The following is a 288,358-nucleotide window of genomic DNA, read 5'->3' as shown; positions in this document are numbered from 1 at the left end:
CACACACACACACACACACACACACACACACACACACACACACACACACACATGTTTGTTTTTGTGAAATGTGAGGACATTCCATAGGCGTAATGGTTTTTATACCGTACAAACCGTATTTTCTATCCCCTTACACTGCCCCTAAACCTACCCATCACAGGAGACTGTGCAGTTCACTTTCTGTGAAAAAAACCTTGTTCTGTGTGATTTATAAGCATTTTGAAAAGTGAGGACATGGGGAACGTCCTCATATTTCACCCTCTTTTTGTAATACCTATGTCATACCCATGTCATTATACACATTTGTGTCCTGATATTTCACAAAAACATGCCCACACACACACACACACACACACACACACACACACACACACACACACACACACATACACACACACACACACGGAGAGAGAGAGTTTCAAAAATAACAACACTGCTACCTTTTAGTGAGGGGAGGGCAGACAGAGAATAAATATTCAGAAGAAATATATTAAATAAAATAAATATATTGATCTGAAAAATAGTATGATTATTTTAAAGCTATTTGGTTACATTTTAATAAAACATTGTTTTAGTATGTTTTTAAACACACACACATACACGTTGTAATACCAGTGTAATACCCATGTCATTATACAAATTTGTGTCCTCATAAATCACAAACAAGAGAGAGAGAGAGAGAGAGAGAGAAACAAGTTTTTTTTTATCCTGCTTCAAAACTAATACAATGCTGCCATCTTGTGTTCATTGAGGGGAGAGCAGCAGACACAGAGAATTTCTGTTCCCCTTTTTTGTCCTTATTTAATTCCTTGCCATGGAAACACCGTTTGAGATATCCAATATCCGTTCACATTTTAGCATCTTCAGTATCTTTGTTTCATGTTGACCGAGTTTGGTGGAGATTGAATAAATCGCCTACGAGGAGAACGTAAAAACTCAGACCCCGATTTAACCAAAAATTCACCTTCAAACCAAAATATCTGACTTCCTGTTGGTCGGAGCTAATGACTGTAAATTAGAAAGTTGTCCGGCTTGATGAGGTCAATATATATACTGAGTTTGGTGATTGTAGATGAAACGAAGCCCTTCACTTTTGTCAAAAGGTGGCGCTAGAGAGCCCCTCATCCCCGCCCGTTTCTGAGGCTTTGCCCATGTGTACTGACTAACATCTCTGATGTGTGTGTTGAGTTTCAAGCAATTTCAAGCATGCTAAGAGTCTCAAAAACAGCCAAAGACATTATTAAGCTTTGACACGTTGCCATGGCAACAGTATTGGAAATTTCAGAAATCCATTCATATGTCTATATCTGCCATGTTTTCACATTATACTGATGAAGTTTGAAGTCAATCGGGTCAAAATAAGACAGTGATTTAAAGCATTTTTAAAAAAAAGTGACACACTTCCTGCTGCCAGTTGGTGGCGCTATAACTTTGACTCACAAACGTCATATCCTTGCGATCGGCTTCCTACAACAAACACACAGCTGAAGTTTCATCCAAATCAGTCAATGTTTGCACAAGTTATAACACACTTCCTGTTTCCCTTTTCTCGCCATAAATTCGTTGCTTCGCCACGGCCAAACCGATTGAGATATCAAAAATCCGCTCGCAATTTAGCATCCTGAATATCTTGTCTTAATGCTGACCGAGTTTGGCAATGATCGAAACAATTGCCTCGGAGGAGTATATTAAATTCCAGAGCATGCGTTTTCCGAACAACCCAAAATAGCTCACTTCCTGTTGGGCGAAGTTTATGACTATGAGTGCGGAAGTTGTTTGCCCCGATGAGATCTATATGTGTACCGAGTTTCATACATATACGTGCAAGTGTGTTTGATATATAGACCAAATTTTAATAGGGGGCGCTGTCGAGCCCCCCTGCCACGCCCGGGTATCAGCTTCAGCCCGGCCCTGATGGCCGCAGATTCTGACGTATCTGCAAAGTTTCAAGAGTTTTTGAGCATGGTAAGGGCCCCAAAAGTGCCCGAGAAGTCGATAAAATAATAATAATAATAATTAAAGCTGCGAGCAGCGATGACGGGCTCAAGCCGGTGGCACCGCCACGCCGGTGGCATCAGCTTAACTGTGCATGGCAGGCAATATGCATTTAAACAAATATGCATTTACAAATAATGTCATATTTGCAAACTGTCACTACCGTATATATCCCGACACTAGCACACTAAGATAAGCTATGAAAAAAATAATGTTCCTCTGCCTCTTTCTGGTTAAATAATGTTTATAATAATTGTTAATATAGCATGCTATTTTAACTATTCCAGGTTATTTATGCATAGCATAAATAATAGTTAGTATAGCATGCTATGCCACTTTCATCAAAACATATTACAAAGCTATAGCAATCTCATGTAATTTCGTCTGTTCGAAAAAAAAAAGTTGCTCTAACTGTTCATTACAAGCAGCATTTGCCGTCAGGCAGGTAACGATAGCTAACATAAACATATTTTTGCTAGCCTACCTGCTGCAAACTTACACCATTTTTGTACAAGACAAGTAGAGCTATTTTATCCAGTGTAATTTATCACATACCACTATCTTGTTTTTTTTCTTATCCTCCTCTTCCTTTCTCTATTTTCTTTTCTGGCTTCCTGAAGCATAAAATTCCGCTTCAAATCCGAGGATGTTTTGTATTTTTCCGGCTGCAGAGATCGTGTGGTTGGCTGGCTGCTGTCAGCGACTACTGAGAGGGGCCTTTTAAGGGGGATCCCGATAACAGTGTCATTGCACTTTACTGCATTGACTATCAATGGGGCGCTCACACAGTTTGTCGTTTCATTTTATTCTTAACCTGTCGCTGTCTTGGGGCCCCAGGCCAGCTCGGGGCCCCAAGCAATTGCTTGGTTTGCCTGCCTTGTCGCGACGGGCCTGGTGTGTGTGTGTGTGTGTGTGTGTGTGTGTGTGTGTGTGTGTGTGTGTGTGTGTGTGTGTGTGTGTCAGTGTCCCTTGATTAGCTGACATGAGACGCATCCACACAGACAGGACACTGACACACACACACACACACACACACACACAGACAGGACACTGACACACACACACACACACACACACACACACACACAGGACACTGGCATACAGCGCGCTCTCTTATGTCTTGTCGCGCTTGGAAGCATTTACATGAATAGGAGCGATGGTGATCATGTAACGCTAAGCAAAAATGGATATAAAAACGGACGCTGCGTTATTGCGTTAAATATTTTTAATGCGTTAAGCTTCTGTTTCACGTTGACCGAGTTTGGTGGAGATTGAATAAATCGCCTACGAGGAGAACGTAAAAACTCAGACCCTGAATTATACAAATATTCACGTTCAAACAAACTAACTTTCTGTGAAAAAAGACACTTATAAACAGACACTTGTAGAAAATAATGTGAATTTTTTTTTTTTATAAATTTGAACTATGTCAGTAAATAATGAATTTAAAGACAAATGTGTCAAAAGTGATCTTTGCAAACACAGCACATGACCTTCTGTAAAGCACATGTATAGAAAACACACTCACACTCTGTTTTAAAAAAAGAGTTCTGTCTGAATGAGTACATGAAATCACGGCTGTCAGGTGAAAAGAATTGTAACTCAAATGTCATTTAGAAAATTAGTCCTGTATGAGTAGTGATATAGTGTCATAGTTCATGTCCACATTAACCACTACGTTGTAATACCAGTGTAATACCCATGTCATCATACACATTTGTGTCCTCATGAATCACATTAACAAGCACACATACAGAGAAAGGGAGTTTCAAAAATAATACAACACTGCCCCCTTTTGGTGATAGAGGGGAGGGCACACAAACAGCCAAAAACATTATTAAACTTTGACATGTTGCCATGGCAACATTTTTTGAAATATTAGGAATTCATTCATATGTCTCTATCTGTCATGTTTTCACATTATACTGATGAAGTTTGAAGTCAATCGGGTGCAAATAAGATGGGGATTCAAAGCATTTTTGAAAGTGACACACTTCCTGCTGCCAGTTGGTGGCGCTATAACTTTGACTCACAAAAGTCATATCCATGTGATCGGCCTCTTACAACGAACACACAGCTGAAGTTTCATCCAAATCATTCAATGTTTGCACAAGTTATTACACACTTCCTGTTTCCCTTTTCTCGCCATAAATTCGTTGCTTCGCCACGGCCAAACCGTTTGAGTTATCAAAAATCCGCTCGCAATTTAGCATCCTCTGTGTCTTGACTTTATGCTGACCGAGTTTGGCACTGATTGAAACAATGGCCTCGGAGGAGTATATTAAATTCCAGAGCATGTGTTTTCAGAACAACCCATATTAGCTCACTTCCTGTTGGGCTGACACGTAACTTAGAGCACGAAAGTTGTTTGGCCCAATGAGGTCTATATGTGTACCGAGTTTCATACATGTACGTGCAAGTGTGTTTGATATATAGACCAAGTTTTCAGACCCCACTTTAGGGGGCGCTGTCGAGTCCCCCTGCCACGCCCGGGTACCAGCTTCAGCCCGGTTCTGATGGCCGCGCATTCCGACGTGTGTGCAAAGTTTCAAGAGTTTTCGAGCATGTTAAGTGCCCCAAAAGTACCCGAGAAGTCGAAAAAAAAAATAAAAAGAAAAAGAATAATCCTTAGGGGAACAATAGGGCTCTGCGCCCTTTCAGGCTTGAGCCCTAATAATCCTAAGGAAAACAATAGGGCTCTGCGCCCTTTCAGGCTTGAGCCCTAATAATAATCCTAAGGAAAACAATAGGGCTCTGCGCCCTTTCAGGCTTGAGCCCTAATAATAAGAAACAGAGGAAGAACAATAGGGCTCTGCGCCCTTTCAGGGCTTGGGCCCTAATTAAAGCTGCGAGCAGCGATGACGGGCCCAAGCCGGTGGCACCGCCACCCCGGTGGCATCAGTTTAACTGTGCACGGCAGGCAATAGGCATTTAAAATGGGAAAACATAAAAGGACTATGTCAAAGTCATCTGAATTCACCACATTAACTGCAGCAGTTGGTGCTGCTATGACCACAAACCACAACAGCCACATCTATGAGATCAATTAAATTTATATGAATTTCATGTCAGATTATGTCAAAGGTCAAATTGGAATGAGTTCAGAATACCATTCGAATGCTGATGTTGTTTTATTCTAACACTTCTCTTCATGTGTTTTTGAGCTACCTTAGCTACCATTTGTGCACCAATCTTATGCACCATAAAACATGCTTTAATTTCAATATGGGTGGTCCAATAAAATTTTTTTAATAAAAAATGTATAAATGGAGCCAAATCACAGAAACTGCAAAGATGATTTTAATATCAGTGTCAGGTAAGAGTAAGATGCGTGTCTACATTTTATGGAAGTTTATTATAAATAGCCACTTTTATAAAATCATGTGAAATTTATGTTTTAATACATTTATATTATATCAGTAAATAATTAATTTAAAGACATGTGCATCATACATGATCTTAGCAAACACATCACATGACGTTTTTATTTCAAGTGATAGTTATTTGTGATAGCCTATATGAAAGGGTTAAATTATGATCAAGAGAGAAAGTCACACACACACACACACACACAATGATAGAGTGAGAGTGAGGGGGAGGGGAAGGACTGAGAGAAAGGCACACACACAAACTCACAGGGTGAGAGAGAGACCCCCCCCCCCCCTCCCCACACACACACACAGATAGAGAGGGGGAAGGGGAAAGACAGGCAGATGGCATTCCATAGACTTAATGGTTTGTATACTGTACAAACTGTACATTCTATCCCCCTACACTACCCCTAAGCCTACATATCGCACACACACACACACACACACACCATAGCTGTCAACCCTCCCGTTTTTTCCGGGTTTCTCACGTATTTTAGCTCTTTTCCCGCTGTCTTCCCGTTTTAGTATTTTCCCGTAAAATATCCCGTATTTTTACGTTCTGATTGTGTTAACTCAGAACACGCAACTATCTGGTTTAGTGCCAGAAGACGCGAATGAGAAGTCGCGCGCACTGTGAGAAAATTTTCCGTGCACTCATCCGAGAGCGCGCACACGTCTCTCAGCGCGCAAATATTGAGTTCTCTTTCAAGTCTTGCTCTTGAATGGACAAACTCACGCAAAAAGTATGTCAACATATTGATGAGTATTCTAGCAGACATAGTCTGTATATGGCTTAAGTAAGCTTTATACAGTCCAGAAAAGACGACGCATATCCGAGGTCTTAAAGGGGCAGTAGCCTTTACTGCTGTCTGTTTAACCCTTTGACTGTCACCCCCCTTTTTGAGAATACACATGAAAATGCACTATCCAAACTTAAAGGGCTGTAATTCAAGAATGCTTTGGAATATAGACCAAAGTTTGGTCTTGTTTTAAAGACGACATTCTGCAGATTATTGCTGAAGTGAAAGCAATTCAAAATATGAAAGTATGAAATAGTTATGGAAGTTTAAATTTACTGTAAATGAAAAATACTGTACTAAATATTTTTTATTTCATATAAAATATATATTTTACAAAAAATAATTTACTCTAAAATTACTATAAAATCAAAGCCATATGTCTAACCAATTGTTCCAAATTTGAAGTTGATATCACAAAAATTGAAGTCCCCATGAGATTTTGTTTAGGCGTTGTACCAAAAATAGCCACCGGGTGTCATTCAAATTCCATTTATTGTTGTTTTGATGCATTTTCCTGTAAATTTCTGTCCAAATATTACTTCCATCACAAAACAGTCACCAAATATGGACCCTTGAGACTCAGACCTTTCCGACAATATGCGTTTTGTCAAGATTGGAAAAGATTTTGAATATAAAGTAGTTAAAATAATTGTTGTAATATGAAACATGACAGCGCCCACTAGGGGAGGAGCCCACTAGAATAATTTAGAGTAACGTTTCCATGGCAACACAATGTCCGATTTCAAAACGGTTTTCACAGGATGAATTTTGAGTTTGTAAGCTTTCAAATGATACCTAATTTGTGATAATTACTTAAATATATGATATGAAAAAAGGCGATCAAAAAAAAGAGCACCAGGCGTCCCACCTGTGGGACGGTGACAGTTAAGAGGTTAATGTCAAACAAAAGACAAGGGCATCACTCACTGCTCTTGATTGAATAACTTTTGTAAGTTTAATAGGATTAATCTTTAATTTATACAGTCATATATGCAATGTTATTTTACATTTGATCAATTTCTGTACCTGAAAACTAATGTTAGACGTACCTGAAAAACCTGAAAAGCATAGTTTATTTTATTAGTATCTTTGCTCAATAGTATTTATTTGTGCTGCTGCTTGTATTTAAATGATTTGTTCTTATTATTTTCTTTTGTTTTATTTGACAGTAGTCCTTTTTTCCCTGAACATAGCAAATACTGAACCGTACCGAAACGGGGAACCTTAAACCGTGATACAAACCGAACCGTGAGCAATCTGTACCGTTACACCCCTAGCGTAACGTATGATAAAATGACTGAAAAAAGGTTGGGAAACACTGGCTTAGGCTACTATCGAAGAAGAAGAAGACAGTTGCAGCCGCGCGGTTGGGAGGAAGAGGGAAAAAGTAGCGGGAAGTAAACTTCAAGGAGAGTATAGTAATAATAAATGATAATAAATGGAATAAATAAATAATAAATGAAAATAATAAATGTTATATTTACCCATGGCCTTCCCTGTTATACAGAAATGTAATAGTTATCAAACCTTCCTTAACTGTATAAATAATAAATGAAATATAGATGAATCATCATTAAAGCTACAATTTTCTCTGTTCCCGTTGTTCTTTGATGAACATTAATGACAGGCTGACTCCACAAAATGACTCTAATTTGCCTCTTTGAAAAATAATTCTCTAATTTAACCTTATTACTATACTAATTGTAATATAAATAATACAAATATTAGAAGAAAAATATTTTAAGTGGTCATTATTGACAATAAATATTGCACAACTAGTATTTAGTACCAAAAGATCTCCTCAAAATATTCAATAAATATTATTGAACTAAAATATAGAACATTTATTTAATTGAAAAATAGTTAAGGTGTATGGTCACATTTGACCATCAATTAGTATGAGTATGACCAATTAGTATGGAATACCTGAAGGCTAAGTACAATAAAAAACATTAACATTAATGTTAACATTGTTGCATTACTCTCCATTATAAAACGATCCTGTATGGTTGATGTAATAATCAATGCACACTATGCTGTACTGTTTACCAAAACTTGCTGCAAACCCCTGTAAAGTGGAGCTGTTGTGTATCAAGCCATTCAAATGTATTGACACAGCGCTAGAAGTATTGAGATTTCTGTGAAGCACGACTGCGCGCGCCGCCGGGAGATGATAGAGCATGTCGCAACTCCGTATGGTTTTTCAACACTCTGGCTTTAACTGTTATGCCATATTAGCGCCAAAACGCTATTTATTGTTTGAATTTCGCATTAAAACTTTAAAAAATGTAAAAGCTTAGACATTGTTTAATATCAAAAGCAGGTTTGGCAATTTGGCGTGAGATTAAGTTGGGCAGCGTGAGAGCGTGAGACAGAGCCTGAAAGCGTGAGTGTCACGCCAAATGCGTGAGAGTTGGCAACCCTAGGCAAAAGAGAACTCGATGTGAGCAGGAAACTGACGCGAGTCTATCTATGCATCGAGTGTGTGTGTGTGTGTGTGTGTGTGTGTGTGTGTGTGTGTGTGTGTGTGTCAGTGTCCCTTGAATAGCTGACATGAGACGCATCCACACAGACAGGACACTGACACACACACATACACATACACACACACACAGACAGGACACACACACACACACACACACACACACAGACAGGACACTAACACACACACAGACAGGACACTGGCATACAGCGCGCTCTCTTGTGTCTTGTCGCGCTTGGAAGCATGTACATGAATAGGAGCGTGATCATGTAACGCTAAGCAAAAATGGATATAAAAACGGACGCTGTGTTATTTGCGTTAAATATTTTTAATGCGTTAAGCTTCCGTTTCACGTTGACCGAGTTTGGTGGAGATTGAATAAATCACCTACGAGGAGAACGTAAAAACTCAGACCCTGAATTATACAAATATTCACGTTCAAACAAAAACTTTCTGTGAAAAAAAGACACTTATAAACAGACACTTGTAGAAAATAATGTGAATTTTTTTTTTAAATAAATTTGAACTATGTCAGTAAATAATGAATTTAAAGACAAATGTGTCAAAAGTGATCTTTGCAAACACAGCACATGACCTTCTGTAAAGCACATGTATAGAAAACACACTCACACTCCTCTGTTTTAAAAAAAGAGTTCTGTCTGAATGAGTACATGAAATCACGGCTGTCAGGTGAAAAGAATTGTAACTCAAATGTCATTTAGAAAATTAGTCCTGTATGAGTAGTGATATAGTGTCATAGTTCATGTCCACATTAACCACTACGTTGTAATACCAGTGTAATATCCATGTCATCATACACATTTGTGTCCTCATGAATCACATTAACAAGCACACATACAGAGAAAGGGAGTTTCAAAAATAATACAACACTGCCCCCTTTTGGTGATAGAGGGGAGGGCACACAAACAGCCAAAAACATTATTAAACTTTGACATGTTGCCATGGCAACATTTTTTGAAATATTAGGAATCCATTCATATGTCTCTATCTGTCATGTTTTCTCATTATACTGATGAAGTTTGAAGTCAATCGGGTGAAAATAAGATGGGGATTCAAAGCATTTTTGAAAGTGACACACTTCCTGCTGCCAGTTGGTGGCGCTTTAACTTTGACTCACAAAAGTCATATCCATGTGATCGGCCTCTTACAACGAACACACAGCTGAAGTTTCATCCAAATCATTCAATGTTTGCACAAGTTATTACACACTTCCTGTTTCCCTTTTCTCGCCATAAATTCGTTGCTTCGCCACGGCCAAACCGTTTGAGTTATCAAAAATCCGCTCGCAATTTAGCATCCTCTGTGTCTTGACTTTATGCTGACCGAGTTTGGCACTGATTGAAACAATGGCCTCGGAGGAGTATATTAAATTCCAGAGCATGTGTTTTCAGAACAACCCATATTAGCTCACTTCCTGTTGGGCTGACACGTAACTTAGAGCACGAAAGTTGTTTGGCCCAATGAGGTCTATATGTGTACCGAGTTTCATACATGTACGTGCAAGTGTGTTTGATATATAGACCAAGTTTTCAGACCCCACTTTAGGTGGCGCTGTCGAGCCCCCCTGCCACGCCCGGGTACCAGCTTCAGCCCGGCTCTGATGGCCGCGCATTCCGACGTGTGTGCAAAGTTTCAAGAGTTTTCGAGCATGTTAAGTGCCCCAAAAGTACCCGAGAAGTCGAAAAAAAAAATAAAAAGAATTAAAGCTGCGAGCAGCGATGACGGGCCCAAGCCGGTGGCACCGCCACCCCGGTGGCATCAGTTTAACTGTGCACGGCAGGCAATATGCATTTAAAATGGGAAAACATAAAAGGACTATGTCAAAGTCATCTGAATTCACCACATTAACTGCAGCAGTTGGTGCTGCTATGACCACAAACCACAACAGCCACATCTATGAGATCAATTAAATTTATAAGAATTTCATGTCAGATTATGTCAAAGGTCAAATTGGAATGAGTTCAGAATACCATTCGAATGCTGATGTTGTTTTATTCTAACACTTCTCTTCATGTGTTTTTGAGCTACCTTAGCTACTGTTTGTGCACCAATCTTATGCACCATAAAACATGCTTTCATTTCAATATGGGTGGTCCAATAAATTTCTTTTAATAAAAAATGTATAAATGGAGCCAAATCACAGAAACTGCAAAGATGATTTTAATATCAGTGTCAGGTAAGAGTAAGATGCGTGTCTACATTTTATGGAAGTTTATTATAAATAGCCACTTTTATAAAATCATGTGAAATTTATGTTTTAATACATTTATATTATATCAGTAAATAATTAATTTAAAGACATGTGCATCATACGTGATCTTGGCAAACACATCACATGACGTTTTTATTTCAAGTGATAGTTATTTGTGATAGCCTATATGAAAGGGTTAAATTATGATCAAGAGAGAAAGTCACACACACACACACACACACACACACACACACACAAACACAATGATAGAGTGAGAGTGAGGGGGAGGGTAAGGACTGAGAGAAAGGCACACACACAAACTCACAGGGTGAGAGAGAGACCCCCCCCCCCCCACACACACACACACAGATAGAGAGGGGGAAGGGGAAAGACAGGCAGATGGCATTCCATAGACTTAATGGTTTGTATACTGTACAAACTGTACATTCTATCCCCCTACACTACCCCTAAGCCTACATATCGCACACACACACACACACACACACACACACACACACACACACACACACACACACACACACACACTACCCCTAAACCTACCATCACAAAAAACATTCTGCATTTTTACATTTTTATAAAAAAATTGTTTAATATGCTGTTAAAGCTATTTTGATTTACGGGGACACATGAAATGTCTTCATAAACCATGATTATGTTGTAATAAACACCCCTCCACCTATATATGTTATATATATATTATGTTATATATACCATGATTATATCCCAAAATAATAAATGTTATATTTACCCATGGCCTTCCCTGTTATACAGAAATGTAATAGTTATCAAACCTTCCTTAACTGCATAAATAATAAATGAAATATAGATGAATCATCATTAAAGCTACAATTTTCTCTGTTCCCGTTGTTCTTTGATGAACATTAATGACAGGCATCATCAGTGCTACTGTCACTTTAAGAACAGCCGCGCATCTCATTTCCTCACAACTCTTTAAGTTCATTTAAGACGTTATTTAACTAATTTAAGACTCGAATATGAGAATACTCACAATCCTCTGTGTTATTGTTTGTTCAAGAGCAAAAGAGAACTCGATGTGAGCAGGAAACTGACGCGAGTCTATCTATGCGTCGAGTGTGTGTGTGTGTGTGTGTGTGTGTGTGTGTGTGTGTGTGTGTCAGTGTCCCTTGATTAGCTGACATGAGACGCATCCACACAGATAGGACACTGACACACACACACACACACACACACACACACACACACACACACACACACACACACACACACACACACACACACACACACACACACACACACACACACACACAGCATACCAGCATAGCCATACAGTTTAAGTTCACCTACACTTTATATTAATAAAAAGGTTTACAGTGCAAATGTTGCATATACTGTGCATAAAATTTGAAAACATTTGCAAAAAACACCACTGTATCATTAAATTTTTTTTAAACCTTTAAGTAACCATTTTTTAAACATCTATAAACATTACTTTTACATAGATAGACGGACCAGATATTCCTAACACTTTGGGAATACTTAAGGGTTACTAGTTGTTTTGTAAACTGTCTATAAACATTATCTGGATGGTTATTATAAAGTTGCAACCGATGACTATAATCCCTTGTTAAATAGTTAATAAACAGTACCAGTAAAACGTGGGCAGTACCAGTAAAACATGTAAACAGTACCAGTCAAACATGTGGGTTGTCCTGATACTGTACTTCAAAATGTAACAGTGTAAAAATTGCCACAGAATAAAGTAATTGTTCAAGATCTATTGGTAACTCATAAAAATAATGTCATATTTGCATAAACTGTCACTACCGTATATATCCCGACACTAGCACATTAAGATAAGCTATGAAAAAAATCATGTTCCTCTGCCTCTTTCTGGTTAAATAATGTTTATAATAATTGTTAATATAGCATGCTATATTAACTATTCCAGGTTATTTATGCATAGCATAAATAATAGTTAGTAGAGCATGCTATGCCACTTTCATCAAAACCTATTACAAAGCTATAGCAATCTCATGTCATTCCGTCTTTTCGAAAAAAAAGTTGCACTAACTGTTCGTTACAAGCAGCATTTGCCGTCAGGCAGGTAACGATAGCTAACATAAACATATTTTTGCTAGCCTACCTGCTGCAAACTTACACTTTTTTTGTACAAGACAAGTAGAGCTATTTTATCCAGTGTAATTTATCACATACCACTATCTTGTTTTTTCTTATCCTCCTCTTCCTTTCTCTATTTTCTTTTCTGGCTTCCTGAAGCATAAAATTCCGCTTAAAATCCGAAGATTTTGTATTTTGCCGCAGCAGAGATCGCGTGGTTGGCTGGCTGCTGTCAGCGACTTCTGAGAGGGGCCCCTTAAGGGGGATCCCGATAACAGCGTCATTGCACTTTACTGCATTGACTATCAATGGGGCGCTCACACAGTTTGTCGTTTCATTTTATTCTTAACCTGTCGCTGTCTTGGGGCCCCAGGCCAGCTCGAGGCCCCAAGCAATTGCTTGGTTTGCCTGCCTTGTCGCGACGGGCCTGCACACACACACACACACACACACACACACACACACACACACACACACACACACACACACACACACACACACACACACAGAAAGAGAGTTTAAAAAATAACACAACACTGCCACCCTTTAGTGAGGGGAGGGCAGACAGAGAATAAATATTCAGAAGAAATATATTAAATAAAATAAATATATTGATCTGAAAAATAGTATGATTATTTTAAAGCTATTTGGTTACATTTTAATAAAACATTGTTTTAGTATGTTTTTAAACACACACACATACACGTTGTAATACCAGTGTAATACCCATGTCATTATACAAATTTGTGTCCTCATAAATCACAAACAAGAGAGAGAGAGAGAGAGAGAGAGAGAGAAACAAGTTTTTTTTTTATCCTGCTTCAAAACTAATACAATGCTGCCATCTTGTGTTCATTGAGGGGAGAGCAGCAGACAGAGAATTTCTGTTCCCCTTTTTTGTCCTTATTTAATCCCTCGCCATGGAAACACCGTTTGAGATATCCAATATCCGTTCACATTTTAGCATCTTCAGTATCTTTGTTTCATGTTGACCGAGTTTGGTGGAGATTGAATAAAACGCCTACGAGGAGAACGTAAAAACTCAGACCCCGATTTAACCAAAAATTTACCTTCAAACCAAAATATCTGACTTCCTGTTGGTCGGAGCTAATGACTGTAAATTAGAAAGTTGTCCGGCTCGATGAGGTCAATATATATACTGAGTTTGGTGATTGTAGATGAAACGAAGCCCTTCACTTTTGTCAAAAGGTGGCGCTAGAGAGCCCCTCATCCCCGCCCGTTTCTGAGGCTTTGTCCATGTGTACTGACTAACATCTCTGATGTGTGTGTTGAGTTTCAAGCAGTTTCAAGCAATTTCAAGCATGCTAAGAGCCTCAGAACAGCCAAAAGATTATTAAACTTTGACACGTTGCCATGGCAACAGTATTTGAAATTTCAGGAATCCATTTCATACGTCTCTATCTCTCATGTTTTCACATTATACTGATGAAGTTTGAAGTAAATGGGGTGAAAATAAGATGGTGATTCAAAGCATTTTTGAAAGTGACACACTTCCTGCTGCCAGTTGGTGGCGCTATAACTTTGACTCACAAAAGTCATATCCATGTGATCGGCCTCTTACAACAAACACACAGCTGAAGTTTCATCCAAATCAGTCAATGTTTGCACAAGTTATAACACACTTCCTGTTTCCCTTTTCTCGCCATAAATTCGTTGCTTCGCCACGGCCACACCATTTGAGATATCAAAAATCCGCTCGCAATTTAGCATCCTGGATATGTTCTCTTCATGCTGACCGAGTTTGGCGATGATCGAAACAATGGCCTCGGAGGAGTATATTAAATTCCAGAGCATGGGTTTTCCGAACAACCGATTATAGCTCACTTCCTGTTGGGCTGACGCATAACTATGAGCACGAAAGTTGTTTGGCCCGATGAGGTCTATATGTGTACCGAGTTTCATACATGTACGTGCAAGTGTGTTTGATATATGGACCAAGTTTTCAGACCCCACTTAAGGGGGCGCTGTCGAGCCCCCCTGCCACGCCCGGGTACCAGCTTCAGCCCGGCTCTGATGGCCGCGCATTCCGACGCCCGTGCGAAGTTTCAAGAGTTTTCGAGCATGTTAAGTGCCCCAAAAGTACCCGAGAAGTCGAAAAAAAAAATAAAAAAAAAAAAAATAAAAAAAACAAAGAATAATCTGAGGAAGAACAATAGGGCTCTGCGCCCTTTCAGGGCTTGGGCCCTAAAAAGAATAATCCTTAGGGGAACAATAGGGCTCTGCGCCCTTTCAGGCTTGAGCCCTAATTAAAGCTGCGAGCAGCGATGACGGGCCCAAGCCGGTGGCACCGCCACGCCGGTGGCATCAGCTTAACTGTGCACGGCAGGCAATATGCATTTAATAAACAGGAGAATATTTTAGAATCGCTCGAATATGCCACATTTACCGCAGCAACTGGTGCCACTATCACCACAAGCCACACCCATGATGTAATTTAAATCTAGATTCATTTTAATGTCATAGGATAAAATAAATAAAAGTTATATTTTCCTGCTCAAAATTTTGTAAGTCCAGAAGGCCAGTATTTAATTCAAGGTGTTTGTAGTTCTTTTTTACTTATTCACACTAAAGTGATAGTTTTTTGTAATAGTCTATGATACGAAAGGGGTAAATTATCATTCCGAGAGAGAAAGGCACACACACAAACTCACAGGGTGAGAGAGACACACCCCCCCCACACACACACACACACACACACACACCACACGTGCGCGCACACACTCAAACACACACACACACACACCCAGGGTGAGCCTGAGAGTGAGGGGGGAGGGGAAGGACTGAGAGAGATGCACTCTGCACATTGAACAAGGTTCACAAGATTTTAACAACAAAAAGAAATAAAATCTAAATGGTGGGAGAAAGTTTTTTTTATTTCACTCTCTGAAAAAAATATGTTGAATATATTTGAAATCAATATGTGTGGTCCAATATAAAAAATAAATAGAAAGTCACACACACACACACACACACACACACACACACACACACACACACACACACACACACACACACACACACACACACACACACACACACACACACACACACACACACACACACACACACACACAATGATAGAGGGAAAGTGAGGGGGGAGGGGAAGGACTGAGAGAAAGACACACACACATACTCACAGGGTGAGAGAGAGACCCCCCCCCCTCCACACACACACACACACACACACACACACACACACAATGATAGAGGGAAAGTGAGGGGGGAGGGGAAGGACTGAGAGAAAGACACACACACATACTCACAGGGTGAGAGAGAGACCCCCCCCCCTCCACACACACACACACACACACACACACACACACACACAGAGAGAGAGTGATAGAGAGGGGGAAGGGGAAAGACAGGCAGAGGGCATTCCATAGACTTAATGGTTTTTATACTGTACAAACTGTAAATTCTATCCCCCTACACTACCCCTAAGCCTACATATCGCACACACACACACACACACACACACACACACACACAACCCCTAAACCTACCATCACAGAAAATATTCTGCATTTTTACATTTTTATTAAAACATTGTTTAGTATGCTTTTAAAGCTATTTTGATTTACGGGGACACATGAAATGTCTTCATAAACCATGATTATGTTGTAATAAACACCCCTCCAACACACCCATTTCTGAGGCTTTGCCCATTTCCACTGACTGACATCTCTGATGTGTGTGTTGAGTTTCAAGCAATTTCAAGCATGCTAAGAGCCTCAAAAACAGCCAAAAGATGATTAAACTTTGACACACTGCCATGGCAACAGTATGTAAAATATCAGGAACCCTTTCGTATGTCTACATCTGCCATGTTTTGTCATTATACTGATGAAGTTTGAAGTAAATCGGGTGAAAACAAGACAGTGATTTAGCATTTTTGAAAGTGACACACTTCCTGCTGCCAGTTGGTGGACACACAAACACACACACACACACACACACACACACACACACACACACACACACACACACACACGTTTGTTTTTGTGAAATGTGAGGACATTCCATAGGCGTAATGGTTTTTATACCGTACAAACCGTATTTTCTATCCCCTTACACTGACCCTAAACCTACCCATCACACACACACACACACACACACACACACACACACACACACACACACACACACAGACACACACACACACACACACACACACACTGCCCCTGCCCCTAAACCTAGCCCTCACAGGAGACTGTGCAGTTCACTTTCAGTGAAAAAAAACCTTGTTCTGTGATTTATAAGCATTTTGAAAAGTGAGGACATGGGGAACGTCCTCATATTTCACCCTCTTTTTGTAATACCTATGTCATACCCATGTCATTATACACATTTGTGTCCTGATATTTAACAAAAACATGCCCACACACACACACACACACACACACACACACACACACACACACACACACACACACACACACACACACACACACACACACACACACACACACACACACACACGGAGAGAGAGAGTTTCAAAAATAACAACACTGCTACCTTTTAGTGAGGGGAGGGCAGACAGAGAATAAATATTCAGAAGAAATATATTAAATAAAATAAATATATTGATCTGAAAAATAGTATGATTATTTTAAAGCTATTTGATTACATTTGAATAAAACATTGTTTTAGTATGTTTTTAAACACACACACATACACGTTGTAATACCAGTTTAATACCCATGTCATTATACAAATTTGTGTCCTCATAAATCACAAACAAGAGAGAGAGAGAGAGAGAGAGAGAAACAAGTTTTTTTTTTATCCTGCTTCAAAACTAATACAATGCTGCCATCTTGTGTTCATTGAGGGGAGAGCAGCAGACACAGAGAATTTCTGTTCCCCTTTTTTGTCCTTATTTAATTCCTTGCCATGGAAACACCGTTTGAGATATCCAATATCCGTTCACATTTTAGCATCTTCAGTATCTTTGTTTCATGTTGACCGAGTTTGGTGGAGATTGAATAAATCGCCTACGAGGAGAACGTAAAAACTCAGACCCTGATTTAATCAAAAATTCCCCTTCAAACAAAAATATCTGACTTCCTGTTGGTCGGAGCTAATGACTGTAAATTAGAAAGTTGTCCGGCTCGATGAGGTCAATATATATACTGAGTTTGGTGATTGTAGATGAAACGAAGCCCTTCACTTTTGTCAAAAGGTGGCGCTAGAGAGCCCCTCATCCCCACCCGTTTCTGAGGCTTTGCCATTGTGTACTGACTGATATCTCTGATGTGTGTGTTGAGTTTCAAGCAGTTTCAAGCAATTTCAAGCATGCTAAGAGCCTCAGAACAGCCAAAAGATTATTAAACTTTGACACGTTGCCATGGCAACAGTATTTGAAATTTCAGGAATCCATTTCATAAGTCTCTATCTGTCATGTTTTCACATTATACTGATGAAGTTTGAAATAAATCGGGTCAAAATAAGATGGTGATTTAAAGCATTTTTGAAAGTGACACACTTCCTGCTGCCAGTTGGTGGCGCTATAACTTTGACTCACAAAAGTCATATCCATGTGATCGGCTTCTTACAACGAACACACAGCTGAAGTTTCATCCAAATCAGTCAATGTTTGCACAAGTTATAACACACTTCCTGTTTCCCTTTTCTCGCCATAAATTCGTTGCTTCGCCACGGCCAAACCATTTGAGATATCAAAAATCCGCTCGCAATTTAGCATCCTGAATATGTTCACTTGATGCTGACCGAGTTTGGCAATGATCGAAACAATGGCCTCGGAGGAGTATATTAAATTCCAGAGCATGCGTTTTCCGAACAACCGATTATAGCTCACTTCCTGTTGGGCTGACGCATAACTATGAGCACGAAAGTTGTTTGGCCCGATGAGGTCTATATGTGTACCGAGTTTCATACATGTACGTGCAAGTGTGTTTGATATATGGACCAAGTTTTCAGACCCCACTTTAGGGGGCGCTGTCGAGCCCCCCTGCCACGCCCGGGTACCAGCTTCAGCCCGGCTCTGATGGCCGCGCATTCCGACGCCCGTGCGAAGTTTCAAGAGTTTTCGAGCATGTTCAGTGCCCCAAAAGTACCCGAGAAGTCGAAAAAAAAAATAAAAAAAAAAACAAAGATTAAAGCTGCGAGCAGCGATGACGGGCTCAAGCCGGTGGCACCGCCACGCCGGTGGCATCAGCTTAACTGTGCATGGCAGGCAATATGCATTTAAACAGGAGAATATTTTAAAAATCACTCGAATATGCCACATTTACTGCAGCAGCTGGTGCAATTATGACCATAAGCCACACCCATGATGTAATTTAAATATAGATGAATTGTAATGTCATAGGATCACATATAGGACCACATCTATGAGATCAATTACATTTAAATTAATTTCATGTCAGATGATGTCAAAGGTCAAATCATAATGAGTTCAGAATACCATATATTACATGTAGTAATTTACATGATTTATACTTTATTTGTGGGAACACTTGTATATATAATGTGTAGTTAGTTTAAATGTAATTAAACTATTACATTCTATGTAGTTGGTACAAAATAACAAGGACACAGTAGGGAATTGAACCCCATTCCAGTAAACCAGGAGTACCATTACCAACGCCAGTGCTTGTAGTGGAAAAAATAAAGTGCCGGTACTCACCAGAGGGGGCGGGGCTTTGTTGGGGGCGTGGTTATGGGGGGATTGTTTATTCAATAATTCAAGAAGGTCCGTATTTTAAAGCTCTTTCTAACTTGTTCTCAGCCTTAGATCTAACATATAGTTCTTGTAATTGTTTAACTATATCATTTGTTACAATAAGGGTTTATTTACAAAGGAAGACCATTGACGGCACCTCATTAGGCTACCATGCAGGCCAATGTTCACTTTTGTCTTTCTTTTTTCTAATCAAATAGCAACACAGTTAGAAACTATAGCTGGGTCATTCCTGGTATGCGGTAACATTTTGGCTTCATAAATGTTTGAAAAAAAAGTACATGATTTTCATGTTTTTAGCATTCTACCAAAATGGTGACATGTTTAACTAGTCGGAATACATATTGGTCAAGCTCAGGGACTAAAAAAATAATAATTATGGGTAGATTCATTGTTCAGACACGGGCCGTGAAGGTGTTCCACCCTGTTAGGGACATATACATAGTTATCACAAAATGTTAATGTTAAACAATAACAAGTTTTTCTTGGATAGTATATGTCCCTTATGCCATCATGGTATTTTTTTAAATTCTTGAAACAATAACAAAACTATTATTGATTAATAGAATGTCTTGATTATTAAGAACAGGTACTTTTTGTACCCATTTTTGCCAACAGGATGGTAAATAATAAAAAAATGTGTTCAAAAACATATATTGTATATGCTGTTAATGATCCTCACCTCCCAAAATAAAACATAAGTATGCAAAACATTTAACGTTGCAGTCAAATTATTATTTAAAAATGACTCGCCTAACAGGGTGGAAGACCATAACAGTGGAGGAGTTTTCCCTCACTGTCCTGCATGATTTGCCATCAGTAATGTGTGGCACTGCACCTATAACACGGTTTTATAATATTTATATATGCATATATGTGTTTATAGAATTTGCAATATACACTAAATACGATTTATTCTATTAGAATGTCCACCCTGTTAGGTTTATAGAACACTAACAGGGCGGAATCAACAGGGTGGAAAATTTTAAGATAAGTTAGCCGTAGCTCTTTCACTTAAACTTAGCTCTATCAGACCATTCTTTCCTCTGAAGTGAAAACTTTACGGCCTCCTCCAGTGGCTTGAGCTTTCTCATTTCAGCCATTATCTGATGTGTCTGCTGAAATAGAGAAAAACACCAATAATTATGAGCATTGCATTTAATTTGACATTCTTCAGCAAGATTGTTTTCATAATAAAAATTAATACTTACAGTTCTATTGGTACAGAGTATATTTTATTACATTCAGGAGGAATAAAAGCATATCTTGATCGCTTTGTTTCTTAATAATAATATAATAATAATAATAACTTTAAACCAAGCTAACGTTAAACTGCAGTAATATTTAACAGTAGCATGTCAGGATACTGTATCCCCTTCACAGACTGTAGTCATGACAATGCATTGTTACGATGGCTAGACTGATTTATGTGCTCAAAATAAGTTATTTACAATTATATTGGAATCTAAAACAAATTAAATCTTACAAGCATCTCTGATTCTCTCCTGACAGTCTGGGATCAGAATGACTATGCTAGCGCCGTTAGCATCAGGCGCTAGCTGCTTTCTGACTGCAAAACGAGCAGAAAAGAGCTTATAAAACACGCACAAACAAGCCAAACTTAGCCACAAGCGATTAAACTGCAGATTAACTTACCTTTCTTTTAATAGTTGCTGCAAACAGGTCCAAATCACAGATGTTTTCTCAGGTGCTGTTTCTATCCTGAATAAACGCACTTGTACACAGTGGTTTGACAAAATCTGACATTACGATAAACGGGAGCGAATATTCATGAGGGGCGCAGTACCACACACACACACACACACACACACACACACACACACACACACACACACACACACACACACACACACATTTTAGCATCTTCCGTATCTTTGTTTCATGTTGACCGAGTTTGGTGGAGATTGAATAAATCGCCTACGAGGAGAACGTAAAAACTCAGACCCTGAATTACACAAAAATTCACCTTCGAACCAAAATATCTGACTTCCTGTTGGTCGGAGCTAATGACTGTAAATTAGAAAGTTGTCCGGCTCGAAGAGAACAATATATGTATGGGGACACATGAAATGTCTACAAATGTATGTCCTCAGAAACACACACACACACACACACACACACACACACACACACACACACACACACACACACACACACACACACACACACACACACACACACACACACACACACACACAGAGAGAGAGAGAGAGAGAGAGAGAGAGAGAGATAGACAGAGAGAGAGAGAGAGAGAGAGAGAGAGAGAGAGAGAGAGAGAGAGAGAGAGAGAGAGAGAAACAAGGTTTTTTTATCCTGCTTCAAAACTAACACAATGCTGCCATCTTGTGTTCATTGAGGGAAGGGCAGCACACACATGCAGGCACATTAGACTATTCAAATAAATATTTATAAAAAATATATATATTCTTCTGAAAAATATTATAGTAATTTTAAATTAATCTAAATTCAATTACCAAACATACAATCTTAATTTAATTGAAATCAAAATATGATTTTACAAGATATTAGACAATTTCTGTTCCCCTTTTTTGTCCTTATTTAATCCCTCGCCATGGCAACACCGTTTGAGGTATCCAATATTCGTTCGCATTTTAGCATCTTCCGTATCTTTGTTTCATGTTGACCGAGTTTGGTGGAGATTGAATAAATCGCCTACGAGGAGAACGTAAAAACTCAGACCCCGATTTAACCAAAAAGTCACCTTCAAACCAAAATATCTGACTTCCTGTTGGTCGGAGCTAATGACTGTAAATTAGAAAGTTGTCCGGCTCGATGAGGTCAATATATATACTGAGTTTGGTGATTGTAGATGAAACGAAGCCCTTCACTTTTGTCAAAAGGTGGCGCTAGAGAGCCCCTCATCCCCGCCCGTTTCTGAGGCTTTGCCCATGTGTACTGACTGACATCTCTGATGTGTGTGTTGAGTTTCAAGCAGTTTCAAGCAATTTCAAGCATGCTAAGAGCCTCAAAACAGCCAAAAGATTATTAAACTTTGACACGTTGCCATGGCAACAGTATTTGAAATTTTAGGAATCCATTTCATACGTCTCTATCTGTCATGTTTTCACATTATACTGATGAAGTTTGAAGTAAATCAGGTGAAAATAAGATGGTGATTCAAAGCATTTTTGAAAGTGACACACTTCCTGCTGCCAGTTGGTGGCGCTATAACTTTGACTCACAAAAGTCATATCCATGTGATCGGCCTCTTACAACGAACACACAGCTGAAGTTTCATCCAAATCAGTCAATATTTGCACAAGTTAAAACACACTTCCTGTTTCCCTTTTCTCGCCATAAATTTGTTGCTTCGCCACAACCAAACCGTTTGACATATAAAAAATCCGCTCGCAATTTAGCATCCTGGATATGTTCACTTCATGCTGACCGAGTTTGGCAATGATCGAAACAATGGCCTCGGAGGAGTATATTAAATTCCAGAGCATGGGTTTTCCGAACAACCCATAATAGCTCACTTCCTGTTGGGCTGACGCATAACTATGAGCACGAAAGTTGTTCGGCCCGATAAGGTCTATATGTGTACCGAGATTCATACATGTACGTGCAAGTGTGTTTGATACATGGACCAAGTTTCTAAACGCGTTCTAGGGGGCGCTGTCGAGTCCCCCTGCCACGCCCAGGTACCAGCTTCAGCCCGGCTCTGATGGCCGCGCATTCCGACGTGTGTGCAAAGTTTCAAGAGTTTTCGAGCATGTTAAGTGCCCCAAAAGTACCCGAGAAGTCGAAAAAAAAAATAAAAAAAAAAAAAATAAAAAGAAAAAGAATAATCTGAGGAAGAACAATAGGGCTCTGCGCCCTTTCAGGCTTGAGCCCTAAATAATCTGAGGAAGAACAATAGGGCTCTGCGCCCTTTGGGCTTGGGCCCTAATAATCCTAAGGAAAACAATAGGGCTCTGCGCCCTTTCAGGCTTGAGCCCTAATTAAAGCTGCGAGCAGCGATGACGGGCCCAAGCCGGTGGCACCGCCACGCCGGTGGCATCAGCTTAACTGTGCACGGCAGGCAATATGCATTTAAACAGGAGAATATTTTAGAATCGCTCGAATATGCCACATTTACCGCAGCAACTGGTGCCACTATCACCACAAGCCACACCCATGATGTAATTTAAATCTAGATTAATTTTAATATCATAGGATAAAATAAATAAAAGTTATATTTTCCTGCTCAAAATTTTGTAAGTCCAGAAGGCCAGTATTTAATTCAAGGTGTTTGTAGTTCTTTTTTACTTATTCACACTAAAGTAGGGATGAAACGGTATGGAAATTTAACATCACGATTATAGTGACCCAAATTATCACGGTTATCAATATTATCACGGTTTTGTTCAAACAAGATGAAAGTGTTCAAAAAGAACAGATGCACACACTTAAAACATTTCAACAAGTTTTATATTTGAAATTAAACAAACAACAAATAACTAAAGCAGCTCTAAGCACTTTTTTAAGCTAGATTCTGTGGGATTTCTTTACTTAATGGCCGTCGTCAATAGCAACGCATAACGCATAAATAATAATAATTTGTCGTAAATATAATCTCTAATATTATCTCTGTAAATATATTCTCAATAAATATTCTCATCAGTGTTCAGCTACGATGCATTTAAATCAAGCATATTTTGTGTTAGAGCCCAAACAGTATCCAAGTGAAATAATGCATATCCATATTTCCATATGATTTGACAGTTTATTTTATTAAATATCAAAATGTGTGCATCATACCTGACACCTAGATGAACACTTTACAGTCAGTTTTATGACTGTCATTCTCTTTAAATGCTAGTGAAGTTTGGTAACGTTATACACGTTTCAATGTTGTATGTAACTTTGCAGACGGTCCCTAACTTCGCCAGCGTTATGCCAGTCATATCAGATGCGCTGTGGTTCTGCTGTGTTTTTTTTAAACCATTTTACCTAAATCACCAAAATAATAAATGTTATATTTACCCATGGCCTTCCCTGTTATACAGAAATGTAATAGTTATCAAACCTTCCTTAACTGCATAAATAATAAATGAAATATAGATGAATCATCATTAAAGCTACAATTTTCTCTGTTCCCGTTGTTCTTTGATGAACATTAATGACAGGCATCATCAGTGCTCCTGTCACTTTAAGAACAGCCGTGGATCTCACGCGCTGTCCCGCGCATCTCATTTCCTCACAACTCTTTAAGTTCATTTAAGACGTTATTTAACTAATTTAAGACTCGAATATGAGAATACTCACAATCCTCTGTGTTATTGTTTGTTCAAGAGCAAAAGAGAACTCGATGTGAGCAGGAAACTGACGCGAGTCTATCTATGCGTCGAGTGTGTGTGTGTGTGTGTGTGTGTGTGTGTGTGTGTGTGTGTGTGTGTGTGTGTGTGTGTGTGTCAGTGTCCCTTGATTAGCTGACATGAGACGCATCCACACAGATAGGACACTGACACACACACACACACACACACACACACACACACACACACACACACACACACACACACACACACACACACACACACACAGCATACCAGCATAGCCATACAGTTTAAGTTCACCTACACTTTATATTAATAAAAAGGTTTACAGTGCAAATACTGTTGTTGCATATACTGTGCATAAAATTTGAAAACATTTGCAAAAAACACCACTGTATCATTAATTTTTTTTTAAACCTTTAAGTAACCATTTTTTAAACATCTATAAACATTACTTTTACATAGATAGACGGACCAGATATTCCTAACACTTTGGGAATACTTAAGGGTTACTAGTTGTTTTGTAAACTGTCTATAAACATTATCTGGATGGTTATTATAAAGTTGCAACCGATGACTATAATACCTTATTAAATAGTTAATAAACAGTACCAGTAAAACGTGGGCAGTACCAGTAAAACATGTAAACAGTACCAGTAAAACATGTGGGTTGTCCTGATACTGTACTTCAAAATGTAACAGTGTAAAAATTGCCACAGAATAAAGTAATTGTTCAAGATCTATTGGTAACTCATAAAAATAATGTCATATTTGCATAAACTGTCTACTACCGTATATATCCCGACACTAGCACATTAAGATAAGCTATGAAAAAAATCATGTTCCTCTGCCTCTTTCTGGTTAAATAATGTTTATAATAATTGTTAATATAGCATGCTATATTAACTATTCCAGGTTATTTATGCATAGCATAAATAATAGTTAGTAGAGCATGCTATGCCACTTTCATCAAAACCTATTACAAAGCTATAGCAATCTCATGTTATTCCGTCTTTTCGAAAAAAAAGTTGCACTAACTGTTCGTTACAAGCAGCATTTGCCGTCAGGCAGGTAACGATAGCTAACATAAACATATTTTTGCTAGCCTACCTGCTGCAAACTTACACTTTTTTTGTACAAGACAAGTAGAGCTATTTTATCCAGTGTAATTTATCACATACCACTATCTTGTTTTTTCTTATCCTCCTCTTCCTTTCTCTATTTTCTTTTCTGGCTTCCTGAAGCATAAAATTCCGCTTAAAATCCGAAGATTTTGTATTTTGCCGCAGCAGAGATCGCGTGGTTGGCTGGCTGCTGTCAGCGACTTCTGAGAGGGGCCCCTTAAGGGGGATCCCGATAGCAGTGTCATTGCACTTTACTGCATTGACTATCAATGGGGCGCTCACACAGTTTGTCGTTTCATTTTATTCTTAACCTGTCGCTGTCTTGGGGCCCCAGGCCAGCTCGAGGCCCCAAGCAATTGCTTGGTTTGCCTGCCTTGTCGCGACGGGCCTGCACACACACACACACACACACACACACACACACACACACACACACACACACACACACACACACACACACACACACACACACACACACACACACACACACACACACACACAGAAAGAGAGTTTAAAAAATAACACAACACTGCCACCCTTTAGTGAGGGGAGGGCAGACAGAGAATAAATATTCAGAAGAAATATATTAAATAAAATAAATATATTGATCTGAAAAATAGTATGATTATTTTAAAGCTATTTGGTTACATTTTAATAAAACATTGTTTTAGTATGTTTTTAAACACACACACATACACGTTGTAATACCAGTGTAATACCCATGTCATTATACAAATTTGTGTCCTCATAAATCACAAACAAGAGAGAGAGAGAGAGAGAGAGAAACACGTTTTTTTTTTATCCTGCTTCAAAACTAATACAATGCTGCCATCTTGTGTTCATTGAGGGGAGAGCAGCAGACAGAGAATTTCTGTTCCCCTTTTTTGTCCTTATTTAATCCCTCGCCATGGAAACACCGTTTGAGATATCCAATATCCGTTCACATTTTAGCATCTTCAGTATCTTTGTTTCATGTTGACCGAGTTTGGTGGAGATTGAATAAAACGCCTACGAGGAGAACGTAAAAACTCAGACCCCGATTTAACCAAAAATTTACATTCAAACCAAAATATCTGACTTCCTGTTGGTCGGAGCTAATGACTGTAAATTAGAAAGTTGTCCGGCTCGATGAGGTCAATATATATACTGAGTTTGGTGATTGTAGATGAAACGAAGCCCTTCACTTTTGTCAAAAGGTGGCGCTAGAGAGCCCCTCATCCCCGCCCGTTTCTGAGGCTTTGTCCATGTGTACTGACTGACATCTCTGATGTGTGTGTTGAGTTTCAAGCAGTTTCAAGCAATTTCAAGCATGCTAAGAGCCTCAGAACAGCCAAAAGATTATTAAACTTTGACACGTTGCCATGGCAACAGTATTTGAAATTTCAGGAATCCATTTCATACGTCTCTATCTCTCATGTTTTCACATTATACTGATGAAGTTTGAAATAAATGGGGTGAAAATAAGATGGTGATTCAAAGCATTTTTGAAAGTGACACACTTCCTGCTGCCAGTTGGTGGCGCTATAACTTTGACTCACAAAAGTCATATCCATGTGATCGGCCTCTTACAACAAACACACAGCTGAAGTTTCATCCAAATCAGTCAATGTTTGCACAAGTTATAACACACTTCCTGTTTCCCTTTTCTCGCCATAAATTCGTTGCTTTGCCACGGCCACACCATTTGAGATATCAAAAATCCGCTCGCAATTTAGCATCCTGGATATGTTCTCTTCATGCTGACCGAGTTTGGCGATGATCGAAACAATGGCCTCGGAGGAGTATATTAAATTCCAGAGCATGGGTTTTCCGAACAACCGATTATAGCTCACTTCCTGTTGGGCTGACGCATAACTATGAGCACGAAAGTTGTTTGGCCCGATGAGGTCTATATGTGTACCGAGTTTCATACATGTACGTGCAAGTGTGTTTGATATATGGACCAAGTTTTCAGACCCCACTTAAGGGGGCGCTGTCGAGCCCCCCTGCCACGCCCGGGTACCAGCTTCAGCCCGGCTCTGATGGCCGCGCATTCCGACGCCTGTGCGAAGTTTCAAGAGTTTTCGAGCATGTTAAGTGCCCCAAAAGTACCCGAGAAGTCGAAAAAAAAAAAAAAAAAAAAAAAAAAACAAAGAATAATCTGAGGAAGAACAATAGGGCTCTGCGCCCTTTCAGGGCTTGGGCCCTAATTAAAGCTGCGAGCAGCGATGACGGGCCCAAGCCGGTGGCACCGCCACGCCGGTGGCATCAGCTTAACTGTGCACGGCAGGCAATATGCATTTAAACAGGAGAATATTTTAGAATCGCTCGAATGTGCCACATTTACCGCAGCAACTGGTGCCACTATCACCACAAGCCACACCCATGATGTAATTTAAATTTAGATTAATTTTAATATCATAGGATAAAATAGATAAAAGTTATATTTTCCTGCTCAAAATTTTGTAAGTCCAGAAGGCCAGTATTTAATTCAAGGTGTTTGTAGTTCTTTTTTACTTATTCACACTAAAGTAGGGATGAAACGGTATGGAAATTTAACATCACGATTATAGTGACTCAAATTATCACGGTTATCAATATTATCACGGTTTTGTTCAAACAAGATGAAAGTGTTCAAAAAGAACAGATGCACACACTTAAAACATTTCAACAAGTTTTATATTTGAAATTAAACAAACAACAAATAACTAAAGCAGCTCTAAGCACTTTTTTAAGCTAGATTCTGTGGGATTTCTTTACTTAATGGCCGTCGTCAATAGCAACGCATAACCCATAAATAATAATAATTTGTCGTAAATATAATCTCTAATATTATCTCTGTAAATATATTCTCAAGAAATATTCTCATCAGTGTTCAGCTATGATGCATTTAAATCTAGCTTATTTTGTGTTAGAGCCCAAACAGTATCCAAGTGAAATAATGCATATCCATATTTCCATATGATTTGACAGTTTATTTTATTAAATATCAAAATGTGTGCATCATACCTGACACCTAGATGAACACTTTACAGTCAGTTTTATGACTGTCATTCTCTTTAAATGCTAGTGAAGTTTGGTAACGTTATACACGTTTCAATGTTGTATGTAACTTTGCAGACGGTCCCTAACTTCGCCAGCGTTATACCAGTCATATCAGATGCGCTGTGGTTCTGCTGTGTTTTTTTAAACCATTTTACCTAAATCACCAAAATAATAAATGTTATATTTACCCATGGCCTTCCCTGTTATACAGAAATGTAATAGTTATCAAACCTTCCTTAACTGCATAAATAATAAATGAAATATAGATGAATCATCATTAAAGCTACAATTTTCTCTGTTCCCGTTGTTCTTTGATGAACATTAATGACAGGCATCATCAGTGCTCCTGTCACTTTAAGAACAACCGCGGATCTCACGCGCGGTCCCGCGCATCTCATTTCCTCACAACTCTTTAAGTTCATTTAAGACGTTATTTAACTAATTTAAGACTCGAATATGAGAATACTCACAATCCTCTGTGTTATTGTTTGTTCAAGAGCAAAAGAGAACTCGATGTGAGCAGGAAACTGACGCGAGTCTATCTATGCGTCGAGTGTGTGTGTGTGTGTGTGTGTGTGTGTCAGTGTCCCTTGATTAGCTGACATGAGACGCATCCACACAGACAGGACACTGACACACAGGGGCGCCGCTAGCAATTTTGGGCCCTATGAAAGAATTTGATGTTGGGCCCTCTACCACACCAATCTAGCTATCCAAGATCATCTCAGGGGGCCCCAAAAGTGTGTGGGCCCTTAGAATCGTCCTAACTTCCCCCCCCCCTTAGCTGCGCCCCTGCTGACACACACACACACACACACACACACACACACAGCATACCGCAGCATAGCCATACAGTTTAAGTTCACCCACACTTTATATTAATAAAAAGGTTTACAGTGCAAATACTGTTGTTGCATATACTGTGCATAAAATTTGAAAACATTTGCAAAAAACACCACTGTATCATTAAAAAAATTTTTTTAAACCTTTAAGTAACCATTTTTTAAACATCTATAAACATTACTTTTACATAGATAGACGGACCAGATATTCCTAACACTTTGGGAATACTTAAGGGTTACTAGTTGTTTTGTAAACTGTCTATAAACATTATCTGGATGGTTATTATAAAGTTGCAACCGATGACTATAATCCCTTGTTAAATAGTTAATAAACAGTACCAGTAAAACGTGGGCAGTACCAGTAAAACATGTAAACAGTACCAGTCAAACATGTGGGTTGTCCTGATACTGTACTTCAAAATGTAATAGTGTAAAAATTGCCACAGAATAAAGTAATTGTTCAAGATCTATTGGTAACTCATAAAAATAATGTCATATTTGCATAAACTGTCACTACCGTATATATCCCGACACTAGCACGTTAAGATAAGCTATGAAAAAAATCATGTTCCTCTGCCTCTTTCTGGTTAAATAATGTTTATAATAATTGTTAATATAGCATGCTATATTAACTATTCCAGGTTATTTATACATAGCATAAATAATAGTTAGTAGAGCATGCTATGCCACTTTCATCAAAACCTATTACAAAGCTATAGCAATCTCATGTCATTCCGTCTGTTCGAAAAAAAAGTTGCACTAACTGTTCGTTACAAGCAGCATTTGCCGTCAGGCAGGTAACGATAGCTAACATAAACATATTTTTGCTAGCCTACCTGCTGCAAACTTACACTTTTTTTGTACAAGACAAGTAGAGCTATTTTATCCAGTGTAATTTATCACATACCACTATCTTGTTTTTTCTTATCCTCCTCTTCCTTTCTCTTTTTTCTTTTCTGGCTTCCTGAAGCATAAAATTCCGCTTAAAATCCGAAGATTTTGTATTTTGCCGCAGCAGAGATCGCGTGGTTGGCTGGCTGCTGTCAGCGACTTCTGAGAGGGGCCCCTTAAGGGGAATCCCGATAACAGTGTCATTGCACTTTACTGCATTGACTATCAATGGGGCGCTCACACAGTTTGTCGTTTCATTTTATTCTTAACCTGTCGCTGTCTTGGGGCCCCAGGCCAGCTCGGGGCCCCAAGCAATTGCTTGGTTTGCCTGCCTTGTCGCGACGGGCCTACACACACACACACACACACACACACACACACACACACACACACACACACACACACACACACACACACACACACACACACACACACACACACACACACACACACATGTTTGTTTTTGTGAAATGTGAGGACATTCCATAGGCGTAATGGTTTTTATACTGTACAAACCGTATTTTCTATCCCCTTACACTGACCCTAAACCTACCCATCACACACACACACACACACACACACACACACACACACACACACACACACACACACACACACACACACACACACACACACACACACACACACACACTGCCCCTGCCCCTAAACCTAACCCTCACAGGAGACTGTGCAGTTCACTTTCTGTGAAAAAAAACTTGTTCTGTGTGATTTATAAGCATTTTGAAAAGTGAGGACATGGGGAACGTCCTCATATTTCACCCTCTTTTTGTAATACCTATGTCATACCCATGTCATTATACACATTTGTGTCCTGATATTTCACGAAAACATGCCCACACACACACACACACACACACACACACACACACAGAGACAAACCCCTTAGAGAGAAAGAGAGATGGAATTTTTTTTTATCCTGCTTCAAAACTAATACAATGCTGCCATCTTGTGTTCATTGAGGGGAGAGCAGCACAGACTGACACAGAATTGATTATTTAAAAAAATATTTAAAATAAATAAATATATTGATCTGAAAAATAGTATAGTCCTTTTAAATTAATCCAAGTTCAATTACCAAACATACGATCTTAATTTAATTTAAATCAAAATATTATTTTACAAGATATGAGACAATTTCTGCTCCCCTTTTTTTGTCCTTATTTAATCCCTCGCCATGGCAACATTATTTGAAATATCCAATATTCGTTCGCATTTTAGCATCTTCTGTATCTTTGTTTCATGTTGACCGAGTTTGGTGGAGATTGAATAAATCGCCTACGAGGAGAACGTAAAAACTCAAGACCCTGAATTACATAAATATTCACCTTCAAACCAAAATATCTGACTTCCTGTTGGTCGGAGCTAATGACTGTAAATTAGAAAGTTGTCCGGCTCGAAGAGAACAATATATGTACCGAGTTTGGTGACTGAAGATAAAACTAACCCCCCCACTTTTGTCAAAAGGTGGCGCTAGAGAGGCCCTCATCCCCGCCCGTTTCTGAGGCTTTGTCCATGTGTACTGACTGACATCTCTGATGTGTGTGTTGAGTTTCAAGCAGTTTCAAGCAATTTCAAGCATGCTAAGAGCCTCAGAACAGCCAAAAGATTATCAAACTTTGACACGTTGCCATGGCAACAGTATTTGAAATTTCAGGAATCCATTTCATACGTCTCTATCTGTCATGTTTTCACATTATACTGATGAAGTTTGAAATAAATGGGGTGAAAATAAGATGGTGATTCAAAGCATTTTTGAAAGTGACACACTTCCTGCTGCCAGTTGGTGGCGCTATAACTTTGACTCACAAAAGTCATATCCATGTGATCGGCTTCTTACAACAAACACACAGCTGAAGTTTCATCCAAACCAGTCAATGTTTGCACAAGTTATAACACACTTCCTGTTTCCCTTTTCTCGCCATAAATTCGTTGCTTCGCCACGGCCAAACCATTTGAGATATCAAAAATCCGCTCGCAATTTAGCATCCTGGATATGTTCTCTTCATGCTGACCGAGTTTGGCAATGATCGAAACAATGGCCTCGGAGGAGTATATTAAATTCCAGAGCATGCGTTTTCCGAACAACCCATAATAGCTCACTTCCTGTAGGGCTGACGCATAACTTAGAGCACGAAAGTTGTTCGGCCCGATGAGGTCTATATGTGTACCGAGTTTCATACATGTACGTGCAAGTGTGTTTGATATATGGACCAAGTTTTCAGACCCCACTTTAGGGGGCGCTGTCGAGCCCCCCTGCCACGCCCGGGTACCAGCTTCAGCCCGGCTCTGATGGCCGCGCATTCCGACGCCCGTGCGAAGTTTCAAGAGTTTTCGAGCATGTTAAGTGCCCTAAAAGTACCCGAGAAGTCGAAAAAAAAAAAAAAAAAAAAAAAAAAAAAAACAAAGAATAATCTGAGGAAGAACAATAGGGCTCTGCGCCCTTTCAGGGCTTGGGCCCTAATAATAATAATTAAAGCTGCGAGCAGCGATGACGGGCCCAAGCCGGTGGCACCGCCACGCCGGTGGCATCAGCATAACTGTGCACGGCAGGCAATATGCATTTAAACAGGATAATTTTTTTAAATCGCTCGAATATGTCACATTTACTGCAGCAGCTGGTGGCACTATCACCACAAGCCACACCCATGATGTAATTTAAATGTAGATGATTTTTAATGTCATGGGATGAAATAGATCTCTTTCAAATATGTGAAAAGTTATCTTTTCCTGCTCAAAATGTTATAAGTCCAGAAGGCCAGTATTTAATTCAAGGTATTTGTATAGTTCTTTTTTTACTTATTCACAAGTGATAGTTATTTGTGATAGTCTATGATATGAAAGGGGTAAATTATCATCATCAAGAGAGAAAGGCACACACACAAACTCACAGGGTGAGAGAGAGACCCCACACACACACACACCCAGGGTGAGCCTGAGAGTGAGGGGGGAGGGGAAGGACTGAGAGAGAGGCAATCTGCACATTGAACAAGATTCACAAGATTTTAACAACAAAAAGAAATAAAATCTAAATGGTGGGAGAAAGTTTTTTTTTACTTCAATCTCTGAAAACATTATTTTGAATATATTTGAAATCACAGATGTTGGGTGATGAGAATTGTAACTGTAAATATAATTTACAAAAACTAGTCCTGTCTGAATAGTGATATGTCAGTGAGATCAGCTCGGGCGCGCACACCGTATATGGGTGATGTCACGTATTTTGCGAAATGCGCAGTTAGGTGATGTGTCGCCCTCCACACGTTGCGAAACAGACTCCGAAATGGGGAAATGTAAATTTGCGGACTCCTGGTTGGAGTAGGATGAGTTTAAACAATGACCGCAGGGTTTTTCTATGGTTTTTCCTGCATAGCGGCCGCCTCCGTCACATTTCGTGCCACCTCCGTCTGTCGACAAAACTCAAGACAGGCAGTCACTTGCTCAGATTAGGCATGTCGTGGTAATTAAATAATCATCAGAAATATATATTGTCACATGATCTTTCAGCAATCATTATTAGTATTTTATGATTTGCTAGTACAAAGTCATCTAAAGCCATTCCATAGCTGAATGTCTTTCCTCCGCTGTAGCTGTCCATCATTCTCCGTTCAGCATTCAAACTGCGCGTCATGTTTGGTTACAGTCAGTCAGCTGCTCGGTAAAGCTCACTCCAAGATGATATATTCCCGTTGTAATACTTGATATGCAGATAAAATAATTTATCTTCCTGGAGTTTATCTAGCGGTTTCTGAACGATGTTGTGCTCCCTACCCGGGTGACAACACAAGGCATCACACGCACAATAACCGGAATTTAAAACTGTGAAGAAACCGACCGATATACATAGTAGACTAGGATTTGTGCGCTCAACGCTCATCGTCTCTTTATGCCGTGAACTTTTTAATGTGCACTCGCGTTGCACTGCGCCCTCTGACTCCATGTTGCTTTAAGCGCATCATTCTGCACCCGGGATGCGCATAAGCGCATTGTGCCACGCCTTCATATATTTTCATAGTTTTGTGCACTTAAAGATGATTAAAAAAAATCTTGTTCTCACGTATCTATCATATATTTGTTGCCCCTTTACAGAGCTGCACATTACGTTTACAATAAACTATAAATCTTGAAATGTTATATTATTTGTGTAGGCCCATATAATTATTTACATTCATATATAAATTAAATATAAATTGTTTTTTTTATAAATGTATTTAATAAGAACACAAAGTAATTTGTACCTTTTCATTAACATTTTTAGATTTTATAAAATTAGTCCAGAGATGTTTTTTCAAGAATTACTTTTTGTAATTGCAAATTTTTTTAACTATCCACTCACCTAATTTAATATATATTTTTGTTATAGCTTATGATTATATATTTTTATTTTATTGCTCAACAGTAGTTCTCATCGCCGATGAGGTCTTTACATATTTTGAGAAGGTCTTAAAAAAGTATAGTATAGTCATTCCGTTTCATGTTGACCGAGTTTGGTGGTACTTTAGTTGAGTATTTGTGCACATTTATGTGTGTGCGTGTGTGGTCAAACTGCAAACACAAAACAATTCACAATTATTATCTAGTAATGTTCACATCACCAAATACGTTTCTAAAACATTGTAACATCAGCTTTGTGTACTAAGCATTAAACTTTGTTTAACTAAATGCAACATATTTTACAGGCAATACAAACTGTAAATGTCTAAAACAAAACAAATATATAACATTAGGCGTTTAGGCGCTAATCGCAAATAGCGATCTTCATAGTGATACACAAACCATCACAACACTTAAACAACATAACACTACTCACCACGCTGGGAATATAATGTAAGATAATAGTTTTAGCTGGAATTATTAAATGTTCAAATCTTCATTTGAGATCAACATGGCTTTCTCACTCAGTTCTCTAAGTTCAGTTTGTTTTTCCCTGCACTTCTTCCTGCACGATCACATCACTTGCGCTCACCGGAACAACGTCCTTAAAGGGGCAGCACCCAACATCAGGGATTACCAGTCCACACACACACACACACACACACACACACACACACACACACACACACACACACACACACACACACACACACACACACACACACACACACACACACACACACACACACACACACACACACACACACAGACAAATCCCTGAAGAGATGGAATGTTTTTTTTTTTATCCTGTTTCAAAACTAACACAATGCTGCCATCTTGTGTTCATTGAGGGGAGGGCACACACAGGTGCAATACATTATACAAATAAATATTTATAAAATATATATATATATTCATCTGAAAAATAGTATAGTCATTTAAAATTAATCTAAGTTCAATTGCCAAACATACAATCTTAATTTAATTGAAATCAAAATATGATTTTACAAGATATGAGACAATTTCTGTTCCCCTTTTTTGTCCTTATTTAATCCCTCGCCATGGCAACACCGTTTGAGATATCCAAAATCCGTTCACATTTTAGCATCTTCCGTATCTTTGTTTCATGTTGACCGAGTTTGGTGGAGATTGAATAAATCGCCTACGAGGAGAACGTAAAAACTCAGACCCCGATTTAACCAAAAATTCACCTTAAAACCAAAATATCTGACTTCCTGTTGGTCGGAGCTAATGACTGTAAATTAGAAAGTTGTCCGGCTCGAAGAGAACAATATATGTACCGAGTTTGGTGACTGAAGATAAAACTAACCCCCCCACTTTTGTCAAAAGGTGGCGCTAGAGAGCCCCTCATCCCCGCCCATTTCTGATGCTTTACCAATGTGTACTGACTGACATCTCTGATGTGTGTGTTGAGTTTCAAGCAGTTTCAAGCAATTTCAAGCATGCTAAGAGCCTCAAAACAGCCAAAAGATTATTAAACTTTGACACGTTGCCATGGCAACAGTATTTGAAATTTCAGGAATCCATTTCATACGTCTCTATCTGTCATGTTTTCACATTATACTGATGAAGTTTGAAGTAAATGGGGTGAAAATAAGATGGTGATTCAAAGCATTTTTGAAAGTGACACACTTCCTGCTGCCAGTTGGTGGCGCTATAACTTTGACTCACAAAAGTCATATCCATGCGATCGGCTTCTTACAACGAACACACAGCTGAAGTTTCATCCAAATCAGTCAATGTTTGCACAAGTTATTACACACTTCCTGTTTCCCTTTTCTCGCCATAAATTCGTTGCTTCGCCACGGCCAAACCATTTGAGATATCAAAAATCCGTTCGCAATTTAGCATCCTGGATATGTTCTCTTCATGCTGACAGAGTTTGGCAATGATCGAAACAATGGCCTCGGAGGAGTATATTAAATTCCAGAGCATGCGTTTTCCGAACAACCCATAATAGCTCACTTCCTGTTGGGCTGACGCATAACTATGAGCACGAAAGTTGTTTGGCCCGATGAGGTCTATATGTGTACCGAGTTTCATACATGTACGTGCAAGTGTGTTTGATATATAGACCAAGTTTTCAGACCCCACTTTAGGTGGCGCTGTCGAGCCCCCCTGCCACGCCCGGGTACCAGCTTCAGCCCGGCTCTGATGGCCGCGCATTCCGACGTGTGTGCAAAGTTTCAAGAGTTTTCGAGCATGTTAAGTGCCCCAAAAGTACCCGAGAAGTCGAAAAAAAAAATAAAAAAAAAAACAAAGAATAATCCTTAGGGGAACAATAGGGCTCTGCGCCCTTTGGGCTTGGGCCCTAATAAGAAACAGAGGAAGAACAATAGGGCTCTGCGCCCTTTCAGGGCTTGGGCCCTAATTAAACTAAATTATTAGAGGAAAAGGGAAAAAGGAAAAAAAACTCACTCAAAAACGCCGCCACACGCTCAAACACTCACGCGCTCCTCCCAGTCACTCCGCACTTGCGCTCACACACACAGAGAGAGAGAGAGAGAGAGAGAGAGAGAGAGAGAGAGAGAGAGAGAGACTTTAGAAAAGAGAAGAGAGAAAGAGCCAGAGAATAATAGACAGAGTCAAGAGAGGGGCCAAAGAGCAGCCCCCAAGAAAAGAGAGAGCCTGAGAATCAAGAGCAACCGTTGCAATATTCATTTATCCCTTCCTTGACCATGTGACTGAAACCCAAATGTGAGACATTCAAACTGACCAATCAGATAATTACATCTTACCCCACTTTAAAGGTGTGACACATTTTGGCCTACAGGCCAATCAACATCTCTTTGTCTTTAGGAATTCCAAATTGCCCTTGTGATAAGAAAGATTAGGGTTGACACAATAAAAAAAATGTCTTTGTTCAGTTTCAAATATCTTTGATTATTTTCAATCCCACAAATTCAAATATTGTGGGCTGTAATGATACAGATACACACATACATCTTTCTGAATGGTCAAAAGCGTCTCAGAATGATTAAATCTTGTGATAATGTTTTGAATGATCAGTGTGAATGTTCCGTCTCAACGAGTGTGTCCCAGTGTAATTATCTACTTGGATCAATAATCCTTTTAATCACAGTGTGTAATCAGGTTTTGCCTGTGAATAGAAAGTCTTAGCAAAACAATGATGAAATCCACTGCCAAAGACTTGAATCCGTTTGCTCTCAGCTGATGCTGTGAATAGGCGAGATTTCTGAACATCCTGTAGCATCTAATCACACTTTAAAGGAACAGCCTCACCTGTCAAAGAGCAGTGTGTGGGCGTGTGTAAGCTGCTCGCTTTACGCTCTCAAGGAAACGCCGCACCAACAGAATATCAAACAGATTAGACCCTCACTGAACTGTGTGGACTGGTAATCCCTACGTTATGGGGACAAAATGTCCCCACAAAGATGGCAATATCCGTGTGTGTGTGTGTGTGTGTGTGTGTGTGTGTGTGTGTGTGTGTGTGTGTGTGTGTGTGTGTGTGTGTGTGTGTGTGTGTGTGTGTGTGTGTGTGTGTGTGTGTGTGTGTGTGTGTGTGTGTGTGTGTGTGTGTGTGTGTGTGTGTGTGTGTGTGTGTGTGTGTGTGTGTGTGTGTGTGTGTGTGTGTGTGTGTGTGTGTGTGTGTGTGTGGGCATGTTTTTGTGAAATATCAGGACACAAATGTGTATAATGACATGGGTATGACAGGTATTACAAAAAGAGGGTGAAATATGAGGACGTTACCCATGTCCTCACTTTTCAAAATGCTCATAAATCATACAGAACAAGTTTTTTGCGTGCGGTGCGTGCGTGTGTGTGTGTGTGTGTGTGGCTTTATCTATACTGCCTTGATTGCCACATTTTGTTCCCTTAGATATGGCCCAGATTCCTCCTTCAATGTAAATCTATTATATTTCTTGCTTGTTTTAGCACAAATGGTACAGGATGAGTCATGTGGCAGACTTTCATATTTAGGGGTTTATTCACCGTGAAGTAGAAGGTCAAATTTAATTATTTTTTCTCTTTATTATCTTCCTGCAGGTGAGGATGATGATGATGAAGAATGCGGAGAGGAGAAGCTCCCCTCCTGCTTCGATTACGTCATGCATTTCCTCACTGTCTTTTGGAAAGTTCTCTTCGCCTTCGTCCCCCCCACCGACTACTGGAACGGGTGGGCATGTTTCATGGTGTCAATCGGCATGATTGGCCTCTTGACGGCTTTCATCGGAGACCTAGCATCCCACTTCGGCTGCACCATCGGACTCAAAGACTCCGTCACAGCCGTGGTGTTTGTGGCGCTGGGCACTTCAGTGCCAGGTGAGGGGGGGGACATGCGTACCTCTGATTTTTGTGTTTCAGCCACCCATGTTTATATTTACATACAGACATTTATCACAGAAAGAGGATGTCCAAACACTCGTGTCATGTGTGTGTGTGTGCGCAGGGCTATGATTATGATATATCATATAATTATGCAGAGTAAAGCTCCTTGCTACATTGCACCCCCATATATTACCTTCATCAGTCATGATAACTGTTATTTAAAACAGGAGAAACACACACACCACATGAACAGAAGAGACACACACACCACAATGTTCATGTACAGAAGAGAGAGAGACACACACACAGACGTTAAATAGATTGTGTCTGCTGGAAGTGCAGTACATGTTCACCATGTTTAGTATTCCAGACACACCGGACTACTCGTAGAGAAAACGCTGAGGGAGCAGAAAGCAAAGGCATTCCCATCTCTCTCTCTAATGCTGTTCTTCTCCCTCTTTACCTCACTCCATTTTTTTTTATTCTTTTCATCCTCCATTTCTTGCCCTTTTGGTGGTCTCATCTCACTGCAGAAAATCGTTTTCATCTGCATATTGCTTTCCAGTGAAAGTCATCATACATTGACAATGTCATGCACAAAAAAGGACATTTTCTTAATCAGTATTTTTTTCAAAACATCCTTAAAGGGACAATTCACCCAAAAATGATAGTTTTGTCATTATTTATTCACTATCATGTTTCAATCCTGCATGAATATCTTTCTAATTTGGAACGTAAAAGAAGATACTTTTTTTTTTTGGTCCATACAATGTAAGTAAATGGGGTCCAAAACTACACTGGACCCCTTTGACTTTCATTATATGGACAAAAAACAAACAAACCCACTGACATTTTCAAAATATCTTTGTTTCTGTTTCACAGAAGAAAGAAAGTCATCAACACGAGGATGCTTCAGCTCATGCAGTATTAACATGATATCAATAAGCCTATTTCACTTCTTCTTTTTGTTTTTAAATATCATGGTTATCGTCAATACACCTGGAACTTCCACAAATTGTTTTGCTTAAGTAAAGATTAATGGATTTGTTTCCAAATAAAAAATGTTTCCATTTTATTAATTAGATTGATGAAACGTTAAAAGCGATTGAAATAAAAATAAAAAATGGGACACTTCAATATTCCTTTTTACACAAACTGTGCTACTTCATGAATATTTAAGTAAGGCTTATTTTTCTATAGCAATGCTATTTGAGGGCAGAAATAAAAGACTGAATATAAAAAGATTAAACACAAAATATAAATATTATTATTCAAAATGTATATAGATATAGTGTTCATTTTCTTGGCCAGGGGGGTATTCCAGAAAGCAGGTTATGTGACATAACTGGGTATGTTTAAGCAGATAACCTCAACTTTTGTTTTTTAAAAACGGAGGTAAATTTCAGGGTATGTAAGTAGCCATAGCAACTCACTCTCTGAACATAACCTGCTCCAGAGCAGCTCATGATCCAGGGTTTCCTTAAGAGGTATTCAGATTTTTTAGATAATTAATATAGTTATTAATATAATCAAATTTGTTTCAGTTATATAATATACAATATTGTATATTAATTCTAAAGAATTTTAATAAAAATTATAACAAGATAATGTTTAAATGTTAATTAAATTCAAATATATTTATTATTTATTTACTCATTTTTTTATATCTCAAACATGGATCTGCATTCAATTAATTAGCATCAAATAAACAATATAATCCTTATTCTCAGTTAATAAAGATTACTTATTAAACAAAGACATTGAAAATGTGACTTTCTGGAATACCCCCCGGGATAATACCGTAAATCTGATATAGTGACAGTACTAGTGGACGTACTACAGATGTTTAGAGAAGTAGTGCTTTTTGTTTTAGGAGAAAATTACATTCAAGCAGCCTTTTGTCCCAGGGGGCCTTTAGACACATTGTACCCTGTCAGCTAAAATCACTTTCTAGCAAAAAAATCTCTTGCTAACAGTAAACTGTGGGAATATGTCTTTCCCTTCGGGTTAGAGAAAAGTTTGTTTGAAGGGCTAACACTTAGACAATGCAACATTTTTTGGTCAAGTTTGATCAATGGTCAAAAATAAATATGAATGGATGAATAGTTTTTATTGTGTTTGTTTAGATGATAAAATCACAAAGCCTGGTTCAGGTACCAAAAACTATTTACTAGTAACAGGTCAAAAATCAAATCAATAGTAAGGTAAATGAGGCAAATTTTAAAAACCGTTCTGCTGAAGAGTTTACAACCATATCCATTGATTGTTTTTCTGCTGTTTCTGCACAGATTGACAAAATGACAAATGTGTCGATCTGTAGTGAGAGATGAAAGCCAATAGTACTGAGAAAACAATTGAACTTCCAATTAACCAGGCGAGGGACATGTTATCAGTCAGCGTTCACCAGTGCTTTGGAACAGAAAGCAAAGCCTTTAGATTCAGCGTATAGTTAGAGTATCTTGAATTAATAATTTGCTCTATGCATTTAAAATGAAAATGGGTTTGATGTGTAACGTCCATCCTCTGAATGCAGTCTCGCTAATGTGTGGTGATATGAAAGGTTAATTATAGGGATTTTTCTCTCTCTTGATTTAAAAATTTTGTAGTCCACTTTGTATTTCCCAGCACAGCCATACACTATATTGCCAAAAGTTTTGGGGCGCCTGCCTTTACATTCACATGAACTTTAATGAAATTCCATTCTTAATCTGTAGGGTTTAATATGGAGTTAGCCCACCCTTTGCAGCTATAGCAGCTTCAACTCTTCTAGGAATGATTTCCACAAGGTTTAGGAGTGTGTTTGTGGGATTTTTTGACCATTCTTCTAGAGGCCAATTTGTGAGGTCAGGCACTGATGTTGGACGAGAAGGCCTGGCTCGCAGTCTCCGCTCTAATTCATCCCAAAGGTGTTCTATCGGGTTGAGGTCAGGACAGTCATGTTGGAACAGGAAGGGGCCATCCCCAAACTGTTCCCACAAAGTTGGGAGCATGAAATTGTCCAAATTGTCTTGGTATGCTGACGCATTAAGAATTCCTTTCACTGGAACTAAGGGGCCAAGCCCAACCCCTGAAAAACAACCTCACGCCATAATCCCTCCTCCACCAAACTTTACACTTGGCACAATGCAGTCAGGCAAGTACCGTTCTCCTGGCAACCAATTTTATACATATTTGGCCATGGAAGTGATTGGAACACCTGAATTCAATGATTTGGAGGGTGTCCCAATACTGTTTTGGCAATATAGTGTACATGAGCCACAGGGACTTTTATAGTCAATAAAGTACTATATGTGTGGTCGTCCTGTATGAGTTTGTGTCCATATGCAAACGCAAGCATATGAGGTTTCTAACAGTTTCAAAGTCTGTAACAGTCTGGATTGCTGATCCATTTAAGTCCGTAATGATTAACTGCTCCCAAGTGTCTTTCTAGGATGAAGCTATGCATTGCCATGACACCCACATTAGCGGCAGTTGTCGTCTGCACGCTGCCAGGCTCTTTGGCAGGACTTTACACCAGACTGGGTGTTAGCTGAGCCTTAACTGAGAATTTCCTTGGTAATGCCATGGAAACAGCTCCATCCATGCTGTTGTTTACAACAACATAACAGGACAGCGATGAATAACGAGAAGGAAAATGTTATTTCAGAGTAAAGTACTTTACAGTAAAACCCAGCTTTGACTTTATAATACTGTCTTGAGATGCCGTTGCGTCAATTTTAGTCTTTTAAGCCCTTAAATGACTACTGTTGTTCTCAGATACTTTTCCACAGAGAGTTTCTAACCTTCACTTTTAGACAGATGTTGATTGCTGCAGTTATGTCGCGCTGGAATTACCGTCATTTTGAGATGACAACTTTGAGCTGTTCGAAATGCTTCATCACGACAATTCTTTGGTGAATAGAAAGTTCAAAACAACAACATTTATTGGAAATAGACATCTTTTGTAACATTATAAATGTCTTGACTTGATCCTGTGAATATAATATTAGAATATTAGAGTTTGTATCCGCTGGGTAGCGAGACCTTTAAATGAGGAAAATGGCTCTTTGTGACCACAGGCAGCAAAGAGTAATATCAAACATATCCAGAGCAGTTCAGCGGGGTTATGTGTTATGGACTACATTAGCATAACGAAATCGAGAGATGGAAATTAAAAGAGACAGGGAAGAAGAAAGAGTTTGAAAGGAAGGGTATGTGCATCTAGGGTTATTTAGAGGCCTTCCCGGACAGAAAGCACAATCAGCACCCTCATGGCTTCTCAGCTGTCAGCAGTAGATCAACCTGTTAGCATGCAGCTGTCTCGGAGCGAGAGAGAAACCACACTGTTTAAATAGCAGACAGCCCACTGATTTCAACTCAAATCAGAGGTTAACCAGGCTGTTATTACAAAATTACATCCTCACCAAAAAAGGAGAGATGAGTGAGAGAGACTATGGGGTATTATGAGTGTATGCTTGTTTGTGCTCTTTTTTTTTCCCTAGAAAAAATATCGAAATGTATTTAGACAAACAGGATGTACAGTACTTGAAGTATTTGAATTAGTTATTTAAAGATTATTTCTTGTCTTGAATTTAGTTTGTTTATTGTTCTCGTTTTAAAGCATAAACCTCACTAAATTGTATTATTGTATAATTCTCGTTTATGGTTTATTTGGCTGTACTTTTGGTTCAAAATAAATTCACTAAATCTTTCAAAACCAAGTCAAGTAAATAAATACACAATACATTTGTATTATTATACACTACCGTTGAAAAGTTTTAGATCAGTAAGATTGTTTTATGTTTTAAAAAAAAGGAAGTCTCTTCTGCGCACCAAGGCTACATTTGTTTGATCCAAAATACAGCAAAAACAGTAATATTGTGAAATATTTTTTACAATTTAAAATAACTGTTTTCTATTTGAATATATATTTAAAATGTAATTTATTCCTGTGATTCAAAACTGAATATTCAGCATTATTACTCCAGTCTTCAGTGTCACTTGATCCTTCAGAAATCATACTGATATGATGTGGTGCTCAAGAAACATTTGTTATTATCAATGTTTTCAAAACGGTAAAAAAATTGTGATAAATAGAAAGTTTAAAATAACAGAATTTATCTGAAAAAAAAAATCCTAATTTTTCACTACCATTCAAATGTTTGGTGTCAGTAAAAAAAGATTTTTTGGGAGGCATATTAAAGAAATTAATACTTTTATTCCGTAAAGAGGCATTAAATTGATTAAAAGTGACATTAAGGACATTTATAATGTTAAAAAATACAATCTATTTCAGATAAATGCTGTTCTTTTGAACTTTCTATTCGTCAAATAATCCTTTACACAACTGTTTTCAACATTGATAACAATAAGAAATGTTTCTTGAGCACCACATCAGCATATTAGAATGATTTCTGAAGGATCATGTGACACTGCAGGCTGGGATAAAGATGCTGAAAATTCAGCTTTGCCATCACAGGAATAAATTACATTTTAAAATATATTCAAATAGAAAACAGTTATTTTAAATAGTAATTGATCTAAAACTTTTGAACGGTAATGTTTATTTATTTGAGTTGTTGTTATTATTATTATTATTATTATTATTATTAATCCCTCAGAATGTTTATGAAAAAGATGCATTTTACTGTATTAAAATCTTTCCCATTTATCTCCTTTCTTTTTTTTTTCTCCTCTCCTGCTTTCCTCATCTTCTTCCTCTCAGACACCTTTGCCAGTAAAGTGGCAGCGATACAGGATCAGTACGCCGACGCGTCCATCGGAAACGTGACTGGCAGCAATGCTGTGAATGTCTTCTTGGGCATCGGAGTTGCCTGGTCCATCGCCGCCATCTACCACAACTCAAAGGGCCGTGATTTCAGGGTGGAGCCGGGTAGCCTGGCCTTCTCTGTCACCCTCTTCACCATTTTCGCCTTCATCTGCGTGGCGGTGCTCATGTACCGCCGCCGGCCTGACATCGGCGGTGAGCTGGGGGGTCCGCGGACTGCTAAAGCGCTGACCACCATGCTTTTCGTCAGCCTCTGGCTCCTCTACATCCTGTTCTCCTCTCTGGAGGCTTACTGCCACATCAAGGGCTTCTAAACACACATACATACGCTCACACATGCACACACTCTCAGAACTACACACCTTCACACAGTGACACACACGTTCATGCATTCTGTGGAAAATACGCAAAGACTAAAGGTTAAAATAAAGGGAAAAAAACTAAAGACTGCAGAGGAAGGCAACAGCAGTGGACTCGGTTTCGGGTTCACGTGGATAATCGTTTTCCGCAGACCATCGGCCTGTTCTTCTGTTTTCTCCACACGCCACTCCTTCATCCTCATCGTCCTCTGTTTGTTGTGTGCGCTAAAAATGACCACAGTGTTCAAACATCTAGACTATGAAAAGCTACTATTGCTACCTTTAACTACTGTAGTTGTGCTTTTTTTTAACCTAAACCAGTATAAAAGTCACGTGGGACCGTGGAATCTGTAAGCTCCCTTCATAGTGCCATGGAACTCTGGGTAATGTGGCTGTGTGTTTTAGGTTTGTAATCTTAATGTGGACCGAGCGGTAATTTTGCTTGGGTGAATTTTCAGACCCACCACTTTATGTGTTTACAGATTATGTAATCGGAGCAGTCTTAAACGAAAGGAAACTTTTGCCGTTCGTTTACGGCTTTTGTCATATTCAAGAGCAGCTCTGTTTAACCAATTGCTGTGAAGGCCAAGTTTTTATCCATCTCTTGCACTGGTGCAGTTTTGAAAAGAGAATAACAATAAGGAGAGTCTCTCCTGGCTCTGAAGCTTCAGAGACCACTAGAGGTGCACTAGTGCAAGACTTTGATTTAAGAGCATTGAGTGAGCTCGGGTTAAGGAACATCCTGAATTTTCTAATATGAACACACCGCGGTTTGTGACGGATTAGATTTATGCAATCGATGCAACGTATGTGAGGTCAGTGTATTGAGATAATCCAGCATGTGACATGCTTTTGCCAACATCACATTGAGAGTTTACAATTATGACTGTTACTTTCCGTCCAAACACACACGCATACATTTACGGACACGCGCTACGAGAAATACGCAAAACCAGTGGCCATCCTTTCATTGATTTGTTCTCAGACACACAATTTACAGTCTTACACATGCAAGCATGTATAATTGGTAGACTTTTGCTTGATAAACTTGCTCAATATCCCATCCAGAGACAGTCAGTCACTCATCTATGTGGAGTTTACGAGGGCACGCTTTTCCCTCCAACCCTGCTGAGATTGCTTCTTTGTACTTTGTAGATTCTCTGCATACGGAGCTGTAAGGTAAATCTCGTAGAGTAGTCACGGTTTTAGACGTAGGTCGACTTTAAAAGCAGAAATTGTAGAACTAATCTGAATTTGACTCTAAACTTCTTTAGGATAGCATGGTTTAACAAACGAACTGAGAAAAAAAAAATTGCTTGTTTTAAATTTTGAGGATTTTTCACTGTCCTTTCCAAAGTTCGATTTCCAGTCGATTTAGTGGGTAATTGAAAATAAATTCACGCTTCTGGAATGAGCACAGTAGATCTGACGTAGATATGTTGGACTCCATCTATTGTGTATTTTGAGCCAAATTTGCCAAAGGGAAAATCTTTCTAATGGAGAACTGCAGTGTGTGCCACAGCCCCTGAAGTGGGTTTTCTATTTCGAATCATACGTTTTTTTACCCACACCAAAAAATGTCCTTGCAAGGATAAAGAGGCCTTGGTGACATTTCTTATAGGTGTTTGTACTGAAGGGATCCAGCCTACAGCTCTTTTACTGCATCTGAACACCTTTCCTTGTGACGAAAGAGTGTTTTTAAAGGAATTCTGGGATTCTGTGTTGGGGTTTGTAGTTTCAGTAGCTTGATTTTGAAAGAGAAGAAAAAAAAAATTGCTTGAATAGCTGTTTATTCGATCTTTTTGTTGTTTGATTTTGTTTTACGTTTTTAATGAAAGGATACAATATTGTACAGGCTTTAAGGGCATTTCTGCAGGAAACCTTCGATGATGACCTTCAGTCCCTGGTGAAGATGGTCCGCTGTTGCTTGCTAGTTTTAAGATCCACAAGAAAGACACTACAAAACAATGAAGGAAAAAACAACATTGATAAAAAAAAGAAGCCTAATATCTATTTAACCAATAAACAAACAGATGAAGTTGGAGTTGGTGGAACCATGTGAATTACAGCCATACCAAGTTCTGCCGTGAAGACCTTCACGGACTCTCGCCGTGCGTGCGGCTCGCTAGCCGTCACACCAACCGACCGTCGGCAGGTGCGTCTCTCCGTACGGGGCGTTCAAACTGTACATGGTCTCTCCGGTTTATACTGTATATGTGTTTGCTTTGGCAGAGCAGGGGTCAGCAATTGTACATCTGTGCTCTGCGGTCTGTAAATCAGGGCATGGCTGTATTGGAACCGCCCCCTGTGAAACCTAGCCCCTCCCTGTGCCCCGCCCCCTTGTTTGCCATGTCCATATTTGGAATGTTAATGTGCTTCGTGTTGACAGTGCATGGATGCTAACCTGTCTGTATATAGTACGCAGAATCCCCTTCATTAACGTAGTCGACAGAGGTTTGAAAGCTGTATAGATATTCAGACTTTTGTTTTGTTTGCTTGTTCGGTTGGTTTTCCTGTCCGTAAGTTTCATTTGAATGTGTTTGTTTGTTTTTTTGTTTATTTTTACTTGCACATGTATATTAAAAAGGCAGTATCTGTCGTTTGGTACAGGAGCACATGTACAAACAAAGGAAGCAATATGTCAAGGCCCTCTGCTTGGTTGTTGCAGTGGTTGTATTATTTAACAGTATGAAATATTTTTCCGCTAAAGCGTTAAGGTGTGTATGTATATACTGTACAGTAGAATGAAGGCAGAGTCTCCGCTCTGCCATTATCACAGAGAGAATACAACGTATTTATTTGAGAACTTCAGAATGACAAATATTGCCTTTTGGATTGATTGTTGCATAGAGTTTGTTTGGTTCTAGTTTCTTCGCTGAGCAGTGTGTGTGTGTGTGTGTGTGTGTGTGTGTGTGTGTGTGTGTGTGTGTGTGTGTGTGTGTGTGTGTGTGTGTGTGTGTGTGTGTGTGTGTGTGTGTGTTTGGTCAGTCTGGAGCAATCTGTGATATCTGTAAGAATTAAGGGAACATATAATCTGTTATTTATCTGCTCCAAGTCTGTAAACCGTCTTGCAAATATCAGTGAAGCATCTGGGAAATGTCTGTAAAACATCAGGAGAATATGTGTGAAGCGTCAGGTTTGCCTTGTGTGTATGTCTTACATTCCTAACCCCCCCCCTCTCTCTTCCTCACTGCTCAGATGGTCTCTAGTCTTTCAGGGGTTTAATACTAATCTTTGATAATATTATTTCCTCCCCCCTCCCATTTTCTCTCTTTCTCTCTCCTCTAACCCTCCAATCCAAGGCCTCACTAACATCTTGCATTAATGTGTCCAGTGAAATTCTATAGGCTGTATGTTGTAGTAAAGATCGCAGTGTTTATGTGTAAAGATGTTCCTGGTATTCCTGAACTGTGCGTAAATGTCTACATTTCACTTATTTATAATGTGTCAATTTATAGCATGTATAAAGGTTTGCAAAACCACTTATACTGCAAAGAATATTGTTCTCAACTAGTCGTTCTGTCTTGTTTTCTAGTTGAAATATCTCAAATCCATAAAACAAGATACATTTGCATGTGTAACATAAGGCTCTTGTTTTCAGAGAATATCTATCTCAAATTATTTGTTGTTGTTTTATGCATAAATCTAACCGTTTAAAGAGGTTTATGCTTAAGAATAAGAGAAAACAACAATTGAATATTTATTAAAAAAAACATATCAGATAGTGTTGAGAATATTTTTGACAGGAAAACAAGACAAAACAGATTTTTTGCAATATAAACATCATGGCAGAAAGCTTTCATGCCAAAGCAGGACTGAATGTATTGTAAGTAACGTAATCGCTGATCTAAATGAAGGCTGTGAGTTTAATTATCTTATCTGTCTTGTACAGATCGAGGGGCTCAAATCATTGTGTGTGTACGACCGCTGTAAGCAAATGCTGAGAGTCATGTTAATGCAAGTGTGTGTGGCCTTGTGCCCATAGTGTGTCTTACACAGTCCTCTTGTCATAAGCTTATTAAAGCTGATTCTATTTTCCTCCTCATGTTCTCTCTCTTCTCTCTCATCTCTTCTTTCTCAATTTTCGCTTTATTTCACGCTGGTTTGATCGTTAGGTTGGTTTAATTTCGATCTGATTAATTAAATATGAGAACATTTTTTGTTTGGATTTTTTTTTGTGTGTGTGTTGCACTCAATCTAATAAGATGGAAGTCCACTAACTGTGATTGCTCCCCTAGTACACCTCTACACAGGAAATAAAGTTTGGGATATCCTGTTTAGAGCCAAGTGACTGCAGTCTGTCTCTTTTTATGATTATGTTTCTCTATACACACATACATAAACAAGAGGTGTCATCATTAATGGTGTTGTGGAGACTAATTTGCTACTGTAGTTTGCCATGCTACGCATAATTTAAGTTAGTTCGGGTAGACTATCTAAAAAAGTAATTAGCAACATTACAAGCTTCCAACAAAAAATTAACTACAGTGATATTTAAAGGTAGGGTAGGCAACTTCGGAGAGGCTAGCAATAGCAAGTTAGTTTGAAAGCATGAGATCTCACCCTTCCTTCAGAGCATCTCCAAAGCCATACCTCCTTCAAAACACATGAACCCACACAGAGACGGCGTTAAAATATACCTCATATCTCAAAGTGCATAACATTACAATAATACTATACCTAAACAAATTTAAGTTCACTGACTGTGCCACATGATTGCAGCAGATTCATTTTGCCGTTGATATTGTTATAGAAACGCATAAATCCAAGTCTGAAGTCTGAACAGCTCCAGGTATGGGTTTCTATCTTGTAATTACGGCAATGACATAGTGTGAACGCGGCAAAAGTTTGTTGTTTTGGTTCAGGAGGAACTTTAAAATGTGGCTGCTGTTTGTTTGCGCCACTCAGTGACTGGCGTCCCGAAGAAGAAACAAAGCAAATGGAAAATAATTAGCATAGCTGCTGTTCATAGGGTTTCTGGCAATTTTTAATAATGCTTTTGATCTAATATATGTTAATCTAATATATGTTAATGCTCATGGCTAAGAGATGTATCTCTAAACTGGGAGAGTGTGTCTGAGTTAAGGAGCCAAATGTGAAAACGCTCTCCCTTTTTAGTGGACTTAGATATCCTATATACAGGTGCTGGTCATATAATTAGAATATCATCAAAAAGTTGATTTATTTCACTAATTCTATTCAAAAAGTGAAACTTGTATATTATTCATTCATTACACACAGACTGATATATTTCAAATGTTTATTTCTTTTAATTTTGATGATTATAACTGACAACTAAGGAAAATCCCAAATTCAGTATCTCAGAAAATTTTAATATTGTGAAAAAGTTCAATATTGAAGACACCTGGTGCCACACTCTAATCAGCAAATGAACTCAAAACGCCTGCAAAGGCCTTTAAATGGTCTCTCAGTCTAGTTCTGTAGGCTACACAATTATGGGAAAGACTGCTGACTTGACAGTTGTCCAAAAGACGACCATTGACACCGTGCACAAGGAGGGCAAGACACAAAAGGTCATTGCAAAAGAGGCTGGCTGTTCACAGAGCTCTGGGTCCAAGCACATTAATAGAGAGGTGTAAGACCCGCAAAAATTCGTTCCAATGGCGGTAACGATCTGCGGTTGAAGGTCGCTGCGTGTTCTGTGTTTTTCAGCTGGGCAAAATGGATTTAATTATAAGATTCTTTATCTGACTCCATTTTATCATAATCTCGAATTTAAGATAAAATGTCAATTGGTTGTTTGGTCGTTTATATTTAATAGTTAGTCACACATTTAATCATTCTGTTTAAATCTTTTGTTGCAATTATACCGTTCCGTACTAGAGATAATTAATTAATATTTACAGAGTCATTCAGATTTATTATCAGTCAGGTAAATGTATAATGTCAATTATATACACAATTCAAAGATAATTCATACACAACATCAAATACTCTGTAGCTAAGATATAAGAATAAGATGTACCTGACTTCTGAATATTATGTAACGCATTATGTACGGGCCAACCTCGTTACAGCATTGCGCCCCGAACTCACTGCTACATCGCTTTAAGTAACTCGGACCAGACCGAAACCTCTTTCAAATGGAAACATCTGATAACCAAGGGAATTTAAATTGAATTGTACTCCCATCTGTCTGTCTTGAAAAGAAACCAAATGGCTCCAACAGACACACCCACCATCATAAGTAAAATATCTCTAAGCTCTAAAAACTCTTATCTTTTTGTATACTTCTGTGGTTATAAGATTTGTGTACCAGTCGCACTGAGACATTTCTAACGATATCAAACACATACAATACTGTATAGTGAGAATTGACATTAAATTCATACAGATTTTGGGTGAATTCTAAGTGATCTCTCAGCATGAAGTGGAATAAGATTCACTCAGTGGGACGTCGTCTGCGAAATGTGTCCTCTCAGTGAGTGATTGTATTCCACCAGACAATCTGGCGTTATGCAAGTTTCCACAGTCTTTCAGAGGCGAAGGGAATGAAAAGATGTGGTTGAAAAAGTGTACAAGCAATAGGGATAACTGCACCCTGGAGAGGATTGTGAAACAAAACCCATTGAAAAATGTGAGGGAGATTCATAAAGAGTGGACTGCAGCTGGAGTCAGTGCTTCAAGAACCACTACGCACAGACGTATGCAAGACATGGGTTTCAGCTGTCGCATTCCGTGTCATGCCACTCTTGAACAACAGACAGCGTCAGAAGCGTCTCGCCTGGGCTAAAGACAAAAAGGACCGGACTGCTGCTGAGTTGTCAATTTTGCATTTCCTTTGGAAATCAGGGTCCCAGAGTCTGGAGGAAGAGAGGAGAGTAGGGCTGAACGATATGAGGAAAAGCTTTGATGTGCGATAACATTGTTTAATATATTGTGATGACGATATGACTTGCAATAAATATTCAAATGTGAATGTTAGCTATACTGTTCCCATGTCTTAGTGCTTTAATAGGTCGTGTTCAGTGTTGGGCAGTAACGGAATACATGTACCGGCATTACGTATTCAGAATACATATTATGAGTAACTGCATTCTGTTGCAGTTACAATTTAAATAGTTGATATTTAGAATAGGCTACAGTTAGATTGTTGAAATCAATGGATAAAATTAACGATACTTCTGTTTCATGAGTTTATTTACTCTCTAAATAAATTAAGGAAACTCAATGCATTTCTCAGAAGCCCCAATATGAAAACGAAAAAATGCACGGATCAGTCACAATGGATTCGGAAGAGGAGCAGCGGGAGCTAGAGGTAGAGATGGAGCCAGAACAACAGAGCCAGGGCAATAAAGCGTTTCTATCTTGGAAATTCAAACAGCATTTCTTATTAAAGAAAGAGAAGGGAGAACGAAATGTAACTGTGCGGTGGCGCGATGGTTGGGGGTGGCGGCTACACACGCATGCCTATATATATTTTTTATATAGCCTATATTATATATATAAATTCGTTATATATTCGTTAAATATATTATTTGTTTATATTTAATTTTTTTTTCAAAATGTAGGCTATTTAATTGAGATTAAGGTGTACATATATATATTTTGATATATATACAGGATTGGTAAATGGTATTTTAACATGAAATTTCATTGTGACAGCACCCTTACCATACAACTATAACTGTCACCACACTTGATATTGTCATTTTTACCTAGAGCGCAACAAATAAGACAAAAAAACATAAATATATAGTATTTATATTAGTTTCAACAAAAAAGGCAAGACACAAAGCATAAAATAAATCAGAGGATCATTTAATGAGTGACGTTTTATATAACAAAAACAAAAAAATCGAATGAACCGATTCGCTGAAATGAATCTTAATTCCCATTGCTACATGAGAGAGAGAGAACAGAGCTATTTTATGATGTTAATAAATGATTAGCTGTATGCTAATAATTATAGACATACAGTATATACCTTGAATGCACTGATGCTTTTTAGCATCTACAAAATTAATAAATGCCATTTATTGATCCTGGAGACTGCAATACATATGTTTCCATGAGCTTTATTTGCCTGTCTAATAAAATAACAAGAGATTTCATGATGCACATCCAGAACTGCAAAATCTTTTTTGTCTCCTATTATTCTCTCAGTTGTATATATATATATATACGTATAAGTAATTATTGGGTGACCATGGGCCAGTCCATGAATTTCATCTTGAAAGCTCCTTGTGCTCTTTGTGAACACAAATCACTCCATTACTGAGATTTCGTTTGTAGTTCTGGTGAGACTGAACTTGGACTCATGACATTCATGTTGAACACAGACTCCTTCGGTTCCACATGAACAATATGACAAAATATCAACCCATATTGTACACACACTGTATTGTATTGTAACCTTGTTTAGAACTAAGTTCATAGAAGGTGCTTTCTTTACCAAAGGAGGTGAAACAGGCATTCGACACCTCAGAGTGAGAACGGGTTGAATATTTACAATATATTTTTAAATATAACTTCTCTATTTCCGTGAATGTGAAACTATTTAAATGGACGAAAAGTGGAGGGTGGGCAGTGGGCCCTTGGAGATATCATTTCATATCCTTAATTTGCTGTGTTTTGAAGGATGCATCAAGTGTATTGTTTGTCCTCCAATCACCCACAACATATAAAAAAAAACTGCGCCAAATGAGTCTGCACTGAGCTCATGCAATTTCTTTTGTTTTCTTTTGTTGTAAATTAACCCTATAAAGCCTACTGTTTTATTTTACTACATGCCATCTATCTGGATGATAGTTTATACTTTTATAGCACATAAAAGGCTATAATTTTGGTATAATTCTAAAAACGTGGCACACGTCTTTTTGCTGTGAAATATACTGATTTTTATAAGCGTAAGAACAACTTTGATCAGATTTTATATTAGGTGTCCTTAAAGGGTTAGTTCACCCAAAAATGAAAAATCTATCATTAATTACTTACCCTCATGTCGTTGGACACTCGCTGATTCATAACGCTTCGAAGCTTCATGAAGCAATGTTTTGAAATCGGTCATCACTATATAAGTCGTTATTTAGTTTTTTTTGCGCACAAAAACTATTCTCGTCGCTTCATAAAGTTATTGTAGAACCACTGTAATGAGATGGACTTTGTAACAACGTCTTTAGTACCTTTTAAGGGTCTTGAGTGTACAGTGCATTGTGCCAATGGAGGCCTTTCTGAGCCATCGGATCTCAACTAAAATATAATTTGTGTAAACTAAAAAAGTAATTAATGACAGAATTTTAATTTTTGGGTGAACTAACCCTTTAACTACTATGTACTTACAAAATAATAAGTACTACTGTGTTCATATTGTATTGCAAAACACTTTTGCTGCTATTGAGGTGCGATACGGGTTTGGTGGTATGGGTAGATTAAGAGGTAAGGGAAGTATCATTATAGATGTAATTACATGGAGGTATTTAAACAAATATAAGTACAATGTCAGTGTATCTACACAATAAGTTCATCGTAATGATTCATTTTAAATGTTAGAACATAGTAGTTAAAGACACCTAATATAAAGTGGGACCATAACTTTAAAATTGTTAGTAATATTTCAAGATGAAGACTTTGATTATCCAGTTATAATTTTTAAGAAGTCATGTTAAAATGTGAGTATCAAATGTGATACATCAGGCTTTTGAGGAACGTTTTTCCTGAAAAGCCAAGTCAATGCTGATTCTCATTTTATTATGAACTCTGTTGCATTCTCTTTTTGCCAGCAGACTCTCCTCTGTTCAGCGTTTTTTAAAACGGGCGATTTCCCAGAGGTTCGAGATTTATCGTGCTCCATGTCAACCTTTCTCACTCGATGTGATAACTAACCTATGCCACTACCACACACATCAAAGTATAGCCAAAGCAACGTTTCCTGCAAAAAGCATCCTGACAGGTCCAAAATATAAACATTTATAATATCCTTACCATCTTCATTGGAAGAAGGACTTGGTTGACATGGTCCAAAAGGGTTTTTAGTCTCTTCGCTTCTCCAGAGAGGAATCCTTTTATTTTTAATATTTAAAAATCTTTGTGTGCTGCTGCGTGTCCCTGTGTGTGTGTAATAAGCAGAGTGTACGTGCATTATGCACCTGCCTATAAGCGCATATTACTAACGCGCCCTTTAAATAACACAAAAAATACTGCACTATTGACTTTAGACCAGGTTTTTGTTGGTCAATGGCCCAGTCGTTTTCAGTTGCCTCAAAATAGCAACGTGCCAACAATGCGCCTGAACATACCTCGTTTCAGACGAACAGATGGGTGTGAGTGCATTTGCTATTTAAACAACGTAGCGCTGGATGTGAAAATGATAACTGTTATGGGGCGAAACTAGCAAAAAACACTTGGCGTCTGGCGTCGCATTGAGCCGGGTGTGTGATATGGCCCATAGAGTGACAACTGATATTTATATGCATTTTATGCAAGTCGTCTGCTGTACTGTTATAAAGGCTCTTGATGATGTGGTAGCTGAGATTTGCAGCCTTACTAGAATGCACCCTTTTCGTTTGAGAAGAACCCCTAGTTGAAACCCACAGTGTGTCTGTCATCGTGTGAAAACCTGGGAAGCCCCTGAGGCTGTGCACTGGGTTTCCATCAGCTTTAGCTGGTGTGAAATGCACTGCAGTGTAATGTATTTGACAGGAGGACAGATTAAAGACTGCAGAACCTCATATGTTTCTCATAGATTCATCAATCATCCAACACACATGAGTGTCAGCTGTGTTTCTGCTCTCATGCGGTTCAAAAACCTACAGTCTTTTAGACGTTTAGGCCAGGCACTGTTGTATGAATGTCCCTGCTGTATGAGGCAGAATATTCAAAATATTCATAAACACACACTCATCCACAGTCTACCTAAAGGCTTTTCATTAAAGTTTAAAATGGTCTGATGGGAAGCATTCATGTCAGAATCAGACATGATCAGCTGTTTTCAGACCTAAATGCTCTTTATGAGAGCGAGCATCTGCTAGCGAGCAGACACGTTTTATTATAGTCATTCTCTTTTTCTCTGTCATTTGCTATTATCTTGTTGCTTTGAAGAGCTTTTCTACTATTGTTTGGTATTTGAATGAATCAGCAGAGATGTTCAATAATAATGCGCTCGAATGTGTGCATTTCTAAACAGATATCATTCTGACAGGACCGTCTTAGACCGCATAAATAGTTTTTAAATGTCACATAAATGGCAGGGCATTGGTCTCTGAGCCCTTTAGAGTGTGTTATGTTAGAGGGCCTACCACAGTGACTTGTGCTCAACCAAATCACATACAATCCTACAAAGCACCCTTTACTTGCCCTGGATATGGCTTAAAGTAATCTTTGAAGCAAAGCAGTAACGTTTCCATGTGTTATACTGTGTTGTTGTATTCTTAAACACTTGTAATTAGGAGAGAAGTGTTCATTGTGTTTTAAGAGGTATTAGACAAGGTTGTCCTTTTTCTAGGAAATTATTCAGCTTGTTACTGAGACACTTTTATGGAGGCTATGGAAGGACCTCAAGTGAATTTTAATTGCAAATGGAAGTAATAGAAACACAGTGTCCTTATCCACTTATGCTGTAATACAATAACAACAGTTTTTATTTCATTCCAGGGGATGTCTCAGCTCTGAGCGTGTCTTACACTGGTTGAAAATGCAGCAGCTTCTTATGACACTCTCAACAATACTATCTCTAAATATGATTATTTTGTAAATGTCTAATTGTCCAATAATATTGCAATCCTGGTTCAATTCTTTCTCTAGGTATAAGAAATAAGACATGATAGGGAAAACATTACTTTTTCAGAGCTGGTGAGAAACTTCAAGGGCCCTATCTTGCACCCAGCGCAATTGACTTTGTACACCGACGCATGTGTCATTCCTATTTTGCACCCGCGCAAAGCGCGCTTTTCCCTCCACAGAAGCACGTCGCTAAACTAGTGAATGAACTTGCGCTCCCTGGGCGGTTCAGCGCAAAAAAGGAGGCGTGTTCCGGCGCAAACAATCCCTGGTGCTATTTTGCTGTTCCATTAAACAATTGCGCCACTGACCAGAAAAAACCTAGTCTAAAGTCAGTGGCGCGTTGCGCGTTGTTCATTATGCTATTTTAAGGGCGCATGCTTGACCATAATGTATAGCGTGCACAACACGCATACACTTTGCTCATGTAATCTACACAGATGCAACAGTTATTTTTGCAAATCATAAATTGTTACACTAAAAAAATATTAACACATGAGATGACGGAAATCATTGTGGTGTGCCACGAAGATGTGAAAAAATAGGCATAAATCTAGCTTACAAATGATTCAGGCTAATTGTAATAATTAAGGATAAGACCTGTTTGCCCAATAGTGGCAAGACATCTATGTATATAAGGACATCTGACAAATTGGTTTGTCCGTCAAGAACCAGGAACAAAAATCGACTGAAAAACTGAAAAAACTGAAAGACTGAAAAAAAAAAGACTGTGAAATCACCTTTACCATAATGTACAACATTACAACTTCACTTCTCTGTCTTTCACTGCTCTTACAAGAACATCAGTCTCCTAGGCTGTGAACCGCTCCTGGTGTGCGCCTGGTAAATACGCCATAATAATAGCAATCCATAATGGAACTTGCGCACCTGCTTTTAAAGGGAATGTTGGATGACGCTCGGATTGGTTTATTCACGTTACGCCCAAACCACACCTATGAATAATGAAGCTACTTCAGACCAACCCATTTTAGATTTGCGCCGGGCGCAAGAGCCATTTATCCCGCCGGGAAAATAGCAACAGCGCCGAGACCCGCCCACAAAGTTACTTGCGCTTCGCGTTTTGACACTTGCGTTTCAGATCGTTAAAATAGGGCCCCAAGTGTTAGACAGCCAAAGGGGGTAAGTTACACGTGTCACAGGGTGTTTTGGTATTGGTTCATATTAGTGTTTCTGAGTGTCATGTTCACTGTTATGTTTCCTGGTCTTTTCATGTGACTCCCATGCCCTCATGTGATCTTGTGTCTTGTTCTGTCATCGGTTCATTGTTTGATCACTGTTCACAGGTGTCACTTGTCCAGTCATTAGTCTCTGTGTATTTAAGCCCTCATGTTTACCATGTGTCTTTGTCTGATATTGAACGTTGTAACCACTGTTGGTGAGTTTCAAGTCCAAGTCCAAGTCCAAGTCCAAGTCCAAGTCCAAGTCCAAAGTCATTGTTTTTGTTTTTCCAAGTCTTTGTTTTATGTTTAGATTTAAGTTGAATAAAGAACTGCACTTGGGTTCAGCAACTTACCTCTCCAGTGGAAATTGTTACAGAATATCAGACCACCAATATGGACCCAGCAGTTGCCCTCCTACGTCTTTGTCAAGGCCATCGCAACATTGAGGACAATGTGGAGGAGTTTTGTGTACTATGCTATGAGGTTAATTATATGAGGTTGCCCTCATGGGCATTTTCCTTAATGGACTGGATGACCTCTTGATGTACTTAATGCCTGAAAGCAACTCTCCAGGCTCCAGCCCACGTCCAGGCTCCAGTCCACGAGCCCCGCTCCAGCCCACGAGCCCATAGTCCTGCCCAAGAAATGTTTTTGGGGGGCAAGGGGTACATTGGGGCCATGAAGGCCCCGTCTCTGTGGCCCTCTGAACCGCCGTTACCTCCATGGCCCCTTGAACTACCTGATCCGCCATGGCCGCCCACGGCACCTGATCCGCCATGGCCGCCCACGGCTCCTGACCCGCCATGGCATCCCACGCCTCATGGTCTAGGTCATCCCGTGCCTCATGGTCCAGGTCATCCCGCGCCTCATGGTCCAGGTTATCATGCGCCTCAGGGTCCAGGTCATCCCGTGCCTCATGGTCCAGGTCATCCCGCGCCTCATGGTCCAGGTCATCATGCGCCTCAGGGTCCAGGTCTGCCCACGCCTCAGGGTCCAGGTACGCCCATGCCACAGGGTCCAGGTCCGGCCACGCCACAGGGTCCAGGTTTGCCCACGCTCCCACGCTCCCAGGTCTGCGTCCGGTGCCCCTGCACGGGCCTAGCGCACCATCCCTCCCCCAAGACCGCCCCCCAAGACTGTTGGTGTTTTGATTATGTTTGGGCGTCTGGGGCCACCCATAGAGGGGGGGATCTGTCACAGGGTGTTTTGGTGTTGGTTCATGTTCATGTTTCTGAGTGTCATGTTCACTGTTATGTTTCCTAGTCTTGTCATATGACTCCCATGCCCTCTTGTGATCTTGTGTCTTGTTCTATCATTGGTTCATTGTTTGATCACTGTTCACAGGTGTCACTTGTCCAGTCATTGGTGTGTATTTAAGCCCTCATGTTTACCATGTGTCTTTGTCTGATATTGAACGTTTTAACCACTGGTGGTGAGTTTCATGTTTTAGTCAAGTCTTTGTTTTTGTTTTGCCAAGTCTTTGTTTTATGTTTAGATTTATGAGTTATGTTAAGCTTTAAGTTGAATAAAGAACTGCACTTGGGTTCAGCAACTTACCTCTCCAGTGGAAATTGTTAAAACATGCTAACCTTGTTTTATTTCTTTTTTTACCTACAGCTTCATTATGATACATACTTTTTTATTTATTTATTTTGTTTTGTTTTGTTTTATTTTCAAAATTCACTTTGAAAACATGGATCAAAAATCATGACCGAAACTAATATTCTTACAATAGTACTGAGTTAAAAATAAATTTTTGTTATAGACACAAAAGTTAAATTAAATCTGATTAAGCAATTCTCTCCTAACTAACTCTTTCCCTGCCAGCGTTTGTCATTTTCACCAAATTTCAGCGGTTTGAATCGCCAAAGTCAACTGATTTCAGCAGTTTGGCGGTTTGACACGCGATCCGAATCATGAATCGACTCGCTGATTCATAACGCTTTGAAGCTTCATGATGCATTATTTTGAAATCGGTCATCACTATATAAGTCGTTATTTAGGTTTTTTTTTCGCACAAAAACTATTCTCGTCGCTTTATAAAGTTACTGTAGAACCACTGTAGTGAGATGGACTTTGTAACGACGTCTTTAGTACCTTTTATGGGTCTTGAGAGTGTACCGTGCATTGTGCCAATGGAGGCCTTTCTGAGCCATCGGATTTCAACTAAAATATCTTCATTTGTGTTCCGAAGATGAACAGAGGTCTTACGGGTGTCGAACGACATGAGGGTAAGAAGTGAGAAGTAATTAATGACAGAATTTTCATTTTTGGGTGAACTAACCCTTTAAGCCCATTTTATTCTTTAACACTTATTTATCAACACTTGAATGTGGGTAAGTTTCATTAAAAAGCAACATTTTAAGCAAAAAGTTAAAAAAAAATGTAATTAAAAAATTATTAAAAAGAGAAAAATTATTAAAATTAAAATTACAAAAAAAAGTAATTACAAAAAAAGTCTTTGTCAAACACTACATCCAGACCAGATGCAGAATAATGATCAAAACAATGATGGAGTAGCTAGATTGAGTCCATCAACACCGCCAAAGTTTCGGTCACAGTTTTGATTTATATGCTGTTTAATGTTGATGGATTTATATGTCGATCAAGTTATTTTACATATGCCTAATTAATGTTACATATGATATCACTTGTTTCTGCATCATCTTCGCACCACGTATTTTGATTCAGTACTCTTTCAGAAAATGTGTAATAGCACCTCCTACCGTGTAAACAGAGAAAGCATCACAAAAAATTTCCGTCAATGGCAGGGAAAGAGTTGAGAGAAAATTATCAACATCCAACCACATCATCTCCAAATCCATACCGAATGAAAAATAAAATAGGTAGGGCCTATTTGTGACTTTTTATCTCACATTTCTGACTTATTTTCTCAGAATAGGAGATGGAGGAGATGGTGGTCTAGTGGGTTAAACCACTGAACTGAAGGTTGCTGGTTCGATCCCAGCAGTCGCCACTCGCCACCACCAGTGTGTCCTTGAGCAAGGCTTTACTCCATGGGGATTCTCCCTGTAATAAGTGGCTTTGGATAAAAGTGTCTGCCAAATGCATAAATGTAGAATAAAGTCAGAATTGTGAGTTATAAAGTCAGAATTGTATGATAAAAAGTCGCAATTGCCAGTTATAAAGTCAGAATTGCATGATATAGCCTAAAGTCGCAATTGCGAGTTTTAACGTCAGAATTTTCTTTCTACTCAGAATTGGACTTTATAACTCGCAAATTCTGACTTCATATCTTGCGATTCTGAGAAAGGAAGAATTGCGAGTTATAAAGTCAGAATTGTGAGATATAAACTTGCAATTGTGAGAAAAAACGTCAGAATTGCAAGTTTATATCTAGATAAAAAGTCACAATTATCTTTTAAAATGTTTTATTTTGTGGCGGAAACAAGCTTCCATATCTCACTGGAGATGGTTGTAACACGGGTTAATTGAAACACACGATTTCTTCAATCAGGAAAAGTTACAAATCACCTGATTCACTTCACACATCATGCTCTGTTTAGTCCTTATTCTACATGTGAGAAACGTAGAGCCCTGTGGCAGACAGATCAAATCTTAGATCTTTTTTTTTTTTTACTTCCTTTTATTTTTGTTATGGTAATCCCTGCTTTGTAGTTAAACCCATCAAAGTTATTTTTATTGTGTGTCTGTGTAGATGTTTTTCATGCAAGTTGTTAGTGCTAATGTTTTGGCTGTTATAGCTGTTAGGTGAGCTAGTTCATTGCTACAAGACTCTGGGTTGTAAAATAAATAAAGCATGTTACAGCGTACCCCAAGTGAATTTTTTGTTGTATTTATACCTTTTTTGTTTTGTTTTGTTTTTCATTTCAGTATGCCTAGGTCAGGGATGTTTAAATTCGGTCCTGGGGGTCCTGCAGAGTTTAGCTCCAATTTGCCTCAACACACCTGCCTGGAAGTGTCCAGTATGCCTAGTAGACCTTGATTAGCTGGTTCAGGTGTGTAATTGGGATTGTAGCTGAACTCTGTAGGATTGTGGCCCTCCAGGAACAGGATTGGACACCCCTGGCCTAGGTCTTGGAAGAGAAAGACAAATTGAGGGAGCATTTGCTCATTTTATTCATTTTTGTTACACACATGCACACACATCAATTATGTTAAAAAGCCTGTGTTGATGTTTCATAATCCTTATTTCATAATGTTACATATCACCCCGGTGGATATAATAATGTTACATCTCACCCCAGGGTACTGTTACAACTAACCCAGACTATGGGTGAATAGTAACATTTCACTCCTTGTGTTTGAATCGAAACCACACATTTTATGTTTGTGCTGCAAAGAAAACAGCTATGTAATTAAATAGCTGACATTTGTAAAGAGTCAAAATTGTTACAACCATACCAGGTCTCCCCTACTAAAGATATAAATAAAAAACACTGGAAAAACAGGAAGGCCAGAAAAACGGGTATTTTTTTTTTTTACATTTATTCATCTATAACGATGTGTTTCACTAGTGTCACTGTAATAATAATGTGGGCGGTTGTGGCCTACTGGCTAGAGAGTCAGACTTTTAACACAAAGGTTGATTAAATGCAGAGGACAAATTCCATACTTGGCTATCACGTCTAATATAGATACTCTGCAGTAACTCTCCCTTTCTCTCTCATTATTCAATGAATGAAAAATTATTAAGAAAACACACATGAATAAGAAATGGTTGGAGATATGTTCATTTTTCAGTAATTAACCCTGCAGATGAAGTGCTACATTTGATTAGTACATGATTAACAGTAGCCACTTTCTTTTCATTTAGGTTGCCCCTCTTCTCAAACCCTCTGTTGTTTAACGGACCATATCAAGAATGAAAAGAGGCCATTGCGTAGCTGTATATCACACCATGGCCTGCCATTTTAAACAATGGAGCATTTAGTACATAGCGAGCTAATTATTCTGCTTGACGCTTTCCAAGAAGTGTATTAATGTCCTCTTTCTACATGGATACATCTAATACTTCACCTCAATGAAGTGAAGCCAACATTAACATTTATAGAGGACGACGGGAGGAAAGAGATGAAATAACCAAACTGCGTCGTAAAATGAGCTTTGAGAATCAGGGAAATATTGTTTACTCATTAATGCTGAGATGCTCTTTAAGCACAAAATATGATCTTGCTTTGTCACTAGTCTGTAGTGTGTTCTGTCACTATTCTACATATTTAACACTATTATCTGCCTCTCTGCCTTTAAATTCAAACCACTATTGTGCTCTATTATTCTATAAGTGGAATGCTATTCTTCTCTGTCACTGTTAATCTCCTTCCACACATTTTCGTTTGAATTAGCACCTAAAATAGGCAGAGCACCAGATGTGAATTTAGTGTAAATACAAATGGAAACATAACATGCAACATGGGGGACCTTATATGTGCCCTTTCTAAAAGAGTACTTTTCATAATAAGTTGAAATCAATCACACTGATTGATTTTGTCAAACCTAATCAAACCTTCTCTGTGTACTCTGTTAAAATGTTATCCTTGCAGATAATAACATAAAAAACACGGAGCTCAGCAAAACAATTCCTTCTGTCATTCTTAGCAGAATTTTTGTTTAGGCAAACAATAGTTGTTGTTTTTTTAGACCGTGGGCTTATAGCGACCCTCAGTGGTGACATTCTGCAATACACTCACACGCACACTCGTGTTGGGTTTTCCAAAAAATCTAATCAAAAAATTGTATCACTTTATTGTCACGCAACCATATACACACTTAGGTGTAGTTCCGAGCAACATAGCAGTCATAGCAGTCAATTACAGCAAACATCAGATTACACATCTAATGCACGCACAATTACTCACAGCACAGTATACAATAAATAATATACTCAATGTGAGCGCACAATTTCTCACAGCACAATATAATTTAAACAATATACACTAAACAATTTACACTCTAAAAAATGCTGGGTTAAAAATAACCCAAGTTGGGTTGAAAATGGACTAACCCAGCAATTGGGTTGTTTTAACCCAGCAAAACAACCCAATTGCTGGGTTAGTCCATTTTCAACCCAACTTGGGTTATTCTTAACCCAGCATTTTTTAGAGTGTACTCTAAAACAATATACACTAAACAATATACAATATATTTACAATATATGATATATATATATATAATATATCTACAGTAGGTTGTGCTGTGTTGACATTCAGTCCAGTTATGTGTTATAATCCTGATGGATCATGTTTGATTTACTGGGGTGGGACATTCCATAGACATGATTTTTATTCTGTGCAAACTGTATAGTCTATCCCTTTGCACCCTAATCCTACCCATCACGGAAAACGTTCTGCAGTTTTACATCTTCAAAAAACATCATTCTGTGTGATTTATAAGCTGTTTTCCTCGTTTCCCCACAAGGACAAGGACTTTGGATATTACCATCTTTGTAGGGACATTTTGTCCTCATAACATATGGTTTAGCTGAACCACACATGCAGATGTTTGTTTCACTATATTAGTGAGGACATTGCATAGACTTCCACAGATTTGATATCAGGGTAATGATATTTTATATGGCCTAACCCAATCACAGAAACGTGTTGTCATTTAGTAGTTCACTATATAAGTGAGAACATTTGCCCCTCACAAGTATAATTAAACAAGTACACACACTAAAACTCAAAGCCTATTTTTGAATGATGTTTTTCCAACCGCTGTATTACACATAATGGGTCAGGGGGTGTTTTTGGTAATACACCCAGCACATTGCCACATCAGCAATAGGTATATAGGCCACGCAACAAGTTTAAATGGACAAATAGACAAATGTAAGTAACTGTCATAACAAACAGAAGCTGCTTTTTGATTGCAACAGGTAAATTTGCTTTCTTTAAGATGTAGCCTCTTATAGCTTTTTTTTATTTTATTATTTCCTCCAAATCAAGTAAAAAATCAAGTTTGTTCACAAATTAGTCCAGGTAACTAAAATATTTTTGAAAGTTTATGTTTGAGAACTCACTTGTATTAAAGATGCAAAGAAATTTTTTTATTTTTACTAGATGGTGCATTGGTTCATTAGGGGCGAACGGGGCACAACCTAACGCGGGGTTAGTTGTAACACACATGGTTTAACAGTTTCCACACATGCCAGGATGACGAAACTTAGTTTATTTGCTAGTTGCCAAAGCAACACTATATAGAGGAAAAATTGCTTCAAAATTAAAGAAATCTTTGGAAGATAGGCTTTCACTGAACATTTATTTTACTATAGCAAAAGTAAATTTCTTACTTAAGTAACTTTTTTTTATGTTGATTAAAAATAAGACAAATCTGATTATATTTGAATCTGATATCTGTTATTTAACAGTTGAGATGGTTCTTTAATGCTGATCTAACCAGCAGAAGACACGAGCCGCGGTTTAAATCCTAGTTGCGCTGGCGGGGCATGTTGTCACACTGTGTTACATGGAGCCCCTTAGAACTACTTTTATGAATTCCATGAGAAAAAGGTGAATAAAGGTGAATAAAGACTCAGAGCCAATGTTCAGAAATGCTTCATTATTATTATTTATTAACTGTGCTGTATAGCTGTGTTTTGAGGTGTTTGTTGTCAAACTAAAAAATATATATTTTTAACGATTAAAAAATGCCATTCTTTTATTTGAAAAGGTTAATAATTGTATTTTATTGACAACATATTTTAGTTTATCTTAGTTTTTTTTTATTATTATATAAGATAACATTTTAAGTGTCATTTGGTCATGTTACAAATGTACCCCTCGCATGGTCATGTTGTCACATTTCACTTCCATTCTTTCAGGGTAAATCAAGAAAAAAAAAGTAGCCTATACACTGTATTAATGAAACAAAACCACATAATTGTACTAGACATACGTACAATTAATGTGGGAAAAAATAAATACTCTGAACCCCAAGTGGATTTACACAAACTGCACTCTTAAAACAAATGTGTTGAAAACAACACAACATGTGTCTTTAGTAACACAAAATGTGTTACGAATCCTTTTACACATATTTTGTGTTCATTTAACTCATAATTTTTAAGAGAGTGGAGAAAGTCAAAATGCGTTAGGCTGCAGTGCAGTTCCTATCCATTACATCGCTATTTGTGAGTGACCAAACTCCATGACCTTAGCTATGGGACATTTTCACGTTTGTGGTCGGAGGCAGAGGTGAGAAAATATGGCGTTATCTATGGCGTAAATGCTCGCGCGTTCTACGCAATTTCCTTGTGTGGGAGAGAGACTCTCGAGCGCTCTGCTCTCCCATAGCTCACGTCACTCAAGCAAGTGGATGTCTGTTATGCTGTGCAAGAAAAGTTGCTTCAGTTAGTTTGAAGGGTTTTGTGTAGATTCTATCTGCCAGGACAGCCCGCGCAGAAACGCGCTCAAGGTGAAGTAAACACCGGCGTCTTACAAATCCAGTATTCGTGTAAAGGTCATCAGCGATCTTCTCCTATGTTTGAGACAATCGTAGTGAACATGACGAGTTTGAAGGCGTTTACCGAGCCGTTTGGTAAGTAAATCTGCTGGGGTCTTTACTAAACTTTCTTTGTTAGCCTACTGGAGAAAACATTTGCTTTATACCGGTGAGGCAAAGTGATGGACACTTGTTTTTTGGTCACACTTTATATCAGGATCCAATTCTCACTATTAACGAACCATTAACTGCCAGTTTGCCTCAATAAACTCGTAATTACTGCTTATTAATAGTTAGTAAGGTATTGGGTAGGATTAATGGATGTAGAATATGGTCATGCAGAATAAGGCATTAACATGTGCTTTATAAGTACTAATAAACAGGTAACATCATAGTAATATGCATGCTAATAAGCAACTAGTTCATAGGGAGAATTGGACTCTAAATTAAAGTGTTGTTGTTTTTGTTTGTTTGTTTTGAGTTTGATAGGGTCTTTTTGTCGTTTACACAAGTAGACAAATGCATTTGCATTTAGGTCTATATATATTTGATTTGTTTGATGGGACGGATCAAGTGCAATGTACGGTGTGACTTCAGCTTTACGGATGCAGTGTTTCTTTCTTATTCTTTTTTATTTGTGTATTTGTTTGATTTATTAGTTTTGATTTAAAAAAGCCTTTATGATTTGCATGTAGAGGTGACAGGGTTTATACTGTCGTATTTATTTGTGTTGCTTCTGTTAGTGCATGGGTGGCCATGCAGAAGAAGATCTGTGCAGAGGGTTTTGCCCTGCAGGATTATATTATGATGTGGTTTACATTTTATCTGTTCAAGTGCATCCCGAGCAAGCAGCTACACGCTCTCTGCATTCCCTTGCTGAGCAGAAACACTCATGAATGGATGCAGGCTGCGCAGGTTTGGATTCGTCTGCAGTACTGACTGGGGCTAAATGTGGCACGTGTAGATGGATCTGTCCATGAGCTTTAGTTTATCTCTCTACTGCTGTAAAGAATGAAACACACTGGGTTGTGAATGAGTAAAACATTTGTAGCAGATTTTGATATAAAATGATTTAGCATAAGCTTTATTATTAGTATTGGGTATTTTTTTGTAGTGGGGCAGAAGAAAATATCTTTCCAGACAGAGATAACATCAGCTCAAGGTGCTAGGCACTCTTTCCGGTTTAATGCTTACATCAGAATTTGTTGCTTGTTTTTTTTTCCCTGCATGTACTTTCAGCAGTCACCATGATACATGGTGCTTCACTTCTGAAAGCCAACATCCTGTTTCAGCTGATGGGATTTCTTAGAAAATACCCTTTGTATTTCCTATTAATTCCTCTGAATTGTGTCTCTTTCGTGTGAAGCAGCAGGAATGGTCAACACACACACAACATTACGTGGGTACAACTAGAGGTTAGGTTGTCTAGTGTGGGTGAGACTGGGGTAATAACCAGTCTACATGATCAATCTTTTCCCTCACCAAACCTTAGGAAACAGACAGTCAGTGTTTTCTGACTGATATCTAAAATTGTCTCTAACCCTTTAGCATAACTCGTTATAATGGAAGTCACACTTTATTATGCTTTATCTCGAAAAAGAGACTGATGATTGAAGTTTAAAAAAGCTTTGGATACTTATTTAGCAGGAAATTGGACTATTCCAAGTGCTTATTATTCACCCAATGGTGTCATAATTTCAGGGCTAACATCATCCTGGGTCAGTGTTGAGGAAAGTTACTTTTAAAAGTAATGTATTGCAATATTGCGTTACTAGCTAATTGTGTTAGTTTCTTTTTATGAAAAGTAATATGTTATGTTACTTTTTCTTACCTGGCCTGGGCTTGCTTGATTTTGTTTGTTTTAATAAACAAACCCTTTCACACCAAAAGTGAAATTGGCCTCAGGCTGAAGGAAATACAATTCACGTTTTGTACAGTAGAGGGCACAGCTCACATTTTGGAGCGCAGAAGTATAGGACGCATGAGAAGAAAGTTCAAAACTTCTGCGATAAAAACAAAAAAATGAAACCCAAATTTGATGTTTATCTAATATATCAGTATAGAATTCTGAATCTGTTTTTGTGCAAGTGAGATGAGTAAATGCATGCTCACATTTAAGTGTATACAATAACCATCATGTTTACACGTTTTTGCCTTTGCACTTTACTCACGATTTCTCTTAAATGGGGATAAGAGAGCTGTCAGTCAATAATAGGGAAAACAAAGTTACTTATTTGAAAAAGTAACAGATATTTTGTTGTAAATTTAAAAGTAATGCGTTACTTTCTAGTTACTTGAAAAAAAGTAATCTGATTAAGTATCTCTCATTACTTGTTATGCGTTACCCCAACACTGTCCTGGGTTATCTTGTCCCATATTTCTCGCAATGTATTGTAGTTCCTTGCTGTTTTTATACTTTTCTTTAGGTTAGTAATGGTTAGGTTTTGATACTTTTCTAGGTACGTATCTGTCCCAAATGGCACCCTAAACACTCGTGGTCTTCTTACAAGTCCGCACTTTCCGCTTTGAATGTTGGGAAGAAGTCTGCTGCTCATCTAGGGTGCATAACAACCGAAAGGGGGTGCTTGTGAGCACCCTTCTGACACCCAAAATGAGAAATGCGAAACCAAACACGCACGCGGTGGCCATTGTCCACAAGACCTTAATTGCATATGAAATGTGCCTTTTGTGACGGGGCCTTTGGCTTAACATTCTTTTTCGCATTCGCATTATTTAACCTACATTATGCAACAAGCATGTAACCTGGTTTAATAACTACTTATCCATTTATGGAAATGTTGCCACTGAAACCCTTTTTGGTTGCATTAATGTTGTGTTGTATCCGAGTTAAACGGACTATCGAAAATAATGACATTTAGGCTTGGGTCTTTGTTGAGTCCACTGATTGTTGATTGGATGGAGGGAGATCTGAATGTGAGTTTTGCAGTCGACTGTTAGAAAAGCAGTCACAGCGGCAGGGCACGACTTTGCTTGTGAAATAGAGTGAAATCGGTGGGGAGGAGGTAATTTAGTTTACCTGTTTATTTACTCGTTTATTTAAAGCTGCAGTTAAAAAATTATCCTAAATACATTTTTGAGCAAGTACATAACCAGCCAGTGGTCAAAACTATCTCCTTACTTTAACCCGATTCACAACGGTAAACTTGTAATAATGTGTTATAAGTTGAGTGGTACTGGTAGCTTTCCGCTACCTTTTTGAAATTCAAGCATGTCGCCGTTCGTCACGTCTGTATACATAAAGGAGTCCCGGGTAGTAGGGCTGCCACTAATGATTATTTTTATATCGATTAATATTGACTAATTTATAGATTAATCAGTTAATCTATCGACTAATTTATCGCAATAATTTTCAACAGTTTTACTTAAAAACATTTCCTTTAACTTGCATCGTTGGCCTTCAGTAGTGTACTATTAAAAAAAAGTATAAATGTAAACAAGCCCTTGACAAAATGTAAAATTAAAAGAGTAAAAAGGTACAAATTTGTAAACCAACATAACAAAACAAAAAAGAGAATATCAGCAAATACTTTTTTAAATAAAATAGTGTTGTCACGATACCAAAATTATGACTTCGATATGATACCAGACTAAAATACCTCAATACCGATACTGAATCAATACCATGGCAAAAAAACGTAAAAGTAATTGAATAATATTACAGAACTTACTATTCATTGTTTTATCATTGTTTTTTAGGGTTAAAAAACCATGTTCCTGCCAGGTTCCTGCCCTGCCCTGCCCTGCCCTGCTTCACACAGAATATAAGGTCCGGCCCTTTAAGAGCTGCACAGACCAAATTCATTGTAGTTGCAATTCATTGTAACACCCGATTTCTCATTCAACTCTGTATACGTTCACTAAAGATTTATCCGACTGCGTTTACCCGAATACTCACCAGGACGTGCATTTTAAAATATTTTTTACCATTTAAACCCAATAATCCGCGAAACTGGCATCGCGATCTGTCTGAGTGAAAGGCATGTGCGCGGCTTCAGGTCAGAGTCCGGCAGCGAGCGCGACGACGTCCCGGCCGCGCCGCACTTTTCTGTTGCTTTCTTTTTCCTGAGCTGCACGTATATATTTGACGGTTCTGCTTCCATTGTTTGGTGAACGGTGGAATTAGAGCTCACACACACATCCTCACTCCTGCTGTCACACATCGATTATTAGAGTGCTGTCAAAGTACCGGTACTAATACAATTTCATATCATACCCAACTTACCCAGTCGACTAAAAATATTGACGTTGACTAATTAACAGCGTCGACGCAGTCGATTGTATCGACCAATCGCGACAGGCCTACCAGGTAGGCTATATCGCATGTGAGGATGCTGCAGGTGGCGGATCATTTATACCTTTATCTCACAGCAGCTGGAATAATTAAATTTATAATTTGATGACGGATTGTAATCCAGAAAGGTCCAAAAGACAATCATCAGTGACAACTGGAGATTAACCCGTAGTCATAAGCAAGATTAGACTGTACAGAAATTGAAATCTACAGGTAACGCTAATACACACTAAATACACGTAGTCATGCAATGCGGATGTTGTTAACATTAAACATTTGAGAACAAAGATGGCTTAAAATCACCCCTTCCCCTTGACACTTGGCCTGAAGAAAGGGGAGGGGCTTATTCAGACGAAATGATTAAAGAAGTCCTGCATGTCACTACGTGAAACTGAAAGCAAATAAAAAATAGAATGCATGCATGGCTGAATCGTTTACAATAAGATCAATAACATACATTTAGAAAATAGGATACATTTTTTTTAAGTCTTGAAATATAGTACAAACACAAATCGACATTCCGCCCAGACATTAAAATGAAACATTACAATTTTGTGACAGTTCAAAGCTAATCAATATCAATTGCATCATTGTCTCTGTGCCAGGAAAGCAGTGATCTGTGTTTGAATTTGCCATGGTGGTACTGAAATATGCACAGACGCTCTCACACACACAAACTCACACGCGTCTCGCACACTTCCTTCCTCTCGCAGTCAGTCATTTTTACTGGAAGTCCTCTTTCTTTATGTTTGTTGGTTCCGTAATTGTCATACAGCTTCCGAGGAGTGTTTGTGAACTGCCACTGCTCGACGTTTTGGAATCCGGCACACTTGTATAGTGGAGGAGCCTTTTTTTGCGACAAAACAATAACAGGTGCTTTTTGTCTTCGAAAAATTCGATATTTAACTGATGATTTTGGAACTCAATGTGTGCATTTTCTCTTTAAATAGAAAATAATCAAATGCTATCATACTTGTCACATTTTGTTCTTGCATATCATCACGGTTGTCTCAATCAGTACCTTTTCTTTTGTGCCAGATATATTAGCACAAATTCTGTATGTTTCTATTCACAAATGAAAAATAAGTCATTCAGTTTGTTGTAGTCTAACTGCCAATGTTGATGTGATGTTTCACCTTTGGGGGTTTTTGCAGGGAGAGTGGCTTCTGAACCGGTGGAGGACACTGACCCCAGCAGCTTCATTACAGATATGGTATGCTTTTTATTTTTTCCAAAACAAACAGTTGATTTATTTATAAGTAAAGGTCTTACTTTACTCACTCAGAAGAGTTGGGTGGGATGTTAGGGATTGTTGTAATACCCACTGCACTGCAACTGACACATCTGTTGGATCATATGTGATGTTTAGTTTTGGTTTGTTATGACAGACTACACGAGTTGTAAACATTGTCGTCTTTCATATTGTGATCACATGCCACTGATTATGTAGGTTAGACATGATTTTCATACATGATATCAAAGTAGCATTGGATGGGAGGAGCAGGTTTTGAAACCCACACTCTACCTTGTTGTGTGACGCCCTCAGAGGTTTGTTCTAGCATGCTCTCTGCTCATTTATCCACACATCTGAAAGTTTAATTCCTCCTTCCCCCCTTCACTGTACGCACCTCCTCTCTACAAATGTGTCCCAACACGTAGAAAGAGAAACAAAGGTGTATTGTTTTCCTTGATTCAGATGTGTGTGGTGTGAGTTTGACCTCTGGGGGTCTTTGCTGATGATTTTCTTTTCTCTGTGCTTCAGTCTTTAAGGTCAAATTACCCTGTTCAGGTCACTGATCCACAATGTATCAGAGGTATTTATTGTTTATTCACATTGTCATGCACTGAATGTTTAAGTCCTGTCTGCTTATTTAATACATTCTGCTGATCTCAGTTCAGGTATTGAGAATGGTGACCTTATGGTCAGCCTCCACATTTTCCATTTAATCATGTTCAGTAGGACCTGAAGACACTAATAGTGTTAATAAAAGATCATCAGATTTATTCATAGAAATCTGACCTTTGATTCTCTACAGATCCTGTAACCCTACAGATCAGCTCTGTGCCCCCTGGCTATCTGTCGTCAGCGGTGGACAGAATACGACAGGTGAGTCATGTGATCTTTCAGTTGCCTGAGATCATTTCTTTGCATCTAGTTGGCTCTGATCACATTCTATCATTATTTGCTGAAGTCACATACTCATTTCTGACAACATCCTTATTTATAGATGCAAACCACACACTTTGTGGTGTACTGATTCTTGAGCAGTTGTATGATGTGGGCTGTATAAGAAATATGTGGTTTATGTGTAAATGCCAAAGGCTGCTTTTTATTCCACTCCTCTGGACTGTGCGGTTATTCCCCCTTACGTCTTTAACATGTTCTCAGATGAGTATTCTTTAGGGGTGTGGAGTCACTTGTTCTGTACCACTTATTTTAATGTATTTTTGTTATAATAGAGCCTTCTTTTTATACACAAGCCTTAACATCTCTTCTCTATCACCCAGCCTGTCGAAGATGATGTTACTGAATTTATTCCATCGGCTTCTGTTTCATCAGGTATGTGTCGATGGTAGAATACTGGTTTTATATGCTACAAGTGATCACAACATATACAGTGCGAAAATGAATATTTATTTTAAAAAAGTATGTATGTACCTTTGTTGTTGTTGTTTATTTACACATTTACATAATGAGCAAGTACATCGCTATCTTCCAAACCGTGTTTTTGTCTTATCCTGAATCACTGTAACTGAAACACTATAATAAGTGTTTATATTTGGACTATTTTAGACCGGGGAGGACAATAACCGCTGCCGAGTAGCCCAGTACCTGTGTGACTCGTCATATACATAAACAGAAAGATAGCTCGGGCTACAATGTTCTTCCACATGACGCATGCAGTTTTGTTTGTGTCAAAAGTTACATAGTGTCTCTTTTAAAGATTAGCTTTAAGTTAGCATTAGATTCAAGCAAATGAGCACCAACAATTAGCCGATTCATTGAAAGTAAAATCTCTTGATAGGGTATTGATACAACCACTGATCTATATACATGACTGGATTGCTCATTGCATTCTAAACTGCCATCAGGCGGTGAAGCCACCGGAAGTTTTCGAGCGGCGATCTTACTATTCCCTACCGACAGAGGGCATCATTGACATACAACCAAAACATTGATCTAAAATCACCCGATTTGCAGCGTCTCAGTCTCACAGGATTAGTTTTACTATAGATGTATGTCAATTAATAGTTACTTCAGATGTTATCTGTAATGTTTATGGTCTTTTCGGAGAGGATAAGTCATGTGTTGAAATATTTGATGTGGGTGTGTTTACTGCACACATCCGAAACAAATATACACCAAAAATATATTGCTTTATGTATATAATTATGGAGGAAATATTAAACATTAACATATATCGGTGTTAAGCTGCAGAAATGTATTCAAATAGCCTAGACAATAAATATTAAAGGGTTAGTTCACCCAAAAATGAAAATTCTGTCATTAATTACTTTCCCTCATGTCGTTCGACACCCGTAAGACCTCCGTTCATCTTCGGAACACAAATGAAGATATTTTATTTGAAATCCGATGGCTCAGAAAGGCCTCCATTGGCACAATGCACTTTACACTCTCAAGACCCTTAAAAGGTACTAAAGACGTCGTTACAAAGTCCATCTCACTGCAGTGGTTCTACAATAACTTTATGAAGGGACGAGAATAGTTTTTGTGCACAAAAAAAACCTAAATAACGACTTATATAGTGATGACTGATTTCAAAACACAGCATCATGAAGCTTCGAAGCGTTATGAATCAGCGAGTCGAATCATGATACGGATTGCGTGTCAAACCAACAAACTGCTGAAATTACGTGACTTTGGCGATCCAAACCGCTGAATCGACTCACTGATTCATAATGCTTCGAAGCTTCATGATGCAGTGTTTTGAAATCGGTCATTATACATAATGCTGAGGATTTTCGTCCGTCAGCTAATCTGATGTTTACTACTGTAATGAATATGAACCTAACGTTTAAATGAGCAGGGAAAATTCCCGACTTTAAACAAATTACCATTTACATGCTTAGGACGTTTCTGTTGTAAGAATGTACAGGGAGACTTCAGATATAAAAACGGTGTTTCCTTGGGCAATCATATAACATCCTATTAATTTATTATAACGTGTGAGCTTACTAAGGAATACCAATATGGCGGTGCGGTGGCTTCACTTTTTATGATGCCATGAGCAATACGGTTCTCAATATAGATCAGTGGTTACAACGTACATTGCTTTCCTGTGTAGTACTGTACATTCACACTAAAGTTTCAATATAGAATTTAGAATTCTATAAAAATACTGGTAACACTTTCTATGAAGCACATGCTCACCAATAATGCATTATAAGAACAGTTATAGTTACATTGAAATTATTTTTATAATATGCATTTGCTTTTTCAATGTGCATGCTCATAATCCATTATACACTGATTTAAGTATTAATTAGTTAGTCGTATGGTTCCATAAATGGTCATTTTGATTTGTTAAAATCTATATCTCCTCAGCCTTATGCATGGTTTTGCCTTTAGCTGTTTGAAATGATGCTTTAAAAAATATAGTTTTGATAGTATGTAACTTTAAAAAAAAATGTGTTATGTTAAACTGTTTGTATTAATTATTTCTGTTTTGTTTTTTTCTCCGTTATTTTATTACAGGAATTATTGTTCATTAGTTACATTTACAAATAAACAACTTAAAATGTATAATGAGAACATCTTCATGATTTCTTAACATTCGCTTTTGGAAAATTATGAAAAACTATGTTTTCACTTTACTTAAAGCCATCAATGATACATTTATCGAGGTTAGTAACTGTTTTATTACTCACAATAAGTATTTATAAGAACACAACACTGCTATTAATAACAATATATTCACTTATTTGACAGAAATCTGAATTACTAAAAAGTCTTTAACTATAATATAATAACATTATAGCAAGGCAGGCTGCATATTTAAAAATACATTCGTGGAACCATAAGACTGACTAATTAATACTTATAAATCAGTGTAAAATGAGTTATGAGCATGCGCATTGAAAAAGCAAATGCATGACTTTTAAGTCATTATAAAAATAATATAAATGTAACTATAACTGTTCTTAAAATGCAGCATAAGTCTTGATGAGTCTAGTAATACTTACTTATAAATACGTATAAATTGGGCTATAATTCATTATAAGCATGAGCTTCATAGAAAGTGTTACCAAGATACTTTACTGAACTGAAATTGTCCATCAAAAATATTAATTTAGATATTATATATAATGGTAACACTTTTCTCATTTGTTAACATTAGTAAATGCATTGGTAACATGAACTAACAGTAAGCAATATATTTTTTAAAACAGTATTAATAAATGCTGTAGAAGTCTTGTTCGTTGTTAGTTCATGTTAACTAATGCAGGTATAAGTATTGTTACTGTTACTGTTGAATTGGAATTGTATGCACTTTCGTAATGTCTGCTTTTCTTTCCCTACTCTCCAGACTTTAGTAAAGAATATAAGTCCTGTAAGGAGTGTTTGTGTTCTGCCCCTCCACCCAAAATCAGTGACCTGATGAACGACGAAGACCTTCTGTACACCCTAAGGCTGAAGCTAGATCCAACTCACTGCACTGTCAAAAACTGGAAGAATTTTGCAAGCCGCTGGGGGATGAGCTACGACGAGCTCACACTTCTAGAGCAGCGCACACACGGTGCCACCTACCACAGTCCCACTCAAGAGTTCCTCCTGCGCTACAACCAGAAACCTGTCACGGAGCTCACCGAACTTTGCCAGCTTTACCAGCGAATCGATGTGCTACGATTGCTCCAGAGGTGGATGGAGAACGACTGGCCCTCGCGTTGGCAGAAGGCCCATTAGCTGGGACTTAACAATAACTTGACCTTAATGAATGAAACGTGTTCGTAGAATCTAAAATTCATGACTGCAGGGATGGACAGCAGGCCAGAACACACACTACTGAGCAGTGGTGGTACTAAGACAGTGGTTGTACACTGGACATTTTGGACTTTTGGCTGATTTCATCCAAGTGTCACAGATTGGTTCACATCTTTGAAATACATATATTTACTATGTGATTGAAGGGTGATCAACAAATGTAAGCAGTGGCGCCCCAGCACTTCAGGAGGAAATGGAAAGACCACTCAGGTGTGACTACACGTTTAGCTTCCGTCTGGAAACTCTCTGTCATTTCAGTCAAACGCTGTTTAATTTATTTTTAATGCAAACAGCCATCTGCTGGTGCTGCTGTGGCACTGTTGGTGGTTTTATGAAGTGTCCATAAATTAGTAACATTTATTATATGGTTTCTAAACCTTTAGTCTTTCATGCAATCTAGTAATGACCTACGCATTATTCACAATTGAGTGGCCGGTCAAGACACAAAAAACGGAATCTCCTTCATTTCAGCTGTAGTTCAGCTTCCTATAATTTCTCATTGCCAACAAATCCTGCAAAAAGGCAGATATATTCCAAGAAAATATGAGGTTAGAGGTAGCTCATAATGTTTTTGATTGATGCCAAATCACATATAGATTACAGCTATTTTGCAGTTGATTAAGCAACATAAAAAACAAGAGAATTGATGAGGTAAAGAAAAAGGTTTACCATTTAAACATAGTCCTAGCTACAGGGATATGGTACAGGATGCTTTGATTGTTGGCCTTTTTATGCAACAATGAATTTGTCTATACATTTTTGCTGAATTGAATGCAGGATGTAAGAATAGTTTGACTATTTACACTGAAATTCGTTCTGCTCGTGTTCTATGAATGAGACTCATTCTGTGGGGAGGGTTTGTGAAGTAGTCAGTTAAAGATTTAAAATGTACATTTGAGTATCATATAAAACATTGTGATATATATTCAAATTCCCATTGCACTGCTTACTGAGCACTTGAATTTAGTATCATGTTTGGTATGGATGGCACTTAAAAATAATATTCCCCCCTATTATTTGGAGTCTTTAAGAAAGATTTAGCATGTATCTAAGAAAGGAGGATTAAAATAGCAGTATAACTGCAGAGAACCATGGATTTGGAAGTTGATCGGACTTGCTTAAACAGTCTTAATTTGATTATCGAAAATATTTGATCGTTTCAAAAATGCAGGTGGTAGTGGTTTCAGAATTCATGGTCAAATGTCAATCACAATGCAGGTAGTATAGGGTATGTTTTGACAACATTACCTCTTCTAAACAAGTCTTCTTTAAAAAGTGTTTGGTTTTGTGCTCTGTACTCTACCTAGCTTTTAATGTCCTGTCTGAATGATAAAGCCACATCTGTTTGTGTGAATCAGAGGTTCTCTGTATAAAATAAAACTTTTATATGCACAGTATCTGAATATTTGTTATAATTATCTTTATAGTGTCAATAGGTACAAAATGATAGTGCTGTCAAATCGATTAATCGTGATTAATCGCATCTCAAATAAAAGTTTGTGTTTACATAATATATGTGTGCTGTGGATAATTATTATTATGTATGTATATATATATATATATATATATATATATATATATATATATATATATATATATATATATATATATATATATATATATATATATATAAATACACACACATGCATGTATATATATATGTAAGAATTTTTTTATATTTATATATAATATAAATGAAATAAATATATACATACAGTATATACATGCAAAAATGTCTTAATACATGTATGTGTGTGTATTCAAATATTCATAATTATACACAGTACACACACATATTATGTAAACACAAACTTTTATTTTGGATGCGATTAATCGATTTGACATCAACAATACATTATGAACTATTGGCATAGTTAATGTCAGAAGTGGTGAAAAACGAAACAAATCATTGTAGATGTTTTACTACTGTACTCAATCTGTTTTTCACATTGTTTGGGGATCTTTTAAAAAAGTTTCTATTTAAGGCATCCAGCATAACAGTGTGACATAATAATCAAATCTGAAGTGAGCATTAAAATAAATTAGCCAAGTGTTGTTCATTTGATAAACTTTATTAAAGTATTTTAAGAGAATTGTGCCTTTGCGAATATAGTAGGCACATGCTTCATTAAACAGACAGAAAGCCACACATATGTGGTTTTTAATAGGTGTAAGAAGTTTGTTTTTTTTTCAATTTGCAATACTGATGAATAAAAGTATAAAACTGTAATGGAAAGAAGTGTAAACAAAAGACAAATATATTAGATAACAATACACTATAAAACTGGCAAAATATACAGAATTATAGATTCAGTGGATTTTCTTTCATGTTCTTGTTATTATTTTGAGACGAGTCATTTAAAAACATTTAAAGAGATTATTATACAATTATGTATTTAACTGAATATAAAAATAATGACATCTCTGTCAAATACTATAATGCTTCTCCATAAATACTCTTCCCACTTTTAAAGTAAACAGTTGGTGTATTATTATTTTTTACATATTATTTTACATATCCATTAACTATATGGAGTGGATATGGAACCACACTATCAAGGTTTTACTTAAAGTTTAATCTGACGGCAAACCAAGCATGTTGTTCAAGCTGAGGGTCAACTTGTTATCATCTTCCTTGCTAGTAGTATCAACTACCGGATAGTCCTTATCAGCATTAGGCTTTGTGACTTTAAATGTTCCTCTATTCACTTTTGTAGGGCTGTCTGTTTCTGAAGATATGCTGAAATCTTGGCTTGAGGTACGTGCATTAGACAACCTCAGCCTTTCCTGGATGTCTACAGCGACTGTCTGCCCACTGACCCCAACAGATGGAGATGATGCTTTCCAATTTGTCTTGACTGACGAGCCAGAGACAACCGCGTCAGTAATTGTTTTCGTAGGGCCAGTTTTGTCGTCAACCACTCCAGTGAGTTCTTTCAAGATACTGTCAATGTTGCTGGCAGGCAATCTGTGAGTCTTGAAGACAGGTATATTTTTGGGGAGTTTTATTTCTGAAGTGGTACCATCTACTTCTGGTGCTTTAATGTTAATGTCCTCATCCTTTGATTCAACAGATCTGCGCCATTTGAAGGGCCATTTAAACCCACCCTTGGAGCCCTCAGCTTCAGCATTGATGCCTGGAACATCTACATCAACCCCAGCATTTGGTAGACTCAAGTCGACATCAGGACTACCAACCCCGGGTGCAGATAGGTTCAGATCTGGTCCACTTACATCAGCAGCAATGTCAACATCAGGAGATTTGACTTTTGGACCAGACAAGTTCAACTTTTTGAGTGTTGAGAATTTCAGCTTTCCTTTTGGAGCAGTGATGTCGACATCTGCTGTGGGAAGCTTTATATCAGCATCTGGCACTTTGACATCTGCATCAACTGCTGGAGCTGAGAGGCTGAGATCAGGAGCATCTGCATTTATGTCAATCCCAGGACTCTTCACTTTTGGACCAGAAAGGTCAACTTTTGGCTTCTTCATTGTAATCAGTTTCAGCTTTCCAGATGGAGCCTTTAAGTCTGGAGAATTGACATCTACACTGGGAACACTGACTTCAGCTTTTGGTAAAGTTGCATTTACATCAGGCACACTGATCCCAGCTTTGGGAAGATTTAGGTCACAACTACGTGCATTTAATTCTCCTTCGAGTTTGGGAACCGAGAGATCTAGATCTGCATTAGCATCCAGCTCAGGCCCTTTTACTTTTGGCTCAGACAGATTCAGATTTGGCAAATTGAAATGTGGCATCTTAAATTTTGTAGATGTGTTATTAATGCCAACATCTGGGACTTTTAGGTTTGCATCAGGTCCTTCAAGCTCTGCTTTTGGCAAGTTTATGTTTACATGTGGAGTGGTGAGATTTGGGGACTTAAGATTTCCCCCAATGTTCGCAGTTGGAGATTTTAAGTTGCCTTTTGGCAAACCAATGTCTAAAGAGGGAGTAGAAATGTCACCTTCAACTTTAGGTGTGGAAAGACTAAGATCAGGTGATTTAACATCTACATTAGGTCTTTTGAGTTCTGCTGTAGGGATATCCACATCTATATCAGGTGCATCTAATTTTGGTGTTTTAAGCCGAGGTCCAGAAAAACCAAACTTGGGAAACTTCAAGTGAGGTAGCTTGGCTTTGCCAGAGAGGGCATCAATGTCTATTTTAGGAGCATTTAAGTCATTGTCCGGGGCTTCGAGATCTACATTTGGACTTTTGATATTAGCATCTGGCAAGTTCAGATCCACACCTGGAGCCCGTAATTTGCCCTCCACTTTGGGTGCTGAAAGACTAAGATCTGGAGCTTCCAGGTCTAGGTCTGGTGCTTGGAGATCTGCCTGTCCATTGAGGTCTACATCTGGACCTTTCACTTTTGGCCCAAATAGATTTATTTTAGGCATTTTTACATGCGGCTTCTTTAATTTTCCAGATGGAGAGTCAATGTCAATATCTGGTGCCTGTACATCAACAGCTGGAGTTTTAATATCTAGATCCGGTGCAGAGAGGTTGAGGTTTGGTGCTTGGAGATCTGCCTGTGCATCGAGGTCTACATCTGGACCTTTCACTTTTGGCCCAAATAGATTTATTTTAGGCATTTTTACATGCGGCTTCTTTAGTTTTCCAGATGGAGAGTCAATGTCAATATCTGGAGCCTGTACATCAACAGCTGGAGTTTTAATATCTAGATCCGGTGCAGAGAGGTTGAGGTTTGGTGCTTGGAGATCTGCCTGTGCATCGAGGTCTACATCTGGACCTTTCACTTTTGGCCCAAATAGATTTATTTTAGGCATTTTTACATGCGGCTTCTTTAGTTTTCCAGATGGAGAGTCAATGTCAATATCTGGAGCCTGTACATCAACAGCTGGAGTTTTAATATCTAGATCCGGTGCAGAGAGGTTGAGGTTTGGTGCTTGGAGATCTGCCTGTGCATCGAGGTCTACATCTGGACCTTTCACTTTTGGCCCAAATAGATTTATTTTAGGCATTTTTACATGCGGCTTCTTTAGTTTTCCAGATGGAGAGTCAATGTCAATATCTGGTGCCTGTACATCAACAGCTGGAGTTTTAATATCTAGATCTGGTGCAGAGAGGTTGAGGTTTGGTGCTTGGAGATCTGCCTGTGCATCGAGGTCTACATCTGGACCTTTCACTTTTGGCCCAAATAGATTTATTTTAGGCATTTTTACATGCGGCTTCTTTAGTTTTCCAGATGGAGAGTCAATGTCAATATCTGGTGCCTGTACATCAACAGCTGGAGTTTTAATATCTAGATCTGGTGCAGAGAGGTTGAGGTTTGGTGCTTGGAGATCTGCCTGTGCATTGAGGTCTACATCTGGACCTTTCACTTTAGGCCCAGATAGATTTATTTTAGGTATTTTTACATGCGGCTTCTTCAGTTTTCCAGATGGAGCTTCTATGTCAATATCTGGAGTTTTAATATCTAGATCCGGTGCAGAGAGGTTGAGGTTTGGTGCCTTGACATCTAGATTCGGTCCTTCCAGTTCAGCTTTTGGCAGATTCATATCTACCTTAGGAGCCGACATGTTCAAGTCTGGTGCTCGTATGCCTGCATTTACATCTGGAGTTTTCAACTTTGATTTATGTAAGTGTAGCTTTGGCATTTTAAGAGTTGAGAACTTGTGCTTTGCAGATGGAGCATGAACATCTACATCAGGTGCTTTTACATTAACATCTGTGTTTGGGATGCTGATATCTCCATCTATCTTTGGTGCTGAGAGACTCAAATCCGGTGTTGAGACATTGGCATCCAAGCCAACACCTGGTGCTTTAACCTTTTTCCCAAATGTGGGTTTCTTGAATGTTGGAAACTTTATTTTGCCAGAGGGAGCACCTATATCAGGAGTTTGAATATCTAAGTCTGGAGCTTCAAGATTGGCTCTCGGCAGATTCATGTCAACATTTGGTGCATTGACATCTGCGTTTAATTTTGGGGCAGAAAGCGCAAGATTTGGTGTATTTAGATTTGCATCAACACTCGCCTCTGGTACTTTTACTTTTGTAGTTTTTGCTTTCTTTAATTTGGGAAATTTAAACTTGCCAGATGAAGGTTCAATATTCACTTTTGGTGTGTCGATGTCCAGGTTTGGAGCACTGAGCTCAGGGGTGTTAATTTCTCCATTAATCTTTGGGGCTGACAGACTTAGATCAGGGGTTTTTAGGCCAGCATTTATGTCTGGGGTTGTTAAATTCACATCACCATCAACCTTTGGTTTTTTAGCCTGTAGATTGAAGTCGGGCATTTTGAACTTGGGCGTTTTGGTCTTCAAATCAGGTTTATCCACATTAACAGAAACATCCGGAGTGTTTAGACTAGGGGTGGAGACACTGACATCAGGAGCTTCTAATTTGCCATCCAGACCTGCTCCATCAAGATTTGGTGCAGACATGCCAAAAGTTGGCCTTTTGAACACTGGGCGGCTAAAGTTTGGTGTGGCATCCTTTAGCTCAATCTCTGGCCTATCAGCATTTACTTTTGGGATTGAGATGCCACCCTTGAGACTTGGGGCATTTATCTGTCCATTTAGCCCATTAACCTGAACACCTGGTGCTTGAAGTCCTGCCTCAGTGTTCAATCCGAGATCACCAAGGGACTAAAGAGGAAGAAGAGATGAAGACATGATGAGACCTGTTTAGCATAATTTTTTCTTTTTTTCTTTCTTTAATTCACAAGATTGCTTACCACTCCTGCTTTTAGGTCTTTTGTCGTCTTAAGTTCAAGGTTATTGTCATAGGGCTCAATGATTCTGATCAGTTCTAGCACATCATCTTTACTGAGGTGGTCCAGATGAATTGTTGCAGAAACAAGCCCATGTCCTGATAGAAACAAAAAGAGAGGATGTTACAGAATCAATGAAGTTTGCTTGTATGATTGAGGCAACATAATATAAGATACATGCTCAGTTTATGTGAGTTCTTTACCTTCTTGCAGGTTAATTGCTGGATTTGTGATTCCTGTGACTACGGCCCCTCCTTTCCCTTTGCCCTCCAAAGTTACACTCTTTGTTTCTCCATTCTGCACATGAACAAGGTGACTTACTACCATACATTAAAGTGTTTTGTTCATAATATCATATGTACACATAATATTATATGCATCAGTAAAATATATTTTACTGTGCCGTGGCAAGGATGTAATCAGAGGTTAAAAAAAATGAATGTGTGAAATGTAATTAAAGCTGCTGTAAACGATTGTTAGCCATGCTGGAACTTCCATCAGCCTTAACCATTGAATCAGACACGCCCTGTCTTCTTAATGGCTAAACAAATCTGATTACATCTGTCAGGTTATAGGGATCATTTCTGTGTGCCATTGCACCTTTAAATTGCTATTTTGGAGACAGGGTACCAACCATCATGTCTTCACTCTTTAAATACAACTGGACATGTCATGAAAACCAGCTTTCAGAAGATCTGTCAAAACAAAAACAACAAGACATTTTATCATTAGCATTTGGGACTGTGCTATGTGAGCATTCACTTTTTAAATGATTTTTAAAAAATGTATAGCCTACATTTGAAATTTGCAAGTAAAATGACTGACAGGCCCACTGACCTAGTCATTCAACCAAGCATTTTATTTTAGTATTTTTAGGAGCATACAAAGGAAGCACAGTGACTAATCGGAATTTGAGGCTAGTTTCAGACCTAAGAACAGGAGAAACCCCTGCTGATTCAAAACAAAGCTGTTCAGCTCACAATCGGCATGACATTGTCACTCCATAAATGGGCATAAGTGTGCGATTACTTCCTTGCTTAACGCCTTCCCACACTCCCTTATACATTTGTTACATCAATATTGCATCATTTTCAGTAGCCTTGACTGTACATTGACTGGGAATAAAGATAATATGAAGCACCACTGTTACATGTTTTTAAAAGATGAATTGGTTGATAGTTGCACTTTTTTATCAATATAAATTATTAACTAAAAACAATAAACATTGTGTTTTGAAGAAGGGAAAAGTCAGGAACCACCTCCAGTTTTTCCAAGACAGAAATGTTATTATGTAGTTCAGATGTTAATCAGATGTTCAACAAGACTAGATCTCATAGTGAGAATGTGTTTGTCAAAAGATGAATAAGATAGGAAGATACTAGCCCACTATTCTTATATATATTATATATATATATATATATATATATATATATATATATATATATATATATATATATATATATATATATATATATATATATATATATATATATATATATATATATATATATATATATATATATATATGTATGTATGTATATAAATGTGTTCCCTTTGCCTTATAAAGTCAAAGGTCTGCAATCTTGCAGCAAATCACATGGGCTGTGGCTTTATGACATAATGACCTCTTCAATCTCACACAACCTTATATGTGCAAAATATAGCATCTACAGGCCCAACTTTTCAGATTTCAGAATGTAAAACACAGCAGGTCTAACCTCCTATAATTCAAAATAAATGCTTTTTAACCTGGCATTCTGTGTCTTTAACAGATTGTGTATGTGTTTGTGTGTGTAGCTTTTGTCAGGAATGCTTTAGGAATGGATGGACTGTGGAGTATGAGGAGAACCAGTTTGTTCAGATGAAAGAAAGATGTGGAGATAAATTCCAGAGGCCTGATGTATAAACGTTGAGTACACACAAAAAAGGCATTGAAATGTGCATATGCAATTTTCCATGCACATATCAGGACTTATACATATATTTTTTACTTTTTAGCAATGTAATTTGACTGAACAAATGGCATTTATAGTCCGTATCTCATATTTTCCTAATGTCTTATATACCAACATGGTATCACGAGGATTGGAATATACATATGGAAAGATGAGGATATGCGTAAAACTAGGCATTTTAAGCTCCCTATATGGTTAATTCGGGGAGGAGACAGGGTGAAGATGCAAGTACGCATTTTTTTACTGACTGGGTTTTATAAAGGGTCAGGTTTTTATAAATTGCGCCAGTTCTTTATGCACTTTTGTGTGTACGCAAAATCTAGCTTTTAGCATCCTAACTTTTAGGATAAAATCTACGTAAAGTTTTATACATGGGGCCCCAGGTACCTCTTCATCTCTCTTGCTTTTTTCGCCTAAATGTCTGTCTTCCAATTGAATCTGTTTTGTCTAAAGCACATTATTCAGACTGTGATTGGAAGGGCCAAATGACTTGACAATGTAGTGAAGATTTCAAGGTCAAAATCAGAACAATACAATTACACAATAAAGTTTAATCAGCAACACGAATCATCTAATATGTCACCTTGCTTCTAAAAAAAACTGATGCTAAAAAGCCATCTTTGTTATCATAATATTATAATTATAGCCTACACATGACGCATGATGAATCAGTTATAAACGTTTCGGCTTAGCAAAATACAACATTTCTTTTGTTCACAATTTTGTGAACGTTTTCAGTTTCTATTAATCACTAAAACCTTAACAAACTCACATTTATAACAACAACCTGAGCAAAGTCCACAGCACACACAAATATTTAAGCTTCAAAAACAGAACAATTTGAATATTTATTCCATATTTGTGTCTCTACATATTGCAAGTAAGTGAATCTATCCATTTCCATCAGAGGCAAAGATGCCTAAACATAAAATCATGATGCAGAATGATAAATTACACTCTGATGTTCTTTCTGATTCTGTATGTTTTATATTAGCAGCAAAGAACCAAACAGTGGAGAGTAAGCCACTTACCCAAAATCGTTCATGTGAGTGTTTCTGTAGCCGCTGGTGTTGACACCTCTAAACTCCAGGTGAATATGACTGTCATCCTCACTGTCGTGGGGTTTCTGTCAGATAAATGCATGTGGAGCCACCAAACAGGTTATACAACATCAGCATGACAACCACACACACACACACACACACACACACACACCGAAACTACAGATACAGAGAGTAAGTTTGGTGAAGATGACTGTTCCTGTTGTATGTTTTGAATCAATGTTTATTTTTTATATTTTTTTTTGGCCTTCTGCCTCATGGAGAACTTTAGTTCAGACAGACTTGCCAAAGCAACAGTGATTTGATCAGAAAGCCCAAAAAAATTATTTGGAAAAAACCTGCATTTGTTAATGTTATATATTAAAAATCCTCATACTTGAACTACGCTGAGCTAAACTATGTCTTAGTCAAGGATGCAATCAAATATTTAATATTTGTGGGGACCAAATGTCAAATTGTGGGAGCGAGTCTTAAGGTCTATAAAGCTATGGCCCTGGTTTCAGTCAGATTATTAGAAATATCACAGCAACATTCCCTGAGAAAAATATTTTGTGTTTTGTCAACAGTAAATTGTTGTGTTTGCAAGGGTTTGGCCTTACAGTCTTGTGCCACACACCCTTAAGTTTTTTCTAAAATGCATTTGAATGCAGGGCTACAGAAATGTTTCCGCTGGATGTTTTAAAAGTTTCAGTGAAGGGATTGCTCACCCAGAAATAAATGTTATTTTTTCCTGTGTAACATTAAAGAAGATATGTTTTTTTTAAACTTCAAGATTGGACCTGATTGACTTTCAACATATATGGACAAAAAAGTAGACACATTCTTCAAAATATCTTCTTTCTTGTTCCACAAAAAGGATACATGTTTTAGAACGACATGAGGGTGAATAAGTGATGAAAGGGGTGAACTATCCCTGACAGCCACAAACCCTGATTGAGAAGTATTTTAGTGATTTTCACATTTCTCAGCACTACTGAGGCATATTCAATTAAATTGTCTTTGTCTTGTTGAATAATACTGAGAGTTTGGGAAAGAAGTGTAATGAAACAAACCATGAAGTCATTAAGATATTAATGCAATGCATTTGTTGTTCTGAAATGATTTGTCGTTCTGGTATACGAACAAGGCTTTATTGTAAGAGTTCTTTTTTGTTTCATTTCATGAACTGTAGGACATCCACATTTCTTAGTATTAACTATATTTAGCATGCTTTGAAAACTATTAGTCACCCACCTTGCAACCATAAGCTCTTGGAGCTCTTCGTCTTAACCACTATTCGTGACAGAAAATAGCATAAGTCTTAAGTTTACAAGAAGAGACTTGCAGAAAATGGGATTTAACATGGACACTAAACTGCAGCAATTGTGAATGTTTACAGTTACAAATGTACAAATGTAAAAGTTTATGAATTGAATGAGATTTTATATCTTTGAACTAGAAAACAAGAGCAATAAAGTATGGACTTGACTTTATTTCTCTAAAAACAGTGAAGGCCTTCCATCTGCCTTTTATTTTTGCCTACTATGATACCTTTAAACATTATTTACTATTTTACATTTACATTTTTTAGACTTCTGGACTAATACATTTGGTCACTTTAGTTTAGGGTCCAATTTTCACTATTATTAACTAAATAACTATTAACTATGACTTTTGCCTCAATAAACTCTTACTCACTGCGTATTAATAGTTAGTAAGGTAGTTGTTAAGTTTGATTAAGGGATATAGAATATGGTCATGCAGAATATGTGCATTAATATGTGCTTTATAAGTACTAATAAACAGCCAATAGCCTAGTAATATGCAGGCTAATAAGCAACTAGTTCATACACCCTCAAAAATAAAGGTGCCAGGAAGAACCAAAAAGGGGTTTTCACAGTGATGCCATAGAAGAACCATTTTTGGTTCCCTGAAGAGCCGTTTTGTGAAAGGTTCTTAAAATAACCATTTTTTTCTAACTATTTTATAGTTTAAAGAACCTTTCTGCGCTACAAAGAACCTTTTGTGCAATGGCAAGGTTCTTTGGATATTGAAGATTCACCTATATATGACCTGTTTTCACTGTGTACTCAGCAAAGCTCTTATTGACTGCACTGCCATGAACAGCCAAAGATGCATTACCGAACCTCAAAAGAAACTGTTTGAGAGAGGAAAGCACCTTGTGTGCTTAGCGTAGGCTAATGGTTGACTGTGGCATTGAGCTTGTGCACATGTTGTGGCAAGAGCAATACTTTCGCCTTAAGGGAGGACTTTGGAGTTGAGTCTTTGACTTTTATTTATTCGAGTTACATCCAAGTCTTAGCGTCTGGGCATCAGGTATGAACTTGTCTCCTTTATTGTATCTCTGTAATGAAATACAGTCACCAGAAACCGAGAAACAAAAGCTCTCCTCGAGCTGTAAACGTGTTAAGGCCTCGCCATTAATTAAGGAAGAACCTCATAGTGATGGAAGCAAAAACACAGGAATGAAAGTTGCTTCATGCTTCAAACAGGTGTCTGATTCAGTGGAGCAAAGCCAGCCAATGGCAATCTAGAGGAGCACAAAAAGAGCATTTTACTCAGTTTGGCCCAAGTCGAGAGATTTTTAGGTCATTTGTTGGCTGCTTTCACTGTGGTACTATGAAATGCGGTTGGGCAACTGTTAGCTTGAATAGTGAAAAACAAATTTTTGTCATTGTACATACCACCATCAGCGCAGTACTGAATGTTTCAGATACCACTGAGCCGGTTGTGACATAGTCGCATTGTTTAAAGAAACACTAAAAAAAATGCAAATGAATAGTTCCTAATGGCACACAAGCTAATGTCCAAGTAACAAAAAAGACTGACCCTCAGACCATAATTTAATACATTATAGATAAAAAATATATATTAAATTTAAGAAAAACAAAAAATATAAACATATTTACATTACTATGTCTTGAAATATGGTTAATTTTACATCTTTTCATAAAGTTTCACAACTTTTTGTCAATGGCGTCAGATATTTATAGAAGCATCGGTAGCACTTTAGGTAACACTTTATTTTACAGTGTCAGAAAAACTAAATGGCTGCAGAATTTAATAGATGCATGATCTGCAGAATATGATTATTTTGTCAACAAATATAAAGAAAGCATGATAAAGGTAACACACATCCTTGAAATATCCTTCTGGGCTGCTTTTATTTACAGTTTTTCTCAATCACTTTGGCTCAGTTCTTAAATGAGACATTTTTCTCAAAACAATAAGTTTAGATCTCTGAATAATTTGTTTTTTTTTCACATCAGATTAGAATTTCTTATTGATTTAAGCAAATTGTATTTGTTTTTAGCACGTTTGCAAAAGAGTTCAATTGTCAACAATTTGCACAATGTTGATAAAAACTGATGAATTAATTCTCAGTGAAACTGTCAAACTCTTCACAAACATTCTTTCATTGTTTGAGTCATCACATACAGTACAAAATGATCCATTCAGTGATCAAAATCTGTCAGACGTTATATCCCATACATATTTATGACATGTAATGTTTGTTAAATTGCAACACACACACACACACACACACACACACACACACACACACACACACACACACACACACGCACACACGCACACACGCACACACGCACACACATCACAACCCTGAACAGCAGCATCTACATCAGTACTCACTTGTACATATTTGTACTCATTTGTATTTGTACAGTACATTTATTTTTGTAGAATTGTGTTGCATGTAAGCTGAAAATTCTTGTCATGAATGAGCAATAGGAACATGTGTAAGAAAGAAGAAAAATGTTAGAGAAAGACATAATAGATTGTGTAAAATGAACAAACAACTGTGAATTTTAAGCTTACATGTAACACGTTTCTTCAAAAAATATGTACTGTATAAATACAAATGTTCATTTTCTTTTTCGAGTAGGCCTACAACATTTTTGACTTTTCCCAATCAATTTTACCTATACTTTCTGAATCTGTATTTACAGTAAAAAGCTCAGTGTGATCCATAAGAGCATTCTGCTAGACAAAACTGACATTATTGTATAGAATAGAAAGCAGATTGTATACAACAAATATTTCAATGGTGAAAATACATCTGAACATTTTGACCAGTGTGGCTCACACAATGACAAAAACACTTTTTTATTTTGGTGGCATTAGCCAATTTACTGACACAATAACTAGGTTTTGAAGCATGAATGAAATGTTTTGGGTGAGTAACTACATTTTGCAGACATGCAGAGTTCTGATGTTGCAGCCAACAGTTGTGACAATTGAACTCGCAGTTTAGAGAAAGTTAAAAGAGAAAAACTGTAATATAAGAGTAGTGGCAGAAGTAAATAGAAATAGAGGTGGTATGGGGGAGGTGGAGGAAACCAGGAAGAATGGTCATGGAAGTGAGGTGAGTTACACAGTTTATTTTAAAGGCCCTAGTAATTATAGTTGTCCATAGTAGTCAGACTCGCACTGTCTAAACCAATTTATGACTCACTGTGATAATAATAAATAATAAGTCTGCATGTGGTGACAGCATAAATTATGCATTTGTATACGTACATCCATATACAAATTGAGGGTCTAATCAATTAATGTATATCCCAAACTACTTGGTTTCAAACATGTCTGACATTCCTGTTGGTTCCGTAACATGCATGGGCATTGAGTCAGTGTTGTTGGCACTGTATAAACGTCCTTGTAAACTAGGCGCGGTAGGGATTGAGCATTGTGAGCACATTTCAGCGGAATGCCACCACTCCACATTCTCATGCAGGTATTTGAAACCCAATGCAACTGCACAACCAAGGCCAAAGAACTGTGAAAAGATCATAGTTTTAACAAATATTCAGTGGACAGGATGTGCAAATGGTGGAGTGGTAGCAGTGTCTCTTGAGGGCATTTTCAAACCTTAAAGGCAAAGGCTCCAGGTGGACTATGAACTATAACTGTGTTTCTTCAACTAAGAGCTCAGTGGACTTTAAAAAGTTGAACTTAATTAAATTAATTAAATTCTCACAGGAGAATTCTGTTGAATTAGTATGTCACTACTGTCATTTCTACTACGTTTCAAAAGCAGACAATGATATCATATTTTCAATATTTTTGCACAACTGACACCACACCAACTGTTTGACTTTTTTAAATTGATATAAATCATTTCCTCACAAAATAAATAGTGCATTTTAGTTTATTTCAGTCTTGACCCAGTTCCCCAAACAGTTTTAATGTGACCATCATTTAACTAAAATAAAGGGTTAATTTAAAATAATTTCACTCCCAGAGTGAAAAAATAAATTTCTTGCTTGACAAATGACATTGAATATTTGTATGCATGTTTGCTATTGTCACGGTGTATTTTGGTTTTTTTTCATGTCTTTTATTTTGACAGTCATGGTTCCTGTTAGTCATGTGATTCCCTTGCCCTCATGTGATCTTGTCATGTGCTTCCCTAGTCTCTTGTGTCATTTTGGCTGCGTCCGAAAACCTAGGCAGCTGACTCGTTGCCTCGCTGCCTTATCAGACAACGGCTTGTAAGGCAGCGTTTGCATGAAGACACCTCACAAAACCGATTTCGGACAGACTTCTTAGGCAGTGTAACCGTTTAATGATCTACAGCAAAATAGAGAGAGCTTTGGTGAGAACTAAACAATTACTACATTAGTAATTTCTCGCTAGAAATGACATCAGAAGTAGAAAAAGTTTGTTAAAAAACGAACATTTACACACAAACTGACCAGCAAATGCAACTTTTTTTCAGCTCAACTGTCACAGAATGGAACGCACAGGATTGTGGGATATCAAAGGCAGTGAAGGATACAAATATGCTGCCTTCAAAAACTGATCAGACGAAGGGCTCTCAGGAGACAGGAAGTGAAGCTAACATTAGATTCGGACATGCCTTGGTGTCTTCCTGCCTTGAAATGTGTCCTCCGAAGGCAGCATTTTCCAGGTTTCGGATGCAGCCTGTCACGATTCACCAGTGAGAGTGCCCGTGATTACCACCAGAGGGCACTCCACCCCGGACTATTGCCATACCATCAAAGACTACATTACCCATAATCCTTTGCCCGGACTCATCATCATCACTCATTGTTTACACCTGTGTCTCATTACCCTGTTTACCTCACCCTATATAAGCCTGGTTATCTCAGTCATTCTTGGCGAAGTCTTGTTTAGTGTAACAACTGCAATTCTGAGCGTTCTCCCTGGTTTCGTGTCTGTCTTTTTCTGGATTACCTGCCTGTTCTTGGTTTACTCTTTTGCCCGTGTTCCCTGCCTTATTTTGTTTGTTTGGACTGCCTGCCTGTGTTGTGACCTTGCCTGAACTCTTGACTACGATTGTGGATCACCCTTTCAATAAAGCTGCGTTTGGATTCTCAATCTTCTGTCTCAGAGCAGTACGTTTTCTGCTTAGCTACTGTCCGGACGTTCCTGCTTACTGCTCCGCGTTTTTCTCTATCGCTTTTTATATTTTGTCTCCTAATTTTAACTACAGCAAATCAGCACAGTGTTCAAACGATAAAGCTTGACATCAACGCTAAAACTAGAAACTCTTGGTGGCTGGAAAAGGAATGGAGACATTAAGAGAGAGCAATCAGAACTTCTTAAGAGGGATTTCAATGAACTTTTTGAAAAACTTAAAAGACTGAAAGTTCAGTCATTCCTCAGTGGACCACTTCCAGCAAGAGGAACAAATAGGTTCTCACGGTTGCTTGGGGTTAATACATGGCTGCAAAAAAGCTGCAACATGAAGGGACTGAACTTCATCGACAACTTCAATCTTTTCTGGAGTCAGAGACAGATGTTTAAACAGGATGGCCTCCACCCAAACTTGGTGCAAGAGTGCTAAAGGACAATATCTACTTCTCCCTCCATCATCCTTCATCAGTGTGTGTCAATCCACTCAACCTGAATGGCGTGCACACACACCTGGACAGAGTATGAATGACCACAGGACTTAATTTCAGCATCTGAATGGACATGCAGCTGACACATCCCACAAGGGCAATGATAACACCACGCAGCCACAACAACCACTGCTAATGGACACACTCCCAGCTGAGCCCCGCCCTCAGAGCTCACCACAGACAGACTGTGACGGATTAGAACTGTTCCAAGATTCAACACCCAAGGATGACTTTATGGAAAACAGCCAGGAAAACATATTACTGCCTCCAGTAACACCAGAGCAACAGCCCCCTTCACCAGACATGCTATTCCTCTCTCCAGCTTCCCCGCTTCTGAACTTCTCAGAGAGAATGGAGGATCTCGTATATATATGAACCAGACTATCACACTCTATCGCTGCGAGTCCCCAGATATCAACCAAAAAGCAGCGAACACCAAAGCCTGTGGGCCCAACTCGCCCTCCCCCTCCTCCTGTGAGATTTCTTCAGTCACAACGCCAGGGCCCACACCATCCTCCATCTATAGGTGAACCAAAAACAACTGATACCAGCTCTCAGTGATGTGTGTCTGGTCCCCGCCATGATAACAGTAACTCTATCAAATGTTTACAGAACAAGCGGGAAGCCGGGTTGATGCCTGTTGCTTTCTCTATTTCTGTTCTATTACGTGATAGAAAATCTAAGGCCTTCTCAAGCCGTATAGCAAACCCATCTAATCTGCTGCCTATTACACACCAACCTAATATTACCATGGGGACAATAAGTAAGACTGTAAAGTTAGCACTTTTAAACATCCGCTCACTTAAAAATAAATCACTTCGAGTCAATGACTTAATAACTACAAACAACCTAGATTTTTTGCTTCTAAATGAAACGTGGCTAGAAGACAGCTGCAGTGCAACAGTCCTCAATGAAACAGCCCCTCCTAACTTTACTTTTATGAGTGTCTCAAGAGCGGTTAGGAGAGGTGGAGGTGTAGCTGCTCTTTTTAAAGATGTCTATCAGTGTAAGTAAGTGTCATTTGGTGATTACCCGTCTTTCGAATATCTGGGTATTGTGTTAAAAGGTGCTCCACGCATTCTACTTATCTTTTTTTACAGGCCTCCAAAATACTCTCCAGCCTTTGATGAGGACTTTAAAAGAGCTGTTATCCGCAATCTCCTCCGAGTTTGACTGTTTTGCTATTGCTGGGGATTTTAACATTCACATTGACAATGCTGAATCCAGTAAAACAAAAGATCTCATGACTGTTCTTAACACTTTTGATTCGACTCAGCATGTACACGGACCCACACATGATCGTGGACACACTCTAGATTTACTCATCAGTAAGGGTCTAAACATTTCATCGATAGTTATTAAGGATGTGGCACTGTTTGATCATTTCTGTATTTTCTTTGAGATATCAATCTCTCCTGCCATTGAAGCTAGATCTGTCTCTGTCAAAAAAAGATGCTTAAATGAGAACACTAGTGTACTACTTATGAAGGCCATATTTCTGACACCAAGCATTTCCGCAGACTGTTGATTTTCTCCTTGACTCCTTTAACTCAAAAGTAAAAAATGTATTGATGATATTCCTCCTGAGAAAGTCAGGAAAAAGAATGGTAGACCCAAAACACCTTGGAGAAACACAACAGCAGTCCAAAGTATGAAAAGAAAATGCAAGAAAGCTGCACGCATGTGGCAAATGGCATGAAGACAAAACTTATAGTACTTTATAACATTTATAATATTAATGTGGAGCAAGGCAAAGATAGACAGACCTTCTTCTCAAATATTATAAACAGAAATATAAATAACACCCGCACTCTTTTTGCTACTGTCGAGAGACTAACAAACCCTCCAAATCACATTCCCAGTGAATTGCTCTCTGAAAGCAAATGCAAATGAGTTTGCCTCCTTTTTTTCTGAGAAGATCAATAATATCAGAAGCAATAAAATTTGAAGCAATCGATGGTAAAATTTGAGAAGAAAGGGTACAGCACCTTAAAACATCAACCTGCGCCCTTGACTTTTCCAAAGAGACTTTTCCAAACTCCCTTTAAACCGCAGTAGTTAAGCCCCTCCTGAAAAAGAGCAATCTAGATAAGACCATATTGAGCAACTACAGAACAATCTCAAATCTCCCCTTCATAGGCAAGATCATTGAAAAAGTTGTTTTCAATCAGTTGAACAAATTCTTGAGCTCAAACGGATACTTTGACAATTTTCAATCTGGTTTCCGACCGCATCACAGCACAGAGACAGCGCTCATAAAGATAATAAATGATATTCGCTTAAATACTGATAAAGGTACATTATCAGTGCTGCATTTGACACTGTCGATCACAACATAATTCTTGACAGGCTGGAAAACTGGATCGGGCTTTCTGAAATGGTCGTAAAATGGTTCAGGTCATACTTAGAAGGGAGAGGTTATTATGTGAGTATAGGTGACCATAAGTCTGAGTGGACATCCATGACATGCGGAGTCCCACAAGGGTCAATTCTTGCACCACTCCTATTCAACCTGTACATGCTCCCACTGAGCCAAATAATGAAAAAGAACAAAATTGCTTACCACAGCTATGCTGACGACACCCAGGTCTGATGCTAGGGGTCAAACAACTAAAGATCAAGTCAGGAATCTGGGTGTGATTTTGGAGTCAGACCTGAGTTTCAGTAGTCATGTCAAAGCAATAACTAAATCAGCTTATCATCTCAAAAATATATCAAGAATTAGATGCTTTTTTCCGGACAAGACCTAGAGAAACTTGTTCATGCTTTTATCACCAGCAGGGTGGACTATTGTAATGCTCTTCTCACCGGCCTTCCCATAAAGACCATTAGACAGCTGCAGCTCATACAGAACGCTGCTGCCAGGATTCTGAGCAGAACCAGAAAATATGACCATATCACACCAATCCTCAGGTCTTTACACTGGCTTCCAGTTACATTTAGAACAGATTTTAAAGTATTATTATTGGTATATAAATCACTTAATGGCCTAGGACCTCAATACATTGCAGATATGCTGATAGAATACAAACCCAACAGATCACTCAGATCATCAAGTCAGTTAGAAATAGCAAGGGTTCACTCAAAGCAAGGAGAGTCTGCTTTTAGCTATTTTGCCAGCCGTAGCTGGAAGCAGCTTCCTGAACAGATCAGATGTGCTCCAACAGTAGCCACTTTCAAATCCAGACTCAAAACACATCTGTTTAGCAATGCATTTACTGAATGAGCACTGTGCTTTGTCCGAACTGCTTGCACTTTATTTTTATGTTTCAATGTAACCCTGTTTCATCTTTGCATCGTTTACTCTTTTCATTATTTTATACCTGTATCATTATTATATATTATAACTGTTTTAATTATAATTTTTTATTATTTTGTTAAGGCTGTCTGGGTGGAAGAGGTTGAGAGACGGGAGAGCGATAAATCGAAATCCCTCCAGTGCGAGGACGATCCGTTTAGATCTGCTCTGACGGATAGATCTGTATAGCCTTGGTGGTAAGAGGAAGGACCGTGTAGATCCACTCTGACGGTCAAACAAAGTAGAGATAGCCCTGGTGTTCCTGTCCAGGTAGATTTGTCTCTAAGGGTAATGTTTAAATGCACAGCTCTCTGACAAATACTTTTTGAGTACTCCCTCCGGTGCGAGGAAGACCCGTTTAGATCTGCTCTGATGGGTAAAACATTTTGAGATAGCCCTCCAGTTAGGCCAAGAAGATTTGTCTGCAAGGGTAACGTTTAAACGCACGGTTACCTGACAAATATTTTTAAAGCAAACCTGACTCTCCATTTTCTTCCACTCCAGATTATTCCAGGGGTTATACTATATATGTATATTTTTTATTTTATTCACTTACGAAAATTTTAATTCCATTTCTGTGTAAAGCACTTTGAATTGCCACTGTGTATGAAATGTGCTATACATATAAACTTGCCTTGCCTTGCCTACGTTACACAGCCGTTGTCATTGGTTGATTTAGTCATGAGGGTTCTCAGTTCAGTTCTGTCATTGGTTCATTGTCTTGACTGTTCTTAGGTGTGTCTTGTTCAGTCTTCAGTCCTTTGCTGCGTTCCAGTTCGTTTTTTATTATGCCCTTCACTCGCTAACTTCCCTCTCATTCACTTGGATGTGCGTCATTGTTTACGTTACATGAGTGCCCACTACTGGCGGAACCTTTGCAGTCCTAAGCCCTTGATCACTTGGAATACACTATGGTGGTGATTATAATTTTTTTCCCTTACGAAATTGTTTAATGCAGCATTCTATATGTATATAGGTGTGGTTGGGTTGTTTTAAAAAAAATATATCATGGAGCTGTTTGTGGTGGGGTAAATCAAATGCGATGTGCGGTGACGTCACAATCGTGTTGCATTGTGGTATATGAAGCTGCCTGAAGTGTACATATGAAGTAGACTCGCTCCCTCTGTCAAAATCGAGGGTCTGTCCATATAAACTTCCCTCGTCCACTTCATGAAGTGTAACGCACTTCAAAATGGTGGCGGGGATTCCCTTGAGGGGCAGTGCTTAGGGAAGTTCGCAAGTGCATGTCTAAAAGTGGAGCGGAACGCAGCCCTTGCGTATTTATGTTTGCCTTGTTCCTAGTCTACTATTGTGTTTGTTTCCTGTAAACCGCTGTTGGTGAGCTCAAGTCATGTAAAGTTCAAGTCAAGCCATTGTTTCCGTTCGCTCACTTTGGATTATTGGCAATAAAACTGCGCTTGGGTTCTTAAAGATTGCCTCCAGTGGATCCTTAACGTTACAGCTATCTGTACATTCCATTATAATGTTTTTCGTTTCCTGGCCAGTGCTTGTATGAGGCCAACAAGGACCCATTAGTATCACTATTGTGCCCTTACTTAAACTGGTTTGCTCTAAGAACATTCTAACAATTGCAAAGCCCTTTCGATATGTTGCGTTACACATGTCCCAACATTTCTTAAGGAGTTGATGTCATTTCTTATTTTTTAAGACAGTTGTGGGGAGGTACTTGGGGGAATGTTACATGTTCATAACCTGATGTGTGAGTCAATTAGTTGAATTAGAAACACTCGAAGAATGTGAGTGCCAGATAACTAGTTGCATTCAACAGCACCAAGATTCTGCTGATAAGAGTTTCTCAATGAGCATGCATTTTTTTGTGAAACTAACTTCATAACATGAAGTGTTTTTGTGATGCTTCCTCTGATGTCTTAGGAGGATTGAGGTGTAAGGTCTAGCATTGCACCCGAGGCATTCGTTCACTTCTGCACTACATTCCTGAACCTGCCTAATAATGTTCAACCCACGCGTAGTACAAAATACACCAAATTATTCATTTAGTTGGAATTCAGGTGAACTCTGATTCCAAAACAGTAACGCATGTCACAAATAAACATTTCTGCGTATTATTATATTATAAATATTTCCTTTAAATGAACAAGTTCACCCTTACATATAATCGGATATAGAAAAGGTATGCATATTTGGCGTGCTGTCTGAGGGGAGGGCTCCAAGCTCAGAATTTGGCCTGAACCCAGGGTACTCCACCACTCCTGGTTGGGATAGGAAATATTTAAGAGTGATGAGTTGAGGTGGTGGAGGAATGCTGGAAAACTGTCATGTGATAGAGGTAGGTCGGATATATATACTTCCTCTCGTGCTAATTTGATAGATTATCTGAATGTGCTCCTCCCGAACTTTGTTAATAAAACATCATTAAAAGGTAATAAATTATAACAAGATTATCCAGAGATATTCACTGGATAACCGTCACCTGGAAAAAAAACGTTCTGAAAGTGATTCCAACTATATAATTTCCCTGTGCCATCATCGTTATAGCTGTGGTGTGAACTCTGCTATTCATTCATATTGAGAACGGTTTTTAGAACTATATCTTTAGTTATCATACTTGGTGTGAATGGGCCTTTACTGTTGCCTTTCTATCAGCTCAAACTAGTCTGGCCATTTTCCTCTGACCTCTGGCATCAACCAGGCATTTTCGGCTACCTTGGATAAGTTCTCTTTTTTGGACCTTTCTCTGTAAACTCTAGAGATGGTTGTGCGTGAAAATCCTAGTAGATAAGCAGTTTCTGTGCCATGTTCGAAGTCACTTAAATCACCCTTTCCCCCATTCTGATCCTTTTGAACTCCAGCAGATTGTCTTAAACATGTCTACATGCACAGAGTTGGTGCCATTGAATTTAGCCATGTAGACATGCTGAAGTTGCTACTTCAGTCGTTTAAATATGATCCAGGTAAAGAATCACGTCTTTATTGAGTTGAAATAAAACAAAATTCATAATAATACTAAGATTTTTATTTTATTTATCATAAAAAAGCATTAACATACACAGTATGTTTGAAAGACTGGCTGTTACTCTTAAGAGAAACAGTGATTTGATTGAGAAGATGACATCACTCTGCAATGAGAATCGTTTTATCTGCTTCAGTCGTTTCTGTCATCACGTTCTCCCTGACTGGTGACATCGGCTCTCCTTTCTTGCATGTGCTTAACCTTGGATTATCCCTTAAATAAACATACACAGACATTTAATTTTCCACAAAGCATGCAGCCACAACAGTCAAGTTAATGTTATATTTCAGTCTGTTCCTATTCAAAGCTAAGTCTTAAAGGGATAGTTCACCCAAAAATAAAAATTAGCCGATGATTTACTCAGCCTCAAGTCGTCCTAGGTGTGTATGACATTCTTCTTTAAGACGAATAAAATCTGAGTTATATTACAAAAGTACAGGCTAATCCAAGCATTATATTGGCAGTAATAGTTGATCTGTTTTTGAAGTCCATAAAAAAAATGCACCCGTCCGTCGAATAACGTGCTCCACGCGGCTCCGGGGTGTTAATAAAGGCCTTCTGAAGTGAATCGATGCTTTCGTGTAAGAAAAATATCCATATTTAAAACTTTATCAAGTAAAGTTTCGGCCGAAAGAACAATGTCATATACACCTCGGATGACTTGAGGGTGAGTAAATCATGGGCTAATTTTCATTTTTGGGTGAACTATCCCTTTAACTACTTTTCAAATACCAAAAAGTAGGAGAGAGAAGCAGCAATGAGATATTTCTCTAGTTTCACTCCAGCCCTTAAATTGACTTCATATGTTGATTAGCCCCACCCCCTTCAAGCCTGACTCAGGCCTTTATTATTCATCTCAGGTCTCAGCATTGCATATGGGAATATATTTCCTTTCAGAGTGAAAAGACACCACCCTTCTCTAAACTACTACAATGACTCTCACTTTACCCAAGCAATCAGTTACACCTCTGTTGTTCAGATATCAACTAGGTAACCGCACCACTCAGTTCAGTCTCTTTGTGTTAACATGTTTATCCTGCTGCCACTGCTGGTCGCAGCTGGTACTGACAGCCATGAATAAAAAGTGTCATGGCTTGTCTTCAGCCATATTAAATCATTTAGTTACATAAACAAATACTTACACACAGGCCAACTTACTTCTTGAAGCTGAAGGCCCCCCAGAGGCTGCTGATGGTGGCCTGCAGGCCTGGACTGTTCTCATTGTTGACAGTAATTTTTTTCCCACTTGGTTTCTTCCTCAGACCGCTGGGTCTGGCGGGAACGGAGGTCTCAATTTTACCACTTTTACCTTGCCCACGAGGATGTTTCCGGGACAACCCTGAGACCTAGAATAAAGGTGTAGGAAGTCAGACTGAGGGTGGAGGTGGGGGAAAATTGTATCAATGTTTAATGTTTTTTTTCTCTCCCCTCTACTATATGTAAGGTGTCAGGAAATGGAAATTCAGACTGTGGTTTTGGGTCATGATTAGACGGACGTGCCTTTGTTCTGTTCAGAGCAGGCTTCAGCTTGTCTGTGGGAGAACTGCTAGGGCTGTTGTAGACATCTGAATCTCTCTCCTTTTCCTTCAAAGAGAAAACAGAAAAAGAAAAGAAACATAATCAGATTTTACATATAGGGAAAATATGAGTGGTGTTTGCCCATGCAAAACCTCTATGATGCTGGGGGTGTTGTGGGTGGTTGCAAGGGCGTTGCTTACTGGCCTAAGGCAGAAGAGCCCATGACAGCATTGATGTGCCTAGATATTAAGAAATTCTGATCAATACCGATAAACTAATTGTTTAGATGCTATGGATAATGAATAAATGGCAGACAATTAAATTCTCTACTATTATGTCAAAATAAATTACAAATAATACACAAACTAAAAATCCATAATTTTAATGCTATGTGAATGCTAAGTGGATTTAGATATCAAAACATTATAATGTACGAAATAAAAATGAAGATTCATTATGAGATGTGCTAAAGACAGAATTAACAATGTTATTAAAGTCCCAGTGAACCGGAAGTTGCAACTGATTTTATTTCAGTGCTGTGACGCATTTCCAAGTGAAACGGAATATTGAATAGAGGGCAGGGTTTCACTTCAGCACTCCTCCTCTCCATCCCTCGCTCATAGCAGACTAACCGTTGGAGGTGAGTGGTTAAGGATATTCAAACCCAAGCCGTCAAACTGCGGAAAGGGAACGCCATTCTAGACCAGAAGTTACTTTTCAGATTTTGATTAAAGATTACCACGGCAAACTTTTTTTTTCTGTGCAACTTGCACAGATTAATTGTTCACCCTAAGACCAGTAATATGTGCTAACAAAGTAAATAGGATTTTGATTTCATGAGGACTTTAAATTAGTGATTAAGATGAACTATAAGATCTGATGATAGCAAAGATCATCAAAAATGTAAACAAGCAAATGAGCATGCACAATAAAATATCCAATATCAACTTAAATAGATCAAATAAATGAATAATATATCCCTAATATTAAAGAAGAGCAAATGTAATATATTATTCACTTTAGTATTGTTATGACTTTTTATGATATGACTAATTTCTATGAAGTTTCCAGGCCTTTAAAACCACAAAACTAATTAATACACATTTTAGCAAGCACATTAAAGGGATAGTTCACCTAGAATGAAAAATCTGCAATAATTTACATTTACATTTACATTTTCTGTGGAATATAAGACATTTTGAAGAATGCTGTAGTCCAAACAGTTTTAGTTATCATTGTAGAGGCATTTCTTAAAAGTCATACAAGTTTGAAATGTAAAATATACCTTCAAAATATAAAATGATACCAAATATGAATGAAAAAAACTAAAGGACATGTTCTCACCTTATCAGAGTTGTCCTCTGTGACTATGGAGTCCTCCACACCAGCGGAAATGCTGCTGGACTGAGAGAAATATGCACTGTCTTGAGATGGAGGAGACCCAGGAGATTTCTCTGCATCCTCTGTGCCCTCTACAGGAGAGGACGAGAGAGAAAGCCCAGATCTTGCACAGGAGAAGCTGCCCTTCTTTCTGTGGAACTGTTGCAGGGTGGACAATCCTGACGGTGTGGAGGATGACCGGTGTCTGTCTGTGGTGACGGTGGGTCGATCTGAAGCAGGTTTACTGATATCTCTGGTGCTTCCAGACCAGCTAAAGACTCCGAGACCCAAACTAGCAGGCCTGGCAGAGCGAGACGGAGATGCAGGTGGGCTGGACAACTCATCTTTGGCCTGATCTCTCTCCGAGTCAGCGTCCTGACACAATGCTGGTGTCTCTTCTCCAGATTGTGAGGCACAAATCTCTAAAGACTCCACAGGCTGAGGGGAATCTTGTTTTGGCGGGTCTTCCTGTGTCTCTGTCATATTGGATTCACCATGACAGAAGAACCTGATGGAGATGTCACTCATATTATTATTGTCAAACTGGGATTTTGGAGGTGAAGGAACAACCACCAGGTCTCCCAATACATGTAGTACTACATATTTAATGCCATTGTGCCACGTGACAGCCAGGCCCAAATTAAACCTTGATTGCCTGAGTAATGAAAAAATTAAGGTCTAACAGTAGTTATTTGTGATGGCAACAGTATACATTCCTTTGGTAAGTTTCCCATCATGCTCTTGTACCTGCTGCGTGTGCCCTGCTCTCCAGTGACCTCTTCTGATCGGTTCCTCCACTGCAACAGTGTTGCAAAGCGATTTCGAGGGCGAGACTCTCCAGCTGAGCTGCCACACCCCTTCTCCTTAGAAATACTTGTGTGGGTGGACAGCGGCTCAGTGGTAGGTGGAATTTCAGGACAGCGTCTCTTTACACCTGCTGTGTACTGCCCCAACAGGTCGTCCACAGACATACCTGTGTCTTTCCAGAGGTAAAAAAGGACAAAATGTTACATATAAACATGCTCAGTCAGATGTCTTATTAAATTAATCAGTCTCATCCTTAAGATTCATTGTCATGGCACTAAGGTCTGCTTACCTTCATGGGGTCTTTTCACCTGTGATGCTCTCTGGGGCAATTTTAGACTCTGCACACTGACAATCCTCTCTTTGCCCTGGGTGGGAGGGGGCCTTTTGGGGGAGGTAGGACTCTGTGGCTGGGTGCCACCTGGTTCATAATTCTTGCTCCAAATACTCATCTGCAATGAGCCACTTTTGTCACATTTGTCATTCCAAGTACTACTGCGAGCAGCTTTAGAGGGCTGAAAGGGAGGAGAGGTAAACCTCAGGTATTGTGCCACAGTGTTGTCATTGTTAGCTAAAACTATTAAAAATTGTTTTCAACAATTGAATTCTTTTTTTTCTCTTTTGTCTTTGTTACTTAATGTTCTTACTGTAATAACAATAAAACTTGCATAATTACATCCAACTAAGCCTAATCCAAAACTTAATCCTAACCCTAATAGCATAGAAATTACTTGTTAAGTATTATTACTCTGTCCTTACATGTATAATTATACTGTAACAATGACACAAAATAAAGTGTAAACAAAGGCTAATTTAAAATATTAATAAGTATTATAATAATATAAATAAAGCTTGTTCTATGAAGTAAACAAAAAGTTCAAGCAAATATACTTTTAAGATGACCACGTTACCTTAGTGTGAGGTGCGTCAGGGTTGAAGTCATCTATCCTTTTCATTGTGTTAATGTCCAGATTCCCAAGAGCCATTTCCAGCCCGCTCTCATCTCCTACATTACTGTATTTAATTGGTTAAGTTACATTTGCAGTTAAACAGAGCTTTGTAACACAAAAATAAACATTTACAAAAGTTTAAGAACAGCTCCAGCATCTGAAATGCAAAATAAATGTATTGATTACTTTTACTTAAGTGAAAATGTAAGATGAGCAGTTTATGTTTATTCAGTATATGACAGCATAAAAGATACGTTCCAGCATAGCTGAGAGAAGCAGGGTCAATGTGATCCGGGTAAGGGTTCAACGGAGCCACCTTCCTCCTCAAGGGGTCAAAAACCAGTTGATACAGAAATGTGTTGTTGGCTTTTGTGAAACCCTCAATGTACTCATCTGGCACAGAGATGTCCATCTTCAGGTACTGACCCATCTTTTTTATCACCTGCATAACACAGATTTAGTTTGTTTAGTTATACTGAATCCCTCTCACATGTGTTTTTTTTTTGGGTTCTGCATTTGTTTCTATAATTTAAAGGATGTTCAGGTCCTCCACTAAGGTTTGTATTAAAATCACAGATAAATATTTAAGTGCATTTGTGTGTGATAGGGATGCACCAATCATGATTTTTCATAGCAGATTCAGATTCTTTTTACAAGTAAATTGGTGGATTCCAATGTCAGATGCCATTTTTTTTGTCTTAATTTATTTGTTGTTTAATTGCTTTATAACAGGCCAAATTGGCTTTAAACAAAAAAATATTGATTTTTGAATATTGAATACATCTGTAGCCATTTGAAATGAGGTGGAGAGGCAGCCACTGAATTTAATCATGATCCAAACAAATATGATGCATACATGTAGCACAAGCATTTGTTTTTGTATAATTTCAAAATTTAAAGCAAAAACAGAATGGTCTGACTTTAGATTTGTTAAATTATGCTGCATAAGAAGTGAAATTAAATGAAAATGCAAATTCACTCTCTAACAGTAAGTAGCGGTTTCTTTGGGTACCGCTCTACGCAAAGCAGCGCTGCGCTTATGAACAGGCATTATACGGAGGTAAGAGGAAAAAATAATCAAATGTTATCAAAACTTTTCTGAAGTCAGTTCCCTTATGATGTTCTCATTCAGTAAACATAAAGTAGCAAATATGACAACACACCAATCAGAATCTCAGGATAATATAATTAGGGCCATAGGTGATTTTGTGCTTTGGAAAATGAATCCTAGTTGTGGGAGAGAAAGAGGAAGAGGAGGGGAAAATAAATCAAGGGGACAGGGTCAAAGAACATTTGTTCCTGATGAAATACAAAGCACTATAGTTGACCAGGTTCTTGTGCATGGAATGACCATGATGGAAGTTGGCCTATAGGCTCATTTAAAGGGTTTTTAAACTTACACATACAGTGTAATTACAATACACAGTAGCAGTACTTTAGATGAGAACTTTCATTACTCTATGTACAGTAAATACTGTAGCACATGTTGTACACCCTCAAACTCATAAATATCCAATTGATTTGTAGCCAAGTACTTGCTACAAGTACTAGCCAAGATTTATGGGGGTGGCCGGTCATAGTCTGAATATGAAATAAGCTTTTAATTACAAGGTGGTAAAATAAGCATAAACTAAGGATCTCCCGAGTCGATCTCAAAGATCAGGATTAAGCATTTTTTTTAACTGATCGGTCTCAGTTATCCTAAGCTCAATCCTTTATTTTATATCAGCTGTCCTGCCGGTGTTGTGCAGTAGGTGGCGGTATGCACCTTCAAGTGGGTTTGCCAACCTGCGAGCACCATTAAAGGGGTGGTAAACCACGATTTCACTATTCTAACTTTAGCTAGCGTGTAATGTTGCTGCTTGAGCATAAACAACATCTGCAAAGTTACAACGTTCAAAGTTTAAAGCAAAGGGAGATATTTGCTTTTAAAGAAATCAGTTTCTAAGAACTACAGCAAACGGCCAGTAGGCGACTACAGACATTTCTCCAGGGTTGGTGACATCACCAGCCTCAATATTTACATAAACCCCTCCTCCGAGAATATTAAATAAGGGGGGGTGAGGCCATTTTGTATCGCGGCGCTGTTGTGGTATAGTTAGGCTGGAGTGTTGTTGCCGCGATGCCAAGGAAACGCTGTTATTTTCATCCGGATTGCAGGTCTGGGGTACTTGCTTTGTTCAGCCTTCCTTGTGGGACGGGGTGCATTGCAGAGCGTTTAACATACAGCATGTTATATGCATGTGTGTTTGAGACGGAGGGAAACAGGCGCGTGCGGGGCTCCCGCAGCTCATCTCACGGAGGAAAACTTGCACAAACTTTGCGAGTTCAATGCCGGATTTGAACAACGTCAGCTGCGTGAGACAAACACTGCCAGTGCGTGGATGCACCACGCACGCGCTGCACATTTCACGGAGGAAAACTTCCACCATTTTCGCGAGTTCAATTCAGGATATGCACAACGGCTTGTCCTTAAAGCTGGATTTACAAACAGAAGCTGTTTACGGGCCACAACCTGTAAGTCTGATTTATATTTCATCAATGTGTTTTCCTGTAATAGTTTGTAGCAAGGAAGTAAACAGATGACAATGCTGTTCTGCAAACCAGTCTGTTAAATGCTCATTCATACTTAAGGTTATCCGACGAACACCTAACGTTACAAACACTAACGTTAAAATCTCAACAGCGAACTTGGCATTAGTGTAAATGATTCTTTGATTAGAGCTTTTATGTACTGTTTATCTTCAGGCATGCTAAACATGGTTCTGTGTGTGATTTGGCTAACTTACTAGTAAAGCCAGTGCTTAGTGTTCGTTTTGGGTTAGTTCTTGCGACAGATATTTGGCTATAATCGTTCTAAAAATACAAAAGTAACAGTGCCATTCAGTAGCGATCACTATAGACCCGCAGTCTTTACTCTCGAGGAATGAACAGGTTCTGCTCGATCATCTTCACTAAAATGTTCTGGGTCTGATTCGGGCTCATATGGTTTTATTGACGCCATTGTTTCTAATACTGCCAAAGCACAGTCTACCGGTAAAGGTAAGGGGCGTGACGTTTCCGACAAACGTGCACTAGGCGGTTAGCGAATCAGAACACACTGGGCCAGCTAACCAATCTCAGCCTATCGCGTATTTTTGAGGGACTGGCTTCATACAACCCGGAAAGCATCAGATCGTTTTACAAGGAGGGACAGAGCAGTGTAGAATAAAGGTCAAATATATGAAAAATAATGATTTTCTTTTTTAAACGAAGCATAAACACATGTTACAGTGCACCCCACAAACACAATCAAGCCTTCAAAAGAATGTGTTTCACCACCCCTTTAAAGTCCCATGGCATGAAATTTTCATTTTATGAGGTATTTCAACATTAATATGAGTTCCCCTAGCCTGAATATTGTCCCCAAGTGGATAGAAATGTTGATCGGTGTAAAACCGAGTTCTGGCTGTCTTTCTCTGCCTTTGAGAAAATGACAGGCCAGACGAGCCAATCCTGAAGTCTCCTGGTTTGACATCCAAGCAGGAACGGTTACCTCCCTTTCCTCCGCCCAGAGAATCTGTCACGCCCATGCAAACGCTCGAGAGATCATGGGTTGTGAACGAGTGAATGCTAGCAGTTTCTCAGTGTTTGGATGTACAAATGAAAACAGAAGTCTTTTTTCAGTTCCTTCTGATCTGTGATCAGTGATTTCTTATGTGTAGCTAATTATTTATTATTCGTGCACACACTGCGGCTTCTCTCTCTCCAGACAGAACGGTGTTTTCGTGTTTTCTATCTTGTGAGTCAGTGTTTTTGTACGTCCTCGTCACGTCTATCTGTTCTTAAATGTGCATACAGTCGGGAGTTTCTGCTTAACATCGGCAGAGCCACATCTTTAGAGATAAACCTCACGCACGCCGAAGCTCGGCCTTCAACATCTCCGACCCCCAGTCATGCATCTGGCCCACAGCGGAGGCACCAAACGCGGCGTGAGATTAAGCAGAAGGGGGGTAAGCGTGAGGGTATCCGGCTAGGCTAGCCAGCTTCCATCCATCTTCTTCCGCTTTATCCAGGGCCGGGTCGCGGGGGCAGCAGTCTAAGCAGAGATGCCCAGACTTCCCTCAACAGATGCCCGAGCCACCTCAGCAGACCCCTCTCGATGTGGAGGAGCAGCGGCTCTACTCCGAGTTCCTCCCGAGTGACTGAGCTTCTCACCCTATCTCTAAGGGAGCGCCCAGCCACCCTGCGGAGAAAACTCATTTCGGCCGCCTGTATCCGGGATCTTGTCCTTTCGGTCATGACCCAAAGCTCATGACCATAGGTGAGAGTAGGGACGTAGATTGACCGGTAAATCGAGAGCTTCGCCTTACGGCTTAGCTCTTTCTTCACCACAACAGACCGGTACATCGACCGCATTACTGCAGAAGCTGCACCGATCCGTCTGTCAATCTCCCGTTCCATCCTCCCCTCACTCGTGAACAAGACCCCTAGATACTTGAACTCCTCCACTTCAGGCAGGAACTCTCCACCAACCTGAAGAGGGCAAACCACCCTTTTCCGACTGAGGACCATGGCCTCGGATTTGGAGGTGCTGATCCTCATCCCAGCCGCTTCACACTCGGCTGCAAACCGTCCCAGTTGGGATGGACCTTCGGCTAGCCAGCTTTCCCCACAATAAACTGGATTACATTCGATTACTGCTGTTGTGTCTTTGTTTGCGCTGTGTAAGTTACTCAATGCGCGTCACTGACGCTTTTCATATGATTGGAACATATCTAGAAATAATGCTTTAATCAAACTTACTAACTCGTTCATCTCGCTGTAATGGTACATTGCATGTGTTACAAAACTGGTAGAATAATGATGAAGATGGACTCGGCGTGACTGGGACTCGTGTTTATTCAGAACTCTCAGATACAAACACAATAAACTTGCGCTGATAGACAGCGCTCTCACAACTCAGTAGTTACTATAAATAACTTTGTTAGCAATCGCTCCGTCTCCGTGATGTCCGGTTCGCGAACGAATCATTCTTTTGAATCGGTTCTTTTTAGTGAACCGAACCAGTTCACCAAATCGGACTGAATCGTTCTAAACGGTTCGTGTCTCGAGTCAGCGCTGATCCATAATTTACTAAAGTTACTAACTTTCTGACATGAGTGACAGCCCCTCCGACTAGAAATAAACTAATAACCTGAAGTATATTCTAGTAACTACAACAGTTCACTGACTGAACTGAGACATGCTGAGAGAACTGATGAGAAGTGAACTCAGGTCCAACCGTCTCTCTGGCAGCAGCTCGTGCGTCGTAGACCTTGTTAAATCACGCCCCCTCCGCTCATTTCAAATGCAAAGATGTCAGCCAATCACAACAGTGGGCATTTTTACTGAAGTCTCACAGCAGACACGCCTCTTGAAACAGGGCAGTCAGCCACAGGGCAAACAGCAGTATAGACAAAATGCCTTTTATTTCTAAATTATGACATTTTATGATGTAAAAATCATACTAACAATATAAGTACACCTCAGGAAACACTATAAAATAATAGAAAAATGCCATGCCATGGGACCTTTAAAAGGAAAAGAAGCTTCTTTGCGATGCGCGAAAACCAATGAGATCTCGGTAATATGATCAGTAGATTTGTTGTGGCAGTTCATATACTAAATGTTTCTAACGTATTTTTGTTTCTCTCACCTTCAGAATATCTGGGTTATTTGCCATCCTGAGAAGCTTGCATGCCTTTCCCAGACCGATGCCATACAAAGACGGCAGGTAGTCGCAGCCAGAGAGGATGCACATGTAACGGAACTTCTCCTCTGTGAAGATGTTCCCAAGCGACTTGCAACGGCCCAGGTGACACTGTTCAATCTCCAATCCATTTCCCTGTTTATCCATCTTTAAAATCACCTGCAAACAATACATAAATGAAACTCTGAGAAACTAAAATAAGTCACTGTCCTCCAGCATGTCAGTCAGCATCCCCCAATGATTTAAGTTATTTATTTTAAACCATACTGACAAAGTTTTTTTGTTTTTGTTTTAAGCATCACTAAACAAGTCTCACTGTATATTTTTAGATGCTTAGAAAAGTATGGCAACCCTTTAAGATAAGATTTCACTTGTTAACATTCGTAAACTACATAAGTTCACATGAACTATGAAAAATTATTCTAAAGCATTTAATAATCTTAGCTCATGTTCATTTCATCATTTGCTACTACTGTACGTTATTAAAATCAAAAGCTGTATCTGTTTATATATTTTAATGGATCTGAGCTTACATGAACTAACAATAAACACTTTTTTTTTTATTAACTAATGCTAACAAAGATAAATACATTTTATTTAATGCACTAACCAAAATTAATGAATAGGACCTTATTGTAAAGTGTTACCAAAAGTATATATTTACATACACATATACACACACACTACCGTTCAAATGTTTGGCGGGTTGATAAAATTGTTTAGTTTTTGCAAGAAATCTCTTATGCTCACCCAGGAATTTATTTAATAAAAAAATTCATAAAAAATGTGAAAGCTGCATTTACAGCAGCCACTTCACCAGTCTTCAGTGTCACACTGAAGGGGTAAAAAAGGGGTAAAAAAGGTGAGAACATTGCGTGGATAGAGAAAATCTTCTCCGAGGTCAGGACACTTTTTATTTTTATTTATATTTATATATATATATATATATATATATATATATATATATATATATATATATATATATATATATATATATATATATATATATATATATATATATATATATATATATATATATATATATATATATATATATATATTTACTTTTCATGCTCATTTCTAGACACTATTAAGTATCTTTGCATCTACCAGAAAACTAATTCTAACAGGTCTCAGCCTTGCTCGTTTTTCTTTGACGCAGTTATTTTCATTTTCATTTGCATTTTTTTTTTTTTTTTTACCTTGTAATGTCACTTCACAAAACGAGAGAAAAAAAAAGAGATCCGCCTGAACGCCCCCCCCCCCCAACACTTTCTCATCGGATCTACGCAAATCTCGTAGGTGACCTATTTTGATCTCAAAAAGGTGAATTCTCACCTAAAGGTGAGGAGTTTGCATCTATGTTACAGAGAAAAAAATGGGCATCATACACTAAACGACTTTGAAATTGTTCCGAACACAACAAACGCACACAGAAACACTTGCCTTGTTGCTAGGAGATGCATGACAGATTCTCAGGAGATGACCGTATTAGTTTAAAAAACGAGCCAAGTGGATTCGGTCTTGGGTGGGTAGACACAGTTAGTATGGAGTCTACAGATTACAACAGGAGTTAGAGGAAAGTGACGCCGTCAGTTGTTTTATCTATGTTGTTATTGTCAATATATTAATCTATTATAAGTTGCCATTTACATTTAATGTAATCATTAATAATCAATCATTTGCAGCTATTGACGTTCAGGCTATTTATCCACTTATTTTGGACAACTGTTAAAGGGGTCATAAACTGGCTTTTTTAATTTTATACTGTTGTCTGAGGTCAACTTATGACGTTTTTAGTTTTTACATTAAAAAAAACATCATAATGAATAAGTCATAGGCTGTTTTCTGCCTTGGTTTTGAGCCTCTCTGAAAAATGATCGGTTTTGATGGGCGTGCCGCACTGAAGACTTGGAAGTAAAATGCCCACGGCTAGGATTGGATAAGATTTGCATATTTAATGAGCTTCATCTCCCTCAGTACATGTGGGGATTGCTTTGAAAGCGTCTGGGGAAACATTCACAGGGCTTGTGTTACAGCTGGCGTTACAAGTCCGAGTCTGATCACGAATGAACCAATAACAGCCTGTGACAGCGTGCTAAGGTATGTAATCAATAGATATCAAACGATCTGTAACAATGCAATACTAACACATATTAAAAAAAACATGTTTTAATTACTTAGAATACATTTTTTTATGGAGGCAGGTGTTTATGAAAACTACCTAATGTGCAAGTTATATAGACATTTCAGTTTTTACAATAGTCCAAATATCAAAGCTATCTTATCCTCTTAGCTCTGGTCTCTGTTTTGGTCTTTAGGCATCTTTACACAACAAACGCGGCACAGAAACCAAATCTGAAGCGGCATAAAATCACAAAAAGGAGTATTTACACAGACCGTTTAATGCTTCTCTGAAGCGGCACAAATGCATTTACACAGGAATTAAAATCGCGGGAAACAATGCTTTGAACATTACTATTTTAAAACTACAGTTTTAACCAAGTGTTATAAATCAATTAAAAAAATTATGAAATAATAAACAATTAAATAAAATAAAAATACAGAATTTTAAATTAATTTCCTCTGCGTGCTATATATAGGCACTTTGATCGTCATAATTCTGTTCTGATAGGCTATTGTAGGCGATGGTATAGCCTAGTTATTTTATATTGCTTAATAAAATTGGCCGATGGAACAAATGCTATAAAGAAATTATTCTGAATTAAAAGTGGTCGAAAGTTTTTTTAAAGAGCCAGAAAGTCACTTTGGAGCAGTCACAACAAATGAACAATGATAGATTATCAGCTTTTCAGATAGGACAGCAGATATCACCAAATATCGTTCTCAAAGAGATTATTTTTGGAACATAATATAACAATGCACAATCAATCACAGACATTTTTTTTATTTGCCTAAAACATATGGCGCTTTTCCTGTTTTGTCTCCCGCTTCTTGATTCTCGCGTAGCCTGAGCTAACACTGACAAGCGGTTGTCATGACAATGACGTAGTTTAAGGCGGCACAAGTTTGTGTTAATTTACACTGAATCAAAACCGTTTCAGTATCGCCTTTGATACTAGGGGCTGAGGTGGGTCAGACCCGGCATATTTTAAGTGCTTTTATGCGGCATTGGGTCTTTACACAGAATTATGAGCAGACACAGAGCCGCCTTAACTCAGCTGTGTAGATGCCTTTTGTTTGCACTTTGAATATTGAGAGTGTACTTTGATTATGGCTGCACTTATTGTTTGCACTTGATAAGAATAAGAAAAAAACTGTTATTTATTAGGGATGTAACGATTCACCTGGAGCCAGTTGAAAATCGATACAATTGTGTGACAATACAAGTCGGTTGTGATGTTAAATACACGTTTTAAACAGCAGGAACGCTGAAACCATATATTGTGACCTCGCTTTACAGGAACAATAGCAATGAGCAAGTTGTAGCTAGCGTTACAGACTGTGTGTGCACACTGGCGTGGCGAATAGTGAAATCAAAGAATTGTTTTCAGTTCATTCATTTGGAAGTTGAGTGTGAGCGCACCTGTGTGCACGCACCGTCAAACAGAAGCATGGCGACGCCAAGCACGTAGTTTACGTTGACTCATTCAAATCTGAGGTGTAGTGGCATTTTGACTTTCCGAAGACTAATAATGGCTCCAGTCACCTCCGTCTGCATGTAAAAAGATAACAGGCCAAACCACACTGAGAGGCGGATTTGCAGCCCCACTCACTGCGTCGAGGGCGATTGCCACAGAGATCACAAGGTGCATCAGTGTTTTCACAGCGAAAGATACAAGGCTGTTTTCTGTCATAGTAAATGGATCGTCAAGAAAAAGACCAGTGCAAGGATGTAAATCATGAGAAAATCGTATCGTGAATCGTATCGCATCGTGAGTTGAGTGAATCGTTACATCCCTATTATTTATTTTTGTTATTTGTACTGTTATTATTTCTATGTTCCATTTGTGGAAAGGAGTTGAATTAAGAGGCCACACAGCTTCAATCAGAAGTTCTGGAAGCTCATAATTCAAGTACAGTATGATCTGAAGAGACTAATGTGAAATCATACAGGAGGGAAGCCAGTCAGTTCAGTTTGTGGCTAAACGTTTTCCAGTGCATGAGTATTGTTGTCTTTCAATGCATATTTCATACTCAGAAAGTAGAACTGAAATTACATTCATTAAGAGTTAAAAAATATGGACGTAGTGTCCGTGACGTCACCCATAGGATTCTGATGAGCAGTTTTGAAGCGTAAAGTAGGGTCGAGCTGGCCGTTGCCATCTTGGCAGCGCATCATCACACGTCACTCCCGGATAATAGAAAATGGGCAAAAAGGCGGGACGTGGGCGGAGCTGAAGTGACACGATGACTTGAACAGACAGCAGATAAATAGCTATCCACCTGTCACTCGAAGTGGCCACGCCCTTAATTATGCAGAACTTTGAAGCTTTATATAATGTAAACGAATGAGTTATAAAAAAATTCACCCCCCTTACAGTTGACATGAAGGGCAAAATTAGCTGTATAGACCAAAACCACAATTTGTACCAGGTTGTAAAAAAAAAAAATCTGCTGTAAAGTTGGGCATTGTAACATAGGGCTCAATGAGATTCTGCTCCCTTCTGGAGCCTGAATTGCAGTTTATGTCACTTCCGTATTGGCTTCAAGAGAAACTGCGGGAGGTTGCCGCTTGGGTAAAACATTTCAAAATGCTATTTTTCCAGCCATGAATTTTGTCATTGAGGATTTCTTAAATTACTGTGTAAAATTCTTGTCTCGTCCTCGTGAACCTGATCTCGTGTCTCGTCCTGTGAGCTAAGTGTCTCGTCATACCCCTACTAATTAAGACAAATTACTTTTTGCTATACAGTAAAATTGCTAATTGCTATGTCGACACCATAGTTGTGGCAAACATATTCTTTATGCTCAATCAAGAGTCTCTGCACTGGTACCTTTTTGCAGCCAAAGGCCAGCAGATCTGAGTCCTCTGTGATCACTGCCTGAGCGATACCAGATTTGTTCAGGAAAGCTAACTGGGCGTCTGCTTCATATGGAGCCACAACACAGTCCACTCCACGCGTCCGGGCAGCCTGAAAAACAGCAAAAAGATGCAAATGAAAAGATGCCGACAAAACAGAACAAGAGAGGAAAATCTTCATTAATCAGTTTCTAATATTGTGTAATAATTAATTACAACATTGACTGTCTACTAAACGCATACTAGCAAAATGACCTCAATAAATATGTTATTTGACTGACTCAAAAACAAATACTGTTTAAAGATATCATGTGCAATGGTCTCACCTTAATGACATCATGTGCCATGGACGGGGTGATATTAACACTGCGGGTAAAACATTCTCTGGCTTCTGATATCTTACCCTCCCGCAGCAGCTGTTTGCCCTTCAGCAGATTTGCCTGTCGACGCCTATTAGTAAAATATATATGAAATAAATCTTAATCATCAACTAATTTAATGAACTTTTCCCCCTGTAACTATTTTGCTGAGTTCTTACTCGCGCCGGGACTTCTCCACATCCTGTTTGGAGGGCAAGTTGCGTCCATCAAACACCAAGATGGGCTTAACACCAAAAGAAAGCAGCATGTCCACAAACTTCATACAGTAGGATACATACCTGATGGACACAAAGCAAGTTAGAATGACAATTGCACATTTTTAACTTACAACTGAAATTCTTATATTGCATGCAAATAATTGAAACAACGCACTGATCTGTAGGTTCCCCTTTAGCAAGTTTCTCTGCACATGAAAAAGCTCCTTTATGCAGCCAGCAGTACGTGTCTACCGCCACTGTCTGTCCCCGATACTTCTTCACATGTATGGGCTCCGAAGCGTCTTTGATAAACTGCAACAGGCCTTGAATCCCCATGTTGTCTGTCTGATGTCTGAAGATGATGGTTTATCAGAGCCCAGTCTGTGCCACTCTAACAGACGAAAACAAAAGTCCCAGATCATCTCTCATAACTGCTGTAACGTTATACAGATATGGCCTGAATGCATTCCATACACGATTCACTGAAAACATGAACATTCTCAAAAGTCAACAGAAAACATTTCCTAACCGTCCAACAGCGACGACGACGACGACTGTAAAAAATAAATAAATACAATCACTTTTACTACATTTAATATAACGTTATTTAATGAATATGTCCGCAAGAGACTAACCGCCAAATCCCTCCAAAACAAAACACTAAAAATGATCGCTAAACTTAAACGATTAAACGCCACGAGGACTACTCAGACCGTTGTAACTAACACCGTAATAATATATTAACTAAACTACAGTATTTAAAATGTTAGTGTTTATAATAAACACTTACCGAGAGCTTTTCCTCGCGCTTGTAGACTGACGTTACAGGGGTTCGACTTTAGCGGCAAAAACGCGACATCACTGCACAGGAACCCTATTGGTCAGCCCAGCACAGACAGCCAATCACACACCAGAAATGTGGAAGAGGCGGGACAAAGACTTCCATAACATCGGAACTCTCTAAAATAGTCGATTTCGGCGTAAATTTGTTTAGGCTATTTATTTGGCAATAGTAGTAATAGTAGGTCATTACTACATTAAAATTATTGAGAAATAAGTCAGCTTTGAATTTGAAGGCAATTGTTTATTGTTTCCTTTATACTGTATTATATTGTACTATTATGTGTATGTATATTTGTTTTGTCGTCATATTCAAGTAACTGTTCCAGACGTGAGTTTGTAAACTGAAATTGATGGATATTAAAACAGGTAGACCGTTTTACAAAAAAAAATCTATTCACTGAATACTTTTAAAGGGATAGTTCACCCCAGTGGCTTCCATAGTATTTTTCCCCATACTGGAATGGGACCCATCAACTGTTTGGTTAACAATATTTTTCAAAATATCTTCTTTTCATACAGGTTTGTTACAACTTGAGGGTGAGTAAATGGTGACAGAATTTTAATTTTCGGTGAACTATCCCTTTAAACAATGAAAACAAAATGTAACATTCTGACAAAAAACAACTTACTGGCTTATATTTGTACACTGCCACTACAATCTCATATATGTCGTATATATATTACATTACACAAAACATTATAGTTAATACAACTATAACATACATTATAACGACAACGTTCCGTCAATTGAAATGATACAGAAATAACACGGTGAGGAATATGTCTCAAGGTGCACTGATATTTGTAATTTATGTAATTTTAATTTTGCAGAAGGCTCACGGGGTGGTGCTGTCTCTGTATTTGTGTGTTTGTTGTTGGTGTCGGTGCTCGTTTCTGGCGCTGGGTGGAGCGCGTGACTCCCCGTTCCTCTCCGCTCCAGGATTTGACGTGTCGCCTGTGTTTTTTCTGAACTTCCTGCTTCCTCCATGACTGTTTTGAGCCAGCAGTCTAGTCCGAAAGCTGGTCGGTAGGAATCCTTAAACGTGGCAATGGTGTGAAGGTGCGCGATCGGCGGCGGTGTGTGATTGTGAGTTAAAGCCCGAGCTGTTATCGCTGTCAGCCATGCAGTTCTCTCCCACCAACGGAGATTTTACCTTCGTCTCCTCGACGGACGCTGAAGGTACAGTAGTTAAAGGCCCCAACGCATCTGTACATCTCTGCTCTGATATGGGAATCGGATTTATGTTGGAAAGGTGTTGGTTGTAGTATTTGTGTGAATCGGATTTATGTAGAAAAGGTGTTGGTTGTATTCGTGTACACATACAATAATGTGTGTATGATCAAGTTTCTTAGTGCATCGTTACATTGTTGTTGTTGTTTTGTTGGCTCAATAGGGATGCAATAGTCAGCTGTATTAATCAAATCAACCTCTTATCCTCCAGAGCTCAGCGGCACCATCGATGCACCGGATATCACACTAAATATGGGCCCTGATACCACCAGGGACACCTACGCCACCACTTTCCTCAGGCAGAGGGGTTACGGATGGTTGCTGGAAGTGGAGGAAGAGGATTCAGAGGACACTAAACCGCTCCTGTGAGTTTTTTTTAGCAATTGCTTGATCTCAAGAGCTTTTAGAGTTGCTGGTTGTATCTGTTGGTTTTCTCTGTTTGTGCAGGGAGGAGTTGGACATTGACTTAAAGGACATCTACTATAAGATCAGGTGTGTGTTGATGCCCATGCCCTCGCTGGGTTTTAACAGACAGGTGGTGAGGGACAATCCTGATTTCTGGGGCCCGCTGGCCATCGTCCTGCTGTTCTCCATGATCTCCATCTATGGACAGTTTAGGGTGAGTCAAGGGTGTAGATTGAGTTTGAACATTTATTTTATTTTTTGCTAAATGTTTTTTTTGTGTGTGTTGCCTTATAACACATACATGCAAAGTTGATTACTGCAATTAATAATTAACAAAAAATTGTTTTGCATGGAATACACATATTTTCTATTAATTAAGCATCTGGAACCAGAATTTTCAGCCATGGGACACCTAACTTCCCTTGTGAAAATGCTTATTTCCTTATACTCATGACATTTATGTTTTTATGCAGTCTTTTTGGATGTCAGAGCCAGATGTTTCCAAATATTAATCATCACATAATTTTTACACGGAGTAAATTAGCTTGGCCTATTATTCATGAAGGTCTAGACTTTAAGCTCTACTTTGTGCCATTTTCCTTTTAAAAATGTACCCTAATTCTTCTTGTTGTGGCATTTGTTAAAGCTATAATTGCAGATAAGATCATTAAAAACAATCTATTGTACTTTCTATTAGTAGCCTAGAAAGTACAGTATAGTAATTTAATAACTTTTTCTAAGGGTGGTCATGAGTGAAATTCTAATTTATGAGAACTTTAAAGGGATGGTTCACCCAAAAAATACAATTCTGTCATCATTTACTCACCCTCAAGTTGTTCCAAACCTGTATGAGTTTCTTTGTTCTGCTGAACACAAAATAAGATATTTTGAAGAATGTGTGTAATAAAGCAGATAGAGCAACCATTGACTACCATAGTGTTTTTTTCCCTACTATGGTAGTCAATGGTTGCTCTATCTGCTTGGTTAGAAACATTCATCCAAATATATTCTTTTGTGTTCAGCAGAACAAAGAAACTCACACAGGTTTGGAAAAACTTGAGGGTGAGTAAATGATGACAGAATTTTCATTTTTGGATGAACTATCCCTTTAACACTTATCATTAAAGCTCCGAACATTATACATTATATATACATATTATATGGGCGTGATATGTATGTATATAGTCATGATGCTTGTGTACATAGACCTACAGCCAAATTGCAAATTGAGTTGCTGCATACCATAGGCTAATGACAAGATTATCTTCAGTAACATGGAAATAAAATGAACAGTATTTGGACTTTTAAAGGCACTTCTTAGAATGTCTTTTCATAAAATATTTGCCATCATAAAACAGTGTCTTTTAATTATTTTCATGTTACTCTTAAATTTGTGATTTAATTGATTTTAACGTGTTTATTGATTGACAGACTTGATAATTAGTAATTTAGTAATTATTAGAAAATAAATAGTTTATTATGCAAATAACTACATACTAAAGTAATTTTCAAGAAGGTATGAAGATAAATTTTTTTCATTTCAATATGACCTTGCATGATTTAATTAGTCAAAACAGAAGCAGAAATGCCCCAAATTTAGATTATTTTTTTAATATGTCATACATCCTGTTTTGACCAATCAGGTTGTTTCCTGGATTATTACGATCTGGATATTTGGATCACTGACCGTTTTCCTTCTAGCAAGAGTGCTGGGTGGAGAGGTATTTATAACTTGTAAAGCATTAGATGGCATATGATTTTTATAAATGGAAAGGGATGCCCACTCATGGTTTTGAAATGTTTTTAATAGGTGTCTTATGGGCAAGTTCTTGGAGTTATTGGCTATTCTTTGCTCCCACTCATTGTAATAGCTCCACTTCTTTTGGTCATTGGGGGCTTTGAAGTTGTATCTACACTCATAAAGGTGAGAATTAAACATGTATATAATAAATGTTTGATAGTATGAAAATTGTTTCTCTTAAATGCAAAAAAGTGAATGGTTGATTTTTTTCTCTCTAGCTTTTTGGAGTATTCTGGGCTGCATACAGTGCTGCCTCTTTACTCGTCGGCGATGAATTCAAAACGAAGAAACCCCTTCTCATATATCCCATCTTCCTTTTGTACATTTACTTCCTGTCTCTGTATACTGGAGTCTGAATTGACCACAGGATTTAATCGTTGCTTGGACATTTACAAAGAGCACTGTGGAGAGGTACACATCAGAGATATTCCATGAAGACCGAGAAGTTTGCATTTTCTTTCTTTTTTATTTTCTTTTACCCTGTTTATTATCCTATATGCTTTCTGGGATTGAGGTGTACAGACATTAGTGTATTTAACTGCTTCCGTTAATTTTGTACACAATAAAAAAATGCATCTTTTACTGTGGAAGCCCTGTTTGCCAAGATCCCTCTGTCACCGAAATCTGAAGCCCTGGTTTTACATATTTACAAACATCGAAAGAAATAAAACTTTATATTGCAAAAGACTATGGTAAGCATGATAGTCACGTAACAGAATTTATGTGTCACCACACGTAATGGTGAAAACTTTTTTGAGGTGAATTTTATTTTGTTGTATTGTCCTAAATACATTCACAGAATTCTTCATCTTATCAGTTTTCATTTTTAATTTATGAACTCCACATGGAAAAAGAGAGTATGCAGGCAATATAACTTGGATTAAATATGTCTGCTAAGTATGGGTGCCTTGAATTGGTCGTTTTATATGGCTGTGGTGTATTTTATTTATGTAAAATGTAGCCAAAACGGAAATACATTTTTATTTGTAGAACATGCGATTAAAAACAACTTTCTACCTGGTGATGTGTACATTGCAGGCATATGTTACCATATTAGTTTAGCTGAAACAAGTCTGGAAATTGTTATAATATTCATACACCATGAATCAAATTAAAATTGACACTGTAATTACACTTTTTGTCATGAATCTCCTTAATGTCTGGGAATAATATTACTTAATCGCATGATTTATTGGTTAATTTAATATTCATTAAAATGCTTGGTTATTGGTTGTAACAGTATGTGCTTTAACCAAAAGTGATTATGTACAATATCTCAAGGACACAATGGTGAGGAGGACACAAGAGTTTTGTCTTTATAATCTACTGTTAAAAACAGACACAAGTTGATATATATAAACATTGCAGCAGTTGGAGCTTTGCTGACCAGACTAAGCATTATGGTAAGTGTAGTTGCTAAAACATTTTATCAAATAGGTTTTATAGAAGATAAGTATTTATTAGTTTGACATAATATTGACCTTAAATAATTGTCCCTAGAACATCCATCCATCCATCCATCCATCCATCCATCCATCCATCCATCCATCCATCCATCCATCCATCCATCCATCCATCCATCCATCCATCCATCCATCCATCCATCCATCCATCCATCCATCCATCCATCCATCCATCCATCCATCCATCTATCTATCTATCTATCTATCTATCTATCTATCTATCTATCTATCTATCTATCTATCTATCTATCTATCTATCTATCTATAGCGCCCCTTCTGGATCGGCGGGCGATCACACCGTGACTACGCCAGTTCCGTTTCCCCGCTGAGTGTGTGAGCAGAAGGAGCCGCTGGTTTCCGCTCCGCTGATGGTGAATCGCTGCTCCTGCGGTATCGGGAGGAGGTTTAGAGCCCGCAGTGGAAGCGCAGCGGTACTTCGGGATTCAGCTTTAACGTTTTCTCGTCGAGTCGCGTCCACGGAGGAGCTACTGAAAGAGGAGGGAAGGCAGGAAGGGAAGATAGTAGGAAGATGGCGGCGGCGGCGGCGGCCTCGCCAGGCTCGCCGGACTGGGTCGTGCTGAGGGACGGTTGCCTGCGCTGCGATGAGGAGGGCCTGCGGAGTCTGTCCTATCACCCGGCCCTTAACGCAATTCTGGCCGTCACCAGCCGGGGCAGCATCAAAGTCATCGACGGCACCTCCGGGGCTATTTTACAGGCCTCTGCTCTGCACGGTGAGTTTCGGTTCGGACGGGTTCTGAGAGATTTATCCAGGCCGACCTGGATCTTATCACAACTGAATCCTGGGCTGGACCTCCTCATAGGGGAGGCGTATGGGAGATCCTTTCCTCTTGATTTGAAGTGGAAAGTGTCAAAATGACCCTCATAGAGAGTGTTTGATCTTCTGATGGTGCAGTGTTGTGGGAAGGACTCCTTTCGATTTAGATTCCCGATGGAGGACTGTGTCAAAATGTTCTGTCCCTTTTGGGTCTTGTTGTTGGAAAGGCTTGTGCGATGAAGAACTGTGTGATGGAAATGATCCTTCACACCAGGGCCTTCTGATGGAGCATTTTAAGATCAACTCCTTACTATTCAGGCCCCTAATGGATGATGGTCCCTCACTCCTGATAGGTCTATGTGATAATAAAGAGGCTTTTGTGAGAATATTCACTCGCTCTTAATACAGTTGTTGTGTAAGTGATCCCTCAGTCTTTGGGCCTCCTGGTGATCCTCACTGTTTAGGGCCTTCTGAATCAGTTGTGCTGCCGGATCACTGTAAACATTGCCACGTTATTCACGAACACACCGTTTATGTACACATCAGTGGTGCTTATTTACATTACGCATCATTTATTTGTATTTTAATTCTCCAATAAAACTAAATCAAGACACGATCTAAAAGCCGATGATCTTGGGGTAAAGCGGTACCAAAGCTATTCTAAACATTAGCAAATATATCAGCTCGAATAGGTGTGTGTCTTTGTCAAACTTGGTGTCATTGAAATCCAACACACGTTAATACATGGCAATGGTTTATTGTGCATATTATCATAGGTTTCGACAGTTAAAGAAAACAGTTTATTGATTTTGGCTCTAAATTAGCTGACAGAAATTGAGCTAATCATGCTAACGTTAGCCTAGCGATAGCCTAGCCTGCCTGCGACGGTTCAGTAACACTGCTCATGACAGGTGACAGCTGACTATAAAATTCCGTACAACATGATTATTTATATTTATTTAGGTTATTTTATGATCGTATGTGTGGTTTTGGAAGGTTCGAGTGGTTTCTGTGCCGGTTTGCTGTTAAACATGTCATTTTGAATGCGAGAATGAGTGCCTGTATAGTTGTTATTCCTGTTAAATGCACTTGTCAGTCTGTTTTTTTTATTTATATTTATATATAGTTTGTGTCAAATGTTAAAATTGCGTAATGATATTCATGCATAATTACACTGGTGCTATGTATTGTTGCCGTAATATTAAAAAAGAAAATGGGTTCATATTAATATTTAAAAAAACAAAAGCCACTCTTTCACAGACTCTCCCCATAAATAGAGATTTAATGTTTTTAATCTATATAATTTTGTTTATTCATACATTATTATATAATATCTGTTTAAGTTTTTATTATTCTTGCAAAATGTCTAGCTCATTAAGTGTAAGATTGCAAGCCTCAATAATTTAATGAAAGGACAGTCTTCTGTCAAATGTGTATTAATGAACATGTGTAAACATTTGTTAATGTTTACTTTCCAGATAAACTTTAAGGCCAGATTTGAAGTATGTTGAACTAGAGTTTATTAATGTGACATTTAGTGCAGGCCTAATTTGAAAAAGACATCTGACCATCAGAGTTTAATTGTTTTAAGTTCCCAGAAAGCGGTGATAGGAATTCAATAAGTGGAGATGTGCTGGTCTTTGACTTTCTTTCTTGAGCTGGAACACCTGTTTATTCATATGAAATGCAAGGAATGATCGATAACATTGTAGCACATTAATTCTTTGCTTAAAATTCCATGTGTGCAACAACAACAAGGCTGTATCTTTAGGCAGAGAGTTGGGTCTTACTCTAGTGATTTGACTACGTCAAATTTCGAGTCTTGTGATGTCATACTATACTAACATGTCTGTTTGTAATTGAAATTGAGTTATTTAGCAGGGAGTCTCGGCACAGAGAGTTGCTAGCACAGAACAGTTGACTCATGCTTGTATGGATAATATTGATTAGGGAGGTTTTCCCTTTTTTCTCACCTGAGTGTGTAACGGCCACTTGGGGAGAAGATTTGGGGGATGGCTGTTGCTCTTGTTTCCTCTTGCTTTGTGTTAAGAAGTGTGATTTAAAATGCATTAAAACAGACTAAATGTCGGTAGAAATTTCTTGTGAATACAGCATTTATATGATAACCCGTTGTTCTCAACTCTCTTTTAAAAAAACTGTTGTCAAAACGTTATCACCTTACTACTAATCAGATTTCAGTCATATTTGCATGCCTTGGCTTTTTTTTGAGGGTAAAATGGAACAGAGCATTTTGGAATGACATGCTGATTTGATGCCAGTGACATTTCTCACTTTTCCTCGTTTGGTGTTGGTGAATGTCCTGGATGTTTGTCTCAATTCTGATTTGTTAAAGCGAGGGCGTAACCCTAACCAGAACAAGTTTAGAATTTCTTTATTTGCATTCTGCATATTCTTGTATTCATCATCAATTCTTTCTAATAAACCAGTATTTCAAATTAAGTTTGAGCTCCAAATCAGGATATTAGAGTGATTTGTGATGTGACACTGAAGACTGAAGTAATGGCTTTTCTATCACAATTTCTATCAAAATTACATTTTAAAATATATTAAAATATATATATTTTTAATATTTCACAACATTTCTGTTTTTACTCCATTTTTGGTCAAATAAATGCAGCCTTGGTTACTACTTTCTAAAAAATTTATTAATGTTTCCGACCCCAAGCTTTTAAATGGTGTGCTGTACATTGTAAATCTGCCTTGGACATTGTGCTATATTGTGGATTTTATATTGTTTGTCATTGGCCCTGCAACTCCTTTAGTCGTTACTATATTACGAGTATATTGAGTGTCTCATTCCCTTTATACATTTTTTTTTGTATGTTAAATACTTTAAAAAAATGTTGGATGCATTTTTATTTTAAATGTGTAAATATACAGTATATCCCGCTGTTGGGGCATACTACTAACTAGGGCTGTGTATCACCAATAATCTGGCAATACTACTAGGCTATATGTATCACTTGGGAATTAACGAATATTTTTTCAATTGATTAATCTAAGAATTATTTTTTTCTGGTTAATCTATTGTTTATTAGGGCTGAACGATACATCGAATTTTCATCGTCATCGCGATATGAACTCGCGCGATGAACACATCGCAACCGACAGCCTGACACGATGAATAAGGGAAAACAGTTTATTACATGCGCCAATCTGAGTAACGTATTCTGAATACTTGGATTACTTCTACATTGAATTGCATTTTATAAATCTAAGAATGCGGCCATCAAATCCTGCTTACTAAACATATTATAAAATATTTAGCTGCCGTCAACGGGGCCAACGGCGCTTGGGCTGGTAAATCAGCACATAGGAGAATGTAAAGTTGCACGTCAACTAAGCAGGGCACCGGCGGTGGTCGGCCAAAACACCTTTTTCTGTTTGTGAATGCTGTTTTACGTGAATATTAATGACACGAGTGAAACACAAAGCTTCATTTACAAAATAAATAATAGGTTTGCAATTAAATGTTACATCGCAGCCATGGAAACATATGGATTCAGGCTGAACGAGAGAGGAAGCTTTGTGTGGTGAGACAAATTTAAGATTGCTTGCGTTTTGCTATCTGGTCACACGATTTTCCTCGAATTTAACAATAGGCTTAGGCTTACTCCATTTTATTCTACTGGACAAGGAATCTCTTATTTGTTTCCCCAAATCCTCATTTACGTCTCTCACAGGGGATTAAACGTGTCTTCCTTGCTTGATTAATTTAGGAGTAGCTAGCCTAGGCTATATTTGCATCATTTACTGTGGTAAAGTAGAAAACGGAGTAGGACAGATACATTTTACTTCAAACTTTACTTTATTTAACACAGTTTGTGCTTGCTATTAGACTTGGTCAAATGTATGTGCAGAGGCGAACCAACATTGAGTGGGGGCCCCAGGCAAAATTAATCAATGAGGCCCTATTAAATGTTTTTGTTTTATGTTAATATATCTTCGTTATCTAACTTTACAACATACAAAAAGTAGTCAAAATACATCTAACAATATATATATATATTTTTTAAGTGTTTTAATTTTTAAAACATTAAAGTGCTTTTTGTTTAATTAACAAAATGTCAATCTTTATCTTCGTAATGTAAGATACAATACAATATCTTCAAAATACAGTAAGCTTCATATTGATAACCAGTTGTCACCTTAAAAACGGTGCTTTGTGTGGTGGTGACAGGAAAATTCCACTCACCGCATATAGAAATATATGGTTATCATTATAATGTAATCATTATTTTATCAACTAGCCGATTACATAAGCAGAGAGTATTTGTTTTCGATTTGAATTTGTTTGTTTAAAAGTACACATTTCAAGCTTTCTATAGGCTAGATATGTTTCTCATATAGCCTATGTGAGGCAAGAAGCCTGTTACGTTTAGTTTCGGTCCATTTATGAGATGCGCTGCAGACTATAGAACGAAAGAAAGCGCGCGTCCTGTTTGTTCTGTATGACCATAAATTATGGAGTATTTTAAGTTGTTTTCTCTGTCAGGAATAAAAATGCCAGTGACCGCGCCGGCGCCTTCATGTCATGCAAGCGCGCTATACTTCAGCTTCCACACTCCACACAAACACTTGGATATGTGCCGAATAATAACGCATATTTATCTAGGTTAATATTAGAGCAAACGGCCAAACCAGACGGATAAGTTCTCTCCATGCTTATTTGTTAAGCATGAAGAGAACTTATCTATGAGGCGCCCGTATATGACAAAAGCGAAGCGAATGCCGCGAGAGAGGCCGACAGTCTGCGAGAGATGCCGAGCGTGCGCGAGAGAGACCGACAGTGCGCGAGAGATGCTGAACCAGACTGAAGCTCTGACCATGTAAACGGAAGTGTTGAGGTAAACTAGACTGTAATCATGATGTAGTCGGCTATGGAGTTGCCGTGGTCCAGACCTCAGTATTTTTCAGAGGTGCATATAATAAATGTTGTAAAATAATTTCCCCATATTAGGCATATGGTGTGTAGGCCTACTTGTGAATTAATTTATTAAATGTATTTAGCTAGCGTTTGTAACCTTCCCTAAATTAACTTGTCTAAGAAAATGCTTAATAAAACATAAGCTAAACATCAGTTGACCATATGTTTACTTTCTTCGCTGACCCAGACAAAAATGAAAAGACTATAAGTCAAAGCTCAGGTGTGGGGAAGAGCCAGGGCAAGAGACAGAGAAACAGAAAGAGTAATGGAAATGAGAGTGTGATGAAATGAGGAGAGAGCAGGTATGACAGATAATCTGCTTCATTATAAAAAAAATGTAGCATTCACCTGTCTTAAAATAAATAGTTCAAATTTGGGACCTTACTGGTTTTAAAACTCCTTAAGGCACTTGTATATGCTACAAGTTACAAAAAAAAAAGTTTACAAAAGTTCCCATTTTTATGTTTGAATTTACATTGTGAATATGTTCATATTGTGGTGCTTAGCAATTTTCATCATCATCATCATCATCATCATCATCATCATATCAGTGTAGATGATGGACCAAAATAAAACCATTAAAATAGGCTATCAAATAAATAAGTATTGTGATACTTGGTGGTGCCACAGTGACACTCTTATCCCCAAAAATATTGCTATATCACAATACTCAATATGTTGTCCCACGGTGAGTCGTTTTTCTCTGTTACACCTACACAAAATTTGAGAGTTCCCCCACCTGCCAAATCCCACTTTAACCACTGGTTAGTAGCCTAATGTATAGTATGTAGCCTACCCTAACTAAACCTGAAGGAAACTAGCAGTATAAGTTTTGTTACCCATATTTAAAATGTCTGTATCTACAACAAAGTTTGTGTGTGTGTGTTATTGTTTAAGCCTCTCTCGCAGCTATAGACGGGTAGAGACCTGCAAATAAACAAATGGATAAAATGTATTTATTTATTTGTTTATCTATCTAATGCTATGTCAATGTAACCATATCTCTAATAATAATTATAGGAATTTTAAATTCTGGCATCACCTCAATCAGTCTGATACTGAATCTATATATAATGGTTAACCCATTATATTTGTTTGCTGTAGGCCTACTTCACATATTATTGAATGTAGCCTATATAATTGCAATTATTATAATTATAGGACATTTATCTAAATAATTGCAATTATATAGGCTACATTCAATAATATGTGAAGTAGGCCTACAGCAAACGAATATAATGGGTTAACCATTATATAAAGATTCAGTATCAGACTGATTGAGGTGATGCCAGAATTTAACAGGACTCTCTCTCGCGGACACACTCGGTCTCTCTCGCGGACACGCCATATTAGAATTTTTTCTTTAACTAATATTTAACTTATACCATTTATATTTAGATTATTTACAGATATTTATTTAAATGTTCTACAGACTGTAGTTTGTTGTTTCACTGACGGAAGTAGGCCTACTAAAATAAACACGCATGTTTGAGCCTTCTTTTTTTTTCAAAATGTAGGCTATTTAATTGAGGTAGCCTATATAAATTATATATATATATATACGTCAATCTCAATTAAATAGCCTACATTTTGAAAATAAAATATATAAACGAATAATATATTTAACGAATATATAACGAATTTATAAATATAATATAGGCTATATAAAAAAAATATATAGGTGTGCGTGCGTGTAGCCTATAGCCACCACCGCGGCACTGCACAGTTGCACTGCCGTGTTCTATTTCGTTCTCCCTTCTCTTTCTTTAATATGAAATGCTGTTTGAATTTCTAAGATAGAAACGATTTCTTGCCCTGGCTCTGTTGTTCTGGCTCCATCTCTACCTCTAGCTCCCGCTGCTCCTCTTCCGACTGATCACGCAAACTGTGCATTTTTTCGTTTTCATATTGGGGCGTTCTGAGAAATGCATTGAGTTGCCTTCATTTATTTAGAGAGTAAATAAACTCATGAAACAGAAGTAGGCTATGGTTAATGTCATCCATTGATTTTAACAATGTAACTGTATTCTAAATATCAACTATTTAAATTGTAACTGTAACAGAATACAGTTAGGCATCATATGTATTCTCTGAATACGTAATGCCGGTACATGTATTCCGTTACTGCCCAACACTGAACACGACCTATTAAAGCACTAAGACATGGGAACAGTATAGCTAACATTCACATTTGAATATTTATCGTCATATCGTCATCGCAATATTAAACAATGTTATCGCACATCGCAGCTTTTCCTCATATCGTGCAGCCCTATTGTTTATTTTCGGAATAGTCAATTGATCCTTTGGTTAACTTACCAATAGATAATTTACCAGTAACCGTAACTAATCTATGTATGAACTTTTATCCAATGACAATCTTATTTATCAAAAAAAGTAAGGTTTATGCAGTGTTGGCCTAATTATGAATGGTGTTTACTATGGCTGCGTTCACACACTCACTTTTTGGGATTTACAGCAGCAATTGCTTAAAAGTGTGAATCCTGAAATTAAAGTAGCTCCTTGAATATTTTCATTCAGCTGTTTGATCAAACACCCCTAGCTGTCACTAACGATTATTTTGACGATTAATCGAGTAATCTGATTTAAAACATAAAAAAATAAAAATAAATCTAACATAAAAATAAATAGTTTTCTGTAATTAATCGCAAGTTTTTACTATTTTGATATTGTAATAATTTCAGTTACTCTCCAAATTAATGTAGAAACAATTTAAAGACAGCATATTTTAAATATGTGTTGTAATGGCATCTTTTTATGAATGAAGGCCAGTATCACTGATACTAATGTCTCTATGAAACATTAATGACGTTACATTACAGTATAAATGAAATCTACCAATTTCAACATTTATTAGGCTTTAAAAAAAACTACTTTTAAGTGAACTTAAAACAATCTTTAAATAAACCCATTATAATAAATGTTATATTTACATGTGGCCTTCCCTGTTAGACATGTACAGAAATGTAATAGTTATCAAACACCTTTCTTAACTGCATAAATAATAAATTAAATATAGATTAATCATCTTTTCTCTGTTACCTTTGTTCTTTGCTGAACATTAATGACAGACATCATCAGTGCTGCTGTCATTTTAAGATCGGATCTGACGCGCATCTCATTTTCTCACGTTCATTTAAGACGTTATTTAACTAATTTAAGACTCCTAATATGAGAATACTCGACAAAACTGCCATTTTGGCAACTCTCTCTGTGTTGTTATTGTTTGTCGAAGAGCGAAAGAGAACTCGATGTGTGCACGAGACTGGCGGGGATCTGATTGAGACGCACCCACACAGAAAGGACACTGCCATACAGCGCGTTCTCTTGTCACGCTTAGATGGTTTAAAAGCATTTTGAATAAGAGCGTGATCATATAATGTAATGCTAGGCAAAAATGGATATAAAAACGGACGCTGCATTATTTGCGTTAAATATTTTTAATGCGTTTAAATGAAAAAAAATATAAATAAATTATTTGCCCAGCACTACTTAAAATACATACCAATAAGGCAATAATAATTGGTTCAAATAAAGTATCAAAAGTAATCATATGGTTCTATGGAAGCATTGTTAAAATACCATATTTTTCCAAATATAAGATGACCCTATTTTTTCAGATGTATTTCCAAGAAGAAAAAAAAAACACTCTTCTATTCGAAACAATACAGTACATAATGTAATATACATAATATAAACATAATCGTCTTATGTACATTACATATTAACCCCAACGACCTGCTAATTGTTTGTATTCTCAACGTATTGATGTATTCTCATGTGTTGGCGCACGTTGCATTCCCAGATTATCGCTATAAGCAACCCCAGCTCACATGCATATACAGAGACTGAGTTTGTTAACCGAGCTGTTGAGATGTCCTCCATGCATTTAAATGATAACATTGCAACACTTATCATGAAACACAAAGTGCGTCAGACTTTATGCGTTCCCAAATGCACATTATTGGAAACCCAAACAAATGGCACACATGCAGAGACTGAGTTTGTGTGGAGCAGCATTTACTGTGAATGGAGCCGCTCTGAGACGAAGAAACTCGTAACCTGCACACATTGTAAATAAAGCATTGTGCTTCACCCTGAAAGCCGCAGCGGCAGCGCATATATCTAACTGAATCGCAGCCTTTGATTTCACAATAGCATTATGCTTTATTATGATAGATTGTCTGAAGCAAAGACTGCCCTGCACCACTTCAAAGGCGATGAGTGGAAGGAGAATTTTAGAATGACACGCCATTTATGACACTATATTCAACAACAACAACAGCTCCTTCTGTGCTTCCTTATAATTCATTACGTCATTTCTACATCATTGCACATAGACACAACTTTTCAGTTTCCTTTTTTTTAATCTGATCAAGCGTTTACATGTCCTATCAGGTTATTAGGGTCCATGTAAATGCAGCTACTGTGTATTACTTGTTTAATTTTTTGATATGTATGTTATAATAGGTATAATGTAGCAAAGCATCTAAAGATTGGCACTGAGCGCTAATTATTCTTCATCCTCTTTGGTTTGTTTTGTGACAGCGAAACCCGGGGGCCGAGTGAGGTGTCAGTACTTCCCAGCTGTGGATAAGGTGCTGTTTGTGGACGATTACGCTGTCGGCTGCAGGAAGGACTTGAATGGGATTCTTCTTTTGGACACGGCTCTCCAGGCTCCTGTGTCCAAGCCAGAAGATCTGGTGCAGCTGGAGCTGCCGGTTACTGAGGTAAGAAACCCAGCATATTGTGTATATTAATTGATTGTATATAACATAGGGGTAGGGCTGTAACGATTTGACCAAAAATAAAAACCTCGATTAATTGAACATTTGACCTCGATTACGATTAATGAACGATTATTTTGCTTTTCTTTTCTTTTTGCCCTCATAAGGTTTTTGAGTAAGTTCACTGATAAGGTTTGTACTGTAAATATTTTCTACTATTACAGGTGGAATTTTTTTTTCTAATGAAAAAGTGCATTGGGATTTTAAAATACTTGAAGGAAACGGTTCACTTTCAGCAGTTATTGTCTATGGAGCAGATTTCTGTTTGAACTCGCTTTAATGTTCAAACTGGCAGTGCTTAAACCACATACAAATGACAAAGATGTGTGAGGACGCAGGTGAGAGAGGTCTGCCTTCAGGGCGCGCGCGTTTTCAGAGACGCGACACGGCTCTGTGTCACAGAAAAAAGCTGAGCACTGAACGGAGAAGTTATCCGTATTGTTGTTGTTGAATAGTTCACATTCGCTTTAAATGTTGAAACTGGCAAGCCTTTAAAACGCATTTACTTGACAAACTTTATGAGCACGAAAGTGAAAGCGGCTTCGGGGGCTTGCGCGCGCCGTCTGTGTGTGTGTGTCAGCGCGTATAGGCTATAAGAACAGCAATTAACTGACCTGTATAAACTGTGTAAAACATGCAGTTACTATAGTGATTCTGGGCATCTATAAACACAGATAACTGCTCCTGCATCTCTGTGTGGCTTCAAACTGCACTTGACGTGACTGACGGGGCGGAGTCACGTGAAAGCCGAAATAACCGACATGGGAAAAATACGTCGGTTAGAGGCTCTGAATGTCGGTTTCGGTTATTTTTCGATTAATCGTACAGCCCTACATAGGGGTTTGACGAGACACTTATCTCACGAGAACGAGATGAGACGAGAGTTTTACATAGTATTCTTAAGAAATCCTCAATGATGAAATGCATGACTAAAAATTGTTTGCAGGTGCATTTGAAATGATCTAACTCATCATCTTGTAATGAATGTCATTTCAGTTCTACTTTCTGAGTATGAATTAACATATATGCAGTAAAAGACAACAACACTCAAGCGCTGTAAAGGTTTTGGCAAAAACTCACCTGACTGGCTTCTTTCCTGTATGATTGTCTCTTCAGATCTTAGAACTCCACATGAGCTTCTTTTGACCTCCTAACTGAACTCCTTCCCACAAATTGATCATAGATATTAAGTGCAAACAATAACCATAATACCATAATCAAAGTACTCAATATTCAAAGTGCAAAAAGAGACCAAATTTATCTTCAAGCATGATACAGAGCTGAGAGATGGTTACAACGGGATAGCGAGATATTTGTGTGCCTCAGGGAGCCGCTTTCAAACAGCGGTAACGTATTGAAATCGCGTTTGAATGCGCGCTCGGGTTTACTTTCACTTTGAATTTCGCCATCGTGCGTACTCTGGGAAAAGGGAGCGGTGGTGCTGAACGCGCATTTTAAAGGTCCCATGGCATGGCATTTTTCTATTATTTTATAATGTTTCCTGAGGTGTAATTATATTGTTAGTATGATTTTTACATCATAAAATGTCATAATTTAGAAATAAAAGGCATTTTTTCTATACTGATGTTTGCCCTCTGGCTGAATGCCCTGTTTCAAGGGGCGTGTCTGCTATGAGACTTCAGTAAAAACGCCCACTGTTGTGATTGGCTGACATCTTTGCATTTGAAATGAGTATCAGATCTTGTTGCGGAGGGGGGAGTGGTTTAACGAGGTCTACGAGGCACGAGCTGTTGCCAGAGAGACGGATGGACCTGAGTTCACTTCTCATCAGTTCTCAGCACGTCTCAGTTCAGTGAACTGTTGTAGTTACTAGCATATACTTCAGGTTATTCGTTTATTTCTGGTCAGAGGGGCTGTCACTCATGTCAGAAAGTTAGTAACTTTAGTAAATTATGGATCAGCGCTGACTCGAGACGCGAGCAGTTTAGAACGATTCAGTCCGATTTGGTGAACTGGTTCGAGCGGTTCACTAACAAGAACCGGTTCAAAAGAATGATTTGTTCGGGAACCGGACATCACGGACCAGAGACGGAGCGATTGCTAACAATCAAAGTTATATTGTACAGAGTTGTGAGCGCTGTCAGCGCGAGTTTATTGTGTTTGTATCTGAGAGTTCTGAATAAACACGAGTCCCAGTCACGCCGAGTCCGTCTTCATCCTTATTCTGCCACCTTTGTAACATGTAATGTACCATTACAGCTGTCAAGATGAACGAGTTACGAGTAAGTGTTGATTATAGAATTATTTTTAGATATTTTCCTATCATATGAGAAGCGTCAGTGACGCGCATTGAGTACACAGCGCAAACAAAGACACAACAGCAGTAATCGAATGTAATCCAGTTTATTGTGGTGATAGCTGGCTAGCCTAACCCTGAGACCCCCATGCTTACCCCCCTTCTGCTTAATCTCACGCCGCGTAAGGCGCCTCCGCTGTGGGCCAGATGCAGTACTGGGGGTCGGTGATGTTGAAGGCCGACCGGTCAGTGCAGCCCAAGCTTCGGCGTGTGTGAGGTTTATCTCTAAAGATGTTGCTCTGCCGATGTTGAGCAGAAACTCACGACTGTATGCACATTTTAGAACAGATAGACGCGACGAGGACGTACAAAAACGCTGACTCACAAGATATAAAACAGGAAAACACCGTTCTGTCGGGAGAGAGAGAAGCTGCAGCGTTTGCACAAAAAATAAAGTTCTGTGTGAACTTGAATAATTAGCTACACATCAGAAATCACTGATCACAGATCAGAAGGAACTGAAAAAAGACTTCTGTTTTCATTTGTACATCCAAACACTGAGAAACTGCCAGCATTCACTCGTTCACAAGCCATGATCTCTCGAGGACAAATATAGCGCTCGCATGGGCGTGCCAAATTGTCTGGGCGGAGGAAAGGGAGGTAACCGTTCCTGTTATGACGTCATAACAGGAAAATTCCAGATCAGCTCGTCTGAGCTGTCATTTTCTCAAAGGCAGAGAAAGACAGCCAGAACTCGGTTTACACCCATCAACATTTCTAGCCACTTGCGGACAATATTCAGGCTAGGGGAACTCATATTAATGTTAAAAAACCTCATATAATGAAAATGTCATGCCATGGGACCTTTAAAATATAACCTCGCCACGGTCGAGTCCACTAACATGTAACACGCTCAATGCGGACGCTTCACTAACACACGTAACGCACACTTATAACACGCTCAATGTCTTCTCGTCACGTGATCAGTGCTGCGCGCATGACTTGAACAGCTCGTGTTAGATGAGCTGATGGAATTGAAGCGACTGTTTTCCGCCTGAATTAAATTGTTTTTATTTCTATAAAAAGCAAATCTAGAGTGGAGGCGTAATGTAAACGTAGCGTTGGCATATTCTATCCTAACTTCACCCTCACACTCCGTCATGACATTATGAAACGAGACAGCTTTTCACCCTGACGAGAAATCTCTTCACAGTTTAGTCTCGTGAGATCTCGTGGCATGAGATCTCGTCACCCCCCTAATATAAAATAATAATAATATTATAATAAATATAATAATGGGCTTTGTCTGAAAAATAATTGAGTTGCTATTAGGGATGTTAATGATTAATCGATGATCGATTAATCATGGTCATGTGCGTGCTGCTCAACCGCGAAACATGTAAATCAGACACAAGGAATAATGATGCGAGCGCGCCGGAGCTCTGTTTTGGACCATTTTACAGCTAGTGACACCTTTTATTTACAAGTTTGCATGTGCATTCGCAGCCTTTTGCTTTGTGCACATGTAAGTTGTAATATTGTGTTTATTTTGTGTGGGCCTATCTCTAGCTGATTTTTTTAATCTCATGTAGGATGCATCTGGTTAAGAGTTAATGTAGTGAAGCGTGCCGGTGATCAGCGTCAGCGCATGCATCTCCAACAGCAATGCACAACTTATAATGACTATGATTGGGACTGTCATGTTACATATCATTATTAAGAGAACACTATTGTAATACATTGTTGTGAATTTACTGGGTCTAGTTGGCGTTTTCAGTGCGTTGTTTCAGGAAGAGCACGTCCACACATTCTGAATAGCACGTATCTGAGGTGGAGTTGGTGACCCGTTGTATTACTCATATTTGATTATTAAATAAGTAATTTAATTAAATTATCAATTGCATTGATTCATTTTACAATCCTATAGCCCTTTATTTAGACTAAAAACCCTTCCCATTTATTTGGTGAGGAACATGGCGTTTTGTCAGCGTTTGCACACCCTGTCATGCGGTCAGCTATAAGCCACTACTGTAGATGCATATGCAGTATTAAGGAATGAAACGATTAATTGATTGTTCATTCAAACGACGATAGATCATGGACATTTGTGTACATTGACATCCCTAGTTGCTATGCATTACCTGACCATTATCAGTAAATGGTCTCAATTTAAATCTTAATTCAAGCCTAAACAGTGATGCATCCTGCCTTTTAAACTGCATGGGATACATTTCTTCAAGTTCCAAATAGTGCTTGATAGGAAAAAAGATGGTAAAATCAGTAATCTTTTTCAAAGAAAACAAAGTATGCATATCTAAAATGTGAAATATTGTTGAAATATTGCAAAAATTGTAATTTGCAAGTTTGTTACCACCAATGGCAAAGTATTTGCCGGGGTGTTTATTTATTTTTATTTATTTATTTAATTTTTTTACAGCTAGGGCTGCACAGAATTGTAAAAAAACGGACATTGCGATTATCTAGTTTTTTAATCGTTAGCCTTAATACTGCAATGTGCATCTACAGCAGTGTCTAATAGCCAACAGCATGACAGGGTGTGCAAATGCTGCTCAAAACGCCTTGTTCCTCACCAAATGAATGAGAAGGGTTTTTAGTCTAAATAAAGGGCTAGTAGGATTGTAAAATGAGTCGGTGGTTGATCATTCAATTAAATAACTTATTTAATAATTAAATATAACGAGTAATACAATGCGTCACCAACGCCACCTCAGATCTGTTATTCAGAATGTGTGCACGTGCTCTTCCTGGAACAACGCGTTGAAAACGGCAACTAGACCCAATGAATTCACAACGATTGATTAAAATAGTGTTCTGATTAATGTTAATATGACAGTCCCAATCAAAGTTATTAGCCGTGCGTTGCTGTTTGAGCTGCACGCGCTGAAGAGCTGAATGAACACTGGCACACTAAGGGTGCTTTCACACTTGGTTCGATTGCCTGGACCGAACCAGAGTTCGATTGCTCCCCCCTCCCCCTGCCCTCGCTGCACTGTGTTCATATTATATAATTTAGGTCCGAACCGGGATGCGTTTGTGTCATCAAAGCATCAGCATGTTTACCCGGTTGCTTAGTAACGACAGCGAGCATGATGGCGGCAAAATGCATAGTGTTGCTCACCTCACTTTTATATTTTGAACCGTTGGTTTTGTTTCCAAAGCTTCAGTACGTAATGGCACTTGCTTCTATCTGCTGCGAATGTACTGCAAATGCTATGAAGAACGCTGAAGATGAGCAGAAATTAGATCTACAGCTCTCTGCTTGCAGTACTTAAGTCACGCTCGCCAGAAAATGAGTGAAACACACATTTTTATCAAATTATACATCATTAATAGCGGTTCACTTCCGCCATTTAGTACGATTGCATTCACATCGGCAGCGAACCGTACCCCAGACCACCCTTTTTAAGCGGACTCTTGCACGATTGGGGACCCGAGTTCGGAAGACAGCATTCACATCATCCAAACAAACCAAACTCTGACTTCAATCGAACCCGGGTGCGCACCAAAACTGCTAGTGTGAAAGCACCCAATAATTAATTAGAGAAAAACAGTCTTGAATAAATGTCTTCATCAACTTTTTAAAATGACCCAACGTTGGTGCATTTCTGATGGGCAGAGGAAGCACATTCCATAGCTTGGGGGCTTTGTATGAAAAGGCTCTTTCCCCCATGGTCTTTAGCTTACATGAAGGCTGGTGAAGTGAAAGAGTTAGCAGAGCGAAGAGAGCGTGATGGAGTATAAGGACTGATGAGATCACAAAGATACTCAGGTGCAGTCCCATGAAGTGCCTTGTATGTTAAAATAAGAATTTTAAAATCAATTCTCGCATTAATGGGAAGACAGTGCAATTGTGAAAGAACCGATGTAATGTGTTACGAGTGAACACACGAGTGGCAGAATTTTGTATATACTGAAGCTTGCTCAACGATTTAGCTGGAAGGCCAGAGAACAAGGCATTACAGTAATCTAACCTAGTTGTAATGAAGGCATGTATAAGCCTTTCTGTGTCTGCAAAAGAGAGAAAAGGTCTAAGTCGAGCTATGTTTCTCAGGTGGAAAAATGCAGTTTTAGAGATGTGTTTTATGTGTGCTTCAAATGTTAATTGTGAATCAAAAATGACACCAAGATTTCGCACCTGTGAAGTGGGGGTTACCGTGCTGGAATCAACAATCAAACTGATCTGCTCGGCCTTACGAGTAGCCGCTCACTGTACCAATCTGCATTAAGTTTTGGAGCCGTTCAGCTTCAGGAAGTTATTCTGCAGCCAGATACTGATGGTGATGTAAATCTGCGTATCATCCACATAGCAGTGATACCCAAGACCATATTTCCTGATGATCTGCCCAAGCGGAAGCATATAAATGTTAAATAAAATTGGACCCAATACTTAACCCTGAGAAACTCCCTGTCGAACAGGCACGGTATCAGATTTGTAGTTACCCAAGCCAACGAACTGGGCATGATTCGTTAAATAAGACCGAAACCAACTGAGTACAGCTCCAGAAAGACCCAACCAATTTTCCAGCCTGTCAAGCAGAAGAGTGACATAGTGTGTCTCTTTAAGTGAACTTAAAGGGTTAGTTCACCCAAAAATGAAAATTCTGTCATTAATGACTTACCCTCATGTCGTTCGACACCCGTAAGACCTCCGTTCATCTTCGGAACACAAATGAAGATATTTTAGTTGAAATCCGATGGCTCAGAAAGGCCTCCATTGGCACAATGCACTTTACACTTTTTCAAGACCCATAAAAGGTACTAAAGACGTCGTTACAAAGTCCATCTCACTACAGTGGTTCTACAATAACTTTATGAAGCGACGAGAATTTGTTTTTGTGTGCAAAAAAAACTAAATAACGACAACAGCATCATGAAGCTTCGAAGCGTTATGAATCAGCGAGTCTTGAGAGTGTAAAGTGTCTTGAGAGTGTAAAGTGTAAAGTGCATTGTGCCAATGGAGGCCTTTCTGAGCCATCGGATTTCAACTAAAATATCTTCACTTGTGTTCCGAAGATGAACGGAGGTCTTACGAGTGTCGAATGACATGAGGGTAAGTAATTAATGACATAATTTTTCATTTTTGGGTGAACGAACCCTTTAAAGAGTTGAGAATCGGATTGTGTATTGTTATATTGGATCCGTGCATTAGCTCTTAAAGGGACAGCAGCCTATGAATACCTGCTGTGGTTTATGTCATTAATGTTAATCAAACAACAAAAGACAGCTTTAACAAAGATTAATCTATATTTAATTTAACGTCGTGACGTAGGATGGTACCTCCAACGGCTCACTATCCGCGCCCCTAGCACGAGCTCACCACGCCCTCAGAAATGTTTCCCCCAATCACACGATGAGAACGGCTTCACTCCAGTATGAACTGTCATGTTACATGAAGTAGAAACATTATGAATGAAACTGACTTGACACTTGCTTTAACATTGAATTGAAGAAAATAAGGGTTAAATAATGCAGTTGTCAGTACACGTCAGGCTTTTCTTGCGATATTATTGCCGCCCGTCATGTGTACAGATAATTTTCATACATGAGACGCGCTTTCAAACCCTGACACGCAAGTGGTTGCCACGAACGCAGATAGATTAGGTCAGTTCTCTTGCGCGGCTGCTTCACTAGCATCGTAGGCATCGGGAGTTAACGCAGTTTGAGCTGCGGCTCGCATTGATAAGGCTCCGGGTTTGTGTCTGTTACAGACAATCCACCTTCCTCCACTTCAGGTGAAGGTAGGAGAAATGACCGCTCTGTTGCAAAGCTGGCGTCACTCCAGTCATTCTCCATCTTTGCGACTCGCGAGTCAGACAGCTGTCAATCAACCCGTCACTGCGGGTCTCAGGTGTACGCCCTCCGCTCAGCCCCGCCCTCGGTTCGTCCCCTCTGTGTCCGCTGGGCTCTGCCCACTTTTCCAGCATTTTTTGAAAATTGCCAGTGGGTGGAGTTAAGCTCTGAGCAGGGGTTTAGTTACCCTTTTATGACATAAACAGCAGCAGGTATTCATAGGCTGCTGTCCCTTTAAGAGCTAATGCACGGATCCAATATACTGATGCATCTGTTACAGTTGTTTAAGTCACTTAAAGGGATAGTTCACCCAAACATGAAAATTGTGTCATTTACTCACCCTCTGTTTAAATAGAAAGATAGACATGAACGAGAACGAGTTTGGTGTTTTGAGTGCTGTCTGCGTGGCTCTGTTTGTGCATGCGCGGGAATTCCGAATTCAGTTCGAATAAACTTTCACTATGATGATTCAACTTTGCAATTAATCTACAAATCACACATTTTTCGTGGGGCCTGGTCCGTTCAGATCACGGATCAACTACTTTCCCTATACTTGACATCACACATCCTGCGACGTGTGCATCCAAAATTGTCACATCACAATATCGATGCTAAAACAATATATTGCACAGCCCTACTTACAGCTGATAAACTCTTTCCACTGACACATCACTGCACACAATGTTTATCGTAACTAAGATCTTAATATTTGTCCTGGCTGTCTTTGAAGAACATATAAGCACAGGTCATCCGTCAGTCTTGTGCTGAGGTCAGTGTGATGTAGTAAAGAGTATAACACCGGTTTCTCTGTCTCATCCATCAGTGCACGACAGGAATTATCATGCACTTCCTTAGTATGCGGTGTACGTTACAACGCGGCAAAATTGTAGTTGTTTGAGTGCGCTTGTTGATATAGCGATCGCATAACCAGTCTGACAAAGAGTGCTATGCAGACAGACTGGTCTATTGTGTCCTAGGACACTCTGAAAACAAAACTCCCAGCTCTCACCACTCCCTGGCCACGTACGCTAATGTGTGAGAATCAATGGATCTTGTACACTAATAATGGGCACACTAAACTCGAGATGATCTGAAACTCAAATATCATGCTTACAAATTTCACTCAGGTTGATTTTTGAGTATGCACCATATGACATAGTAGAAACACGGGTCATGTCAGGCATGTTTGATTTGTTAAATTGGATGCAGTTGTGGATGTTAAGGCTTGGTCTCTGCTTTATGGGTGATTTGTCATGCGTTTTAAAATCTGGTTTGTGTTAGAAATATCATAAGGTACAGGGCTTGCTCATTAGTTCGTCTTTGACTGTTGATGATATGCTAAAGTATTCCCTTCAAATCGCATCATTAATTTGTTGGCTCAGGGGTGTGTACCAGTTCTCTGTCCAATATATTCGTCTAGCCTTATACTAGATAATATTGCATGTCCACACATAAGTTCTGTAGCAATTAATAAGTAATAGACCACACCAGGCTTGTCTATTTCCAGCCTGATAAATAGATAAGTATTTTATTGAATATTGTGTGAAATTAATAGATAAAACATTTTAATTAGATTTTTTTTTTTACATTTATGTTTTTTATTTACTAAGAATGCATTAAATTGTCAGTGCCACTTTGTGATCATTGACAGAAAAGACAGTTATAATATTTTTGTATTTCAAATCAAATGTATATTTTCTATTCATCCTGATTTTTTTTATCAAGGTACATAGGTAAATATTAAGCAGCACAACTGTTTTCAACATTGATAATAATAAAAAATGTTTCTTGAGCATCACATCATATTAGAAGGATTTCTGAAGGATCATGTGACGCTGAAGATAATGTCTGCTAAATATTTGCCATACCATTTCAAGAATAAATTCAATTTTATAAGATAGAAATAGTAAAAATATTTCACAATATCTCTGTTTTTACTAAATAAAACAATGTCACAATATTTTAAGCGCATGCCAAATCACCCATAAAGCAGAAATATTTCACAATATCTCTGTTTTTACTATATATTTTTATCAAATAAATGCAGCCTTGGTGAGCATTAGCATATTTCAAAATAGTAAAAAAAAACTACAAAAAAAAACACTTTAATCAGTAAAGTAGTTTTTTACATTGTAAGCAGCAGTGGAAAAACCTGCATAAGTCGACTATTAATTTTAATAAATCGATTGTCTCTTTTTCTTTGAGTGACTGCTTTTGAAAGAGACTAGAACTAAACATGTCATGTGGCAGTGACATAAGTATCATTCTTCTGATGCTTGAAATCCATCCAAATTTTGATCTGCGTGTGCGTTAGTCTGATTATATTTTTGCATACACAATAGAGGCTATTGATGTCAAAACAAACTTCTGCAGGCCGTGGGCTGTTCCTCAAGGGAGCCAAATCTGTTCTGCTAAGTCACATGAGTTAACTTAGGAGTTCCCTAGTCTCAGACTGAAGTTCCTGAGTCATGTGACTCAACTTTTTGCTGTTCAGAAAGGCCATTCATAAACGTGTACAGTGAAATGTGAGAACTGGAGTGTAAATGTGAGTCATCATCACCGAAGTGCTGAAAGCAAATGACAATGTTGATCATGATTAGCTTATTGTCTTTTATGGTATTGATTTTGATATTGACATGGTAAAATTTATAAGAAGGAACATCTTATTATATGAGACTGATAAATGAGGCCTGCCTTTGTTCAGTCTCTCTAAGCTCTGGGGCGGTGTTTTACTTCTGCAGTTGTCTAAAATTACATTGCCGTCATGCCATTTTTATGAGTTGTTACAACTTGAGTGTTTTCGCCGCACACACACAACATGAATAGTTTGAAATCTCTAGGTGGAACCAACAGATACAGTATTGTTTGAAATGATAGCTGTACATCCTGTGATGTGTTTTATTGTTATTCAGAGGTTGTGAGTAAAGCTCTAGGAAGAGCTACAGGGATATAACTCACCACAGAAGGCCACTTATGTTTGGTTTTTCTCGTGCACTGGTTCGCTAGCAGAACAGCCAATCAGAACAATCAGATGGCCCGACTGGCCGACGCCGTTTCAACATGTCGAATCGGCTGAAAAATAGCAGACGATGACCAACGTCAGATGACGGTGCGGAACACACAGAGAGAACTTAGTTGGCCGATGCACGAAAACTGCCCGACGGCCGACCGTTGGCTTGGTGTGTTCCGGGCTTAAAGCGTGATCTTCCATCTGAGCTCTCAGTAAAAGATGCACAGGCAATTCGTGACAACGTTCCTCAGTGAACTCTATAGTGAAGCATGAAGCTACAGCAATACCCATGGTGTCATGATGTGCTCGGGTTCACAATTATCAATGTTGAACGTATGGAGATTAATCAAGAGTAACCCATTAGCATGGAGTCTAAAAAGTACACTACTGTTCAAAGTCTGGGTCGGTAAGAATGTTTTTCTGTTTTTAAAAGAAGTCCTTTGTTCACCAAGGCTGCATTTATTTTATCAAAAATATCTCGGAGAGATCTCTACGCACATAGGCTATATAAAGCCACATCACAAACAGCTTGCGCACACGCAAAGTTCTTTTTTTTGCAAATTATAGTGCTTTAATGGTCAAAAATGCACAAAATGATGTCAAAATTACGGTCTTGGTGAGTATCCTCGTAAACGCAGTCGGTTATATCTTAAATCAACATAAACAGTTGAGAAAGGCATGTGACAGTATAATAAAAACAGTACAGTGGATCCGTGCACTAGCTTTTCAAGTGACAGCAGCCGAATATGTCTGTGATTAATGTCGACAAAACAACAAAGTATAGCTTTAAATTGTAATGAATAAGGATTAATAGCCTATGTGTCTAATTTATACAGGACTAAAAGACTATCCAGTGTTCTTTTACATTTGATTACCTTACTAGGTTATGTAGTATTACCGAAAACTAGTGTTAGACCTACCCAAAAATCCTAATTCTTTTTTCCTCTTTTGTATCTTTATTCTATTGTATTTATTTGTGCTACGTTTTCAATTTAATTCAAAGATTGACCTCTTGAGGAACAAATTACCCAATGTAAAAACACATACAATGATTGAGCAAACATTTAGGTGGGATAAATGTAATATAAAAATGTCTCCAAATGAATCACCTAAAGGGGGAATTCCCCCCATTTTCCAAAACGAAATTCAGGCCCTGCATGTGATGGCAAAGCTGAATTTTCAGCATCATTACTCCAAGTCTTCGGTGTCTCATGATCCTTCAGAAATCATTCTAATATGCTGATTTGATGCTTTACATTACTCGTGCTTTACATTAGTCACAACCTCAGAAAAAACGCATTTATTTGAAATGGACATTTTTATTTTGTAACATTGTATATGTCTTTACTGTCACTTTTGGTCAATTTAATGTATTCTTGCTAAATATAATTAATTTTAGGGCTGCAACGACGCGTCGACGTCGTCGATGACGTCGACTACGAAAATACGTCGACGTGCGTGAAATGCGTCGACGCGTCGGCGGCACATTATTTACGTTCTAGAATGGAACAGAAGATCTAGAATAATGGCAGCTTCTGCTCCCGGGCATAGTGAAAATTATCATTTATCATATAAAGCCAGACCGCGACATTCAAAAGTGTGGGAGTACTTTAAACAGAAGCCGAGTAAAACTGTGCTTTGTTACGCTCTGTAACGCCGGTTTCACACTGCGCGCGCAGGCAGAGCAGAAGCTGTGCGCGTGGAGAGCGGGAGCTTTCACACTGCCAATCAGTGTTGCCAAGTCCGCTTTTTTCCGCGGAATTGGGCTACTTCTACACTGTTGCCGCGGGCTGTGTCTCATGTCCGCGGGTTGAAGCAAAAAAACACACATATTTAACACCCCGAACGCGATGTTTACCAGAGAACCTCCCCGAAACGCGATTGGGCTTGTTTTGGGCTTGTTTTGAGTAACGAATGCGTGGGTTTTGTTGTGTAAACCTGGCAACCCTTCCAGTGTTCTCTCGCGCAGCTGAACCGTGGCGCGTGTATTGCAACAGACGGTCACATTTTCCGGGGTTCTTCTCCGACCCCAGTACGTCTCGTGCTTTTATTTATTATGGGCTGCATATATCTCCTGTTAATGCGACCTGGTTCCCCTCTGTCCCAAACACATATGCATAAAACATGCTGTATATAGGTAGTTTACATGATTAAAGAAACATTAAAGTTAAGATATGCCTCTAGCTTTAATCATTTAAATGTGTCTTTGAAGTTTGGGCAAAAACTTCTGGCAGCTTTAGTCGTTGTTTATGCACATGTATCTTCAAAATAGACGACTAGTTATACTATATTAAAACTATGCTGAAAGCTCCTGTATGTGAACCTTTTGCAGATAAATACAAGTGCATTTCCGTTTACTATTGACACAAATCAATAAGTAAATCATACTCAACTACTAGCCTATAGTAAACAACTTTTCCTAATTAGGCCTACTCTGTATACATTTTATGATGAATAGTATCATTATATATTATGTTTAAAAAGCTTCTTGTGTTCATATATTTCATTATAAAATGGCATACTATGTACACTACCTTTCCTGAAATACAATTAATATTGTCATCATTCATTGATTTCATGTTAAAATAATATACAAATTCACTACCCTCTTTGAAATACAATAATCAGTAAAAAAGAATCATAAGATTAATCTGGAAAAATAATCGTTAGATTAGTCGACTAATCGAAAAAATAATCGTTAGATTAGTCGACAGAAAAAATAATCGTTAGTTGCAGCTCTAATTAATTTCTCTCAAAAAAAAAAAAAAAAAAAATTCCTCTCAAAAAATTGGTTCTGCAATAACTAATGTCTTGCAGTAAAAAGCAGCATCATTCCTGTGCTAACGGTCCTTTGAGATCAATATCCTTTAATAATCTGAAGGAGTCTAATGGCAAAACACCGTCCTCAACCATGTCATTTGATATCAACATGAGGAAATACATACACAATGAGTCTATCACAGTGCAGTTGTTTTGGGTGTGACGGATTGACATGTTCAAATCCTTTTCTACAAGGTCTCTGCTCTGTATTTCGATAAATGAATCAATGCATATATTTTGAGCCTCTGAGGTTTGAATAGGTGGTAGGCGTGAAATTAAATTTCTCATGTTCCCCTGCAGGCCCAGCAGATGTTGTACGCGTGTATGGAGAAGGTGGATGTTTCCAACACAGAGGGCTACGATCTCTTTCTCACCCAGCTTAAAGAAGGCCTGGAGAATACCTCACATGAGACGGCGGCCAATCACAAAGTGGCAAAGGTGAGTCCAACAGGAAGGAGGATGCATCATTCATAAGTCATCTAAGTGTTCTAATCATTATAATGGATTTTGTTACCACGTAGAAATATAAATAGCCTAATGAATTATCATCCTAGTCTACTGTAGATTGAACAGTCACTATTTTGATCTTTCTGTAAGAATCAGAGTCAAGCCCATTTCTGCCTTTTTTAATTGTGAAGTAATTTATATATCGTAATTGCCTCTATTTCTTTTCATTTGCATATCAGAATTATGACTGGCTAGCAATTACGACAATAAAAATATAGCAACTATTTCTCAATTTACTTTATATAATCTTACAATTGTCTTTGTCTCCTATATATGACTTCAGTTGCAAATTTATATCTCCGAATTGACTTACATCATATTTCATAATATCCCCCTCATTGATTCTCACAATACAAATTTCTGTTTTACAATTTTGCTTAATTTTTCACAATTGTGACTTTAATCCCTATTTAAAACTGTACTGCACAATTATTTTTTTAAAAGCAGAAAAACAGGCTCTCATATATTTAATTCATAGCCAGATCTGATTTGTCAGCGATTGTGATTTGTGGGATACATTCTTAAAGTGTTCTAGAATCACAGTGCTAGTTCTCCCTCTCTCTCTCTCTTTCTCTCCCTAACACACGTTGTGGTATTGCCCATCTATTCATTAATGTGCAGTGCTGGGATTTGGCTTCATGTTTCAGAGGTGCAGAGTTTCTTGCTAGCTACTTTTTCTTGAATTGATGTACCCCATAAAGTCGAATTAAAATCTCCCAGCACAATCAGTATGTTTTGTGATCAGTCACAATCTGACTGTGTGTGTGTTACTTAGCAAGAATAGTCGAGTCATGTAGCATTACGGTGTATGGATTATTTATGAGACACATCCTCACAGTGGCTGATCTGTGCAGACACACACAGACTGTATTGAACAGCGGTGCTGCAGAGCTTGGTGGTGTATCAGTAGCCCTGCAGTAACAGGAGGATGATCAAAGACTCACACTTGTACACCTGTGCCACTGAAGTCTGTCAGAGCTGAGGTCCATCACAGTACCAATAAAAGATATAGCCTACAACAAATTGAAAAAGGATGACAAAATTACAAATAAACAACAAAATAAAGGATAACAAGTAAACTAGAATACAATTAATCAAAAATCAATTCAATAAAAATAGTTGAATTAAATTGTTTATAAAATAAAATAATTACAAATAAAAATGTGCCAGTAATAATAAAATACAAATAAACAATGTACAACAAATAAAAACAATTACAAATGAATGAGTAACATCAGAATAAATTACTAAAATACTGTTAAATAACAAACTTAAATAAAAATTGTAATACTGAAAAATAACTTGCCAGTGATAATAAAATAACAGTACCAATAAAGAATAATAATAAAAATATACATCAAAATAAAGGTAGCTAAAATGCAATAAATTTAAAATAAAAATCTTTATAAAACAATCTGATTAAATAAAGACAGCTAAAAAATGCAATCCATCTTTTTTTATTTTTCTCCTTTCTGTTCTTTGTGTCTTTCTTTCTTTCTTGCCTTATTTTTCCTCTCTTCTTTATCTCCCCTTTCTCTTTATCTCTCTCTTTGACTCTGGCGCTGATCTTGAGCTCTCATTACTGCAGTCTCGATCCGATGCAAAACATGTACAGAGAGCAGCGATTTCTTTAATCTTTTGTGGGTAGTATGTACAGATGGTACGTACAGATCTGTGTAATGAGAAAACAAAGGAATCGGTTATCGTGCTAGGCGTCTGCGGCTCCTTTATTTACATTGTGTTTATAAGTACCCATCATAAATGCTGATCTGTGCATCTGCGCATGAGTCATTTTCATCTAGATAAAGAGGGATGAAACTGATCCTTGATCAGCACTCTTTAAATAAATGGACCTCTGAAGTTAATAATGGCGGCATGTTTCTCCTCCAAACCATCAGCATATTACTGCAGTCCTGCTCATTTTGTCGGTGGACCATGGCATCAGCCTCATGTGGTAAAGTGCAACATTCCCTCGTGTAGTCATCCAAGCACCCTTTTTTTCCACGTAATTTGGCCGACATCCAGATCGCACTGCTGTAACAATGAGCATCAGCTCCGGTGATGGATTTCTCACTCAGCTCTCCATTGACCCCTGTCAGACCGCTACACTGGGTTCTGGAACTTTCCTGGCTCTTGGAAAGTTATTTCACATTTAGTTTGAACATTGGAGGTTTTTGAGGTTTAAATGAGAGGGAAAGATCAAATAAGCCAGAATGTTTGTGAACACGCTTGTTTAGACTTGTTCTGACATTTCAGTTTAGAAATATTTAGATGCTTTGGCCTGAAATTAGGCAGCCGAGCTAGGAAAATCTTTGCAGGTGTTGGAGACGTACACCTAGTATTTCCATTTTCCATCTTGCATGCCTGTTTGCCGTGAATGCTGTTGAAACTGAATGTCTCTCCTCTGTCTTTCTCTCTCTCTCTCTCCAGTGGGCGACCGTGACCTTCCATCTCCCTCACCATGTGCTGAAAGTGGTAACAAGTGCCATCGTGAACGAGCTGAAAAAGCTGAATCAGAATGTGGCAGCCCTATCGGTCGCCTCTTCGGTCATGGACAGACTCTCCTACCTCTTACCAAGCGGAAGGCCAGAGCTAGGTGTTGGTCCCGGACGCTCTGTAGACAGGTAACTGTGTGTTTGTGATAGCATAACAGCATTCTGAATTGTAAATGTTACCTTGCAGCTTGAATTGTGTGCTATTACGTTTCTAAACAATCAGACTTTGCGTTTTCCCTTGACGGATGATGGGACTCGTGTTGATGAATGGACCAAAGCCACATCTATAAAACTGTACATCATTAAGCTTTGGTGTCTTCCAAATCAACCTCTAAAAAACACACAGAACACCTTAAGGAACACACATTGGAAACTAGGGCTGTCAATCTTCCTCCATTATCCCATTGGAATTTCATTCATTCGTTTTTTTAATATTCTAATTATATTTGAATATTAAATGCTCAAATTTGACAATACAATTTTCAATTCGAAATTTGCTCAATATCGAAAATACAAACTTATCCAAACAAATTAGCATTAAAGAAATGTGGAACAAAAGTAAACCAAAGTGCTCTGCTTAAGTGCGTAACAGTGACACTAACATTAGGCTATAGGCCAGGCTATAATAATCAACATGTGCAAGATTTGGTCCTAAAGGTTGTTGGCCAAAGACACAAGGCGATCTACGTTTTCTGGATCTAGTGCAGAGCGTTTTTTATTTACTATAATCCCCGCTGTGGAGAAAACCATTTCTGCTCTAACCAAGGTACCTGGGATGCTCAAGTAGCGTCGTGCCAGTTGGGCAATGTGAGAGTACTTATGGGGCGTTCACACCGGAGAAATGCCTATTCGCGTCTCTGCATTGACTTAAACATGTAAATCACTGCAAATCGCGTCATTCGCGTCCGGTGTGAACGCACCATTAGACCCTGATGTCTTCCACCACGACAGTAGATCGCCGTCGGTGGGTAGCGGGGTCTCACTCTCGTAGATCAGCATTTCTTGTTGCAACATATTGCCAATGTCCAAGGTAGGCTTACCACCCCATGCGTCTGCGCCTCGGAGATGAACATTCCCAAAAAGATCGCCCAACACTGAGTGCGGTTTTCTCCTGGCACTGTGTCCCCTTCGCCATGGCTGTTCCCTCCTCATCTTCCTCATAGCTTTCCTCCGCAATCGCTATCAGCTCCGCTTTTACTTTCTCACATACCTCCTGCTGCTGGTTTCGTTCCAAACGAATTAGCCGATGGAAACGCGGGTCGAGGTAGCTAGCGGTATTAAGCAGCATGAATGCGTCTTTGTTGTGACTGTATCACTTCTTGAGATCCGTTGAGATCTTTGCTAAAGAAAGTCAACAAATGTAATTTTTTATTGTTTTTTAAACCTATTCGAATAGTAGTTTTAACATTCGATTAGTATTAATTTTTTTTATATTCGAATTGTATTCGACTACCGAAATTCGTTCCAACAGCCCTATTGGAAACCACCCAGAACACCACATAATCATGGTTGCAGGTTTAGCCTGAGCAGGCACCGTCATGTTATCTACATAAAGACTTATTTGAGTTCTCTGTGCTCTTCACCAAAGACTCTTGTTTCACTTAAAAGTGTGTGTGTTTGTGTGAAATGTACAGGTCTCTGATGTACAGTGAAGCAAACAGGAGAGAGACGTTCACATCCTGGCCTCACACTGGCTATAGGTGGGCTCAGCCTGATCCCATGGCCCAGGCGGGCTTTTATCACCAGGTTTGTGTCATGGCAATTATTCTTTTCAAACTGTCTGTCACCTTTAAATTTTGCCCTAACTTTGTCTCCTCAGGTCCTCTTTACTTTGCATTTTGTGTGGTATGTTTTATTTTTGGTTTCTTTTTTCGCTGTTTGAATGATTTCTCTTAATGGCCACTGACTGATTGTGAAAGCCCGATTGCATCACTATTTGGAAGTGAAATCATTTTGAGCCCAGACTAGGTCAAAAAGAATGAAAGGAAAAAAATTCTAATTGCTCAGACCATAAAAAAAAAATTCAGGACACCACTGTCGATTGATGTTTGAAATGGCAATTATGAGATCAAAGATCATTTCATGAATGTTTCGCTTTAAGTTTTATTTTGATATCTGGGAATTCCCGATGATGCTATGGTACCTGATGTATTGTCTCTACTCGAGTCACCATGCATGCCAAGAAGGGTTGAGCTGCACTGGTAACCAAGGAGACCTCACTACTCCTCTCACCCATGTTCCCTGTTGTCATGCCAACCGAACAGAGCGAGGAGAGAACAGTGGCTCTGTGTTGTGGATGAAAGGGTGATGCCACAGCAAAGGGACATTCTTTGAGTTTAAGAAATAAAGAACGAAACGGAAAAACGTGATGAAATATGAACTGAAGTTACCTTTTAAGTATTGTCCTGAAAAGAAAGAAGTTGGACAGGAAAAGTGGAAGTAAAAAAAAAATTGAAGCACTCATTTGGGTCATGTGACATTCTTTGACTATAGATTCCTAGTATTGCATTTATAGTGTGCTATAATGTATCGTCTATTCACTGCACAAAATCGGTTTATTTACCTGTTGTCTATAAATTAACTTTTGACTAATCTATTTTTAGATGTTTAGTGAGGTCTCTGAATTTCTCTTTGCACTGTATATGCCGCTAACAGCTGTTTTTTCCTTCTAGCCTGCATCTACAGGTGATGACCGCGCCATGTGCTTCACCTGCAGCGTGTGTTTGGTGTGCTGGGAACCTACAGATGAGCCCTGGTGAGAAGCATCCCACTAAAAAACAGGCCGAAATGTCACACTCACTCAGCAGAAGTTGCACTGCAATAAAAAGCTTTAGATAAATGTACTATAATGAAGGCCAAGAGCTGCAATCCCTCCAATTGCTATTAACCATCCCATAACTACATTTAATGCCTCTTTAGGTCCGAGCATGAGCGCCATTCTCCGAACTGTCCGTTTGTAAAAGGAGAACACACCCAAAACGTTCCACTATCCGTCACCTTGGCGACCAGCCCTGCCCAATGTCCCAGTGCAGATGGTTCAGATAAAATCGTGTGTTATGGATTTGGTAGCTGCCCTTATTTCCTTGCTACAGCAACCAAAAGGGGGAAAATTTGCATCTGGGATGTTTCAAAGCTTATGAAGGTATGTTCACCATCTCTAAACTGTGTGAAAGATGCAGGACGTCTATATCTAAGTGCAATACAATGTTTTTCCTCACCTGTGCAGGTGCATTTAAAGTTCGAGGTGAACCCATATGACCCAGCCATCCTGAGGCAACTGATCCTGTCTGGGAGCGAGCAGCAGAGTCTCACGGGCACAGAATCACGCAGACCCACACTCTCCTGGCTAGAGGAGGCCACTTGCTGCTCTGACTTACCCAAACTAGAGGGGGACAGGTTCAAAACCCACAATTACACACTTTTTGCTAATTATTTTCACATCATTCCCTATTATTGTGTTTATTGAACATTTCCTGTGTTTTTGTATCTAGCGATGACCAGATAGAGGACTCGGACAGTGAAGAGCATTCCAGATCAGAGTCAGTCACAGGTATAAACATCAATTTTCATGTATAAACAACTTGGTTTTTATATCTGCGCCCAGTTTTGTCAATAAACACCCCACTTATTGTTCTTTCTTCTCATGTTTGTGTAGGCCCACTGGGTCAAAAGGAGACGATGGAGGTGAGTTTGGGAGTCACAGCTCTCAGTGTCCTACAGCAGCCTGAGAAGTTGCAGTGGGAGGTGGTGGCCAGTGTGCTGGAGGACACCGTTAAAGACCTGGAGGAGCTGGGGGCCAACCCACAGCACTCACTGGGCCCCCCTAAACCTGACAAGGCTAAGGATAGGCCGACTGAGCACCACAACATTCCCTTCCCCTGCCTACTGGCCGGCGGACTGCTAAGCTACCGGTCAGCGGCTAGTTCTCCATTAGGTCCCCCTCCGTCTCGCCGCTCCATGGATAGCCCAGTAAGGACTGCTGCCCCTGAGGTGCTTGCACCAGACCAGGGTCACATGGAAATCGAGTCCTGTAATACCCCCACAGACCTGGGCTCCCCGAAGCTTCCACCAGCCGCCCCTGTACATAGGACTATGCCTGTGCTACTCCTGTACAGCATCAAGGAAGCAGACGAGAAGTCTTCAGGGAAGGTGTTCACCCAAATGAACAACTTGATGAGCAAAGGGCTTCACGAGGAGGGCTTCACCGTTCCGCAGATTATCGAGATGGAGTTTGACTCACATGAGCAGCTGCTGCTGCAGGACCCTCCCATCACATACATCCAGCAGTTTGCAGATGCGGCGGCTGGGCTTGGACCTCTGGATGGGGAAAAGTGGAGCTCATTGGCTCCACGGCCGGGCTCTCTGGTGCAGTGCTTGCGGTTACCGAAAGCATTAGAGGAAGAGAACCTGTATGTGGACTCCATCGCGCCCTGCAGCGATGGCTTACACTTGTTAGTCGGTCTTCAACCATGCTCTGTAGAGTCCCTTAGCGCTATCAATCAGGTGGAGGTGTTAAACACCCTCAACCGTCTGCACTCGGCCCTGTGTGGCCATCGCAAAGGACAGACACTGGCCAATGGCCATGACGCCCACTCGGGTATCTCTCCTCCACAGACCCCTCTCATCCTGCCCCCTCACGACCAGCAGCAGCCCCATACTTCCAGGCCTCTGGGGGGCAGTGGTGGGGGTGGATACCTAGCGCTCTACAAGTTAAATTACTCCACCCGCATTGTGACCCTGGAGGAGGAGCCTGTGAAGGTGCAGCAGATTCGTGACCCACGGGATGCTGTCACGTCTCTCCTCCTCTTGCCACCAGATGTACTAGATGGCAGAGAGGATGACGGAGAGGAAACATCCGAGGAGTCGACACCCTCTGGACTCAAAAATGGCATGGGGACAGTGGTTTCTGCAGTGACAGCTGGCCCAAGTGTGGGATCAGCTGGGAAGGAGAAGAGAGGAGAGGTGGCCGGACTCGGACACCTGGTGGTGACTACACAGGCAGGTTACATCATGATTCTGGACTTGTCCACCCTAGAGGTGCTGGCAAAAGTGGAGCCACCCAAGAAAGAGGGGACAGAGGAGGTGGACCCCTTCGTCTCTGTTACCTACTGCTCAGGCACCGACCGGCTGTGTGCCTGCACAAAAGGTGAGCAAGTGCACAGTTATTGACCTATTCATTTGTGATTCAACCCAGACGGTTTTGTTTACCACCGTTACAACAGGGTTCTTAATGTGTTGTTCACTAAAAGGGAACATGAGGTGTGGAGGTTCACTGTTTCTTTAATTTTAGCTCTCTGTCCAAACATGCCTCATTGTCATGGTAACCAATAAGGTTCTCAATAACCATAGTGGTCACACCGACTCACTCTCAAACATGGCCACTGTTTCGCTGGCATCCCTGAGATATGACCTTGGGGAGTCAAGGATTGAGTGCAGTGTGTTTTTTCAGTGTGGTGAAAATCAAGTTTTTAATGTTGTTTATATGTCTATGTGGTGTTTTTAATATGCTTTAAGACAAACCATGTGCAAATTCATCTGTCAAAACCCTTGCTGAGTATTTTCTCCTTAAAATTGCAGTTACGGACGTATCGCCTGCGATAATTAATGCGATATGGCTCAGCTTGTCAGTGAACTACGGCTCTGTGTAGTAAATGCCGCTCTATCTGAAAGCAGGTGATGGCGATTTACTACTAATCAAGGAACCGGCTTTACTGACGAGATGCGCCTAACAATGTCATGCGATATATCGCCCAGCCCTAGTGTTAACATAACCTATATGGTTTATAGGTTAACAAGGAACTTTTGGTGTTAACAAAAAACAAAACAAAAAAATAACCATCTGAATAAATCAAATTTGGCTAAAAACAACCTGAGACATGAAAATGGGCCTGAGCTTTTTTTTTTTTTTTAAGATTAGGATGTCAACATTCTCAGGGAGAGAGTAGACCTCTCACACTTGTCAGCATTGCGATTCTCTTTGTAGGCCTATACACTATTTTATAGATATCATGTTTAAACGCACTATACTTAAACAACGTTTTATTGAATTCATTACTTTATATTTATATGGCCTAGTACCTACTTTAGATTTATATATTACGTTGCTCATGCAAATTGCAAAACAGAAAAATAGACTATGTTAAAATAACAAACATTTTTAATTAAAACTTACGCTTTTCTTTCGTTTTTAAATCTTTTTACAAGAAATCCTGCAGGTCATAAAGAACTTTGTTTTTCCACCTCCAAGAAAGGACAGGTGCTCTATTATTTCTCCTTGTTTACTTAAAGGCCGTTTTCCTTGCTTTACTCAAGGCAAAAAGCCATGTGTTGACTTTGAAATGATATGCATCTGTGGTGGAATTACTAGATTTTCGCATCGATACACGTTTGTTTTAATGCTGATGCGCTGTCACTTTAATTCAGGGCGCCGCCAGCACATCAAACAATAGAGTCTGTGCGGAAACGATCGCAGCACAGCTGTATGGCCACGCGCTCCTGGAACACACTGACGAACCGAAGCCGCGTGCAGTGAAAGCTGTATCCGTTAACATGGGTACGGAAAAAATACGCACCGCATACGCACTGCAAACGGAGTATGTGTGAAACGGACGTCAGCAGGTGCCATGCTCGATGTATGCACCACTTACATACGGCTTTCTCATGCCACAGTGCCTATACTGTTAGAGTTTTGTCCACCACCCTTCTTCCGTCATCATTATATTTTACGGGATAGCCAAAATGCTCCCATACACGCGATTTGAATGATGCGGGAGGCTTTTCAAATTCTTCTACTTCTCCGCTAGCCACTGATTAATGCCCTGTTCACGTGAACACGTGTTTCTCTGAAACTCAGCATCAAGTTTAAAGGAACGAGATAACTTAAAAAGCAATATCGGCAGAAAAAAAGTATTTTAGTCTACGATCGCTAAACAATTCAGATTAATACATAAGTTTAAAAAAAATGCGCAATAAATCCGCGGGTCACGTGCGTGCCGAACCGTGGGTCGTGATCCGTACGGATCACGGATCAAATGCGATCCGTTACACCCCTAGTCTCATTGATAAGATTCAAACTTTTTTTTCCTTAGTCAAACTGATCAAATTATAGCCTGTAATGCTACTGTCATGATTGTCACTAGAACATGCCTCACTCATACTGCTATCACCGCTTGCCAGAGGCTGAGAATGTGCAGCACGTATTCCTCTGTCAATATGAAACGCGACTTGGCCATTCTAATTAATGATCGGAAGAACGCGTATCGACCACCGTTACTGTAAAATATGCACGTATGTCCATTTAAACTCAATTTTGGTCAAATGTGGATTATATCATTACACTGGCAAGAATATGGTTACATGTAAAGATGCCGTACCAAGTATGACAACGCTGTTTTTTTCACTTCCTGAAAAGTAACCGTTTTGGACATACGTGAGTTTCATCGGGCAGCGACGATATAGAAGTCAGAATTATTGTGCTCATATTGCGCATGTGCACAGCGTATGAAGAGGGACAATCTGATTTTCTTCTCTGAAGAAGATGAAGATTTCGAGGACTTCCTCCTCACACCCGGCACAATTCCTCGCTGCTGCAGGATCCATGGAAGAGGCGGGTGGGGCACCATCCTCTCCGCTTCTCAGTGTTGATCTGCAAGATGTGTGCAAACACATTGCAGAGAAACTAAATATTCCGTGGCAGTCTGTGGTAGCAGAGACTGCAAAGTCTCGCTATGAAGGTAAGAGGCTGCCGAGAGCAAAACGGGCAGCACGACAGCTCTTTTCCTGTATTTCCAGAGCTCCTGGAGGTTGCGGTGACCTGGAAGGACAAACCGTTTACCAGCAAGATGCCCATGCAGGGAGGATCTGCTCTTGATGTGGAGGGGATGGAGAAGGAAGGCCTTCTCCGAATGCCCCACATGGAGCCATTAGTTGCCACTCAAAGCAAGTGCAAAAGCGGACGATTCCAGTCGAGCATGCTGTAAAGCAGTCGCTCTCTCTGTCAGGGCTCTGAGCACGATCTCTATGCTGACCGCATACCAAGTGGAGCTACAGGACGAAGCATCGACCATGGCAGGTCAGACACAGTGGGAAGAGATCTGTGTCATTACGGATCTCTCTCTCCATCTTCAGAGATTCGCGGTTCAAGCCGTGGGCAAGGCCATGGCCACAACGGTCATTCAAGAGAGAGGACGTTGGCTTAACTTGCTAATCTCTCTGATATGGAAAAAGCCATCCTGGACGCACCGGTGGTCGCAGAGGGCATTTTTGGCTCTGTCCTGACACCGATACATAAGAGATGCGAGGAAAAAAAAGAAAGAGGGATAATGAGGCTTTGCAACTCTGTGCCTAGAAAGACGCAGACTGCACCCTAAGCAAACCTTTGCACAAGTTACAGCCCGCCCATCCCCCAGCTTTCGCTTTCCTAGACGGCAGAGACCGAATGTGAATGCAGTCTGAGCAGAGTGCCGGAACAGAGAACTGCCTGGTCGAGAAAGAACTGTCCGCCTGCAGCAGCTCAGACTGTCCAGCTCCTCATCCTCAGGGAGCAAGGAGGAAGAAGGCCGTTTGATGGGGTCTTCCCCTGGCAAGGGAGCTCACGGCCCCCCTGTTCGCTAGCTCCCGACCCTCAGATGTTCAGCATTCAAGGGACGAGTTTCGAATTTCCCAGATGTTCTGTGTGGAAAACAGAGCCTGGTTGGGCCAGGGGAATCAGAGCAGTGAAAAGGACAAGAGGGAGTGCAGTGGTGCACACCCACCCACTAGTCACAAGTAGGGCTGGGCAATAAAACGATAACGATATGTATCGCGATAGACCAAATCAATATCAATAAAAAATGCGTTCGATAAAACGTTCAATAATTTTTTTTCTTCGTCGGAAGAAACCAGAGGTTGCGAAGCAAGTTTGGTTGCATGAACAAAGGCACTCACTCTGGGGTAACCAAGCAACGTAGGGAGTGACAGGCTAACAGCCAATCAGGTAACTCTATCTGGTTTGGTTGCGCCATATCGTTGTCTCGTGTTGGATTCATTCTTCAGTAAACAGAACCGGCGTGGAGTGATAAGTGGAAAATGAGTGCCGCAGCGAGCGAGGAAATTGTTGATAAAACAGGAAAACAAGTCAACTCGCCAGTATGGCAGTTTTTTGGATTTTATAAGTCTGACTAGGGCTGTACGATTAATCGAAAAATAACCGAAACCGACATTCAGAACCTCTAACCGACGTATTTTTCCCATGTCGGTTATTTCGGTTTTCACGTGACTCCGCCCCGTCAGTCACATCAAGTGCAGTTTGAAGGCACACAGAGAGATGCAGGAGCAGTTATCTGGGTTTATAGATGCCCAGAATCACTATAGTAACTGCATGTATTACACAGTTTATACAGGTCAGTTAATTGCTGTTCTTATAGCCTACGCGCTGACACACACGCGCGCGCGCCCTGAAGGCAGACCTCTTTCACCTGCGTTCTCGCCAAGCTTTGTCATTTGTATGTGGTTTAAGCCCTGTCAGTTTGAACATTAAAGCGAGTTTCGACCATCAGATGTGTATTATGTTGAGCTAATGCCTGATTTATTGTGACAAACGAACACTCAGACAGAAGCTCGCACATCACGGGAAGATCGCGCGCAGAGGAGCACAGAAACGCAGGATCAAAGCTGTCCTGTGACTAAAGTAAAATCACTAAAGTAGCTTAGAAACTCAAACGTTATTTTAATACCTTTGAAGTAAGTATAAACCACAGCTTCATAATGAATAGAGACAGTAAGAGTAATTCACATACACAATCACTCTCTCATTAATGCATTCAAATAAATGTAATGTAGGCCTACAGTGTTAATTTATCTGTATCTGATGTACAGCAAACAGAAATCTGCTCCATAGACAATAACTGCTGAAAGTGAACCGTTTCCTTCAAGTATTTTAAAATCACAAAGAAATGCACTTTTTCATTAGAAAAAAAAAAATCCACCTTTTAATAGTAGAAAATATTTACAGTACAAACCTTATCAGGAACTTACTCAAAAAACTTGTGAGGGCAAAAAAAAAGAGCAAAATAATCGTTCATTAATCGTAATCGAGGCCAAATGTTCAATTAATCGAGGTTTTTATTTTTGGTCAAATCGTTACAGCCCTAAGTCTGACCGTCGTCCTCATCCAGACTGGTCAGCGCGAGCCTCCACTGACAGCGCGCCTTGTTCGTTTGTGCTATTCTTGCTAATATTGACTTCGGCTAAATCCGAAATCGCCCCTGAACCCTCAATCACTATTCCCTACTTTAGTCCACTGATACAGTTCACTAATACAAGGAGTGAATGAAAACGAGTGAGCGAATTCGGACAGGCGCTGTGTGTACATCGGCTTCACACTCGTTATTGCGGTGCAAAGTGGGATAGAATGAGTGCACTCAATAACGTCCACTATGGTTTCGGACACCACTACAAATGGCTGTCCCCTCAAATAGTGCCCTATTTAAGGGTATAGGGGGCGATTTCAGCTTCAGCCTTTGAAACTACATGGAGAGGTAATGTTACTCTGCATCAGTGCCTTATGACAAAGCATCTAAACGGTAACAGTTACAAAGAAATAACGGAGCCACTGCACCTTAATGTTAAGAGATGATTTAAGTGTTCATTGTGATTTTAGACTTATGTTTATATTTTAACAATTTGAGTGTTTTCCATGGTTGTGTTGACATTCCTGCCTTTATAACTGAGGGGATTATAATCAGAGGAAGGTTAAGTTTAAAATAAAAATGATTAAATGTAAAATATTTTTCTCCTTGTCCTTATTTTAAATGGGTCATAAAACATATAAATAATTATCGATATCGACCGATATGAAACGCTTATATCGTGATACAGTTTTCAGCATATCGCCCAGCCCTAGTCACAAGCACTTTCCATGTACTGTACTCCCAAAACATGTTGCAAAACATAATGTAACAGTTATCGCTCCCTTAGAGGTGATGAGCCACTTAAACTCTGTCCAAGTGCTAAGTGCCCATGCATGCGCAGTATAGACCTCAAACTCATTCACGTTGGTTTACGTCGATCGTCCTGAAAATTCCTGAGGTTTGCCTTCCTTGGCATGGCATACGAATATCTGGTTCGGCTTGTCTCGCAACCCAAGAGTATTTGTAAAATGTATAGAAGCGGCCCTGACTCCGCTCAGGGAAAAAGGAAATGGATGATTGGCTGGTGACAGCTCAGTCAGAGCAAGAAGCGAGAGAACGAACAGTTATGCTTCTGGAACATACAGAAACTGGGCTTAAAATTAAACCCCCAAAAGAATGTTTTAATTCTCACACAGTCTATAACATATCTGGGGCTGTCGCTGGACTCTGTGACATTCAGAGCACAACTGTCAAAAGACAGGGTGGGAAAATTCACTCAATGCCTGGCCGAATTGTGGAAAGGAAAAAGTCTCTCTTTCCGCACATGGCTCAGGCTGTTGGGATTGATGGCCTCAGCCCTGATAGTTATTCCCTTAGGCGGACTGTTCATGAGAGGGTTTCAATGCTAGGTAGCTTCTCAGAGGCTGGACCCATTACGGTACTCCTGAAGGAGAGCGAGAGTGACAACAGAGGTAGTCTTAGCACTGCGCCAGTGGAGACTCTCGACCTTTCTCACTTAAGGGGTGCCCATGGGCGTGGTTCGAGGCAGAAAAGTCATAACAATGGACGCGCCATCACGAGGGCAGGATAGTGAATGCAAGATGGGGTCATCACCTGACTAATCTTTACATAAACTATCTGGAAATGCTAGCCGTGTTTCTGACGTTAAAGCATTTTCTCCCTTTTCTTAAGGGGCATCATGCCCTCGTGAGAACCGACAACACTACAGTTGTGGCCTTACATAAACAGACAGGGAGGTCTCAGATCACTTCTTTTGCACCATATTAGCATGCAAACTGATTTTATGGAGTAATGCCAATCTTTTATCCCTGAGAGCGACACACATACAGGGTGTTCTAAATCTGCTGTCCCGGGCCAATCCTTAAATTAAACGGAAGTGGTTGAACAGATTTGAAGCATATATGGCAGAGCGACAGTGGATCTGTTCGAGTCTCACGACAATGCTCTGTGTTCTTTGTTTTTCTCCCTGAAAGACCAGAGCCCGCCCCTGGGGATAGATGCGTTGGCGTACGAATGGCCTCGCACTCTCCTTTACACGTTCCCACCGATAGCGTTAATATACCCAACACTCTACAGAGTGAGGGAGAAGGGACTGAAACTGATAGTAATAGCTCCGAAGTGGCCAGGGAAATATTGGCTGGCGGAGATCATGCATATGCTATACCGAGATCTACTGTCACAAGGGGAGACCTTTCACCCTCATCTAGAACGCCAGTGTGTGGTTCAATTTGAACACAACCAGTCTTTCAGTGTTATCAGGACCATACAAAATGCTAGAGCTTCATCAACCAGGCCACTTTATGAGTGCAAATGGGGCGTGTTTGTTCGCTGATGTGTGGATAAACACGAAATTCCCTTACAACGTTGAGTGGCAGTATTTTTGCAGGATTTGATAGACCAAGGAAAAGCATTTTCAACCATAAAAGTGTTTCTGGCTGCTATATCTGCTTGTCACATAGGTTTTGATAACAAAACTGTTGGGAAGCATCTTTATTATGCAGGTTCATGAAGGGTACACGCCGTTCTTTGCCGGTTTCAAAACCGCTTTCTCCTTCATGGGATTTGGGATTGGTACTTCATGCTCTTTCAATGTCCCCATTTGAGCCTCTGGACAAGATTCATTTCAAAATGTTGTTTAAGACAGCACTGCTGTTAACTTTGGCTTCAGCAAAGTGTGTAAGCAAGATCCAAGCACTTTCGGTGCATTCAGCGTGTATGCAGTTCATGCCTGGGGATGCAGGGGTAGTTCTGAAACCTAACCCTGCATTCATCCCCAAAATAATTAATTCTATAATCATCCCTCTTGAGTTGAGAGCTTTCTATCCACCACCCTTTGCTTCATTAGAACAGCAAAAAAGAAGTTTAATGCGCTGTGCCCGCAAGTTTTACGCATTTCCACAGAAAGAACCAGAGGGTTCAGGGAGAGTGATCAGCTGTTTGTGTCTTGGGCATAACCACGTATGGTGAAGCCAATTACTTAGTGGAGGTGGTTTTGTTGGCATATTCCAGTATGGGCCTTGTGCCCCCCATCTGGTTTACGTGCACACTCAACAAGGGGAATGTCAACTTTATGGGCTCTCTTTGAAGGAGTCACATTACAGAATATTTGGGCCTCGCCGCATACATTTGCAAGGTTTTATAAACTGGATGTTACAACTCAAACTTTAGCACATGCAGTATTGAGCATAGGAATGTGAGTCATGACTCAGGACTTGTTCAGTCCCTGGATGCAGTAATTGTGGTTGGCTGGAGATTTCGAGGCAGGCTATCTGGCAATACGGGAGTTACGTTATCCCATAGTGAGACACAGAAATGTATGCTTAAAAGAGAACAATAGGTTACTTTCGTAAAACACCTGTTCTCGGATAGCATTAGTTGAGTTCTCTCACCAGATCACCCTCCTTGCTGTGCGAAGCGAGGAAGAGGTGTGCTTTTTGAATGTCGTAGTGATGTTGAGTCGCTCCTTTTATACTGAGGGGTGTGGCAGCCACTCCCAGACACATCGCGTCTGCCAGCCAATTAGGGCTGGTGTAATGTAATAGGGCTTCTGAGGAATACGAGGAAGGTAGTGAGACACTTCACTCAACTCTATCACATCTCAAATGCATTAAACAGCGCAAGTATCTGTCAAAGCATCTGATGGGGCAATTCATTATATTAATTGGGGTTAATGTGGTTATGGGGTTAATTATATCTTACCAGTTATTTTGACACCCTTGATATAAAGCATGGCTCATGTTTAGGACAAAGTAGATTATGCACTTTCCCTGAAGCAGCTCACTCTGCATCCTATTTTTCAGATGCGCTCGTATCAAAATACTGTATATCTGGTAACACTTTAGTATGGAGAACACATATTCACTATTAACTACGACTTTTGCCGCAATAAACTCCTGATTGCTGCCTATTAATAGTTGGTAGGGTAGTTGTTAGGTTTAGGTATTGGGGGGGGATGTAGAATAAGGTCATGCAGAATAAGGCATTAATATGTGCTTTATAAGTACTAATAAACAACCAATATCCTAGTAATATGCATGCTAATAAGCAACTAGTTAATAGTGAGAATTGGATATCAATATAAAGGGTATTGCCTCATTCCATATTGTTTCTAAAAACCATATTGTAGAAACTTGATACATCACCCTACTTTTTCTACTGTCTGCCACTGTATTTATTAATCAGTAGTTCTTATTAAGAAAAGCATTGCTATTCAACATACTTACAGTTAGCAATTTGTACAAGTCCCTAACACTAAGTAAGAACTGCATACAATTTGTGCTCTGCATATGAATGATCAAATTGTGTGGTTTGTTGAAGAGGTGTGGCTGCACTTTTTGAAGGTATCTGACTTTTCAGTGTTCACCTAATGGGCGATAAAACATGACAAGAAATCTCAAACTCACATTGTTAGGATGGAACAAAGTCATATCCAGAATATCATATAAACTCTTCTAAGTGACCAGAACATCCTCGCATTGTCATGGAAACCACCACTTGCTCCAGAAAACATACAAATCTTGTTTTTCTAGTTCAGAGGGATATTTTCCCTTGCAGTATACATGCTACATGTTTAGTAAATGTAAAATCTAAACTTGTTCGCACAATTCGTTTTTATTTTCCTTTCTGAAGGTGGAGAGCTTCATTTCCTTCAAATTGGAGGTGTGTGTGATGATATCGATGATGCCGACATTTTTGTCGACGGCCCCCTGTCTAATAGGGCGGAGCAACTACTGGACGGAGCAAAACCTACATCGAATCCTTCAAGCCCAGGTATCACAGGTGAGCGACACTAAGGGCATTGAACTTAAGAGTGTTTTTGTGGGGATCAAACCAATGGTCCACTTAATTTAGCTTCCTCACATCAAAGCCTTGAAAAATCAATTGGTCCTGCTTAATTAAATGTTGTCTATTTAAAGCAGATGATAAAGTGTGCTTTCTGGGAATTTTTTTCACAGTTTTTTGTTCATTTTGTCATCTGATGTAGTTTCTCTTTTTGTGTAAATCATACAAGCAGTAAAATGTTGGTTTGCCTTATACCCATGTAAATGTACAGTACAGTAATCCATGTGTCTGTTGGCAGGAGTTGATCTCTTGGTGGACCAGCCATTGACTGCAGAGACACTTTCTTCTCTGGTGGAACTAACACGTTTTGAAACGCTGACGCCACGCTTCTCAGCAACAGTGCCCCCTTGCTGGGTGGAGGTGCAGCAGGAACAGCAGCAAAGGCGGCATCCGCAACACCTTCACCAGCAGCACCACGGCGACGCAGCGCAACACACACGCACCTGGAAACTACAGAGCGACAGGTATACTTTCACATACAACACTCACACCTCTCCCCAACAAAAGAACTTTAACACACATTATCATGTATGTATGAAAACATTTGTAATTAAAATAACGCTATATATTTTAAAATGTATTTAGGAACCATAATATCAGATTGATAAATATTTGATGTAAAAATAGCTTAATATTTTCTCCACAGTAATGCTTCCATAGTCTTTTCCCCCTTTTGTGGGGGATGTGTAATATCTCTCACTCTCTCTCTCTCTCTCAGCTCCAGCTGGGATGAGCATGTGTTTGAGCTAGTCCTGCCCAAAGCCTGCATGGTGGGACATGTGGACTTCAAGTTTGTGCTAAACAGCAGTATTACTAACATCCCACAAATCCAGGTCACACTGCTGAAGAACAAAGCACCAGGCCTCTGCAAAGTTAACGGTGAGTCCCGGAACACAAACTCACTCTGAAAATGAAAGTGAGAATGTTTACCGTAGACTAGTTTGATTTGATTTTATTCCCCAAGTGAATCTTTTGTTATGTAAAACTTTGTACTGCAGAGACAGCAGTGGACAGGCAGATTGTTTTCCCCTTGTCTCATGTCCTGCATTCAAATGGAGAGAAGAATGGACAGCCACACCTGCACGACTTCTCAGATGACATCCAGTTCATGGACATCGAGGAGTCACCAGGTAAGAGTGCTGAGGAAAAAGCCATCTTGACCACCTGAAAGTGTTGTGTTAATGTATGTCAGCGTTCCTTAAGAAATACATCTCTGTCTCAGGCTCCAGGCTGTGTCCGTTCCTGCAGGAACACAAAGATGATATCTTGTGTGGGCCGGTCTGGCTGTCCAGCGGACTGGATCTGTCTGGACACGCAGGGATGCTAAGCCTTACAAGTCCCAAACTCCTCAAAGGTTTGCCTGAGCATCACAAGCCATTTATAGCAACCACTCCCACCCATCCAGCTGTGTGCCAGTAGACTTACAGTAAAACAACACCGCTATGAACCATACCGCATGCAGTATGTAGTGTGAATATGCAACATTAAACACTGAGTGTACCTTTTAACCTTTTAAGCCCTGAAGGCATTTTTAGAGTTGTTTTGTCTGAGTGACATACCAGGGTTTTTCCTGGGTCAAAAATGGTCTTTGGTGGTGGTTGACACACACACACACACACACACACACACACACACCCTACCCACGTGATCTGCGAGCGCAATACTGACAATACATTTAAAAAATGCTAGTAATTTTGATCAACTTATTTTGATATCTCATATTATGTATGATCTCTTACATCGATGTTTGTTTGTTTCTTTTGTTTCTCATTTTTTACACTATTTGCAGATAATTATTTGGGTATATAATCATATCAATATTAAAAAGTAGCATTACAAATGTTCTGCCATATGCAATTTAATAAAAATGATCAGCTAGCTAATAAGAACTTTGTTCTGGTTTCACCTCACTCCAGTCTAAATGATTGTAGGCTATTTATTTTACTACACATTGTCAACAGAAATAAGCTGAAATACTGTTGATAATTAAAAATAATTCTTACTAATCCACTCTTGCTAAATTGGGTAAGCATACTTGTGTTCTCATTTCAGATGCGTTCTGAGTATTAACAAATTGATTTGTTAGTTCAATGTTGGACAGTTCAGTTGTTCTAACCAGTCGTTAAAATGATTTGGTTCAAATGAGTCATTAGGTCACGAATCGGACATTAGCAGACGCGTTGTGTGCGAATCCCGTCTGTTAGAACATTGTGAAAGATCTCAACACACAGAAAACACTTCATAACTGAATATAATTTGCAGAGGTGGGTAGTAACGAATTACATTTACTTCGTTACATTTACTTGATTCATTTTTGGGGGTAACTTGTACTTTTAGAGTATATTTAATGATGGGTACTTTTACTCTTACTCAAGTACATTTCTTGTACTTTTTACTTTTACTTCGTTACATTTGCTGGCGTTCCTCCGCTACAGTCAAATGATACTAATTATTAAAAAAAAAACGTAATAAGTTAATGTGACTTGTTCACAAGTCTCGTGAAACGTTGGATAGGCTGCTTCGCGAGAGGTGGCTACGCATCACCCGCTTATAAATAGCGCGCGTTTAGTCGGATGATGATGATGGCCGAGGGATAGGAAGATGTATGTGAGCTATGGGAGGCAGATCACCCGTGGCCTCAAATTCAGTCTATATTTTAACTCCAAGATGTCAAAAAGGATAGTTTCATAATGCGATGCATGCTGTGTGCACCAAAACGAACTGACATCTCAGCATACAAGAATTCCAGCTCCAACCTGAAAAAAACATGTAGCGGTAAGTGTCACAATGATGCCTATATATTTGAACACTATTAATGGTAATTTGGTAACTATGGGCACTTTTCCCTTATTGTTATACTATTTCACACACTGTCCGAGTGTTTTCCTCATATGCGCTCTTGTGCAAGCAATGACAAATCGTTTGAATCCTCCAAACAACAACCGTCCACGAACAAATGTTCACATCGGCACATTTACATAACCTTTTTTTCACAAAACAAAACAAATTGAATAGCCTAATGTGACGTCTTGCATTTGTACACAAATCCAGACAGACACCTGTCTGAAGTGTAGAAAATACATACAAATAAAAACGGGATTGTATTTTATTCCTACCTAAATAATCCATATAGGCTACTTATAAAATATAAGAACAAAGTATGTTTTAAAAAGAGCTCTGGTTAGACAGCACTAATTTACACTGTTTAACCATTAAACACACGCACACACAAACACATATATATTTGGAGAGGTCAACCTTTCAAGGAGAGGTGTGTGAAAGCTCTCCAAGTAGTCTGAAATTCAGGGTTTTCGCTTCTTATCAATCAGATCGAAAGTAACTAGTAACTAACTACTTGAGTAGTTTTTTCATCAAATACTTTTTTACTCTTACTAAAGTAACTATTACGATTGTTACTTTTACTTGAGTAAATATTTCCGTAAGTACTTGGACTTTTACTTGAGTACAGATTTTGGTTACTCTACCCACCTCTGATAATTTGTTTCCCGTTTATTGAAAGTATGCTTTATGTCAGCTGGTCAGAGAAGAGTCAACGTTTTTTGAGCGCAATTCACACCCAGCGGTTATTCTAGGAAAAAATTGTCCGAATGTGCCACGTGGCGTGGTTTCGGTCTTCCGACCTGTTGATTTAGATTATGTGAAATATGAGAAAGAGCTAACACAGTGATTATTTTGAAGACCCAGAGGGTGTGCGCGGGGGAGGACCTCTCTGATCGTTCTCTCTGTCACTCAGTCTCAAGCGCAGCATGTATTCTACATCATTCATAAATCACAATAACTCATCAACTTAGGCTTTGGCCTGACAAAAAATGTTTTGGGCGGCCGACAAAAAATTTTCAATGCAGGAAAAACCCTGCGTACACAAACTTCAATTCTATGGCCTGCAATGTATCAAAAACATCATGCAGCTCAGATAGTCATGTGTCATACGTCATTTGAAAGGTCTCACAGAGTAGAACACAGAGTTTTGGGCTTCGACTAAACTTGAGCGAGTTTTTGTAAGTCAAGTCCTGCAAGACCCATATGTAAATAATTGTGTTGGTGTTGGTCGCCATTGTAAATATCTCTTGTTGTACTTCAAACAAATAAAATCTTCCTTTTTCATTCCACTTTCTAGGCATGGCAGGGGGAAAATATCGTTCATTCCTGGTGCACATTAAGGCAGTGAGTGATAAGGGTCTGGATGAGAGTTTGCGGCCTGTGGTGCGGATGCCCTCAGCCAAACCTCAAAGTAGTAAAGCTCACTCACTTTCGTCCCTGCTGCAGAGGGCTCAGGCCACCAAGGTACAGCAGAAATACACTTGAACTGTAATTGACTTTTGCGACAATTGACCATCTTAAGCTGAAGGGTGTAAGCCTTTGTTCATTCTGTTTCAAAACACTATTTCCTGCAAACACTGACGTCATTGATTTCTGTGCTGTCTAACTGCTATATAGACCTCTAGTGGCTGTGTACCTACATTACTTCATAAAAAAAAGGCAATTCACTTGATCTGTTTTTTTGCACTAGAATAAGAGTTAAAAGCCATATGATGACCACCATTACAGTTCTAATTTTCATAAAATCTCTCTCCTTTTCAGGAAAAGGCCTCCACGTCCAAAGCAGATCCTCAGTCTGCCCCTAAAAAGCCTGATAACTTGCGTGGCTGTGACTTACTCCAGGAAGTGTCTGTCACAATCAGGAGATTTAAGAAAACGTCTGTACCCAAAGAACGGTAAGTGATACTGTACAAGTGCAAAAGTTTGGTACATTTTTTCATGCTTTTTGGAAAGAAACCTTTTATGCTGCATTTATTTGATCAAACTTCAGTAAAAACAGTCATGTTGTGAAATATGATTACAATTTAAAATAAAACGATTGTTTTTTTATTTGAATATATTATAAAATGTAGTTTATTCCTGTGTTGCAAAGCTGATTTTTCAGAAGCAATTAATAAAGTCTTCAGTGTCACATGATCCTAATATGCTGATTTGGAGCTTAAGAAACATTTCTTCTTATCAATGTTGAAAACAGCTGTTCTGCTTAATATCTCATATAGATATTTTTTTCAGGATTCTTTGATGAATAGAAAGTTCAAAAGAACAGCATTTATCTTTATAAATGTAAAATACAGCAGCAGTCTAACTGTGCTATCTGTGTCTGCTTATATTTCCTAGAGTGCAACGCTGTGCAATGCTTCAGTTTCCCGAGCTCCATGAAAAGCTGCTAAGAGGTTTGTGTAAGCATGGAGAAGACGGTCAGAACTCAGAACACTGTCAGAGTCTCATCTTGGACATCCTCTGCTGGCTGGCTGGGGTCTACTCCAACGGACCCTGCAGGTGAGACATCACCGTGAGCCTGTGTATTTTAGTATTTCTGTTTCATCTTGTGTTTTCAATGAGTTGTATTATTGTCCTTTAGTTTGAGAGAGGGAAAAGAGGGACTTCTGACCAAAACCAGGAGACGGCTGACAGACATCATCAGGACGTGCTTCTTTGAGGCTGGCCGCAGTATAGCTCATAAATGCTCTCGCTTTCTTGCACTTTGTATTAGGTAAATTTGCTCTCTATATTTTTCTGATCTTCAGTCTATATAGTCTTGTTGCAGAACTAATGATCTAGACTCTCCAATATACGTTTGCAGATACAATGATCTGATTTTCATTGATTGACAATGATTATGTTCATTTAAACTTAATGGATGAGTATCTGTGATGTTTCAGTACTGGTAAAGGAGACCCTGGTCAGCAGAGTTTTGGCCAGGCTCTGTTTAAAGCTCTTCTGGATAATATGCCTTATCTGCCTGCTGCTGCCACAGGAGGTAATATTTTAAAAGTAGTACCTTATAATATCTGTGTAGTGATAAGATCTTTTTGTTCTAGAAAATTGAAACGTTAATTTATTTGTCTGGACTACTGTTAAAAAAATTTGGGGTCAGTTACATTTCCTATGCTTATCATTTTTGAAAAAAAAACTATATATATATATATATACACCTACCCTGCCTTTAATATTTTTGTGGAAACCTGGACACCTTTTTTTTTTTTTTTCAGTACTGTTTGATGAATGGAAAGTTATATTATAAGGACGCTTATATTCCTGTCTGCCTTTGTCTCTTAGGATCTGTCTTCTGGTACTTTGTCCTGTTAAATTATGTCAAAGATGAGGACCTGGCCGGCTGCAGTACTGCTTGCGCCTCTCTGCTCACTGCTGTCTCTCGGCAGCTGCAGGACCGCTTGACTCCACTTGAGGCGTTGTTGCAGACCAGGTCAGCTGATCTGCTGCATTCTGAACCATTCACAAACTGACTTTTGTTTCATGGACTTGAACAAAAAAGCTTTTTTATGAGCATGTAGAATTGATCGTTTTAAGGAAATATATATATATATATATATATCTCTTTTTTCAGATATGGTCTATACGGCTCTCCATTTGACCCAGTACTGTTTGACCTGGAGGTGAGCGGGTCTTCTTGTAAGAATGCCTTCAGCAGCAGCATCGGGGTCCAGTCGGACGAGATCGATCTATCCGATATTCTCTCAGGTGTGGCAATGCATTCTTCCCCTTGACACACTTGCATTCATCAATGAATATCAAAACAGAAAAGACAAACATTTCACTTTTTTGTTTTCTTCTATAATGTCAGGTAATGGGAAGGTAAACAGCAGTGGGGTGGCAGAGGGCAGTTTCACTGCTCTGACCGGCCTGCTGGAGGTCGAACCCCTGCACTTTACTTGCGTCTCCACCAGTGATGGCACCAGGGTGGAGAGGGATGATGCAAGTATGTTCACCGGTACATATCCCACTTTCCTCTTCCTTTCTATCACATCTTGTTTCTTTTGCAACCAACCGTGTCATCGTGGACCTCATCTTTAAGGTGCGGTCACAGCTGAAATTTTGCTGGCAAAAAAGGTCCGTTTTCAATAGTTTAGCATGAAGCACAGCTCACGCAGTTGTCACTTTTAGGCCTAGCAAGAAACTCAGTGAATTTGCATAACCAACTTGAACCCGTTGCGAAATCTGTTTCCCTATACATTCTTTTATAGTGAGCACCTTTGGTGTGACACCCACTGTGACAGGGCTGTCTTCTGGGAGTGTTGGCGAGGCGTCCACGGCCCTGAGCTCAGCTGCACAGGTGGCCCTGCAGTCACTGTCTCATGCCATGGTGTCTGCCGAACAGCAGCTTCAGGTTCTTCAGGAGAAGCAGCAACAGCTTCTAAAACTCCAGCAGCAGGTCATATATACGGAGACTCTATTCATTCATTTCAATCTTGATGTATTGATTGATTCAGTTCTTTATGACTTTATGTAATTGGTTATGTTATGGAACAGAAGGCCAAGCTGGAGGCCAAACTTCACCAGACCACCTCAGCAGCAGCCACTGCAGCATCAGGCGTTGTCAACTCAGTGCCATCCAACCCGTCCTCCGCCCCAGGCTTCTTCATCCACCCTTCTGACGTCATCCCACCCACCCCTAAAACCACCCCACTATTCATGACACCACCTCTCACCCCACCGAATGAGGCAGTGTCTGCGGCCATTAGCGTGGAACTGGCTCAACTCTTCCCAGGATCCGTCATTGATCCTCCACCTGTTAACCTTTCAGCACAGAATAAAAACGCACAGAAAGCCAAACCAGTGAGTCCTGAAAAACCCCTCCTCATACTGTTTAAATGTTATTATTAGGGATGCACCGAATCCACTGGTTAAGATTCAGCCGAATCCAAAACCGAATACCGAATCCTACTCCCATCCTCAGTCCATTATCACAGTAAACACATTAATGAAGTAAACAACGTCCACAGCAGTGTAGGGATGCTATTGACCGTTTAACCGTTTACTGAAAGTAAGAACTTTGACCGATTAATATCAGTTAAACGGTTTAAATGTTTTTAACGCTTTGTTTTTTGATGCATGGTTAAAAAAAATATGTTGTAGCGTTATTTGTTCACTCACGGAGCGCGTCGACATGTGCAACCACAAACCAGATATATCTCACAAAATGAAGCAATGGAAAAGCTTACTGTGTGGGACCATTTCGACAGAAAAATACAGCGGTAGTACAAGCTCCTGACTGGTGGAAAGCAAATGAACGGCGCGCCGCTCTAGCGAGGCGTTATCTCTGTATTCCCGGGGCATCAGTGCCATCTGAAGCCTTAGTTAAGGCTTTTCGTAGTGTGGTTTTGGTCAAGTTTACTAAAGTAAACATTGTCGTGTATGTTCTTCTCGCCGCTGTTTCCTGATGGTTTATAGAAAAATTACCCCGAGTCGTCCTCTGTCGTTTCAAAGAACAGCACAACAGAGAGCGCAGGGGGCGCGCTGTCATTGGAGGCTCACACTGCGGAGACAGAAGAATTGAGAGGTTGTTTTCTGCCGCGGGTTTAACTGTCAACAGGCTGCGCTCCAGACTAACCCACATCACTTATACATGTTACTTAAAAAACAAACGAACAAAAAAAAAAACATACAAGGTGTGGATTGAGGTAGGCTAGGCCTTCTATTTTTATTTGACCAAAAAAAAAAGATTCCGGTTCTTCAAAGCTTAAAACGGATTCAGTGTAGTTTCGTTTTGTCATCTTAATTTGGTAATTATTTAAGTGAAAAATATTTAGTGTAGGCCTATTTATTTGATTCGTTTTATTCATATTTTATCTGATCTATATGCGGCTGTTTGCACGGTAAAATAAAATACATTTTGGTTGCTGTCGGTAGATTCCTTCATGCACAACTCGTATTCTCCCGGATGTTTCATACGCAAATGTTTTAACAGCGGCTGTTGTTTAGGGTCCTTGTCATCACGAGACAAATCGGCATTGCAAATTGAACATGTAGCTCGACTTGAATCGCGTTCTTTTGACTTAAAGTAGCTACTGTCACGTTTTCTGTTCATGAGTTCCATTTACACTTTCAACGGCGGCGTCATTACGTCCGACCAGCATAGTGCAAACATAGGGTTCTGTTCGGTGGAAAAAAATTCTGAGGTTCGGCAGAAACCGAACCCCGTCAAAAAGCCCAATATTCGGCCGAACCCGAATCCTGGATTCGGTGCATCCCTAGTTATTATTCAGCAATGTCCGATTCTCCTTCATCAATAGAATTTACACCAAAAATTTATTTTGTGGCAAATTTGTACACAATAGCAGAGGCTAGTGGGTAATGTAATGTAAATTATCCATGTGCTTTTTTTCTTTTTCTTTTAGGGGCCATGTGTTTGTTAACTTTAATGTCTGTAGTTGAATATGTGGAATGTGTTCAGCTAATGTATATGTGTGTGTTCTCATTGCAGAACCCCATAGGAAGTGGCCTGGCATTGGCAATCTCACAGGCCTCTCACTTTCTACAGCCTCCACCACACCAGTCCATAATTATTGAGCGAATGCATTCAGGTACTTCGGATCAGTCTTAAAATTATTAAATTATATTTTAAAAAAGTAGCTTAATTAAAATGCTAAAAACACAACAACAACAAAAAATACACTGACATCATACCCCCCCCCCCACTAATATGTAATGTCATGTGGTCTTTTGATCTTTGAAGTAAAGAATGTCCCTTCTCTGTAGGTGCAAGGCGGTTTGTAACTCTAGATTTTGGCCGGCCAGTGTTGCTGACGGATGCGCTGATCCCCACATGCGCTGACTTGGCCTCTCTTTCCATCGATATTTGGACTCTTGGGGAGGAGGTGGATGGGAGGCGACTCGTGGTCGCCACAGATATCAGCACACACTCTCTGATTCTACATGACTTGTTGCCCCCTCCCGTCTGCAGATTCATGAAGGTTTGTACTTGTTTATCATAACCAAATGTGTACATGTCAAATAGCAGTTTGCTTTCTATAAGCTTTAGCACAGAGAAAAACATTTTTCATAGCTAAATCACTGATAGTCACTCTGTGCCCCTCCCCCAGATCACTGTGATTGGTCGATATGGCAGCACTAATGCCCGGGCTAAAATCCCATTGGGTTTCTATTATGGACACACCTACATCCTTCCATGGGAAAGTGAACTTAAGCTGATGCATGATCCTCTGAGGGGGGAGAGTGAAGCTGCCAGTCAGCCAGATCTGGATCAACATTTGTCAATGATGGTGGCCCTACAGGAAGACATTCAGTGCAGGTTGGTGAGGTTGGCATTGACTGAAGTACACTACCATTCAAAAGTTTGGGCTCAGTAAGAAGTTATGTGTGAAAGAAACAATACTTTTATTCAGCATGGAAGCATTAAATTGATCAAAAGATATTTGTAATGTTACAAAATATTTCTGTTTCAAATAAACAGTTTTCACAAAATACAGTTTTTAATATTGACAATATTTGGAAATGTTTCTGGAGCATGACATTAGCATATTAGAATGGTTTCTAAAGGATCTTGTGACATTGAAGACTAATGATGACGTAGAGTAATGATGCTGAAAATTCAGTTTCACCAACACAGGAATAAATTACTTTTTTATAAATATTTTAGTATCGAAAAAAGTTATTTTAAATTGGAATAATATTTCATAATATTACAATGTTTACTTAGCTTGACAAGCCAGACCCACATCAAGATGTTGGGTCTGGGAACTCACCATTAGCATTGCTCAATCCGAGGGGCGGGATAAGCGGTTGTCTTTCAAATTTAAACATTTTACCAACCCCAAACTTTTAAATGGTAGTGTATTTATAATTACACTTAAGTGCTAATAATTAAAATCTTTTGTCAAATAATTTTGAATGGTAATTTTCAGTTTTAAGGGCCTGGACTTTAGCACAAATGGTATAGGTATATGCTAATATGCTGAATATGCTAATCTATTATGTAGGTATAATCTGGCCTGTCATCGACTTGAGACGCTCCTTCAGAACATCGACCTGCCGCCTCTTAACAGTGCTAATAACGCACAGTACTTCCTGCGCAAGCCCGATAAAGCTGTTGAGGAGGATACCCGTGTTTTCTCCGCCTACCAAGACTGCATTCAGCTCCAGCTCCAGCTCAACCTTGCCCACCATGCTGTCCAGAGGTTGCGTGTGTCTCTGGGAGCCACCCGAAAACACCTACCCGAGAATTACGACCCCAGAGAGTTGGTCCAGAACTCTTCTACCGAGCAGCTCCGAACCATCATCAGATACCTACTGGACACACTGCTCAGCCTGCTGCACTGCTGTAATGGTGAGGGGAGCAGCCTGTTTCAATACCACCTCACGTTTTCAAAATGACATGAAATCTGAATTGACCTTAATTATTTTAGTTCTTCAAATTTAATGTCAAAATTAACATGTTTCCATCTGTCTTGCTCAGGTCACTCTGTGCCCACAGTGTTGCAGAACACATTTCATGCACAGGCATGTGAAGAGCTCTTTAAGCAGCTGTGTATCAGTGGGACTCCTAAGATCCGTCTGCATGCGGGTCTGCTGCTGGTGCAGCTGTGTGGAGGTGAAAGGTGGTGGGGCCAGTTCCTGTCCAATGTCCTGCAGGAGCTTTACAACTCTGAGCAGCTGCTCATCTTCCCTCAGGACAGGTAACACAAAAAACACTCTCTTACAGATGTGGTATAAAGGCCGGGATACACCAAGCCAACAGTTGGCAGTCAGGCAATGTTGTGCCGTTTTTTAAGCGTAGGTCAGCTTAAGGCCCTGATATACTATCGGCAAAGTTCTTTTTCGCTCTTTGTTTAGTTTGAAATACATGACCAGCGATATACTGTTATCGAACATCTGACGCCACCCACACTGCTGAAAGCAACTGTTAAATGAATATGTAAATATGTGCTGCGTGCTTTCCTCTCAATAACAAAATTACAAAAAAATTTTAGAAAATGGCAAGCATTTTCTTAAAGCATAAGAAAAGCATCTGATCATAGCAACGTGCAAATGTTTGTTTGCATGAGCTCTGCAATTCGACACTGTCATGTCACAATTATTTATATAGCACTTTATACAATAGATAGCTTAAAATCAAGCAGCTTTACCGTATTAAACATGAGAACAGTGTCAGTGCCTCTTAATTTTCTACTATAAAGCACTCACAGATGTCTGACCTCTATGGATTGAACAGGAGAAATGAACGGGAAGAGATTTCCTTGTGAAAGAAGGTGGAGTGTCCGCTCACACCTACCTATTACATAATCGCCACAGACCAATGGTAGTACAAAGGTGACCACTTTTAGTTTTCCGGAAAGTTTGTTTTGGCAAGCTGTTTTGAACTCCCAAAACGAACTTCGCTTCGGCCTGATTTTGTTCGAAATGACGTCACATCAGTTCTTTGATTATGCTTGAAGTATATCAGGGTCTTTAGTTTTTTCTGGTGTATTTCGCACCATTGGCTCTAGTTGGACACCGTCTGGGTTTTTTGTGCCGATTCAGCATGTTAAATCTGTGTCTGGCCGTCAGTAAGAGAGAGGACTGATTGGCTGTTCATCTTCGTGAATGGGTCAGTGCACGAGAATAAAATAGAAAGAGAGCAAAGAAGTCAAAACGGTTCCGACAGCATTAAAATGCACACATATTTTCATAATTACATGAGCCGACTGGAATGAAGAAAGCGATCGTCCAAAATGGTAAGCTAAGCAAGCGCTGCTTTGTTTAAGATTTTTATATATGCAGTCCTAGTTATGGTTTCCATTTTTGAATGAGACTATTGATACCTGCTGATATAGACAGATATTTACTTACACGCAGGCACAAAACGCACATGCTAGTTGACACTAGGGGTGGGCATTGGCACTGCCCTCACAATTCGATTCGATTACTATTCACCAGGTAACGATTCGATTCAATTAGATTCTACGATGCATTGCGATGCATTAAATTCTACTGCACACAACAAGGCACATTTTTAATCAGTCATGAGGCAATATAAGCAGTCAGATATTGAACAACAGAGTTTATTGGCTGCTATGTGTGTATTATCACTCTCCTGTATCTTTGACATAAATGTCATTAAATAAAATAAAATATAAGAAAACATAAATTACTGCTTTCAGTGCTTTGAATGAGAAATGTTTCTCTTCTCTCTACTTTAGAACGATCAACATGGTTCGTGAAGTTAGTTGTATTGCCAACGTGCTTGATTTTAGTGTGGCAGGTTTTACACACCGCGTAAGTCTTGTCTAGTTTCCCATCAACTTCGTAGAATCCGAAATGTGCCCAGATGTCCGTTTTCCAAGCTTTGGGTGCGTTTTTAATTACCCATCTATTGCGGTCATCTCCCTCCGCCTCAGCCATCTTGATTGTTGTTGTTATGACCCCGGAAGTAATTGAAACTTCACAACTTTATTGTCCAACTCAAGGCCAGAAAATAAATGGTGACATAATCGATTATGGCACTTTGCCGCATCAATGCTGAATCGTGCATGCCCCGCATTGCGATGCATCGCCGAATCGATTATTGTTGACACCACTTGTTGACACTAGCCTTTAATCCTTTTGGTTTGTTCAAGAGAAGCATTTTGGCTGAGACGCAGCTGACAAAAGGCGACAACACAGTCAGCTTTGATGTCGGCTTGGTGTGTCCCGGGCTTAACATTCTTGCTATCATCAGAACTTGGGCTGGGCGGTATGATCATAAATATAGTAACAACGCTATAAAGTGTTTTATTGTTAGAGATTTCATATATCGTGTATATTGTGATTATGTAAATGTATGCATGTAGCACAGTACTACTTAAAATTATTGACACTTTAGAGTGATAAAGAAACGTGCATGTTTGAGAAATTACAGAGCAGGATGTGCTTGCAGTAAGCCGTTAAAAAAGATAATTGTTCTATTGTTTTTGTTCTATTGTTTGCAGTTTGCTGCTTTGGTCTTTTTTTTAATAATATAACATAAAATATATATAACAATAAAAATAGCTATTTTGTGATATAATATAGTTCAATAAGAATTTGGTCATATCGGCCACCACTTATCCAAACTATTCCTAAAGATACTTGGGCGTCTTGGCCCATCTTTTCATTCCCTCAGGGTATTCATGCTGCTGTCCTGTATTGGCCAAAGATCTTTGAGTAACAGTGGGGTTTTGGAGGGTTTGTTGAACCTTCTGGACACACTGCTATCGCCTCTGCAGCAGACTACTGCAGCACAGCCCCGCAGGACAGAAGGTGCGTGTTTGAGAGTGAGATTTGTATGTAATACATGTCTGTGTGTTTATGGTAATGTTACAGTTTTGTGTGTGTTTGTAGGTGTGTTGGATATCCCAATGGTCAGCTGGGTGGTCATGCTGGTCTCTCGACTGCTCGACTATGTGGCCAGTGTGGAAGATGAAGCCACTGCAGCTAAGAAACCTCTCGGGGGAAAAGACAGGGAAAGATCCTTTACAGGTGAGACTCTTAGGCCTGGACAAGCATAAGAACTGGAAATCCAATGCGTTTTTTGTTAACACTACTGTTCACAAGTTTGGGGTCGGCAAGATGTTTTTGAAGGAAGTGTCAGAAATCAGAATATTTGCATTCAAAATGATTTGGCCAAAACTTAGCACTTAAGTGTAATTAATTGGGGTTGGAATTTTTAAATGTTTTTGAAAAGTCTTTTATGCTTACCAAGCTTCATTTATTACAGTTAAAACCGTAATATTGTGCAATATCATTACAATTTGAAAATTTTAAGGGTGAATTTTCAGCATCATTACTCTTCAGTTTTACATGATCCTTCAGAAATCATTCTAATATGCTGAATTGGTGCTCAAGAAATATTTCTTATTATCAATGTTGAAAACAGTGCTGTTGTTTTTGTTTAATAGAAAGCATTTGGCATGCTGTAGGAAATTATTACATTATAAATGTCTGGTTTCACTTTTGATCAAATCAAGATGTCCTTGCTGGAAGAAAAAAAAGTTAATTTCTTTACAATAAAATGAACGTCTTACTGATCCCAAGCTTTTGAAAAGGTACTGTACGTACTGCATAGAGATGTTTCTTCATTGGCAATGTGTCTTCCTCTTTTTAATATCACCAGGGAACCAGTGGAGTTTCATAAATAACAGTCTGCAGTCTCAGAACCCAAGCAGATCCGCCAAAGGCAGCAACAGCAGTTTAGATCGTCTATATTCACGCAAGATCCGCAAACAGCTAGTTCACCACAAACAGGTACATGTGTCTCGCACAAACTTCCTGTGCCATTATAGAGTACTTCTGTACCATGACATAGCAGATGAATATGAAATCTGCACGTGAAGTCTTTTCCTTTATAAGGTATAGTGAGGATGTTAATCAATTCTCCTTTCATTGCAGCAGTTGAATTTATTGAAAGCCAAACAGAAAGCTTTAGTGGAGCAAATCGAGAAAGAGAAAATTCAGAGCAACAAAGGCTCCTCCTACAAGCTGCTGGTGGAACAGGCCAAACTCAAACAAGCCACATCCAAGGTGAGAATCCAACTAATTTTGTCAAATGTCTCTTAGGGGTGGTCATTGGACAACATTAGGGGTAGCAGTGAAAATTGTAAAGTGAACTCTGTGGTTCTGTTTCTTTGGCAGCACTTTAAAGATCTGATCCGTTTGAGGCGGACAGCTGAATGGCCACGCTCTACCTTGGACTCAGAGGCGTCAGTGGCAAAAGAGACCCCTGAGGTGGAGCTCCTGCCCTTTACATTATCTCACGAGCGCTGCATCTGCGTCGTCCAGAAGCTCGCTCTTTTCCTCCTCTCCATGGACTTTACCTGTCACGCAGACCTGCTCCTGTTTGTCTGCAAGGTGCAACTTTTTTTAATCCTTCCTTTTCTTAATTACGTTCTCTATTGACTAATAGACCTGGGGTTAACTTGGACATGCACAAAATGTATGTTTTGTTTTGTTTGTGTTGTTAAATTTAGATACAGACCTTGAACTTTTCAGTGGTAGTGTTATTTTTTTAATTAAGTCTCTTATGCGTACCAATGCTGTATTTATTTGATGAAAAAAATACAGTAAAAACAGTAATATTGTGAAATATTAATACATTTTAAAATAACTGTTTTCTATTTTAATACATTTTAACATTTAATTTTATTCCTGTGTTGGCAAAGCTTAAAGGGTTAGTTCACCCAAAAATGAAAATTCTGTCATTAATGACTTTCCCTCATGTCGTTCGACACCCGTAAGACCTCCGTTCATCTTCGGAACACAAATGAAGATATTTTAGTTGAAATCCGATGGCTCAGAAAGGCCTCCATTGGCACAATGCACTTTACACTCTCAAGACCCATAAAAGGTACTAAAGACGTTGTTACAAAGTCCATCTCACTACAGTGGTTCTACAATAATGTTATGAAGCGACCAGAATCGTTTTTGTGCGCAAAAAAACCCTAAATGACGGCTTATATAGTGATGACCGATTTCACAAAACTGCATCATGAAGCTTCGAAGCGTTATGAATCAGTGTATTGATTCAGCGGTTTGGATCGCCAAAGTCACGTTATTTCAGCAGTTTGGCGGTTTGACACGCAATCCGAATAATGATTCGACTCGCTGATTCATAACGCTTCGAAGCTTCATGATGCAGTTTTTTGAAATCGGTCGGTCATCACTATATAAGTCGTTATTTAGGTTTTTTTTGCGCACAAAAACTATTCTCGTCGCTTCATAGTTATTCTAGAACCACTGTAGTGAGATGGACTTTGTAACGACTATTGGTTGAGAGTGTAAAGTGCATTGTGCCAGTGGAGGCCTTTCTGAACCATCGGATTTCAACTAAAATATCATCAGTTGTGTTCCGAAGATGAACGGAGGTCTTACGGGTGTCGAATGACATGAGGGTAAGTAAATAATGACAGAATTTACATTTTTGGGTGAACTAACCCTTTAATTTTTAGCTGCCATTACTTTAGTCTTCAGTGTCACATGGTCCTCCAGAAATCATTCTAATATGCTGATTTAGTTAATTATTTTTAGTGTTAAATCATTTGTGATGCTTAATATTTTTGTAGAGACCATGATTTTTTTTTCAGGGTTCTTTGATAAACAGAGTTAAAAAGAACAGCATTCATTTGAATTTGACATGTCCTTGTTGAATAAAATAATTTATTTATTTAAAAATGTATATATCTTCCTGACCCTAAACTTTTGAATGGTAGTGTACATGTTGTAGACCATGCCTATTTTCTAAATCTCATCCACTGCTTAGGTATTGGCCAGAATAGCAAATGCAACACGACCTACAATCCACCTGTGTGAGGTGGTTTCAGAGCATCAGCTGGAGAGGTTACTGTTGTTACTGGTTGGGACGGACTTCAACCGTGGGGACATCTCGTGGGGCGGAGCCTGGGCCCAATACTCCCTCACCTGCATGCTGCAGGACATCCTTGCAGGTTTGTGTTTTAGGCTTAAAGTGACGGTCTCAGTGGCAGAGTTCTAATTGGCCCACGGACATTTTTACATGTTTTATATGTCTCTGTTTTATATTTAGATGTTGTAATTCTTTTTTTTCAGGAGAGCTGTTGTCTCCGGGGTGTGTGGACGGGATGGAGGGGGCGGGGGCTGATGAGGCCGGGGCTGCCGCTTCCTCTGTGGTGGTGGATTCCGATGACTCGCTCCCCCAGCCGACCACCATCCCACTCGTGGAGACCATCGATGAGCCTCTGGGACCAGATATCATCGCAGGTACACCCGGGACATCCTCTGTGTTCCAAAGTGCGTTGGTAACCCCGCTCAAATAGCACGTCACCTCACACGGACCCTCTTTTATTTCTGATGTTTATTCGTTCTTTTTCTTCTCTTGAATGAGCTGCATGTGGTTTTTTGTGTTTGCTTTTGTATATAATATGTAATAGTGGTACAATGCAGTGGACAGGGGGTTGGAACAGTGCAGATGATTGTGACTCTGTCTATAGTCATTAAAATCTACAGTTGTCAGTCATTTTTATCATGTATTATGGGTTGTGTCAATGTCAACATTTATTTAAAATGGGTCATCGATCCACTGTTCGGATGCCCTGTCCGTCTAAGAGGAGTGTGACGGCCTGCCATCCTAAAGCAGGCTGTCTGTGTAGTTGCTTCTCTTGGTACGCTGCTCTTGCAATATTAAACGTCTTTTCGTTGCCCAAAGGTGCTCCTCCACTGTCATCTTTGGAAAAAGATAAAGACATTGACTTTGACTTGCTACAAGACTTGATGGATGTTGATATTGATCCTTTAGATATTGATTTGGAAAAAGATCCACTCGCCGCCAAGGTTTTTAAGGTATGGACCTCATTCTTTTCCTCTTTCTCTTTCTGTTCTTACAGCATTAGGGGTGTAATTTATAACATTTCTCACGGTTCTGTTCTCACCGTTTCAGTTTGGCTCTGCAATTGCTTTGTACATTGCTAGCCCAGTACTCATATTTGTCTGATACCCATTCGATTGCTGATATTTTCCTTTCAGAGTTGCCCTTAATACCAAAACTTCTGTGAAATACAGCACAATGAAAAATTACAGATGTTTACTTTGAATCGCTGTACTTTCAGACTTGGAAAATGACCATAATTCCCACATTTATTCTCATTGTTAGATGGTATAAATGTGCATACTGAACCGTGAGCAGTGAACTGTACGTTTCACCCCTATACTGCATGTATTATGTATTCAGAGATCAGTAGTTAAAGTTTGGTTGTAATATCTAGAGCTGATTTGCACACACTCAATGTATTAACCCCTTTTCCTGTGAAGTATCTTTAATTTTTTTCTCAGAGAAGAGTGTCTGAGATTTTTTGTTGTTGTTGTTTTCTTTTTTTCTTATGTTCTCTCCTGCAGCCGATCAGCAGTACCTGGTACGATTACTGGGGTGCTGACTACGGCTCGTACAGTTATAACCCGTACACGGGGGGTGTGGGCATTCCGGTGTCCAAACCTCCTGTGGCTGCCACGGCAGAGAAGCCTGGATCTCAGAACCTCTCAGTGTCTGTGTCTCAAGGTGAGAGGTGTCAGAAAATACATTAATGACATAAAACGTATAATAAATCTGAGTGCTAAAGTACCTTAATTTTTGTTCCAGCGCTGGATGCTCGACTGGAGGTGGGATTAGAACAGCAGGCAGAACTTATGCTGAAAATGATGGCAACATTGGAGGCAGACGCAATATTGCAGGCGCTAACGTCCACGTCTCCTTCTGGTACACACTGAAAAGCATATTTGTGTATTAAGTCTACAGGGTTCTTACAGTCATGGAAAATCTGTCGATATCATGGAATATTTTTGATTAATTATTTTTTTTAATTTATGTCCAGTACTACATATGTTGTCAATTTATTAAAGGGGTCATAGAATGGTACATGCACTTTTACAAGTTGATTATACGGAAATGTGTGTTGGCAGTGCCTGTACACAACCATCCTATAATGATAAAAATACATCCAGTGTTTTTTTTTAATCTCCTTATATATTTTCCCCTGTCTCAAATCGAGCCGTCTGATCGTGTGACGTTACACGGTGTACGCCCCTCCTAAGATTGATGATTGACAGCAGCGTTTCAACACAGACCCGCCCTGAGCGAGCTGTCATCATAGTCCGCCATTGTTGATACGCTGCAGCAGAATGGCGTCTAAGCGATTGTGGTGTTGTGTTGTTGGGTGTAATAACGAACACAGCAGTCATTTTGATGTTCCTAAATCCGAACCGCTGAAGACCCAGTTGCTGCTGAGTTTTGTTTTAGAAGGGAATATTCTCCCCGATCAACGTCAATGTTTGCGCGAATCATTTCTCAGCAGACTGCTTTATAAACGAGCGTCAGTATAAAGCAGGTTTTGCTAATAAGCTGCTCTTGAAAAAAGGATTGTGTTCCTGCTGCACCTTCAGAAGATGTGAGTGTAACGTTTTATTAACCTTTATATTAATCTTTGCAAATCGCTTGCACGCTTCACGATGAATGAGGCTAAAGTTTACAGGGTAAGTTACATTACGGCATGCTTTCTGTGTATGACGCTCTCAATATAATTCATAATCCCACGTTTATAATGAACAACGGGTTATGGTTGTTATTACAAACTGTGTACTCGGGTGATAAAGTTAACGTGGTAACACTACACTAAGCTTACTTTTGTACATGGTTTATAACGGTGTCTGTTACTGATTAAGAAGTAATGTAAAAAAAAAAATCTTATAACATAACATCAATCTGTCAATGAACTAACACATCAGTAAACACATAGCAACTACACTACTCTGCCAGTACAAAGATAGATCAAAGTGACATGACGTTAACCAACCATTCAGAAACGTCCTGTTCGAACTTCGATGGGTTCGTCATCTGTTCCTGGTCCGACTCCGGTTCAAAATGATAAGGTTGCTCAGATGTGTCCTCAGAGACTCCCGTTGCCATTATTTCTCGAAAATATACCCTCAAATGTTGTCAAGGCAACACTCCACGTGTGTTGTGTCGGGTCGAACCGAACGCCCCACAGAGCAGAGGGGCGGGGTGAGCAAAGCTCATTATCATTTAAAGTCACATACACTGAAATGACTTGCTGAAAACTGAGCTGGTTTTGACCAGGTAAAATTAGTGTTTTCTTACAATACTAATGAGAATTTTTAATTAAAGTATATTACAAACTTTTCATTTAGACACTAAAGAATCATAGTAACTTGTACAAAAATGTCATTCTATGACCCCTTTAAATTAATAAAATCTATAGTGAGTATAATTTTTGTACATTTTCAACTCGGTTCAAAAACATTTCTTCAGGCAGAAATGTATCATTGTAAGCTTTAAATAATGTTTTTCTGTCTTTTTTTCCTTTTTTTTTTTTTTTTTTACATTTTATCATTTTTTCTTTAAATTTTAAAGTACATTCCAAAGGTCCAAAAGTGTGGGACCCTTCTGTTTTTTTCTGATTTCGTCATTTAACTAGTATCGCCCTGTCTCGTCATGTTTTTTTCCCCCTTTTGTTTCAGTGTCCCAGTCTGCAAATGGGACAGATGACTCTCTTCTGCGTGGGGGGTTCCACAGTTCTCCTCCTGCCAGCACCCTGATGGCTCAACCTTCTTCCATCCCCATGTTGAGCACCTGCTTCAACAAACTCTTCTCTTTACTGCAAGTGCATCATGTTCAGGTATGGGCGCAGTCTGGTTTTGTCATTGCATTGACCACTTCTCTTTAAATAAAGTTTCCTTTTATTTATTATATATATATATATATATATATATATGCGGTGTGGCATGGATGCTATCAGCCTGTGGCACTGCAGAGGTGTTATGGAAGACCAGGATGCTTCAATAGCGGCCTTCAGCTCTTCTGCATTGTTCGGTCTCATGTCTCTCATCTTTCTCATGGCAATGCCCCATAGATTCTCTATGGGGTTCAGGTCAGGCGAGTTTGCTGGCCAATCAAGCACAGTAATCCCATGGTCATTGAACCAGGTTTTTGCATTTTTTTGGAAGTGTGGGCAGGTGCCAAGTCCTGCTGGAAAATGAAGTCAGCATCTCCATAAAGCTTGTCTGCTGAAGGAAGCATGAAGTGCTCTAAAATGTCATGGTAGACTGCTGCGTTGACTCTGGACTTAATAAAGCACAGTGGACCAACACCAGCCGGTGACATGGCTCCCCAAACCAACACAGACTGTTGATACTTCAAGCATCATGGACTGTGTGCCTCTCCATTCTTCCTCCAGACTCTGGGACATTGGTTTCCAAATGAGATGCAAAATTTGCTCTCATCAGAAGAGAGGACTGGACCACTGAGCAACAGACCAGTTCTTTATTTCTTTAGCCCAGGAAAGATGCTTCTGGCGACATTTGAAGCCCATGTCCAGGATCCGTCTCTGTGTGGTGGCTCCTTGTGAAGCTCCCCCACACATTTGAATGGCCTTTTCCTGACAATCTTCTCCAGGCTACGGTCATCCCTGCAGCTTGTGCACCTTTTTCCCTTCCACTTTCTATTAATGTGCTTTGATACAGCACTTTGAGAACATCCAACTTCTTTTGCAATTACCTTTTGAGGCTTTCCCTCCTTGTGGAAGGTGTCAATGATGGTTTTCTGCACAACTGTCAGGTCAGCAGTCTTCCCCATGATTGTGAATTCTACTGAACCAGACTGAGAGACCATTTCAGGAACCCTTTGCAGATGTTTTGGATTAATTAGCTGATTAGAGTGTGACACTTTGAGCCTACAATATTGAACCTTTTCACAATATTCACATTTTCTGAGATTTTGAATTTGGAGTTTTCATAAGCTCTGTGATCATAAGTTCATGTGAATTTAAAGTCAGGCATCCCAAAACTTTTGGCAATATAGTGTATATGTGACCCGTTACGGCAACCAGGGACACAAGTCGGCAGCACAAGTTTCGAGCAAAATGAGAATGAAGCGTTTTTTTTTTCAAAATTGGTGATTTTCGCTTTTTTGCCGAATCTGTTAGTTGAGATCATGAAGAAGCCTCTCCATGTTTGAGATAGCAGTATTGGTATATTTAAAAGCATACACTTTGAGGTTGAAATCGCCTTGTTTTTAGGAGATTCTAGCATGCAGCAGAGGCGTGTTTCTCTTTTGTTATTGTCCCGCCCTCTAAGGGAAGCGTGGCTCAGTGTTGCCAAGTCTGCTGTTTTTCATGTCCGCGGGTTGAAGCGACCCCAAATATGTGATATTTAGCCCCGGGAATGCAATTTTTACCGGAGAAGCCCCCCTGAAACGCGATTGGGCTTGTTTTGGGCTAGTTTTGAGTAGCAATTGTGCGGGTTTTGTTGTGAAAACCTGGCAACCCTGGTGGCTGATACACGAGCAGCGAGCAACGAGCAGCTGATACGAAGTGCAAACCTCCCAGATAACACAATGTCTGAAGCAGTAAAGAACCAACACGATCATCTTTCCCTTGTGCAGAAAGAGAGGGCTGAGTACAATGACATGACTGAAAATAAACATACATAGGTCCTTGAAAGTGCTTGAATTTATTTTGTGCAAGAAGTTTTCTGGAAGAAATTCCATATTATTCTCTCCGGTCCGATAATGTGTTATTTCGCCAACACTTCGTGGACTATGCTTGATTTATGTTTGTTACTTGCATTTACGTGTTACGTTAAGTGTTTCCGGTGTGAGGTACTTTGTGTTGTACGTTGCCATGATGTTCACGCGCGCACAAAACAATACGGTACCTCAGCGTTTCACAGACACACCGTGAAATATTGGTTACATGAGCCTAAGCTCTTTTCAATAAAATCCATGCAAAAGTTAATATCAGATCATTTTAGAATACAGTATAGGATGTACCGAATATTCTTCAGTTTTATGCAAAACAGAAATATGACAAATAGAATATCAGACCTCTGTCATATGGCCAAAAGTAAAGTCCTTGAAAAGTTCTTGAATTTGAAGTTAACCAAGCTGTGGGAACGCTGTATTAACAACTATCCAAACCGTTTTAGACCTAAAAGAGCCTTTGTAGACCTATGTTACCCTTAAATGTCAGAGAAAAGAACAGAATCAGAGATTTTTTTTTTCTTATAGAAAATTTTACTTTGCATATTATACTATAAAAACACATAATTATTGTTGATTTTAGTTTATCATAGTTGATCATGACGGTTATCACAGAATCCTGTTAAAAAGTCCCAATGCTACACAATGAAATCAATATATATATATAAATATATATATTTATATATAAATATATATAAATTTATATATTTATATATAAATTTATATATATTATATAAATATAAATTTATATATATAAATAAGTTTTACATATATATATATATATTACACATACATACATACATGCATGCAGACACACACTCGAATATTCCTGAATATATATTCCTGAAATATATTTTACTCTGAGAAGAAGTTACAGAATTGCTCCAGCTTACTCCAATACCACATTTATTTCTCTGTCTCTCTAGTTGGAGTCTTTGCTGCAGCTGTGGTTGACTCTGAGTTTGAGTTCCGGCTCCGGAGGGTCGGAGGAGAGCGGCTCAGACATCTTCCTCTTCAACGCCAGCAGAGTGCCCACAATCCCGCTTAATCAAGGTGTGAAATTCCTCGACTCGTAGAACACTTTGATCTAAAGATATTATCATATACTTTGAGCAGCTTGAATAACCGTTGATTGAAATAAACAGTTGACTGTGTGTTATTACTACTAAGGATACAACTAGTAACCATATCTCACTAGCTATGTTTTTATACCCCCAAATAATCAATTTTTAATCATGTAAACATCTCAATCGATCCGGTTGACCCCGATTGGAATGAAATTGATCGGATTGAATGTAAATGCTTGAACCTGACAGTTTTCTCAGTCGGGTTTAAAAATACCTTGCATAGAGAGGGTATGAACGTGAAGTCACCATCAGCCGGAGTGACTACGGTTATGCCCACTGAGTGGCCGCGTTGGTTTCCCACATGAATGCCGCGAAAAACACACAAAACACATCTAAAATGGGAAAGAGCTTTGCAATTGACTGCACAAATAGATTTGACAAGAAATCTGAGGTACATTTTTACAGACTGCCGAAAGCTAAGGCAAAGAGAAACAAATGGATCGCTGCAGTTCACAGAAACAACTGGAATCAAGGCAGCGAAACGTGGATTTTCAGTTATCATTTTATGTCAATGTGTTGAATTTTGAGGTAAAATCATACCCTATATATTGTATTATATTTTGTATTGACAACTCATCTTATATTCCGCATAATTACATATTTTTAAATAAACTGACACAAACGATACAAGTTATAGGACTTGACGATATAATGATACATATATAATTGATATAAGTTATCACCCGGATTTAGACCTACCTACATTGAATTTATATAAAGCGTTCCGTTCACTCACAGGCAAACTTGCTTTATGTATTTCCGAATACGAGGCTGTATATTTATTAAATATATTTGCTAAAATATCTCTAAAACATAAGCAAGTTTTTCTTTTATACATGTCATCAAGGAAAAAACGACAATTATGAATGATCAATGATTAAAAATGTTTAGAAATAAATGCTCAAGAAAGAGAAAGAACTCATACTGAACATAACCCATACTGTTTGCACTACATACTTTTAAAACTCATGTTTTGTGATGTTTTTAATATACATATTGTATCTATTTATTTTTAATACTTGTCTTTTGTTATGTTGGGAAACGGAATTTAAATCCTCTGTATATCCTGTACATAATGTAGAATCGACATTAAAGTTGAGTTGAAAATTATAAGGGAGAGCAATGCCAATGAGCTAAAGAAACACAGAAACGAGTTAGATCACTCACTGATCATTATTTAGTTCAATTTGCAGATTTTGTTATGACTATAATTGACTGTAGCCTTTGTCTCTATCAGCCTCCATCAGCAGTTTCCTGTCAGTGCTGGCCTGGTACCCCAATACTTCTCTGAGAACATGGTGTCTTGTCCTGCACAGTCTCACCCTCATGACCAATATGTCTGCTAGTGGTGAGTATCTGATTGGCTGTCTTTGTACCTCCTGGTGTGTTTCTGGACACACTCAAATGTGTGGGTGTTCCCAGGGGAGACATGCGTTTCTGTATGTAGGCTTTCTCTGGGGGAATCCAGCAAACTCTGAAGATCTGTGTTGTGTTGCCCCGCTACAGCCTGATTATAAAAGCAAACAGCCTGGTAACCCACTTTCATACGTTGATAACGTTTGTGTTACATCTTCAGCCTCCAGTAGTGGGATGGGTGTGCAGGAGAGCACAGCCCAGCAGATGGTGTCTGACCCCACACTTGTGCACGTGCTTGTGCGCTTCCTGTCTGGAGGAAACCCTCACGGCACTAGCCAGCACAGCTCACAGGTATTTAGTTTATTGAACATGCATGAATGACTGATTTCATAGTGATATATTTGGCAAATGCCTCTCAGACTCCTCTTCTTTTCCAGGTCGGCCCCACTGCAACACAAGCTTTGCAGGAGTTTTTAACCAGGTTGCAGGTGCATCTGTCCTCCACATGTCCACAGATGTTCAGTGAATTTCTGCTCAAATTGTTGCACATCCTGTCTACAGAGAGGTAGATGATCATTTCAACATTTATGTATTTGAATTTGTGCTTGTTAAAAATTTGTGAGTGTATTAAATGTTTATTTTTATAGGGGTCCATTCCAGTCTGGTCAAGGTCCATTAGATGCACAGGTGAAGCTTTTGGAGTTCACCCTGGAACAAAACTTTGAGGTCGTTTCTGTGACCACCATCTTGGCCGTCATCGAATCGGTCACCTTCCTGGTTCATCACTACATAACTTGTTCCGAAAAGGTGGTCTCACGCAGTGGTTCAGACAGTTCTGTGGGCGCCCGTGCCTGTTTCGGGGGTCTGTTCGCCAATATCATCCGCCCCGGAGATGCCAAGGCTGTGTGTGGCGAGACCACACGAGACCAGCTGATGTTTGACCTCCTGAAGCTGGTCAATGCTTTGGTGATGCTGCCGCTTTCGGGTGATCGGGAGTTCAGTGGTAGGCTGCCCCCAGCAGGGGGAGCCACTGACAGCGTATCAGATGAAGAAAAAGTGTGTGGGAGCAAAGAGTGTGGAGCGGCAGGCACAGCTCAGCACCAGGGACCAGCAGCGGGTGTGGCAGACCTGGTTTTGGCCAATCAGCAGATCATGAGTCAGATCTTGTCGGCTCTGGGACAGTGCAACAGCAGCGCCATGGCCATGATCATTGGTACAGAAGTTTATTTTAAATTAATACAATAAATGTTATTGTATTATTAGGTAACACTTTAGGGTCCAATTCTCACTATTAAGTAGTTGCTTATTAGCAGTTTATCAGTACTTATAAAGCACATATTAATGTTTATGTAATCAAACTTCCCTTAATCAAGCTTAACAGCTATCTTACTAACTATTAATAAACAGTAGTCAGGAATTTGAGGCCAAAATCGTATTTAATGGTGAGAATTTGACCTTAGACTAAATTGTAATTATTATATTCAATGCTTTCAACATTAATTAAGAAGAAATGTTTCTTAAGCACTAAATCAGCCTATTAGAATGATATTATAAATTATTTTCATATTGCATATCAGTGTATATATAAAATGATATGGATATTGCAAATATTTGTATGGTTGTTTATATTATATTCTATTATATACTGAATATAATCCATTCATTCTTTTGCTAATATTTTTTCTCTCTCTGTCTAGGTGCTAGTGGGCTTCACCTAACAAAACATGAGAACTTTCATGGTGGGTTGGATGCAATCTCGGTGGGCGATGGCCTCTTCACCATCCTGACTACTCTAAGTAAAAGAGCCACATCCGTCCAGGTCATGCTGCAGCCCATTCTCACCTACATGGCCTGTGGTTATATGGGCCGACAGGTAAGACTCATCACAGAGGAAGTGAAAAACCACAGAGTTTATTCTATGATGATCTGCTGACGATTTCAAGAGCCAGGACGTTTTATTTGATTACTTTTTCACACATTTTATATTTTTAACTAAATGCTACAAAACATGGTCTATGCTACTATGCTGTGGCCTACAAAAACATTAACACATTCAAGCAGCTTTTCAAATTTTGACATTCAGTATATAAAAAAGTAATACAAAAACAGTAAATAAGCCCTCAATATGCTGTCATTGCATTTTACTTGCACATTACTTGCACATTAGTATTAAAGGTTAACAACAGAGCCAAAACTATTAGCCTAAATTCAGTTGCTATTTATTTTTAGGTATAATAATCAACACTCATAAGCTTCACATAAGGGTGTTTTTGCATCAATTTCTAAATCTAATTTATAAAATTGTTTTTTCTCCAATTCGTTGAAATATAATCATTTATACACAGTGACAGTAATTTTCATGACAGGTTTATTTAAACATGCATGAAATAATCTAGACATCACTAACAGGTTAAGTAGAATATAATGAATATATAGGCTAATATAGTGCATATATTTAGCTAAATAGTTTATTTCTCCAGTGAGCTAACAGCTGTGGACACTGAATGACTGCCTGAGGTAAATGTGATGCTACATGACATTGTTTACAATCTGTTTTAATATTGACGTCTTTCCGCGGTTGAAACACTGATTGAGCGATTACACCACATATGATACGTTTCAGTGTTAATGTATCTTCAACATACCTTAAGATAATAAAACATGGTCTATGCTACTATGTTGTGGCCTACAAAAACATTAACACATTCAAACAGCTTTTCAAATTTTGACATTCAGTATATAAAAAAGTAATACAAAAACAGTAAATAAACCCTCAATATGCTGTCATTGCATTTTGTGAATGCTGAGTGCTTTTTTTTTTTTTTTTACAGGGATCTCTATCAACATGTCAGCTTTCTGAGCCTTTACTGTGGTTTATTTTGAGAGTGCTTGACACCAGCGAGGCTTTGAAAGCCTTCCATGACATGGGTACGCCAGCACTAACACTTTCGGAAGACATCATTTTTGAGCTGGTCTGTATGTTCTGACTCTGTGTGTGCACATTTAGGTGGTGTGCAGCTCATTTGTAACAACATGGTCACCAGCACACGAGCCATCGTGAACACTGCACGCAGTATGGTGTCCACTATCATGAAGTTCCTGGACTCCGGACCTGGAAAAGCAGCAGATGGCAGCCTGAAATCACGAGTGCTCACCTCAGAACCAGACAACGCAGAAGGACTGCACAACTTCGCCCCTCTTGGTACAGCAAGCACACTTTAAGCCATAAGCTCCACCTTTTCATATAAACGTCAGTTTCTTAAGCTTTACAAGTATTTATATTCATAGTTTATGCTGTTCCCTTGCAGGTACCATCACCTCCAGCAGTCCCACGGCACAGCCAGCGGAAGTGCTGCTGCAGGCCACGCCCCCACATCGACGAGCCCGCTCTGCAGCTTGGTCCTACATCTTCCTTCCTGAAGAGGCCTGGTGTGACCTCACCATCCACCTGCCCGCTGCCGTTCTGCTCAAGGAGATTCACATACAGCCACACCTGGCATCCCTCGCCAGTGAGTGCACACACCATGTAGCCCTCCCCAAATGCAATATTATTGGTCTAAAACCCCAATTGACACAGCTGTATATTATATTTGGCCCATATATGAAGCTTTTCATACTTGTGTCTAAAACTCTTTTAGGATACTAAATGCTTCTCTTTCTCTCGCTCTGTCCTTCCCAGCATGCCCATCCTCAGTGTCCGTGGAGATCAGCGCAGATGGTGTGAACATGCTTCCCCTGTCAACCCCAGTCATCACTAGCGGTCTCACCTACATTAAGTTCCAGTTGGTAAAGGCAGAGGTGGCATCTGCCGTGTGTCTGAGGTTGCACAGGCCACGGGACGCAAGCACTCTGGGCCTCTCGCAGATAAAGCTACTTGGCCTGACTGCTTTCGGAAACACTTCCTCTGCCACTGTAAACAATCCTTTCCTTCCCTCTGAGGACCAGGTCTCCAAAACCAGGTATTAGAAATAATGGGTTTAGTGAGAATTTGTTTGATTTCCTGTTTTTATTCTCTATTATAATAAACCATTTTCTCTCTCTTTCTCAGTATTGGCTGGTTACGGTTGCTGCATCATTGTTTGACTCACGTTTCTGATCTGGAGGCCATGATGGCCAGTGCTGCTGCTCCAACGGCAAACCTCCTGCAGACCTGCGCCGCCCTCCTCATGTCCCCGTACTGCGGCATGCACTCGCCCAACATCGAGGCGGTGCTGGTGAAGATCGGTCTCCAGTCCACACGCATAGGCCTCAAACTCATCGACATCTTGCTGCGTAACTGTGCTGCTTCTGGCACTGATTTGGCCAGTAAGACCTGCCCACTCATTTCCATAAAGATTGATTTTCCTCAATGCTTCACTGCTTTATACGAATGTTAAGCACTATCATGCTGATTATATTAAGGATGGTTTTGAGTAAAGAACAAAAATGATGTTTAGTTGTATTCTTCTGCATTGGTTGTCTTATTATATTGTTTTGTTCTCCCCTTTATGTGATTTGGTTGAGCTTTCCTTTTTATCTGATTGGTGGTTTTGTTTTGTGTTGTAGATTTGAACAGTCCGCTGCTCTTCGGGAGGTTAAATGGCCTGTCGTCAGATTCAACCATAGACATCCTCTACCAGCTTGGCACTACTCAGGACCCCGGTACCAAAGACAGGTTTGTAAAGAAGCTCCTCTTTCCAGAGTCATTTCTGCATGTTTATTCTCTATACCAGTGGGCCTGAAAAGCTGGGTATTTATTTATTTATTTATTTATTTATTTTATATTGTCTCAAATCAATCAGAATCAGAATGAGCTTTATTCTGTTTTAAGTATGGAATACCATTTAAGAAGTCATTATAAACTAAAATTATAAGATAAGTCCTAATTATAAGATGTAGTTGATGTTTTATGTCATAATTTAGTATAATAGAGTATTTTTTTGTTTGATTGCTAATTTGTTTTTGTTCTTTTTTAATTACTGAGTGTTTACTTGTCTTTAATAATGCTTATTAATATTAGTAAGGCTAAATGTTTTTGTTTTTTTACCTTATTGGAATCTAAAATAGGAATTTGATAAAAATCTGAATCAATAAGCGGAATCGTTCAAATTAAAATGATACCCAATCTTAGTCGTAGTTGGCTTTTTATCTCATGATTTCAACAGTAATTTTGCCTTTTATTTCATTTTGACATTTTGTCATCATGATTTAATTTTTTTAATTTTATGTGGTGGAAATGGGCATCCAAATACAGTATATTCCACATTTCTATAAATACTGAATAGTTGAATAACTGATTTTGTTCATTGCTCAAGAACCTTTATATTTATTATCCATAAACTTTAACTCAACTATCTCTATTAAAGGTACACTATGTAACTTTTGACCCTCTAGCAGTTAAACAGCTGTTAAAACTGCATGCATTTTGTGGAAGAACATTGTTTTGGTTGTGCTTCGGCTCTGCTTGACTGTGCAGCTGTATATGACCCTTCACAATAGATAATGCTTTACAATGTACTCTGTTAGAGAGCTACAAATGGCAGTTTATCTGTTCAAAAAGTACCTTACGTGTTGAGTAATAAAAATGGCATCTACGTGTTGCCTTTACAACATTTAAAATCCCTCAGTTCCTGCTCTCTTATTTTATTATCGACTCTGTTGCATTCTATTTTTGCCAGTAGACTCTCCTCGGTTCTGCTTTTTTCTCAAAAATTTTTTTTACGGGTGATTTCCTGGAGGTTCGAGATAAATCGTGCTCCATGTCACCCTTTTACACTTGTTGTGACAACTAACCTATGCCACTACCACACCATACAGAGCTGGAGCAACTTTTCTCTATTTAAGGATATGACAAGACACTCATGGGCAAGTGATGTATGTACGAAATTTCTCACTAAAACCATCCCGCCCGGTCTAAAATATACACCCTTATAATAGGCGTACCATAGTGAGTCAGGGTATGACAAAAACACGTTTTGGGAGAAGGATTTATGACGTATTGACTCGTTGCCTTAATTTAGTTAATTTTGAACAAAAAAGTTTGTTTACCTTTAACTTAATAACTAAATTAAAAACATTATTATACTAGATAATGCTTCATTAGAACCATAGTGGTGTTTAACATTTTTTAAATGTTTGGAATGAGTTCATACACACTTTTTTGTGGTTTCTGATGTCTTGGTTATGTTGTGAATGTGTTGTAGGATCCAGGCTCTGCTACAGTGGGTGTATGACTCCTCCCAGGTTGCTGCCCTGAAACAGAGTTCTTTGTCAGGCTACATGGGTCCAAACGCTCCGCCCTCACGGGAATACGGGTTGCTCATGCCGTCCCCATCACACCTGCACTGTGTGGCGTCCGTCTTATGGCACAGTTATGAGCTGCCAGTGGACTACGACTTGCCCGGACTGCTCAACAGAGAGCTTTTCGAGTGAGTCCACACAGATAAACACACTTTCTTTTTGCAGTTTTGCAGTACAACATTTTCAAATAAGAGTTGTGTATGAATACGTATTCATGCCTGAGGTGTGTTTTGGCTCTGCATTGGGAGAGGCTAAGAGTACATATTCTGCTCTTACTTTCCCGCACTTTTCTATATTTCATCCACACTTCAGGTATGAATACTTTATGCGTACCGAGTAGAACTAAGTGAGACAAACTTTGCTGTGGACGTGGAGCAAATAAGACTCTGATGGTCTTTAACACGAACAGTTCTGTGCATTAGTAAATCATGAGGTTGCTTTTTCTCCATCTCTCGCAGGTTGTTGTACAACTGGTCCATGTCTATGCCCTCTAACATGGTTTTGAAGAAGGCTGTGGACAGCTTGCTTTGTTCCATGTGCCACATCCACCCTAGTTACTTCTCTCTGCTTATGTCCTGGATGGGCATTGTTGCGCCCCCTGCTGCTCAGACAAATGCACAGCGCCGCATGGCCATGACAGATGATGGCAAGAAGCAACATGACTTAAACAGTGCCGCCTCCCTCACAGATGACTCCAAACATGCTCGTACACCTGTAATCGTGCCCATCTCTCTCTCAGAGTGCCAGCTTGTGACCCTGGCAGCTGCATCCCAGTCTCCTGGTGCCATCCAGCAGCTGTTGGACTCTGGTCTGCCTTCCTTGCTGGTTCGCAGCTTAGCCGATCTTTGCTGCAACCTGTTAGTCAGCGCGGACCTTCCCTTGCCTGCAGGATTCTCCACACAAGCAGAGAGACGCCCATATGTACACAACCAACCCTCTTCATCCTCAACAAACAGGCCGCCATTGTCTCCTGAGCTGGCAGCACCCGTATTGCGGTTTCTAACAGAAGTAGGAAACAGTCACACCATGAAAGACTGGCTGGGTGGGCCAGAAGTGAACCCACTCTGGACGGCACTGTTGTTTCTCCTCTGCCACTCTAGTGCCAGTGGGGCTGCCAATGCAAACACCAACAGCAGCAGCATTTCTGGGCACGGTGCATCAGCCAGCACCTCACATGCCAGTGCGACACCTCACATCTCAGGGGCGTCTTACTCACTGGCGTCAACAAGCCGCAGTAGTGGACTCACCACCCAGCAAAGGACAGCCATCGAGAACGCCACAGTGGCTTTCTTCCTGCAATGCATCTCCTGCCATCCCAACAACCAAAGGCTCATGGCACAGGTGTGTATAGGGTGCTTTTTCGTTTATAAACAATGAATAAAAAAAGCTTACTTTTTCACGCATTAAATAAAAATACAAGTAAACTATTAAGAAAAAAAAGATATCATTTTAAAATAAAAATATTATTTCTATACTATGAATTAGGGCTGTCACGATAATAAAATTTGGCTGACGATTAATTGTCTAAAAATAATGGCGGTTATGCCGATTAATTGCCAGTTTTAAGGGCTTTACAATTATGACAATTAATTGTCTGTTTTTGGTCTTTATCAAACATTTTTGGTGTGCTTCATCAATTGTGATGGATTTAATCCTTTGTAAATTATCGTTTTTTGGTGTAAGATTACAGTTAACACCTTTTAAATATTGAAGTAATTTATTCAACTCTGTAAATAACTGAAATAATCACAACAGACTGGCCAATCACAAAAAAGGCCTTAAAATGTACCATTTATATACATTATGAACTAATGGTCACTTTTTAATTTGTTAACTGAAATCCATTAGAATCCACTAAATAAATACAAACTACACACTGTAGAGAAAAACAAAAAAATGTATGAAACTATAGAATCATAGGCTATGACAAACAAATCTAATTCAGCAGCAAAAAGTAATAATTGTTGTGGAGTCATTTTTATCAAATCTAAACATGTTAATAAAAACAAATTATTAATTACTATTTGAATTATAAAATACACCCATGCATGATTCAACAATTTATTTATATTTATATATGAATGTAAAGAATTATATATATACACACAAACCATATACAATTAAAAGATGCTTATTTTAAATGTATTGTGCAACTTTATAATGGGGCAACAGGCTATGATGTATATGACAGAACAAGATAGGCTTTTAATAATCGTTCAGTGCGCAAAAGCATGACCATATGAAACGCTTCAAAACAGAGCTTGCACAAACCGCTTATGCACATCACAGGTGCAGAATGATGTGCATAAAGCAACATAGAGTCACAGTGCGCATTAAGTTCACGGCACAAAGAGAGGAAATGTCGAGCGCACAAATCCTAGTGTATATCTGTCCAACGGTTTATTGAAAATGTGTTTCTCCACAGTTTTAAATTCCAGTTATTGTGTGTTTGATGTCAATTCATAGTCCTGGTGTTGTGTTATCTTACAGACACCCGGTAGTACGACATAGCTTAGAAACAGCAACAAACTCCCAACAAGATAGTCATTTTAATCAAATCCACAACCCTTTATCTACATATCAAGTATTATAATGGGAATATATAATCTTGGCATGAGATTTACCGTGCTGCTGACGGTCGTAACAGAACGGGGTGCGTTGTTTTAATGCTGAACGGAGAATGATTGACAGCCGCAGTGGGTTTTCATGAGCTTTAATTAAACAATGTAAATATTCTCCTGTCACTCACATAAGCTGTGGAATGGCTTCATATGACTTTGAATATAGTGCACGAAAACTTAACTTAATTGACGCTTCTCTATTTCTTTTGGTCTATAACTCCCCCTTGTGCCATAGGCCAATAAAACAGCGTAATAATCTAATTTTAAATTATTCGATCAGATAACCGCAATCAGATGGTAATTGAATTATCGCGACAGGCCTACTATGAATTATATCTACTACTATAATTTTTATACATTATAAAAATGTGTTTTATCCCAAACATAGTTTGTTGTTAATTTAATTCATTTTCAACCCAGAACTAAAGCCTCCAAGATTAGCATTACAAATATATATTCATATAATATGTATTAAATAATAATATAAATCAAATGGTAATAAAATAAAATTACTAGGCCAATAAACAAGACTTAAGCCCCGTTTCCACCGAAATTACCCAGAACAATTTGTCCCAGGAACTTTTCTGGATTTCATCCTCCGCATATAAACTTAATAAAGCCTGTACCTCGTTGTCAGTCCATCAGTTGTATTTTTTAAACTAACTCCATTGTTGATTCAGATAGCAAAACAATTCTCACTGCATGCACCGCAACAGACATTTAGGTTGAAATAAAATGCTGTGTGAGCTCAACCAATCAGCATGTTCAGCGCCCGAGTCCCACTCCCAAAAGTTCCTGTACTTTGAAAAAGCAGGGACGTTTTGAGGGAGACATTTTTACCCGGAACTTAATTTAGACCCCCGGAACACACAGAGTATCCCCCCCGAGTCCCTAATTCCTGCGCCGGAAACGCGGCTTTTGTGTGACTATTCACTTTTTGGCTCAACTTTTTGACATCCTTATTGTTGTACCCTGTTTATACAAAAAATACCTTGGCTACTACATATTTCTTACTTCATACATTTCATACAATCAAATGAATGCTTTTAGAAAGAGTTTAGTGCACATCATATTGACCTGTATTTTTCTTTGTTTGTGAAGGTTCTGTGTGAGCTGTTCCAGTCAGCTCCTCAGCGAGGGAACGTTCCAGTCTCAGGGAACATCTCTGGATTCATACGTCGGCTCTTCCTGCAACTCATGCTCGAAGACGAGAAAGTTACAGTCTTCCTTCAGTCTCCCTGCCCGGTAGGTGTTGTCTCTCTCTCTCACACACACACAACCGCACACAAATACACACAATGTCATAACACATGCTTTAAAATCCATCTAAGCTCAAACTTTGCTCTTTTGAGCTGTTATTGTATTTTATAAAGAAAGTTGTTTTGCTTGGTTAGTCTGTTAAATTATTTATTACTGTTGCTGTAAAGCTCAGAAAAGCCTTTTCACTTACAAGGAAAATTACCCTGACCTTTACATCATCTTAGAGGGATTTAAACCTCCACTGCTTCTGAGCTGCTGTTCTTTTCAAGGCAAATTCTGCTGTTATTGTAGGTGACCACTAGAGGGCAGATTTATCCTCAAAACCTTGCCAATCATGCAGGAGTCCACAGACATTGCTATTCTGTTTGGTGCCGCCTGTGGCGAAGCAATTACACACTTCACCTTTAACATAATCTAAATGTTGGAGGACATAACCAGTTCACCCCTTAGATGACGTGGAGTTATGCCTCTCCTGCGGCTGCCAAACCGGAATGAAGCCAAATCGTAAAGACCCAAGACGTCTTTTTTTAGCTGCCGAGTCATTCACTCCGCTAAATTACAGCTGGATCATGTGCGTTTCATCTCAGATTAATCATCAGGCTTTCACAGAGAGTCCCGACAGAGGGGCTCTTAAAAGTTAATGTTTACACATTAGATCAAGCCAGAGTGCCGTATGATCTGAGGCGTCCTCTCAAAGGCAGGACGTCATTTTTCCTTTTCGGACGCACCTTCAACTCCTTCTTCAAGTGGTATAAAGACGTCTGGAGTCTGGATCGCCCTTGTGGAGAGTGGAAATCTTCAGAGATGCTTATTGTGGTTCTTTGTTTTTAATGTTTTGACATTGATTTGTTTTTATTTGACATCAGCAGGACTGTCATAGCTTTCAAATTCCTCAAGTTTCTTTTCCCCCATAGCTGTAGTGTTTTAAAAAAGACTTCCTAATCATATTTAAACACTCAAATTATATTTAAGGCCGTTTTAAATCTTTGAAAGATACAGAGTTATAAGACGGATGAATTCTTTGTTCACAAGGAAGAGAAGTAAAGATCACTCCCTTAGCGTGCAGATGTGACAAATCTTTTTTTTTTTTTTTTTGTGATAAGATGTCACCATGTCCCTTTAAGGGCACTGTACAAGCTTGAACCGAAGATGAAATGAACCATTCAAAATTATTCCAAATGTTCATTTTAATGAGAAATTGAAGATCTCACACCCCAAATATGCTTGTCCATGTGCTCGTATATGACTGAGCTATATGGTCACACACTATTAACTTGACCTGTTTCATTCTGTTTTTCTTTTTCTCCGCTTCAGCTGTATAAAGGACGCATTAATGCCACTAGTCATGTGATCCAGCACCCCATGTACGGAGCAGGCCACAAATTCCGCAAACTGCATCTGCCCATCTCAACCACACTGTCTGAAGTATTGGATCGTGTCTCAGGTATGAATACGTTGTAATATAATACAGTTAAAAAGTATGGTGTCTGTAAAAACATTTTTTTATATACTATATTTTATGTACTATTTATTATTAGCAAGGATGCATTAAAGGGATCGTTCACCCAAACAATTACCCCATGATTTACTCACCCTCAAGCCACCCTAGATGTATATGACATTCTTCTTTCAGACAAATACAATCTGAGTTATATTAAAAAATCTCCTGGCTAATCCAAGCATTATAATGGCAGTGACTGGCAACCCAAAATTTTAAGCCCAAAAAAGTGCATCCATCCATTATTAAAGCAATCTTTAATAAATGCCTTCTGCAGTGAATCGATGGGTTTGTAAAAAAAAAATATATACATATTTAACATGTTATAGAGTAAAATATCTAGCTTCTGGCGGACCGCCTTCCATATTCAACTTACGAAAAAAAAAACGTAATTTGCGTGACATCACACATCAGTAAGTGTTTTGAACTGCGAGAGGCGTTACACTTTCTTCGTAAGTTGAATCTTTGGGTGAACTATCCCTTTAAGTATCCCTTTAAAATTACAAAATAATAACTGATTTCACTGCAAAAAATGCTTTTCTTACTTAGTATTTTTGTCTTGTTTTCAGTCCAAATATCTAAAAAATCTTACATTTAAGAAGCATTTACTAGACAAGCAAAAGTTTTTTGTCTTGTTTTGGGGAAAAATAACTCAAAATTAAGGGAGTTTTTGCTTAAAATAAGCAAAATAATCTGCCAATGGGTTAAGCAAAATAATCTTGTTTTCTGTTTGAATTAAGATTATTTTGCTTACCCCATTATTTAGCAGACCTCAAACTGCGGTCTTAACTCCCGATGCCGACGATGCTAGCGAAGCAGCAGCACAAGAGAGAATGGGATTACTGACCGAATCTAACAGTCAAATTCTTACACTGAATACCACTAAAAATAGATCAGATACATGCTATGTATTTTCATTCAAACTAACTGAATCAATAGGCAGTGCAGGACCAATACGCTTATTATTAACAGATTTCCTCAAATAAAAGTGAGACTATATACTCCAGCACGTCATGGTATTGTAGTTCGTTACCATGGCAAACACTTGCGTGTGTCAGGGTTTGAAAGCGCGTCTCATGTATGAAAAGTATCTGTACACATATTGCACATAAGCCGTTCTCATCATGTGTTTGGGGAACACATTTCTTAGGGCGTGGTGAGCTCGTGCCAGGGGTGTGGGTAGTGAGCCATTGGAAGAGCCAACATGTGTCACGATGGCAAACAACGTCCAATAGGAAAATTCAACTGCAGTAGCCACCATTCACCCTTATTAGGGTAGCACTCAGACGTTTTTACACCATATATTGTAGAATTAAAACACTTTATTCCCAAATGTCAAAACATTTACTCAAATCAATGAACAGCACTAATAAAGCCTCAGTCTTGCAGATCATTAACTAAAAAAAAGTTGTTTTAGGGTTTAGTTACCCTTTAATGTGTTTCCCTAATCTTTATTACTGAATGTTTAAATACATTCAATAATAAAGATTATTTTAGTTTAATATGTAAAAAAATTCTTTAAGTGTGTTCAGTAGCATATTTGTTTTGCAAAAATTTTATCAATAATTGTACAATTTCACTGGTATCGGTTTCAAAATGTTGTATTTGTGCCATGCTACAAAGCGATCTACCAAGTCAGAGACACACTGTATAACTTTGATAAATCTTCACACACTATCCACAAATTAAGCCAAGATACTGGAAATAGCATTTCCAGTAGTCGTGTTTTATATGCACCCTGCACTAGTCTATCAGATCTGTTAGATCCAGCTTTTGCCACATCTCCAGACTTTCAAGGTCTGATGCACAAAGCATGTAGGGCTGGAACTGCCATGTGGCATGGTCATCAGCATGTGGGTGTGATGAATGGTTTGTCTCCTGAGACCTTGAGCGTGGCAGATATAGTCTTCGGTTCTTCAGAAGACTCTGAGACACACGGCATGTATGTAAGGTGTCCAGTCTCGGAGCCGTTCTCATGCTCACGTCACTTTCACTGATGGTAGACCCTCATAGGATGTACAGCGTGTTATATTTGTTATGGATTGGTGTATCTTCTCAGGCATATTACATCTTTACGTCAATAATTCATATTATCAGTTAAGCTGACATGTACATTGATGTAAGTGTCTCTAAAGGGAAATTTATTTTTAGAGCCTGCAGGCCAATTGAATGATACACACACATACACGGTGAAATAACATTTAAAGATCTTGCATTTTTTAACCCTTTAGACACGCCCAGCATCACAGCCAAACTGATCAATGAACAGAAGGAGGATAAAGAGAAGAAAAATCATGAGGAAAAAGAAAAGATGAAGGCTGATAATGGTTTCCAAGACAACTACAGTGTCGTTGTTGCCTCAGGTACTGTTTAACCCGGTCTTCTTACTGATATAGCCCATTTAACAACCACATGAAATACCCTAGTCCCTAGCAACCACCCAGAACACCCTATCCACACCCTAAAACGTCCTAGCAACCAGCTATCATCCAACTGGCGCAACCACTGGGAACTGGGAACTCCCTAGAAACTGCATAAGGATGTGCTAAAAAAAAGCACACATAACTCCTTAACTCACTGGCTTCAGCACCCACATTGTTGCAGGGATTTTTGTGTAGGCAGGCAGTCATATTTTTTTGAAATGTGAAAAAATTATAATTTTATATTATGGTTGTTCCCTAAAGGTTAACAATATACGCGGTTAAGTCAAGCTAGCATTGTAGTTACTGAGACTACAATGCTACAAGCTAGTATTATAGTTACAGAGATCTTTGATCTATAGTTTACCCATGTTGTTTCAGGTCTGAAGTCTCAGTCAAAGAGGGCCTTGTCCACTCCTCCTCGTCCCCCGTCTCGACGAGGGCGTGTCCTCAGTGACAAGCTGGCAGCTTCCTCAGGAGTCGATCCGTCTGCCAAAACCATCAGCGTGCCTGTCTTCCACCTCTGTCACAAACTACTGCCGGGTACAAACGCACAGTCTTGTTCTATCAAGCACTCACATTCTGTCCGGTCCTCTCGCCTACTCTGAACTCGTTCCTCCTCAACTCTTACCTTTCGCTCCTCCATAGCGATTAGAATGAGAGTAGAGGTCACCTCAGTGCCCGTCCCTGTATGCCTGCCACTTCACCTCACTTCATTTATTCAGAGATACAGAGAGCTTGATGAATGTCAATTTCAAAGTTTCATTCTCTCTCTCATCTCTCGCTGTCTCATCTTATCCCCTCTAAAGAGCCTTTCAGTGTTTCATTTCTGATCTAACGTTTTTGAACTCCACTCCCTCACTTGGTTGAAAAAAATGACACACCTGATTCAAGCAAGGGGTCTGAATTATCAATTGAGATGAAAACATTTGATTAAACTCTGGCTCAAACTTTTTTTCTCTCCAGGTCAACCATTGCCGCCGGAGATGACCTTGGCCCAACTGCTGACACTGCTGTATGAGCGTAAACTTCCTCAGGGATACCGCTCTATTGACCTAACGGTCAAACTGGGGTCAAAGGTCATCTCAGACCCTGGCCTCTCCAAGACAGATTCCTTCAAAAGGCTCCGTACCGAGAAAGGTATACAGAAATCTCACTTGCAAAGACACAAAAAAATCGTTAATTGAAATAAAGCTGATGAATTATAAATATTAAAACTTAAACAAAAAAGAGAAATGTTGCCTTGGCAAAATTCTGAAATAAGGTTATATTGAAGTAATATAATGACTAAAACATAACATTACTAAAATTAAATTACAATGAAAGCTGAAAATATGAAAAATTAGTAAAATAATACTAAACACTCATCATGAAATTAAAAACTAGTGTGGTATCAATACTCAATTGAATTAGATTCTGATTCACAAACTCAGTTTAATTTGATTCCGATCTATTTGGGTATGTTTCAGTTGCAATTTCCAGTTTTCTTACCCATGAAAGAAATTCACTCTCCACTAATGCTGTAAATTATACTGGGCAGGCTGATTCAAACCAGTAACAGATGAACCTGCTCACAGGAATCAGATATTTGGGAATCAGACTATACTGGCCGCACTGTGTTTTTAATTCACTAAAAATAACCCTCTCATAAAAATCATACTTTCAGGACTCAGACTGCACTGGCTGCCCTGGCTGAGGCACTAAAATGAACAGGCTCATATGAGTCATTCATTAGAAACTCCAAAAAGTTATTTCTTTTCGTAGTCTGTGTTCCTACCCAAAATTATTCTGCCGTTTTTCTCCCACATATCCTGTTTTCTGCCAGCCCAGGGTAAAATAGCCTGATTGACCACATGTGTTTGTGCTTGCTTACGTGCCCACACAATTTCACCCTTAGTGTCCTGCATCGTCAGATGTCAAATGATTTTCCTTTGCTCTGTCAATGTGTTCATGCTCTCTGAGGGATACAAAAAAAAAACCCTGTCCTGACAATGACAGCTGCCTCCCTACCGGATAGCCAATACTCTTGATTGATTCTGCTCTGTTGGCATGAGCAAATGTTCATACACACATATACAGAGTTCCTGCTAAAGCTGATGATGTCAGCTCAGGTGAATCTGCTAACACAGGCAGAGTGCTGGATGTCAGCTGTGACGGGAAAGTGTCCGTAGGTCAAGCATCCTAACCGAGCACGACAAAACGTCAAACGATGAATCCCTCTTCTTCTGTGTATTCTAAGGGTACGTTTGCACGACATAATGTACTAAAAACGGAAACGTTTTTCCTTTGTGTTTTTCGCGTACAGACGACGTTGTCCGAGAAAATGACTAAAAATGCTGTATTATGCATGCCAGGACAGTAATTGGTGAGGTCATTTTGTAAAGAAATACTACACATTTATAGACTGAACACATAATGCGCATGATGTCCCCATTTTCATAAATTCGCTTTTTTGTAGTTTACAGAGACGATAAAAAAAACCCCAAAAAAATTGGTAAAAAAAAGATTAAAAAAAACAGTTTTCAAAATGTTGCGTTTTCAGGCCCCCAAAATGTGATTTTGTGTAAAAGAGGGGACAGTTTTTAGTTGTAAACTGTGTTGTGACGGCCCCTTAAAGCTGCTGTCCGTAACTTTTTGTGTTCAAGATTTACAAAAATTATATAATGAGAAATGTACAACATGAATCCATTTCCCAAACCGTGTTTTTGTCTTACCCTGAATCATTATGTTTCACTTATAATAAGTGTTTATATTGGGACTATTTCACACCGGTCTGATAGGAACCGTTGCGGAGGAGCACAGTCCCTGCATGACTCACCATAGACAAACAGAGAGAAGTAGCTCCGGCTCCAATGTTATTCCACAGTTCTGTTTATTAACCGCTAGAGCACAAAAAGTTAATTGCGTACTAAGTGAATAGGTACTACATTTGAATTTGAACTTACTTTGCGACCGTTGAAAAAGTATGTTCGATATAGTATAAATGTAATCCAGACGTACTACATCCGCCATGTTGTCATTATCATGTGACCTGCCAGCATCAGTTGCGTCCCTTCACCTTCATTCATAAATCCTCTCCTGTGGCCATATGGGATAGTAAAATGCACACTTTATGTCCACCTTATGTCAGGTATGTGCACTTCAGAATCTCGCTGGAATTAGTAGTTAATCCGGGTACTTTTCGCTTACTGTTTTTCGAATACTATGAATTCGGACATACTACTCTGATGGCGCACTGTTTTTTGCATACTATACATAGGGAAGTATTCGATTTCGGACGCAGCTTTATTCTTTTTCCTAATCAGCAGCGACGACTGATGTGTAGCGAGAGAATTTGTGGGCCACTTGGTTTCGCATCATTTGGTAGACCCAAAAACAAAAACAATTTGTTGGTCCAAAATCTCTACTTGTATTTTAAAAGAATATGAGTAAAAAAAAAAAAACCTTGACCATGAACTCACAATTGCCAGCAAACTTGCACTGCTAATGCATTTGCTGTCAACGTTTTTAACTTCTTTGTTCAAACTCTTTATTCATTTTAGAGTTTTTAAACTAATTTAAGATTGTTTACGAGGATATTCGCCTTACGTATAGAGTTGAATGTTTGTTGTATACTGCTATGATCTAGTTGCAACATTGAAATCCGATGTAGAGATAGTGCTGCAGTATTTTGCTTTCAGGCGGTACAAAAAAAGCAGTTTGACATTGGAAAATTGCCACGCTTTGCTTTGTTAGGACACTGTGTCAGGATGTTGTATGGGACTGAAACCGTAAGCTCTCAAACGGTTGAATTTTCATCTGGAGGTGGAGATCTGGCACTCTTTGTTTACTTCGCTCCACTGGCTTTTCTGAGCACACTGCGTTTGTTTGTCTGTTTGGCTCTGTAAGGAGTCTTGAAGCAGCCCCCGTTTGATGGCACCCGCTGAGTCTGGCATCAGATGTTTGTAGTTTAGTGATGGTGCCTGGGGGACTCACCTCACCCTGCGGCTAATTGGCCATCTTAGCCGAGTCAAATCACTGTTGGCGTACCCAATCCTGCTTCTTTTCATGCACTCTTTCATCTCGCACCCCTCTGTCGAGGAGCTGAAAGGATGCTCACCAGCCCAGGGATAATTCTCTCCTCTCTGCCTGGAGTCCGTCCATATCTCAGTGGAGGAAGACACTCCAACCACAGGTGGTGTTTTGAACTGTTGCTGCTTGTTACTGTGACATGCCATCAACTTGTTGGCTATGAGTCCAGACTTGCAAAGTAGGTTTTCTGAGACTTTCAGATGTGCTATGAAACCAAGATCAAATATGCCTCACTGACTTCCCTACAGCAATTGTGGAGTTAGTGCATTTCACATTTCTTCTCTAAAGTACAGCTTCTTTGTTTGTTTATCTCTCCAGAAAAAGATTTTTTGGCTTCGAGTATTGCGTTCATCCTCTTTTTACTTGCACTGATCTCAACATCAAAGACATGAAGATCTCTGATGCAAAACCAGTCAACTGAAATAACAACAATAAAAAAAAAAAAAGATCTTTCACCATCCCCTAGAGCTTAGATCAATGAGTAATCTGTAAATACTTATTCTTTCTCAGTCACACTTTTTCTGTTGTTGGCCTTCACAAAGACAGGACTGAGCAGACTAAAATCCTCTCTGGGAAGTTGCATCTCTAAATGAATCCCTTGGAAAGCAGCAGCTTTGCAAATACAGCTAAAACAAAGCAAAAAAAACTGTAGTGAATGTACATAGTTCTAGTTTCATAGGCTAGAAGTTGATCTTGGGAAGAGTAAAGCTTGTGACTGGTTTGTGAGTGAATTATTCTTTTCAATCAGCTCTTTTCAACGATTCACTTGAACCAGTTCAAAATCGTAATGATTTATTAGTGAATCAAATCATCTTAATAAAAATAAAAAAACATCCAGTAATCATAAATGATTGATGAGGGGATGGAAATCATCATCGGTCAAAAAGTCTGGGAAGTCTGAAACTAAATTCCAGTTATTTTAACTCTACAAATTTGTTATCGTATTATTTTAATTTATTATCATAATCATAAACTCAATGATTTGTTGCTGAAAGAAGTCATTCACAGGAAATACCTTACTTCTGTGTTAAAATGTGGGTAGGTGATAAATAGGGATACAATGACCTAAAGTATTGATGCAGTATTGTAAGAAAAAGATATGACCTCTCTTTTTGTCTCCTTGTTTGTTTTAGACATTTAAATGTCTCAAGTAGAGCCTTATGTCAGCTGTAAACGGTTCTATGCTGACTGTACATTCACAACAGACAATATTTCCTGCAACTTTCGCCTCATTCTCTTTCATTGATCCTCAATCTCAGTAAAGGAAAAACCTAATTTACAGGAATAATCTGATTTATGAGAACAGATATGAGCTCTCGTGCAGCACTGCCCGGTTGGACATCATGGTTTATGATGTGAACAATTGAGAACACTTTATTTACAGCTAGGCATTTTGAGAGTTTATTGACGACATTTTGAATGATGCGTTTCCTTTCTGCTCTGTTCCTGTAGATCACTGTGAGATGCTAAGTGGCTGTCCGGACGATGAACCGATGACCCCGGGTGATGAGGGTTTGGATGCTGCGGTAGATGACTCCCTCCTGGAGACCAGCCCTATCCAGTCCCCCTTGCAGGTGTTCGCAGGTATGGGCGGCTTGGCCCTCATAGCAGAGAGACTTCCTATGCTGTACCCCGACGTCATCCAGCAGGTCAGTATCATATTCTACCGTGTAGGTAATTTTTTTGTAGTTTCACTCTATTTCTGCTTCATAAGCTCGTCTGGTGACCGTACACTCAGGTTAGTCAGCATTTCTGTAAATTTGCATGTCCTCTGAGCCTGTTTGTCCGGATTGTTCTGTGCAGGTCAGCGCCCCAGTGGTGCCATCCACCACGCAAGAGAAACCCAAGGACAGTGATCAGTTCGAGTGGGTCACCATTGAGCAGTCCGGGGAGCTTGTTTACGAGGCACCCGAGACCATCGCGGCCGAGCCGCCGCCCATCAAATCCTCCGTTCAGACCATGTCGCCCATCCCTGCCCATTCGCTGGCGGCGTTTGGCCTGTTTCTGCGGCTGCCGGGATATGCTGAGGTTCTGTTGAAGGAGAGGAAGCACGCACAGTGTCTGCTCAGACTGGTGCTGGGTGTAACGGACGATGGAGAAGGAAGTAAGTACCGCTCAAGTACAGGAAGCACTACAGTTTAGCAATTAGTTTTGTTCATATAAAGTGAATCCAAGTTTTTTGGGGATAGATGCCTGTTTCATATTCAGTCTGTGTTCACATTTCCATTAGCCCGGCGTGTATGTGTGTGTTTGAGAGGGAGATTATTGATTGAAACAGAGCAGACTGATATGGAACACTGTTTTTGATTCCCTCATCAGCAACCTCTGCTTATCTGTGTCTGCCATCAACCGTTTAAGTCACTGACTCAGAGACCTGTCAGACTCGCCCCTCATATTAAACAGGCTATTACTTATGCTTCCATTCAGAAGTTTGGGGTCGGTAAGATTTTGTAATGTTTTTGAAAGAAGATTCTTAAAGGGATAGTTCACTCAAAAAATGAAAATGTCATTTACTCGCCCTCAAGTTGTTCCAAACCAGTTCTTCTGTTAAACAAAAAAGAAGATATTTTGAAGAATGTTTGTAACAAGACAGTTGACTGGCCCCCATTGGCTACTGTCAAACTGTTTGGTTAAATATCAAATCAATGGGATCTGCATTTGCTTTTACGTCACTATTTTGGGCAATCTAAGTAAAGGGAATTTAGTAATGTACTTGCTGGATTCAGCATTGCTATGATCAGATGCTTTCTTGCTGATGTTTTCTCACCACTGTCTTTTTTGTTGTTAAAGGGGTGGTAAAACACATTCTTTTGAAGGCTTGACTGTGTTTGTGGGGTGCATTGTAACATGTGTTCATGCTTCGTTTAAAAAAAAATTGCCTTATTTTTCATATATTTGACCTTTATTCTACACTGCTCTGTCCCTCCTTGTAAAACGGTCTGATGCTTTCCGGGTTGTATGAAGCCAGTCCTGAAGCTAGTATGAAGTATGAAGCCAAAACAGCTTCTGTTTGTAAATCCAGCTTTCAGGACAAGCGTTGTGCATATCCTGTATTGAACTCGCGAAGTTTGTGGAAGTTTGTGTTGTCCTCCGTGAAATGTGCAGCGCGCGCGTCGTGCATCCACGCACCGGCAGTGTTTTTTTCACGCAGCTGACGTTGTGCAAATCTGGCATTGAAATCGCGAAGACGGTGGATGTTTTCCTCTGTTAGATGTGCTGCAGAGAGCCCTGCGCGCCTGCTTCCCCGCTGACTCAAACACACGTGCATATAACATGCTGTGTGTTAAATGCTCTGCAACGCACCCCCGTCCCAAGGAAGGCTGAACAGAGCAAGTACCCCAGACCTGCAATCCGGATGGAAATAACAGCGTTTCCTCGGCATCGCGGCAACAACACTCCAGCCTAACTAACTTATACCACAACAGCGCCGCGATACAAAATGGCCTCACCCTCCCTTATTTAATATTCTCGGAGGAGGGGTTTATGTAAATATTGAGCCTGTTGATGTCACCAACCCTGGAGGAATGTGTGTAGTCGCCTACTGGCCGTTTGCTGTAGTTCTTAGAAACTGATTTCTTTAAAAGCAAATATCTCCCTTTGCTTTAAACTTTGAACGTTGTAACTTTGCAGATGTTGTTTATGCTCAAGCAGCAACATTACACGCTAGCTAAAGTTAGAATAGTGAAATCGTGGTTTACCACCCCTTTAAGAGAAAAGCGTGCAGTAAATAATTACATACTCCTTTGAAATGCCACTCTCAGCAGTGCAGATGGCGTAGGGATATTCACTTGTATCGATATATTCTTACACCCCTATCAAGGTTCGAAATTGTGACCATTTAGTTCGCATATGCTCTCAAAATTGGATCTATGCGACCTCAAAATATATTTGGGTGAGTGCAAATAATTATTGAGATGCAACCTGTTTTCACTCAAACATTCTATGTTTGCTAATTACTGCACAGTAACATAATGTTGGAAAACTCTTTTATTAGAATAATTTCTGTTCGCGGTCAAAAATTACCGCATTTAATATGAATGGGAAGCGAATTTCATAACGTTTGGTACTGCGCCAAAGCAAAATCTTACTGAAAGCCAAATTTTTTAGATCAACCTCACATTTGAAGCACAACTTGCTTAGATTTTATGGCTTTGATTTTTCTCAACGTCTTAGAGTAAAAAACAAGTTTTGGAAAATATATATTTCATATTAAAATTACGGCCAAACATATTTTTTGGGTGCATTTACCATTTCAATAAATGTAACATTTTATAACTTGAACTAAAAAAAACTAAATAAATAAATTCACTTCAGCAATAATCTGCCAAGTGTTTTTTTTAAAAAGAGTCCAAGTCTTTATTCCGAGCCCTGCCTATTGAGCACCTCAAATGAGGAATGCTTTTGGTCAGTGCTTGTGAGTGACCGTTAACTGAGATGCTAACTATGGAAAGCATTTCAGTATCACTTATGAGTGTCCATTTCACATGTTGCCTTATTTGGACAAGTGCAGCAACTCACTAGGGTTTAGAATAAAACTACTTCATATGTGGAGATTGATAAATTATGATCCATCCTAAACCCTAATATAACCCCTCAGGCCTTTATTTACAAAAATGCTATTTGGTGAGAGAGACTCTTCCATGTCCACACAAACGCACATTGATTGAGTTACTGCGTGGCTGCTTCATTGATTGGTTTAATTGAGCCTGGATTGGCTGCCTGCTTTGTATTTCTGTCAGTCTGGACTGTTGATTGGTCAGCTGATTGCTTGATGTATTGGTAGACTGGTTAGGTATATTATTGAGTGCTGGAGAAAACATTCTTTTGATAGTTTGAGGCAGATTTTTCTCATCTAGAGAAACTTTTTCTCATTCTCTCCATTCATCTTTCTTCCTCAAGGTCACATCCTGCAGTCTCCCTCTGCTAATGTTCTACCCACGTTGCCCTTCCACGTGCTCCGGTCCTTGTTTAGCTCGACTCCTCTCACCACGGATGATGGGCTGCTGTTGAGACGCATGGCTCTTGAGATCGGTGCCATCCACCTCATCTTGGCCTGTCTGTCTGCCCTCAGCCATCATGCTCCTAGAGTGCCCAGTGGCAGTGCCAACTCCAGTGAGGTCAGTGTTAACCCACACACGTTTGTGTCATTCAATTCACATTGTCAAATTGTCATGGTTGTGCCAGGGAATTTAAAGGGCAAGAAATACAAATTCGGTATGATTTATCTTCCTCTTTAGACCTCAAAAGGAGAAATTTGAAAAACTTTCACTACCATTCAAAAACTAAGATTTTTTTTAAATGTTTTTAAAAGTCTCTTATGCTCATCAAGGCTGCACTTGTTTGATCAAAACTACTGTAAAAACAGTAATATTGTGAAATGTTATTCAAATAATTTTTTAATATATATATATATATATATAAATATATATATAAATATAAATAAAAATGTGTTTTTTATTTCTGTAAAGGCAAGCAAAATTTTCTGCATCTATTACTCCCATCTTCCCGTCACATGATCCTTCCGAAATCGTGCTAATTTATTGATCAAGAAACATTTCTTATTATTAAAGCCGCACTAGGTAACTTTTGCTCTCGGGCTCCCCCTACAGTTGTGAAACAGTATTGTCCTCTACTACTGTCGTAAACGGTCACTCTACATCAGGGGATGCACGTGCATTTGTTGACATGACAACTATGATAGCCCTGAACTCTGCAGGAGTTCACATGCAGGTGTTCTGCTTGCGTCGCGTGTGAAATGTCTTCATCCCAGGTACAGTGGCATATGTTTCAGCATGTCATATGAATACAATTTCATGGGTTTTATTTTTTTCAAACGCCAAATGATCGCGATGCTCACGTTTACAAGCCAGCGTCATTATAGTAGCCTAGTCTATTGGTTCCCGTTTTACAGAATCTATATGATACTTCAATTCAATGTTTGAGTGGTGGGTAATAACCATATATCGTCAATATTATAATATCAAGCTACCATAGATCAATCTGCAAATTCGAAAAATCGATTTGCATTAAAGCTTGAGGAAAGACAAATAAACCAATATCACAGACATGTTAGGTATCCTAAAATATGATTTTGTATGTATTACGTATTTACTTGCAAGAATGTAGCCCCTCCTCCTTCAGCTCACGCCAACGAGCAAATGCTGGCCCAATGTTGATCCTCGTCCTGCCTTTAATCCGATCACTTTCTCGTTTTCTCTTTTTGCTTTCCTCAGACAAAACCTTTGCTTTCTTATTTTTCTGTGCTGCTTCGGCCATGACTATAACATTCGGCAAACAAATGATTTGCGAGCGATTTTTTTCACGCACGTCCGAATTTAAGGAAGTGGGGATGGTGGTGGAAGTGACGTATATGCCGTAAAGCAGTCTAATTTTGTAGTTCTTTTTGTTCTCGGGTTACTACCCGAAACCCGAAGTTTAAAAGTACGATTAAAAACGATACAGACCCCGTCAGGCAATGGCAGTCGTGTCATTCAACCTATTGTAAGTCGATGTATCATCACAAGAGTTTTGAAAATATATTATGAAGGTTGAAAAGTTACCTAGTGCTGCTATTATTAATGTTTCAAACTTTTGTGCTGCTTAATACTTTTGTGGAAACTGTGAATTGAAAGTTCAAAAGAACAGAGTTTATTTGAAATAGAAATGTTTTTTAACATTCTAAGTCTTAACTGTTCATTCTGATTAATTTGTATGTCTCCTTTATGAATAAAAATATTCATTAATTTCAACAACAAAAACAAAAAAAACTGACCTCTGACTGATAGTGTAGGAGCTTTAATCTTTTGGTTTTAATCACTACATTCAAATTTTGTGAGCCCATATGTGATTTTATGTTTGAGAAACAGACGCAATTAAGTTTGCAAATCTTCTTAAACGATATGCGAGAAATAGTCATGTCTGGTTTGTGAATTAATCCTTTTGAGTTAAATCTTTTCATTGAATCAGTTCACAAAATCTGAAAAGTTAATTCACAGTCAGACTGATCTGTTTAAATTATCTGGACTAAAGTTAAAGTGGACTTTAGTGAAAAAAAAGATTATAAAACACGCACCTTTTTAACTTCTTTATTCAGGTCATGTGTGAGTGTGAGCAGAGGAAGGAATAGACACTCCTGTGAAGACCTTAATAGAGATGTTTTTGTCTCTCTGACTGAGAAATGCCATTTTATTAATGACTGGTAGCCACTCTTTACAGACTGCTGAAGAGCTCTTTATTCAGAGCCCTTGTCTTAATGAGGAGAGGAGTGTGTGTGTGTGTGTGTGAGAGAGGGAACATCGGCTCATTCAGGTGTTGTGTAGTCCCATTAAAAAAGACTGTATAGAGAGGATTCGGACAGCTCTTTTAGTCATTACATGATTATGAGAAGTTTCACTCGACTGTAATGAAAGTGTCTTCACAAAGGACAACTGCAGCACAAACATAATGAGAAAATAATGAAAAAAAGACCATCATCATCAGACCCCCAATACCCAAGCAAATGACTTTCATAAAAATCAATATTCTGCCCTTACAGACAGGTTTTATTAAAATCATTTTTTTTTTTTTATTCCAATGTTTAAGGGGAAAAAAACGCATGAATGATAGTCAGCGCAGGGCGGTGTGTCTGTGTGTGTTTGTGTGGATTTATAGTTTGGTGAGGGGTGGGTTCAGGGTTGAGGATTTGAACGGTAGCCAGTGGCCTGTCAGATTCATAATGGGTGTCCTTGGGGCGGCAGAAGTATTGGCAGAGCAAATATTAAACCAGCTCGCTCTCTGCCGAAGAAGAGCACTGCGGTCAACATGCATTTATTCTGCTCTCTCTTTCACTCTTCTATTTGTCCCTCCATCTGTCTTATCACTAAAGATCTTCAAACCATCTAAAAATTGCTCCTCCAGTCCGGTCTGCAACCATTTCCCTATTTTCCTCTGCTCCTGCGATCCACAATAAAGTACAAACTATGTGTGACAGCTGGTTATGAAAGCGTTTCATTGTGAGAAATGCACCGTTTTTCTTTTTTACCATGCTACTGGCCTATTGTTTAGCTGATGCACAGCTTCTGATCTCATTGTTTCCTCTCATAATGTTGTGACATGCTGTCAGTCTTTAGAGAAAGCAGTACGTTTCAGCAGGAAGTCAAGTCTGGAGCGATCAACATCAAACGCCCGAGTGAGGACTAGGAAACTCATCCTTTGCTTTCTTTCTGTCTCTATCATTTTGAGGAAGTTAGTACTTTTATTCAGCAAGGATGCGTTACTTTGATCAAACGTGACCGCAAAAAGGCTTAAATGTTACAAAAGTTTTCTATCGAAATAATACTTTAAAATACTTTTTGTTCAAGAATCCTGAAAAAAAAAAAATGTAAGCAGCACAGCCATTTGCAACACTGAAAATCTTAAGAAATTCTTCTTGAACATCAAAGCAGCATGTTAGAATGATTTCTGAAGGATCACGTGACACTGAAGACTGGAGGTAGTGGCTGCTGAAAATTGGATTAAATGAAAAGGAATAAATTATATTTTAAAATATATTCAAATAGAAAACAGTTTATTTAATTAGTTATTAGTGAACATAAGAGGCCAATTTTTAAAACATTAAATGTCTTGCCGACTCCAAAGGTTTTAACACAATTGTGACTTACATTGAAATGCCAATTCAGTATTTAGCCTGCCCTGATAAATTATTGGCAAAGAGGTTAGTTTGTTTACATGTAGAAGTCTTAAAGATACAGTAGCATAAACTTCCTGTTTAATTTGTGCTATCAGATACTATTAGTTTTAATGTTAAAACTAAATTGTGGCTGTATTGGTGAATAACCCTGAGAGGATCAGAGACATGGGTGAGTGATTGGCTCTGTGTGAAACAATTGTAGTTTGAGTTTTGGATTGAAGTTGAGTGTGTTTTTTCTGCAGCCGCAGGTCTCCAGCGGGCATGTCGGTGGAACCACAGAAGAACAGCAGCTGTACTGGGCCAAAGGAACAGGCTTTGGGACAGGCTCCACTGCGTCAGGCTGGGATGTTGAGCAGGCTCTAACCAAACAACGTCTAGAGGAGGAGCACGTCACCTGCCTTTTACAGGTGTGTTTGTGGAAATATTGCAAGTGAGATTTCGATTTTACACCTGTTGGGATGTGTAATGGTACATTCTGTGTCTCTGTCAGGTTTTGGCAAGCTATATCAACCCATCGGGCTGCATGGGATCTGGTGAAACCCTCTCAGGAGAGGTCAGAGGTCACAGCAGCTCACTGCTGCCATCTGTCCTGCAAGAGCTGCTCAGCCAGTCCTGTCTCATTCCCGCCATGTCTTCATACTTGCGCAATGACTCAGGTAGGACCACATTTGGGATGTGCTTTGTGCGTTACTGTTTGCAAAATGAACACAGCTTTTAAGGTGGTTCAAGAAGATTTTGAACATGACTGAGTTACATTTGTGTATGTGCCTGAGAGAAAGACGCGTTATACGTTGCACCCTATGCCTTGTTATGTATGGAGACAGCAGGTGGAGCCCCTGTCTCTCTTTCTGTCAACCATGTTTTTGTTCTCAGAAGTTAAAGGGATAGTCTAACAATTTACACATCCTCATGTTGTTCCAAACAACTACAAAGTATCATTAAAGTAGTTCACGTGACTCAAACTTTTTTCTATTCTAAGACCTTTAAAGCCATATGATAACTTTGTCTGAGAAACTTTTACATTTTGTTTATTCACTATCCTTGGCATGTTCATGAGAGAGGTAGCGATATCTGATTCATTACTGAATTATTCATTTAAATCAAATCTTTTCAATGAATCTGTTGATCCAGCTCACAAAACTGTGTTAATGATTCTTTCATAAATCGAACTGATCAAGTTCTCGAGTTCAACTCACTGACTCAATGATTCGGCTGCGGCAGTTAACTGCCGAATTGAGGGGTGAGAATTTGTTCATAATAGCCTGTTTATCACATTAAATGCTGGAATACACTACATTGATTGCCTAGATTTTTGCCCCGATTTGCAGTCTTGAGTAGTCGATGCTAGTTGCCAAAAGTCAGAGCCGGTTTTCAGATTTGAAGTAGTTGGTTGTTGACAGATTTCACCGAAAATTGCATAGTGTATGATGGGCACAGACTATTTTGAGCTGATTTTCGAAAGTATATTGTTTTCATGCATCTAGCATTGTGGTGCATGTTTTTGTGTGAGTTTGTTGTTGTGAGAATGAATTTAAAGTCTGGTAATGTGCGATTCTCAGTTGTTTAGTGTATGATGTCCAGTTTCCTCTGCAACCATTTACAAAGTCGGCAAGTATATGATGCCTGGTGTTTTAAAATCTGTGTAGTGTGTTCCAGCCTTACTGTATATTACTGTATACTAGTAATTGTGTGACTTAAGATCTGGAATACAGGTGTATTGACTAGGTATGTACGAGACTAGTCGATTAAATGACACTGCTGCTAGTGACTCGAAAATACTAGTTGTTTACTTAATTGACACTTGAACAGTTGCTATATCAACATCCTACGTCGCCGCCTGTCATGTGTTCAGATACATTTCATACACGAGAAGCACGTTCAACACGCAACACGCAAGTGGTTGATGTGGTTGCATACACTAATACATTAATGTGCTGACTTGTGTGGACTAACTTTTATATGAGGAAATTTGTTTATAATAGGCTATTAGGTAGGGGTGGGAGAAAAGGTTGATGCATCGCGATTCGTTATTCAACGATTCAGAATCGATTCTCAAAAATTCAGAATCAATTCTGTGTTCAATTCAAATGCGCGCGGTCACCGGCCAAACAGAAAAACCCGTTGATAGGCGAATGTTCGTACGCTGGTGAATTGGCTTTAAGATAAAATGGACAAACTACGACCTGCTCGCACCCGTGGGGACACTTTTCCCGGTGAGAGGGTTCAACACCCGCACATTTTATGCAGTTGTTCCGCAGTTTTGCACAAACGCCTTACAGCAGTCGCTCCTCCGTTTCTCTGGCCGCTCTGTGTCTGCGCTCGCTGCGGCTGCCTCCCCATTTCAAAAATGTATTTTGCTTATTAAATGCAAAGTTTTTTAATTTCAAAAGCATTTCTAAATTAAGTTCATATTTCCAACGAACGAAATTCTGAGCCAAAATAACGAAGTGGTGCTCAAGTAGGCTATAAGGTGCTTTCCTTGCCATTAATGCTTAATAACACTCCTATATCTCCGATGCGGTGGCCGGGACATAAACCTACCAACATCCGTGGCATAATTTTTGGAATGTCTTATCAAATATTGCTGAACTACTGCACAATGCTTCAAGCGAATTGAAAATTCTGAACAAAGACTTCGTTTTGGTGAGTGATTTGTTAAATGTCTCCAACATGACTGTTGCAGCTCGGCAAGTTCTCTCATGGGAGATGTTATGCGCACACACTGAATTTGGCTTCTCAGCGAGCCCTAAAGTTGTTTTTCTTCTGCATTAGCCTATGTTTTTAAGATTTTTTTGTGGCTCTAACCAAAGTAAGCTTTTTTTTGCTTTAAAGACATTTTTTGTTAAAATTTTTTAAAGAAACTGAAAAATTGTCACAGTTGCAAATTGAGAACTGTTTATTCTTAATGATTGTTCTTTGCAATTGTATGGCTTACTATGTTTCATTAGAGCTTGTTAATCTTGAATATAACTTTGTTAATAAAATAAAAGTATTGAAAGAAATCTTCATAATCATTTTTAATATGGCAATACTGTCAAACAGATATTCTAACTATAAACAAAAAACATATTAGCTCCAATTTTGGTTAAAATGTAAAGTTCATGTATTTGCACAGCAGGATAATTAGTTACCAAAAAAGTATGTTAAGAATCGTTTTGGGAATCGGATCGTTACTCCCAGAATCGGAATCGGATCGAACCGTTAAGTGCCTTAAGATTCCCACCCCTACTATTAGGTTTGAACGTATTGGTCCTGCGCTGCCTAATGATTCAGTTAGTTTGAATAAATATGTCTATAATGGCTAATGTTGTTCAAGTGAACACTTAAGTTTAATATACAATGATCATAATGCAAGGCAAGCACATCATGTATCTGACCTATTTTTAGTGGCACTCAGTATGGGATTTGACTGTTCATAGATCTAGTTTATTTTAAAATGGATTGCATATACAGTCCATAGTCCACATCCCTAGTATTGACCACCATTACAATACATTTATGGTGTTTTGTGTCCTTTTTGAAGCTTCAAAATTCCAGTCCCATTCATTGTAATAGAAAAGAGTGACCAGTATTTAAAAAAGATTTGTATTCCACTGATTAAAGAAAGTCATGTAGTTTTGGAATGACATGAATGATAAGAAAATTACTACTCTAACTGAAGCTCTACAGAATTAGTGGTTTAACAGTGGTAATTGACAAAAAATGGCAGGTTTTTTTGCAGTTCGCTTGTTGTCTGTAGTTTAAGAATTTTTTTGATCTAGGCAAAATATTGGCTGTATTATCTCAATTAATTTGAACTCGTAAAACTGAGTATTTTCTTTGTATTAAGAGCCATGAACAAACACTACTTTGTTGCTATAAAGAACCAGACAGCGGTGTGTTGGTGTTGTGTGATCACTGTGTGTGTGCAAGCGCTGCAAGTGTTTATTTCTCTCCGGCTTAATTAAATAAGCGCCGATAAAACGATGAGTGTAGTAATTAGCTCCAGATATCAGCTGGAGGTTTCAACCCTACATTGGTTTGGTGTATCTGACTCAAATCAACAAGAACAACACACACACACACACGCACACACAAATGTTTAGTCTCTAAACATGCACAACCAGCAGGGGGAGCAGCAGTTGGTCATTCTCATGAACAACTGAGCCAATAAAAGATTGCGAGATAGAAACACGCACAAAGAGTGTGTATTTTGTGCCCTGAGATCCTTAGCCGTCTCTGTGGCAGTGAAACAGGAAATGAGTGTCTCAGATCACCCCTGCTGTAATAACGCCCCATCCACCTGATGAACGGGAGGGAGAAGAGATGAGAAGAGATGGACTGCTGCTTCCAAAAAGCATTAAGAAACAGCCAAGGGACAAATAACGAAGAGTACAAGATTACAGTATAGAGCTCTTTCTGTATGTGGACGCCACAAGCACACTTATTTTCATTGAGGATGTAAGGTGTGGTCTGGCACACACAGGGTCCAGCAGTCTGTCCAAACTCCTTTTCTCTTGCTCCCCATCCGGCACGTTCATTTAATACCTTCTCTCAAACATTAAGCTCCATCCTTTCTCTTTCCCCAGAGGTATTATCAAACCCACTTCTTTTCCCGATTTCCATCACTTCATCTGCATATTTTTACATAACTTTTTACTAATCTGACGGTCATACTGTTGATGAATATTACAAAAATAGTTTTGTGCTGCTTCTCGTTTGAAAAATTTTGAGAGGTTTGAAAAGATTTTGAGAGGAGTATTGGGCTGTACTATTACAATTTGGGGGGCAGGGGTGTTCTGAGCTGCAGTCAGTGTTGTAATTGTGTGAAATGAATCCTTTTCACTTGGGTTTGGAAAGTAAACAAACAATATCAACGTTAACTATTTAACAGCATTTAAGAAAGCTAGTTTTAAATCAGCCAGAAGAGAAAGTGCCAAATTTGCTGTCGCTCTATCACAACTATGTGAACGGTGATTTAAGAGTATATTAGGGATGCATGATATACTGTTATCATGTCAGTAATTAACTGATGTTAGAGATGTTTTAATAGATTTTTTTCATTGATCTATATTGAATAGCCACAATACAGTTCAGAAGTTTAGGGTCAGTACGACATATATATTTTTATACTATTATTCAGGACGTATGCATTAAATTGATCAAAAGTTATAGTTTATAATATTACAAAATATTTGTATTTTAAATAAATGCTGTTCTTTTCAACATTGATTCATTGTGCAGTATAGACAGATTTTTGATTATAATAGGTGATTTGCGCTGTGGCTGAACTGAAATGATATCAGCTTAAAGGAAACACTCATTGGTCGCTTTCTGATATAACGCATTCATAATTTAGAAAAAAACACACTGCAAGAGTTTCGGCAGTGACAACCTAATTAAAATGAGAGAACGAATCTGAAACAGTGATGTTTGACAACAGACACAACAACAAAAAACTGATGTCAAAATAGATCTAAGCATTAAGTTTAAAAGTGTAAAAAGTGTTTTAGCATTTTAAGCAATTGATTTTTGTTTGTTTTTATTTATTTAAACAAACTAGTATAGAGTTTTAAAATCAGAAAAATATTGGGTATTGGCCATAGCATGAAAATAAGCCAGAATTTTAATCTTGGCACATCCCTAGTATGTATGCATTCTTTTAGAATGGCTGAGGGGGAAAAAAACCCAAGAAAATAATACCCCTCTCAGTCCTGGTATTATCAGTTTGTGTACAAAAGGTCAAGCTTTTGTGTTAATACAGCTCTGTATGACATGCATTTCCTCTTCAACGCTGTATTTATTTCCATTTATTTCATAGTCCCTGAAAGCTATTTTCATTACAGGGATATCACACTCGCCTACACACGGCACCCCTGACATATGCTGTAAGGCTTGTGTAATGTTAGCGTGTGCTTTTTGTGAAACAGTGCTGACGTGGTGCACTCATTAAGTGAGGAAGGTTTTTGAGGTGCTAGAGTCTTTTCCCTGTGTGTAAACAGAAATGATCACGGTGTTCTCTCGTTCATCTCTTCTCCCACCCCCTCAATATGGCTCCCTGTTCACTCCAACACTATTTTTATTCATCTCCTCACCATTGCTTTGTTTCAAAATGTAGTGCTCTGCCTACGGAGACATTTTAAGGCATCATTTGTGCGCTTTTGTTTTTAAAGTTAAGGCTTTTGAAAAGGTAGTCCGCCTAATTATGCCACCACATTTCAGCTAAGTTCAAAGGCACTGTTGACTGTATTCTTTACAGAGTAGGCAACCCCAGAAGGTATTAAGTTGCACCCTGAAAAAAAAAAGTTGGTGGGCGAGGCAATATAAATCTTGATCAGAATATTTGAATATTCATTCAATGGGTTGGTATTCGATTTTCAATTGTTTCTGCACACACCTGGCATCCCCCTTGAAGCGGTTATCATTCGCGCTTGCATATGTTTTTTACTATAAAATCTGGCGAAATACAATACTCTTTTTTTTTTTTTTTAAGCCGTGCGCATTTTACGGTTTGCCAATTCGGGGGCGGGTTGCTTGAATGGTGGGTTCATTAGCCTTTTATTCTTAATGAAAAACACAACAGTACAATGTCAAACTCCCTTAAAGGATTAGTTCACTTTCAAATAGACTTGCTTATAATTTACTCACCCCCTTGTCATCCAAGATATCCATGTCTTTCTGTCTTCAGTCGAAAAGAAATGAAGATATATGATGAAAAGGTTTCAGGATATTTCTCCATAAAATGGAAGTCAATAGACTCCATATGGTTCAAGGTCCAAATGAGAGGTTCAGTACAGCTTCAAAAGGGCTTTAAACCACATCAAACGGTACCAGACGATCAATAAGGGTCTTATCTAGCGAAACGATCTGTCATTTTTTTTTAATAAATAAAGTTTAAGTTTTATAAGCACAAATGTTCGCCTTGCTCTGTTCAGTGATGCGCGCTCGTGACGTCGCGTAAAACGCAAATATGTTGAAAAGGTCACGCTAGACGCAGGCAGAAGTACCGAGTCAGTGTTTACAAATGAGCGCAAGGAGGACCGTATCCACATATTCAAACGTCTTTGCGCCTGCGTCTAGCGTGACCTTTTGAACGTAATTGCGTTTACGTGACGTCACGAGCGCGCATCAATGAACAGATCAAGGCGAGCATTTGTGCTTATAAAACTTAAACTTTATTTATTTTTAAAAAAATTACCAATCGTTTCGCTAGATAAGACCCTTCTTGATTGTCTGGTACCGTTTGATGTGGTTTAAAGCCCTTTTGAAGCTGTACTGAACCTCTCATTTGGACCTTGAACCGTATGGAGTCTATTGACTTCCATTTTATAGAGAAATATCCTGAAATTTTCATCAAAAATCTTCATTTCTTTTTGACTGAAGACAGAAAGACATGGATATCTTGGATGACAAGGGGGTGAGTAAATTATAAGCAAAAGTTTATTTGAAAGTGAACTAATCCTTTAAATAGGCGCTTTTACATTTCACTTTGAAACCGAATCTTCCACAATCATCTCGTCATTCACCTCCTCACTCTCGTGATGAATGAGATCTGACTCCTGCTGGTCTGTGCTGCGACTCTCATTCGGCTCACGCTGCACTTTCAGTTTTTAATTGTAGTTAATGTTTTCTAACTGAACTAAAATTTTTACTACTATAAAATATCAAAACGATGGTATGGGCGGTGCCGCGGTTGGCAGGGTATGTAACTGGTGTTATGCCTGAACACCGGTAACACTCAGCAAGCCTAATATTACCCGTTATTATCAATCTAAATTAATCTACTGCGAAATATATGCGCTTGTTACTAGGACGTAACAGACCTGTGTTTTGTATCACTGGTGCAGTGTCCGTTCTCTGAGCATATAAGCCCTGCCGCGAGAGTCGCGCCGCTGAACATCTCGAGATTCCTGCCTTTCCTAATGTAAAAACTCTATTGTCTCCCAGTGGAGCTGCACGATTAATCATTAAAAGATCGCAATCTCGATTCAAATACCAATGCGATCTCATTCCTAAATGACAATCTTTATATTATACAGAAGTACTTGGATTAGGGCTGCAACGACGCGTCGACGTAAATACGAAAATACGTCGACGTGCGTGAAATGCGTCGACGCGTCGGCGGCACATTATTTACGTTCTAGAATGGAACAGAAGATCTAGAATAATGGCGGCTTCTGCTCCCGGGCATAGTGAAAATTATAATTTATCATATAAAGCCAGATCGCGACATTCAAAAGTGTGGGAGTACTTTGAACAGAAGCCGAATAAAACTGTGCTTTGTTCGCTCTGTAACGCCGGTTTCACACTGCGCGCGGTGGCAGAGCAGGAGCTGTGCGCGTGGAGAGCGGGAGCTTTCACACTGCCAATCAGTGTTGCCAAGTCCCGTTTTTTTCTGCGGAATTGGGCTACTTCTACACTGTTGCCGCGGGCTGTGTCTCATGTCCGCGGGTTGAAGCGATCCCAACTATGTGATATTTAGCCCCGGTAATGAGAATTTTAGCAGGCAGCCCTGCAAAAAAACACACATATTTAACCCCTCGAACGCGATGTTTACCGGAGAACCTCCCCGAAACGCGATTGGGCTTGTATTGGGCTATGTTGAGTAACGAATGGGTGGGTTTTGTTGTGAAAACCTGGCAACCCTGCTGCCAGTGTTCTCTCCATGGTCCTCTCGCGCAGCTGAACCGTGGCGCGTGTATTGCAACAGACGGTCACATTTTCCGGGGTTCTTCTCCGACCCCAGTACGTCTCGTGCTTTTATTTATTATGGGCTGCATATATCTCCTGTTAATGCGACCTGGTTCCCCTCTGTCCCAAACACATATGCATAATAACATGCTGTATATAGGTAGTTTGCATGATTAAAGTAACATTAAAGTTAAGATATGCCTCTAGCTTTAATCATTTAAATGTGTCTTTGAAGTTTGGGCAAAAGCTTCTGGCAGCTTTAGTCGTTGTTTATGCACATGTATCTTCAAAATAGACGACTAGTTATACTATATTAAAACTATGCTGAAAGCTCCTGTATGTGAACCTTTTGCAGATAAATACAAGTGCATTTTCGTTTACTATTGACACAAATCAATAAGTAAATCATACTCAACTACTATAGTAAACAACTTTTCCTAATTAGGCCTACTCTTTATACATTTTATGATGAATAGTATCATTATATATTATGTTTAAAAAGCTTCTTGTGTTAATATATTTCATTATAAAATGGCATACTATGTACACTACCCTTCAGTGAATGATGACAATATTAATTGTATTTCAGGATTTCATGTTAAAATAATATACAAATTCACTACCCTCTTTGAAATACAATAATCAGTAAAAAAGAACCATAAGATTAATCCGGAAAAATAATCGTTAGATTAGCCGACTAATCGAAAAAAATAATCGTTAGATTAGTCGACAGAAAAAATAATCGTTAGTTGCAGCTCTAACTTGGATAAAAATTTATAGTTCTGATATAAACACTGATGTCTACAGAAGTGATCAAAATAGAGCAAATCACCTTTTGAAAGCAACTTGATGCTTCAAATAAAGATTGTATCAATTACGTCTGTTCAGAACTGTGGGGCTGTTTGAAACAAAAAAAATTGTGATTCTCAATTTATCCAGAAATATGCAGCGCAACTCCTAAGTCAAGCATCAAGTCAACAAATTTTTTAAATTGTAGACTATGTAGAGCATTCCAAATCAATCACTTATGAAGATCCATGATGGTTAGGTTCCTACTTATGAAGGCAGAGAAGCAGTTCACTAGTGTTTGGAACAGAGCTCCTGTGCGAAAGGTGGTAAAAGTAAAATGTTTTTAGTCTAAGTATTTTTTATTTGTGTGTGTGCGTGCATGCGCGTATGATCGTCTCTCTGTGTTGATGTGGTGGAAGAGCAGAGATGTGTAAAGCATTTGTGATTCATATGTCTTTGACCACTGTGTCACGTGTAACCTCAGGCAGTGGGCTTGCACAGGATTGTTGACTCCCAGGACACACACATCCCCCTGCATTAGGCCTGCAAAGCTATATCTGAACTGAATCATAAGTTCCTTATTCATACGTGTATGTCAGGAGGCAATGTCCATCAAAAAGCTGGAAGTGCTTGCTTTATTTGAGGTTTGATTAAGCTCTTAGGATTGGCAAAGGTGGCTATATTAGGCGCCTCTTGCAGGTGTAGAGGGTTTAATTTAATCTGAGAAAGAGGGTTTAAACTGATTTTAAAGCTGTTATAGAGGGTTTACTCTACTCTAAGCACGTATACATGCATCGTTGTAATTGAGCTACAGTCTTTATCGCCATTTTCAAGTTTACGTGACAATGCACAATTGATTATTTGACGAATTAAATGTGCGTCACCTCTATCCTTTGGTGAAATGTAGTCTGATTAATGTGTACATGTGGGAGAAAAACTGAGCTACAATCACATTATCTATGTCTGGATAGTCTTACTGTTCTAGCACAAAAAACTTAATGGTTCAATATCAGTCATATTAAAGCTTTTACATTACATTTAAAAGGCCAATTATTGTTTTAGTCAACTGAAATGTAACTTTTAAAGTGCATGTAAATGGACTTACTTACATAAGAACTGGTTATGGGAGTTTACGCTGATCTGAGAGCTGGTGTAAAGTGTTCACACTGATCTGAGTGCAGTTAGAGAGATTTTACACTGGTCTAAAAGCTGGTTTACAAAGAGCCATTGTAATGGGGATTTGTATTTGATGATAAGCCCTGCAGGTACATGCTGATTTACAGCACAGGCCTTTATTACAGCAGTGCCCTGTGGCTTTGGAATTTATTGAGGGACCTGAGACTAAGCGTAAAGCCCCACTAACATTTTCACAGGCAGATTTTTCTGATTTTAGTGTGACGTATCGTAACACACTGAGATAGAGGGCAAACACAGTCGCGCACAGAAACACCATCATTTTTTTCAAAAAGAAAAAAAAATCAATCACGTGCACACATTTTCATCTGTATTTGAATTGGTTGGGGGGGGGGGGGGGGTGTATCTGTTTAGGGCATTCTGATGCCTCATTCTCATGCATGAAGCCATTTCTACTCCTCTTTCGCACGTGACATGAAAATTGACATCTGTGATCTCAGAAGGCTTAAAAACACCTCCACCACTGGGACTGACAGATGAAAATAGAGGAGTAATACCATAGTAACCGTCTCTGCCTCAACCTCCTCCTCCCTCTTTTTCTCTCTGTAGCTTTTTGCAACTGTTTGTTGTTTCACCAGCCTCTCCTTATGGTTCGCTGAGCTCTACTAACACTCAAAAACCCAAATGCATGACTCACACTCATAGACGTGCAGGGGCAGCATATACCTGATTGGTCAACTCTGGACTTATTGAAACAAGACTATTTAGTGTAGCTAAAGCAATAAAGCATTTTTCCCTACGCATGCATGTCATTCACAACATCCCGATTCATAGAATATCATTTTATTGATCAGATTCCCTATGGCACAGTACATCTAGTATGTAATCATGTATTGATACAAAAGTGTTTTCCTTTGCACAGAAACAACGTGTCTGACACCGCACTCAAATCAGAGAGAAAACACACACTCATATTTGTCTGTTTATCTTCCCTCAACCAGTCAGAAAGGAGGAGGAACTGTAGTGGAAAAAGTGTCCAAGTGTCACCAAACAGCCTGTCTCCATAAGGTCCAGCATTTCGAAACCGCAGTTGGTTCTTGGAGTGTCTCATTCTCTCTTTTGTTCTTAATAGAAAAATATTTTATAATTCCATTTTTTCCTTTTTATTGCAGAATTCTTTCTATTGGTGGATAAGTTGCCCTATGACATTCTTGTGTTTGACCTATAGGGTCTTTCTGCATACATGTGTCCTTGTAATCGAAACTAGGCAGTGCTCGAAGTAATTCCCATAGCCAGGTAAAGGAAAGATCTCTTGTTCCATGATCACGTCTTGCAAGGGTAGTAATCTGGCGTATCCAAGAATTGTTCTCTGTGTGTCCAGAGATCTCTGTTAAGCTGCTGTCCATCGCATCGATGTATATACGCATGGGGTCAGAGGTCACTCTCCCCGTCCCGAGCAGCCCAGTGTCATCTTCCACATTCTTCTCTTTGAGATGTCCACCCTGCTGTCATATCTCCCATCTCAACCTGCTTCCAACCCGTGGATCCTTCTCACAGAGTGGTGTAAATGTAAACAAACACGATGACGAAGAGGTTTAAGAAGGTGCCAATGATCCCCAGCAGAGCCAAGATGGACTCCTCTCGCTCCTCTTTTCCCTCTAGCGCCCGAACCTCCTCTATGCTGACGGTGGTCGTTCCCATTCTGACCCCCCCACCTCTGTCTCCGGGGTGCTTATCTGTGGAGAGCAAAGTGAGACAAACAATCAACAAGATATGGAAGCCTCTTTGCGTTCCTCCATGCGGCCCATCCACCCCTTATGTTCTCAGACGGCCACCAGAAGCACTCATCCAGAGGCCAGACCAAGTGCTCAGTGGAGCGGCACGGGGTGAGATTTCTCTCTCAACTGATTGCCCAGCTGCGAGTGTGGCGTAATGAACACAAAAGAGGATGTCTCCCCCCACCTCCGTGATGGATTCCCCCCTCAGAAAATGATATTTCCCTGCGGAGCTGCTACAACAGGGCGACTCTAGACAACTGAGATGATTTACTGTACGTTTAAACCTTCTCACTCTCTGTTTGCCTCTGCCACGCACATTAAACGATATCTTTTTTCTCGTCCCGTCTTTCCTTAGCCTATGGTTAAGCATTGTTCCACATTCATTGGAGCACACATAGAAGCATATACGTCCAGGTTCTTACAGCTATGCACAAGAATATCAACCCCGATAAGCAGCTTGGGGCCAAACATACAGTTCGGCGAAGTGGACAATAATGCATTTAGACAAACTGAAACACATGGTGGAGAGAAAGCAAGATGGGAAACATAGAATGTATAGGAAGAAAACAGGGAGTCTTACCCTACGGCGTGGGAGATCTGGAGGAAGATCCAGCATGCTGTGGGCTCATCACAGGAGAGGCATATCTGGGCTGACGGCAACATGAGGGCCAGCTGGCCAAGCAGCCGATGTCCCCGAGATGGTAAAGAAGGAAAAAAGAGAAATTGAGAGGTGGAGAGAAAGAGAGAGAGAGAGAGAAAGAAGGAAAAAGAGTAGGTCTACAACAGCATCTCCTTGAGCCGTGTGCGTTACGCAGACAACAATCTCAGTCCCCAACGTCCCTCCCCTTCGCTCTCTCTTTCTTTCTTTCTTTCTCTCCCTCTCTCCCTTTGGCTTTCTCTCGCTCTTTCTGTGTCAGTATTCCAGCCTCCTTATGTATCACCAGCCCTTGCTTTTGTTCCACGTTCATTCAGTTCTTCTTTTATCCTTCTTCCCAGCGTTGTTTATTTTTTTATTCTTAGCTTGAACGACTTACACCTTTCATTCAAGGGGGGCTAGGAGAAATCCGCTCCCTGCTCTCCTTTCCCCTCCCTCTCCCATGCTCTCTCTCTCTCTCTCTCTCTCCTTTTACCAAAATCCCCCTTTAAAAAGATCACTCTCTTCCTCCCCTCCTTTCTCTCCCCTCCCTCTCAGTGTCACACACTTCTCCGTTCTCTGCTGTCACTCTTGTCTATCTGACCCTTTTAGCATCTGAAAGTAAGGCGTCTCAGCATTTATAACAAACACCGGCCCCCACCTTCTCTCCTTTCCCTCCTCCGCGATTTCTTTCCCTTCTTCTTTTGCGCTCCTCTTTTGCTGTGGGTGTAGAAGCGCTACAGATGCACGCAAATGCCTCCGGACGCTCATGAGATTGGTGACCTGCGGCTGCGAGCTCCCCACCCTGCCGTTCTCTGTCCGTAGCCGATGGCAGTCGTGTGGTTATAGGTCCCGTCTCGGAGCCTGAGAGCGCCGTGCATTGCATAACCAAGCAGAGCGACTGGTAACCGCGGAAACAGAGCGAACGAGGGAGATCGAGAGGGTGGGCGGCGAGGAGGCTCACACGTCAAATGTCTTTATTGCCAAGAACAATGTAGCGCTACAGAGAGATGAGGAGAAGAGAAGCATCCAAATGGAGAGGTGGTGTACAATGGTGGCTATTTGGCATATTTGGGATTTGATAGATCACATATGTACATAAAACTGACATGATGTGTCCTAGTTTTGTGTTTATCGATGATCCCCAACTATTTTTCAGGCTTTTTTGATTATTTATTCTGTCCTCTTCGTAACGTACACACTTAAGGAAGAATATTAAGACCATAAAAGCCTGCATTAACGTTTTCTCCTTGTTTAATTGGTAGTGACAGCTGAGAGTAGGCAGGAAATGATGAGGAGATTAGGGATAAAAGGATTGAAAATGAGCTGGACTCGAACTTGCAATGGCTGCATGTGCACCAGGGCGCAATGTTTCAGAACTTTCAGTCTCTTTACTACAGGCTAATGCACACAGTTGTTTGGGGGGGTTTTCTAAAGAGGAAGTACAGCAATTGTACTTTTTTGATTTTACACACACTTAAAACATTTAGTATTTTTGTGTAATTTTCCAGTTTAAAAATCCCTAAAACAAAATAAATTAACTTGAGAAGCAACACTTCAAAAGACATTATCAATTGTTTCAAAGCACAATTTTTTTTTTAATGTGTATTGTCTTACTGTACTGGCCTTTTTCTCCTCCTGTTTTAAGTGTAAACAAGTTAAAAACATTAGCCTGGATGCCAGCCGAACTTAGCCCAGCCCACAACATTTGAGCTCGGGCAGTTCAGTCTGGACTTGATCCCTAGAGGAGTAATTATGCCCGAACAGAAACTGTTCGGACCAATGAAATTGTCAGGGTGGGCTTTAGACGATGATGGACAGATGATAAACAGTAACGTAAGCATTCACGTCATCAAAGAGCGCTTGGGTCGAATTTGTTCTAATCCTAAACGGAGAACTTGTTCGTATATGCATTCACCATAACTATTTCTCTCAGAAATGATGATCGTGTTGGTAAGTACTCTGTGTATCCTTAAATTCTTTTTTTACAACACTGGCAAAGATTGTTTACACTCATCTTTTTCTTCTAATGCTTTTTACAACAAAACCCGCCCAATTGCTACTCAAAACTAGCCAAAAACAAGCCCAATAGCTTTCCGGGGGGAGGTTTTCTGGAAAAAAATGACATTTGGGGGTAAAATATGTGTTATTTTGGCAGGGCTGCCTGCTAAAATTTGCATTCCTGGGTGTGTATATCACATAATTGGGGTCGCTTCAACCCGCGGACTTGGCAACACAGTGCAGTTGAGTTCTGTTAACATTTGACAACTAACGTTATGCGTCGCTCCGTTGCTCTGATTGGTTGTAAGTCTATCCACTTGAGGTCTTTCCTGGTTCGGTTGAAACACGCCCCATAATCACAGCCCAACGGAGCAGTATCAGACTCATATTCTGACTAGAATTGAGTATGACGACGTCAGGCTATAAAAACATTCTGCTAGTTCAGAAAGACGAGAGACTTATTCAAGGTAGAGTCTGACAATAAATCTTAATATTTTATGCAGCAAGTACATTTATTTCAAGATTTTTTTGGGGATGATTCTACTGTAAAATGTCAAAAGACTAAATAGAAACTCAAGAAAGCATTTTTTCAGGAAAATTTAAGGATATAGATTTTATTGGACAGTTTAGAAAATTATCACATTGACATTTGAAATTAAATGTATCTCTATCACGAGCCCCTCACTGTAAATAAATGTTATTTAAGTGGCCTTTTAATGCTGACAGCTTTGGAGATGAAATGTGAAGAAATGGCATCTTGTTTTCTTGTAATCCTCGTCTACTCGAAACTCAAACGCAAGCTTCTGTTAGCACAGCGTGTCCAAACACTGACTCACTCTGACCCTTGAGAAGCATGATTCTTGTTTTCTTTCTCACCATCATATAAAATAAAATACAGCACAACCTCCCCCCTCCTCCTCCTTGTGTACATCTGACCCCTGTGCGTTTTACGATTCTCCGTCCTGCTCTTTGCCCTTATCTGGTCTCCTGTCCATTGGTGTGTGTTAATAAACTATCAACCTCATTGTCCACATTAACATTTTAATGGAAGGGGGAGAATAAAGGATCTGTATACACTCCGTTCCTGCCACATCCAGTCCGATAAAATCATATATCAGTGTTATGTGCTACATAAATAAGTTGGTTTACTTCTAGCAGCCCTCGGACCTCAGCAAAGCCAGATCAATTATTTACTGTTTCAATCTGAAATAATCCTGACCTCTGGGCTGGCGCACAATTACAGGAGGTCAATAAAAGACTATACCTACAGGCACAACTGTACCAGTCTGAGAGGAAGTAGTTGACTGTAAAATCTTGAAACTGCATTTGCAACCCAATTTAATTCTGGAATGTTATTTTTGTGAGTGAAAAGGCTGTTCAAAGAGGAAAGACTTATATTGATTTTAGTCTTTGAAAATCGATTGAATCTTGATAAGTAGGTGTTATACTTAGGGCTGGGCCGATAAACGATATCATATCGAACCGCGATAAAATTCATGTCGATAACGATGATAAGCTCTGGACATTTTTACTCGATATGGATTAATGTAACAACCAATCCCACAGCAGAAATATACGCAACAACAGCAAGTCAGCATGCAGTTTTTAGCTTGCACGTCAAAGTACACACTCTACTGGCAAAGAAAAATCGGCACGAGAAGGAAAAATGTATTGGAAAAATGTACGAGTTAAACACGTGAACGTACATTTAAATTGAAAGTGAAACTAACCTTCCGTTATCATAAAAATATGACGAAATTGTCGATGATAAGGTAGTACGAATTCAGTTACTCACTTGAACTGCACCACACAGATCATTTATCCGCTCGGGTCAAAGTCCAAACGGCAGGTCTCAGAGCGAGCTTACTAGAGCAGATCCGTTTACTCTGATCACTCTGTCACGCGAATGCTAAACAGCACTGTGAGATATAATAATATCATAATAATTTGGTGTAAATATAATCTCTAATATAATCTCTGTAAATATATTCTCAAGCAATATTCTCATCAGTGTTCTATCAGCTATGATGCATTTAAATCTAGCATATTTTGTGTAAGAGCCCATACAGTATCCTAGTGAAATAATGCATATCTATATTTTCATATGATTTGACAGTTTATTTGTGCATCATACCTTACACCTAGATGAACACTTTACAGTCAGTTATGACTGTAAGTCATTCTCTTCAAATGCTATTGAAGTTAGAAACGTGTATACCAATGTTGTATGTAACTTTAGAGACGGTCCCTAAATTCGGGAATCTCGAATGTAAAGTCAACTTTATGCCAATCATATCAGATGCGATGTGGTTCTGTTGTTTGTTTGAAACTATTTTTGCTGCTGAAATAGAACAGAAACCGTCAACCACTGTGTGATGAATAAATCTCCTGTGTACATAGCACGTTTATCTCTGCTTTGAGTGCAGATTTCAGTGAGTGAGAGCGCACTCTGAACAAAACTCCGGCTAATCTGAACGCCTCTGATCATTAGACATTGCATTCATAAACTCAATAGAAACACGTGTGATAGGTTATAATGCGCAACGTGATTATAACAGATGGCTTTTGAGAAGACTATAATAAGTTCAACTGCCAAAGTGGCTAATGTGAGTGACTGTTACACGCAACAGCCGAAGTGCACCCGCAAATGGCGGTTGTTAATGTTAAACTCTTATTATTATCACTTACATGTCACCCTAGTCTTGTCTGAACTTGTTCATTTGTCTTTGGCTCAAGCTTCACGTTATTATTTCCCAGACATAGTTTTGGTATTGAGGACAAAGTCCACTTGCCTTGTGTTCGCAGATTTGAAGTGTTTCCCCCATTACAGTGACTTTCTTCTGGCATGTTCTGCAGACAGGGTGACCATACTCGATTAAGTTTCCCTCAGGACTTTTGTAAAAGCCAAAATATGACCAAACCTCAGATTTGGTCCTTTTAGAAGGCTGAAAAATCTCCCGGCGCTGTCACTGCCATCTGCCATTTCTTCTCATTCAAAAAACAGCCCTGCGCCTGTGCCAGAGCCAGACTGACGCTGACTGGACAAGATTTACCGCGAGTTATCAAAATCGTGATAATCACGCGTGGTTTTAATGATAATTAAATTTTAAATGATATTACTAACCGTCAGTACATTTTACCGTGGTTTATCGTGAAACCAGTAATCGTTTCATCCCTATTGGTTATGTAGGTCCATAGCAAAAAAGAGCCAGGTGGTTGGAAGGGAGGGGTTGAAAGTTTTTGTTATTCTTTTTCTTTTATGGGGTGACGTAATAATGACACGATAATTGAATCATGTGTGCAGTGAGAGTAGTTTGCTATCAACACAATGGAGTTTTGTTCAAATAAACAATGGAGTTTAAAATATACGACCGATGGACCGACGACAAGGTTCAAGCTTTATTAAGTTTATTTGTAGAGGACGAAACCCAGTGGGCTCTAGAAAGTCGCACGCAGTCTTACGTCACCAGACTAATCTTCACGGTACTTTAGACTGTAATGGAAATGCAGACAGCAGCAGGTCTGGGGGAAAAAAAGAGTTCCTGGGAAAAAAGTTTCTGGGACACATTGTTCCGGGGCATTTTGGTGGAAACGGGGCGCTTGTCTCATGCCAGGACAACCCCCCCTCTAGTTCTCTCTTTTTTGTTTTCTCTTTTTATCTCTCTCTCTCTCTCTTTCTTTCTTTCTTTCTCTCTTTGATAATTAGTATCGGCACATTTCAGTTACCATAATGTGCAGAAATTATCGCACAGTCCAATTAAATGAAATTATCATGTGGGTGAATTCCCTCGGTCCTGGGCTCTCAGCGCCGTGCCAGAACATTTAAAACGAATCAAAATGAACCCAGCAGGTTAGGAGCCATGAAGAAAGAGGCAGGTTTTTTTTTTTTTTCCATCTGCTCCAAGTGGAGTTCCTTGTCAATGAGCCGTTGTTTATATTCATTTATTTGTTTGTAATTTTCTCTCTCTGGAGCTGTGGATCATATAATCATCAAGCTGACAGCCGGTGGTGGGAGATTATGGAGCGATCTCATTACTGTACGTGTGTGACCATAATGTATTGAACAGATTGTGCTGACTCGAAGATCTGCTTGTTCAAATATTGATCTTCTATTAATATATTGTTCTGATCATTTAAGATCATACCGCCGCCTTTGACCTCTGATGCACTTCTGTAGCATAGAGGTTAACTCGATGGAAAATTCACAGAATAACGCAGTTTTTGGATTAAGCTTATTGTGATAAAAGGCCTTATTCAAAATGAATCTGTGATCATTTGGAATTATTTGTAAAATCCTTACATCTTTGTATTCAAAAATGTACACAGAATTAAAAAAAAATATATGTATAATGTATTAGATCTACAGATTTGTTATTTCTTTCTTTTTATATTTTCTTCTTCCATGGTTAAATTCTGAATAATATACTTTTCAATGCAATAACAATAAAATGGTAGATTTTAGCTTGTATGTATCATAAACATTTTAATTAAAAGAAAATGGCCAAGAAGTTATACATTATATTTATACTATTATTTGTTACAAAAAACTAAGTGATCTCAAAATAACGGAAAATTAATGGATTATTGGCTTTTTCAACCAGTGTTGGCCTCAAATCTTCAGTGGCAGTCATTAGGATACACCTTTAATCTTAAATCTTGTTGAGTCTATTTATATGTAGCTTTTAAAACAGCAGTGGATGGTATAATACAGACCTTGAGCAAGGTTCTGCAGAAACACACTGAAATGGACAGCGGTGAATTGGGTCAGTTCTGACAAGCTTTTCAAACCTGCCGCAACATCCTGCAGGATGCACTCCTTCTCCCCTCGATCAAACGCCAAAAACAGAGAGAGTGAGTGATGGCTCGGAAACCTTTAATGGATGTGTGTGCACTCATCCGATGCACATTCCCGCCTTTTCCCATTTTTTTTCTCTCTAAATCTCCACCACGATCATCATTAGAGGACAAACTCTGAACAATGCACACAATTCATATCTGACAGTCAAAACCTGCAAGATACATTATTTTTCTCCTGCTGAGGTTTTTTTTCAGTGTACTGTTTCTTTTTCTTAAGATGTTTGTAGTGAAGGGTTGTAATAACAATCAGTCTGTTTCCTCTCTGTTGTGATGTATTAATATATCTCATTCTGCTCATTTGAACAGGTGCCCTTTGTAAAGTCATATTCTCCTCTCTCCAAAGCTCTTTGACAGCATGTGTGCCCACACAAAATGCCAAATGTCAGTCAGAGGGCTTGTCAGAATTAATTATGCCCTCCTGCGTGGAGAGAGATAGATACCCCTTTTTACCTAGATGGGTGCACGGGAGCTAAATTGGATAAAGAAATGAGAGTGGAGGAGCGTAAGGAAGGATGGGAGGACAGGAATGGCATGGTCATTAAAACGAAGCAGTCATAGAAAGTAACTGGACCTCAAGATTATTTTAGCTTTGTTATAATTCAGTTGGCTTTGCTTTGTTGGCTTTGCTTTGTGGACTGTTGAATGATGGTCTTAAAACAGTTTTTTTTCTTGGTTTATGCTGGTGATGTGGGCACAATTTCTAACCTTGGCTCGACATCGGAAATAATCTACCATTCAAAAGTGTTTGGTCAATAGGATTTAATTTTTTAAAGAAATGAAAACATAGTTCTTGCATGAAACTCTAGATAGCGCACGCTAATAGGTTTGCTGTTAGCAGTCTGCAGCGCATCTGAAATTCTAAGATAAGTAAACACTTTTACTCCATATCTCATTGCATATTGCGTGGTTTGCTAATTAAATGGGTACTCATAACAGTTTAACCCAAGCGTTATTTTTAAGTCTTGTGACGTGATTTACTAAGCATTAGAGCTTAGACACATTAACTGTAATTATGAGTCTCGAGTCGATTTAAACCCGACCATTTTTTAATACGTGGGCCGTTATAACTGACGTTCTCAACTACAATTCTGAGTTGTTTGAACTACGGAAATCTGTTTAGAATTATCTTTATATATTTTAGGGATAGTTCACCCTGAAATTAAAATAAAGCCAGATTTTACTCACCCTGCTGTTCTTAGGCTAATAAATTAATGTTTTAAAAAACACAAATGCTTGATCAAGGGCCTGGCCCGAGGATAGTGGCGGGAAATATCGGCCTGACCCGACCCGGTGAAGTTTGGGTCATGTAGATGCGTGCATTTTCTGTGAAGCTGCTTTGAAACAATATGTATTGTGAAAAGCGCTATACAAATAAATGTGAATTGAATTGCTGTGAGGATATGCTGTCTATGTACGGATATGTAAAAAGGTAAAAGTGAAATAAGCATTTAAGCTTTCAACGGGGTGACCATGTTTAGCTCTGTTTGCATAACTCTAAAGATTCGTTCATTTATTTTCAATGGCAATGTTTTCATTAGCTACGCTTAAAGCTGCTGTCCGTAACTTTTTTGTGTTCAAGATTTACAAAAATTATAAAAATGAGAATGTACAACATGAATCCATTTTCCAAACCATGTTTTTGTCTTACCCTGAATCATTATGGTTAACTTATAATAAGTGTTTATATTGGGACTATTTCACACCGGTCTGGTAGGAACCGTTGCGGAGGAGCACAGTCCCTGCATGACTCACCATAGACATAAACAAGAGAGAAGTAGCTCCGGCTGCAATGCAGTTCTGTTTATTAACCACTAGAGCACCAAAAGTTACGGACTGCAGCTTTAATGTGTGCTGTTGATCGAAGCACACTCCTGTCTTTCTTAATCGTTTCAACAGCTTAATCACTTATCAATAAAGTATTAGGATTATGTCAATGATACATTAAATGATCAATTATTATACTTTCTCAGGTGGTTACTGAACTTTCTATTTATCGCAGAGTCATGAGAATGTTTTTTTTTTTTCATGGTTTCCAGAACAAAATTAACTGTTGAACTGTTAACTGACAACTTTTTTAAACATTTATAATAAGAAATGTTTCTTGATCATCAAATCAGTATATTATGATTAATGGTGTATGTGACTCTGAAGACTGGAGAAATGGCTGCTTTTTGTTAGTCACATTTTTTATTTGAAACAATTGGTCAGTTCGCTGTCCAAAATCCTCCCCTCATGAGTAGACTGACACAATGTCATTAAAGAGCTTGAGAAACTGATTCCTCTTTAGATGAGAGAAATGCTCTGAATGATTTAGTGGCTGTAAATGATGCAGAAAGGGAAGAGTGTACTTTGTTATCCTTCCGTTAGCTGAGGTTTTTATAGCAGCTTTGCAGAGGAGGAAAATTACAGCCCTGTGGTCGTCACCATTAGCTCAATCAAACATCCTTGTGCATAAACAGCCTGTGCTGGCACAGGGTTCCCTCAGATACAAGACTATTTTTTTGTAAATTATAGCTTTTGTGCAGCGCAGACACCTCCTATAAGCAACTCGTACATAAACGTCTGGAAGGGTGCCACTTTCTCATGAGGGTGTCGATGTTAATGCCTACAATCAGATTGTCAGGGCACCTAAGTGTCTGCTGGCTGACTCCACGTGTTTAAAGTAACTCTGAGAGCCACCACTCTCACCTGTAATCTCTGGGGTCAACTGGAATAAATCCAGAGAGATTGGCATTTTGAATCTCCACTCATTCTGCGATGCTGTTAAATTTGGTGTGGCACTGGGACAAGAAGTGAAAGTTTCTTTTAGTGGACTATGGTACTCAACCTTAAAAGTATCCTTTTAGAAGTTTTGTATAGTACTTTTTAAATAAATTTTAGGGTCAGTTAGAATTTTAGGCTGTTTATTTCAGCCTTCAGAAAGCATTCTAATATGCCGATTTGGTGCTCAATAAACATTTCTTATTGATGTTGAAAACCATGATATAATTTTTTTTCAGGATTCTCTGAATATAAAATTCAAAAGAATGTAATTTATTTGTCAAATAACTATTTTTAACATTATTAATGCCTTTACTGTCACTTTTGATCGATTTAATGTGCCCTTGCTGCATAAGTATTTCTTTTAAAAATGTTTTATTAAATATTAGTTATTTCTACATTCCTCCATATTCACAGGGCTTTACTTTTTCCACATTTTATGTTACAGCATTATTCCAAAATTTATTAAATTCATTATTTTCCTCAAAATTCTACATACAATACCCCATAATGAAAAAAAGTGAAAGAAGTTTGTTTGAAAAATGGCTGTGTACCGATGTTCCCCATCCAACCTGATAGAGCTTGAGAGGTCCTGCAAAGAAGAATGGGATAAACTGCCCAAAAATAGGTGTGTCAAGCTTGTAGCATCACACTCAAAAAGACTTGAGGCTGTAATTGGTGCCAAAGGTGCTTCAACAAAGTATGAGCAAAAGCTGTGAATACTTATTTATGTGATTTTTTTTTTTTTTTTTATAAATACAGATTTCAAACAAACTTCTTTCACGTTGTCCTTATGGGGTATTGTTTGTAGAATTTTGCAGAAAATAATGAATTTAATCTATTTTGGAATAAGGCTGTAACATAACGAAATGTGGAAAAAGTGAAGCGCTGTGAATACTTTCCGGATGCACTGTATATTGATAATCTGCTGATATTAGACCATTTATAATTCATAGAAATCGAACAATATTGGATATTTAATTGTTCATGCTTATTTCTTTTATTTTACATTTAAATGACTTTTGCTTTTATCTAATGCTCACTTTAATTTAATATTTAAAACACTAATTCAATAACGGTATTAAATGTAATCTTTAGCAAATGTCATAATGAAAAATGTTTTTATTTACTCAGGAAAATCTCAAAATATAAATTTTGACAAATTCGATTGTAGCATTGATTTGTAGTGGGGGTTTGTTTATTTTTTATTTTTTAGAAAAAATAGTATAGAATTTGAATATCACCCTTTTATGATTATCAGTTTATCAGTTTCAGGCAGAAGTTTAAAACTAATATCTATATTCTAGATACTTGTGCATTTTAGAATAAGGTGTGGTGATAAACCCTCTTTCTTTCTTTCTCCCTATTTCAGTCTCTGCTCTTTTATTTTCCTCATGTAGTTGGCTCATGGATCAGGAGATGTTCTCTGTAGTGTGTTGAGTCAGTGGTCCGGTTGTGCCATCAGTCCTTGTCTTGTGTCTCAGTGTTGTCTCAGCCAGAGAGATGCAGAAGTGTGAAAGGGAGATGCACCAGTGCTCGTCTTGTTTTATTCCTCGTTCTTGTTGCATTATAGATGGAGTGCTTCTCTGAGCTCTTGCTGCATGTCTTTCTTTCCAGCCGGCCCTCATGTGAAGAATTCTCTCTTGCTTGCTCGCTCACCCAAACACACGCACTCCAGACAGGAGGAGGACTCTTGTGTCCTGAATGATTTGGGAAGCATGATTTTTGTGTCAGTCATTAGACTCCAGGCCCAGTTCCGCTCTGCAAAGCGGCATTTATAATCAGACTCCTGTCAACCTGATTTACTTCAACAAAAGTGGGCTAGTGTTACTTCAAACACACCAAAAAAATGTGCACGCACACACATATATACACACATTTCACATTGGAGTCATATAATTAGAGGGGTTTTTTTTCTCGCTCTCTTCATCTGCATGTCATGCGTTTCTGCACGTTGTAAATAACCAGATTAAATTTTAACTAACCCACGAGGCTAAAAACAGTGCGTTTCTGCACTGCTGCTGGTGTGTCTTGTCCCGCCTGTCCTCGAGATCTTTGTTGTCATGGTGACAAAGAGTTTCCAGCACATGCTCTGAGAACACGCACTACATACCCCTAAAATGTTTCTTCTGAGTACTGCATGTCTCTGGTGTGTGTGAATGGGGCCTCGTATTATACTGCCCTACAGAAAAGACCTTTATAATGTTACAAAATAAATAATGCTGTTTTGAACTTGCTAATCATCAAAGAATCCTGAAAAAAGCATGATTTCCACAAAAATACTAAGCACCAATAAACTGTCATGATTTAGTTTCCCAAGCCATATTTAGGGATGAAACTATTGAGGTCGACACCTTCGTATGTATAACAAAGTACACATTAAAGGGTGGTGATGACTTTTGCATGTAAATGACCACACATTCTCTGAAGTCCACTTATAAATATCTATTAAGGTTTCTTGAGCTAAAAATGTAGGTTATAACCAGAACGTTTTTTTCTACTTTCTGACCCTTAGGCCCTGTTTACACTAGCGCTTTAAAATGAAAACGATCCTCGTCTACGCTTCCTGTCTACACTGCACGACCGAAAACGCATGTCACATGACTGTTCATGCACACTGGGCAGCGCGTACAAGTGTAAACCGTTGTCTCTTGCGCATGTAGACAGTTGCAGTATTATTCATTACAGTGTTTAACTGCACGCTGCTAAAAAAGGGCCACAAAATCAGCAAAGCGAAAGTTCTGTCTCCATGTAAACTTGAATTGTCTTCAAGGCTGGTCTGTTACAAGGCCGTTGAGAGAGACGGCTCAGGACTGTGTTTCCCAAAAGTATTGTAACAAGCCACCAATGGTCTCTATGATCATCTTAGGCATACAATGCTTTTGAGAAATGCTGCCCAGGTCTGATATGGTCATGTTCAGGTAAAATAATGTGGGCTGGGCAGCCACGCCATAAATGTCCGTTTGCACTGAAACTGAACCATGGCGTTTTCAAACTAAAACGGGGTCTGCAGCGTTTTCAAAAGTGTTCGAAAACACCTGAGTAGTGTAGACGACAGGCGTAACCGTAGCAAAAGTTAAAACTAAAACACACTAGTGTAAATGGGGCCTCAGAATCAAAAAGGCCCCTGTACCTTTAAGGCATGTAAATGAGCTCTATTATGATTGGCTAATCCCTGCTTATCAATATACCAGTCATTCAAGTGCTTTTGTCTTCAACCTTCATTTGTGTGTTTTCTGAGAAAAGTTGTGACCTGTGTGTGCTGATCAGAGGAGAGTATTTCTTTTGAAGACTAAGATGTCTCTTGAGTGTGTACAAGGCTTTCTCTCTCTCTCTGACACACACACACACACACACACACACACATAGATGCACACAGAGCACGGAGCTTGTGTTTGAGGCTGACATCTTTCACAGACAGTGAGCCGATGGGGGGAGAGGTCAGTCACAAAGGTCTTATGGTATAAATGAAGAGTCCAGATGACCTGTGACCTTCAGTCTCTTCCTGGTGAAGAGGGAATGGATGGATTTGATGTGAGACTGTAGTATTATCTATAGTCAGATAATCTCTTTTCTCCTCCTTTTCCTTTTTCTATTTTTTTTCTTCTTCTGGTCTTCTCTTCTGCTTTTTCCTCCCTTTGCTTTCTCCTTTCGTCCAAATGCCTTTCATCTGGTTTTCTCCTCTCCTCCCCTCTTTGTCTTTCCTCTCCTTATCTTTCCTGCTTTCTCTCTTCCTCAATTCTCCGTTCCACCTTTCTGGTCTCATCATTTCTTGATCTCTTCTGCTTTCTCCTTTCTCTGATATCCTGTCCTCCGTTCTGTTTGCCCTTTCTGGTCACCTTTCCACTTGTCATTACTTATCTCCTCTCCTGCTTTCTTCATCCTACTCACTCTTCTACTCCTTTCGGTTGTCATCTGCTTTCTCTTCTCCTCCATTCTGTTCGCCCCCTCCTCCTTTCTGGTGCCTTCATGCTCCTCGCCTATTCTCTATCCTCTTCTCCTTCTGCCGTGTCTGCTGTCTTCCTCTCCTCTATCCTACTGTCCTGTCGTGTCCTCCCTCCTCTCTTCCTCCATCTCCACTCTTCTCTGCTCGGCAATGGAGGGCAAGGGAGGTGACGTATGTGTCCTCTCTGCTCTCACTAACATTGTTTATCATCCACCCAATCCAGCATGGAGCTGAATGTCTGATGAGGGAGAGAGAGGGGCAGAGAGGAGGATTGGTGTGCAGTAAATCAGTTAGTCTGTAAATGAGATGAGTGAAGGAGAAACAGTCTGAACTGAAGGAGAGCATGAGGAGAATCTGGAACATAGACTGACATTGAGATGATGCAACACACACACTAAACGCTCTTTGATCCATGTTGTCCTCGCAGTGGGCGCACACTCAAATGAAACCCTTTGAAGGAGCTCCTTCAGTCATTTGAAATTCCTCCTTCTTAAAAACACACAAGTCATACAAACACGCACATGGTATTCCTGTTCCTTACATTCACTGCACACTGATATGAGCCTGATTATAGTGTTTTGCTTGAAGAACCTCAGTAATCTCTCTCTGCCTTGTTCCCTCTCATCCTCTATTCTCTCACTGTCCTCGTTCTGGCTTTAAGACTCCGTCGTGCCACAAAAGGATTATGGCGCCTTCTCCAAATAGGAAATACATGCGCAAAGAGCCCTAGTGCCTCAAACCAATGGTCCTTATGGCATCTTAGCCTGCTCAATCGAAGATTTAGGTTTCCCACCATTTTCTTCTTACAGCAAAAGTATCTTTTATGTGCTTTAATGTTGTCTTAAATGTATGGTTCACCAAAAAATTAAAATTGAAAAATGAGAACTCCCTCATGTCGTTCCAAACCTGCATGACTGGCTGACTTCTGTGGAACATCAAATATATTTTGTGAATATATTTACTGACAACTTCTTTATTTTTGAGTAAACTATGCCTTTAAGCAGGTGCGACACAAATTTGTCCTTGACTCTCCCATATGGTTAAACTCATTTGTGTGTGTGTGTGTGTGTGTGTGTGTGTGTGTGTGTGTGTGTGTGTGTGCGCGGATCGTCCCTTGTGTCCTTCTGTCTTTTAAGAGATGTAATCGACTTTGTCTTTTATAAGTGTCCTGTCTCCATACGTAATGTCTCTCTCTTTGTCTCCTGCAGTTTTGGACATGGCGCGTCACGTCCCCCTGTATCGTGCTCTGTTGGAGCTGCTAAGGGCCATCTCCACCTGCACCAGCCTGGTTCCTCTGCTCCTGCCGCTATCAGGAGACGCTGCTGAAGAAGAGGAGGATGAAGAGCGCACCGAGTGTCAGACATCTGTTGGCATGTTACTAGCCAAGATGAAGACCTGCGTGGACACCTACACCAACCGTCTCAGGTGTGCTCTTACTCTCCCTTAGACACACACATACACAGACACACAGTCTACTGCTCGGTCACACTAAAGGACAGGACGGACGGAGTGACTGCTGATGGATGGATGTTCACCCTGTGACACTCACTGTCTCTGATCTGCATGCAAAAACCTGACTTATATCCACAAGATGTAACCTGATGCTATAGCCACAATTCAAAACCATTGTTTCACCAGAGGTGTTTTAACAGATGGTGATAAATGACTGCTAGTTCAGTCAGTGCTCCTCAGTTGCCCCCGAAAAGCCTCTAATCTCCAGTGACCTTCACACTGACATGAGCTTTTGCTGTTCCACACTTGTCCATTTCATATAGTGTAGTTCAGAATTGTTTTTGTCACTATTTTCACTGGATCCAACACAAACAAATTATGAATTAGATTTTTTGCAATGTGTAATATTTATATTTTGTTTGTTTTGTTTTGTATTACAAAAAGGTTTTACGTTTTTAATTTGCAACTTAAAGTTTCAAAAGAATTGTATTATAATTTTTAAACGTTTTTTTAAATGTGTAAAAGATTTAAATAATACATGCACCCTCTAATGATGGTGCCATCTTAATTACTCTCCTCTGCGTCACTTGCAGGTAAAGGACATTTATGATTTCATGTCTCCTTTCTCCTTCGTCGCTCTCTCTTTCATTTTCTCTCCTCTTGCTTAATGAAAGATGCATGTTGTGAGGGTGTGTGCTTAGCTGCAAGACAGCTGGATGTTGTTTTTAATGGTTTACTTTGGGACAAGTCACGATCTGCTGCTCATTTGATGTATTCAGTGTGTACTAGCTCCTCTCACGAGCAGTGAGTGTTTGTGTTTCAGGGTTGGGGACATGAGAGGTTGAGAAGCTCTTGTCTTGAGGACATGCCGTTTTTTTTCTCTGCCATTTTTGTCCACTCAACCCAACACTGAATGTGCAATGAAACATTACAACTGTTCACATACATATTAGCACAAATATAGACCCCTGATTAATCGGTTATAGTGTTTACATAAATGTGACCCATTATGATTCTTTGTCCACCTTAGGTCGAAGAAAGACAAAAGTAAAGGGGTAATGAAGGCTGAGACATCAGATCCCGAGCCAGAAGGCCTGACGCTGCTGGTTCCTGACATCCAGAAGACTGCAGAGATCGTCTATGCTGCCACCACCAACCTACGGCAGGCCAACCACGGTGAGAAAGTCCACCTCAACAAGCTACTTTTTCCAAAAATGCTTCCATTAGGTGCTGTTTGTCAAATAATCATGAAGCCGTTAAATTTTTAATAACTGATTAAAATGCTTAACAGATGGGTATTTAATGAATTTCCAGTTTGGACACATTGACTTATTTTTCACGTAATTTTCTTCATTTTAGAGTAATAACAATAAAGTCGTCAATACACAAATAGAATTATGGACATTTAGTGACCAATAAAATGTTCAAAACCATAATATATTTTAGCTTCTTCAACATAGTTACCCTTTGTCTAGATTCCATCTCTGTTTATTCTCAACCAACTTCACGAAGAGCATCCTGGGGTGGTTTTGTACTCACAATTTAGTCCGACTGAATTTCAAATGAACTGTTTGTGTACAATTTATACTGTACCGTTTAAAAGTGTGGGGTCCGTAAGATTTTTTTTTTTTAAAGAGAATAAAACATTTATTTTGCAAGCATGCATTACAATATATTAATCAATAGTGACAACAACAACAAAAATTCAATTTCAAAGAAATGCTGTCCATTTAAACGTTCCATTTATCAAAGAATCCTGAAATCAGCATATTTAAATGAATTCTGAAAGATCATGTGACACTGTTTGGAAAGCTGAATTTTCAGCAGTCTTCACAGGAATACATGTATTTAACTGTATTTTTTATTAAATAAATGCAGCCTTGGTGAGCATAAGAGACTTCAAAAAGAGACTCAAACCCTAAATTGGTAGTTTGTGTTTACAAAACTAAATGGCTAGTCACAGGAGAGTGATGGTGCGTATTTCACAGGCTGAAGACACACTCCTTGCTTATCTGAGAGCCCCGGGGGACATGGAGTGACTGTTTTCTCTGACAAAATAAGCCAAAGAGAAACGGCTCTTCAGCACAGAGCCACACCAGAGGCTCTCAACTCTAAAGCCTGATCGCGTACTCTAAAGGACTTCTACATGGAGAGTCAGTTTTGCTGGGCAGTTTCGTTTGTCAGACTAGACTTAATCTGTTTTAACCAACAGCCCTTATTCATTACCAGGGTGTATTTTCAGACAGGGAGATTGTATGATCAAGTTTAGTCCCTTTACACTGACCTCATAAAAACTGATGTGACCATGACAATTCTTAATCCTGGGCTTCATAGCTCTTGAGAAGACGCATCCATTTATTCACATTTGCAAACTGGGTATTTCTCAGGTCCTCTAGGGCTGAGCTAAGGGAAATTTAAGCATTTGTTCCTAGGCAGAAACCCTTGTGGTCTTCAGGTTTACGGGAATTTCCTCCGTTACTATACATCTACATCTACTAACTATGAGAGACCCTCCCTTGGGTATCTCTTGCTCTCATTCTCTCTGTGATGAGTGAATGAAAGGGGCGTTAAACGTGGTGAGGTGGATCAATGCGGCTGTCACCATCCATAAGGAAAATCCATATGATAAGAGTAGTGAGACATTACACTTACCACCCCATTTAACTGCTTAATTAGTACTCCATCTTTTTTTAAAAGTGCCAGAGACTGCGCAGTCAGGGTGTCTGATTGGTCGAGAGTGGTTTCTCGTAGTTCGATATCGATATCGCCATCAGTTGCGTGCGTTAATGTAAGTGAAGCTATCGATGTCGGTTGGATTTTATGTGGCTCATACCAAAGCGCAGCCATTATCGGCCATGTTAAACGCAATGGTAATTTGATTGGCTGTCATGGAGCATATGTGTGTGGGGAGGGACATGTGTCTGCGCCCACTGTGGAATGGGCGGAAATGCCATAAAGCTCTTAAATATAGGGAGTTTAATTGTGTTGTAACGCTAACAGCCTCCACCGGAGTGGTGATGGTCTGCTGGTGTCGTTGTCATTAGTCTGACACTGTCTCGATAACAATCTGAATTGGGGGAACAGAAATGCAGCGACTCATTTGTGTAACAACATGACATTTCGTGCTTATTGTCATTTATCAAAGTAGCACATTTGCAGTCAAATGCGTCTCATTGGGAGTCTTTAATTATCAAGTCAAAAATGTGGGCTTTTTTTCTTAGCAGTATGTTTTGTTCACTGATAACAGAGCTACATAGACGCTTTCAGGTTACTTTTGCGTCCGGTAGGGATGTGTTGGTTGTTCAGAGATGAGAGGATGGAAGATGTGACCTACTCAAACACTCCCTCGGGTGAAACACACATGCACACACTTTTTTTTGAAGTGTCTGTCTTCTGTTTCTCAGAGAGGAAGATGGCAGAGAGCTCCAAGAAGGCAGCAGCAAGGCCCAAACCGCTGTCCATCTTGCGTTCAATGGAGGAGAAATATACAGCAGCAATGAAGAAGCTACAATTTGGTGAGTCTCTAACTACACGTCTCTGCTAGTGCTCGTCACATTTGAGTTTTTACTGGCTGATAAGACATCTAGAGAGCATGTATAATAGAATTGAATCATTAAAATCATTGTACACTCAAATTCAATGATTTGAATCATTTTATTAAATGCTTAAAATGTACAATATTTCGAAAATTTTAGGGATGCAGGAAAGGGTTATCGCTTTCATATTGGTGATCGACAAATATTTTTTAAGTCATCAGTATCAGCGATTATTAAAGATTCTATTGATTCTGCTCATTTCCTCTATTTTTACATTTAGATTATCTTTGCCATCATCAAATTCTCACTTAAATTATTCTTTAAAACACTAATAATTAGTAACCCTGTTAATAACAAATGTCAAAATTAATATTTTACATCATATTGTAATATTTTATATTATTTATGAAAAATTACACAATTTATACTGTACATTAGAATCTTTTAATGCTTAAAAAATGTGTATGTTATCCATTTATGTTTTCTGATCATAACATGATCAACTTAGCGGTATCAGTCAGAATTTTAATATTGATGCATTTGATATTTGCAGTTGGTTTATCTAAAGGGATTCACAAACTTTTGTGAATCCTTTTTTAGATCTTAAATTAATATTTAACACATTAATATATTCATGGTTATTTGATGTTACATACTAAAAAGATTTTATTTTAGAATATTTTGTTTGTGTTTTTTAATTTATTTAACATTCTTTTGATTTAATTAATTATTAGCTTTTCATTAACTTACGATCACAAACCCTTTTTTCTGCATATGCACCATATACATAGTTAGTGAATGGATGGAAATTGCTGTTTTCCCTTCAGCTGCTTTTTTTTTTATTTTCCTGCACCAAATATTTGAAGGAGGACAGTGCATCTGAATTGAAATGGGGGAGGATTGTGTTATCTTGCTGGTAGAATGTCTTTTCTTATTGTCATTTCTCATCTGTCTTTGCTCTGATTGATGACAAGAGTTTTGTTCTGCCAAAAATGATTTAGCCCAACCTCAGACGAATGAGGTAATCTCAACTGACGTGACTGTTAACAGGTCTGCACTGGCTCACACAGAACAGACCCTTCAGAATACTCAGTTTAGCGGTTTCTGGAGGAAATATGATAAAACGTGAATCTGATATCTTTCAGGCTTATTGTATTGTTTAGTATTGTCCTTTTGGCTGCTGATAACTAACTCTCCGTGTATGGTCTCTTCCACAGACACATTTGAGATGGTGTGTGACGATGAGGACTCTAAGCTGGTATTTAAGGTGAACTACCATTACCTGTCTCAGGTGAAGAATGCCAGCGATGCCAACAGTGCCGCTCGTGCTCGGCGGTTAGCACAGGAGGCCGTCACGCTCTCCACCTCCCTCCCTCTCTCCTCATCCTCAAGTGTATTTGTCCGCTGCGATGAAGAACGCCTCGACATTATGAAGGTATGAAGACACACCCGGCCCCTCCACTGAAAATCTTTTATTTAGATTGTTGTAGATTAGTACAACAGATCGATTTAGGCCAAATTAGGGTAAAAGCACCAATTTTGGTCCAGAATATATCTCATATAGACGGCTACGATTTAATCCAGAAGCATTCATGCAGTTAACTACATTATTAGCAGCAAAGTCAGATTTTAAATGAATCATGCTTTTAAACTGGTTTGTTTTGTTGATTGTCAAACTGATTCACAAAGCATTTGTAAATAACTGAAACTCTGTGGAGGAATTATAACACAAATTTTACTTGATTACTTTTGTTTACTTGACAAAATGCAGATGAATGAGCATGATTAATGGCATTATATTTAATAAATATATAGATCATAATGATATATTTAATAACTATATAGTGATCATTTAAACAAGCTAAAATATATTACTCATGTTACAATTTTATATACCGATCTTCATATGACAGTGAAGTGAATAACACTGATTATCTCTTCATCACGGCTCCTGTTAGTGAGCAAGTGAACATTTTGTCCTCAAAGTTGATGTGTTAGAAGCAGGAAATATGAGCAAGCGTAAGGATTTGAGTGAGTTTGACAAGGGTTAAATTGTGGTAGACGACTGGGTCAGAGCATCTCCAAAACTGCAGATCTTGTGGGGTGTTCCCAGTCTGCAGTGGTCAGTATCTATCAAAAGTGGTTCAAGGATTGGGCTTTGTTGTAAATAGTTAATATAAAATGTCTAATAAATAAAGAATAAAAAATAAAAAAAACTGGTCCAAGGAAGGAATGGTGGTGAACCGGCGACATGGTCATGGGCAGCCAGGGCTCATTGATGCACATGGGGAGCAAAGGCTGGCCCGTGTGGTCTGATCAAACAGGCGAGCTACTGTAGCTCAAATTGCTCAAGAAGTTAATGCTGGTTCTGATAGAAAGGTGTCAGAATACACAGTGCATCGCAGTTTGTTGCATATGGGGCTGCATAGCCGCAGACTAGTCAGGGTGCCCATGCTGACCCCTGTCCACTGTCAAAAGCGGCAACATTGGGTCGCTTACTTGGGGAACACATGGCACCAGGATGCACTATATGAAAAAGGCAAGCCGGCGTAGGCAGTGTGATGCTTTGAGCAATGTTCTGCTGGGAAACCTTGGGTCCTGCCATCCATGTGGATGTTACTTTGACACGTACCACCTACCTAAGCATTGTTGCAGACCATGTACACCCTTTCATGGAAACAGTATTCCCTGGTGGCTGTGGCCTCTTTCATCAGGATAACGTGCCCTGCCACAAAGCAAAAATGGTTCAAGAATGGTTTGAGGAGCACAACAACGAGTTTGGCCTCCAAATTCCCCAGATCTCAATCCAATTGAGCATCTGTGGGATGTGCTGAACAAACAAGTCCGATCCATGGAGGTCTGATAGTATGATTATATCTGATATACTAGTATAATTCGAATTGATTAATTACATGAATTAAAGAATCGGATGTCAGTGCTAATTATGAGAGCAGACCATGACAGACTCAAGCCCTGCTGTTTACTGTGACTTTCGATCTCTGCTCCATGACAAAAGAACCGCAATGAATCCCAGCAATCACTTCCTTGTCTTGCTGTCCTTTGGTCTCTAACACACACATATATGAGTGCACACACTCTTCCGAAGGACATTTGAGATGTGTTTTTGACCTGGGCTGCTCTCTATGTGTGTAAATGTCAACGTATCTGTCTTGAGCTTTATGTCTCGGGCAGGCCAGACCACAGGCGGAGCCCCAGTCAGAGTGGTCACTCACTGCTCCGTCTGTTTACACTGACCCCTAACAGTGGGCCAGGCCTTTTTATTTTCCTCCACACTTCATACAATCTTAATGGACATTAATAGTAAACTGAGCTTGTGAGCTGTGTGAGCACAGCTTTGTGTGTGTGTTTAGTGTTGCGTTTGAATGGTCATGTCAAAACAGTCTTAACGCCTGAGTGCAGCTCCACCGCCTGCAGTGGAGAGAGATTTACTGGATGGCATTACAGTCCTCCGATCTGCCTCCCTCTCACTCTGTCTCTGGGAAGCAGAAAACGTCTCTCTGCCTGTATCGGAACAACATCCTCCCTAGCTCTCTGTATAGACATGGTTTAGACATGTACAATCATTCCTGTGCTGTTCAACAAAATGCTTTCATGTTAATATGTGTCACCTTTGAATGAATGGAGGCTTGCTGTGTTTAATGGATATTTTCATGCTTTTTCTCTCAGGTGTTGATAACAGGGCCCGCAGACACACCATATGCCAATGGTTGTTTTGAATTTGACGTCTACTTCCCTCAAGATTACCCAAACTCCCCTCCTCTGGTTAATCTAGAGACCACTGGTGGCCACAGCGTCCGCTTTAATCCAAACCTCTACAACGATGGCAAGGTTAGTGTCACTTCCTGTTTTGTCTTATTTATCAGTGGCCAATGCAGATACCGATAATTAAGACAGTAGGTTGTAAATATAAAAATAATGTTATATTTTTATATATATTTCGAGTTTTTATATATATATATATATATATATATATATAGTTTGTTTTACAGCTCATGGCGATGTCAAAAATGGCCAAATATTGACTGAATTGAAATTAGAAAAATAATGTTATTATATTTTATTTATGCTTGAATTTAATTTGTACTATTATATTTAAAAAAAAAAAAAAGGCCAAATCTTACAAATATTGGTCAATCACTAATAAGCTTCCTTTGACTTTTAATCATTGTTTATTTTAACCATTAATTTGTTTTCCCTCTTCATCCCTTCTTGCGGTCATCCCTTCGGGAACAACCAGGTATGTTTAAGTATCCTGAACACCTGGCACGGGCGTCCTGAGGAGAAATGGAACCCTCAGACCTCTAGCTTTCTACAGGTGAGCCAAATCCCGTTCGTTTGTAGTTTCTCTTATAATCCTTGGGTTTTTTAAAGTTGTCCTCGTCTCTCCTGCTCATGCTCATTAGTAAGGAAGGATTCACTTCCAATACCGATTGCACAAGTGAGGATGGTTATTTTTGGTTGATCTGAAGCGGTGTAACGCTGGAAAAGGCTGCCTCTCATTTCATCACTTTTGGAGAACATTTAGTCATATTATCGTCACCTACACATCGACCATTAAGCATTTACAACATTCCCATCCAGGTTTCCCTACAGTAATTATCTGCCCACATCTCAGCCCCTCCTCCCTCTCCCCCTTCATCATACCTCTCTAAATAATAGGCAGAGGAGCTGTTTCCCCCTGTAATATTGATCTGATCAGGCGCTGCCCCCCCCCCCTCCTCCTCCTCTCGCTTGTGCTCGTGTACTGCTGCCAGCAGTTCATAGAAATGTCTCCATTGATTAGTCCTACAGTTAGTGTCCAGCCAATCAATACATTTAAATCAGGCAGTGGGACAGTAGTGCTTTGGTCAGAGAGAGCGGTGTACTCTTTACCTCTTCCACTTGATCTGTGTGTCTTTCCTCCCTGGATTTCTAACTTGTGTGTTTTTGTGTGTGTGTATATATTTTAGGTGCTGGTATCAATCCAGTCTCTGATCCTGGTGGCTGAGCCATACTTCAACGAACCCGGTTACGAGCGTTCACGGGGCACACCGAGTGGAACGCAGAGCTCCAGAGAGTATGACGGAAACATCCGGCAGGCCACCGTCAAGTGGGCCATGCTAGAACAGATCCGCAACCCTTCACCCTGCTTTAAAGAGGTTAGATGTCATCCATCACAAATACACTTGGACACTTGTCAGCTCATGAAAGGGCGCCAAAGGTTCACGCATTGTAGGAACCTTTTTCCTTGTCGAAGCAGAGACCAGGAGACGTTGTGATATTTTTCAAGCAGAAGTTACTCTTTATTGAGACACGCGCTGTGCGTCGCTGTTGTCATCCAAGTCTAACTAGAGGAGTGTTACTTTGTAGTTTATTTACATTCAAGGGGGAGGGATACATACAGTAGAGGTGGAGACGATCTAAACAAAGCATGCAAATGCAGGAATCAGCCCGTTCCTGGCATTTCCCCAGCCCTGATCGCCCATACCTTCACATTATTATAGAGACAAAGGCACAGCTGTGCCTTGATCTTGTCATGCCAAATGGTCAGGAAGTGCATGAAGACAAAAGGTTAATGTCTCAGACACCTGGGCTGCCAGACTTGATCTCCTTAGAATGTCATCATCTTTACCTCAAAATAAAAAATAAAAAAACAGAAATCACAACATATGATTTTTTTACTATTTATTTGTATGATACAGCTGCAAATAAGTATTTGAACACCTGTCTATCAGCTAGAATTCTGACCCTCAAAGACCTGTTAGTCTGCCTTTAAAATGTCCACCTCCACTCCATTTATTATCCTAAATCAGATGCACCTGTTTGAGGTCGTTAGCTGCACAAAGACACCTGTCCACCCCATACAATCAGTAAGAATCCAACAACTAACATGTCCAAGACCAAAGAGCTGTCCAAAGACACTAGAGACAAAATTGTACACCTCCACAAGGCTGGAAAGGGCTACGGGGAAATTGCCAAGCAGCTTGGTGGAAAAAGGTCCACTGTTGGAGCAATCATTAGAAAATGGAAGAAGCTAAACATGACTGTCAATCTCCCTCGGACTGGGGCTCCATGCAAGATCTCACCTCGTGGGGTCTCAATGATCCTAAGAAAGGTGAGAAATCAGTCCAGAACTACACGGGAGGAGCTGGTCAATGACCTGAAAAGAGCTGGGACCACCGTTTCCAAGGTTACTGTTGGTAATACACTAAGACGTCATGGTTTGAAATCATGCATGGCACGGAAGGTTCCCCTGCTTAAACCAGCACATGTCCAGGCCCGTCTTAAGTTTGCCAATGACCATTTGGATGATCCAGAGGAGGAATGGGAGAAAGTCATGTGGTCAGATGAGACCAAAATAGAACTTTTTGGTCATAATTCCACTAAACGTGTTTGGAGGAAGAAGAATGATGAGTACCATCCCAAGAACACCATCCCTACTGTGAAGCATGGGGGTGGTAGCATCATGCTTTGGGGGTGTTTTTCTGCACATGGGACAGAGCGACTGCACTGTATTAAGGAGAGGATGACCGGGGCCATGTATTGCGAGATTTTGGGGAACAACCTCAGTTAAGAGCATTGAAAATGGGTCGTGGCTGGGTCTTCCAACATGACAATGACCCGAAGCACACAGCCAGGATAACCAAGGAGTGGCTCTGTAAGAAGCATATCAAGGTTCTGGCGTGGCCTAGCCAGTCTCCAGACCTAAACCCAATAGAGAATCTTTGGAGGGAGCTCAAACTCCGTGTTTCTCAGCGACAGGCCAGAAACCTGACTGATCTAGAGAAGATCTGTGTGGAGGAGTGGGCCAAAATCAAAAATGGGAGAACTTGCAAAATAGCAGGGTGTTCAAATACTTATTTTCCTCACTGTAATACAATATTTATATATACAGGGCTGTACGTTAACTTTTTTTGCACATAGCACTGGTGCTACAGAGGTTGAAAGTTTTGTAGCACAGCCCACAAAATTGTAGCACGTGTACAAAACATCTGTTACCATGTCTGAAAAATGCAAAAAGTGCTATACAATACAAATATTTAAGAATAAAAATAATAATAACAATTATTATTATTATTATTATATTTTACAGAAAACATAAATCATTAGAAAGGTCTAAGGTTTTATAATAAAATATTAAATGACGATAAAAAAATGTGACTGTAATGTCTTAATTTTTGTCTTATCTTATGTACTCACTGAGAAAGGAAAAAAGTACTGTACACATCTCTACACCACGAATCTATCACTGTACTACAGAATATTATAAAATAATATACTTTCTGCCTCATTCTGTGATGTGAAGCCTGTCAGATTACAAAAGGAGGTCATTTCAAACACTCGATTAAATGTTCTCTTTTGTTGGACAACAGGTTTGTAAACGCTTCTCATTACAAGTTTGGAAAGAGGTTGTTGCTTTTTTCTAATACACATTAAGGGGGCTTTAACACTGGGCACGTTTGCTGTGGTCATGTCCAAACACGATTGTTCCCGGCGCCCCCCGCAGCGCTGGTCTGGTTTCACACTCAACTTGACTCAATCGAACCCTGGTGCACTTGTTCATCTTACGTCATCAAAAATGTGCACAGCGGATGATAGAAAACACACTGCAGTAAATATATTGTTTTTATTAATTTGGTGCTATTATGCACAGCTGGGTAAACGACTCTTGGGTTTACTGTATGTGCGTCGCATGAAGTTCATTTGTTGCCCTGATTGCACGGGTATGCGCCAATACACTAGTATCCGAGGTAAATCATCAACACCATCATCCCTTACATGTGTTTTTATTGAACTAAATACATTGTAATACGCTCAAACACATATGCAGGTTACGTTTCTTCCTGAACAAATGCGCACCCGAGTCCGATTCACGTGAATCGCGGGACAGTTCGAGCACCACCTCCTTCAGAGTCTCGGGTTCGGTGCACATCGAGCCCGCGATTGACAGCTTTTATTAGCAATTTTTCATGCAAACCGTGCCGCTTTTTGAACTAAAATGCCAATGACTCTATCTCACAGTGCATGCAGAGATAGAGCAGCATTTATTGCGAACCGATCGATCCACCCCTGAACAGTGCTACACTTCATCTGTACATACATTTATTTATTTATTTAAAAATTGAAGCGATTTTCATAATTTCACAAAGACAAATCTCGATTTTGGTTTAATTTCAGTCAATCGTGCAGCCCTAGATTAACCTCACAGGAGCACAAAAGAAATTCTCCCTTCACTCAAACGAGCTCTGTCTCACATGCTAAACTGTATCGCACGCGTGCTACTGGGGTAAATGTATTCATCGCACAGACCGATTTTTTTGACATATATGTCGCACTGTACAGCCCTGATATAGATATATATATATATATATATATATATATATATAATGTGTCAACAGTGTAATTACAAATGTAACTACAGAAATTAATTACAGATGTAATTACATGCAGGTATTTTTTAAAATGTATGTACAATTTAAAAACATGTATGTACACAATAAGTGCATTGTATCAAATGATTAATTAAAATGTTAGTACATAGTAGTTAAGGCCACCTAATATAAAGTGGGTCCCTGTTTTTCATGAAAGCGCTAAGAACCAGAATCTGGCCTTCCTAAATTTACAGTCAGGAGCCACTGCTGGTCAAGACACAGATCTGGAGAAGACTACAAAAAAATTCTGCTGCATTGAGGTTCACAGATGTAGCCTCCATAATCATTAATGGAAGTAGTTGTTCATGAATCCCTTGTTTGTCTTGAACTGTTAAACTGTTCTTCAGAAAAATTCCCCAGTTTTTGCAAATTCTGGTCACCCCCGTGTGAAAACTTTTGAACAGGATGAAGGTCCTCCACTCTTAATGCGTTGTGTTTCCTTCTGGAGCATCAGTGGATGTTTTCCCCTTTTTCAATAGTTTGTGTTTGAGTCCCTCAATTGTCCTCAGTGTGAAAAGATGGATCTCAAAATCGTACAGTCACAGCTGGAAAGGGTTCAAAATGCAAAAGATGCTGGAAAACCACAGTATTTGCGGGACCTGGAGGATTTTACTGAAGAACATTGGGCAGTTTAACTGCTCAGGACAAACAAGGGACTCATGAACAACCATCACAAAACAAAAACAAAAAAACAGCTGTGGATCATCCAGGTAACAACACAGTATTAAGAATCGAGGGTATGTAAACTTTTGAACTGGGTCAATTTTTGGACTGAACAGGGTCAAACATTTTATGTAAAATATCTTATTCAGAACAGTACTAGTGTTAGACCGATATATCGGCCGGCCGATATTTGCGATTTTTAAGTGTATCGGCATCGGCCGATACAAGGCTGCTGCATTCGCCGATATTTTTTTCCCTGCATTATTTACAGACAGGCGTCCACAGGCAGCTCTCACCGTCTTCAAACTGTCTTGCTCTCCCTCCCTCGCGCATATTAATCAAAATCAATTGAGAATTGACACAATGGTAAAAGGTCGAAAGACTCAAGTTTCAAGTGGAGCATTGGGAGATTTTTTTCCTGAATTACCACTGGTGTTGCTCTACAAGAGATTAAGTTAAGTGCACCTACACTCTAAAAAATGCTGGGTTAAAAATAACCCAAGTTGGGTGAAAATGGACTAACCCATCAATTGGGTTGTTTTAACTCAGCAATTGGGTTGTTTTAAGCAAACATTTTACCCAACCGCTGGGTCAAAACAACCCAATTGCTCGGTTAGTCCATATTCAAACCAACTTGGGTTATTTTTAACCCAGCATTTTTTAGAGTGTAACCATTAAATGACTAGGTTGTAAATAGTTTTAAAATTAAGTATAGTACAGTCAGTGTGCACTTTATTATGCTGCTTGCTTGTTGATACTGTGTGCAATAGTGTAATTATTTTATTTATGCTTAAATATTTATTTTCAGAATTTATTTTCACCACTGAACTCTTTTTTGTCTTGTTCTACCTCACCTGTTTTTACTATTTGTTAAATACAGTTTTTTTTAGTTCAATAAATGTTCCTTTTTTAAATTGTAAATTTTAAATTATCATCATGATCATTGTCTCATTTTTATGTTGTAAATTGAGGGAGCAAAAGCAGTATCGGCACCAAATATCGGCTCAAGAAAATCGGCAGCCCGTATCGATCATCGGCTAAGGCTGATGAAAAAAAATCGGTATCGGCATCGGCACTAAAAAATCCATATCGGTCGATCCCTAAACAGTACTAAATTAAAAATAACATGCATTTTGTATGATCCCTCTTATTTTGTTGAAATTATTAACATTTTGCAGATTCTGCAAGGTGTATGTAAACTTTTGACCACACACACACACACATCTATATAAAAACACCTGAGGTGATTTTTGTCCTCTGTCAGCAGCATATTTTGAATTTCCCTACCTTTTTTTTCTTTTCACTTTTAGATAGATAATGTTCCTCTCTACCCTCTCATCTTCTCCCCTTTGTTTTTTGATTTCCTTTTGTCCTTGATATGGCCCCAACCACCAGATAACAATCATCCATATGCTCAGTGAAAAGAGAAAGAGAGATAGGAGGAGCTGCCTGAATCAGAATATAAATGAGTGTTAAATATTGAGTTATTGAACGAGGGATAGGAATCATGAATGTGCTAACCCAAAAGTGTGCACTCATCTAATTACCAAACGTGAACTCCATGATCAGACTAAAAGCATGCATTGAACTCTAGGAATGCGGGTCATGCGTGTGTATTTATGAGTGATTACTCAAAATCAGGAGCTTCTCATGTAGAAGTAGCCAGATCAGACTACGGTGGCATCTCAAGTCACACTGGCATTATCCGTCCATGTCATCATTCCTAGCATGGGTATTTCAGCTGGTATTTGTGAGTTTGATGTCATGTCTAGCGGCTGCTTCGCCACCTCAGGCAGTTATGAGGCTGGTACATTACCTCTGTATCCCACAGTGGACACTAAACAGGCTGTTTCCATGGCAACCAGAGCATTGTTCGGAGGGATAAAAGGCTGTGGTGCTGTCATTTGGGCAGAACCAAGCCTACTCGGCATCGACTGCTGTAACACAGAAGCTCGTACAGGACTCATACTTACTGATGAATTATGTATCGCACAGATGGAATATGCATAGTTATGTGGAGTATTTAAATGTCATATTAGTTACTGAATATATAATGAAACTTGTTTAATACATTTTTAATAAACAAACATGCAAGGAGCTGAGGATGTATAAAATGTGTAGACTCTGTGTGGGCCTGAATATAAGGTATTGAGGGCAGTTTGAATCGTGGGAGCTTTAGGATGAAGCGGTTGTGTTGAGAAAGGGATTTGTCCCCTCAGACGTTTGCTTTCAGCTCCTGTCAGAGAGACCTGAGACGTCATCCATATGGAGATGGAAGTTAGTTTTGTCAGACATAAGTGCAGCAGAATCTTAAATAGCCTAAACACATGGACATTTAGGGTAATTTCCCAAACCTAGTCAGTTGCCTTCTACTACCTAAATAGGCAGCATCCTTACAGAAGATAGAACCTCATAATTGAAACTCCTCTCATAGTTGATTCTGATGATAGTTTAGACTTGCAGGCACAAATATGTAGCACAAGCAAATGTTGGGTAAAATTTTGTGATTAAAATACATTTATAAATACCAACATGCCAATTCTTTGTGTCAGCATGTCACATTTAGCTTAAAATAGTTTTTTTTTAATCAAATAAATTAAGTATTTAAAATCAGCATTTGCAGGAACATGTATGTAGCACACAGATTTTGGGTAAAATATTTTTTTAAAAAGAAAAATATTCTTGTGTTGAATGAATTTTAAGTATTTAAAATCAGCATTTGTTGGCACACTTATGTAGCACACACAAATTTAGGGTAAAATAGTTTTTTTTATCAATTATTTTTGTGTTAAAATCAGCATTTGTTGGCACATGTACGTAGCACACAAATTTGGGGTAAAATATTTTTTTTTACAAGAAAAAATGTATCTTATTTTTGTGCTGAATTAATTTTAAGTATTTTAAACCAGCATTTGTAGGCACATATGTAGCACACACAAATATTGAGTAAAATAGTTAATTTTTTTAAAACTTTTTTTTGTGTGGAATGTTTTTTTAATTTACTTTAAGCCCCCCACCCCCCTTTTTTCCAAACCAATACAGAAAAAAACATATACTTACAATACAATACATACTCATCATTACATAAGAAACACATTCTTGTGTACAAGTATATATACTTAAGCACATACATGGGTATACACTGGTCACATATAAATTATATTACATTTGTGTAAAACATTTTTACTGCTGCTTCTGCCATTGGATTATATGAAACCGTGTTTTGGAGTGTAGTACATCCACACAGATTCACACAAATATGCGATTTAATAAATAGTAGGACACGTAGCTATCTCTCTCTCTCACACACACACACACACACACACACACACACACAAAGAGCCAGTCACGCAGGGTAATAAATGGTGGGCTGTTGACGTCAGAAGAGGGAGAGGAAACACACACACACGCTCCTGCACAACAACCTTACACCGTAACTACGCTCATCTTCATTTTCTTTTAAATGGCATTTCTGTTACTAACCCTTTTTCATTTCTCTCTCTCTCTCTCTCTCTCTCTCTCCAATATCATTACACATGTTCTGTGAACTGAATGAATATGAAACAAACATGGCATTATGGGAGAGGCTGTAACAGTCACATGTCTGGGTGGTTGACCTTTTTGTGTTTGAGAGAAAGATAGATTTATGAAGGATGGATGAAGCGAGACAGCAAAAGAGAGAGAGATGTAAGGCCGGTGATCTGAGCCGGTGAGGTTGAGCTCAGAGCCAGCGAGTGATGTGCAGTGGCCACCGGGGTTTCCATGGCAACACTGGCAAGACCATCTATCACATGCACTCATTCCTGAATCCCTCTCGCCTGCGCTCGGTCTTTTCTCCCCAGAAGTTTGATCCGAACAGCGTCTCGCTTTTGCAAGCAGGTTAAAGTGCACGTCTTAATCCTGGGAGATTGTGTGTGTTAGCGAAGACACAACAGGTGGATTTTCCAGAAGCTGTTTATAAGGCTGTTTTTCCCACTAGATCTTTTGATGTGGATTCAAGAGTATTTTTTGTTGGAATCTTGTTACTTACAGTAAAAAAACAAGTGGCATCTTAGGTTTCCAGAATTTAATGTTTTAATCATTACATGATGGTACTTTTGCTAATTATATTGTTGTTAGTACTAATTAGTAATATAGTATATAGTAATATGAGAGGTGGTGGTCCAGTGGGTTAAACCACTTAACTGATATGCAGAAGGTTGCTGGTTCTATCCCAGCGGTCACCACCAGTGTGTCCTTGAGCAAGGCACTTTACTCCACGTTGCTCCAGGGGGATTGTCCCTGTAATAAGTGCACTGTAAGTCGCTTTGGATAAAAGCGTCTGCCAAATGCAAAATGCATAAATGTAATAATTTAGTTGGATTTCAATTCATTTAGAAGATTTTTGAGAATAATCACACAAATCATAAATTTTTGTTAAAACATATATTTGTTCTAAAAAAATTACACATTTATTTCCCAAACATTATGAGTTTGTTCAGTAAATATTACAAATTTGTTCTCATTTTGATTTTATTCTAGGAACATTACACGCATATTATCAACACATCAACTTTATTCTTGTAATATTCTAACTTTATTCTTTTTTTGCAAACCATGACTTTATACTCAAAACATTTCAACTATATTCTTGAAAAACATTGCAAATTTGTTCACGTAGCATTCCAGCTTTCTCAAAACATTTAAGACTTTTTTTCAAAACAAATCTATTCTTTAACATTACGACTTTACTCTAGAAAAATAATGATTTTACTCTAAAAGCATTATGAATATTTCTCAAAACATTACAAATGTATTCTCAACATTGACTTTCACGTACCATTAGAATTTTAAAGGGGTCATATGATGCAATTTCTTGTTTTCCTTACTCTTTAGTGTGTTATGTAGCTGTTTGTGCGTACATAAGATCTGCAGAGTTACAAAGCTCAGAGATATTCTTTATAAAAGTTAAGGCTCAGCCACACCTTCCTAAAACGCTTCGTTCAAACACACCAACACCAATCTACGTCAGTATGTGGGGGCATTTCATATGTGGGGGAGTTTCATAACAACCACCAAAATGTATACGGAAAGAAAGAAGGCGTAACTTTTATTCTCGCTGTAGGATTGTTGTCGCCGGCGCCGCCATTTCGTGAAGACACTGTTTTTCGTTGTGAAAGGCAAAGTACTTTGTTTGGCCTTCCAAAAGAGGGGACAATTACAAAACCGTGTTTAAGCTTTAGTTACAACACTCTTCCAGAACAGTATAACCCAAATATTCAACTATGTGCTGCGCATTTTTCGGAGGACTGTTTCTAGCACCAGGTAGAGCAGAGATTCTTTCTACATCTTTGTCGTTTATGTCAATATTGCTTTGGGAGCTGATGTTCCAAATATGGTAAGAAGCATGACATTCCCGCCACACGCTTAAGGTATTCATGCCAATCACAATGCACTGAATCGCTGGCCAATCAGAGCTCACCACGCTTTTCAGAACGAAGAGCTTTGTAAAGGCCTGTTCACCGGGATGATTTTCGCACGCATTTATCGTCGACGTTTAACGCCTCGTGACTAAACAAAGGGCGCCAATGTGAGTTTGCACACCAGCGCGCAAAACGCCAGGCGTAAAAGCGCCATTTAAAAAAAAAAAACGCCTAGGGTGAAAAACGTCACAATTCGTACACAAGGTGGTGTACAGGCCTTAAAACTGAAGCGTTTCAGAAAGGAGGGGCATAGAGGAGCAACAATAATATATGGTATGTGTAAAACATTTTTTTTACCTAAAACCATGTAAACACGTTGCATAAACAAAATACACAAAATATTATTTTTAGAACCATCAAATGACCCCTTTAAACTTATAATGCCACAACTTTATTCTTGCGATTTTGACTTTATTCTCAAAAAGTTGCGTTAATAATGTTGTGACTTTGTTCTTGAAATGACACTAAATGATAAGAGCATACATTGTTTAGATAACAATACTTTAAAATGTACTAATATCCACTATCATATACACATTGAAAAATCCTTTTCAAGTGGTACAAAGGTTGTTGTTTTTTTAAACATTTTTTAGAACCACTCCTGACGTCTGGGGAAACGATTGAGAGTTAAAGGTCCCCTTCTTCGCGATTCCATTGTTCAAACTTTAGTTAGTGTGTAATGTTGCTGTTAGAGCATAAATAATACCTGTAAAATTATAAAGCTCAAAGTTCAATGCCAAGCGAGATATTTTATTTAAAAGAAGTTCCCTTTCAAAGCCTACAGCGAACGGCTGGCTTGGACTACATCCTGGTACTTCCTTCTTTAATTACGTCAGTAGAGCAGTAGAACAGACTAACCTCCGCCCACAAAGAAACGCGAAAAAGGGGGCGCGGTCTTGTTGCTGTCCCACGTGGAGAAGCGGACGGTCGCGTGGAGAAAAGGAACTGTTGCGTTGAGTGTGTTTATCGCCATGTCATCGAGACGCTGTTATTTTCATCCAGGAGTCAAATCACCTTTGTTTGGCTTTCCCAGGGACGCTGTAGAGATTATTGAACGCATACATCTCTCCGTTAAGAGGCGTGACCTTTCCAACGTGCGCTAAGCTGCTGTCAAATTACAACACAGGAACCGCTTTCACGTGCGCTAAGCTGTGGTCGAATCACAGCACAGGAACCGCTTGCACAATCAGAACTCGTTACGTGTTTCTGAAGGAGGGACTTTATAGAACAAGGAAATCACCAGCCGTTTTTAGGACAGTGGAAACAGCGGTATACAGATAAGTAAATAGTGTGAAAAATACGGTGTTTTTTTACACGCGAAACATGAACACATGTTATATTGCACACTGTAAACACAATCAAAGCTTCAAAAAAACACGAAGAATGGGACCTTTAAATCTGGGAGATGTGAGTGATATTAACACTAACTACTCACCTCTTTAATAGACTCCGTGTGACATGTTTAGAAAACAAAGTGAGATGGAAAGGAGGAATATCTAGGAGACGCAGAATGAACGTGTGAGTCAGCTTTCACCTTTGGACAGATTCAGAGTACTACTAGGAAGTGTGTGTGTCTGTGTGCGCTCAGAGTTTCCTGCTGATGGTCTTTGTTACCGAAAAGGTCATTTAGTTTGTTTGTATTAACATGCGCGGACAGGCAATGACTGTGGTGCGATCGGTCATCTGGTCTTTATGAATCGAATAGGTCACTGGAGTTTCAATCCCAAGATCAGCAGATTTGTTTTCTAGTGCTACTAAAATTGGATATGTTTGGGTTTTGATTTATGGGCTCTACAGGAAGTGTTATACAATTCCCTTTTCCAAGAACACTGTTTTTTTTGTGCACTAACCTTGTGTGTGTGTGTGTGTGTGTGTGTGTGTGCGCGTGCAGGTGATCCATCGGCACTTCTATCTGAAGCGAGCGGAGATCATGGCCCAGTGCGAGGGCTGGATCTGTGATATTCAGCAGTACAGCAGCGATAAGAGAGTCGGCCGAACCATGTCTCATCACGCAGCTGCACTAAAGGTACACCACTGTGTTCACAGTCGTACAAATGTAAATTGTTTGTAAATCGTGCATTTGTTGTGTTTTGGAAACTGATTCCATGTGGTTTTTTTCGCAGAGGCACACAGCTCAGCTCAGAGAGGAGTTGTTGAAACTTCCCTGTCCTGAAGGCATGGAGCCGGACGGGGAGGAGTTTTCCGAGAAAAGCGCCTCGCTCATGGTGAAAGAGCTGCCCGGTCAGGACGCAGAGAAGCAGACGGACAGCCCAGACGCCCACTGTAGCGACGGCCAGCTATGATCCCCCTCTTCCCCCTGAAGCCCCGCCCACCGCCTTTGACTATCCATTGATATTGAAAAAAGACTGGATGGCTTTGGTGATTTAAGCCATCTTTTTGTCAATATTTGTATGTAAGAATCTAATTATGTAATAGCATAAAAAGAGAGGACAGACAAAACAAGGAAAATACGAGGAAATGATTCCGCTAACACCCACCGACACAAGACGAACCGCTGAAATCTATGCTGCGCCCTGAAGAAAACAAAGGAGACAGGAAAAGATCTTTTTATTTACTTGTAAAAGAGTATACCTTTGTTTTGTGCTTTTTTTTCCTTTATTTTCCCAAATTGTTAAATAACCACTGATTGATATGTTATTAAACTTGTTTATGTAAACAAAATGAAAGATGAAATCACAGTATATATAAGGGAACTGCCTTTAGTGGAGAATGTTTACCAAATGTTTTGTTTTTTTCTTTATTTTGGACTGTTAGTGCAAGGACAGTTTGTAAGTGAGAATATACTGGTCATACTTTAAGCGAACTATTTAAAAGAAAAAATGTAACACGCTCCCATACCCACTCTTGAGTTCCCACAATCCTCTGGTGACCCTCTGACAGTGCTTTTGGTTTCTACAGACTTGTGTACACTTCAATAATAAAGCCTGAAACGGACGTTCAGAAGTCCTCTGATGACTGGATGCTCTTGTTCAGGCTGATCAATAGCACGTTTTATTTTTTGCCCTCTCTCTGCTTTTAAGTGCAAGTTTAATAAATGCAACCTGTTTTACTTTGCTTGGAAATACTAATTAATGTGGTTCTGTAGATTGTGGTGACATGCGCACCGTTTTTAGTTCAGTTTTTAAGTCATTGTCACTTTACAAAAGTAAAAGTTTCTAAAATATGTACTAGACAATGAGATTAATTAAACATTTGAAGTAAGCAAAAAGTGCATATGCACATTCTACGAATATGGAGGCCTTGACCGTCTTGACTGTGTCCAACAGTTAGAATCATAATATTCCATAATTTTAACTTTAACTGATATTCAATGCATTCTATTGAAAGTCATTTTAAATGTACCAAAAAACTGCACTAATCCCTGTTGCCACAAGATTTTCCCTAAATATAATAATATAATAATTTGTAAAATTTATATAGCGCTTTTCTAGGCACTCAAAGTGCTTCACATAGAAGGGGGGAATCTTCTCAACCACCACCAATGTGCAGCATTCACCTGGATGATGCGACGGCAGCCATATTGCGCCAGAACGCCCACCACACACCAGCTGATTGGTGGAGAGGAGACAGAGTGATGAAGCCAATCGTATGTATATATGGGGATGAATGATTAGGCTACCTTCTGTTCTGTCACTTACTGCCTCACAAGTCATTAGTCTATTATCCTGTTTTCAGTTGATGAATGAACAACATTGTAGTGGGTCTCCCATGATCCAATAAATCGCAATTCAACTTTGTGTTTTGTTACTTTTGATATGAAACAAAATCTTAAATATAAAATTGTGTCTATTATATTACGAAATTCACAAAAGAAAAAAAAAAAACGTTTTGGTGCTGTTTAATGTGGCGTGACAGATCGAGCTGGCGTGGCGCAAGTCCAAGAGCGGCTTCGCGGAGCGCACGTGAACTGATCATCTCCTCAGCTAATACCAGTTACAGCGCGAAAAAACATGAATGAACATCTGAAGGTATGTTAAAAGATACAGTACTTTTTACCAGATTCCATATAATGTCTCATGTAATCGCTCAATCAGTGTTTTAACCATGGAAAGATTGTAAACAATGTCACATTTACCTCCGAAAAAAACGAATTCAGTGACCAAACTTGTTAGTCAGCCAGAACAAAATGAACTCTAAAGAGGAGCGTTTTGCTAAATATGTGCACCATTCGTAATAATTTTTATATTCTACAATATTTGAATTGGAGTAGAAATATAATTGTAAATTTAGTAGGCGATTATAACTTCCTCCAGTGTAATTTGTTTGTACACAAATCAGTTCATTTTAACTAAGTATAGTGATGTAGAAGCTAACTACATGACTCCTATAGTTTACCTAGCATTATTTGAGATTTTTTTTTCTTTTAGAAAATTTGCCATGTACTGTACAGTTTACACCTGGTTTAGCCTATATCCAAAATAATTGAATTGAATCGGTTCTAGATTTTGAATCAAATTTGAATGGAATCGTGAAATTTGTGTAGACCGTGAAAAAATATGCACAGCGCGACTTCAATCTCTTCCGCTGAAGAAAAGTGAAGCGGCCAGAGGTCGCCGGCGCTTACATCTTGCGCAGATTTGGGACTAACGCCCGTTTCACACATTCTCCGTCTGCAGTGCGTATGCGGTGCGTATGGGGCAGGAGCATGGGCGTCAGTTTGGTTTGAAATGTGCTGGGGACAGAGACGCATTCAGAAGTGCATTTTCAGAAGTGCTGGGTACATTTTTTTTCTCTTTCGCGCAGGTCATGTTTTGAAAGACTATGTCCTGCAGCTTACTAATGTAAATAAATAAAAATGTCAGATGAGAGACATATTGCGTGTCTTATAGCCTATCTTACTCATGCCGACGAAAGCGCCCCGCGAATTCTTTAATATTTTTCATTTTTGCTATTTTTTTTACCACTTCATTATCAGAGTCCCACTGGAGCCCGTGTTTTTTTTATCCTCCCTATTACACATTAGTTACAGCCATTAAAATAGTTCAGTTTTGTTTTTAATGTCAAAGTAGATATATTTCGTTTTGTTTCTTTATTAAGTTAATTTAGAAAAATGTTTAAAGCATTTAATGTTTGTTAAACTAAAGTTTTTGCTTTTTAAAGTGACGACCAAGCGGCCAGCGGCCGACATTGAGTTAACCCAACACTTTAGCCTCTGAAATCAACACTTGACTTGTCTTGCTTATTAAATCCATAAAAAACACTTAAAGCATCGTTTAAACGTTTAGCCTATTATCACCACCATCACAGTAAAAAGGCATTTTTGACAAGATGAGGCAGGCAGATCGCAACGGCGCGCGCAAACAAAACGGGCTACACAATCTAAACAAATAATTAAAAATAAAAAACATGCAGGTTGTCTTACCTTAGGCTACACCTCTCCGCGAAATGAATATATATCCGATCTTCAATTCCCGTGCTATATGCACATTTAACGGAGTTCATGTCAACGAAATCAACCGATATGAGTAGGCTATTTTATTCATCAGCTCTTTTCAACATCAAAGACCGCATTATGAGAACGAGCGACCTAAACACTGGTAAGAGCATTTAGTCATTAATTTTAATGAAGATGATTGTGCTTTTGAGCATCTAAAACTTAGCTTATTTTCAGTTTCACTTGTGGCAGTTTGCGTGTTGGCTCATTTGCGGCGATGTGTGTTGCATAGCGCCGTCCTATAGCCTAAAAAATCCCGAAGCCTGGCCCGCGTCTGAGGTAGGCTATGACTGGAAAATTGGCCCGAAGCCCGGCCCTGGGGCGTAAAAAAGTCGGGGCCCGTCGGGCTCGGGCAGAAATGTAGGGCTCTACTTTGAGTAAGGCTGAAAGCGTCTTTCTTTTTAATACATTTCTTGAATGTCTCAATTACAGTAGGCCTAGCCTATAGATAATTATGATATTTGTGGCTGCACCGGGGTCCGTCATTACGCTAAATCATGAGCGGTCCATGGCACCTGCTACCCATGGCTGTTAAGAACTGTACATCAATCCATTACAACAATTTCGTGTTATGGGCACTGCCACTGATACAGGCAGCGGAAGAGTCTATTTTACGGAGCTTGCTTCTGCTTTTCAAACGTTTTTACAACAAAAGATGTTGTTAAAACGACATAAGATCTCGTTATTATGAGAAAAGATGTAGTTAAAACGACATAAGGTATCGTTATTACGACACAATTGAGCATAGCTGTCAACATTGAACATTGAAAATAAGGGAGATTTCCCGGAATCCATCCACAAAATAAGGGATTTTTTTTTTACACGATTCTTACCCACAAACTTAAAAAAAAGAGTCTAAAGAGTTTACAACTACACAAAATATTTTGATTTTGGCCGTCAGCGTCCTGATCCATCATTGCACATCACACTCATCTACCTAATCTCCTTGAAGTTTACTTCCCGCTACTTTTTCCCTCTTCCTCCCGCCCACGTCTTCTTCTTCTTCGATAGTAGCCTAAGCCAGTGTTTCCCAACTTTTTTCAGTCATTTTATCATACGCTACGCTAGGGGTATAACGGTACAGATTGCTCACGGTTCGGTTTGTATCACGGTTTTAGGTTCACCGTTTCGGTACGGTTCAGTATTTGCTATGTTCAGGGAAAAAAGGACTACTGTCAAATAAAAAAAAGTAAATAATAAGAACAAATCATTTATATACAAGCAGCAGCACAAATAAATACTATCGAGCAAAGATACTAATAAAATAAACTATGCTTTTCAGGTTTTTCAGGTACGTCTAACATTAGTTTTCAGGTAGCCTACAGAAATTGATCAAATGTAAAATAACATTGCATATTTGACTGTATAAATTAAAGATTAATGCTATTAAACTTACAAGAGCTATTCAATCAAGAGCAGTGAGTGATGCCCTTGTCTTTTGTTTGACATTAAACAGACAGCTGTAAAGGCTCCTGCCCCTTTAAGACCTCGGATATGCGTCGTCTTTTCTGGACTGTATAAAGTTTACTTAAGCCATAAACAGACTATGTCTGCTAGAATACTCATCAATATGGACATGTTGACATACTTTTTGCGTGAGTTTGTCCGTTCAAGAGCAAGACTTGAAAGAGAACTCAATATTTGCGCGCTGAGAGACGTGTGCGAGCTCTAGGATAAGTGCACAGACAAATTTTCTCACAGTGCGCGCGACTTCTCATTCGCGTCTTCTGGCACTAAAACAGATAGTTGCGTGTTCTGAGTTAACACAATCAGAACGTAAAAATACGGGATATTTTACGGGAAAATACTAAAACGGGAAGACAGCGGGAAAAGAGCTAAAATACGTGAGAAACCCGGAAAAAACGGGAGGGTTGACAGCTATGAATTGAGTGGAAAAAATAATGTGTGTGTGTCAGCAATGCTTCACCGCAAAATTGAACTCAAGGTTTAAAAAAAAAAAAAAAAAAGTGGTGGGTACAAAAGGACTCATGACGAAATCTGGTGGGTACGCGTCCCCCCCGTCCCCCCCGAAATCGACGCCTATGGGCAGGAGCAGCACGCGCTGTTGTGCTTTCATATATGCTGCGTTTGCAGCGCTAACTGATCAGCGGTTGTATACCACAAACACAGCATTAATTCATTTTTTTTTTTTTTCAAATCCAAAAGTTGTTACTGAACATGGCTTGTCAGAATTGCAATTCTCTTTGTTTACACTTTCATAGATGTCACGTTTTAACGTAGGCTAGTAGTTAAACAACATTTTATTCAATTCATTACTTTATATTTATATAGCCTATAGGCCTACTTTAGATTTAGCTCGCACAAGTGGCAAAACATTTAAATATAACTTATGGCCTATAAACATTTTAAATTAGAAACTTACAATAGGATACAAAAACAGCCGACTCTCGTCTTTTCTTTCGTTTTTAAACCCTTTTAAAAGCAGGTCATAAAGACCTTTAATTGTTTTTCCACCTCCAGGAATGTACGTTCTCTCCATTATTTCCAAAAAATGTTTAACCTAAATGCGAGGTAAGGTGTCGTTTCCTTGCTTTACCCGAGAAAAAAAAGCCATGTGTTGACTTTGAAACAGAGTATATTTTAAATGATATGCATCTGTGGTAAAATTACTAGATTTTTGTGTCAGTAAATGTTTATTTTAAAGCGAACAATGTGCTGTCACTTTAATTACCCAGTGCAGCACAGCAAAAAATAGATTCGGCACGGAAACGATCGCCACACTGCTGCAGACGCACCGCACCTGGAACGGACTGAAGGACAGCATCCGCGTGCAGTGTGAAAGCTGTAATCCGTTAACATGGGTACGGAAAAAAATACGCACTGCAAACAGAGTATGTGTGAAACGGGCGTAAGGCCCTGTCCCAAATGGCACACTTCATGTGCACTTTCGGTCTTGTGGACTTACAATGGCTGCTGCGTGCGTTAAAGGGTTAGTTCACCCGAAAATGAAAATTCTGTCATTAATGATTTACCCTCATGTTGTTCGACACCCGTGAGACCTCCGTTCTTCTTCGGAACACAAATGAAGATATTTTTGTTGAAATCCGATGGCTCAGAAAGGCCTCCATTGGCAGCAATATATCACATATCAGATCGGAAAGGCATTTATTTTCAATAAAAATGAAGAAAATATTAGAAAAGTGGAAATCAAGCGTCTAACATGTGTTTAATAATAAGTGTTTATCGGTTAGGGGTAGGTAAACAGACATGTGCTGAATTAGAGACGATAAAAGTGAGTGGGTCCAAAATCATTGATCGTAAAAAGTGCAATTGTACCATCGCCCATGACCTCAGCTGTCAATCATGACATCACACCCCTCGTTTTTATAGCATCAAATAACTAACTAAAATCAAACTTATTTAAAAAACGATCACTTGAAATGAAATCAGCGTGATAAAAACAGCCTAAAATGACAGAAACCAACTTTGGGAAAAAATGATATGAAGTGTAATTTGATTGTTTAGTTTGTCTCGCGTCCATTAGAATACACAGAGGGCCGAGGGTTATGAGCTACACTGGGACAAACCACCTGGGGAAGATCGAGACATTTTGGCTTCAGTTTTTAACACGAGTGCGGCAGGCATGGCACCACTAGTTTCAGACCCTATTTTGTACCCTATTTGTGGAATGAGCCATGTGTGAATAAAGTGAAGATATTTCAGAACTATTGCAAATTTAGATCTGTTGATTTAGTTCTGAAATTCATCCATGTATTACGTTCAGATTTATCGTTCAGACTGGCATGACATTTTTGCCTTGAGATAATCTGAAATGAAATCATCTTCCATTTTTCATGAAATCTATGTTTGTACCTCTCTCAAGCCTTATCAAGAAAACAGAGATGCATGCTGAGATGCCTTGGTCTAAATCTCAGCATTTTTAAAGAGACATTGATCAGTCTCAGTGTGTTTCTCATCTTAACAGTGGATGCTATGTAGGAATCCCACTGAGAAACAAGAAGGAAAGAAGGTGAGCGTAGCGGCTCATCCATTATTGATCGGGTATAGTTTAACCCAGAGTGTGATTGTGATCCTGAGAGCTGAGCAGTCGTGGCTTGACGTGAGCTTGTATTCACACACATGTACACGCTCCGGGCCGTTAGATGGATCCTCCCCAGTTGGCTGTAATTGCAAGGTCATGATGTTTTTCTGGGAGCCGTACGTGAGCAGAGGGGCTGTATCTGTCCCCTCTCTTCTGATTTATCATGAGGACGTGGAACCCATAACCACGTTTCAGCATTTTTTCTGCATCCTGCATTGAAGATTTGATTGTCAAATTGTAGATAAAACAGAGAGCTGTTGTTGTCAAGGCTAGTATCAGTCTTTTAAACTAGCTCAGTGTTTAGTGTGCATGTTCATAACGGCTCTGTGACATTTACTCTAATTAGGCTTGTCCTTTAAGTGTGTGTGTGCTCTCTGCCCGTTGACTGTTAGTGTGTTTGTGTGCTCCTTTGGGTTCGGGGCTGATAGTGTGTGTGTTTATTTGTTTGTCATTGCCATGTGATGTATGTAAGACGGGGGTTTACAGCATGTAGTTGAGTGTAAGCTGCTTTTGAAGATGGATTCATGTAGCCGCTCAGAGGCACAGGTCAAAGAAAAGTGATTAATCTTACCATTTTATATGAATTCTTTCTCATTTTAGCTCGGCATCATCCTACCATTTCTGTCTCTTTTCTTTAATACATTCTATGTTGTTCAGTAGGGTTGGGCATCGTTTTGATTTGTACGATTCTGATTCCGATTCCGATTCTTACTTTCGATTTCGGTTCTTTTCGATTCTCAATTCCGATCCTTTGAGGGGTGGAGTCAAAACATGTCACAAGCTCATTTCACAGAGGAAATACATTTGTTTATGTTTTGTAATGTTTTAGCCTGGTTGCTATACACTGCCATAATAGGAAGGAGCGCGTGCAGGACTATTTTTGCAGTGCAGTGGCCACTATGGAAACCAAAACTTGCACGTTTGGAACCGATGATCGGAATCGAAAACAAATTTTCTAAACGATTCCAATGGCATCGTTATATTTTAAACGGTTCCAAGTTCGAACCGGTTCTCGAAGCCCAACCCTATTGTTCAGAGTGGTTGCTTGGGATTTACAATAGCGTTGCTATAGGTGTGTAAGGTGTTCAGGGTTGCTGATAGGGTGTTTCTACGGGATATCTAGTATAGTCTTGTTTGTTGCTAGAGATTCGCTGTGGGTTTCCGACTAGTTTCTATGGTGTTTCTATGGGTTTTCTATGGTGTTTGGGGGGTTTCTATGGTGTTTCTATGTATCTAGTACAGTCAGGTTTGTTGCTGGGGCATTGCTATGGGGTTTATAGGGTGTTCTGAGTGGTTGCTAGGGCTTTGCAATGGCATTTTTAAGACTTTGCTATGCATTTTCTAGGGGGTTGCTATAGGATATCAAGGATGGTCTGGTTCGTTGCTAAGATGAGGGTTGAGATGAGCTATGAGGTTTTCTCGGATGAGCTATGCAGTTTCTCGGATGATTTGAGTGGTTGCTTCTAGGGCTTTGCAATGGTATTTGTTAATATGTTGCTATTGATTTTCTAGGGTGTTCTGAGTGGTTACCAGGGTGTTGCTATGGGATATCTAGAATTGTCTGGTTTGTTGATAAGGCAAACTCCACTATGGCGTTTTTGTGATTGCTATAGGGCTTTGCTATGGCATTTATTGGGCATGGTTATGGGTTTTCCATGGTGTTCTGGGTGTTGCTATGGAATATCAAGAATGGCCTGGTTTGTTGGTAGTGTGCTGCTATTGTGTTTCTAGGGTGTTCTGGTTGGTTGCAAGAGTGTTGTTATAGTTGCTTATTGACAAAATAGTATCATTCTGGTCTTTATGGCTTGGGTTCCAAAAAAGTAAAATTGGTTATAAAAGTATCTGCACAGCTAAACAAGCTGCATTGGTTTGAGGTAGCATTCGTATCCATGGCACAAAAGAGTTACATTCCAAATTTTTAGGTTTGCTCTAATCCCTAACCATAAGTGTGTGCAACAGTAATAGTGATGCTTACCTCAGCAAACACCATTAAAAAGAAGAGAACGGGTCAAATAAAAGCTTCAGATCTGAGAGGATAGTGAGGAAGTGTTGCAAAAATAGCACATTTTTTATTATCTTTTATGAGGGATCAATAAACAACCGCTGATGTATTTTCTTCTTAAGACTGCACGGATGTTTTCTGACAGTATTTTTCTACCGAGAGATCTTCTCTCTGCCTTCATCTTTCAGTCTTTTGGAAGCTATTTCCTCTGTCTTCTCCCTCCTCTCCTCCCCGGGGTGGTGTGTTTGTGTTGGAGTACGGCTCTTTGTGCCCTGCAGGTGTTGCCTCTGTTGTGTCGGACTGGTGACACGCTTCCCTTTGTTCCCAAACAAGCCGCAACAGTCGAAGCCGCAGATCCAAGACCTTGAAAAATGGCCTCAATCATTTGAGAGCCGGTGTGCAGTTGACAGTTCGGTAAATTAGACTCCGGTGGCCACCGAGATAAATCACTGCGAGGGACTAAAGACGTCCTTTTGTATACTTTTTCACGACTCCAGCAGCTACCCGGAGCTCTGAGCCCATCGATCGCTAGTGTAGAAATTCACACACAGTGCTTAAGATTTAAATAATGCAGATTGGGAGGGAAAAGTGAGATGTAGGCAAAAAGAAAGAGCTACATTCTCTGTTCTCAAAAAAAATAATAGGCAGTGAGAGTTACCCATGTGTGCTGTGCTTTCATGAGGCTGTTGAATCATTTCAGTGTTGTTTTCTCTTGTGTTTAATATGAGGCTTAGTCACTGACAGTGTCCAGGAGCTGTAAACGGTACACAGAACTCTCCCCAAGTTAATATGAAGAGGCTGAAGTATATGTGCTCCTCACTGACCTTTATTATGAGTGATATGAGATGATGCTGATGTTTCTACCCTAAGTTTTCCCTCGGTGTAAACATGGTGTAGTTTAAATCATTTCCTGTTGCTTTTAACTGCAGACCAAGTAAATTTACTTCTCCCTTTTTGGAGAACCAAGAAAATGTTTGAGTGCAGTAAGAACCGTGGCCTACCAGTCAGCACAATACACACTGAACCTGGTACTTGTGTGGTTGACAAAAATGTGAGTCCAGAATTAATTTCCTGACCCCATTAACACCCTATACTGTAAAACAAATGGCTGTAAAATGGCAATATGAGACTATAAAATCTGTTTTGTACTCTTAAAATATATTGATAACCATAATAAAACGGGTAGTGAAAACAGTCACACATTAAATTAAAGTAAAATAAAAAATACAAAAAAGTCCCAAAAAATGTCTTTCCATGAACAGTGCCTAATATGAAAATAGACAATGCAAAGTATTACACCTCACAGACACTTATTTTAAACTAAATAACACATAATGTTATGTTAATAATATACATAATTTACAACAAAAAGAAAACAGATTCTGTTTTCTGGCTGTTTATTCTGCATGACCTTATTCTACATCCCTTAATCCTACCCAATATCTAAACTTAAAGGAACACGCCAACTTTTTGGGACTTTGGCTTATTAAATGTATTCCCCAGAGTTAGATAAGTCCATATATACCATTCTCATCTCAGTGTGTGCCATAACTCTGTCTGTCGCACCCACCGCTAGCCTAGCTTAGCACATATACTGGTGGTATATGGCTCCAGCTAGCCTACTGCTCAATAAGTGACAAAATAACGCCAACATTTTCCTATTTACATGTTGTGATGTGTATAGTCACAGCGTGTACAAATAACAAGGTTACATGAGACACAGCCATCTTATAAACGTATACTGGGGACCATATTGTCAGAAGGCGCAGCACTGCTCTACTTCTGGGGAGTGATTTGCTCGCAGCACCTGAGAAGCAGCGTTGTTACTTCCGTCAACATAACCAGTGTGACTAGGTAGCTGTTTTTGCACAATGAAGCCAGAGACAATAATTAAAACTGCCCATCTCCCCTCCAATTCATTAGCAAGGTAAATGCTACAGTCCAGAGAATTACCTCTAGCACCGCTCATTTGTTAGGCTACTGTGACAGAGCGCGTTCGTGACAACACAGTACAAACATTACAGGGGGAGGGGATACATGGAGCACGGGGAAAACTGCAATACAGTAGTGACCACCCTATTCATGTAACAGTGTCACAAACGTTACATTAGATCTAGGTAATGGCACTGTTACAGTAGGCTTAGTCATCTAAAAACATAACGGAACACTTACCGCAGCCACGGGCGATCCGCTTTGTCCCGTCTGTACTATTGATGGGATGGCCGTATCCTTCAGCACACATTTCATGGTCCGTGTGGCAAATTCCATTTTTTCAAAATAGTCGTCCTCTGTGAAATGTTCCGAGCAAACGCGATGGTGCTTGATGATGGCTACAGGTGTGTTTGGATCTATATCCAGAGCAAGTAGCCATAGATTCATCAGGTCAGCGTTTTGGATTGGAATTCTATGAAATATCATGGTAGGTCTCCCCTGTTTATTGTTGCAGTTCTTTAAAATACAGAGAACACCCATGATTGTAAACTATCTAGTAATTGCTGACTCTATTAGCTAATCCAACTCTGAGCGAACTCTCTGCTCCTCACCGCGGTGCTTCTCAGGTGCTGCGAGCAAATCACTCCGCCCTCTGCAGAAGTAGAGCAGTGCTGCGCCTTCTGAGAATATAGTCCCCAGTATGTATACGTTTATAAGATGGCTGTGTCTCACATAACCTTGTTATTTGTACACGCTGTGACTATCCACATCACAACATGTAAATAGGAAAATGTTGGCGTTATTAATTTTGTCACTTATTGAGCAGTAGGCTAGCTGGAGCCATATACCTCCAGTCTTTGTGCTAAGCTAGGCTAACGGTGGGTGCGTCAGACAGAGTTATGGCACGCATTGAGATGAGAATGGTATGAATTAACTTATCTAACTCTGGGGAATACAGTTAATAAGCCAAAGTCCCAAAAAGTTGGTGTGTTCCTGTAAAAACGCTACAAAAACTACCTAAGCAGTAAATTGGCAGATTATTTAGGCAAAAGTCGTAGTTAATAGTGAATATGTGTTCCCCATACTAAAGTGGTACCCTTAATTTTAAGGTCTCAGTATTACAGTGTAATTATACATTTAATACTGAGTAATAACAATTAACTACATGATATACTTACTATAGGGTTAGGATGAGGGATTGGTTAATTGCATGTAATTATGCATAGTTTATAGGTATTACTACAGTAACTACATGTAACATGTGTAACAATGTCTCTGTAAAATAAAGTGTTAACGAATTCAGTACTCAGTAATGAGTGCTTCAGCAAATCCAAAAACAAAAAACAAAATGCATGCACACAAGGAAGCTGCACACACATAAAAAAAACCCATGGTTCACATTGCATTCTTGTTCTGATCCTACAGCCAGACATTTCTCTATTCTAATGAGTGTTAAAATACAGCCATATCTCGCCTCTGTAATTACCTCCCGTACTGCTCAAGAGAGAGGGGAAGAGCGATTGAAAACAACTACAGAATGTAATTAAGTGGAACTGACAAATTGAAGTGCACTATGTTCGAATCAGCACAAACAGCTTACACTAAAACAAGAAACATGCAGAAAGTTATTTAAGTAACAAAAAATTCCTGCACAGAATGTGATCACAAATGCATTTGACCTTTATTGTCACGTTTGATGTAATGGGTCACCGTTTCCATTGCGGTCATTTCACGTCTAATACGGCACATCATTATGTGTTTGAGTGTGTGAATCTATTTTCAACCTGTTGGGGGGTCTATCCTTATAACTGACACGCACACTCACAAACACACGTTACACACTGCCAAACCTTCCGGACTCCAGCAGTCCTCGGCCACTCTCAAGACGAATCATCTGCTTGATTTTTATAAAGAGAATGACCTTCTACTACCGCCAGAAGCATCAGAGGCATGAGAGAGACAGAACAGGAGGGTTCCAGAAGTCAACGGTCCCCTCAGGTTACCTTATGCTCCTAACAGTCTGTCATTTGGTGCAAATATAGATGTAGCTCCGTCCATTTTCAGCACTGCACTCATTGTGTTCTGTCTTCCGGTTTGTATTTCCACAGCTTGAAGGTAAAATCAGACAAATCAGGTCTCTGTTAAAGGGATAGTTCACCCAAAAATGAAAATTAGCCCATGATTTACTCACCCTTAAGTCATCCTAGGTGCATATGACATTCTTCTTTCAGACAAATAATAATCGGAGTTATATTAAAAATATATAACTCTGTTTTTGAAGTCCATAGAAATTGCATCTGTCCGACGAATAACGTGCTCCACACGGCTCCGGGGTGTTAATAAAGGCCTTCTGAAGCGAATCGATGCGTTTGTGTAAGAAAAATATCCATATTTTAAACTTTATCAAGTAAAGTTCCAGCTGATCGCCTTCCGTGGAAAAGTGTTGAAAGTGCCTTCTCGCAATTCAAGATGCGTACGCGACGTCTGACGAGCGCACCTGGTAACGGAAGCCTTTGATCAACAGAGGCACTTTTTCCATAAATTGAATAAGGCGATCAGCCAAAACTTAACTTAGTTTTAAATATGGATATTGTTCTTACACAAACGCATCAATTCGCTTCAGAAGGCCTTATTAACCTCCCAGAGCCGTGTGGAGCACGTTATTTGACGGACAGATGCATTTTTTTTTATGGACTTCAAAAACAGTCCAACAATTACTGCTATTATAAAGCTTGGAAGAACCAGGACTTTTTTAATATAACTCCGATTTTATTCGTCTGAAAGAAGAATGTCATATACACCTAGGATGATTTGAGGGTGAGTAAATCATGGGCTAATTTTCATTTTTGGGTGAACTATCCAAAGATTATACTAAAGTATAATAAAGTAAATACGAACTATATCAATTTAAAATATGTATAGGTTACTAGACAAATTTAACATTTCTTTCACTTGATAAAAGTAATTCATAAATACTATTAAACAAATAAATGAACATCATTACATTCTTTTTATTACTGAAATATTTGGACATTTAACACTTAATATAAAACGTAATTACATTAAAGATGATTGTGAATACATGTAGGGCAAGTGCAAATGTGTGTATCAACTAAGTTATCAGGCTAATCGGGTATCTGTATGCTATGCTAGTGCATAAGCTAACTAATACAGACATTAATGGTCATTTTATCATAGTTCAAACAGCATTCATCATAACATGATTTGGTAGAAATTGTAATCAGGTGCTAGAGAAAGTGAATTTGAGCCAATGGGATCGCTTGGGGTCCTAACAGAGACCCGGGCTGTGTCTGAAATCACATACTGGACTTGAGTAGGTACTTTCACTGTTGTTCGTTGCACTCAAAGCATCCATGTTCACATTACTTAAAAACTCATGTAACTACATGAGAGTTGTTTCTACTAAAAATGAGTATTGTCAGCTTTACTTAATAAGTGTTTTTTCAGTCAACTTAACATTGCTGAGTGAAACGAACAAACTGGGTAGTGGATCTGTAGTTCCCAGCATGCTTTGCAAGGGACTGCATTAGGAGAGTAAAATGAGGTATTAATGTGTTATTTTATGTGTTTTTCAGTAAAGGGAAAGATGTTGTTAGTTTTAACACTAATAATGTTAGTGTTTAATGTTCAGTTATGTTGGACTTTTAGAGGAGTACCATTATGCAGAAGAGTGGTGCCTGTGTTTGGGCACTCATACATATTTATTGGACGGAATTTCTGCCCTAAATTAAATAGAGTTTGTCCAATGAGTTATATTTGCATTTTGTTTCTAAAAATAAGTTTGTTGTTATTTAATAGTTTTCCACTTACACTTGCAGAGCAAGTAGCTAATTTAATAAGGTAAAGTAAATCGATAAATGTGTTCACCTAACATAATAAACTTTTATAAATGTAAGATTACATTATTAAGTAAACTGCACATATAAATATTATGTAACATTGACAAATTCAAATGGTTTGTATTTAATAGAAATATATTATATATAATAATTATAGAAATTTTGTCAGCTTTACTTGAATTTACTTGACAATTTGTCACTCACTTTTCTACAATGGAAGAGAGTAAAGAAAAGATGCGTGTCCATCTTTTTTTTTTTTTTACAGTCTATGGTTGTGACATTTCTAAGTAAAATGAAAGAGAGGGCGGGTTTTATTTTAGTGCACCTCTTCTCCATCTTTTACTCGTAGCAGACTGACAGTTGGAGGGAAGTGGTAAAGGATATTGTACCCAAGGCAAGCCGTCAAACTGACTTCATCAGAGAGGGAACGCCATTCCAGGGCGGACGCAAATTTTCAGATTTTGATTAAAGATTACCATTATTTTAACGTGCACTGGTTAATTATTTACAAAGTAAACAGTGTCTATTTTGATTTGATTTCATGCCGACTTTAAACAAGTGTTCTGTGATACGCTTGTACTTCTGAGTTTTGACGTGTTATAGACTCAATGTTGTTACTTAATAAAATTTGGTGACTCCCAACTGAAAATTGAAATCTTCCCATGCCCCTAACCACTCGTTTGAAATCTTCCCGGTCTACTGATATTAGTTATTACGTCCGCTTCAAACACTACAATGCTCATGATAACTTTTGTTAACTCTACAATAAGTAAATCCACTTCACCAGCTAATTGATCTTCGACAGCAATGCCATAGAAATATAAAGAATTTATGTTGCATAAGGTCTATTGTGTTCATGTGTAGAGGAAGCTTTATATTCACAGCTCTGTGCCTGCTTAAATTAATCAAATGCTTTATTGGTAAAAGGGACAGATATAATTAATATGAGAAGAAAAATTTGTGGAAAAGGGCTTGTTGACTGAATAGAAGTTACTCCAAAGAAAAAGAAAAGAATCATCTCACTCTCAGCATCCAGAGCATTTTCTTTCCTTCTTTTTTTTGATATGCTATATTTAACTCTATGAATTGCTTAAAAGTTAAGTTCTATGGTTAGCACAAACACTAAGCTAAAAAGTTTTAAAATGTTTTTGACTCCATTTTAACTCCATTATACAAAAGAGAGCTGTAATAACAAAATAATAATAATAATAAAAGAAAAAAAGTTTACTGAGGGAAATTACTACAGAAGTTATATAATAATATGAAATATTAGTATATATCCCAATAGTATATAAAAATCAGTTTGAGTTGAATTTGATAATAAATGAATTAATACAAAATATAATTTAAAATATAATATAAAAATAAATAAATAGCCTACTTCAAAGCCAGAGGTGAAATGTCATAACATAAGCAATTTGATAAATTTGAATAAAAAAATTAATATTTCCGTTTTTGTGTTTGTTTAGATATTCTGTACATATAGCCTACTGTGTTTATCATATTCTTTACCGGCAATAGAATTGTAAATTGCAATTCGAATTTGCATACAAGTTCAGATATTATTTATATGATCTATTACAGATTATACTACTATCTATATCTATTACAGATAATATTTCAACAATGTAATAGATTTATAGTAACCTAACACTGTTTTTCCGTTGCGTTCGTTTGAGCGTCTGGTCAAATCTCGACGCTCCCTTGGCGGCGCTGCCTTATTAAGTATCCCATAATGCACCACGTTGCTGTCATGGCTGCTCACTGATGACACTTACAGCACATGGGCAGAAATCAAACACATCAGAGTGAGCAGCACACGAGCCCTTCGCAGCATCTCACGTTCACACAGAGCAGGTCTTGAGCGACGTGACGCGTGTTTTATTTCTCTATTGAGGGTTGGCGAGGATGATGATGCTGCGGCTAGAGGCGGCGGTTCTGGGCGGACTGAGTCCGGACTGGAAACAGAGCGGCTTCAGCACCGCAGGTAAGAGACAGCGGCAGAGCCCCGTGTTAGAGATCTTAGATGATGTGCTTTTGAGAAGATGCTATTGGCTGATGTTGATGCTGGTTTCGTCCAGCTATGGATAAGAATACGGGGTTGGATCTGCTCGGTTATTGTTGTGGATCAGTGTGTGCTGGATGCAGCAGTTATTCTCACGTGGTTTAAATGTGCCGACAGTGTTGAAATCTCGGCGCCGCACCGACGCACGGGACTGTGTCCAGACAGACGTGAATTTCCGCTGACTGAACCGAGCGGCGTTTGACAGCAGAACTTCTGTATTTGTGTATTGACTGATCGGAGGGTCAGTGTGGGCAGCTTTTAGCATCGGACACACGAGGATAAATGCCTGTGTATTCTACTGATGTCGAGGTGAGAGTGTGCATGAGAGAAAATGCGCTGTTATTTAGCTCACGGTTTAAGAAAAAAAAACCGGGCAGCACCTGCATGTACACACTCCTGTGTGCCCGTGTTATTTTTTTTAACGGGCGTTCACACAGGACGCGATACTCAGAGAGTAACACATTTAAGATTTTTCTTTTAATTAGCAGAACTTCTTGAACTTGTGTACTAAATGACTGTCATGATAGAATGTTGATGTTAAATGATTGTTCCATTAACGGTTCCCGAACCTGCGGATGCACACTCTACTATTCAGCGGCACCGCAACACCACTATAGATACTACAGCACGAATTCGCGAAACATACAGCAAGCATTTAGCCCGATTCTCAAACTCATGACTTTAATGAGCCAGTACGTTTATCGAATCTGTGTTCCATTGCGAACGGATCACTCCGAGTCGGTTCTGAATAACGAATCTAGTCTGTTTCCTGAATAGAAGAGTCAATTGTTTTAGTGAATCAAGCCAATGCATTGTAGTTCCAGTTCCGAACAAATGACTCTTCTAGGTGCTTCTTTTTTTAGTGAATCAATCAAATTGAGTGTGAATCAGTATATCGTGTATACAAATTCGTGCACTGGTAAGGACCTGGGGCCGGTTGCCAAGTGTGAACGACTGCGTCCCGGTGTATTACAAACCATGCCTCTACTAATTACACCCCTACCTCAAGTTACGCCCTCTACAATGAAATGTCCCAATTCAGAAGCTGCATCCTTCGAAGGCCGATTGCGTCACAGCGGAACGATGAAGGCTGTCCTTCAAATACGGCTTTCAAAATTAGTTATAATCAAATGTCATTTCTTATGTTTTTTTTTTTGTACCAGTATTTATTTATTTATCCTTTTTATGGCTGCAACAGCTAGTCGATAAAATAGAAAATAATCGATAATGAAAATTATTGACAGTGATTAGTCGGGTCTGCCACCAACTTCCACCAAATTACAGCACCGATTAATGCATTTCTATGGACAAAATACATCTAAAAATAGTGGAGGAAACCGAGTGAGCTGCTGTTGGAAAGGTACATGATCCAAGAGCCCAAAACATGAGAATTCTTGATTTTAAGCTTCAAGCGAATGCATTAGCGTTTAACATTCCCTGTCATGAGCTTTGACAGATGCTTGTGCGTCCTCAGCGCAAATCGTTCATTTTACAGAGAATAGTGGTTTTGTCCTTATCTGTAAATGTTAATAATTCACGTGAGTATTTCCATTTTGCATTAAAACTCGTCCTTGCAGTCTGTGTTAAACTTCAAACTTCACTGAAGGAGCACCGGGGTGGCAGGCACACATGCGCGTCAAACCGACAGAATCGCAGTAGGGAGAGAGACAGTTAAAGGGGTCATGAATTATAGGTCATGGTAATATTAGAATATCCTGTAAGTTTCAGAGCTGAAAACTTTGTTTGTCAAAAAAAAGCTTTTATAGACTCTAGGGCTGCGCAACATATCAAAATTATCGAAATATCGCAAATGTACATATCGCAATATGCATATCGCAAGGGCACACAATATCTGAATGATTTTAATAGGCTACTTCAACATTGTGAAAAGTGTATGTTTTAGGTTGACGCATATAGCAGATAATAGACTGGGCACATGACTGTTACTAATGTGACTTGCTTGACGTTAAAAAGAGTTATTAAACACAATAACTTGTGGAAAACAACTCCTTGCAGTCTCGTGCTGTCTTCCACACACACCGAAATGTGCACATAAGCCGTTCTTTTTTCGTGTCTTGTTACACACTCGAACTGTCAATGCTTCCTTTTCCCAGAACCAATGCTTTCTTTTCCCTGAAAGAATGTGAAACAACACGCACATGATATAATTCTGTTTTTAAATATTTTTTTTATTAGATTTGGTAAGGCGCGTCAAGTTCATTTGAATAGCGCGTTTCACACACACAGGCCATTTTACTCTCGTTTTCTGTGGCAGTGAATAATCAAACATAGCTTAAATTTCTTGACCCTATGGAAGATGAAATTCGCTCTTCAGAACTTTTACAACAAGTGTTGCTTTGCAACATCAGGAGAACACATAAAGACGAAGATAATTGAGAAGGTGTCTATCCAGCTCGTGTCCCACATTCATCTCGCCTAGAGCGGTATATAACGCATCTTTAAAGGGAAATTAAACACATTTTTTTTAACTAATATTTAATTTTCTTATATTCTTTAGGGTACCATTATTTACTGATAATTGTTTAAATGTTTTACAGACACTGGTGTGTTGTTTCACTGACGGAAGTGCTGAAATAAACACGCATGCTTATGAAATGGATGTTTGAGCCTCGTTTATTATTTCAAAATGTAGGCTATATATATCTGGCATAGACTACAGTATTTAAAATAGAATATATGCATTAGTTGAGTACCCGAATGATCCTAGGAGCTATGTTGTCCGGGGCTATATGCCCCTGGTAGGGTCTCCCAAGGCAAACTGGTCCTTGGTGACGGGTCAGATTAAGAGCGGTTCAAAAGCCCATTATGACACAAAATCAAGGACCGAGACATCGCCCGACATGGCGCAGCCGGGGCCCCACCCTGGAGCCAGACCGGGATTGGGGCTCGTATGCGAACACCTGGTGGCCGGGCCGCCCCCCATGGGGCCTGGCCGGGCTCAGCCCGAATGAGCGACTTGGGGCCGCACTCCTGTGGGCTCACCACCTGCAGGAGGGAGCGTAAGGGGCTGGTGCAGAGAGGATCGGGCGACAGTCGAGGGCGAGGCCCCCGACGACTCGATCTCTGGACACGGAAACTGGCTTTAGGGACGTGGAATGTCACCTTGCTGGGGGGGAAGGAGCCTGATTTTGTGCGGGAGGTCGAGAGATACCGACTAGAGATAGTCGGGCTCACCTCCACGCACAGCTTGGGCTCTGGAACCACACTTCTTGAGAGAGGCTGGACTCTCTACCACTCTGGAGTTGCCCATGGTGAGAGGCGGAGGGCTGGAGTGGGTTTGCTTATAGCCACCTAGCTCAGCCTCCATGTGTTGGAGTTCACCCCGGTGAACGAGAGGGTCGCTTCCCTGCGCCTTCGAGTCGGGGATAGGTCTCTCACTGTCGTGTGTGCCTACGGGCCGAACGGCAGTGCGGAGTACCCGGCCCTCTTGGAGTCTCTGGGAGGGGTGCTGGAAAGTGCTCCGACTGGAGACTCCATCGTTCTACTGGGGGACTTCAACGCCCACGTGGGCAGTGACAGTGCCACCTGGAGGGGCGTGATTGGGAGGAACGGCCCCCCTTATCTGAACCCGAGCAGTGTTCTGTTATTGGGCTTCTGTGCTAGTCACGGCTTGTCCATAACGAACACCATAGACCACCCCTAGACCGGAGGTTGAAGATCGACTTTGTGGTCGTCTCATCGGATCTCCGGCCGTATGTCTTGGACACTCGGGTGAAGAGAGGGGCGGAGCTGTCAACTGATCACCACCTGGTGGTGTGTTGGATCCGATGGCGGGGGAGGAAGCTGAGTAGACCCAAACATACTGTGAGGGTCTGTTGGGAACGTTTGTGAACCCTGTCAGAGAGATCTTCAACTCCCACCTCCGGCGGAGCTTTGACCGGATCCCGAGAGGAGTCTGGAGATATTGAGTCCAAGTGGACCATGTTCTCCACTAGGGATGCACCGGTTGACCGGCCAAAAACCGGAACCGGCCGGGTTCTAACGTGCGATCGGAAATCGGCCAGTTTTCTTTGTATTTTTCTGCCAATTTTTCCGGAAGTGCGCCCGCGTGCACATTCTCCTATATCGCAATCATTTGCGAACATGTCACTTGTGTGTTACAAACGGAAACTGGAGAACTGAGGGAAGAGACGAGATACGCTGAAGGGAATGAAGAGCCGCTTTCCTGCGCGAGCTTACCTCTCCGCACCTGCACAAGCGTAGATAGTGAGCGTTTGTTCAGCTCAGCTTCTCACGTGTTGGATCGGATGAGAACGAAACAGACTAACTTGTGACAAAGCTGAAATACTTCTTTTTGTAGCCTAAAGAAGAACATGCATGCACTTTTGAAATGAAATACTATCAGTTCTGTAGCCTATAGGATGATCATTTTTATTTTACCTTAAAATTACATTGACTTAATTTGATTTAAAAAGCACCTGCTGTAGCATCTTAGTTTTTTTCGTTGCACTAAACATTATTTGATTTAACATTTTGGAACAATTATATACTTTGGTTTTATTTAATTTCACTGGTAAAGACTTTTTTTTCTTTACACTGAATTTAAAAACAAATGCTGATTTAAGTAACATCTTTGTTTGGGTTGCAGAATATGCAGTTGTTGCCTTTAATTTCACCTTTCAGCCTTTTAATTTCCAATTCAATTTCCCGTTAATTTCAGATTGCGGACTTGTTTTCATTAGCCAAAAGCCAATTTAGCCTGTTAAATACCAAGTAAACATCTTGTTCATGTATACTTTAATTCTTTTATTCTGACTGAGTTAGACTGAGAAGTTTTGTCAGTTTGCATGGCTATGTCATAAATGTTTCCGCCCCCATGGTCATGGAAATATTATTACAATTATAATTTGAAAAATAATTTGTATTAAAAAATGCTTTATATTAACTGACTTTCTATTAATGCAGTACAGGTAATTACAACCATCTGTGGAGATGGTTATCAATTGTTGTTTTTTGCTACCATTGTGTTAATTTTGCAGAGTTTAGCATTGTGATTCATTTACAACAAAGATGCCATCTCCAAAAAAAATGTCTGTCTTGCATTTCAAAGTGTAATTGGACAAGCTCAGTGCTGCTTCATTTTCCGATAATTCTTTTTGTGAATTGGAATGTATGCGGATTGTGGGTGATTGGAGGAAAAGGATTCACTTGATGCATCTTTCAAAATAAGCCAAATGAAGGATGCGAAACAAAGGCTGCCTTCAAAGGATCCTTCAGATTGAAACGTCCTTCAACGGAGCTTGATAACGTGGTAGTTCTAGATATGCAGCCCTTCCGATCAAGAAGCACCTGTAGTTTGATTGCGGAAGTAAATATGCATAAGAGCCGATTAACCGCAAGTTATTCGTAATGTCTGACTTGAAATTAACCAAGATCTGTTACTATGTCATTGACGGTCTTATGCTAATGTTGTTGGTTATTGGTATTTAAAGTAGGATACTACTTTAAATATATACGTTGTCTTTAAAGCGCAACACTGATGGTTGTGGTGTGGATGTGAATAATTGGCCATAATGTACTTTAAAAATGAGAGCAGAGGGAACGCAAGAGCGCGTCCTTGTGTGAACGCCCCTATTAGTCTATATTATAGGAATTCATTACTGCTTTATTGCTTGCCTCTCATTTCATGCATTATCTATCGCCCCCATCTCTCTGTCAGTTTAATGTGCTGTAGTGGTGTGACAAATAGCTGTGTACAGTGTATTATGTATATTGCAACTGTTCATTTGTATACATCCTACATTGCATATTTCATTCCTCCCATGTGTGTCTCTCTCTCATGAACATTAACCTCAGGAGTGATTAATGTGTAACTCGCAAGATAGTGTGTGTGAAATGTGTCAATCTGATCTTCTGTAAAGCTATTTCAGTCTGTCCTCATTCAGTCACATTTATTCATGCCACTTTCTCCTCAGAAGAGATCAACGACTGAGCAAAGTGTCTGAAAGCGAAGTATTCTTTTAGAAATGGTGCAGCTTTCTCCTTACTCTTATCAGAGGTGGCACCATTTTGTATCTGCAAAGCGTAGCGAAGTAATCCAAGATCTAAAGTGAATTCAAGGCACTTTATACTATAATCGAATAAGATTCCTTTTAATTCAGTCACCGTGTAGCTCTCCATATATATCCTCATGGGTTTATTATAGCCAAGGCAAGGATAAAACTAAAATGAGTATTTGCTTTTGACTCTTTGTGGCATATTTGAAGCATCGTTCACCAGAAAAAAAGAGCTACAACGTGTAACTGCAAGTTTGTTATAAATAAACAGTTTTTCTGTGAGAGAGCTTTTTCAGGCCGGTTCTTTTTTGTACAATGAACTAT

The 288,358-nt window shown here is 39.2% G+C and overlaps 7 protein-coding genes across 21 annotated transcripts in view; 5 read left to right on the top strand and 2 right to left on the bottom strand.

Annotated features, from left to right (window-relative positions):
• The window catches only part of slc8a1b (solute carrier family 8 member 1b), a 170,866-nt gene extending 120,869 nt beyond the window's left edge, over nt 1–49,997 (top strand). For all 4 annotated transcript variants that reach the window (XM_079833075.1, XM_079833077.1, XM_079833076.1 and 1 more), the window contains exons 6-7: nt 39,305–39,580; nt 45,291–49,997. In XM_079833075.1, the coding sequence (XP_079689201.1) occupies nt 39,305–39,580; nt 45,291–45,667 (653 nt within the window). In that variant the 3' untranslated portion in view covers nt 45,668–49,997. The remainder of the gene's footprint in view (nt 1–39,304; nt 39,581–45,290) is intronic.
• Nucleotides 49,998–66,865: 16,868 nt separating this feature from the next.
• On the top strand, nt 66,866–78,878 carry edaradd (EDAR-associated death domain). 2 transcript variants are annotated; one of them, XM_079832723.1, is made up of 6 exons: nt 66,866–67,149; nt 72,520–72,578; nt 73,128–73,179; nt 73,402–73,472; nt 73,874–73,925; nt 76,915–78,878. In XM_079832723.1, the coding sequence occupies exons 1-6, from the start codon at nt 67,092–67,094 to the stop codon at nt 77,289–77,291; spliced, it is 669 nt and encodes a 222-aa protein (XP_079688849.1). In that variant the 5' UTR covers nt 66,866–67,091; the 3' UTR covers nt 77,292–78,878. The 2 variants fall into 2 exon arrangements, with proteins under 2 accessions (XP_079688849.1, XP_079688850.1); XM_079832724.1 differs by lacking the exon at nt 66,866–67,149 and adding an exon at nt 72,030–72,238.
• A 289-nt stretch (nt 78,879–79,167) lies between these two features.
• On the bottom strand, nt 79,168–87,172 carry LOC307136683 (uncharacterized protein). Its single transcript, XM_079833931.1, has 5 exons — nt 87,093–87,172; nt 84,741–84,801; nt 84,310–84,403; nt 84,071–84,204; nt 79,168–83,981 (listed from the first exon to the last, which is right to left on the bottom strand). The coding sequence occupies exons 2-5, from the start codon at nt 84,744–84,746 to the stop codon at nt 79,944–79,946; spliced, it is 4,272 nt and encodes a 1,423-aa protein (XP_079690057.1). The 5' UTR covers nt 84,747–84,801; nt 87,093–87,172; the 3' UTR covers nt 79,168–79,943.
• Nucleotides 87,173–100,291: 13,119 nt separating this feature from the next.
• Nucleotides 100,292–117,111, bottom strand: exo1 (exonuclease 1). Its single transcript, XM_079832811.1, has 14 exons — nt 117,037–117,111; nt 116,422–116,637; nt 116,208–116,327; nt 115,996–116,119; nt 115,644–115,781; nt 110,632–110,844; nt 105,209–105,396; nt 104,916–105,018; nt 104,297–104,519; nt 103,948–104,179; nt 103,165–103,708; nt 101,803–101,886; nt 101,461–101,648; nt 100,292–100,515 (listed from the first exon to the last, which is right to left on the bottom strand). The coding sequence occupies exons 2-14, from the start codon at nt 116,580–116,582 to the stop codon at nt 100,404–100,406; spliced, it is 2,430 nt and encodes an 809-aa protein (XP_079688937.1). The 5' UTR covers nt 116,583–116,637; nt 117,037–117,111; the 3' UTR covers nt 100,292–100,403.
• An 809-nt stretch (nt 117,112–117,920) lies between these two features.
• On the top strand, nt 117,921–121,660 carry yipf4 (Yip1 domain family, member 4). Its single transcript, XM_079832810.1, has 6 exons — nt 117,921–118,269; nt 118,532–118,685; nt 118,768–118,939; nt 120,369–120,446; nt 120,536–120,649; nt 120,745–121,660. The coding sequence occupies exons 1-6, from the start codon at nt 118,212–118,214 to the stop codon at nt 120,880–120,882; spliced, it is 714 nt and encodes a 237-aa protein (XP_079688936.1). The 5' UTR covers nt 117,921–118,211; the 3' UTR covers nt 120,883–121,660.
• A 630-nt stretch (nt 121,661–122,290) lies between these two features.
• Nucleotides 122,291–265,710, top strand: birc6 (baculoviral IAP repeat containing 6). Of its 11 annotated transcripts, none has more exons than XM_079833066.1 (74): nt 122,291–122,720; nt 132,282–132,463; nt 146,719–146,856; nt 149,356–149,549; nt 151,055–151,166; nt 152,093–152,175; nt 152,340–152,562; nt 152,647–152,816; nt 152,912–152,970; nt 153,076–154,566; nt 164,180–164,320; nt 164,631–164,856; nt 165,111–165,271; nt 165,391–165,522; nt 165,615–165,746; nt 168,531–168,697; nt 168,995–169,128; nt 169,571–169,732; nt 169,815–169,946; nt 170,116–170,213; nt 170,513–170,660; nt 170,802–170,935; nt 171,039–171,185; nt 171,439–171,626; nt 171,725–172,030; nt 173,679–173,778; nt 173,954–174,168; nt 174,298–174,506; nt 175,195–175,541; nt 175,671–175,890; nt 178,335–178,471; nt 178,553–178,690; nt 179,325–179,455; nt 179,600–179,731; nt 179,843–180,058; nt 181,467–181,650; nt 181,772–181,972; nt 182,388–182,521; nt 183,074–183,233; nt 183,315–183,431; nt 185,210–185,367; nt 188,153–188,279; nt 189,591–189,701; nt 189,930–190,060; nt 190,129–190,274; nt 190,357–190,922; nt 191,407–191,582; nt 192,541–192,637; nt 192,717–192,911; nt 193,018–193,218; nt 193,389–193,668; nt 193,758–194,014; nt 194,255–194,363; nt 195,892–196,116; nt 196,447–197,329; nt 199,711–199,854; nt 201,184–201,313; nt 203,599–203,730; nt 204,169–204,330; nt 204,754–204,927; nt 209,311–209,507; nt 209,662–209,962; nt 212,758–212,975; nt 216,769–216,933; nt 217,017–217,182; nt 244,304–244,520; nt 245,578–245,723; nt 247,952–248,062; nt 249,301–249,518; nt 251,771–251,932; nt 252,342–252,419; nt 253,054–253,242; nt 264,532–264,666; nt 264,764–265,710. In XM_079833066.1, exons 1-74 carry the CDS (start codon nt 122,519–122,521, stop codon nt 264,941–264,943), a joined length of 14,790 nt encoding a protein of 4,929 aa, XP_079689192.1. In that variant the 5' UTR covers nt 122,291–122,518; the 3' UTR covers nt 264,944–265,710. The 11 variants fall into 11 exon arrangements, with proteins under 11 accessions (XP_079689192.1, XP_079689189.1, XP_079689193.1 ...); XM_079833063.1 differs by having other exon boundaries at nt 164,180–164,329; nt 171,039–171,173; nt 190,147–190,274; XM_079833067.1 differs by having other exon boundaries at nt 164,180–164,329; nt 171,039–171,173.
• A 15,986-nt stretch (nt 265,711–281,696) lies between these two features.
• Nucleotides 281,697–288,358, top strand: part of ttc27 (tetratricopeptide repeat domain 27) — a 98,523-nt gene continuing 91,861 nt past the window's right edge. Inside the window, exons 1-2 of the mRNA XM_079832563.1 lie at nt 281,697–281,760; nt 281,850–281,939. Of these exons, the coding sequence (XP_079688689.1) occupies nt 281,736–281,760; nt 281,850–281,939 (115 nt within the window). The 5' untranslated portion in view covers nt 281,697–281,735. The remainder of the gene's footprint in view (nt 281,761–281,849; nt 281,940–288,358) is intronic.

Source organism: Gobio gobio, assembly GCF_949357685.1.
Source record: "Gobio gobio genome assembly, chromosome: 13".
Classification (NCBI taxonomy): Eukaryota; Metazoa; Chordata; class Actinopteri; order Cypriniformes; family Gobionidae; genus Gobio; species Gobio gobio.
The sequence above is the reverse complement of the archived record's forward strand: the minus strand, read 5'-3'. Positions and strand labels throughout refer to the sequence as shown.

Bases quoted from the DNA above. Each gene is read 5' to 3' on its own strand.
- birc6 (XM_079833061.1), top strand. From the start codon at position 122,519: ATGGCGGCGGCGGCGGCGGCCTCGCCAGGCTCGCCGGACTGGGTCGTG. The intron at 152,817-152,911 runs GTTCAAAACCCA...TTTTGTATCTAG, and splicing joins CCCAAACTAGAGGGGGACAG to CGATGACCAGATAGAGGACT. The intron at 171,186-171,438 runs GTACATATCCCA...ATTCTTTTATAG, and splicing joins TGATGCAAGTATGTTCACCG to TGAGCACCTTTGGTGTGACA.
- exo1 (XM_079832811.1), bottom strand. From the start codon at position 116,582: ATGGGGATTCAAGGCCTGTTGCAGTTTATCAAAGACGCTTCGGAGCCC. The intron at 104,520-104,915 runs GTAACGTGGTCA...CCTCCCTTTCAG, and splicing joins CTGACGCACCTCACACTAAG to CCCTCTAAAGCTGCTCGCAG. The intron at 100,516-101,460 runs GTAAGTTGGCCT...TGTTTATTTAAG, and splicing joins GGGGCCTTCAGCTTCAAGAA to GGATAATCCAAGGTTAAGCA.
- LOC307136683 (XM_079833931.1), bottom strand. The intron at 84,205-84,309 runs GTAAAGAACTCA...TGTTTCTATCAG, and splicing joins AGCAATTAACCTGCAAGAAG to GACATGGGCTTGTTTCTGCA. The intron at 83,982-84,070 runs GTAAGCAATCTT...CTTCCTCTTTAG, and splicing joins AAGACCTAAAAGCAGGAGTG to TCCCTTGGTGATCTCGGATT.
- yipf4 (XM_079832810.1), top strand. From the start codon at position 118,212: ATGCAGTTCTCTCCCACCAACGGAGATTTTACCTTCGTCTCCTCGACG. The intron at 118,686-118,767 runs GTGAGTTTTTTT...CTGTTTGTGCAG, and splicing joins GAGGACACTAAACCGCTCCT to GGAGGAGTTGGACATTGACT. The intron at 120,447-120,535 runs GTATTTATAACT...TGTTTTTAATAG, and splicing joins CAAGAGTGCTGGGTGGAGAG to GTGTCTTATGGGCAAGTTCT.
- edaradd (XM_079832723.1), top strand. From the start codon at position 67,092: ATGTTTGAGACAATCGTAGTGAACATGACGAGTTTGAAGGCGTTTACC. The intron at 67,150-72,519 runs GTAAGTAAATCT...GGGTTTTTGCAG, and splicing joins GGCGTTTACCGAGCCGTTTG to GGAGAGTGGCTTCTGAACCG. The intron at 73,180-73,401 runs GTATTTATTGTT...GATTCTCTACAG, and splicing joins TGATCCACAATGTATCAGAG to ATCCTGTAACCCTACAGATC.